Source organism: Orcinus orca, chromosome 3 (genome assembly GCF_937001465.1).
Source record: "Orcinus orca chromosome 3, mOrcOrc1.1, whole genome shotgun sequence".
NCBI classification, from domain to species: domain Eukaryota; kingdom Metazoa; phylum Chordata; class Mammalia; order Artiodactyla; family Delphinidae; genus Orcinus; species Orcinus orca.
In genome coordinates this window covers 129,441,309-129,729,666 of record NC_064561.1, presented here as the reverse complement: position 1 = coordinate 129,729,666, position 288,358 = coordinate 129,441,309, and the positions used below count along the sequence as shown (strand labels likewise).

The following is a 288,358-nucleotide window of genomic DNA, read 5'->3' as shown; positions in this document are numbered from 1 at the left end:
TTCTTGTCACTTACTCATGAAAGGAGCCCCGTAGTCTGTCCTGTAAAATTGCCTACACTCTGTGTTTGGCTGAATGTTTCTGTGGTGTCATTTAACATGTTTCTCTACTTCCTGTATTTCCTATAATCTAATAATTGGATCTAGCAGTGTGCTTCGGCTCATAGTTTATTTCTTTAACATATTTGTCATACACCTACCACATGCAAAGAAGTTTCTGGTTGGATCGTAGGTCCAACCAGACCTACAATAAGTCATCTTTCACATGGACAGCCATGCTCACAAAAATGGAAGTATGTCTGATAAGTGAAAAAAGCAGTATGCAAAATAATGTGTAGTATAAGCCTTTAAAACCATTCAGCCTATATATGGACTTGTTTGAAATATATATAGAAAAAGTTAAGAAAATATACAGACCAAACAATCGAACTCTTGAGGTTTGGGTTTGTCAGGAGATGAGGTGGAGAGGGATTTTCATATTTTACTTTGTTCACTTCTATCTTGTTTAAATTCTGGGAAACAAATGTGTATTTCTTTTATGGTTGAAAAGAAAGTGAGGGGGTGGGAGGGAGGAAGGGAACAAAGGAGAGAAGGAAGAGGGGAAGAGAGAGAGATGGAGAGGGAGATTGGAAAGGGAGGAGAGCTCTTCCTGACAAGCAGATGAGACAGTTATAGGGATACAGGAAGCCAGATGGTTAAATACTTTGAATGTCATTCTGGTTCCTTGACCAGTCAAGAATAGACACCCAGCCAATCATACTGAGTGTTGGCAGTGAACCACATGGGTGTGTACCGAGTGAATATCAGCCCTGGCTCTTGGGCACCTGTCGTAGCTGTAGCCTCAGCCAATGCTTCACTTAGTCTCATGGCCACAATGCTTAGTGTCACTGGGTTATACACTGGACAACTCCCAGCAGCACCATTCACATCAACCATCATGTGATGGTCTAACACCAACAAGAGTTGCACATCCTGTCTTGGGTGGCCCTGGTCCACCTTCTCTGACGTAGGACTGAGGGAAAGGTGAGAAGCATAGGGAGAAGATGTGAGTCCAGCACTCAGCTCCAGAGGTGGAAGGAGCTAAGGTCTGCTGCTATCAATACAAAGGGCAGGGCAGAGTGCAGAGGCTCGCAGATACACAGAGCCGGCCACTTGTGACCCCCATTACTGACCCTCTGAATCTCGTGTGTAAAAATGAAAATGATAATCCACAGCTTGTAGGGTTGTTACAAGGGTGATGAGTAAAGTATATGGCGCAAATGCCTTGTAAAAACTCCTGTGTATTCCATGACCATTTGACCTTCCACCTATTTGTCATCATGAGCATATGCTTAACCACTACATTTCAGAGCTGGAATTAGAACTAAGAATTCCCCAGTTTCTTGTTGGTTGTGCTCTAACCTTAGCAGTTTGGGCATCAATTTTGGCTTTGTTTGCTGCTTTTATAAACTATGGACACAACGTCTGAGTCTACTCCTACTCATTAAAACGTAGTACTCAGTGTACTAAATAATTGTAAATCAATAAAATAAGCTGATCTTTATTGTATTTTTTTAAACATTATATATATATTTGTAATTTATTTGTTATTTATTTTATTTTTGGCTGTGTTGGGTCTTTGTTGCGGTGCACGGGCTTCTCATTGCAGTGACTTCTCTTGCTGCGGAGCACGGGCTCTAGAGCACAGACTCATTAGTTGTAGCTCACGGGCTGTAGAGCACAGGCTTTAGTAGTTGTGGCACATGGGCTCAGTAGTCGTGGCTTCCGGGCTTAGTTGCTCCACGGCATGTGAGATCTTCGCGGATCAGGGCTCGAACCCGTGTCCCCTGCATTGGTAGGCGGATTCTTAACCACTGCGCCACCAGGGAAGCCCTTTGTTGTCTTTTTTTAAAGAAGTAGTGTCTATCGAGCACCTTCTCAATCCACACTAAGCATGTGGGGAGGGCCCTGTCCGTCATGTGCTATGTGGATTGTGTACAAATTTGGGTTGCGTACAGGTTTGGGGCACTCCTCAGAAGGATCTGTACATCTAAAACCTGGGGACCTTAGCTACCCAGAGTGGTGGCCCTAAAACAATATATGACTCACCTAGTGGAGTTCACTTTCTCATGTCTGTATAAGAGAACAGTGGCAAGATTGATCACTTCCCGTTAGTGGCAGAACTGGGACTAACATTCTGGCCTTCTGACTCTCAGCCCTCATGTTACTATAAAATCACTAGAAAGGAACCTTAAATTTGAATGAGAGAGATTTTTTTAAAGTTAACTTAAAAATTGCTTCTGGGGCTTCCCTGGTGGTGCAGTGGTTGAGTCCGCCTGCCGATGCAGGGGACACGGGTTCGTGTCCTGGTCCAGGAAGATCCCACATGCTGCGGAGCGGCTGGGCCTGTGAGCCATGGCCACTGAGCCTGCGCCTCCGGAGCCTGTGCTCGGCAACGGGAGAGGCCCCAACAGGGAGAGGCCCGCGTACCGCAAAAAAAAAAAAAAAAAAAATTGCTTCTGTTTTGTGGAAAGGAATGTTTTATTTTGTTTTTTTAAATTTATTTATTTATTTTTGCCGTGTTGGGTCTTCGTTTCTGTGCGAGGGCTTTCTCTAGTTGTGGCAAGCCGGGGCCACTCTTCATCGCGGTGCGCAGGCCTCTCACTATCGCAGCCTCTCTTGTTGCGGAGCACATGCTCCAGACACGCAGGCTCAGTAGTTGTGGCTCACGGGCCTAGTTGCTCCGTGGCATGTGAGATCCTCCCAGACCAGGGCTCGAACCTGTGTCCCCTGCTCCCCTGCATTAGCAGGCAGATTCTCAACCACTGCACCACCAGGGAAGCCCAGGAATGTGTTTTCAAAATGTATTCCATATACTCTTTTTAAAAAATTCAATTTATTAATTTCCATTGTATTTTTTTTACAGAGTAGTGATATGTTTTTCAGTGGATGAAATTTATTATTGTTTGTTATCCTTGCTGCCAGTAACTTTTATTTAACCACAGGAACTAGATATAGTCACCATAGTTTAAGTTAACAAAGAAAACCCCCTCCAGTCTATATATTACTGTAAATCTGTCTCTTTGATTGAATTATATTTTGTTTCAAGAGAGAAGATAATCTGAAGATTTAGTTTTAAATTATTACACATGTTGTTAATGGAAATAATAATTATATGAGAATAATGATAATTGTCATAAGTTTTGGGGTAAATCTTTTGACAGTTTTATCAAAGTAAAATAAAATTGAGCAATTTAAAGCACACAATGCAGTAAGTTTTAACAAATGTCCATTGTGTCACTGCAGTTATATAAAGATACAGGACATCTCTATTACAGTATCAGGGTAAATTTTAATTCTGTTTATTAATTATAGATGTGAATTTCTTCAAAGTAAGAAATCCTCAGAGGAAATTACCCGGTACATTCAAAGCTACAAGGGATTTGTTGGCGTCACGGTAATTTACAACAGCACATTTTTTTCTCAAGTTGGCTTTTGAGTACCTATTATCTGAATGAGAAGGGGGCGGCATCACTCTTTTGTCATGGGCTCTCCTTCTTTCTTCCCTTATTTCATTCTCCTACCTCCCATTGGGCAGATTGAAGAAAAGCATGTTCACTTGGTCAACTAGAGCCCTTAGAATTTTTTTTCAGGGCTGCCTTTTGATTGGTCTGTCTGCCTTCCTGGTAGTCTTACCCTCTTTGACTGAGGTCACCTCCCCTAGCTTCCCTTGGCCACCCCCATCTGAGTGCCCGCATAAGACATTCAGACCACTGCACACTACCCACAGTGGGCCTCAGAGCTGGTTACTTTATGCTCTATCGTGAAGGCTTCCCTAGTGACAGGTGATGGGAAAACCCAGCTTAAATTGCTTATGCAAAAAGAGCGAATTTATTGGCTAACACGACTCAGATGAGAACCCTGCAGAAAACATGGCCTGAAAGTGGGGGAGGAGTGTTTCTTCAGTTAGCAATCTGGGTGCAGTTTTCAGAGAAGAATCAGTTACTCAATACCTAACCACCCTTCTGAATCCAGTTTCCTTCCTATATCTCATACTTCTCATTAGTCAAAGGACCTCTGTGATATCTTGTTGTAACTTAGCTTTTGAGTTGGAGCTCTGGAAAAACCGACCCGGAGGCGGCTTCCTGTTGAGTATAAATAAACATTCACAGTATTTTTTTCTTCCCTTTACGCTGCATAAAAAATTACAACATTAATAGAAATACTAATTAAAGGAATAATTCTCTAACAACACTGACACTCAATCCAATGAAACTTCATTTGGGGGCAGGGTTGGAGGAGGGAGTTCTTTTAATTTTTATTCATAGATAGTTGTATGCTCCAAGTCGATAACTTGAATTTTTTAAAATTGAGGTATTGATGCACGATATTTGTTTCAGGTGTACAACACAATGATTCACAATTTTTAAAGGTTATACTCCATTTATAATTACTATAAAATATTGGATATGTTCCCTGTGCTGTACATTAGATACTTGTAGCTTATTTGTTTTATACATAGTCGTTTGTAGGATAACTTGAGTTTTAATTTTCTCCAGGGAGAACATTTTGTGAATTCCTGGGTCAAGAGAGATTTACCTATGGCTTCAGGTAAAGATTCAGACGTATTTCAAAAAGCTTTGCTTGTTTATTTCTTCTTTTGCTTTTTCTTTTTCAGCCTAATTTTTTTTTTTAACCCCTCCATTTTCCTCCTCTTTTTATGGTGCCATAGTAATTTTTTAAAAAACCATTTCATTAGAGTTTCTGGTCTCCTGGATTGACTTAGTTTTTTAACATAAATAAGCATAGGGAAATATGTCAGGGTTGGGTCCTTGACTGAATTTCCTTTAAAACAATTAAGGTTTCTGGATAAAATGGTTTTGAAAACATTCTTAAATGGATCAGTGTCTGTTAAGAAATTAAATGTGAAATAATAGAAAATAAATATTGGTCTCTGCCCCTAGTTCCTGGCAGAGAGCTCCTAAAATCCATGTAATTTCCTAAGTGATAACATCACGAGGTGCATCTCTTGTTCTAATATTGGATCTTTGACGCTGTCCCTGACACAGGGCTCCTAAAACCTTGTAAACTCCTAAGTGATAAGAACACTGGGAGCGTCTTTGGTTTCCAATGAGGTGATTCTGGGTGAGCTCCTGGATGGCTTCTGGATGGGAGCTGGTCACTGGAAAGAGCAAGCCATGATTAGAAGTTTGAATTTTCAGCCCCACCCCCTATTCTTCAGAGCAGGAAGAGGGGTATAAATGGAGTTAATGATCGATCATGCCTGTGTGAGGAAGCCTCCATAAAAATCCCAGTAGTACAGGTTTCCAGGAGCCTTCAGGTATGTGAACACATCCACACTGGGAATGTGACACATTCCAACTCCATGAGGATAGAAGGCTCCCAGATCTCACTCTACTAGCCAGTTCATCTGGCTGTTCATCTGTACCCTTGATTATATCCTTTACTAAACAAACATAAGTGTTTCTCTGAGTTCTGTGATCCACTCTAACAAATGAAATAGGGTAGGAGCAGTGTTATGGGATTGAGCCTTTAACCTGTAGGATCTGACACTACTAAGTAGACAGTGTTGGAACAGAGTTAAATTGTAGGACACCCGGCTGGTGTTGCAGAGAATTGTTTACTGGAAGAAAACCCCCATACACCTTGTATCAAAAGTATCGTGAATGTGATGGTAGTGTGAGAGTAAAGGAGACACACAGGAGGAAAAGACTGAGGTTTTTCCAGTACATTAAGTCATATTCCAGTTAAAACTCAAGTGACAGCAGGAATCCTGCGGCTAAGTGGAATAATGAAGCAAACTTTCATCTTAAGGAATTTTGCAGTATCTAATTTTATTAACGTATTTAATAAACATAAGTTGGTTTTCAGATCTTCAAAGGGTGCAGAAGACAGGAACCAAACCCCAGGGCCAGCCCAGTGTGGAAAGTCTAATAGAAACCACTGCATAGAGTGGATACCCAAAGGGCAAGAAACAAATGTGCCTGCTCTTAAGGGAGCTGCAAGGAAAATTTGCCTTTCTCAAATCTGATACTAACTTGGGGTGGAAGGGAAGCTCCTCTAGACTTTTCTTGCTTTATCCTGATGCTATATGGTGAAAAGATAATTAGAAAATATTTTATTATAAAAAAATTTAAATCTATATAGAAATAAGACAATAGTAAATCCCCACCATGCATCTACCACTCTGCTTCAACATGTGGTCAGTCTGGCCTTGCCTGTTTCTTCTTTTTTAATCCCCTCCTTCAATTATATTGAAGCAAATGCCAAACATATTATTCTGTCTGTAAATATGAAAGGATAATTCAAACACTGATACTTGCAATATCAAAGCTTGCTGGTCTCACCATACGCTTTTTATTCAAGTGTGTTGCAATGGCAGCATCTTTGCTAATGAAGAACTCCGACTGGACTCTTTCAAGAACTGGCCCCAGGCATCCCCTGTGGGAGCTGCAGCTCTGGCCAAAGCAGGTTTTTTCTACATGGGTGAGTCAGCAGTTTGCCCCAGGCTCTTGCCTTGCTGCCCATTTAAACCCCACATACACTTCATGATCCTGGGCTCGTATTTAACTAAGCTCAACAATCCCTACTTCTTTTCATTATTCCTTTTTCTTTTAAAAAAAATATTTATTTATTTATTTAGGCTGTGCCGGGTCTTAGTTGCAGCGCATGGGATCTTCATTGTGGTGTGCGGGATCTTTCTTTTTAGTTGCAGCAGGTGGGCTCCTAGTTGCAGCATGTGGACTTCTTAGTTGTGGCATGTGAACTCTTAGTTGTGGCATGCGTGTGGGATCTATTTCCCGTACCAGGGATTGAACCCGGGCCCCCTGCATTGGGAGCGCCGAGTCTTACCCACTGGACCACCAGGGAATTCCCTCATTATTCCTTATATATTCCTTTTCCTTTCTGTGTCAGATGGCCATACCTACCTATAAGAGGAGCTGGGACGTTTAATTTTTTTCTGGGTAGCAATGTGCCCAGCTGAAAATTGGGGTTTCTGTTACTATGGAAGAATGAGAGATAACTAGGAGTGTGGATAGCAGTTTTTGCCACACACTCCCTGGAAGAGAAAGTAAGGAAATTGCTTTTAATGATTCCTAAGCATGTAGAATCTTCCATCGGTTCATAGTATTCTCTCTTGAGCTGCTGGTCATCAGGGAGTTCCACTCTGTAATGCACAAAGAGCGGGCAGGTTCCCCTCAGCTAAACCTCTGCCTGAGGTACAATAAGGTGAAAGGATATTGTGTCCTTCCTGGGAACCTTGCTGGCCTTCTTCAGACCAAACACACATGCTAAGTTACAGTGGAGGTCCATGTGGACCTTTTACAGAGGGGTCAAGTCAAGAATACCACAGAGCAGTACAGAGTAGGGGAATGTAGTGTTCACTCGAACTGACATGTTCCACTGGTACAAAAAATCTTAATGCCTCACAGGCTTAAGCATTTGGAAAGGCGGTGTTCCACCCTTTCTTCCTGCTCTCTCCATTCTGTCTTCCTCTTGCCAGCCTTCCTCTAGGACCCTCTGTCCAGTGTCCTCACCCTCTTCCTTTTGAACCTCCTCCTCTCCCCACAAATCCTAGGCATCTCACCCTTTTGGGGTCTTGCAAGCTCTAGGACCTCCTATTTTTATCCAGACACAAAGGGAGGTTTTCCTCTGCTCTGGCTTTACGATGCCTACAGGAGTCCAAGAAGAGAAGGAAGATGATGGATGCTCCATTTCTAGTTCAATCTTTTGGTAGATCCAAATGCTAATTTCCTTCCAAAGAAATAGAGTCTGACATGAAGACTTGATCCTACTTCTAGTGGAATAAACCTAGCAATAATGTAGTAAGAGGCATTTGCTTCTTCACGAACTTACTTACGTGAGAGTTGCTATATTTGATCATATATATTTTCCTGAGCTCCAAATATTTTCTTTCTGATTTATTCATTAAATAAATAACTTACTGAGTGCCTAGTAAGTCCTTGGCACTCTTCTAGGTCCATGAGATTCATTAGGGAGCAAAACAGGAAAAAATCTCTTCCTTCATGGAACTTCAATTCCACATTCTGATTTGCAAATCTCTTGCTCCATAGAATGAGGAGGGGACAGGGAGAGGGTGTTAATCAGTGCGTGGTACATAGGAACATTGAATGTTACTTGTTCATGACCCCATTGGTGAGAGAAGAGCCCTAAATAGAATATTTCCTCACTGGTGACCCGATTTGTGACTTTGTCACAAAATCTGAATGAAAGTGCAAGTAGGGTTTTGCTAATAAAGGCCTGGTAGTTATTATGTGTGTCACTCGACAAATACACTGGCCAGTGGCACTGATCAAATTTCCTTACTTCTAGGTAAAAGCGACTTCGTCCAGTGTTTTTCCTGTGGAGGATATTTGTATAAGTTTGAGGAAGGTGATGACCCATTAGAAGGACACACCAAATATTTTCCCAAGTGAGTAGAATGAATGTTTAGTGTCTATGAATCTGGATGTATTGATACTTTAGCAATTTTCCCCTCATTTTATATTCTGATTAAGTCTTTGACCACCTCTCTGATTCTTACGATGAAGGATGAGTCTTTCTCTCTTTCATGCCCTTGCTTTCATGACCCCTTTCCCATCTAGCCTTCCTCTCACTATAGTCACAGCACAGTTTTGGTTCAATCATTATTTTCACATTACATGTTTACATTAGCATGACTTCATAAAGGCAGAGCCTAGTAATAAATAATTTACCTTCCCTCCCTGTACCACTTCCAATTTTTGTAGTAAGTAACAATTGTCTTATTAGTATGTTTGCTTAGTTTTTTGGTTTTTGAGGTGAAATTCACACATAAACTATTTTAAAGTGTACAGTCCAGTGGCATTTAGTACATGCACAATGTTATGCAACCACCCCCTGCTGTCTAATTCCAAAACATTTTCATTATCCCAAAAGAGAACTCTGTACCCATTAAGCAGTCATTCCCTATCTCCCCAGTGCACCCTAGCTCCTTAGAGCTACCAGTCAGCTTTCTGTCTCTATAGACTTACTGTTCTGGATATTTCATGTAAATGGAAGCATGTAATATGATCTTTTGTATTTGACCTCTCTTAGCACAATGTTTTGAGGTTCATCCATCTTGTAGAATGTATCAGTACTTCATTCTTTTTATGGCTGAGATATATGTGTATATGGATATATATGTATGTATTTCAGTTTCTCCATCTCCTCGCCAACACTTGTTATTTTCCTTTTTAAAAAATATACCCATTTTCTTAGTTTTAAAATGTATTTAGTACCAGTTCATCTTCAAATTCTCCCAAATGTTTAAAACTTGCTGTCCGGTCATTCAAACTTGTAAGCTAGCGCACCATTTTCATTTTCTTAAAGGAGTCTATTGTGAAGTCTCTGACCTGCTTCAATATGAACTATTTGTCCTGTAGTCACCCTAGGATCCTGAGATCGTTCTTCACGGTCATCCTAGGGATTCCTATTGCCTTTCTCCTGTGTTGTAGCTCCTGTTTCCTGGATCTACTGTCACCCTCTTCTTGGTTTATTCACTCACTGTGTTGTTGTTTTGTTTTGTTTAATTGTGGAATTGGATTATGTCTTTTTATTTTTTTAATTAATTTTTATCAGAGTATAGTTGCTTTACAATATTGTGTTAGTTTCTGCTGTACAGCAAAATGAATCAGCTATATATATATATATATATATATCTCCCCTTTTTTGGATTTCCTTCCCATTTAGGTCACCACAGTGCATTAGATAGAGTTCCTTGTGCTACACAGTATGTTCTCATTAGTTACCTATTTTATACATAGTGTCAATAGTGTATGTGTGTCAATCCCAATCTCCCAATTCCTCCCACCACCCCCATTCGCCCTTGGTATCCATACATTTGTTCTCTATGTCTTTTTCTGCTTTGCAAATAAAATCATCTATACCATTTTTCTGGATTCCACATATATGTGTTAATACATGATACTTGTTTTTCTCTTTCTGACTTACTTCACTCTATTCATTCACTTTGGAACACTCCTCCACAGTTCCCTGGGAAAGATTGCAGAAGCGATACATGTTTTTAGCTTCCATTTAATGCGTATATCTGAATATTTGTATATATTTTCTCACACTCATTTGGTAGTTTAGCTAGGTGTAGAGTTCCAGGTTGGAAGTCATTCTAAGTTGAACAGGCATTGCTATATTTTCTAATAGCTTCCAATACTGCTGTTGAAATTCCATGTCTTTCTGATTCTTAATCCTTTCATTGCAAATTACTTTTTCCATCCTGGATGCATTTAGGATTTTCTGTTTGTTTCCAGTGTTCTAAAATTTCATGAATAAATGGCTACTTTTTAATATTTATTTTCTGTAGCTCTTTAACCTTTTTTTTTTTTTGGCTTATTTTTCACTCACCAAACCCTTCAAAAATGTTCAACTGTAAGAGAACATTTTTTTGTTTTCACTTTGTAATTAGTAAGTGCTCTTCCAGAAATAAATATTAATATAAACAGGTCTTAAATACTTCCATCTAATTCTAAGATTCTAAAGAGGATACAGTTTTGAAGGTGTTTTGACAGAAGTAGTTGTGTTTTTTTCTTTCTTATTTGGATTTAATATTTTGTAAATTTTTAAACAGTGGGGATATTCTTCTTAATTCTTGGAAAAATAAGCTAGGATGCAGTCTAATTTTATTTAGAACCTCTCCTGGACTCTATCAACTCCCTTTTTGTGTGGCATTTTTATTTTTCCTCTGCCGTTTTTGTTTGTTTGTTTTGTTTGTTTTGTGGTTTTTGTTGTTGTTGTTTTTGTTTTTTGGTGCTCCATGTGAGGCTCAAATCTTCTGCCTCTTTTTTTTTTTTTTGCGGTATGCAGGCCTCTCACTGTTGTGGCCTCTCCCGTTGCGGAGCAGAGGCTCCGGACACACAGGCTCAGTAGCCATGGCTCATGGGCCCAGCCGCTCCGCATCATGTGGGATCTTCCCAGACCGGGGCACGAACCCGCGTCCCCTGCATCAGCAGGCAGACTCTCAACCACTGCGCCACCAGGGAAGCCCCTGCCTCTTTTTTAAAATCACAAACTAGGATGCATTTAAAGGAGTACCTAAAATGTTTATGTATGATTTAAAGGACAATTAACAAAGAAACAAATGAACCCAGCACTAAAGTTAAGAAATTGAATATTATCAAGTCCTTAGAATGCTACTGTGTGCCCTCCTTCCCAATTCTGATTATATCCTTGTCCCTCCAATTCAGAGGTAAACATGATCCTGAAATTTGGGTTAATTGTTCCTTCTTCTCCTAATGGTTTCACCAACTACATGTGTATTATTAAACACATTTAACTTTGCTTATTCTTGAAGTTCAAATAAATGGAAGCATACTGCATGGTTCTTCTGTGATGACTGACTTATTTTACTCAAACTTTACACGAAGTTTTTGAGACTCATTCATAATTATGTATAGAGTTGTAGTTCACTTGTTTTCATTGCTATATAGTATATTGTTTTATGAATATGTAATTTATCCATTCTATTCTAGATTCAACATCTGGGTTGTTTTACAGAGTGTTGCAATTCAAATAATGCCACTATGAACCCTCTTGTACATAATTCCCAGTGCTCACATGTGTTTCTCCAGGATGCATAACCAACCATGGAATTGCAGAGTAATAGGGTTTGCACATATTCAACTTTATTAGATTATGCAAAACTTTTTTTGAAGTGGTTGTACTGATTTATATTCTCACTAGCATAGATGTTTCCATTCTGTCTGCTTCCTCACTAATTTAGTATTGCCCAAATTTTAATTTTTGTCAATCTAATTACTAATAATGTTGAGCATATTTTCATATTTTCCCATACAGTTTCCTTGTTCTTTTTCTTCAGGACCATACCTTGGCTATTCTTTGCCCTTTCCTCTTTCATATTCAGAGAGTATATGAAATGTCTCTCTTTATCTCTCATAGTACTCCTTATTCTTAAGTCTTTATCTGATATTAATATATGTAGCCACTCCAGCTTTTGTATAGTTTTTACATACTACCTTTTTTGAAATCATTCTACTTTTTTTTTTTTGGCCACGCTGCGTGGCTTGAGGAATCTTAGTTCCCCGACCAGGGATTGAACCCAGAGAGCATCAAGTCCTAGCCACTGGACTACCATGGAATTCCCGAAATCATTTTACTTTTAATCTATGACTTTATATTTAAAGTGAGTTTCTTGTAGGCAACATAGTTGGGTCTTGCTTTTTTTTAACAGTCTGACAATATCTGCTTTCTCTTTTGTTGTTGTTGTTTGTTTGTTTGAGTTTTTTTGGCCATATTGTCAGCTCGTGGGATCTTACTTCCCTGACCAGGGATCTAACCTGGGCCCCTGGCCGTGAGAGCTCAGAGTCCTAACCACTGGACCCCCAACAAATTCCCCAATATCTGCTTTCTAATGGGAGTGTTTAGAACATTTACATTTAATATAATTATTAATATGGTTGGATTTAAATCTACTATTTTGCGATTTGTTTTCTATTTATCCCATCTGCTCTTTGTTTCTTCTTCTTTTCCTGACTTGCATTTGAGTATTTTTTAGTGTTCCATTTTATCTCTATTGTTGGCTTTTTAGATGTACATCTTTATCTTTTTAGTACCTGCTCTAGAATCTACATAATGCATGTTTAACATATCACAGTCATGTTCAAATAATATTATCACAGTTGACATATAATGTATGAACCATATAACAGTATACTTCTATTTTCCCCCTCCTATTGTTTGCGATTTTGTTTTCATACATTTTTACATCACATATATTCTAAATCTCACAATATAGTATTATATCTTTGCTCTAAAAATTATCTTTTAAATACATTTTAAAAAGAGAAAAAATGTATTTCTTGTTTACCCGTTGAGTTACCATCCCTGGCACACTTCATTCCTTTGGGTAGAACCAAGTTTGCATCTGTTATCATTTTCCTTTTAACTGAAGAACTTCCTTTAACTTTTCTTGTAGTGCTGGTCTGCTTGGCTTTACTTGTATGAAAATGCTTGTATGTTACCTTCCTTCAGAGTCCTTTTCCTTGATGGGTCTATCTGCATAGTGACCTTGGACAGAAGCATTTGAAGTCCTACTAGCTATCTTCCTGTAGCTACCCTTCTATTCCTGGGCTCATCTTCAAGTAGGAAAATAAAAATGATGTGTCCTCTTGCTTTATCTCCTGCTTTCCTGTAATTCAGCAGCATAAAAATAAACCAAGATAATTGTTTCTAGTTTTATCATTTACCTACTGACATTTATAGTTCTCATCTATCCAAGTTAATGATTGTGGGTAGAGCTCTTTAGAATTTTCTTCCTTGGTTCTTCAGGCAGACATCATAACCTGAATTTAGATGGTATTTTATGTTCCAGTTTCATGATGTCTAGCAAATTGTTTTTAGAGAGTATGTTTGTGGCCATTCTTCAGTCTTCATATTGATGGAGTTTTTTTCTAAAATAAACTTTTTATTTGGAAAAAATTTTCGACTTAGAGAAAAGGTGAAAAGATAATACAGAGAGTTCCTATATTCCCACACCCAGTTTCCTCTAATACTAACACCTTATATTATCCTGGTACATTTATTAATATTAAAAAACCAACACTGGTACATTGCTATCAACTCCAGATGTTATACATATTTCACCATTTTTTCTACTAATGTCCTTTTTGTTGTCATTATTCCAGAATCCATAGATAGAGTTGTCTTCTCTATTTTTTTTTTTCCTTTAGGTTCATTTTAGTTGGTCTCATGGATGAGTGTTAAATATGCTCCCATTCCACCAAATTGGCTGGTTATCCCCACTACTACTTTATGAACCATTTATATCTCTACTGCTGAGATTTATAGTCTACATGTCTTGTTTGATAAAGACACTGACAGAATCACTGGAAATGTTAATTTTATACTTAATTTTTGCCAGTAAAACTCTCACAGTGTTTTTGAAAACCTAATGCAAATGCTTAATTGCATACAACTATTTTTAAAAATTAATTAATTACTTTATTTTTGGCTGCGTTGGATCTTCGTTGCTGCGTGCAGGCTTCTCATTGCGGTGGCTTCTCTTGTTGCGGAGCACGGGCTTTAGGTGCACGGGTTTCAGTAGTTGTGGCATGTGGGCTCAGTAGTTGTGGCTCATGGGCTCTAGGGTTCACAGGCTCAGTAGTTGTGGGGCATGGGCTTAGTTGCTCCTCAGCAGGTGGGATCTTCCCAGACCAGGGCTCAAACCCGTGTCCCCTGCATCGGCAGGCAGATTCTTAAACACAGCGCCACCAGGGAAGTCCCATACAATTATTTTTATAACTTTTAACTTTTGTGCTTAGTTGTCAGTTTCTCCACAATATGAAGTGCTCTGCAGAAGTGATTCCAGACCTTCAGAGCCATGGTGAACTTTCTGACTTAACGGTATGAACGCCACCTTGTTTATTTTCAGAGTGTGTGATCATGTGATTAAAAACTGTTTTTGAACAGGAACTGCTCATCATAAAAAAAATAAATAAATGAATTCTACAAATATCTGTTAAGCACCAATCATGCGCCAGTTGCAGATGGGGATGCTACAATAAACAAAACATAATACCTAGTTTCATGAAATGTAGAGTCAATCCCTTCTACTGTGAGGCCCAGACTCGTTTGGACCTAAAAGTTGATTAGCATCCAGGCTACCTGGATTCCATCTGTGATCATCATTTGGAGGACAGTAAGGTCTGACTTGGTAGTTGGCTTTTCTCAAAGCTGGGAAGATATGTTTCTTTTACAACAGCAACCAACCAACCAAATCAAAAATACAGATTAATAGGTTGACCCCTTTTTAAACTGAGAAATTCTACATAGTTCTCTAGGAGATTAGCCACTGCCAGTTTAATACACACACACCCCTTATTTGAGGCTGTATGTTAGGTGTATTATGTTCATCATCCCCCAAAAAGAAAACAAGGTAATTTGTCGTTCACTTGATTCATCTTTGCTCATCCCCCCACCTCCCTTAACTAGCTTATTTTTAAAAAATATTTATTTATTTTTTATTTATTATGTCTGTGCCGGATCTTAGTTGTGGCCTGTGGGATCTTTTAGTTGTGGCATGGAGGCTCATAGTTGTGGCATGTGGACTCTTAGTTGCAGCATGCATACAGGATCTAGTTCCCCGACCAGGGATGGAACCCAGGCCCCCTGCAGCGGCAGCTGGAGTCTTACCCACTGGACCACCAGGGGAACCCCTTAAATAGCTTATTTTTAAAGGAAGAAACATAACCTTCCTATATCCCAGGTATGTAATATTTAAAAAACTGTTGATAACTAAGATCAGAAGTTGCACCTAATGATTTCTGGAGGGTCCATCTTGCTCTAGACACTGTGATTCTAATCATCTGGACAGTAATCACAGCTCAAGTCACCCATGGAATGCACTGTTTGGATATCACCCAGGAGCACACGCTTGTGTGTGTTTGCAGATCACTTATTGTTTCATATTTGTAGCACTCCTCCCTGCAACTGGCGTAAATACTTGAGGATGGGTTGGGTTTAGAAAATGTCTGGTCCCTAATTGTAATTCAAAGCCCCACCCTCTTATACAAATGCTGATTTAATAGAGGATTTTCTTTTCAAAGGAAACTACAAGTGAAAGCAATCTTGAAGAGTCAGCAGTGAGTTCTGCAGTGCCAGGTAAGGATCTGGAAGTAGCACATGGGATTAGATGAATGTGTACATATATTTCTACATAGGGGATTTTTAAAAAGTATTTATAACTGTGCCTCCTTGCTTTTCTCCACAGAGGTGGCCCATGGTGAAGCCCAGTGGCTTCAGGAGGCAAAAAGTCTGAGTGAGCGCCTGAGAAAAGCCTACACCAGTGCCCCTTTCTGCCACATGTCTTTGCTTGAGGTCTCTTCCTGTCTAGCCACCGATCAGCTGCTGAATTGTGATCTGTCCCTTGCTTCAAAACACATCACCAATACTGTGCAGGAGCCTGTGGTGTTGCCTGAGGTCTTTGCTAACTTGAACTCCGTCATGTGTGTGGAGGGTGAAGCTGGTAGTGGAAAGACTGTCCTCCTGAAGACAGTAGCTCTTCTATGGGCATCAGGATGCTGTCCCTTGTTACACAGGTTCCAGTTGGTTTTCTACGTCTCTCTTGGCTCTACCAGACTGGACCAGGGGCTGGCCAATGTCATTTGTGACCAACTCCTAGAGACAGAAGGATCTGTTACTGAAATGGGCCTGTGGAACATCATCCAGCAGTTAAAGAACCAGGTGTTATTCCTTTTGGATGACTACAAAGAGATGTGCTCAATCCCTCAAAGCATAGAGAGGATGATTCAAAGAAACCATTTGTCAAGGACCTGCTTATTGATTGCTGTCCATACAAACAGGGCTAAGGACATCCGCCGACACCTAGATACAATTCTAGAGATCAAAGCGTTTCCCTTCTGTAATACCCTCTATATATTACGGAAGCTCTTTCCAGATGATTTGACCCGTCTGCGAAAGTTTATGGTTGACTTTAGAATTAATGAAACATGGCTGGGAATTCAGAAAACTCCCTTCTTCGTAGCAGCAGTCTGTGCTAATTGGCTTCGGTATCCTTTTTGTCAGTCCTTTGATGATGTGGCTGTTTTCAAGTCCTATATAGAATGCCTTTTCTTAAGGCACAAAACTGCAGCTGACCTTCTCAAAGCAACTGTGTCCTCCTGTGGTGAGCTGGCCTTGAAAGGTTTTTTTTCATCTTGCTTTGAGTTTAGTGATGATGATCTCCTAGAAGTAGGGATTGGTGAAGATGAAGATCTAGCCATGTACCTGATGAGCAAATTCACAGCCCAGAGACTGAGGCCAGTCTATCAGTTTTTGAATGCTTCATTCCAAGAATTTCTTGCTGGGATGAGGCTGACTGAACTCCTGGATTCAGATAGGCAAGAGGATCAAGATTCGGGACTTCATTATTTGAAACAAATTAACTCAGCCATGATGGCTATAGGTCCCTATGCAAATTTTTTGAACTATGTCTCTTGCCACTCTTCAACAAAGGCAGGGCCAACAATTGTATCCCAATTGCTTCTTTTGGTGGATAATCAAGAGACACTGGAGAATATATCTGAAAATGATGACTACCTGAAGCATCATCCAGAGATTTCAGAGCAAATGCAGTGTCTCCGGTTGTTGTGGCAATACTCTCCAGAAAATTACCTTTCACTGGTTTCAAAACATTTACTGGCTCTGGCTGTAAAAACTGCTTATCGAAGCAACAGTGTTGCTGCCTGTTCTCCATTCATTTTGCAGTTCCTTCAAGGGAGAACCCTGTCTTTGAGTGTACTTAAGTTACAGTATTTTTTTGACCACCCAGAAAGCCTGTTATTGTTGGGGAGAGTCCAGGTCTCCATAAGAGGAAATAGCTTACGCAAAACAGATTTTTCATTACTGGAAAAAATTTTCGACAAATCCCAGGCACCAACCATAGATCAGGACTATGCTTCTGCCTTTGAACTTGAGAGTGAATGGAAGCAGAATTTAGTTGAAAAAGAGGAAAACGTGAACAGTTTTCTGAACATGCAACTCAAGGCACCAGCAGATATCAGCACTGGCTATTGGAACCTTTCTCCAAAGCAGTACAAGATTCCCCTTCTGGAAGTTCATGTGACTGGTACTGATGCTGTGGATCAGGAGATGCTAAGGTTTCTAACGAAAGTTTTCTCAGCTTCACAGCACATTGAACTCCACTTGACCAGGAGCACGGGTTTTATTGAAAGCATCAGCCCAGCTCTTGAGCAGTATAAGGCCTCGTTCACCAAGTGCTCCGTAAGCCAATCTGAGCTGAGTGCAGTAGAACAGGAATTGCTTCTCACTCTGCCTTCCCTAGAATCTCTTGAAGTCTCAAAGACAACCCATCTACAAGGTAAACCTGCATCTGTTTTAGATGACTGTTAGGATGTGTACTCTTATCTTCTCACTCTTAGTTTTAGGTGGATGAAAACTTTTGAAAGTGTGAGACCATAAATCCTTGCTGATTGAACAGATACAAAATAAATCTTTACTAACTTATTTCTGTCAGTAATATGAATTAGTGAAAGGCTTCCAAATAACAGAATGGCTTTCAAACTCTGATAAAAATAATACAATGACTAATGAGGTCTCTTAATAAACAAATGACTTGTTATTAGTCAAAGAATGATCTATATGTAAATGATGCTTGAGAATTACCCTCACCCCACCTGCTTCATGGAAGAAAGGGCTTGTATTCTGGGAAATAAACAAGTGGGAAGTAGTATCTCCCAGTTATTTGTGTCTCTTTTCACTTGTCTAAGCAGTGTTTGAGAGTTTTCAGTATAGACTTTATCATCTTTCATTAAATTTATTCCTAGGTACTTGTATTTTTGATACTCCTGTAAATGGTATTTAAATTTTTTCATTTTCGGATTGTTGCTAGTATGGGTTTGATTTTCAGCAGTTTGTTAAATGCCTAGGTGTGCTTTGCTTTGTATCTATCTTACTTGAGGGTCACTGAACATTTTTTTTGGATCTGTGGGTTGATATTTATCATCAAATTTAGAAAAATTTTGTTTTTTCAAATATTTATCATGGTAAAACATACATGAAACCTTAAAATCATTTTTCAGTATACAATTCAGTGGCATTAAGTACAATTACAGTGTTGTGCAACCATCACCACTATCCACTTCCAGAACCTTTCCATCATCCCAAACTCTGTACCTATTAAACAATACCTCCTTCTTCTCCCCAGATGCTGATGTCTCTATGAATTTGTCTATTCTGTTTCACATAAGTGAATCCATACAATATCTTGTCCTTTTGTGTCTGGCTTCTTTCAGGTTTTAAGGTTCATCCGTGTTGTGGTATGCGTCAGAACTTCACTACTTTTATAGCTGAATAATATTTCATTGTATGTATATATCACATTTTATTAATCAATTCATCTGTTGATGGACACTTGCACTGTTTATTCTGGCTAAAGTTGCCATGAACATGGGTGCACAAATATTACTTGGAGACCCTATTTTCAATTCTTTTGGATATATACCCGGAAGTGGAATTATTGGCTATTAATGATAGTAATTCTATTTTAATTTTCAAGGAAACTCCAAACTGTTTTCCACGCTGGCTGCAGCATTTTACATTCCTACAAGCAATGTACAAGGGCTCCAGTTTCTTCACATCCTCAATGCTTTTTTGTTTTTTTTAAATCAGAGACATCCTAATAGGTGTGAAATTGTATCTCACGTTGGTTTTGATTTGCATTTTCATAATGACTAATGCTGTTGAGCATCTTTTCATGTGCTTATTGGCTGTTAGTGTGTGTTTTTTGGAGACAGTCTATTAAATCCTTTTGCCCATTTAAAAAAATTGAAGTGTAGTTTATTTACAATTTTGTGTTAGTTTCTGGTATACAGCAAAGTGATTCAGATTGTGTGTGTGTGTGTGTGTATATAAACTTTTTCAGATTCTTTTCCACTATAGATCATTATGAGATATTGAATATAGTTCCCTGTGCTATACTGTAGGTCCTTGTTTATTTTATACATAGTAGTCTGTATCTGTTAATCTCAAACTTCTAATTTATCCCTCCCTCCCTCCCCTTTCCCCTTTGGTAACCATAAGTTTTTTTTCTATGTCTGTGAGTCTATTTCTGTTTTGTAAATAAGTTCATCTGTATCACTTTTTTAGATTCCACAAAGAAGTGATATCATATGATATTTGTCTTTCTGTCTGACTTACTTCATTTAGTATGATAATCTCTAGGTCCATCCATGTAGCTGCAAATGGCATTATTTCATTCTTTTTTATGGCTAATATTCCGTTGTGTGTGTGCATCACATCCTCTTTATCTAGTCATCTGTTGATGGACATTTAGGTTGCTTCCATGTCTTGGCTATTGTAAATAGTACTGCTGTGAACACTGTGGTGCATGTACCCTTTCAAACCATGGTTTTCTCCTGATACATGCCCAGGAGTGGGATCGCTGGATTATATGGTAACTCTATTTTTAGTTTAGGTTTTTTTTTTTTTTTTGGCTGCGTTGGGTCTTCATTGCTGTGTGCAGCCTTTCTCTAGTTGCAGTATGCAGGCCTCTCATTGTGGTGGCTTCTCTTGTGGAGCATGGAATCTAGGAGCGCGGGCTTCAGTAGTTGTGGCATGTGGGCTCAGTAGTTGTGGCTCACGGGCTCTAGAGTGCAGGCTCAGTAGTTGTGGTGCATGGGCTTAGTTGCTCCACGGCATGTGGGATCTTCCTGGACCAGGGATTGAACCCGTGCCCCCTGCATTGACAGGCGGATTCTTAACCACTGCGCCACCAGGGAAGTCCCTATTTTTTAGTTTTTTTAAAGAACCTCTTTACCGTTTTCCATAGTGGCTGCACCAGTTTACATTCCCACCAACAGTGTAGTAGGGTTTCCCTTTTCCACATACTCTCCACCATTTATTTTTGGAGACTTGTAAAAAATTTTATTTATTTATTTATTTTTGGCTGCGTTGGGTCTTCATTGCTGCGCGCAGGCTGCTCTTCATTGCGGTGCGTGGTCTTCTCGTTGCAGTGGCTTCTCTTGTTGCAGGGCACAGGCTCTAGGTGTGTGGGCTTCAGTAGTTCTGGCTCGCAGGCTCAGTAGTTGTGGCTCGTGGGCTCTAGAGCACAGGCTCAGTAGTTGTGGTGCACGGGCTTAGTTGCTCCGTGGCATGTGGGATCTTCCTGGACCAAGGCTCGAACCCGTGTCCCCTGCATTGGCAGGCGGAGTCTTAACCATTGCGCCACCAGGGAAGTCCCTATTTGTAGACTTTTTGATGATAGCCATTTTGACCATTGTCAGGTGATACCTCGTAGTTTTGATTTGCATTTCTCTAATAATTAGCAATGTTGAGCATCTTATGTGCTTGTTAGCCATCTGTATGTCTTCTTTGGAGAAATGTCCCTTTAGGTCTCCTGCCCATTTTGTGATTGGGTTGTTTGTTCCTTTGTCCATTTTTAAAATTGTGTTGTCTTTTTGTTTTGAGTTATAGGAGTTCTTTGTGTAATTAAATCTTTATTGGACACTTGGTTTTAAAATATTTTCTCCGATAGACTGCCCTTTTCACTGTCTCAATAATGTACTTCAATCTGTAAAGTTTCAAATTTCAGTGAAGTCCAATTTGTCTGTTTTTCTTTTGTGCTAGTGCTCTTGGTAGCATATCTAAGAATCTATTCTCAAATCCAAGGTTATGAAGATTTATTTCTGTTTTCTTCTAAGAGTTGTATGGTTTTAGCTCTTATATTTAGGTTGTTGATTCATTTTGAGCCAATTCTGTATATGGTGGTGGGAGGTAAGGGTCCAACTTCTTTGCATGGAGAAATTCAGTTGTCCCAGCCCCATTTGCTGAGATGTCTTTGTGAATCCAGAGTGTAGTACAGAGCTTCTCATATAGTAGATGAGAAGTAAAATATTGCCTGCCATATCAGTAAACAAAGGATGTTGTAGCTATCAGCAATTGCAGCCACCCCTGATAGTGAGCCCGGAGGAAACTCAGGAAGGAAACAAAGAATACCTGCCATCTAGCAGTCATCAGACTGCAGCCACCCCAAAGGGTGCAGCTTGAAGAAACTCAGGATGTGAAAACACAGGATACTGGCCCCAGATAGCTGAGGTGCATATCAAAAGAATGATTTTAGTGACCCCAGACTCTTGCATCTTCCCATACATAGAAAAGTGCTAAATTCCTTAACCTGAGATATCTAGTTTTCTTTTATTAACAGTAATCTTTTGTTCTGACTACCTGCCTTTGTTGCAAAACTCCTATATATCCTAGCTCCCCGCCTCACCTCCTTGGAGCAGTTTTCTCAGGATTACTTGAGATGCTGCCTCCCGGACTTGAAGTCCTAAGAATGTCCACTGAATAAAACATAACTCAAAACTTTTAGGTTGTACATATATTTTTTTTAGTTGACATAATCAGTAAATGCTGCAGAAAGCATTATCTTCATATATGTGCTTTCTAAAAAAGGAAGTCTTATGGTATGTGAAAGGTTTTCATTTGAAATATGAAAATAGTTCGATGAATCAAATGACAGTTTGAAATTTTGCATTTGGAACTCTTTAGATTAATAATGGGAAACTGTGTGCTACTTTCTAGATCAACTCTTTCTTAGTTTGGACAAGTTCTTGTGCTTGAAAGAACTGTCTGTGAATCTGGATGATAAACGAGATGTTTTTTCAGTCATTCCTGAAGAATTCCTAAATCTCCACCATATGGAGAAATTATTGATCCAAATTTTAGCTGAATACGGTCCTTCCAAACTAGGTAAGTGTGGCACTTTGATTTACTTGTTTTTGTATCACTTGGAAAACCTACTTGGCCAATAATTTATTTAAGTTAAAGCTTCTGTGGATCTGAGGGTATAGCCTGTATCCAAGGTAAATTGTTGGAATAGCACTTGTTGTCATTAAAAAATGACAGCTATTTGTAATTATTGAGCTGTTACTACATGGTAGGAATTGTTCTAAGCACTTTATAAATCTTAACTCATTTAACCTTCATACCCATTCTACAAGGTAAATACTATTATATTCTAATTTTTACAGTTGGGGAAATGGAGTTATAGAGGTTAAGTATTGATAATTTGCTCAAGGTCACCCAGATAAGGAAATAGTAAATTTGCAATTAAACACAGGAATTCTGACTTTTAAGTCTGAGCTCTTAACCAGTGGAATGTACTGCCTCTCCAAAAATAGTTTGTAGAGTTCTTTTATTTTGTTTTTGTTTAAGTTGCTCTTACATTGCAACTTAGAAATCTGCCAGATAAGGAAGGAAATCTGATGATTGGTAGTAATCAGAAGCCTTTCCCTGTTTCTCATCAGCCTTTATAAATATATTTCATCAACCATTCTCATGGTTGATGAACAACCTGTACAGCTATCTTTCTTAAATATATCATTTAGCAAAATGACTTAGGTATCATCAATTCCTTAGTTTAGTAAAGACTAAAGACTAAAAAAAGGTAAATCTCTACTGAACTGACATGCAGAGCTGCGTGCAAAAAAAATTGTAGCTGAAGCTGGAAGTAGTAGTTTTCTTATATTGTTCAGCAATTTTTTCAAATTTAAGTTTTGCTTCAGAGTTGTCACTGCCTTTATGTTTCTTTGCATAGTGTTTCTATAGTGTGAACATCATGTGCAAACTTAGAGACATTAGGATGTTAAAGCTGAAGGTTTTAGCTGAGTCAATGCCATTACTATATAGAGAAAACTGATTCCCCAGAGAGGGTCAGTAACGACGGTTCACGTAGCTCATCAGTTAGTCACAGACCCTGAACCTAAGCCCAATTCATTACATCATGATGCTTTATTTTAATTCACTATTGTTGAAACAAGTTAATAAATTAAATGACTAATTCTGATAGAAATTTCCAATCTCTGATGCCTTAAATTTGATATTTTACAGTCAAATTAATTCAGAATTCTCCAAACCTTCGTGTTTTCCATCTGCAATGTAATTTCTTTTCGGATCTTGAGTCTCTCATGACTGTACTTGCTTCCTGCAAGAAACTTGAAGAAATTAAGCTTACTGGACCATTTTTTAAAGCCGCCCCATTTGGTAAGAGCTAAAATTGTAAAAGTTTGGTTTAAGATGCTTCTGTGGACAGTCATTTTTTAACAGCCAGATTTTAAAAATGCAATTGATGTCAAAGAACAAAACTATTGCAATAAATATCTGATCTTAAATGAATTTTCAAGTAAGGTATATTTGTTTCTAGATGTTTAAACATTTCTAGTTATGAGAATTGTTTCCTGAGCAAAGATTTGTGTTATCTACTTGTCATACTAATTAATTCAATCTGAATTATTATATTAATTTCTATCACTTTTAAAATACTCTTTAAACAATCTGAATTATTATATTCTGAATTATTATATTAATTTCTATCACTTTTAAAATACTCTTTAAACACATTATTTTTTGGTGTAAGAAATGTAGCTGACATAACTAAATTTTTCTTTTCCCTTTTATAGTCATTGTTTTACCAAATTTTATTTCCCTGAAGATATTAAATCTTGAGCACCAATATATTCCTGATAAGGAAACAGCTGAAAAATTTGGTATGTTTATAAAACAGTGCCTAAAGCTTGCTCTTTATTCTTTCCCCCATAAAATCCTCCTATTTTGCATTAGCTATAACAAATTACAACATGTATTAGCTGCCCTTGCTCATTAGGAGGGACAGTGCTGCTCAGCTTTTACCCTCCAAATGCCTTGATCTCACTTGATGTCTTTCAAAGAAATGTTCTCAGAGTGACTCATTTCTTTGAATACAGATTTGTTTGTTACAGCACTATGCAATTTCTTATTTATTTATTTATTTGTCTGCACTGGGTCTTAGTTACGGCATGCGGGATCTTCGTTGCCACGTGCGGGATTGGATCTTTTAGTTGCAGCATGCGGGATCTTTAGTTGCGGCATTGGGATCCAGTTCCCTGACCAGGGATCGAACCTGGGTGCCCTGCATTGGGAGCACAGAGTCTTAGCCACTGGGTCACCAGAGAAGTCCCAGCACCATGCAATTTCATTGCCAGGTATCCATTCCAGACAAGTTAAATACCTGTTGTTTCAAAGGTTTCTAGAATATAGGTGAAACTATCTTTTAAGGTTATGAAAACTCAGTATATGAAAACCTAGATTTAACAAAATGATAACTATAGAGATTACTTTTTCAACTTATTTTTTTATGATTACAAAAGCAATGTATGCTCTGGAAAAAAAATCTAACAGGTCTTAAAAGATAAACTGAAGCATATTAAAAATTAAGAATTTATTTCAACAAAAATGGGGACTTCCCTGGTGGCGCAGTGCTTAAGAATCTGCCTGCCAATTCAGGGGACACAGGTTCGAGCCCTGGTCCGGGAAGATCCCACATGCCGCGGAGCAACTAAGCCCGTGCACCACAACTACTGAGCCTGTGCTCTAGAGCCCGCGAGCCACAACTACTGAAGCCCGTGCTACAAGAGCCCATGCTCTGCAACAAGCGAAGCCATGCTAAGGAGGGATCAAAGTGAAAAGTTATGAGAGTGGTGGATTGTGAGGATTTAGTTCTAGGAGGAAGAGGCAGAACTCACTAAGGATGATACCAGGACAGAAAGGAAGGGGGCTGAAGGCATTGAGGAGCTAGGAAGAGCTTCCTGGAGCCAGTAGAAGCTTCAGTCTAAATAAAAGAGGAAATGGATGGGAATTCCCTGGTGGTCCAGTGGTTAGGACTCCACTCTTTCACAGCCGCAGGCCCAGGTTCAATCCCAGGTTGGGGAACTGCAAGCTGTGTGGTGCAGCCAACAAAAAAGGAAATGGAGATGTGATAGGCCTTTTGGACTTCAGTACAGGAGAGACTGGTTGGGGAAGGGTGGAGGAATGGTTGTCTAGAGGTAGCAATGAAGGTCAAGGTGTAGGCTGACCCCTTTCTTGGAGAGAAAGAGGAATAGCCTCTATGCTACATGGGGACTCATAGAATGTGCGTGATTTTGAGACTTTCAATTACAATTGTTTGGGAACACAGTACAGAGAATAGCTTTTTAATATCTTCTGATAGCCTACACTTTAGGTTCTCTAAATAACCTGGAAGAATTGATCCTTCCTACTGGGGATGGGATTCATCAAGTGGCCAAACTGATCATCCAGCAATGTCAGCATCTTCAATGTCTCCGCATTCTCTCATTTTTCCAGACTTTGGATGATGACAGCGTGGTGGAAATTGGTGAGATACCCTCAGATAAACTCTTTCAGCTCACATGAAAGCCAGTGGTATTACTCAAGCTTTCTGCTGCAAAATGTCTACAAAAACATTCGTCCCCCTAAAAATGTTCAACCCACTTCCTCATTTTTGCTATCATATTGTTCCCTCTAATGTTCTATGGATTTTGGTTCATTCTGGTCAGATTTAGAAGTAAAAGATAGCCTCCCACTTGAGACTACACAAGCCCTCAAGTCCATTCTTAACACCTAGTGTCTCAGACACCTGGCCACATACCCACCATGTACTCCTTTTTATAGTACTTTTTTTAAAATAGAAAATTAATACACGTAAAGAAAAGTACAAAATCGTTAAGTGTACAGCTCAATGAGTTTTCAAGTGAACATACTTAAATCTTGTTACTCATACTTGTGTAACAATTACTCATTAGGTTACAATATAGAATATTACATCCCAGAAGCCGCCTTTGTGTCCCTTCTGACACTGCATTCCCCTCCTTCCCAAAGGTGACCACCATACTGCTTTCTTTCACCATAGTTTTACCTGTTTTAAAAATATATGTCATGGGATCCTCCACAGTATGTACTATTGTGCCTGCCTCTTCGGGCTCAACATACTTGTGATACTGATTCATACTGATACGTTTGACTATAGAGTTCACTGATTTTCATTGCTGTATATTGGCCCATGTATGACTATACATACGCCAATTTATTTATCCATTCAACTGGATATGAGTTGGCTACTATGAATAATGCTGCTATGAACATTTTGTACGTGACTGTTGATGCATATATGGAGGTATTTCTAGGGCGGACTTTGAGTCATTTGGTAAATATTCTGTTTTCCATAGTTGTACCAACTTACATTCCTACCAGCAGTTGTTTCACATTCTGGCTACTGCTTGGTATTGTCAGACCTTTAAACTTTAGCCATTCTGATGAATCTGTTGCGATACCTCATTGTGGGTTTTCTATTGGTATACGTTTGTGTTATCATTGGTGCAGTTTGGGCAAGTTACATTTTTCTAAGGATTTAAAAACTTTTCTAAAATTGCTCATAATATTTATAATTTTAAAAATATCTGTATGACCTATGGTGATTGATAGTCCCCTTTTCATTCCTGATATATTCAATACTTTTTTTTTTTTTACCTGGTTGGTTTTTCAATTGTATTAAATTTTCTTTTCTCTACACGTTTTTCATTTATTCTGCTTTTACCTCTATTATCCCCTGCTACTTTCTTTGGATATAATTTGCTTTTCTTGTCCTACTTTCTTTCTTTCTTTTTTTTTTTTGATATCCTAATTTTCTGAGATGGATAGTTAGAGCACTAACTTTGGCTTTAGCTCCCTCTCACAAGTTTTAGTGTCATATTTTTATTCTCATTCAGTTCAAAATATTTTCTAACTTCAGTTGTCATTTTTTTGCCACACCAGTTATTTAGAGATGTATCCCTTTTACTTTTTCCTTTTTTTCCCCCTTTTACTTTTAATCTTTCTATGTCCTTATATTTAAAGTGTGTCTGTTGTAAAAATATAGTTTTTTGTTTTTTGTTTTTTTTGTGGTATGCGGGCCTCTCACTGTTGTGGCTTCTCCTGCTGCGGAGCACAGGCTCCGGACGCGCAGGCCCAGCGGCCACGGCTCACGGGCCCAGGCACTCCACGGCATGTGGGATCTTCCTGGACCAGGGCACGAACCCGTGTCCCCTGCATCGGCAGGCGGACTCTCAATCACTGCGCCACCAGGGAAGCCCCAGTTTGGTTTTTTTAAATGTAATTTATTAATCTTTAATACTCCAATTAGAAGTAAATCTATCTAATATACTTACTGTTAAATTTATATATCTTTATTAAAATTGGGCATTTTCTACTTTAAGTGATGGTGGTAGAAGAGGTTGGTTCAAATAACCTAGTCTACCAGTATTGAAATAGAAGTCCTTATTATTCTGTTTTCATAAATATTTTGCTTTTATATTTATAGCCAAGGTAGCAATCAATGGAGGTTTCCAGAAACTCAAGAATCTTAATCTTTCAATCAACCACAAGATTACAGAGGAAGGATACAGAAACTTCTTTCAAACACTGGACAACATGCCCAACTTGCAAGAGTTAACAATTTCCAGGCATTTCAAAGAATGTATCAAAGCTCAGGCCATAACAGTCAAGTCTTTGAGTCAATGTGTGTTACGACTGCCAAGACTCACTAGACTTAACATGTTAAGTTGGCTCCTGGATGCAGAAGACATCACACTGCTTAATGCCGTGATAGAAAGGCATCCTCTATCTAAACACTTCACTCTTCACTGGAAATGGGTACTGCCATTCTCTCCAATCATTCAGAAATAGAAGATTTAGCTAAAAACTGCTAAATCAAGAAAATTTTTGTCAACAATTTAAAAAACCTAATTATCCAAAAACTTATTAAATACTGCATACAAAAGAATAAAATGCATGGCATGTAATAAAAAAACCAAACACCTGCTTACCCATTACCGAGCTTAAGAAACAGTTTATGACCAGTAACTTTGATGTACCTAATGATCCTCCCCAACCGAAGATCAGACCTTTAATCAAGTTTACGCATCTAACTCTTCATTACCCAGGGTCAGCATCAGGCTTTCAGGCTAACTATGGTAAACAGTAACAAAGCCACAGAGAAGGGGGTAGGGAGAGGTGTACCAATCTATCTTAAAGCCACAATATGAAAGGAGTATTCAAGTTATTAGAAAATGGCTAACTTAAGGACTGAATCACTTTCACACATAGGTGAAACAAGAGATATTCCTTAATCCTTGTAGGGTCTGTTTTGTACATTTAATTAACTTTGGTATAGTAAGGTTTACTTACACCTTCCCTTTACCAACTGTGTTGGATATGAAGAAATAGGATTTAGGGAAAATGCTTGTATTCTAGAGGCTTTTGATTCAATGCTTATTGTAACAGCAAAAAAGTGTAGAATAGAATTTAGCATTATTGGAAATTAGCTAAATCTGTGTTTTCAAGAATCTTGAGTATCAGTGTTTTTCTAGATAACCACATGTTTAAGAGTCCAACATATGCATTTATAATGGCCTTAAAATTTTCTTATGAATCCACTTTGCTCAGGGAGAACATATTTTGTCAGTGACTTCATAATGTTCAAGGTATTACATTTGATGTGACTGTCTACATCTGTGCCTGTGTCCAAAATTTCATTCCTACCAGTTAATCAACGGAGTTTCCTGAATGGTTAGAAGGCCAATCCAAACTCATAATGCTAGTATAAGTTGGAAAACAACCATTCTTTTACCTTAATTTTCATTTTTACCATGAAACACAGGGACGGTATATATGGTATGATTCCATTTGTTTAAAAACTATACTCTCATGTTTCTAGATGCATTAAGAATTTCTGGAAGAATACACAAGGAAATGTTAACAGTGGTAACTATTTTAAGTGGGTAGAAAGGGGACAGGAAGGTATTATTTTTTACTTTCGTCCTTTTTGTACTGCTTTCTGTTTTACAAGTAGCTGTTTTTATTTTTATATTTAAAATAAAGCATAAAACTAGTTTAGCATTACAACATTAATAGTTGCTCTGGAGGGTGAGATTACTAGAAGGTAATCTAGGAGATGGATTATCTTCTTGTCTGATTTTGTATCTAATGCTTTTCTAATCAGAAAGGTTTTACGTTTTGTATCAGAGTCCAATCAGGAGATAGAAACCACACAGTAATTTGGGGAAAGTTTACTATAAAGAGTTATTCACTGTAACAGGAAACTGGAGTAATGAGGATTGATTATGAAACTGAGAACTCTAAGCAGGTACAGGAAAGAGCTTATGGCTCTTCATGCTAGGCTGAGAGACAGCACCCAAAGAAAGTACCCCAGGGCTGAGATCTAGACTTTGACAGAGAAGGCACAGCCATGGACAACAGAGAGGTTGGCTTAATTAAAGAGGTGCAGCCCAAGAAGGTATAAGCTTGGAGCACTTTGCTTAGAAAGTGTTTTGGGGGTGCCAGGGAAAGCCATCCACGTGGGGCTGCTGAGTGCTGCTGGCCACTGCTGAAGGCAGGCACTGCACAAGGCTGCAGAAACCATGTGCTGCAGGTGTCTGCTAGAGAGGCACACTGGACACAAGAAAAGTAGTCCCTTGCCCCTCCTGTGTCTCACCAGCGACCTCTACTGACGAAGCTTTACACTGTACCTGCTGACAAGGGAGGGATAGTTACAGGGTCCAGATTCATTACTGCAGAGTAGGCAGTGAAGGCTGGATTTGGATATGAAGGCAATAACGTCATAAGTGGTACAAGTATTACATTTCATAGTTCAAACCTCAAGGAAAATGAATCTAGTTAAATTTAAGATTGACTGAGAGCATATATGTACATGCATGTCATACATAGAAAACTTCTTAACTAAGAAACTGTAAATGATGATAGATTCCAGGGAGGGGAGCAGGATAGCTAGTGGACATGGTAGGGAGGTTTACTTTATCCTGCATATAATCATCTGAATTCTGTACCATATACATGTACTATTAAAAATACTTAAAAAAATAACAGAACTCCATGCAAATTATTTGTCCAGAGCTTCTGCCAAGGGCTTCTAGTATAAAGCAGGGGGCAGTGGGAATTCCCTGGTGGTCCAGAGTTTAGGTCTCTGCACTTTCACTGCTGAGGGCCTGGGTTCAATCCCTGGTCTGGGAACTAAGATCCCATAAGCCATGTGGCATGCCCCCCCCCCAAAAAAAAGCAGGGGGCAGCAAAGTATGACCACAGCCTATAAGCTAAGCATGTTTTTTTTTTACATTTTTAGAGGCCCACAAAGCTGAACTAATTTACCCTGGCCCTTTACAGAGAATGGGTTATTTCTGGATCATAAGGTCACTATGCCCTTTATTCCAGTATACATCAATTTCCACAGGACTCCTAGGTCATCCCTCATTGCCCTGACACTCATCCTTATGTTTCAAAACTTCTCCCTTTCTGATCACAACATATCCCAACCTTCTCCAACTCCCTAAATCCTTCCCCTGTGCTCACATGAGTAACATCTCCCATATCCTTTACCTCTTTTCTAAACATTCTCTTCACCTTGTTCTAATCCCATATTTTTTAAACCCTTTTTTCACCATGACCCACAGTAAGAAATCTTACATTAAAAAATTTACACATACACATATATACAACCAAGATTCACAAAAAATTCTAAAGTTATGTCAAATATAATTTCACTAATACCCAAATATAACAAAAATTCAGAAATACAAAGATTCTTGAAAGAGTTGTTTACATGTGCTGTCTTCATCTGTTCTTTTCCATTCTCTACCACCTCCTCCATTGCACCAAAACAGCCCTTATGAGGGTCACTGCTAAATTCAACAAATACTTCTTTGTCCTCATCCTATGTGACTTGCTAGCAGCATCTGACCTATTGGTAGCTCTGATATGGCCCATCACTCCTCGAAACACTTTCTCCATTTGGCTTCCAGGGCATCACTCTGGGTTTCCTCCTAATTGAGAGCTCCATCTCAGTCTCTTTTACTGCTTCTCGCATCAGATCTCTAAACTTTGGGAGTACCCCAGAGTTCTCCTCTAACATCTCTATTTATATGCACTTCCTCGGCTATCTCATCCTGATGAACGGCTTTAAATTCTACGTCTATGCTAACTTCTAAAATTTCATCTTTATCCCAGGTCTCTCCTTTGAACACTTTACTCATATCCAACTCCTCAGACTACACAGGTCCAAACCCAACTCCTCCTTCCTTTCTACACAAGTACTCTTTATGCAGACTTCTCCATCTCATTACTTTATATAAGCATATTTATTTTTGGCTGTGTTGGGTCTTCATTGCAGTGTGTGGGCTTCTCATTGTGGTGGCCTCTCTTGTTGCGGAGCACAGGCTCTAGGCATGCAGGCTTAGTAGTTGTGGCTCACGGGCTTAGTGGCTCCATGGCATGTGGGATCTTCCCGGACCAGGGCTCGAACCTGTGTCCCCTGCATTGGCAGGTGGATTCTTAACTACTGCGCCACCAGGGAAGTCCCCATCTCATTACTTTATTCTCCCACTTGCTCAGGCCAAAAACCTTGGGGGTCATTCTTGACTCCTTTCTTTCATACTCCACATGGAACCTACTGGCAAATCCTGAGCTCCACTTGGAAAATACACTCAGATCCAAGCCCTACTCGGCCTGCTCTCTCTCCCTTGAAACTTATGGTTTATTTTCAACAAAGCAGTCAGAAGCCTCTTTTTTGTTTAAATTATTATTTTGGGGGGCCACGCTGCTCGGCATGTGGGATCTTAGTTCCCCGACTAGGGATCAAACCCGTGCTCCCTGCAGTGGAAGCCCAGAGTCCTAACCACTGGACCCCCAGGGAATTCCCCCCAGAAGCCTCTTTTTATGCATCCGATCATGCAACACCTTTGGTTCAAAACCTTCCAATGGATTCCCAAGAAACGCTGAAGACCTTGCAATGGCCTACATATGACCTTAATCTCTCCTCCTTGCTCACTTCCACTCCAGCCAAGCTGGTTTCTTTGCTGTTCCCTGAACATGCTAAACACACTCTTGTCTTAGGACCTTTGCACCTGTCATTTTCTTTGCTTGGGAGGTTCTTCACTTATGTGAATGGCTCTCATTTTCTGCAGATCTCTGCTCAAATGTCACCTCAATTAGGAGTTCCCTGTTCTTTTTTTAAAAAGCATCCCTGCTTCCAATCCCACTCTGCCAGCTCCCTTTCCTGTTTCCCTTTTCTCTGCGACATGAATCACTACATGCCACCTTATAAATTTCACTTGTTTACTAGCTAGTTCCCACCACTCTAGGCAGGAACTTTCATCTGTTTTGTTCCCAAGCACCTAGAACAGTGCCTAACACAAAGGTGAATAAATATTTGCTGAAATGAATGACTTTCCTGAACCTACAACTATTCTCCAACTGTATTAGGTAAAATATTAAGGGAGGTAACATCCAAAAACCTTAGAAAGCAAATAAGCTACCTTCATAACTAAATTTAACCTGGCATATTTTAGGCAATTAATATAAAATATTAGTTAATTGTCATGAAAAATGATAAAACTCTACTTACCTGTACAAAAAAGCTTAATCCATAGAACATTCCATTCTGCGAAGCTTACTTACCAGGCACTTGAATATTCACTTATTTACTCAAAAAATACTGGGCAGCTACTAATATGCTAGGCACATGCAGTTTACCCAAGCAAAACCTCTGAAAGAAATAACACTTACATATTAGCATCTTCTCCCACAGCTAAATGGACTAGGGAGAATCTCAGGCATGTGAACACCAATCCTTTAGACTAAACTAAAACAGTACTATGTTCTACCTCTCCAGAGAATCTGAACTGAGAGACACAGATATAGTCAAATGGATGGTAGATGGAACTGCAAGGTAATGATGAAGAGAGAATGGCCTGGGCAATCCTGTTAGGCAGTGTGCATGAGGAGGGTGTGGAGGAGGCTAGAAGAGAGGCAGACAGATAAGAAAAGGTGCAGGAGGAGAATGACAATATGACATCCAAGCAACAGAACACAGCCTTGGTTCCTGACTGGCCAGGTCCAGTCCTCTGACATTCAGCTTCAGCTAGGCTTTGTTCCCTAACCTTGGATCACCAGCAACATTGTTTTACAATTGGTTGTATCTTTACAATATTACCCTTTACCCGAATAAGCCTGAGTAGTTTTCTCTACATCTTTAGACAGACTCCAACCTACCATATATATTCCAAAGAAAAATATTCGGATAGTCAAGGTTTAAAAAAAAAAAAAGTTATTTATTTTTAAAGGCATTGATAAAAATCTTAACATACTTACTAAGAAAGTTACAATATACAAATGGGTTCAGTTGTGATTTTGACAGATTGACTTTCTGCACTGTGTGTGACCTTGAATTTCTTTTAATCCCTCATATTTCCATTGTTCAGTTATTCAAACTGATTATTGCCTCAAAATAGCTAACTGGTTATTTAAGCATGAGTCACATGCAACAAGGGGAAATGATGACATGCACCCATCCAAGTGTTCATGAAGAAAATGATGAAACTTCTGTTCACATCGACCAGGGCACATCAATATACCATCCTCCTTGGGAGAGAGCTGCACCTGAATCCGAAAGATAAAAAGTCTACATACAATTATGAAATTTAAAAATCTATTTTCTTATAAAATCATAAAAAAGAAAACATAAAGCAACACATGCATCATGGTAAATAAAATTAGAATAAAAATATGCTAGTGTAAAAAACAATACTAATTTCAATCTTTATGGGATAGTTAGATATTTAGACAAATTAATTGTGAAATTCATTTGAAGGAATAAATGGGCAAGAGTATTTTTTAAAAAAATTCTTAAGGAGCACTGGTATTTGATCTGTCCTAACAGAATTTAAAACATATTAAAAACAATGATCAAAATTATGTGTTTAAAAAATAGTAATTAGAACAATACAAAACAACATTCTATAACTACAATACAATAAAACTAGAAATTAAACCTAACTGAAATTAAAATTAACCTAAAAATTAAATAACTGAAATTAATTGAAATTAACCTGAAATTAAAACATTTCTAGAGTTAAAAAAAAATTTTGAAATTTGGAATATCTAGAAAATAAGAATTCTACAGAATACAACTAAATTGTCAGAGAAAAATTTATGGTCCTGAAATATCCATTTTAATAAACAACAGATAGGAAGAAAATTTTTAAAAACTTCTAAGGAAAGCAGAAAGTGGAAATTAATCCCGAGTATATCATCTGGGCCCAATGAACCCAATTTTAATTTTTGAGTTTTTTTTTTTTTGGATCTTAGTTCCCCAACCAGGGATTGAACCTGGGCCATGGAAGTGAAAGCACCGAGTCCTAACCACTGGACCACCAGGGAATTCCCAATTTTTGAGTTTCTTATTCGATCAGTTCTAACTATTTGTCCTTACATTCACAACTCACTCTTAGAGGTCTGCCAAAGAACAAAGAGAAAATTTATTTATTAAAAAAAATAAACAAAACTCCTATCTTGCAATTATGCTGTAACTCTACTGGACTCTTTTATGAATCTACAATACAGAATCTTAGTGATTTTACTATCACTTACTTTTACTATCACTTTTACTATCACTTTACTTTTACTTATCTTGAAACATTTTGTTATTCTTCATCCCAAGATATATTTTATTTTAACTCATTGTGGTAGCCAGTCTTCAAAATGGTCCCCAGTGATTCCTGCCCTTGTCTAATCCCCTCCAGTTGGCCGTGGGTTGCACTTACGTCAAAAGGATAGAAAAAGGTGGAAGTGAGGGTGTGTGATTCAGAGACTAAGTTATAAAAGTACGTGTGGTGTTGCTCATTCTGTACTGGATCGCCCACTTTGGAGAAGCCAGCTATCAGTTTGTGAGGACTCTCAGGCTGCCTATGGAGAACGCCAGGTAGCAAGAGAGCCTCTTAACAACCATCTGGGTGAGCCTGAAGCAGATCCTCCAGCCCCAGTAGAACTGTGAGATGACTATTGCCTTGAGACTGATGACCTGATTTGCAGCCTTAGGAGAACCACCCACCTCAGCTGCCCCACATTCCTGACCCACAGAAACTAAAGATAAATAAATATTTGCTGTTTTAAGGTGCTAAATTTTAGGGTAATTTGTTACGTAGCAGTAGATAATACGTTCACCAGCGACCTCTAGCTATGCATAAGAAAAAAAAAGACTAAAATAAGGACGTGAAAGGATGGAATCACCTAAAATGATGATGAAATAAATCATTAGTAGTGAAATAAAGCATCACTATTACACCATCCTTCAGTTTTCTTATTCTGTTGTCCAAAGTACTGGATTATCTTTCAAGAAGTTTTAATGGAAGTATGGAGATACAATCCTTGTAGCCTTTTTTTTTTTTTAAAGCTTTCCCTGAACACAGTTGAGAATTCAGACTTTTTCATTTTCTGTCCATAATAGCAAAGAGAACAAAATTGACAGAGAAAGTCATTTCAAAATTATTAAAGCAATTAGAAGATGAATGTAAAGGGATAGAGAGTAACATCTAGGCCAGCGGCTGGAAAACTATGGCCTAACATATTTACTATCTAACCCTTTAAGAAAAAAATTTTGATCTTTATTCTGGACTAATAATGGTGAAATTGTTCATATAAGTAAAGTCTCAGATGATGAGTCTTCAGATGACATATTCTACTTAGGTGAATTTTCCCAAACTCAAGAAATGATATACTTCTTTTTTTTAAACTTTTAATTTTATATTGGAGTATAGTTGATTAATAATGTTGTGATAGTTTCAGGTGTACAGCAAAGTGACTCAGTTACACATATACATGTATCTACTCTTTTTCAAATTCTTTTCCCATCTAGGTTGTTACATAATACTGAGCAGAGTTCCCTATGCTACACAGTAAGTCCTTGTTGGTTATCTATTTTAAATACAGCAGTGTGTACATGTCAATCCCAAGCTCCCTAACTATCTGTTTCCCCCACCCTCCCCACCTGGTAACCATAAGTTCATTCTTTAAGTCTGTGAGTCTGTTTCTGTTTTGTAAATAAAGGAACTGATATATTTCTCAGGACAAAAAAGAAAATATGGTAGTATCATTTACTTAGTCCTTCAACAGGAAGGACTTCATTATATAATATTTTATGATTAAAAACCTGAACCATCCCATTTTGCTAAAAGGACATGTGACAATATTCTTTCAACTTTTATAATGCTTGTACACTAAAATTTACTTACAGTTTGTGGACAGATATGGAAGACAGATGTGTATACAAAGTAATTGGAAGGTAATAGATATGTAGAAATGAAAAACAATAAGATCATTCTAACTGGTATCTATAAAAAAATGTTTTGCTATTAGGCAACACAGAGGATAGCTATCATCTGTCTATCCAACAAATAGCTTTCAGAAGTACTGTTTTGACGAACCAAGTGCATGAAGAATCAAGGTAATAAGCTAGAACATAGCAGAGGTGCATTTAAAATTTAGAGTCAGTCGTGGATGGATGTAGAGACTGTCATATAGAATGAAGTAAGTCAGAAAGAGAAAAACAAATATCGTATATTAACGCATATATATGGAACCTAGAAAAATGGTACAGATGAACCAGTTTGCAGGGCAGAAATAGAGACACAGATGTAGAGAACAAACGTATGGACACCATGGGGGAAAAGCCACGGGGCGGGGCGGGTGGTGGTGTGATGAATTGGGCGATTGGGACATGTATACACTGATGTGTATAAAATGGATGACTAATAAGAACCTGCTGTATAAAAAATAAATAAAATAAAATTCAAAATTTCAAAAAAAAAATTTATCAGAGTCAGTATTTATAAGATAAATATATTTCAGGTTCATGCATAACAGCCAATGAACAGTTAGTTGCATTCAAAGAATATTATCTGATTTGGAGATATATATAAACATTCAATACTAGGAAAATACATAATAAAAATTGGGGTTTCTTTATTCCCATCTTACCCCTAGGTTCTTCATGACATTTTTTTTTTTCCTTAGAGACCTACTAGAGAATGGACTTGAGGATATGGGGAGGGGGAAGGGTAAGCTGTGACAAAGTGAGGGAGTGGTATGGACATTTACACACTACCAAATGTAAAATAGATAGCTAGTGGGAAACATCCGCATAGCACAGGGAGATCAGTTCGATGCTTTGTGACCACCTAGAAGGGTGGGATAGGGAGGGTGGGAGGGAGGGACACACAAGAGGGAAGAGATAGGGGAACATATGTATATGTATAACTGATTCACTTTGTTATAAAGCAGAAACTAACACACCATTGTAAAGCAATTATTCTCCAATAAAGATGTTAAAAAAAAATTGGGGTTTGCTGTATTTAAATTCTCATTGAAATTGCTAACAAAGTTATTTTCACTATCTCTTTACTCTGTAAACTGTAAAATGACTTGAAATTACATAGAGTCAATTCTCATTATTCATGGCAGTTATGTTTTTAAAAGTCACTACAAACAATGAATTTGTGAATACTGAGCCATTACTCCTAGAAGAAACACAGGGCTAGGTTCCTGCAAACCTCTGGTCACATTACCAGCTGATCAGTACATAACCTTATGCGTGTTTCTGTTGCAAGACACACTATTTCATATATATTGTTGATTCAACAACACTTAACTCATGGCCAACAGCACTACAACTCATGCCTGAACACATCTAACACATGTATTCTCCTTGTAAGGCACATCACAGCCTTCTTGCACTTGGGAACATTAGATATCACTACAGCACAATACTTGGGGGCTATTTTAAAGAGTGAAGTCAAAAGGCGCAAAAGACAGAAAAATGTAGAACTAAATAGATTGTGAAAATGACCTTTGTTTATAGTACGAAAGCTGAAAAAAGAAAACAGAGCACTACATTTTCAGCTTTATCTCAGCTGAAAATGTCTGTCGGGTGACTCAAATTTTTCACCCTCTGCATGTGTCCATGAATGATGGTGAAGGCTCCACAAATAATGACTTCGGGATTACAGATAAATTTTAGCAAGCTAGCAAATTTGCAAATATAGAATCTATGAATAATGAGGACATCTGTAGATAAAATTTTATAAGCAAAAGTTGAAAAGAGAAAGTAAGCACAAATATCTAAAATGATAATGGAAAAATTACCATATAGATACAGGAAAAAAATTAAACAGTAGAAGCATTAGAAGAAAAGCCTGAAAAGGCAGGATGACTATATGAAAATTAAACACTATGACTATATGAAAATTAAACTCTGACTATATGAAAATTAAACACTATGACTACATAAAAAGCAAATATTTCTGTCAAAATGACAACAACCACTACAACCATAAGCAAGGTCAAAAGAAATGACAAGCTAGGAAAAAAGTATTTGTAACTCATAGCACAAAGAATTCTTGCAAATCAAAAAGGAAAAGCACACATCCCAGCTGAAAAGTAGGCAACGGTGATGTTTCTAAAGTTTTCAGATAAGAAAAGATACACAGTTCTCTTAAACAGAAGAAAAGGTGCTGAACTTCACAATAATAAGATAAATAAATTATAAATACAATGAGATAATCATTTCCAACTACTAGACTGAGAAATATCCAAAGGTCTGATAAATTATTGGCTAGGGCTTCCCTGGTGGCGCAGTGGTTGAGAGTCCACCTGCCGATGCAGGGGACATGGGTTCGTGCCCCGGTCCGGGAAGATCCCACATGCCGCAGAGCGGCTAGGCCCGTGAGCCATGGCCGCTGAGCCTGCGCGTCCGGAGCCTGTGCTCCGCAACGGGAGAGGCCACAACAGTGAGAGGCCCGCGTACCGCAAAAAAAAAAAAAAAAAAAAAAAAAATTATTGGCTAGACTGTGGGAAACAGAGACTCTCATACAATGTTGGTGGAAATGGAAATTAATACAATCTCTACTGAGAGCAATTTGGCAAAAATCTTTTAAAATTATAAATGTGTATCTTCTTCAATCCAGGAGTTCTAATTCTATAATCTAATTCTTGATTCTTATGCAATCTATTTAGATAATCTTAAGGATGTATTCAGACATCTACAAAAAGAATTATGTAAAAGAACACTGACTATAGTATTAAATAGCAAACAACTGGAAGCAACCTAAACTTCCATCCGTAAGAGCTCAATCAAATAAGTATGGTACACATCTGTATATAAGAATATCTTGCATATGTTTAAAACAAGACAGTTTTACATACTGATATGAAGCGTTCTCCAAGAAATACTGAGGAAAGAGTACTTACCTATTATAAAACACTATACGAATTACCTATAAAAATGGAAAAATAAAAAAGTTTAAAGGAGTTAGATGATATAGCTTACCAAGTGTACCTTCACTACATATTATTTATTTTTTATCGTCAGTAAATGTACACAGCACAAAAATAGAATACAAAAGGGTATACCGTGAAGTTCATAATTCAAAAAGATACGTGTACCCCTATGCTCACAGCAGCACTATTCACAATAGCCAAGACATGGAAACAACCTAAATGTCCATCGACAGATGAATGGATAAAGATGATGTGGTACACATATACAATGGAATATTACTCAGCCATTAAAAAGAATGAAATCATGCCATTTGCAGCAACATGTAAGGAGCTAGAGAGTACCATACTGAGTGAAGTAAGTCAGACAGAGAAAGACAAATACCATATGATATCACTTATATGTGGAATCTAAAATACAGTAAGCCCCCTGCATAACAAATGAGCTCTGTTCCAAGAGCATGTTCGTAAGTCCAATTTGTTTGTAAGTCCAACAAAGTTAGCCTAAGTACCCAACTAACACAATTGGCTACATAGTACTGTACTGTAATAGGTTTATAATACTTTTCACACAAATTATACATAAAAAACAAACAAGAACAAAAAATAAAACTTAAAAAAATATTTTTATATATGTATGTATGTATGTATGTATGTATGGCTGTGTTGGGTCTTCGTTGCTGCACGCGGGCTTTCTCTAGTTGCAGCAAGCGGGGGCTACTCTTCATTGTGGTGTGCGGGCTTCTCATTGCGGTGGCTTCTCTTGTTGTGGAGCACAGGCTCTAGGCACACAGGCTTCAGTAGTTGTGGCACGTGGGCTCAACAGTTGTGGTGCGCAGGCTTAGTAGTTGTGGCTCGCAGGCTCTAGAGCACAGGCTCAGTAGTTGTGGCGCATGGGCTTAGTTGCTCCGCGGCATGTGGGATCTTCCTGGACCAGGGCTAGAACCCATGTCCCCTGCATTGGCAGGCAGATGCTTAACCACTGCGCCACCAGGGAAGTCCCCCCAAATAAAACATTTTTAATCTTACAGTATAGTACCTTGAAAAGCACAGTAGTACAGTACAGCAGCTGGCATAGAGGGGCACATTCACATCTTTGAAAGTTTGCAACTTGAAGGTTCATATGTAGGGGACTTACTGTATGACACAAATGAACCTATCTATGAAACAGAAACAGAATCATGGATATAGAAACAGACTGGTGGTTGCCAAGGGGGAAGGGGCTGGGGGAGGGATGGAGTGGGAGGTTGGGGTTAACAGATGTAAGCTTTTATATATAGAATGGATACACAACAATGTCCTACTGTATAGCACAGGGAACTATATTCAGTATCCTATGATAGACCATAATGGAAAATAAAAGAAAAAGACTGTATGTATATGTATAACTTTGCTGTATAGCAGAAATTAACACAACACTGCAAATCAACTATACTTCAATAAAAAAAATTAAGAAAAAAATTTTAAGGAGTAAGATGATATATCAATATCTTACCAAGTTTAACTTAATTACATATTTATTTTTTTTACTGTCAGTAAATGTACACAGCACAAAAGAAGAAAAAATACAAAAAGGTATACTGTGAAGTTTCCCTCACATCCCTGTGTCTTCTAGTCCCTCTTCAGTAGTAACTAGACTATTGCCATGAGATGATAATCAATGCACACACATGCATATATGTAAATGTATATTTACACAAATGGCAGGAAGCAAAATACACACAGTTCTGCATCTTACTTTTTCATTTAAATATATTTTCCTATCAGATTGCTATACATAACAAACAACAATGTAGTTTAAGAAAAACACACACAAAAAAAGAATTAAAAGAATAAACTGAATAATGTTCAAAAACTGATTCAAACTATTTTAGAACTTTTATTTTATAACATGAATAACAATGGAGAAAGAAATAATTTAAATAAACTATAACAAGTAGATACTCTAATTACGATAAGTGTAAAGGATGAGGGCTTTAGTAACTATTTATTCTTTTGGGGAAGCAATATGACAACACATGATGATCTACAGCACTAATTAGATTCTGAGGCCCAATACATGAAAGTAATCAACAATTCACAAAAATAATTCTATGGAACTACAGTTTAACAAAAAAAGCCCAAAATAGACCTACTACTGTCATAGAGAAGTATATATATATATATATATATATATATATACACATACACACACACACACACACATACACATACACACACATACCAATAACCTCAAATCTGACATATGAACCTTATGTACTTGAGAGATAGAGTGTAATATCATTGTTTAGCACATTTTGTTTTAACCATCACAACAGATTAATCTTTCAGAAATCATCCAACAACTGAAAATTAATTGTTCCAAAATGAAAAGGTGATGCAATGAATTGTGCCATCCAACCAAGTATTCAAAAAAATGATAAAATGTCTGTTTAAAAATAGGTGGAATAGTTGGTAGTGTACTTGTTTTCCTGTGATAGGTTATAAAACTGGGCACAATTTATGATGCAACTGTTTCCAGGCACTGGGCAACAGAGAGCACAGGGTGAGATTCTTGAGAAAGGGAAACAGGTGAGCTTTGCATTCACCCTCTTTGGCTGGACACAATTTCCAAACTGCAGCATGAAAGGTGGAGCCTGAGTAGAGAGTACTGTTCTTCCTGGGTGGGGGGAAGAAACAGGGATTGGAGTCTAGGCTCTGGAATAAGGCAGATGGAATTTGAGGAGGTAAGGTCTAGAGAGGAGGGACTTAAAGAGAAGGAGCCCCAAAAATCTGTGTAGGATTCCCACTTAGGTCCTTGCCCAAATCCTAAATTATGCACGTGTAGGACAAGACTCCACAGAGCTGGGCAGAAGCAGTTGCTGGGGGGCTGAGAGCTGGAGAGAGTTCTGAAGTCACACAGAGTTCTACCACTTACTATGTGGTCCAAAGCAAGTCATTTGGGAATAATAATAGTAACTAACTTGAGAGTGCTATTAAGATTCAATGAGGGACTGCCCTGGTGGTGCAGTGGTTAAGAATCCGCCTGTCAATTCAGGGGACATGGGCTTGATCCCTGACCCGGGAAGATCCTACATGCCGCGGGGTGACTGAGTCCACGTGCCACAACTACTGAAGCCTGCACACCTAGAGCCCGTGCTCTGCAACAAGAGAAGCCACTGAAATGAGAAGCCCACGCACTGCAACGAAGAGTGGCCCCTGCTCTCTGCAACTAGAGAAAGTCCGTGAGCAGCAACAAAGACCCAACACAGCCATAAATAAATAAATAAATTTATTAAAAAAAAAAAAAGATTCAATGAAATAACAATGTCTAGCAACACACAGTAATCATTCAAAAAATATAGCTATTATTACTTGTAAAGGAAGAAAAATATGATGTGACAGTTTCTAGTTTCCTTTACAATAAAAACCCAACTAACACAGAGCTAAGAGTCTACTGAAACCAGGTTCTATAAAGTAAGATTTTTTTTTTACAAATTTAATTTAAATGTTTATTATAAATTTTACAGTAAAAGTAAAATGAACCATATCCTAGAAGTCAAAATTCTACCTACAGGTAATGGCAAGAGTAGGGAAACTACAGAGTCCAAATTTTACCAAACAATGTACAACTTTCCAGATCAGCAGCTTAACTGGAAAAAACATGAAGTTTGTAAGCAAACAAATTTCAAATCAAATCCCTGCTCCCCTAACTAACAACTGACTGGTATCAAACAAGGTAGCTATGCTATCTTTTATATATATATATATATATATATATATATATAAAAAAAATAAGATTAACCAGAAGTATTTATCTAAACACAAAGACTCATTAATATTCAGGTACACTGCTTCACATCTTTCTTCTTCTGCCTAGAAACCAAGTTTTATTTAAAGTAGAATGCAGCTCAACCCTAAATTATATGCCATTTTAAAATATAAAAGGTCAATTTATGTGTCACAATAACTAGTAATGAAAGGATCAGAACTTCGAAGCTCAGAAAATTACTTTCTCCTACAGTATGGAGGTTCCTTAAAAAACTAAAAATAGAGCTACCATATGATCCAGTAATCCCACTCCTGGGCATATATCTAGAGAAAACTCTAATTTGAAAAGATACATGCACCCCAATGTTCACAGCAGCACTATTTACAATAGCCAAGACATGGAAGCAACCTAAATGTCTATTGAAAGATGAATGGATAGAGAAGATGTGGTATATACATATACAATGGAATATTACTCAGGCATTAAAAAGAATGAAGTAATGCCATTTGCAGCAACATGGGTGGACCTAGAGATTATCATACTGAGTGAAGTAAGTCAGACAGAGAAAGACAAACATCATATGATATCACTTAGATGTGGAATCTAAAAAAATGAACTTATTTACAAAATAGAAATAGACTCACATAGAAAACAAACATGGTTACCAAAAAGGAAAGGGGAAACAGGGATAAGTTTGGAATTTGGGATTAACAGATACACACTATTACATATAAAATAGATAAACAACAAGGACCTACTGTATAGCACTGGGAACTATATTCAATATCTTATAATAATATATAATGGAAAAGAATCTGAAAAAGAATGGGTATATATACATGTATATGTATAACTGAAATCACTTTGCTGTACACCTAAAACACTGTAAATCCAACTATACTTCCATTAAAAAAAATAAAAAAAAAAAGAAAGAAAAGAAATTAGTTTCTCCAAAAGCTTCTCCAACTATATTACTTGGTGTCTTCAAAATATGTTACATATATAATCTCAGGACAATAGCTGAACCCACAAGTAATAATAATTTAAAACAATCCTGTGCAAAAGAGAACATACTGTATGATTGCAGTTCTAAACTAAGTAAAACTAATCTTTGTTCATAGAGGTCAGAATGGTGATTGCCAGGATAGGCAAGTGTGGTGAATGACTAGAAAGGGGTACAAAGGAACTTCTGGACTGAGGGAAATGTTCTTTTATCTTGATGTAGTAACAATGGTATACCTTCTCAAAACTGATCAAACTCTTCACTTTAAATCTGTGCATTTTTAAAAAAAGTTTATTTATTTATTTAATTTTTGGCTGCATTGGGTCTTCATTGCTGCGTGCAGGCTTTTCTCTAGTTGAGGTGAGCTGGGGCTACTCTTCGTTGCGGTGCGCGGGCTTCTCATTGCGGTGTCTTCTCTTGTGGAGCACGGGCTCTAGAGCGCAGGCTCAGTAGTTGTGGCGCACGGGCTTAGCTGCTCCGCAGTATGTGGGATCTTCCCCAACCAGGGCTTGAACCCGTGTCCCCTGCATTGGCTGGCAGATTCTTAACCACTGCGCCACCAGGGAAGTCCCAATCTGTGCATTTTACTGTATATAAATTAACCTCAAAAAAAGTATTTGGAAAAAAAAATGAGAGCAATGTAAAAATGTTCTTGAATCCTCTTGCAAGGCCACAATTCATACACAAAAATGATAAAACACCAAGTATTTTGTGAAATACCTGAATACTGAATGTCTTCTACTGATTGCTGTATATAAACATGGATTTCTGCAGAAGCAGGAGTTGCTCTGGTTAAACTTAAACTTTCAGAATTTTATTTCTGAATTGAATTCATAGTTTTCCATTCACCAAGAGCTTCAAACAACACATAACTTACGTTCATAACCATTAACCCTGTAGTTTATTTCTGTTAATGGCAACCATACAGAAAAGCTAAACTTACAACATGACTCAGATAAAGTAATCTCTGGCTGATCCCTTAATGAAGGTACTCTTCAATTATGGCATCTCACCTTCTATTTGCCTATCTTCTGAATATAGGTACAGACCATGGAATTTTCCATCTAGGATTCTTCATAACCACAAGGACAATTACTATAGTGAAAGCCAGAAAACAAGCTGTTTTGACTTCATTTTCTCTCTTCTTTGACATTCCCTCCAATCTGTGCTCTAAGCCCATTCTAGACTTCAAAAAACCATGCCAGATACTGTAGACATGATGAAGAATGAGATGTAGTGCCTTGCCTCTAATGACAGAGGAAAGACAGATATATAAACAATAAAGATATTATACTGTGAAAAGCTATGTAATAGAAATAAGCAGAGAACAGATGCAAAGAGGGGAACTTACATGGATGGAGAACGGATAACAGTGGTATGACATTTGGGCCAGCCTTAGGCCTTGAAACACACTGCCCTAATGCTTCTAGCTTGTGCATTCTCTGCCTGGAATACTTCAGCCCACTTCATCCCCTGCCTAGTTTTTCTATTCATCTCTTTAGACTTAGCTGAATAACCTAGCTGAAGAACTTCAATTGAATAAAACTGACTTTAATCGAAGAATGAAATACAGGTAACTGTACTTTTAAATGTGAGGATTTATATAATTTAAAAAATATCCCTCCCAGGAATGCATAGATTTTGAAAAGATGTTTTTCGAAATTTGCTTTTCAAGGCAACATGGAAACATCCACTAAGAATCATAATGTCCACAACCTTTTATTAAATAGTCACAACACAGAAAGTTACCCTAACGCTGTGACAGAATAGAACCGAGTACTACATATAAGAAGGTAGTTACTAATGTTATTGAGAATGCCAAAAGCTACTGAACTAAAGGAAGAGTGGCATAACATACAGGCAAACAAGCTGATAGAAAGAATACGTAAAAACATTAAAAATGTGATATTAAGTGGGGATATATATACACACACACATGCACAAAATACTGATGACAAACATCAAAATATGGATGAATATGGACCAAAAGTGTAAAATAATATGTAAAAAGGGAATACAATAGACACATAGATTTTACTAATTTAGTTAAAAATACTGAACACTTTTCTTATGTACTTTTCAAACACACAGAAAATAGAAAAAAATAGTACAATGAACATCCATATGAACACCACTTAGATTCAATAACAGCCATATATGCTTCACGCACACACATATACACATTTTGCTAAATCATTTAGAAATGTATTACAAACACTGTAACACTTCACTTCTAAATACTTCAGTATGCAAATTTAAAGACCTTCTTCCAGAAACTACAACACCCTTATCACAGCTCATAAAATTAGCAATAGTTATCTAATATCATTTAAAATCCAGTCTATATTCAAATTTCCTCAACCCCCAAGTCTCTTACAAATAGCTTTTCAAAACCAGGGTCTAATGAATAATGAAGGATGCCACATTGTATTTGGCTGTTATATCTCAAGTCACTTTTAATCTGGAATAGTTACCTACTCCATGTCATTTTTTCTTTCATGACACTGAATTTTTGAAGAAAGGAGGCCAGTTATCTTCTACAACATGCCACGTTCTGGACCTGTCTGATCATTTCTTTTGTGGTGTCATTTAACTTGTTGCTCTATCCCCAGTATTTCTGATAAATGGGAAAGTAGATTCTAAAGGTTTGTTTAAATTCCACTTAAACTTTTTTGACCATAACACTTCATAGGTAATACAGTGTATTTCATACTGCATCTCAAATGAAAAAGCAAGTCTGACTGTCTTGATCACAGTGACGCAAAATTTCATCTCTGATTCTAAGGATCTCTTTATTATAAAGGTATGTTTTCCTTTCAATACAACCAACCAACAAGTATTTGCTGAGATGATACTTTGACATCATAAGAATTCTAGAGGGGATTTAGATCAATCTTTTATCAAATAGTTTTTGCATCAAAATGTCTTTAATATTGTTTTACATTAACTTTTCTACTTTTCAATATTTTAATTTTTAAACATATATTTTCTACAAACTACAAAATTTATAAAAAAGTAACATTCTCTTTTATAATGATGGTAGACTTACTCCTTAATTGAAATGTGAGTGCCTTCTTTCTTTATGACTTTGTTTGAAACCCTGTAAGGAAAATAAAGGCATTTAGAAGCATAGAACACGGGAGAAAATATTTGCAAATGAAGCAACTGACAAAGGATTAATCTCCAAAATATACAAGCAGCTCATGCAGCTCAATATCAAAAAAACAAACAACCCAATCCAAAAATGGGCAGAAGATCTAAATAGACATTTCTCCAAAGAAGATATATAGATTGCCAATAAACACATGAAAGGATGTTCAACATCACTGATCATTAGAGAAATGCAAATCAAAACTACGTATCACCTCACATAGGTCAGAATGTCCATCATCAAAAAATCTACAAACAATAAATGCTGGAGAGGGTGTGGAGAAAAGGGAACCCTCTTGCAGTGTTGGTGGGAACGTAAATTGATACAGTCACTATGGAGAACAGTATGGAGGTTCCTTAAAAAACTAAAAATAGAATTACCATATGACCCAGCAATCCCATCCTGAGAAAACCATAATTCACAGAGTCATGTACCACAATGTTCATTGCAGCACTATTTACAATAGCCAGGACATGGAAGCAACCTAAGTGTCCATCGACAGATGAATGCATAAAGAAGATGTGGCACATATATACAGTGGAATATTACTCAGCCATAAAAAGAAATTGAGTTATTTGTAGTGAGGTGGATGGACCCAGAGTCTGTCATACAGAGTGAAGTAAGTCAGAAAGAGAAAAACAAATACCGTATGCTAACACATATATGAGGAATCTAAAAAAAAAAAAAAAAAAAAGAAAAAGTGGTTCTGATGAACTTAAGGGCAGGACAGGAATAAAGACGCAGACACAGAGAATGGACTTGAAGACACAGGGAGGGGGAAGGGTACGCTGGGACAAAGTGAGAGAGTAGCATTGACATATATACACTACCAAGTGTAAAACAGCTAGCTAGTGGGAAGCAGCTGCGTCGCACAGGGAGATCAGCTTGGTGCTTTGTGACAACCTAAGGGATAGGGAGGGTGGGAGGGAGACGCAAGAGGGAGGGGATATGGGGATACATTATACATATAGCTGATTCACTTTGTTATACAGCAGAAACTAACACAACATTGTAAAGCGATTATATTCCAATAAAGATGTTTAAAAAAAAAAAGAACACACATTTTATACAGAAGTGAACATTTTGTTTCACATAAGACATTTCATTAATTCTCTTTAACAAAATATCATCAGAAAATAAATTTACAGCCTTCAAATGTACTTTAAAAGTGACTCCAAAGTAAACAATTATTAGGCTGCAATTAAGAAAGTTTTCTTCTTTCACTAAGTCTGAAGATGTTCCTGAGCCAACTTATATCTTATTTTCTGTCAAATATAATATATAATGTGTCACACTCATTTATTAAAATAAAACCATTAAAAACCAGTACTCACTAGACAAAAATATTTTAGAAGTTCAAAAAAAAAATCAAGACTCAAATATTTACTGTTTTTCCTGGTCATACTTAGCACAAATGTCCTACTCCTCTCTTCTCCCTTCTGGCCTCAATACCTTCTATCTTTCCCTACATATACACTAGCTTTCGACTTCACCATTAATCTATATCTTTGAGGCCACAAGATATATTAAAGGGGATTTGTTACTAATAAGTACCAAAGTTAGAGCCTGTGCTATGTTATTTCAATAACATTACTCTCATTCATCTGCATTCTGTTAGGATTTCTAGAAAAAGAAAAATGTATAGGTTAAGAGCTAGACCCAAATCCTGTCTGGCTGCTCTTATGGGAACAGGTTAGTAATGGAAAAGTTGTCAATCGTGTATGCTTCTGTGGAGCAATGGCTAAGAATCGCTACCTGAAGGCAACACTCTCTAAAACACACAGAAGCTATTGGAAAACATGACAATGAACAGTAGCTGCTTCTTTTTAATGGTAAAAATTTCCAAGAGACAAAAATGCAAGATCTAGGAAATGGCAATTTGTTTACACTTCTGAATATGAACATAGGTTTATATTTTAATTTATGCAGATATACAAATAATACTGCAAAAAGTAAAGATCATTTCTCTGGAACAAGTTAATCATAGCTTAGCCCTGAATTTGTGGCATATATACTGGACAAGGCTGCTTTCCTAGGAACTGGTGCTTGAACTCACAAAAGAAACAGAAACATCTGCATTTTGTTGGTTAGGACCAGAGTTCAAAGTCTGTTGAAAATCTGCTAGGTTTTAATAACAGTACAATCAAGTATGTGAAATATGAATGTTTATGAGTACAATTAACCAACTTTAATTTTCATCCAGGTCATCCTTCGAATCAAATATATTCTGACACGTTAGAACATTCATATTTTTAAACTGCTGCTAGAGTTATCAAAGAAGAAAGCAATAAGGTGTATAACTATTTAAGGCTGTGGTAAAACAAACATTTTCAAGTTGCACCAGTGGCAATACACGTGGAAAGAATTGTGGAAAGGCAGTCAACAGTATCAAAAGCTACTAAAATGTTTAAAAACTATACTAAAATAAAATGTTTATACTTTTTGACCCAATAATGATACTTCCAGATGTCATAAGGAAATAATCTGCAAGAAGCTTTATATATAAGAATGGTTATCTAATTACCAGAGGAAAAACTTGCTAATGTTCAACATTTAGCAAATGATGAACTTATTCTGAACCAGACTTACTATGAACCAGGCACTATTCCAGATGCTAAAGATCCAAGGTTATAAGACAGACAAGGTCCCTGCTCCCGTGGAGCTCAACATTCTACTGGAAGGAGACAGATAAACAGGTAAAGAAAATCATACCAAGAACGATAAATGCCACACAGAGAATCTAAGTGGGGTGATATAATAGAGAATGAGGGCGGATCCCTTCTAGTTTAATCAGGAAGATGAAACTTCAGTTGAGATCTGAGCAACAAGCCAGACAAGTGAAATACAGGGTAACAGCTTTCCAGACTAAAGAATAATGAGTGCAAAGGCCCAGAAGAAGGTATAAATCTGGACATGAGCAAGAAAAGAGGCCAGTGTTGCAGGAGTGTACTGAGTAAGAAGAGTGTGGAGGAACTTCCCTGGTGGTCCAGTGTGTAAGACTCTATGCACCCAATGCCCGGGTTCGATCCCTGGTCGGGGAACTAGATCCTGCATGCATGCTGCAATTAAGAGTCCACATGCCACAACTAAGAAGTCTGCATGGTGCAACTAAAGATCTCGCATGGTGCAACTAAGACCCCATGCAAATAAATAAATAAATATTTGAAAAAATAAAATATCACTCTAGCTGCTGTATTCAGAATGGATTTGGCAGGATGGGACATGAAATTTCATAAGCAAAAAGAATACTTGGGATCTGCTGCAGTAAGGTAAGAGATAATGATGTCTTATCCAGAATATATAAAGAGCTATTACAACTCATCAACAAAAAGACAAACAACCTATTTAAAAAATAGGCAAAGGATGTGAATAGACAGTTCTCCAAAAAAGATATATAAATGGCCAACAAGCACATGAAAAGATGCTCAACATCGTTTAGTCATTAGGGAAATGCAAATCAAAATCATTATAACATATCACTTCATACCCACTAGGATGGCTATAATCAAACAAGGAGACAATAGTAAGTGTTGGTGACGACGTGGAGAAATAGAAACCCTCACACATCGCTGGTGGTTATAATAAAATGGTGCAGTCACTTTATTTATTTACTTATTTATTCTTTAAAGACTTTTTTTTAATGTGTACCATTTTTTAAAAGTCTTTATTGAATTTGTTACAATATCGCTTCTGTTTTATGTTTTGTTTTTTTAGCCGAGAGGCATGTGGGATCTTAGCTCCCTGACCATGGTTCTGCTACAGCGATCTTTTGAGCCAGCAATTCTACACCTAAATATATATCCAAGAAAACTGAACATATATATCCATACAAAATTTTATACACAAATGGTGATAACAGAATTATTCATTGTAGCCAAAAAGATGAGACAACCCAAATGTCCATCAACTGATGAATGGATAAGCACAATGTGGTACATCCATGCAATTAAAAGAAATGGGGACCTGAACGAACTTTTAGCCAATATATCTTGGTTAAAAAAAGAGATGATAGTATCTTGAATGGGTATTAGTGGAGAGAAATCAAAGTGCATTGATTCAGGATCTGTATGGAAATAGTCAACAGAACTTTCTTACAAATTGGTTATAAAAAGTGAAGGAATAGATTCAATGCAATCCCTATCAAACTACCACTGGCATTTTTCACAGAACTAGAACAAAAAATTTCCCAATTTGTATGGAAACACAAAAGACCCCAAATAGCCAAAGCAATCTTGAGAACGAAAAACGGAGTGGGAGGAATCAGGCTCTCTGACTTCAGACTATACTACAAAGCTACAGTAATCAAAGACAGTACGGTACTGGCACAAAAACAGAAAGATAGATCAATGGAACAGGATAGAAAGCCCAGAGATAAACCCACGCACATATGGACACCTTATCTTTGATAAAGGTGGCAGGAATGTACAGTGGAGAAAGGACAGCCTCTTCAATAAGTGGTGCTGGGAAAACTGGACAGATACATGTAAAAGTATGAGATTAGATCACTCCCTAACACCATACACAAAAATAAGCTCAAAATGGATTAAAGACCTAAATGTAAGGCCAGAAACTATCAAACTCTTAGAGGAAAACATAGGCAGAACACTCTATGACATAAATCACAGCAAGATCCTTTCTGACCCACCTCCTAGAGAAATGGAAATAAAAACAAAAATAAACAAATGGGACCTAATGAAACTTCAAAGCTTTTGCACAGCAAAGGAAACCATAAACAAGACCAAAAGACAATCCTCAGAATGGGAGAAAATATTTGCAAATGAAGCAACTGACAAAGGATTAATCTCCAAAATTTACAAGCAGCTCATGCAGCTCAATAACAAAAAAACAAACAACCCAATCCAAAAATGGGCAGAAGACCTAAATAGACATTTCTCCAAAGAAGATATACAGACTGCCAACAAACACATGAAAGGATGCTCAACGTCACTAATCATTAGAGAAATGCAAATCAAAACTACAATGAGATATCATCTCACACCAGTCAGAATGGCCATCATCAAAAAATCTAGAAATAATAAATGCTGGAGAGGATGTGGAGAAAAGGGAACACTCTTGCACTGCTGGTGGGAATGTGAATTGGTTCAGCCACTATGGAGAACAGTACGGAGGTTCCTTAAAAAACTACAGATAGAACTACCATATGACCCAGCAATCCCATTACTGGGCATATACCCTGAGAAAACCAAAATTCAAAAAGGGTCATGTACCAAAATGTTCATTGCAGCTCTATTCACAATAGCCCAGAGATGGAAACAACCTAAGTACCCATCATCGGATGAATGGATAAAGAAGATGTGGCACATATATACAATGGAATATTACTCAGCCATAAAAAGAAACGAAATTGAGCTATTTGTAATGAGGTGGATAGACCTAGAGTCTGTCATACAGAGTGAAGTAAGTCAGAAAGAAAAAGACAAATACCGTATGCTAACACATATATATGGAATTTAAGAAAAAAAAATGTCATGAAGAACCTAGGCGTAAGACAGGAATAAAGACACAGACCTACTGGAGAACGGACTTGAGGATATGGGGAGGGGGAAGGGTGAGCTGTGATAGGGCAAGAGAGAGTCATGGACATATACACACTAACAAACGTAAGGTAGATAGCTAGTGGGAAGCAGCCGCATGGCACAGGGATATCGGCTCGGTGCTTTGTGACCGCCTGGAGGGGTGGGATAGGGAGGGTGGGAGGGAGGGAGACGCAAGAGGGAAGAGATATGGGAACATATGTATATGTATAACTGATTCACTCTGTTATAAAGCAGAAACTAACACACCATTGTAAAGCAATTATACCCCAATAAAGATGTTAAAAAAAAAAAAGTGAAGGAAAGTGAGGAATCAATCAACGCTAACTCCACAGTTGTGGCTTGAGAAACTGGTGTTGCTAGTGCATCAATGTTACTGCTTACTGAGATGGAAAGGCTGTGGGAATAGAGGTGTATGAAATAACACTAACAGTTCAGTTTTGGCTATATTTGGTTTGAGATGTACCTAACAGACATCCATGTGGTGAGGGAAAATAGGCAGTTGGATAAACAAGTCTCAAATTCAGAGCTAGACATCTGAGAACTTCCAGTACAGACATGCCATTTTAAGTCCTAGAGCAGATGAGGTCACCTAGTGAGAGTTTATAGTTAGAGAAGAGAAGGGGGCTATGGGTTGTGCATAAGGAATCCCACAAAGATATTGGGTAGAGGAGGAAAAGCTGTTAAAGGAGTCTAAAAGGAGCAGCCAAGGAAGAAGGTAATGACTAGTAGATTAAAACGTGTTACCAAAGGCAGGAGAAAAAAGTCTTTCAAAAGTGTAGTCAAATATATTAAAATGTTGCTGAGAGGTAAGAGACATAAAGCAGAGAACTGACTGCTGAGTCAGCAATCTGGAGGTAAAATCTCAATACAGGGCTTCCCTGGTGGCACAGTGGTTAAGAATCCACCTGCCAGTGCAGGGGACATGGGTTCGAGCCCTGGTCTGGGAAGATCCCACATGCCGTGGAGCAACTAAGCCTGCCCACCACAACTACTGAAGCCCGCGTGCCTAGAGCCTGGGCTCCGCAACAAGAGAAGCCACCGCAATGGGAAGCCACGCACCACAACGAAGAGTAGACCCCGCTCACTGCAACTAGAGAAAGCCCACACGCAGCAACGAAGACCCAACATAGCCCAAAATAAATTCATTAATTAATTAAAAACAATCTTTAAAAACAAAAAAATCTCAATACAGTAGGAAAGACAGAAGTCTACCTGACAGGCCTGAAGAGAATGTGAGATAAGGAAGTAAAGAGGACAACTAGAGATAATTTTTTTTTTTTTGGTGGTACGCGGGCCTCTCACTGTTGTGGCCTCTCCCGTTGTGGAGCACAGGCTCCAGACGCACAGGCTCAACAGCCATGGCTCACGGGCCTAGCCGCTCTGCGGCATGTGGGATCTTCCCGGACTGGGGCACGAACCCGTGTCCCCTGCATCGGCAGGCAGACTCCCAACCACTGTGCTATCAGGGAAGCCCCTAGAGATAATTTTTTGAAGAAGTTCATCTATGAAGCGGAGGAGAGAAATGATGTGATCACCAGGGAGGTTAGAATATATTTGAAGTAAATGGTCAGTAAATTTAGTGAAATTGGCCACCAACAGTATGATGAGTAAGAAAAGCCAACTTCATTTTTTTTTTTTTTTGGCTGCACAACGTGGCATGCGGGATCTTAGTTCCCCAACCAGGGATCGAACCTGTGCTCCCTGCAATGGAAGCACGGAGTCCTAACCACTGGACTGCCAGGGAAATCCTGAACTAAACTCTTACAGAATGTCTTTATATATAGAAAGATGAACATAAAAGCAATACATTTCTTATGAGCACTCATATATACCTGAACACAGAGAAGGAGATTTTGATAGGCTATACGGCAAAGTAATATCAGTGCTGACCTCTGGAGAAGGGTAGAAACTGGGCCTGGCTTTTTTTTTTTAAAATTAATTTTTATTGGAGTACAGTTGATTTACAATGTTGTGTTAGTTTCTGCTCTAGAGCAAAGTGAATCAGTTATACATATATCCACTCTTTTTTAGATTCTATTCCTATATAGGTCATTACAGAGTATTGAATAAGAGTTCCCTGTGCTGTATAGTAGGTTCTTATTAGTTATCTATTTTATATATAGTAGTGTGCATATGTCAATCTCAGTCTCCCAATTTACGGGCATGGCTTTGATCACCAACAGGATTTTTGTCTCATCGTTAATTTTTGAAAATTTTACAAGGTTTTACATTTATCACGTGTAATTAACAAATATATATTTTTAAAGGATACAAAACAATGTAAATGGTATGAGGACACAAAACTATATTTAAAAAGTCAGTCACATAAGACTAAAGAGATATGACAACAAAAGGTAACACGTGGCCCTGGACTGAATTCTAGATTAAAAAACAACTTTCTTTTGTTGTAAAGGACACTCATAAGACAACTGGCAAAATTTGAATAAGGCCAGTAGATAAGATCATAGTATCAGTATTAATTGATTTAAGTTCCTGATTTGATAACTATATGGTGATTATACAAAAGAATGTTCTTCCTTTCAGGAAATACATAGTGTATTTAAATGCTAGGGGCACTGTATCTGCAACTGATTCTGAATAGCTTCGGGGGGAAAAATATAGATAGATACAGAGAAAGAGAGAGGAGAGAGAAGGAAAAATGAAATGAATGAGAAACCTAAAGGGGTAAAAAGTTGACATTTGGGGAACCTACACATGGAAATTCTTGTACTACTTTTGCAACTTTTCTGTAAGTCTGAAATTATTAAAACAACAACACCACACTTGTATTCTGGTTTGGCTACCTACCAAAGCTGAACCTTCACATACCATGTGATCCAGCAATTCCACTCCTAGGTATATACCCAAGAGAAATGAAAACGTACATCCTCACAAAAACTTGTACACGAATGTACATAGCAGCATTATTCATTACAGCCAAAAAGTGGAAACAACCCAAATGGATAAAATGTGGTATACACAACAGAGTATTATTTGGCAATAAAAAATGAAGTACTGATACATGCTACAACACAGATGGATCTAGAAAACATTAGGCTGAGTGAAAAAGGATACACACAAAAGATCACATACAGTATGATTCTATTTATTCAAAATGCCCAGAATAGGCAAATCCAAAAGAAGACAGAAAGTAGTTTAGTCATTGCCTACTGCTGGGAGGTTGGGGAAAATGAGGGTATGTGATTTTCTTGGGGTTGGGGGGTAGATAATGAAATTATTCTAAAATTGATTGTAGGGACTTCCCTGGCGGTCCAGTGGTTAAGACTCTGCACTTCCAATGCAGGGGGCGCAGGTTCAATCCCTGGTCAGGGAACTAAGATCCCACATGCTGTGCAGTGTGACCAAAAACAAATAAAATGAAATGAAACAAAATGAAATGAAATAAAATAAAATTGATTATAGTGATGGCTACATAATTGTGAATATAATAAAAACTAAAACCACTGACCTGTGCACTTTAAATGGGTGACCTGTATACCATGTAAATTGTATCTTAATAAAGCTTAATTATTAAAAATATTTAATAGCCCCAAATTGGAAACAAACCAAATGTCCGTCAACGGTTAAAATGAATAAATAGATTATGGTATATGTATACAATGGAATGAAATACAGCTACGACCACACACAACAATGTAGATTAATCTCACAAAGTGTTGAGCAAAATAAGCCAGCCATAAAGGAGTATATGTGTGATTCTATTCACAAAATTAAAAAATTTGATGACATTATAAGTCAGGAAAAGGGTTACCCTTAGGAAAGGGATTGGTAATGACTAGAAGGGGATAAAAGGAAACTTTAGGATTGTGGTTTTTTTCTTGATATTAGTGCTGATTACACAAATGTGATCACTTTGTGAAAATTCATCAATCTGTGGACTTCTAATATGTGTACTCTTCTGCCTGCATATTTCAATAAAAAGTTTACACTAACAACAACAACCAAACAAAGCCATGAACCTTTGCATGATATGAACCTGAAAACAAGGCAAAATATGGTACATCTGGGTACTAGAACTATGGATGAATTTTGCCCCCTCTATATTTCCTGTCTAAAAAATTTTAAAATAAACATAACTTGGGCTTCCCTGGTGGCGCAATGGTTGAGACTCCGCCTGCCGATGTAGGGGACACGGGTTCGTGCCCCGGTCCGGGAAGATCCCACATGCCGCGGAGCGGCTATGCCCGTGAGCCATGGCCGCTGGGCCTGCGCGTCTGGAGCCTGTGCTCCGCAACGGGAGAGGCCACAGCAGTGAGAGGCCCGCGTACCACAAAAAAAAATAATAATAATAAATAAACATAACTTATGCCAATACTTTATATATAATTATTTTTCAAAATACAGTTGGCCTTCTGTATCCACAGATTCCACATCTGCAGATTCAACCAACTGCAGATCAAAAGTATTAGAAAAAAGGAATTCCAGAAAGTTCCAAAAAGCAAAACTTTAATTTGCTACATACCAGCAACTACCTACATATCATTTACATTGTATTAGGTATTATAAGTAATCTAAAGATGATTCAAAGTACACAGGAGGATGTGTGTAGGTTATATGCAAGTAGTATGCCATTTTCTATAAGGGACGTGAGCATCCCCGAATTTTGGTACCTGCAGGGATCCTGGAGCCAATTGCCTGCAGATACCGAGAAACAACTATATTTCATAATTTACAGAAAACATGCAGAGAAATTTGAAGTGCAGAAGGGGGAAGCTTCAAAAGTTATCAGATGACTGGTCTCAAAACACATTACAAACTATTAATTTAGTTTCCATTATCATTTCGGTCATTAAAAGTGCAACTTCATCATACCGTACAAATATATCAGGGTTATACAACAGCTGAAGAGTAGCTTTAAAGTAAGAATATTGGTGGAGGAATGTACAGATGATATACTTATAAAATTACATCTTCAAGTCAGTTGTTTAGTTTCTTTTATATATTAGTTAACTAAAAATTCAAGTATCACATCATAATCTTAGCATGCCATATTAGTTTCATTTTTTAAAAACTTTAAAATTTCCTGCTAAATTACAATAGAACATGTCTGCAACAGATAGATGCATAAAACGAGAAGTTTGGAGCCTCAGTCCCTAAGGTCCAGTTTGGCATTTATCACACCAGACTTTCACTGTGCACAAAAATAACTTATTTTTTTGTCTTTCTTTTCCTTTTACTTGGAGGGGGGGGTGGGGGAGTTGGGGGTATTATCCTTCCTTTTTCCCTCTCCTACAACCCATTTTATTTCAAATCAAAATAGAAAGACTAATGAGATTAGAAAATAATTTAGAAAAAGTTTCACTAAATTAGAAAATGTACACATTCGTCCCTTGATAGCCATGGGGGGGGAATGAGTTCCAGGATACACCCCCATCCTGCCCTGCCACTGAACACCAAAATCTGCGGATGCTCCAGTCCCTTATATAAAATGGCACAGTACTTGCATGTAACCTATGCACATCCTCTCATATACTTTAAATCATCTCTAGGTTACTTACAATATCTAATGCTATGTAAATAGTTGTCAGCATGCAGTAAATTCAAGTTTTGCTTTTTTGGAACTTTCTGGAATTTTTTTTCTTTGAACATTCACAGTTGGTTGAATGCATGGATGCGGAACCCATGGATACAGAGGGCCAACTGTAATAAAAATAACCTAATAATATGAAAGATTTTTAAATGCACTACAACTATACTTAGTAGGGACAATACAACAGTAATTTTAGCCTTAGATAGCTGTATTGTTTAAAACTGTAAGGTACAGACATACCTTGCTTTATTGTACTTTGCAGATACTGTATTCTGCACAAATTGAAGGCTGGGGCAACCCTGTGTTGTCAGATAGTAGCTAGCTTTTCTCGGCAATAAAATATTTTAAAATTAAGGTATGTACACTGCTTTTAAGACATAATGCTATTACATACGTACTAGAATACAGTATAGTGTAAACATAACATTTATACGTACTAGGAAACCAAAAAATTCATGACTCGCTTAATTGTGATGCTCACTTCATTGCAGTGGTCTGGAACTGAACCTGCCTATAGTTTTCAACTCTCAGGATCTACCTAACATAAGAAACCACTTTTTAGTCACAAACGAAACAAAGTCACAAAACCACAAAGTGACTGTCAGGAAAGATGCTGAGTGATCACTTACCATATAGTAACCAGTATGATAACCACTCATGTACCAAGAGATTAACATACTTCCCAAAGCATCAGCATCATCCAGAGAATCTGGACACATAGGAGGTGGTGGGGGAATTATCTGGAAACGGAAAAAGATACACTTTAAAATCAGTAGACAAAAACATAAGGTCTGGAAACCTATTTTACGTACAGAATGCTGGATGTTAGTTGTATCTTTCCCTACATTCCATGTCATCTCCTAGTTAAAATTTTTTTAAAAATCTGGGATTTGGAGAAAGCCAACCAGTAACAACAACAAGAGACCAATAAAATTAAATTGAATAAGAATCAAAAGGCAACAGGTCACATAAAATATTTAAACATTTTGCTTTCATTAGACCTATTTTTCTGTTCCATTATGAAGCTATAGGTAAAAGACAAAGGATAAATACTTCTATGGTTTTCCTCAAAAAACACCCACACAGCGTTTTCAAGTAAAAGTTCTGGCTAGAACATCTGCACAGCCCCCACCCCAATGCAGTCTGCCAAAAAGTGTCTTTGTATTTTGCCTATTGTTGATATCTGGACAGTCTACGTGATCAGACCATGCCTGAAAGGGTAAAACATTAATCCTAAGGTATGGTGTAAATAAATCCTTTTGGATAGGCGCTATCTCCCTTAGAATGAGATACTGCTGCCGGGAAGGAAGCATGAATAATATGGGCTATAAGAGAACTGAGTCTGGGTAGCAGAAGGTCATTAAAAACAAAAACCCTGGGACTTCCCTGGTGGCGCAGTAGTTAAGAATCCGCCTGCCAATGCAGGGGACATGGGTTGAAGCCCTGGTCGGGGAAGATCCCACACGCTGCAGAGCAACTAAGCCCGTGTGCCACAACTGCTCCTGCGCTCTAGAGCCCGCGAGCCACAACTACTGAGCCCGCGCGCCTAGAGCCCGTGCTCCGCAACAAGAGAAGCCACCGCAGTGAGAAACCTGGGCACCGCAATGAAGAGTAGCCCCCACTCACCACAACTAGAGAAAGCCGCGCACAGCAACGAAGACCCAACGCAGCCAAAAATAAAAAACAAAAACAAAAAAACCCTGAAGTTTAGTCCGAATTTTTACCCATCAGAACCTGGCTGTGACATTTCTGAACTACCTATGTTCTGCTAAATCCCAAACTGTGTATGAAAGCAAAGTTTAATCTGAATTCTTTTGCACTTACTGGTGGTCCAGAAGGAAATGGAGGCAGCCAGGATGACGGGAAGGGTGGCGGCGGCGGCGGGCCACTGAATTTTAGACCTGGCTGTAAAGAACATTTCAAAGAAAGACCAATTTAACAGTTTCAATATGTAAAGAGCAAAAAAGAATTCAATGTCAAAAGAATCGAAATAATTGTCCAGAATAATATCTATATTATTCATATCAAAACGGTTAAATAGAATTTCACGTACCAAATGCTGAAGTCATATATACTCATAAATTTAGGTTTTTCTCATTTCCTTTCTATGTAGACATTCAGGCAGTAAAGCCAAAGTAAGAAAAATTTAAAATTACCTAATAAATCAGAGACCGTATACTCAGCAAGACATTTCCATCATAAAAGACCAAAAGACCATATCTCCCACAATTTCATTAATTAAATTGCATAATCTATTGGATGTCCTTTCAATTACATATGCTAATTTAGAGCATATATTATAAAAATTAGTGTCTCTCACTTAACAAGAAAAATCAGCCCCCTGAGACCAATGAAGCATGTTTATTATGTATATAAATTAAGAGGTCTGACCATTCTGAAAAATGTAATAGAATATAAACCTCAATAAGGAAGCTCTCAACAGGGAATCCTAAGGAAAAGTTTTAATGTCATGCTTGATTTTAAAAATCTTTATTATTATCACTGCCTGAAGAAATCAATGCTTTATACAAAACTACTGGACGGGGACTTTGATTCCATGATATAACCTAAAGTAAAAATAGTTTTTGTTTAAGTTGATTTGCTACTGATAACCAAAAGAACCATGAATAAAAACAGCATTTACATTTCGCTCTACAAAGCAGTCTGGGAGCTTCTTTGGATTTCACCTGTATCAGATGTAAATACTGTGTTCTCTTCCAATTTTTATATACCTTATACAAGTGACACAGAGAACTACAGCACAACATCCAGCTGATGATAAAATATTATACTTTCAAACTTAAGTTTGCTAAACTTTTTTTTATTAATTTTTATTGGAGAATAGTTGCTTTACAATGTTGTGTTAGTTTCTGCTGTACAGCAAAGTGAATCAGTTATACATATATACATATATCCCCTTTTTTCGATTTCCTTCCCATTTAGGTCACCACAGAGCACTGAGTAGGGTTCCCTGTGCTATACAGTAGGTTCTTATTAGTTATCTATTTTACACATAGTAGAGTATATATATCAATCTCCAAAAGTTTGCTATTACTCTAATATACCTAATACTCTATTAAAATTGTTAGGAAAGGCTTTCATTATAAACTATTCTGCTTTACTATCTTATTTCCTTTACAAAGAATTCTCAGGTATGTATTTACAACATCTATGGAAAGCTACTAAAGTTTCATGAGGGAAATCCCTAGCAGTCCAGGTGGCCCGGGTTCAATCCCTGGTCCGGGAACTAAGATCCTGCAAGCTGCAGGGCGCAGCCAAAAAAAAAAAGTTTCGTGAGAAAAGCTACGAGTCACTTCATGGAGGGGCTGAATGTTCCAATACTATATGAACTATTTCCTGGAAAACCTTTTCTGGGTAGTTTACCTTTCCTGGTCCCAGACCTGGTCCTGGCATATGGGGTGGTGGAGGAAGAAAAGAGTTCCATGGAGCAGCTTTTGACTTGACGCTATTTGGTTTATTTACAGGAGACCTGGAGGAGTTCTCGCTTTCATCTGTTGAAATTTGACTTTCATTTTCATTCTTTTAAGAGAAAGAAATACATGTACTTTTGTTATAAAGGCATCATTAAGAAAAATATAGAGAAATAACAAAGTTCTGTATAATATGTAAACAAACAAACAAACAAAAAATATAATGCTTCAGGGGATCAAACTGACAACCAGTTATACTGCTTAATTTCTCATCTAGTTTCTGCTTCCAAGAATTCCATTTTTTTATCCTTACCTCCTGAGCATTCTGTTCTATATTATTAGCTACTTCAGAGGTTGTGGAAAGTAGATCAGACAGATTTTGCTCCTCTCTATTTCCATATCCAGTGTAAATGACAACACAGGTTTCTCTCTTAAAGTCAATCGAAGCAATGGTAGCTGGGTAAACACAGCCATCTTCTGACCAAATGGCAGCACATTTGTCACCAACTTTCCACTATAAGAGAAACCAAAGATAGACACATGCACATTTCTTTAAAAGAGGGTAAACTATAATCTTGTTTGGGTGGAGCGGGGTTGGGGGTGGAGGGGACAGTCTCTGGTTAACTGTTCTGGGAGGCAGAATGTTATAGTGAAAAAACTTGGGGCCAAAACCACAGAAATCTGAATTCTAATATAAATATAACATGACATAGTCCTGCCATTTATATAATCATGGACCAGTTTCTTAATCTCCTTGAGTCTTATTTTCCTCATCTGTTAAGTGGGTGTAGTATAATCTGCCTCACATATTTGTTGTGAAGAACAGAAAAGAGGGGAAGCATGTAAAGTGTCCAGTACGGTAGCCCAACACATAGCACGTGCTTATCAAACATGAGCTCTCTTCCCCCTTGGTAATGATGAAACTAAAGCAACTAATGAGACACCAAAATAATTAGCTTCTATGTGGACTGTTTTAAATAGCAGAAATGACTCTACCCAGAGTATCTGGTCCCCAGGTATTAACAGTTTTAGGATTTTTGAAGGAAAAAAAAAGGATACCTCTCTCAGATTTAGAAAAGTCAAACACTGCCAATTCAGTTTAAGCCTTCAGGTACTTCTTCCAAGTTGCACTGCCTTCCTCCCCTCTACCCCCAACATAAACACTGTCTTGAATTTAGTATTTATCATTTCCTCCTAATTCTTTATATTAACATGCATGTTCCTAAACAATAGAAAGTTTAATAGGTGCTTTAGAAATTTTATGTCAATAGAAAACACTGTCCTAATAATTTAAAGGTACTTTATACTATTTAATAAGGACAGTAACAAGAAATTCTTTGAAGTTAAATCTCAAGGTTTTAAAATAACCTGCTTCAAGGGAGTTGTGGTATTCTTTCTTTGGCTTTTATTCTTCTTAGCAGGTTTTCTTTTAGGTGCGCCTTTTGGTTTTTCTGAAACTTCGGGAATGTCACCGTTCTTTAGAGCGTGCTATGAAAACATGAATAGAAACGTACATGTTACAGGGTGATATTAAGAAAGTCACAATATAACTCAAGTCACTATAAACTGGTCTCCAGGCCCCACCGTCTCAGATAGCTTCTATTTCCTCTCTTCACCATCCCACATGCTAAGAAACTGCTCTTGAAGGTATCATATATCTGATAATCAGCTCTAAGGACCCTTATAAGCAAGTCTCCTCACTCTCAACCTTTCCATAACATTAGACTCTGTCAATCATTTTTCTTTTTGATAGTCACAACATTTTTGATGACATAGCAATGTTGGGCCCTAATTCTTTTATTATTTCTCTGATCAAGTCTAAAACTTGGGCATTCCCAACAAGAACTGGCCATTCTTCTTTACCAGCTTATGATCACCTATTCCTATTACTTCAATTATACTTTCTATGCAAACAAACTTCCAAAGCTATTATCCAGCTCTGACTTTTCTCCTTAGTTCAACATTTCCAATTACCAATTTCATATCTTCACATTTACCTCAAATGCAACACAATTAAAAGTAAACTATCTCTTGCCCAAATCAGTTCTTTTTCTCTGCTCAGTCTACCTCCCCGTGCAGTATCACCAACCCCGTCCCACATTGAGCCCCATCTGCGTTTTATAGAACTCTCTTGGTAACTCTGCATTAGTGTTATTTCTAGTCTAAATGTATGTTGGAAAGCATGTTATTGACAAATTCAGAGTTCAGCTTCAAGGATGACATACAGATCTGACCTTTACCTCATGCTACAGGAGGGACTAGGGATGGAAGTGGACTCCATGCTTGGTGCTCTGTATGAGTGTATGCTCTGTGCCTGGACTACTGATGGCCCATGTATGATGCTCAATAAGACTAAGCACCTTAGACAGTGGGGAAAATGATGATATTGGACAACTGTGTAAATGTCTTGTTTGAGCCACAAAAAAATAGACTTCGCCCTGCAAAAGAAATGTATATTCTTTGACATTCATCACCATCAGGAACACTTGACTTGATACCTCATAGGATCTGGGGAGGATTACATTAATTTAATGTATGTAAAGCACATGGAACAGTGCCTAGAACACTGTAAACACTCTGTAAGTATTCATTACTGCACTAGGCTATTTATCCTCAATATTATTTCAATAAAGGCTTGTTAAATGTTTCAAAAGTATAATTCAGATTGTCCTTCCACTAATCTGAATTAGAAGACTTTGATAGTTTGATACAGTCTAAACACATTAAAAATTATAAATGTTTAAAACTCTGCTTAAATTGCCTCTGTTAAAGGGATGACATATAGACTGGTTACTAACTTCTAAAGGAAGATAACTAATTTATCTAACCTGTTATCTTTTTTTTTTTTTTTCCTGCGGTACGCAGGCCTCTCACTGTTGTGGCCTCTCCCGTTGCGGAGCACAGGCTCCGGATGTGCAGGCTCAGCGGCCATGGCTCATGGGCCCAGCTGCTCCGCGGTATGTGGGATCCTCCCGGACCGGGGCACGAACCCGTGTCCCCTGCATCGGCAGGCGGACTCTCAACCACTGCGCCACCAGGGAAGCCCTAACCTGTTATCTTTTAATCTTCAAAATTAGACTGAATAATATGTACTTCAACACTTTACTGTAAGTATTCTATCATCTTTTTCCCTGAATGAGTATTACACATGAGGAAATAAGGAAAAGAATAAATAAGCATTTCATACCTTAAATGAAGCCACAGCTTTATCATAAGCTTTTATCAATGCTGTATCATCCCAAATGTCAGAATCATCACTCTGGGAAGGGTAAAGAATAAAAACAATTCATGTTTGGTTGGATTTCATCAAAAATGTGTTAGTAACAAGTAATAAGAGCTATCTTAATTCAGACATAATGAAATTACATTAAAAATGGGTATTTTAAATCCTAAATAAACCACAAGAAGCCTACCTGCGTAGAGATTATGGGACATCCCCCCAAAACTAGACATACGTAAATGTTCTAAGAGTGCCATGAAGTAAACGCTCCACAATTTAATCCCTATCCACCAACCGTAAGTGGATCTGCTCAAGGGTAATCCATGTTTCAGTCTTTTCTAAGAGCAGATAAAGGGTTTAGTTTGGCAGAGCGGGAAAACAACCAGCCACCAGGGATTTAAGACATACTGTCACACAAAAGAATAACATAAAATGAATATGATAAAATATTAAAACATGAAGTACAAACAAAAAGTACAAATTCAGAAGTGGGAAGGCGAGGCTGAGAAACACTCTTGCCATAAACCCTCTCCCGGTGTGGAGACCCACAGTCAGGAGTGAACTCACAACCTGGAGCTTTTCCCTGAGGAGCAACGGGTCTGAACTCCAAATTGGGCACCCTAGGTTTTAAGAGCAGCACCTGAGAGATGAGTCCCCAAAACATCTAACTTTAAAAACCAAGGGGATTCACGTCCGCGAAACCCACGAGGGAACAGGAACTGAAAGGGTTCCCATGCTTGGAACCACTCCTCCCCTCCAACGACCCAGCGCAGAAGCAGCTGATTGAGAGGCACCCAGACTTTCTGTCAAAGAGGCTCACTTATCGTTAAGTGCTGACCTGCAGAGTAGGCATTTAATTTAACATACATCTAGGGACCTGCTGGGACACTAAGGACGGAGGCTAGCAGCACCATCTTTATGCCATCTGCCTCACTCCAGCCAGCAAGGGCCATCTTTGCCCTCTGCTGCTCTCCACAGCAGCAGTAACTCCCAGAGGGGAGCTTTTATGCACATCTGATGTCCCAGTTTTTATGTCTGGTGTCCTGGTTTTTACAGCTGCAGCCCAGGGTGGGGCTTACTGTGTTCTTGGGTCCCATGGGGCTGTAACAACCAAAGAGACAGTCCTTGGGAGGCTACCACCCCCAGGAAACTGCACAGACAGCAGACTGAAACACACACCATTCTTTCTGTGAAAAAGGCCTATTTGCTTATAAAGGAAATGAGTCTTGAGGAGGAGGCTTCTAGTTTGGTGCATAGCTAGGGATCTACAAAGATGCTCAGAGGCTACTGAATGCAACATCTGCACTCTCTCTCTGCCTGGCTCAAGCTCACTGTATCTCCCAGAAAGGCGCTTAATGTAAAATGTGACATCAAAGACAAAATGTGGAGGGGAGTAAAAATGTAGAGTTTTAGAATGAGTTCAAATTTAACTTATTATCAACTTAAAATAGATGGCAATAAATATAAGTTTTTATATGTAAAAGACTCATGGTAACCACAAGGCAAAAATCTATTGGAAATACACAAAAGATAAAGAGAAAAATATCTAAGCATACCATTAGAGAAAATGATCAAACCACAAACGAAGAGAGAGGAAAGAAGGAAACAGAAGAACTACAAAACCTCCAGAAGAAATTTAACAAAATGGCAATAAGTACATACCTATCAATAATTACTTAAAATATAAATGGACTAAATTTAAATTCTCCAATCAAAAGACACAGAGTGGTTGAATGGATAACAAACTAAAACTCACCTATATGCTGCCTACCGGAGACTCACTTCAGATGTAAGAACACACATAGACTCAAAGTGAAGAGGTGGAAAACGATGTTCCATGCAAACGGAAATGAAAAGAAGGCTGGGGTAGCAATACTCGTAAGACAAGTAGACTTTAAAACAAAGACTGTAATAAAAGGTAAGGAAGAGCACTACATAGTAATAAAGGTGTCAATCCATGAAAAGGATACAACATTCAAACATACTAATGCACCCAACACAGGTGCCCCTAAATATATAAAGCAAATATTAACAGACAATACAATAACGGTAGGGAACTTTAACACCCCAGCAACAGATATATCATTCAGATAAAAAAATCAATAAGGAACGGGCTTCCCTGGTGGCGCAGTGGTTGAGGGTCCGCCTGCCAATGCAGGGGACGCGGGCTCGTGCCCCAGTCTGGGAAGATCCCACATGCCGCAGAGCGGCTGGGCCTGTGAGCCATGGCCGCTGAGCCTCCGCGTCCAGAGCCTGTGCTCCGCAATGGGAGAGGCCACAACAGTGAGAGGCCCACGTACCGCCAAAAAAAAATTAAAAAATCAATAAGGAACCATCTGCCTTGAAAGATATGTCAAATCAGATTAACTTAATGGAAAAATACAGAGCAACAGAAATACACATTCTTCTCAGGTGTGAAAGAACATTCTCCAGGATAGATCACATGTCAGGACAGAAGTCTTAATAAATTTAAGAAAATGGAAATCATATCAAGCATCTTGTCTGACCACAATGTATGAAAGCAGAAACCAATTATAAGAAAAAAACTGGAAAATTCACAAATACATGGAGATTAAACAACATGCTACTGAACAACCAACGGGTTAAAGAAGGAATCAAAAGAGAAATAAAAAATACCTGATACAAATGAAAATAGAAATATAACGTACCAAACTTAGCAAAATCAGTTCTAAGCAGCAAGTTCATAGATAAAGGCCAATATCAAGAAACAAGAGGACTTCCCTGGCGGCACAGTGGTTAAGAATCCGCCTGCCAACAGGTTCGAGCTCTGGTCCGGGAAGATCCCACATGCCGCGGAGCAACTACACCCGTGTGCCACAACTACTGAGCCTGTGCTCTGGAGCCCTCGAGCCACCAAATACTGAGCCCATGTGCCACAACTAGGGAAGCCCATGTGCCTAGAGCCTGTGCTCCACAACAAGAGAAGGCACTGCAATGAGAAGGCTGTGCACAACAAAGAGAAGCCACCGCAATGAGAAGGCTGTGCACAACAAAGAGTAGCCCCTGCTCATCGCAACTAGAGAAAGCCTGCGTGCAACAATGAAGACCCAACGCAGCCAAAAAGAAAGAAAAAAATCTCAAACAACCTAAGTTTCACCTAAGTATTAGGAAAAGAGGAACCCAATGAAACTCAAAGTTGGTAAAAGGAAGGAATTAACAAAGATCAGAGTGAAAAGAAATGAAACAGAAACTAAAAGACAGTAAAAATGATCAATGAAACTAACAGTAGTTTCTTTAAAAAGATAAAATTGACAAACCTCTAGATGGACTCACAAAGAAAAAAACATAGGACTCAAATAAATATAATCGGAAATGGAAGTGGAGACATTACAACTGATACCACAGAAAATACAAAGGATCTTAAGTAACTACAGTCATCCCTCAATATCTGCAGGGTACTGGTTCCAGGACCCACCACGGATACCAAAATTGACGCTTGCTCAAGTCCTTTATATAAAATGGCATAGTATTTGCATACAATCCTGCATACTTTATTGTTAGTAACACCTAATATAATGTAAATGCTATGTAAATAGTTGCTGGCATGCAGCAAATTCAAGTTTTGTTTTTTGGAACCTTTTGGAAATATTTTTTTTTACCCAAATATGATTGATCTGAAGTTGGTTGAATGTGCAAATGTGGAACCTTAGGATATGAAAGGCTGACTGTACTATGAACAATTATATGCCAACAAATCTGACAGCCTAGAAGAAATGGACAAAATTCAAAGAAACATACACCTTACTAAGAATGAATCATGAAGAAACAGAAAATCTCAATAGACCAATTACTAGTAAGATTGTTAGAGGCTTTTGACTATTAATTCAAACAAAAGTTCAAGACCAGAGAGCTTCACAGGTCAATTCTTTCAAACATTCAAATAAGAATTAATACTAATCCTTCTCAAACTTTTCCAAAGAAAATAGAAGAGGAAGGAACACTTCCAAACTCATTTCATGAGGCCAACATTGCCCTAATATCAAAACCAAACAAGGACAACACAAAAAAAGAAAACTACAGGCCAACATCCCTGATTAACACAGATGTAAAAATCCTCAACAAAATATTAGCAATCCGAATTCAACAACACATTTAAAAGAATCTTATACCATGATCAAGTGGGATTTATCACAGGGATGCAAGGATGGTTCAACATTCACAAATCAATCTATGTGATACATCACATTAACAAAAAGAAGGAAGAAAATCATATGATCATCTCAATAGATGCAGAAAAAGCATTTGACAAAATTCAATATCCATTTATGATAAAAACTCTCAACAAAGTGGGTATAGAGGGAACATACCTCAACATCATAAAGGCTATACATGACAAACAGCTAACATCATCCTAAATGATGAAAAGCTGAAAGCTTTTCCTCTAACATCAGGCACAAGATGTCCACTCTTACCACTTTTATTCAACAAAGCATTAGAAATCCTAGCCAGAGCAATTAGGCAAGAGAAATAAATAAAAGGCATCCAATTTGTAAAGGAAGAAATAAAAATGTCACTATTTGCAGATAACTCAACATTATACATAGAAAGCCTTAAAGACCCCACCAAAACACTGTTAGAATAAACAAATTTAGTAAAGTTGCAGGACACAAAATCAATATATAAAAAGTGTTGAATTTCTATACCATAAAAACAAACTATCAGAAAGAGAAATTAATACAATCTCATTTACAACTGCATCAAAAAGAATAAAATACCTAGGAATAAACCTAATCAAGGAAAACAAAGACTTGTACACTGATAACTATAAGATATTATTAAAGTAACTGTAGAAAACAGAAATAAATGGAAGGATTTTCTGTACTCATGGACTGGAAATATTAATATTGTTAAAATGTCCATATTACCTAAAGCAACCTACAGATTCAATGCAACCCCTAGCAAAATCCCAAAATTTGTATGGAACCACAAAAGACCCCAAATAGCCAAAGCAATCTTGAGAAAGAACAACAAAGCTGGAGGCACCATGCTCCCTGATTTCAAACTATATTACAAATCCACAGTAATCAAAATAGTATGGTACTGGTATAAAGACAGACAAATCAGTGGTACAGAATAGAGTGCCCAGAAATAAAGCCACGCATATATGGTCAATTAATATATGACAAAAGAGCCAATATATAATGGGGAAAAGATAGTCTCTTCAATAAATGATGCAAAAAAAAAAAAAAAAACCTGGAGCCACATGCAAAAGAATGAAACTGGGCCATTGTCTTATACCACATATAAGAATTAACTCAAAACGCTACTGTAAAGGACAGGAAACTATGCAATATGCTGTGATAAAACACAATGGAAAAGAATATGAAAAAGAATGTATATATATGTATAACTGAATCACTTTGTTGTACAGTATAAATCAATACAACATTGTAAACCAATTATATTTCAATAAAATAAATAAAAAAAAGAATTAACTAAAAATGGATTAAAAACTTAAACGTAAGGCCTAAAATCATAAAACTCCTAGAAGAAAACATAGGCAGTAAGCTCCTCGATATCAGTCTTGGCAATGATTTTTTTGGATTTGACACCAAAGCAAAAGCAACAGAAGCAAAAACTAACAAGTGGGAATACACCAAACTTAAAAGCTTCTGCATAGCAATAAATAAATAAATAAATAAATAAACAAAATGAAAAGGCAAAAAACTCAATGGGAGAAAATATTTGCAAATCACTTATCTGATAAGGGGTTAATATCTAAGATATGTAAAGAACTCATGCAACTCGAGCAAAACCCCAAACAATTCAGCTAAAAATAGGCAAAAGGGACTTCCCTGGTGGCGCAGTGGTTAAGAATGTGCCGACACGGTTCAATCCCTGGTCCAGAAGATCCCACATGCTGTGGAGCAACTAAGACTGTGCACCACAACTACTGAGCCTGTGCACCATAACTACTGAAGCCCACGTGCCACAAATACTGAAGACCGTGCACCTAGACTCCGTGCTCTGCTACAAGAGAAACCATCAGAATGAGAAGCACGTGCACCACAATGAAGAGTAGCCCCCACTCGCCACAACTAGAGAAAGCCCACGTGCAGCAAAGAAGACCCAACACAGCCAAAAATAAATAAAATAAAATAAATTTATTTTAGAAAAAGGACAGAAGATCTGAATAGACATTTTTCCAAAGAAGACATACATATGGCTAACAGGCACGTGAAAAGATGCTCAACGTCACCAATCAATAGGGAAATGCAAATTAAAACCACAGTGATATATCACCTCACACCTGTTAGAATGGCTATTATCAAAAAGACAATAACAAGTGTTGATGAGGATGTAGAGAAAAGGGACACTAGTACGCTATTGGTAGGAATGTAAACTGGTGCAGCCACTATGGAAAATAGTATGAAGCTTCCTCAAAAAATTAAAAATTTTACAACAGATAAGATATGGAAACAACCTAAGTGTCCAACAATGGGTGAATGGATAAAGAAAATGTATACAGGGACTTCTCTGGCCGTCCAGTGGTAAAGAATCCGCCTTACAATGCAGGGGACGCGGGTTCAATCCCTGGTCAGGGAACTAAGATCCCACATGTCCAGGCAACTAGGCCCATGTGCCACAACTAGAGAAGAGAAACCCGCACGTCACAACCAGAGAGAAGCCTGTGTGCAGCAATGCCTCAACGAAGATCCTGCGTGCCACAACTAAGACCCTACACAGCGGAAAATAAATAAATTAAATAAATAAATAATAAATAAATGTTTAAAAAAGAAAATGTATACAGGTTTTCCCCACTATATGAAAGTAGAGTGTTCCTATGAAAGCTTTTGTAAATGGAAATGGAGTAAAGCAAAGAATCAATTATGTGAGAACACAACTTGCTAATGGATAAACAGAATAAATCAGGATAAAGTACAGATGCTCACAGGCACAGTTCAAAGCTATGGTGGCTTGATGCTGAGATGTTGAGTGTAGCTCCTGGGGAAGGAGCTTGGTGGTGCCACTCTCACTGCTTGGGTTGCCTGCTGCCTCTATAATGGCTTGCTGCAAAACAAAACACTGAATGTTATTTTTGCTTTTCACCTTTTTTTTTTTTTTCATAAAAGCAAAAATCCTCTTTGGATTTCCTTCAGTTAGTGAAAATAGTTACTAATGTAGGTGTTTTATAAAAGTGAAGTGGTATAAAGCAAACTTTTAAAAAGCAGGGGATAACTGTTCATATACAATAGAATATTATTCAGCCATAAAAAAGAAATCTTGTCATTTGAGACAACATGAATGGATCTTGAGGTCATTACACTAAGTGAAGTAAGACAGAGAGACGAATACCATGTGATCTTACTTATCTGTGGAATTTAAGAACAAAAAACAGAACAAACAAACAAAAAAAGCCCAACCTCATAAATACAAAGAACAGATTGGTGGTTTCCAGAGGTGGGGGTAGAGGGGATGGGGGAGGGGACTGAAACAGGCAAAGGGGGTCAAAAAGTACCAACTTCCAGTTATCAGGTAAATAAGTCACAGGAATGTAATGTGCAACACAGTGCCTATAGTTAGTAACACTGTATTGCATATTTGAAAGTTGCAAAGACATAAAATTCTCAACACAAGGAAAAAAATATTATAACTATGTATGGTGGCAGATATTAACTAGACTTACTGTGATCATTTTGCAATATGTATAAATAGCAAATCATTATGTCGTACAACTAAAATTAATGTAATGTTATATGTCAATTATACCTCAATAAAAAAAAGGAAAAAAAAAGGGAAAGGAATGTATGGTGGATGATCATGGAGGAAACAGGCTAGGAAATAAAAACTAAAAGGATCTGGATAGATAGAAAAGAAAATTGAAAGCACTCCAAGGACAACCATGAGCCAAAAAGAGCATGTAAGCAAAAATAAACACACTGACTGTATGATTCCACTCATATGAGGCTCCTAAGTAGTCAAATTCACAGCAACAAAGTAGAACAGCAGTTAGCAGGGGCTGTGGGAGAGCAGGAAATAGGGAACTGCTCAATGGGTAGAGTTTTGGTTTTGCAAGGTTAAAAAGTCCTGGATATCTATTGTACAACAGTGTGAATATACTTAACACTACTGAAGTGTACACTTAAAAGTGGTTAAGATGATAAATTTCATGGGGTTTTTTTTTGTATTTGACAGATCAGCGAAGCAACAAGTCCAACTAGACTCATTCTCACTCTATAGAGTAGTTGAAGGTAAGTTTGGATACATAATGTTGGTGATGGGAAGACAGGTTATAAGACACCATCAGTTAGTATGTTGGAGTTTGTACAATATTAGTCAATCAATGAGCTCCGAAGAAGTTTGCTATAAAACTCATTTAGTTGTAAAGTGAATTTTTGTCATTTTCTTGTTAATATCTATTATACATAGAGAAATATGTTCTGATATAAAACTATTAATCTTGCTATATGATAAAAAGTACTTAAAAATCATTAAGTCATTTTGCAGATAAGGAAAGTAATCACAAACAGGTAATTGACTTGTTCAAGGTTATGCTGCCCCTTGGAATAGGAGATGTTTCTAAAAGCAGAAGATATATCAATTCTGCAAATGGAAAAGGTACTACTAATAAAGGAAAGTGTACTCCACTGTATCAACAGAATCACTGATGGGCACTCTTAAAAGTAAGATACAAATACATAGGAACCCAAACTCATCACATTACAACTGTTATAAGACATTTCAACATGAACAGCAAACAAAGACATCCATACAAAGCTATTATGAGAAGAAACATTTTAGGTGATAAAATTTCTCAACTGACAATCACAAACAGAAGAAAATACAATAACCATCAGAAATTAAATTGTCTTAAACTAGCATTCGCAATATGGGAAAAAACACCTTGAATCAAAATTTCTAAAAATTCAGATGAGAAAAGAAGGCAAAAGGGTAACAGTCAAATGAGGAGTTAAACAAAATCAAGAAGGAAATGGAAGAAAAAGTAGTACTGACTGCAAGGTATGCAAAGAAGAATACAGTTGACTGAAAATCTAATGGGTACCAAGGAAAAGTCATGAAAAAAGAAAAAGAAAATAAGTGAAGTGGGGACTGGCAAAGAATATTTAACATATGTATAAATGGGGTCCCTGAAGAATAAAAGCTAAACAAATAAACAAAAGTCTCTAAAAGGAATTCTCAGAGCCTCTAAGCAAAAAGATCAAGTCATTTACAAAATACAGAAAACTAGTTAGTATTAGACTTCCTCATAGAAATTTATGGGAAAAAAGTATGAGCCAAGGATTTTATATACACCCTAGCTGTCCTTCTAGGAGCAGCAAGACTTAGTTGTTGTGTTTCTTTTTTTTGGCTGCACTGCACGGCTTACGGGATCTCAGTTGCCTGACCAGGGATTGAACCCGGGCCCTTGGCAGTGAGAGCGTGGAGTCTTACCCACTGGACTGCCAGGGAATTCTCAAAAAGATACTGTTAAGAGAATGAAAAAATGAATGAACTCACAAACTGGGAGAAAATATTTGCAAATTACCTATCTGATAAAGGTTTTGTATCTAGCATACAGAAAAAACTCTCAAATCTCAACAAAAAATAAGTCAATTTAAAAATAGGCAAAAGATTTGAACAGACACTTTGCCAAAGAAGATACATGGATGGCAAATAAGCACATGAAATGACAATCAACATCATCAGTCATTAGGGAAATGCTAATTAAAACCACCACAACAACAAGACACCACTACACATTAGAATGTCTAAAATTAACAAGACTGACCATATCAAGTGTTAGCAAGGATGTGGAACAAACGGAACTTTTCATACATTGCTGGTTGAAACGTAAAATGGTGCAATCACTTTGAAGAAAAGTTTGGCAGCTTCTTAAAGAATCAAAATAGTGGACTTCCCTGGTGGTGCAGTGGCTAAGAATGTGCCTGCCAATGCAGGGGACAGGGGTTCGATCCCTGGTCCAGTAAGATCCCACATGCCTCGGAGTAACTAAGCCCGTGAGCCTGCGCCACAACTACTGAGCCTGCCCTCTAGAGCCCGCGAGCCACAACTACTGACCCCACAGGCCACCGCAACTACTGAAGCCCGCACACTCTAGGGCCCGTGTGCCACAACTACTGAGCCTGCATGCTGCAACTGCTGAAGCCCACGCACCTAGAGCCTGTGCTCCGCAACAAAGGAAGCTACCGCAATGAGAAACCCGCGCACTGCAACGAAGAGTAGCCCCCACTCACCACAACTAGAAAAAGCCCGTGTGCAGCAACAAAGACCCAACACAGCCAAAAATAAATAAATAAATAAAATAAATAAAATTCAACTTAAAAAAAAAAACCAGAAGAATTAAAATAGGGAGTTCCCTGGTGGTCCAGTGGTTAGGACTCTGTGCTCTCACTGCTGTGGGCCTGGGTTCACTCTCTGGTCAGGGAACTAAGATCCCACAAGGCATGGGAAAAAAAGAAAAAAGAAAAAAAATTAAAATATATCTACTCCATGACCTAGGTGTTTGCCAAAGAGGAATGAAAGCATATGCCCATACAAAGTCTTCTGCACTAATACTCATGGTGGTTCTATTTGTAACAGCCCCAAACTGAAAGCAACCCAAATGTTCATGAACAAGTGAATGGATAAACAAATTGTAGTATATTCGTGCAACAGGATCCTACAGCAATGAAAAGGAATGAATGACTGATATACACAAGAAAATGGATGAAACTCAAAATAACTATGCTGAGTAAAAGAAGCCAGATAAAAAAAGACTCCGTATTTGTAAAATTCTAGAAAATGCAGACTAATTGATGGTGACAGAAAATGGATCAGCAGTTGTCTGGGGACAGGAGATGAGGAGGGATGAAAGGGAAGGATTACAAAGGGGTATAAGGAAATCAAACCATCCCACACACCGGGACCACATGGAGAAGCCGAGACAACATGAAGAAAAGAGATGGCCCGTCAATCCCTAGCGGCTCAGTCCCCAGCTATTGTAGCTCCGATTACTACGTGGATGCAACTACACGAAATGTCTGAAGGAGAACTGCCCACCAAGGCCTTCACAAATTCCTGACCCACAGAAACTATGAGAGAGAATAAAACATGATTATTGTTTCAAGCCACTAAGTTTTGGGTGATTTGTTACACAGCAATAGCAAAGAGAACAGACCATCAGGACTGCCTTTATATCTGTTTCTCAGTCACCAAGAGAAGCCCACCTCTTTCCTTGCAGGCATTTAAAAATGAAATGTTTTCTTCCCCATATCCCTCAAATTACTGTACCAGAGGTGGGGAAGTAATCTTCCTTGTTCCTCACTTCCACTTCCAGATTATTCTTCCTCCCTAAAAACTCCCAGGTTTGAAAATCCCGTCAGCAAACTCCCCTGTCCACTATCCCTCCTCATTGCAATCATCTATATCTTCCTGGGTCACTCTTCCTCATTCCTTGAGGTTTATATCCCAGTACTCCCTCCAACACTAATCCTGTCATAATTTTTGGTTATTTAAAAACCCATGTACAGGGACTTCCCTGGCGGCGCAGTGGTGAAGAATCCGCCTGCTAATGCAGGATACATGGGTTCGAGCCCTGGTGTGAGAAGATCCTACATGCCGTGGAGCAACTAAGCCCATGCACCACTACTGAGCCTGAGTTCTAAAGCCTGTGAGCCACAACTACTGAGGCTGTGCGCCACAACTACTGAAGCCCGCGCACCTACAGCCCGTGCTCTGCAACAAAACAAGCCACCGCAATGAGAAGCCCTCGCACCACAACGAAGAGTAGCCCCCACTCGTTGCAACTAGAGAAAGCCCGTGCACAGCAACAAAGACCCAATGCAGGCAAAAAAATAATTAAATAAATAACGATAAAAAAGTATTACTCAAAAATAAACCAAATAAAGTAAGAAATAATTAAAAAAAAAAACCCACGTCCGCGATCCTTCCAATACCCTACCCTTGCTACATCTTTTTCTTTTTTTGTGGTATGCGGGCCTCTCACTGTTGTGGCCTCTCCCGTTGCGGAGCACAGGCTCCGGACACGCAGGTTCAGCGGCCATGGCTCACGGGCCCAGCCGCTCCGCGGCATGTGGGATCTTCCCGGACCAGGGCACGAACCCGTGTCCCCCGCATTGGCAGGCGGACTCTTAACCACTACGCCACCAGGGAAGCCCTGCTACATCTTTAAATGCTTCGCTACCAATGACCTTTTATAGTACCCAAGCTCAGCTACTCACTTCTATGGTCTTTATTATAACCATTATATATAACCTCTCCAAAAACTCAACTGCAAGAATCCTACTCTCCAACTACCACCTTCTAGGCTCTGCAACTTATTCCTTCTAGTAGGTTGATGATGACAGTCATTCCACTTCACTGGGACTGGTAAAACAATGATCCTCACACTTTTTAAACTGCTTCTCACCATGGTAATGTCCTCACTTCCTTTCTTAGCCAGCTTTAATTGCACCATCGATCATTAAGACAACTCCCTGTACTGCCCCCTTCTCACTTCATACTAGGTAAAACTACAACCCTATTAATTTCAACTATTCATTTACTTTGTGTCTGCCCTCACACACCTGAATTTGAATTTAGCTAGCAAAAAACACAATCATGCTGCCTAGTCTCCTTTTCTTTTTAAAATAAATTTATTTATTTATTTATTTCTGTCTGCGTTGGGTCTTCATTGCTGTGCACGGGTCTTCTCTAGCTGTGGCGAGCAGGGGCTACTCTTCGTTGTGGTGCGAGGGCTTCTCATGGTGGTGGCTTCTCTTGTTGCAGAGCACAGGCTCTAGGCATGCAGCCTCAGCAGTTGTGGAGCACAGGCTTAGTTGCTCCACGGCGCGTGGGAATCTTCCTGGACCAGGGCTCGAACCCGTGTCCCCTGCATTGGCAGCGGATTCTTAACCACTGCGCCACCAGGGAAGTCCTAACTAGTCTTCTTTAAACTCATAACCACAAATCTGAAGTAGGCCTTTAATGTTGCCTAGATTTCCCTAATGCAACACTCATCCACTCTCCTAGACGTTTACTTCCTACCTTCTCTCTTCTCTAACCTCCAACACCTGCCCCCTGCCCCTCCTCACCAGTAGGCTGATGACCTTGCTTCTTTTACTGAGAGAACAGCAACAATCAAAACAGAATTTTCATAATCTCCTGCCACTATATCTGCCCATCCACACAAATCTGTACCCATATAACTGTCACCACATGAACTGTCAATATTTCTAACAAAGACCAAATCCATTCCCTCTTACTACGCTAGAATGTTGCTTGCGCAATTCTCTTCTCTCCTGCAATGTCAATTATACCGTCCTTACTGGATCTTTCCTATCAGCCCTGAAACATTTCTCCCATCTTAAAAACAAAAACACAATTAAGAATCCTCTTCATCTCACTTCCTTCTCCATCCATTGGTCAATTTCTCTATCTTCCAGTACCCACAATAAAACTTGAAATATTTGCTCACATATGTTGCCTTGAATTTCTCCTCTCCGACTCTCGAACTCGCTCCAATCACATTTCACCCAAGAATGAGTTCTAATCTTACCCCCTTATAAACCTGCCTTACTTGCAGTCTTCCCCATCTCAGGAAAAGGCAACTTCATCTTTTCAGCTGTTCAGAGCAATCTTGGAATTATCCTTGACTTTCCTCTCTCAAGCCTCTATTATCGTATACCCGTGCACAACCTGTTGCCTCTGATTTCAAACTATATCCAGAAGCCAAGTAACCGGCTGTCCACTGCTAACAGCGGGATTAGTCCAATAGACTCCTAACTGGTTTCCCTGCTTCGCCCTGGCCTGACCCCGCACACCTCACAGTCGGAGAGAGAGGTGGACGACCAAGGCACAATCGAGTAGCAGTAGGGCCTAGGCTCAAAGTCATCGGGAGCCCAAACTGGGCGAGGAACGAGCTTGCGGCTGAGGCTCCCAAGTGGGGATGTACAAACATGCGGACCTCGCACTGAGCCGACTGGCCGGGGAAAGAGCGCAGGGTCGGGGACAGCGCCGGCTGCGACCTCACCTGGCCTGTGCCGCGCCGGAACAGCACCGTGTCTTCCGGCTCTGGGACGCCGCTGCTACTGCCGCCACCGCCGCCGCCCATCGCCATGGTTAACCTGCTGCCGGGTACGCGGCGTGGGCTAGGTCCCTCGGCGAGTGACGACTTCCGCCGCCCGGCCTCCGGGAGCGGAAGAGCATGGCGGCCTCAGGGCCGCCGGCCGGCGGGGAGGAGTCCCCGCGCTTTCTGCCCTCAGGCGCCGCCTACCCCTGTCGGCCGCATAGGTGTTTCTTCTCCGTATCCTCTCAATTCTTTGATTTCACTTTTTCGTCTGTTCCGAGAGTGATTCGACCAGAGTTTTTGTTTTAAACAATAAATCCTCTTAGGAAAATAGCGTTCGTTGCAGGTCACTTAGAAAATAAGCAAGCAGTAAAATAAAAAGCAGTCCCTTGGTAACCAATAAAAATATAGGTACCATTTTTAAAAAGTGCTTTTAAGAGTTTTATATACTTATTTTAATTTTATTTTCACAACTCTATGAGTTAGGGGCTATTTTCTCATTTAAAGATGGGAAACTGAGGCACAGAGCGTTTACACAAATGCCTGGAATCCAGCATGTCTGTAACATTACCCAGCCTTAGCATTTAGTTTAATATCTCTTCTCCCAAATCTTCTCTAGTAACTTTTTGAATTTAAAAACATGAGATGAATTGTTGTATTCTGTTTAAGAATGTGCTTTTTGTTTGCTCGTTTTTTCATGTTTGTCTTTACATGGGTCAAGGGGGCTTTTAGTTCTTAGTAGGATCTTACCCTCTATTTTTCCAGTATTCTTTATTAAACATTTAGGATTGCTAAATGGCTTCCAAGTACCTATTGTCATTTGTTCTTTTTTTTTAAAGTTCACCCAGGGAACTTTGATGGCTTCCTTTGGCTTCTGTAGATACCAGAAATAGATGTATTTTTTAAAAGCTCACTTAGATTTCTTCAATCATAATTCTCACAATGGCATATGATGCAGAAATTTAAACAATTTGGAACCAGGTTTCTTTTTATTTATTTTTTAGATGGAATTTACATACCATAAATTCATCATTTTAAAGCATGCAATTTAGTGGGTTTTGGTATGGTCACAAGATTGTGCAGCTACCACCACTATCTAACTCCAAAACATTGTCATCACCCCCAAAAGAAACCTTGTATCCATTAGAAGTAACTCCACAGTCTCTCCTCCTTCCAGCCTCTCACAACCACTGTCTCTATAGATTTAGTTGCTCTGGATATTTCATAGAAATGGAGTCATATAACGTGACCTTTTGTGTCTTTTTTCACTTAGTATAATGTTTTCAAGGAGGAATTAGCTTTAATGAATTGTCAGCTGTTTTAAATGGCAAGTTCTTTGTTGGAAAAGTATTTCTACTTATCAGGAAGTAGATAAGTAGATTTCCACCTACCTTGTTCCTCAACAAAAATGAACCTATGGCATTTTTGTCCTCAAAGAAAACATGTTCTTTTTTTCTTGATGGTGACATCCAGATTTGAATCACCATACGTATTTTACAGTTATTCCATATGATAGACAAAGCACTCAAAGCATAATGTAGAGGATTTCCAAAGGAAACTGTTTCATCAGATTTGAAGGCACTTACGTAAACATTAAATTAAACTGTATGATCATGGGGGGTTGCCAATCTGAGTACTATGCCTGGCACGTCCCCCATACACATGGCTGAATGTGTAAGTCCCCCAGCTGCAGGAACAGCTCCATTTTCTGAGGGCTCCCCACCCCGGGATTCTCTTGCAGGCTAGTCCTTATGGTTCTGCCTTGTACACACAACACCTTATTTTCGTATTCTGTTTTCCCTGCTAGCAGCCCCTGTGACCAGGCGTCTTCATGTTGTTATCTCTGTACCTCCTACAAGGCCAGACCAGAGTAAGTGGTGCCAGAAAAGTTTGGTAAATCAATGAATTGTGGGAACCCAACCCAGCTCTAGCACTTTTGTCTTCAGGCTAGTCTACCAGATTCAAAAAGAGGAAGGTTATTCACAAGTGCATAAATTGCACTTGCATAAGAAAGAATCTCATTAAGTAGACCTCCATAAAGTTCAAATTTTGATGATCTGGGCATATCCGAGGTGAAGCTTACCCAGCTTTATAATGAATTTGCTGGAAAGTCACGTAGATAGTCCAGAATATTTTTTAGAAAGCACTTATCTGCCCCCAGGTGAGCAGGAAAGGAAGCTGGGAGGTACAAGAGAGGCCCCAAAGAGGGTCTGTTGGGCCATTTCTTAGCATCTGATCCAATTGGTGAGGAAAGTGACAGCAGTCCAAAGAAGACTCAAAGAAACAGAAGTCTTGGGTTTCCCTGGTGGAGCAGTGGTTGGGAGTCCGCCTGCCGATGCAAGGGACGTGGGTTCGTGCCCAGGTCCGAGAAAATCCCACGTGCCGCGGAGCGGCTGGGCCCGTGAGCCATGGCCGCTGAGCCTGCGCGTCCGGAGCCTGTGCTCCGCGACGGGAGAGGCCACAACAGTGAGAGGCCCGCGTACCGCAAAAAAAAAAAAAAAAAAAGAAACAGAACTCTCTGCTGGCAATAGCTCTTTTGCCTAAAGTAGCCTTCCCACTGTCACATGGTGCAGTTTTAAAGTTATGGTGAAATGCTAACAGGCAGTTTGGATTAAAGTTAACAGCAAATCATGGCTTCACAGATTAATTGCTGCACAAATAAATTGATGTATAAGTATTTGCTTTTAAATCTTACATGGCAAGAAGTAAATTAGAAGTCAAACCATTTTTTTCTCCGAAGACTAAAAGGACAGAATGTCTTTGATGACCTTGAGAACAGCATACTGGTTTCAAGGCAGACTGTTGTTGTGTAATCTAACCAACAATGATGTAGAACGTTTTAAATTTTTATTTATTTTATTTCTGGATGTGCTGGGTCTTCATTGCGATGTGGAAGCTTCTCAGTGTGGTGGCTTCTCTTGTTAAGCATGGGCTCTAGAGCGCGGGCTTCAATAGTTGTGGCACACGAGTTTAGTTGCTCTGTGGACTGTGGGATCTTCGCGGACCAGGGCTCGAACCCGTGTTCCCTGTGTTGGCAGGCAGATTCTTAACCACTGTGCCACCCTGTGAAGTCCCTGATGTAGAACTTTTCTTAACACGGTTATAAAATAAATCTTAGAAGAAAAAAAAAATAACTTCATGAACTGGAACCAATCTTTGCGCATATGGAATTCTCATACCAAAAACCTACATTCGGCCGACTCTTGGAACTTGCTGATGATAAAGGATTCAAATGACTAGTGATCAAGTTTCCAGTTAGGATAATATATATTGGTATTGTCATGTAGAATAGCGAATAAACAAAAGAGAAGGCCAAAACTAATTAGTTCCTTACCCTTACCTTACCTTCAGAGTCTAGGGTCAGGAGATTAGAGATGTGTCAGTGATTTGTGTACAAGAATGCTCACTGATTGGGACTGACATACATACACTACTGTGTATAAAACAGATAACTAATGAGAACCTACTGTATAGCACAGGGAACTCTACTCAATGCTCTGTGGTGACCTAAATGGGAAGGAAATCCAAAAAAGAGGGGATATACGTAAACATATAGCTGATTCACTTTGCTGTACAGCAGAGTGAATACAACACAACACTGTAAAGCAACTATACTCCAAAAAAAAAAAAAAAAAGACTGCTCACTGAACTATTACTGCAGCAGAAAGCTGAAAATTCCAAATGATGTTTTGGAAGAATATTTGAATGATATTATGGACAAATGGTAGTATAATTCATAAATGACATAGATCTAATTAGTCATCCAATATGTAAGGCTTGGATTCATTACCCTCACATCATATACCAAAATACATTCTGGGTGACTTTTATAAACTTGGGATGGAGGAGATTTTAAGATAGAAATAAGAAACTATGCAAGGATTGAAAACTCGAATACATTTTGGGGGTCAGGCAGGTAAAGGAGATGAGTTAAAGAGGAGTAAGCAATAAGGGGTGGTGGGTACTGTAATCAGTTACCTTGAGACTATCCCTCCACACACCCCCCAACTCATTCCACCCACTCCCTGCCCAAAGGCATTCAAGTTCATATTAAAAATTCTGGGGGGAGGGGGGAGGGGGGAGGGATGGAGTGGGAGTTTGGGTTTAGCAGAAGCAAGCTATTATATATAGAATGGATAAACAACAAGGTCCTACTGTATAGCACAGGAAACTATATTCAATATATTGTGATAGACCATAATTGAAAAGAATATGTATATATGTATAACTGAATCACTTTGCTTTACAGTAGAAATAAACACAACATTGTAAATCAAGTATACTTCAATTTAAGAAAAAGTGGAAAAAAATTTTTTAACATGTCAGGACAAGTCTGTGGGCTGTCAGTCTGCATCTTCAGTTAATAAAGAAACTAGGCATTTAATTAAAAATTACGATGAGGTATCACCTCACACTGGTCAGAATGGCAATTATCAAAAAGTCTACAAATAATAAATGCTGGAGAGGGTGTAGAAAAAGGGAAACCTCCTACACTGATGGTGGGAATGTAAATTGGTACAGTCATTATGGAGAACAGTATGGAGGTTTCTTAAAAAACTAAAAATAGAGCTACAACATGATCCTGCAATCCCACTCCTCCTGGGCATATATTTGGAGAAAACCATAATTTGAAAAGATACATGCACCCCAAAGTTCATTGCAGCACTATTTACAATAACCAAAACATGGAAGCAACCTAAATGTCCATGGACAGATGAATGGATAAAGAAGATGTGGTATAGGGCTTCCCTGGTGGCACAGTGGTTGGGAATCCGCCTGCCAACGCAGGGGACACGGGTTCCAGCACTGGTCCGGGAAGATCCCACATGCCGCAGAGCAACTAAGCCCGTGTGCCACAACTACTGAGGCTGTGTGCCACAACTACTGGAGCCCGTGCTCCGCAACAAGAGAGGCCACCGCAGTGAGAAGCCTGCACATGGCAACGAAGAGCAGCGCCCCCCCGGGCCACAACCAGAGAAAAGCCCGTGTGCAGCAATGAAGACCTAACACAGCCAAAAATAAAATAAATAAAATTAAAAAAAAATAGATGTGGCACATATACACAATGGAATACTACTCAGACATAAAAAAATGAAATAATGTCATTTGCAGCAACATGGATGGACCCAGAGATTAACATACTAAGTGAAGCCAGAGAAAGACAAATATCACATGATATTGCTTATATGTGGAATCTAAAAAAAAAAACCAAACAAATGAACTTATATACAAAACAGAAACAGACCCACAGACATAGAAAACAAACTTATGGTTACCAAAGGGGAAAGGGAGGGGATAAATTAGGAGTTTGGGATTACCATATACACACTATTATGTATAAAACAGATAACCAACAAGGACCTATTGTATAGCACAGGGAACTATACTCAATATTTTGTAATAACCTATAAGGGAAAAGAATCTGAAAAAGAATAGGTATATATATGTTTAACTGAATCACTTTGCTGTACACCTAACACAATACTGTAAATCAACTATACTTCAATTAAAAAAAAGAAAAAAAAAGAAACTAGGCATTTGATCATGTGAATAAAAATTCTGGCAAAAGCAACATAAATAAAATGAAAGGACAAACAATAGTTTAGAAAATATTTGTAATATAAGAGAAACGAATATTCTTTTATATTAAAGAAAAACTCTGTCAAATAAAAATAACAGCAAAGCAAGCTATTCATAGAAGAAAAAACCAAAAGGGCCAATAAATATGAAGATATGCCCATACTCTGGAAGCTCTGTCTTCTGTCTGCTTGGATTTATATCCTTAACCTGCCATTTACTAGCTGGGTGACCTTGGGTAAATTCCTTAACCAAAATCTCAATTTGTATAAAATCTATAAAAATGGACATAACTGTAGTACCTACATGTGAAGACTAAGTGAAACAAAAAGCATAAAGTAGAGAGAAAAAACATAGGTATTTCACAAAAAGGAAAATCCATGGGACTCCCCTGGTGGTGCAGTGGTTAAGAGTCTGCCCCCAATGCGGGGGGCCTGGGTTGGATCCCTGGGCAGGGAACTAGATCCCACATGCATACCACAATTAAGAGTTTGCATGCCACAACTAAGGAGCCCACGTGCCACAACTAAGACCCTGTGCAACCAAATAAATAAATGTTAAAATATACATATATACCCCCCCCCCAAAAAAAGGAAAATCCAGGGAATTAATTCCTTGGCAGTCCAGTGGTTAGGACTCAGTGCTTTCACTGCCAGGGCCCAGGTTCAATCCCTGGTCAGGGAACTAAGATTCTGCTAGCCACATGGCCAATCAATCAATCTGATAATAAAAATAAATAAAAATTTAAAAAGAAAGAAAATCCAAATGTCCAATAAATATATGAAAAAATGCTCAACCTCTCTGGTCAGACAATTGCAAATTAAAAACTAAGATACCAGGCGTGGAGAAGTCTGCAAAACAAGAGGTGGAAGATTGGGTTAGCAACGGAACAGTTCGCGCCGGAGCCACGGGCAGCAGTGTTGAGGTCTGACCTGGCCACTGCGCGGTACTCTGAGGAAAAGCTACCACCAGGTGGATGCGCCGCTGCCGCAGCAGCAGCAGCAGCACCATCATGGGGAAGGGCGACCCCAACAAGCCGCAGGGCAAGATGTCCTCATACGCCTTCTTTGTGCAGACTTGCCGGGAGAAGCACAAGAAGAAACACCCTGACTCCTCGGCCAACTTTACCGAGTTCTCCAAGAAATGTCCTGAGAGATGGAAGATCATGTCTGCCAAGGAAAAATCCAAGTTTGAAGATATGGCAAAAAGTGACAAAGCTCGCTATGACAGGGAGATGAAAAATTATGTTCCTCCCAAAGGTGACAAGAAGGGAAAGAAAAAAGATCCCAATGTGCCTAAAAGGCCTCCATCTGCCTTCTTCCGGTTTTGCTCTGAACATCACCCAAAGATCAAAAGTGAACACCCTGTCTTATCCATTGGAGATACTGCAAAAAAAGTGGGTGAAATGTGGTCTGAGCAGTCAGCCAAAGGTAAATAACCCTATGAACAGAAAGCAGCTAAGCTAAAGGAGAAATATGAAAAGGACATTGCCACATACCGTGCCAAGGGCAAGAGTAAGTGGGAAAGAACAGGCTCCAAGAAGAATGAACCAGTCCAATGTTCATAGCACCACTATTTACAATAGCCAAGATATGGACACAATCTAAGTGTCCATCAACAGATAAATGGGTAAAGAAGATGTGGTCTGTGTGTATACACACACACAATTAAATACTCAGCCATAAAAAAGAATGAAATGTTGCCATTTGCAACAAGTATGGACTTAGAGGGTATTATGCTGAGTGAAATAACTCAGACAGAGAAAGACAAATACTTATGTTATCACTTATATGTGGAATCTAAAAAATAAAGTAAATTAGTGAATATAACAAAGGAGAAACAGACTCACAAATATAGAGAACAAACTAGTGGTTACCAGTAGGGAGTGGGAAGGAGGGAGGGGCAAGATGGAGGTAGGGGATTAAGAGGTACAAACTACTATGTATAAAAGGAATAAGCTATAAGTGTATATCACAGGGGGTATAGCCAATAATTTATAGTAACCAGTTTTTTTTTGGCTGCACTGCGCAGCATGCAGAGCTTCCCTCACCAGGGATCGAACACTTGCCCCCTGCATTGGAAGCACAGTCTTAACCACTGGACCACCAGGGAAGTTCTATAATAACTATTAATGGAATATAATCTTTAAAAATTGTGAATCACTATGTTGTACACCTCAAATTTATATAATATTGTAAATAAACTATATCGCAATTAAAAAATAAAAACATAAAATGTGGGAGGGGGAGAAAAAATGTAGTGTTTTTAGAATGTGTTCAAACTTAACCACAAACCAAAAACTTAAAATAGATACACAAGCTATAATACTAAAGAAATATAGTTTATATATCGTTATATAGAATATATATAACTCTATACAAAATCATCAAACTACAAGGGAACAGACAAAGAGAAAAATAGGGAACAGAGAAGAACTACAAAAACAACCAGAACAATTAACAAAATGGCAATAAGCATGTAACTATCATTTTTCACTTTAAATGTAAATTGACTAAAGACACAGGGTGACTGAATTGATTTAAAAAAAAAAGACCAATCTATATGCTGCCAACAGGAGATTCACTTCAGATTTAAAGACACACTGACTGAAAGTGAAGGTTTGGGAAAGGATATGCCATGCAAATAGAAACAAAAAGAAATCTGTGGTAGCAATACACATATAAAACAAAACAGACTGTAAATAAAGATTATAATAAGGGACTAAGAAGAGCCTTTCATAATGATAAAGGGGTCAATCCAAGAAGAGGATATAACATTCATAAATACCTATGCACTCAACATAGGAGCACCTAACTACATAAAGCAAATATTGACATAAAGGGAGAAATTGATAGTAATACAATAATAGCAGGGGACTTTCATATCCCACGTGTATCAAATGGATAGATTATCTGGACAAATCAATAAGGAAACACTGGCTTTAAACAACACATTAAACCAGATGTACTTAATACATATATACCGAACATTCCAAAACTGCAGAAGGGGTGGAGTCAAGATGGCGTACTAGGAGGACGCGGAATCTGCATCTCTGCACAACTAGGGCACCTAGCAGGCACCAGTGGGGGACCACGGACACCAAAGGGGATGGGAGGAACCCCCACGTTGGGCGTGGGGGGAGTGAAAGGGGAGAAGTGGAGGTGGGACAGGACTGGTGCCCCTGAGGGGCGGCTGGGGGAGGGGAAGGGATCCCACGCCTGAAGGGGGAAATTGGGGAACCATTGGGAGGGCAGAGGATCAAAAGGGAGCGTGGTCAGGTTTCCCCTGCCCACTTGGACCCCCAGGAACCTGTTCAGATCCTGGGCCTGATCCTCTGCCCACCTAGGTCCCGTCCAGCCATGCGGGTCCTGAGGGAGTGGGAGGGAGGGAAGGGGGAGCAAAAGTAAAGGCTGGACCTCCGGGACTGGCACCCCTGAGGGGTGGCTGGGGAGGGAAGGAGTTCCTACAACCAGCAGGACCCACCCATGGTCAGGGGTCCAGCGGCAACGGGGTAGACGCTGGGGGAGAAGGTGGGGGAGGGGCATGAAGGAAAGGAAGGGAACGCGGCCAGTGCTTTCCCTGTCCACTTAGGCACTGGGGAGCCTGTTGGGCCCCTGGGCCTAATCCTCTGTCCTCGGAGTTTCCCTCCTGCCATGCAGAACCCAAGCCTCGCCCCTACACGCCCACCCAGGGCCCTACTTTTACACTTGGAGACCCCCTTCAATGAGCTGGGCCTAAACCCCACCCACACACCCTCACTCAAGGCCCCAAACTCCAGAACTCAACACTCTAGAGACCCTCCTTTAGACATGCTGCCTCTCCCCTTCTGCGCAGGTCCTAAGCAGAGGCACTGCCCCATGCCTGAACGTCACCCCGCCTAGGCCCTGCCTCATGCTCAAACGTCACACCCCTCCCGCCTAGGTTCTGCCCCACCCTAAACCCCACCCCTGCCTAAGTTCCACCCCTCGTCTAAACTTCACCAGCAGAGCCAAGGCTTTTTCTTTCTTCCTTTCTTAGATTGGGGTTCTGTTTTGCCTTATCGATTCACTGCTGTTGATTCTTTCATATTTTTAATTTTCCTAATAACTCTTTTATTTTTCTAATTTTATTTTATTCCTTATACTTTTTTAGTGATCTCTCCTTTTGGCTTGTTCCCACCCCCCCTTTTTTTTTCTTTTCTCTGTTGTGGTTTTATTTTACCTTGTTGCAGTTGTTTCAATTATAATTTTTCCTAATATATTTTTTATCTTTATAATTTTATCTTATTTTTTATTCTTTGATATTGTACTTTTTTTTTTTTTTTTTTAACCCCACCACAAAGCTTGCGTGATCTTGGTTCCCAGGCCAGAGGTTGGGCCCAGACTCCTTTGGTGGGAGCTCCAAGTCCAAACTGCTGGACTAACGAAGAACCTCAGACCCCAGGGAATATCAATCAGAGTGAGGCCTCCCAGAGGTCCTCATCTCAGCACCAAGACCCAGCTCTATCCAACTGCCTGCAAACTCCAGTGCTGGACATCTCAGGCCAAACAACCAGTAAGACAGCAATACAGCACCACCCATCAAAAAAAAAAAAAAAAAAAGAAATGACAAAAAAATATGTTACAGATGAAGAAGCAAGGTAAAAACCTACAAGACCGAATAAATGAAGATGAAATAGACAACCTACCTGAAAAAGAATTCAGAGTAATCATAGTAAAGATGATCCAAAATCTCGGAAAAAGATTGGAGAAAATACAAGAAACATTTAACAAGGATCTAGAAGAACTAAAGAGCAAACAAACTGATGAACAACACAATTACTGAAATTAAAAATACTTTAGAAGGAATCAATAACAGAATAACTGAGGCAGAAGAACGGATAAGTGAGCTGGAAGATAAAATGGTGGAAATAACTGCCAGGGAGAAGAATAAAGAGAAAAGAATGAAAAGTATTAAGGACAGTCACAGAGACCCCTGGGACAATATGAAACACACTAACATTTGAATTATAGGGGTCCCAGAAGAAGAAGAGAAAAAGAAAGGGTCTGAGAAAATATTTGAAGAGATTATAGTCGAAAACTTCCCTAACATGGGAAGGGAAATAGTCAATCAAGTCCAGGAAGCACAGAGAGTACAATACAGAATAAACCCAAAGAGAAACACGCTGAGACACTTATTAATCAAACTATCAAAAATTAAATACAAAGAAAAAATATTAAAAGCAGCAAGGGAAAAGCAACAAATAACATACAAGAGAATCCCCATAGGGTTAACAGCTGATCTTTCAGCAGAGACTCTGCAAGCCAGAAGGGAGTGGCAAGACATATTTAAACTGATGAAAGGAAAAAACCTACAACCAAGATCACTCTACCCAGCAAGGATCTCATTCAGATTCAATGGAGAAATTAAAACCTTTACAGATAAGCAAAAGTTAATAGAATTCAGCACCACCAAACCAGCTTTACAACAAACGCTAATGGAACTTCTCTAGGTAGGAAACACAAGAGAAGGAAATGACTTCCAAAAACAAACCCAAAACAATTAAGAAAATGGTAATAGGAACATACATATCAATAATTACCTTAAATGTAAATGGATTAAATGCTCCAACCAAAAGACACAGACTGGCTGAACGGATACAAAAACAAGACCCGTACGTATGCTGTCCACAAGAGACCCACTTCAGACCTAGGGACACATACAGACTGAAAGTGAGGGAATGGAAAAAGATATTCCATGCAAATGGAAATCAAAAGAAAGCTGGAGTAGCAATTCTCATATCAGACAAAATAGACTTTAAAATTAAGACTATTACAATAGACAAAGAAGGACACTACATAATGATAAAGGGATCGATCCAAGAAGAAGATATAACAATTGTAAATACTTATGCACCCAACACAGGAGCACCTCAATACAATACACCTCAATACATAAGCCCATACATAAGGCAAATACTAACAGCCATAAAAGGGGAAATAGACAGTAATACATCAGAGTAGGGGACTTTAACACCCCACTTTCACCAATCGACAGATCATCCAAAATGAAAATAAATAGGAAACACAAGCTTTAAAGGATACATTAAACAAGATGGACTTAATTGATATTTATAGGACATTCCATCCAAAAACAACAGAATACACTTTCTTCTCAAGTGCTCATGGAACATTCTCCAGAATAGACCATATCTTGGGTCACAAATCGAGCCTTGGTAAATTTAAGAAAATTGAAATCGTATCAAGTATCTTTTCTGACCACAATGCTATGAGACTAGATATCAATTAGAGGAAAAAATCTGTAAAAAATACAAACACATAGAGGCTAAACAATACACTACTAAATAACCAAGAGATCACTGAAGAAATCAAAGAAGAAATTTAAAAATACATAGAAACAAATGACAATGAAAACACAGCAACCCAAAACCTATGGAATGCAGCAAAAGCAGTTCTAAGAGGGAAGTTTATAGCAGTTCAATCTCAACTCAAGAAACAAGAAAAATATCAAACAAAGAATCTAAACCTATACTTAAAACAACTAGAGAAAGAATAACAAAGAAAACCCAAAGTCAGTTGAAGGAAAGAAATCATAAAGATCAGAGCAGAAATAAATGAAATAGAAATGAGAAACAATAGCAAAGGTCAATAAAACTAAAAGCTGGTTCTTTGAGAAGATAAACAAAATCCATAAACCATTAGCCAGACTCATCAAGAAAAAAGGGAAGAGACTCAAATCAACAGAATTAGAAATGAAAAAGGAGAAGTAACAACTGACACTGCAGAAATACAAAGGATCATGAGAGATTACTATAAGCAACTATATGCCAATAAAATGGACAACCTGGAAGAAATGGACACATTCTTAGAAAAGCACAACCTTCTGAGACTGAACCAGGAAGAAACAGAAAATATAAATAGACCAATCATAAGCAGTGAAATTGAGACTGTGATTAAAAATCTTTCAACAAACAAAAGCCCAGGACCAGATGGCTTCAAAGGCAAATTCTATCAGACATTTAGAGAAGGGCCAACACCAATCCTTCTCAAATTCTTCCAATATATTTCAGCGCGAAGAACACTCCCAAACTCATTCTATGAGGCCACCATCACCCTGATACCAAAACCAGACAAAGATGTCACAAAGAAAGAAAACTACAGGCCAATATCTCTGATGAACATAGATGCAAAAATCCTCAACAAAATACTAGCAAACAGAATCCAATGGCACATTAAAAGGATCATACACCATGATCAAGTGGGGTTTATCCCAGGAATGTAAAGATTCTTCAATATATGCAAATCAATCAATATGATACACCATATTAACAAACTGAAGGATAAAAACCATATGATAATCTCAGTAGGTGCAGAAAAAGCTTTTGACAAAATTCAATACCCATTTATGATAAAAACTCTCCAGAAAGTAGGCATAGAGGGAAACTACCTCTACATAATAAAGGCCATATATGACAAACCCACAGCCAACATCATTCTCAATGGTGAAAAACTGAAACCATTTCCTCTAAGATCAGGAACAAGACAAGGTTGCCCACTCTCACCACTATTATTCAACATAGTTTTGGAAGTTTTAGAAACAGCAATCAGAGAAGAAAAAGAAATAAAAGGAATCCAAATCGGAAAAGAAGAAGTAAAACTGTCACTGTTTGCAGATGACATGATACTATACATAGAGAACCCTAAATATGCTACCTGAAAACTACTAGAGCTAATCAATGAATTTGGTAGAGTAGCAGGATACAAAAGTAATGCACAGAAATCTCTTGCATTCATATACACTAATGATGAAAAATCTGAAAAAGAAATTAAGAAAAAACTCCCATTTACTACTACAACAAAAAGAATAAAATACCTAGGAATAAACCTACCTAAGGAGACAAAAGACCTGTATGAAGAAAACTATAAGATACTGATGAAAGAAATTAAAGATGATACAAACAGATGAAGAGATATACTATGTTCTTGGAGAGGAAGAATCAACATTGTGAAAATGACTCTACTACCCAAAGCAATCTACAGATTCAATGTAATCCCTATCAGACTATCAATGGCATTTTTCACAGAACCAGAACAAAATATTGCACAATTTGCATGGAAACACAAAAGACCCCGAACAGCCAAAACAATCTTGAGAAAGAAAAATGGAGTGGGAGGAATCAGGCTCCTGGACTTCAGACTATACTACAAGGCTACAGTAATGAAGACAATATGGTACTGGCACAAAAACAGAAAGATAGATCAATGGAACAGGATAGAAAGCCCAGAGATAAACCCACACACCTAAGGTCATCTTATCTTTGATAAAGGAGGCAAGAATATACAATGGAGAAAAGACAGCCTCTTCAATAAGTGGTGCTGGGAAAACTGGACAGCTGCGTGTAAAAGAATGAAATTAGAACACTCCCTAACACCAAACCCAAAAATAAACTCAAAATGGATTACAGACCTAAATGTATGGCCAGACACTATAACACTCTTAGAGGAAAACACAGGCAGACACTCTATGACATAAATCACAGCAAGATCCTTTTTGACTCATCTCCTAGAGAAATGGAAATAAAAAGAAAAATAAACAAATGGCACCTAATGAAACTTAAAATCTTTTGCACAGCAAAGGAAACCATAAACAAGACAAAAAGACAACCATCAGAATGCGAGAAAATATTTGCAAATGAAGCAACTGACAAAGGATTAATCTCCAAAATATACAAGAAGCTCATGCAGCTCAATATCAAAAAAGCAAACAACTCAATCCAAAAACGGGCAAAAGGCCTAGACATTTCTCCAAAAAAGATATACAGATTGCCAACAAACACATGAAAGAATGCTCAACATCACTAATCATTAGAGAAATGCAAATCGAAACTACCAGAGTGGCCACTGACAAAAAATCTACAAACAATAAATGCTGGAGAGGGTGTGGAGAAAAGGGAACCCTGTGGCACTGTTGCTGGGAATGTAAATTGATACAGCCACTATGGAGAACAGTATGGAGGTTCCTTAAAAAACTAAAAATAGAACTACCATATGACCCAAAAATCCCACTATTGGGCATATACCCTGAGAAAACCATAATTCAAAAGGAGTCATGTACCACTATGTTCATTGCAGCACTATTTACAACAGCCAGGACATGGAAGCAACCTAAGTGTCCATCGACAGATGAATGGATAAAGAAGATGTGGCACATATATACAATGGAATATTACTCAGCCATAAAAAGAAATGAAATTCAGTTATTTGTAGTGAGGTGGATGGACCTAGAGTCTGTCATACAGAGTGAAGTAAGTCAGAAAGAGAGAAACAAATACTGTATGCTAAAACATATAGATGGAATATAAAAAAAAATGGTTCTGATGAACCTAGGGGCAGGACAGGAATAAAGACACAGACATAGAGAATGGACTTGAAGACACGGGGAGGGGGAAGGGTAAGCTAGGACGAAGTGAGAGTAGCATTGACATATATACACTACCGAATGTAAAATAGATAGCTAGTAGGAAGCAGCTGCATGGCACAGGGAGATAAGCTTGGTGCTCTGAGACCACCTAGAGGGGTGGGATAAGGAGGGTCGGAGGGAGATGCAAGAGGGAGGGGATATGGGGATATACGTATACATATAGTTGATTCATTTTGTTATACAGCAGAAACTAACAACAACACTGTAAAGCAATTACACTCCAATAACGATGTTAAGAAAAAAAACAAAAAAAAAAAAACCCCAAAACTGCAGGGCATGCATTCTTTTCAAGTGCACATGAAACACTGTCTAGAAGAGATCACGTTAGGCCACAAAACAAGTCTCAATAAATATAAGGAGACTGAAATCATATCACACATCTTTTCCAACCACAACAGTATGAAACCAGTAATCAGTTGTAAGAAGAAAACTGGAAAACACACAACATGTGGTGACTAAACAACTTTTCAGTAAACCACCAATGGTTTAATGAAGAAATGAAAAAGGAAATAAAAAAATACCTTTAGACAAATGAAAATGGAAACACAATTTTCCAAAATCTATGGGACACAGCAATAGCAATTCTAATTGGGTAGTTCATAGCAATACAGGCCTGCCTCAAGAACAAGAAAAATCTCAAATAAACAATTTAACTTTCCATCTAAAGGAATTAGGAAAAGAAGAACAAAGCCCAAAGTTAGTAGAAGTCAGGAAATAATAGATTAGAGCAGAAATAAATGAAATAGAGGCTAAAAAAATCAATTAAAAAGATCCGTGAAACTAAGAGCTGGTTCTTTGAAAAGATAAACAAAATTTATAAACCTTTAGCAAGACTCATCAAGAGAAAGAGGGGCCCCAAATAAAATCAGAAATGAAAGGGCAGAAGTTACAATTAATACCACAGAAATACAAAGAATCATGAGACTACCACAATTACACCAACAAACTGGACAGCACAGAAGAAATGGATAAATTCCTAGAAATGTACAATTTTCCAAGAATGAATCAGGAAGAACAGAAAATCTGAACAGCCTGTTTACTAGTAATGAAATTGAATCAGTAACCAAAAACTGCCAACAAATAGAAGTCCAGGATCAGACAGCTTCACAGGTAAATTCTACCAAACATATAAGGAACAGTTAATTAATACCTACCCTTCTCAAACTGTTCCGAAAAACAGAAGAATAAGGAATGCTTCCAAATTCATTCTACGAGTCCAGCATTAACCGATCCAAGCCAGACAAAGACAGTATAAAAAAAGAAAATTATAGGCCAATATCACTGATGAACAAAGATGCAAAAATCCTCAACAAAATATTAGCAAACTGAATTCAACAATACATTAAAAGGATTATACACTATAACCAAGTGGTATTTACCCCAGGGATGCAAGGGTGGTTCAATATCTACAAATCCATCAATGTTATATATCATATTAACAAATTGAAGAATAAAAATCATATAAGTAGCTGCAGAAAAAGCTGTTAAGAAAAATTCAACATCCATTTATGATAAAAGCTCGCAACAAAGTGGTTACAGAGGGAACATACCTCAACATAATTAAGGCCATATATGACAAACTCATAGCTAACTTCATACACAATACTGGAAAGCTGAAAGCTTTTCCTCTAAAATTGAGAACAAGACAAGGACACTCTTGCCACTGTTATTCAACATAGTTAGACATCCCAGTCAGAGCAATCAGACAAGAAAATAAATAAAAGTCATCCAAGGACCTCCCTGGTGGTCCAGTGGTTAACACTCTGTGCTTCCACTGCAGGGGGTGTGGGTTTGATCCCTGGTTGGGGAACTAGGATCCCACATGCTGTGCAGCACAGACAAAAAACAAACAAAAAGTCAACCAAACTGGACAGGAAGAAATAAAACTGTCGCTATTTGCAGACGGCATTATACTATATATAGAAAACCTTAAAGATACCAGCAAAAAGACTATTAGAACTAAAAAAAATTTAGTATAGTTTCAGGATACAGAATGAATATACAGAAACCTGTTGCATTTTTATACCTTAATAATGAATTAGCAGACAGAGAAATTAAGAAAATAATTCATTTGGAATTGCATCACAAAGAATAAAATACCTAGGAATTAATTTGCTCAAGGAGGTGAAAGACCTGTGCTCTGAAAACTGTAAAACACTGATGAATAAAATTGCAGGCAACTCAAATAAATAGAAAGCTATTCTGTGTTCATGGATTAGAAGAATTATTATTGTCAAAATGTCCATAACACCGAAAGCAATCTACAGATTCAGTGCAATCCTTATCAAAACACCCATTGCATTTTTCACAGAAAAAGAACAAATCTTAACCTCAAATAGCCAAAGCAATCTTGAGAAAGAAAGGTTGAAGGTATCATGGTCCCTGATTTCAAACTATACTACTAAGTTCCAGTCATCAAAACAGTATGGTACTGGCACAAAAACAGACATATAGATCAACTGAACAGAATACACAGCCCAGAAATGAACCCACACTTAAATGCACAATTAATGTACAACAAAGGTGGCAAGAATACAAAATAGGGGAAAGACAGACTCTTCAATAAGTCGTGGTGGCAAAACTGTAGAGTTATATGTAAAAGAATGAAACTAGACAACTTTTTTACACCATGTATGAAAATAAACTCAAAACAGATTAAAGACTTAAATGTAAGACATGAAACCACAAATCTCTTACAAGAAAATATAGGCACTATGTATGATATTTCACATCAGAATTAGCAGTACTTTTTTGGATCCGTCTCCTCAGACAAGGGCAACAAAAGCAAAAATAAACAGGGAATTCCCTGGCGGTCCAGTGATTAGGACTCTGTGCTTTCTGTGTAGGTTCAATCCTTGGTCGGGGAACTAAGATCCCACAAGCCACATAGCATAGCCAAAAAAACCCCCAAAAAACAAAAATAAACAAATGGGACTACACCAAACTAAAAAGCTTTTGCATGGCAAAGGAAACCATCAACAAAATCAAAAGGCAACATCCTGAAAGGCTGAATGGGAGAAGATATTTGCAAATGATATGTCCAATAAGGGGTTAATATAAAAAATACAGAGAGAACTTACACAACTCAATATAAAAAAAAAGAAACAATCTGATTAAAAAATGGTCAGAGGATCTGAATAGATATTTTTCCAAAGACATACAGATGGCCAACCAGTCCATGAAAAGAAGCCTACCACCACTAATCATCAGGAAAATGAAAATCAAAACCACAATGAGATATCATCTCACACTTGTCAGAATGACTTTTATCAAAAAGAAATAATGAGCGTTGGTGAGGATGTGGAGAAAAGGGAACTCTTGTGTACTGTTGGTGGGAATGTAAATTGGTATAGTCACAATGCAAAACAGTATGGAGGTTCCTCAAAAAATTAAACGTATCTGAAGAAAACAAACACACTAATTTGAAAAGATTTATCTATCCCTATGTTCATTGCAGCACTTACAACGACCAAGATATGGAAGCAACCTAACTGTCCCTTGAGAGATGAATGGATAAAGGAGCTGTGGTGTATATGTACACATATACAATGGAATATTACTCAGCAATAAAAAAGAATGAAATCTTACCATGTGTGACAACATGAATGGACACAGAGAGTATTATGCTAAGTGAAATAAGCCAGACGGAGAAAGACAAATACCATATGGTTTCACTTACATGTGGAATCTAAAAAACAAAACAAATGAACAAACATAAAACAGAAATTCACTCACAGGTACAGAGAACAAACTGGTGTCACCAGAGTGGAGGAAGGTGGGAAAATGCACAAAATAAGGGAAAAAGATTAAGAGATACAAACTTAGCTATAAAATAAAAAAGTCATGGGGATATAATGTACAGCATAGGGAATATAGTCAATAATACTATAGTAACTTTTTGTGGTGATGGTGACTAGACATTGTGGTGATCACTTTGTAATGTATAAAAACATTGAATCACTATGTTGCACACCTGAAACTAATATTCTTTTTTTTTGTGTGTGTGGTACACGGGCCTCTCACTGCCATGGCCTCTCCCGTCGCTGAGCACAGGCTCCGGACGCGCAGGCTCAGCGGCCATGGCCCACAGGCCTAGCCGCTCCGCGGCATGTGGGATCCTCCCGGACCAGGGCATGAACCCGTGTCCCCCGCACCAGCAGGGGGACTCTCAACCACTGCGCCACCAGGGAAGCCCGAAACTAATATTCTAAGTCAATTATACTTCAACTAAAAACAAAAAACATTAACATATCCACACACACACAAAAAAGGCACTCTTAGAAGGCAAAGAGTGAATCCTAATGTAAACTATGTACTTTGGGTGATAATGATGTGTCAATGTAGGTTCATCAGTTACAGCAAGGGTACTACTCTGGTAGGGGATGTCCATAATGGGGAGGCTATGTATGAGTAGGGCCAGGGGGTAGATGAGAAATCTAAATTTTTTTGTGACCCTAATTTTGCTCTATAAAATAAACTCTATTAAGAAAAAAAAAGGCAGGGGCTCCCCTAGTGGTGCAGTGGTTAAGAATCCACCTGCCAACTCAGGGGACATGGATTCGAGCCCTGTTCTGGGAAGATCCCACATGCTGCGGAGCAACTAAGCCCATGTGCCACAACTACTGAGCCTGTGCTCTAGGGCCCGCGAGCCATAACTACTGAGCCCACATGCCACAACTACTGAACCCGCATGCATAGAGCCCATGCTCTGCAACAAGAGAAGCCACTGCAATGAAAAGCCGGCGCACCACAACGAAGAGGAGCCCCCATTCGCCGCAACTAGAGAAAGCCCACATGCAGCAATGAAGAACCAACACAGCCAAAAATAAAATAAATTTCTTTAAAAATAAAAAAGAAATTCTTTTTTAAAAAAAGGCACTTATTCCAGAAAATTTTAAAGCTGTAAGTAGAACTCTTACTGAGACCTCATTTAGTTTATGTTCATTTAGTTGCTATTCCAGGTGGGTTTTACTATTTTTTGTAAATTTTTCAAGCAAACTAGTTGATTACAAAGCAAAATTAGATAAATGTATCTTAAATTCTATTATACAATAAAGTTGACTTTAAAGATATACTTTAACAAAGTTTATGACAAAGATTCTAGATTTATATACAATATCCTGTTACCTGATATTACCTCTCTAATAAATTGTATAAATGCTCACTGGTGATAAAAAACAATGTTCACCAATATGTCACATGCACGGTTAGTGTTTTATTCTTTGAAGAATGGTTCTGAAACATCACAATAAGTCAGGCTGAAAGGTAAAGTTTAAAATAGTTTTACAAGGATATAACATATGTACTGGCTGTTCACTCTACAAAATCTTGATCATAGAGCTTATGATACACTTAGTTAGCAGCAGCACCCAGGTTTTCCAAATAGTCATCATTTTTCTCTTGTCTGCATAGACTTCTTCTCATTGGCTGCCTTCTGCTTTTGTTGCATGATCTCAGAGTCCCTATATGGGGGGAAAAGGCTGTAAGTTGTTACAGGAAAACTGATTTTATGTTCTCATTTGTTTTCTACAATAATCCATTCAGTATATTAGAAAACAATTTAAAAGAAGATATAAACTTTCATGTCTTTCCATTTTCATGGATGGAGATAGAATGGTGAAGATAGAAGGTGAAGAATGGAAAGGCTTTGAAGTCAGATCTTATTTTGAATACAATCTGTACTGTTGTCATGACCTTGGATAAATGACCTCCAAGTCTTTTCAAAATTAGAGTAATACATATCAGGTTGTTCTGAGGAACACACACACACACACACACACACACACACACACACAAGCACACCATCTGATATGAGGCAGCTATATGTAGAAATAATGGCAATTAATCTTGGTTGTCAACAAAGTTAATTCACTATAAATTTTTTCGTGAATGAAGGGGCATTTCAGAAATCTTCTAGATATCCTAAGTGGTACCTAGGGTTAGAACATAGATGTTATGAATCTATTCAGTTTCTTACAAGCCAAAAAGCAGGATATTCAGGGCATTTTCTTAACCCTTTGTGTCTCTGGCTGAACCTTCACATACTGTGAACTAAAACCAGATTACCTGGGCTGGATGGTCCATGAGCCCATATTAAAAAATATATTAAATGGCTATGTATTCAACACCTACTATGTGCCAGGCACTTTGCTGGCTCTGGATTAAGTCCCACGACAACTTTGAGTTATTGTCCCTATGTTTCAGATTTAAAAAAAAAGTTAAAGGCTTAGAGCTAAATAATTTGCCCCAAATCACACAAAAAACTAAGGTCTGTCCAATTTCAAAGACCAGGCTCTTTCCTATGTTATTATTGCATATATTTAGTATTAGATTTTAATTCAGGATGAGTAGCTCTGTCCATGTTAATAAGACATTTCTGAGAGGCCAATAGCAAAAACAAGGAATGAGAAGGAAGGAAAAACAAGACAGCTACAAAAAAAATGAGGTGTCCTGAATAAAAACAGTAATAGTTATTTTTCTGTTTGTAACCAGCAAGCTGTGCTTGCTGTGTGATCTTAGTAATGTTATTGAAGTTCAGAGCCCCAGTCTCTCATTGCATGTATTGGGGCTAATAGCACTTTTCACAATTATGATGAATAGAGGTAATAAATATAGAGCATCTAGCACAGAGCTTTGTAAGCAGTGGGTAGTCATTAAGCAGTGACTATCACTGAGCCAAACTACACTAAGTTTCTCAATAAAAATATTATTTCAGGGTTACTGATCTGTACCATTCCACTGATTGGTTCACTTCTACTCCAATGTAAGTAAACAAATTTAAAGCAAAGCTTATCACTTTAACAATAAATGTCAATAGAAAGACAGTGTGAAGTGGTAATTAAGGGCTTCAACTTCATTAAATTCTGACTGCATATCAGAATCACCTGGGGAGCTTTTAAAGTCAGGTTTAACTTAAGTATAATAAAATTTACCTAGAGCACCTTTTAATGTCCAGCCCCACACCAATTAATTCAGGGCTGGGTGTAAGGCACAGGCTTGAGCAGACATCAAGTTTTCCCAGGTGGTTCTAATGTGCAGCCAGCCTTGAGGACCACAGAGAAGCCACGATGGAGCCTGTGTAGTCAATTCTTCACCTGGCCTCCGAGTTTCACATGAACAACAAAATTTGATTTTAGAATAAAATGAAATTTGGCTAACTTTTTTTAGAAACATGAATGCTTTTTTTTAAAAAAACTTAAGCTGTAGTCTCAAAGTATTGATATTTCTGTAGCAGTTTTGTATTGTCACTTGTATGTCAAGGCAGTGCACCTGCATTCTCTCCAATCCAATGGATCTTCAGAAGTCAGTATAACTACGTATACTTTGTGTCTCTTTCAGAAGTTATCAATATAATTGGTGACCTGTCACCCAGAGTAGTATGAGTAGGATGTCTGCTTGCAAAATGTTTACCCTCAGCACCTAACAATGCCTTGCACATGGAAGCTAAATGAAATTCTTATGGTTGTGGTGGAGTTGCATGAGATTCTCTGCAAGACAAATTATAGCTTGAGAGCTTTAAATTCTTCATCCATGGGTTGGGATAATGACTATCGCTTATAATTTTAGTATGCCTGGCACACAACAGATATGCAGCTGTTACCCCTTCCTTGCAGGCCTAGTTCTACTAAGGATTTTAAACTGCTTTCCATTCTCCAAAATGAAAACTTCTGTGACTTGAGAATTCCTTTAGCATAACTCACCTCTGTTTCCTCTGAGAGGCAGTCAAGGTATCCTCTTTTCTTTTTCCCTTACTAATTTCCTGGGATTTCTTCATGTTTTTCTGGCGGGCAAGTTCTCGTTGATTTCCACCTACAAAGAGAAATAGTGATGTTATTTTTCCATCTCCAAAATTAATAATTCCATTCTAAGGGTCTTATTTAAATGCATCTGAAGTTTGCTTTTTAAGAGATAAGCCAGCAGAGTACTGCACTGAATGGTGTTCCAGGGATCTGACGACAAGGAGGAAGCTTAAACGTAAACACTAAAGTTCCTAACAGTATTATGATACCAGTTAAGGTGTTCACTGGCTATAAACACCAGATCTCTTAAAGGAGGCGTTCCAATCGTCTGTCTCTATGGGCCAGTATTCCAAAATAAGTTCTGGCTTTTGAGAGGTGTGGGTGAAGAGAGAAAGATACACCACAGATTACACCTGGCACACACACGTTGGCCCATCATAATTCAACTGTTAAGCGAGCATTACAGATGCTTGTAAAACATTACCTTCGAGGGCCAAACAAAAGAACTAGAGAGGAGACTTAGAGTTCCCTGTCCTCGTTAGGCCTCACGACCTTACTTAAGTATTAAGTACCAGCTATAAACCACCTCCAGACCAGGATCCCTCCCGGGGCTCCACACACCTCACCACCGGGGAGGTGTTCCTTACCGTGTAAACTCGCACCCGAGGGGCAGGCACCTGCCCGACCTTTCAGGCCGGACCGGAGCCAACCGTCCCTCTCCCTCTGCTGACTAAAAACCGGGTCACCACCGCGCCGGACGGAAGGGGTTTCACCAGCTGGCCCCAGTCTGCCCGCCCGCCGCGCCTTGGAGCTCGACTTCCTCGCCGGACGCTCCCCGCCGCTTCCCCTACCCGTCCGCATACTCACGGGCCATGTTGACCACCGGACTGGAAAAGAGCGACTCGGAAAAGCAAAGACTTGTTCGCACGCTCAGCGGCCGTCCCCACCCGTCGATCTGGAAGCCTAAGCCCGCGCGGGCCCTCAGCAGGGACACGCCTGTGCTCGGTGGACAGCCCAGCCCAACGAAGCCAGACAACGGCAGTCGCCGTGGCCGGCGAGTGACTGCGCGTGCGTGGCCGGTGGGGGGGGCGGGGCGGTGCCCGACTAGGGCCCAGGAGCCGCAGCTCCGGGGTTAGTCATCCGTCCCCGGGGCGTTTCGGCCGTTTAAGTTTGCTAGAGTCGAGAAAGCGAGCCCTGTGTCTGAGCGAGGCATGGACGTGTGTGGATTTTCCCTGTGTATACCGGTCACTGGGACTTAGCCAGCCCCTATTTTTTTGATAACGACGTTAAACGCTACAATATCTAACTTTTCGAAAAGGAAAGTTAGCTTTTTTACATCCCGTTGCAGAGGCGGGGACAGAACAGATTGAGGGTTAACTCTTTGAGAGCCGGTGTTGGCCCTTCATAGTTTCCTTCTTTTTTTTTTTTGGCGATACGTGAGCCTTTCACTGTTGTGGCCTCTCCCGTTGCGGAGCACAGGCTCCGGACGCGCAGGCTCATTGGCCATGGCTCACGGGCCCAGCCGCTCCGCGGCATGTGGGATCTTCCCCGACCGGGGCACGAACCCGTGTCCCCTGCATCGGCAGGCGGACTCTCAACCACTGCGCCACCAGGGGAGCCCCATATTTTCCTTCTTTATTCACGCACCAAGCCTGCAAGGTAGACTTCATTGTTCTCATTTTACGAAACAGGCGACTGAGACTCTGAGACCAGAAGCGCTGACCTAATAGGTAGGGACGGGTAGAAATAAGATTCAAATTTAAAACGGACTCTAAAGTCTGTTCATTTCCCGTTTGATCCCAGTGCGCTTGTCACGGTCGACAGTACTTTAGGAGTTCTGTGGCTCTGTGCCTGGGTTGTGTGATGGGGAGAGAATGCTAGGGAATGCAGTCTTACCACGAATTCAGAATAGCCCAGAATAACCTTAAACCTATGTAAAAGCTATGGAGCATCTGCCATTGCTAGAAACAGACGTGTAAAGATGCTTGATACTTATTTTCTTCATCTATTCCGTTAATTATTACAAACTGAGAAATGTGTAGAGTTAGTCTGGACACCCTGAAATCACCCTTTTTTTTTTTTAAGTTTTTAATTTGGAAGATTTCAAACATATACAAAAGTATAGAAAATACTATAATGGACCTCCAAGTATATAAGACCAAGCTTCAACAATTTTTATTTCATCTCATAAAAATTACCTGAGGGTGTTGGAGATGGAATGTCTGGGTTGAAAGCCCAGCTCTCCCAATGAGTAGTTGTGGGAACTTGGGAATGTCATTTAATTGCATTAAAGCTTCCTTACTAGTAAATGGGGAGGTAACTGTACCTCCTTCATTAATCAAATTAATATATGTGAAGTAGTAAGTGCCCAGCACAGGATAGCACTCAACATATTAGCTATACTTGTCATCATTCTTTCAACCTCAGAGAGCCTTTCATGCTTATCACTCTCCCTATGTCCCACCCCTCCTTCTCAATACTGCTTACAGGCCAGGTGTCTCCACTTAGGGACCTCTTCTGCAGTAACTTGAGCAGGGGAAAAGATTGACTTTCTGGCCAGGCTCTTTATAGAGATAAAGAGACCATCTAAAGAGGAAGGGAGGGAAGGAGTTTGGGATTGAACTTAAGTAGAGTTGTTTCTGTATGTGGTCTTAAGAGTCTAACTGAGCTTTTTCTTTGCAACTGAAAATATAGTTTTTGAGTTGTAGGGATACACATGATGTATCCCATGTATACAAGAAATGTTGGGTGTGTCTGCCAGAGAAAACTAGAGACTTTTAAAATTACTATGATGCCGTTAAGACTGTACAAACTAGGGGGAATTATGTGACCGCCCAAGGTCACACAGCTAGCCGTGAGCTGAGCCACGATCAAAACGCGAGTCTCAGAATTATTTTAAAATGATGAATTGGGCGATTGGGATTGACATGTATACACTGATGTGTATAAAATTGATGACTAATAAGAACCTGCTATAAAAAAGTAAATAAAATAAAATTCGAAAAAAAAACACTGTACAAACTTGGGATGTGTAACAAATAGCTTATGATTTTATGTTAAATAGTAAAATTGAATCTGACTCTGTTCCCATCCCTTTACAAATAGGAAATTAAATCCTAGTCATTATTTACTTCTTTACCTGCAGAAATGTGGGAATACCATAGACTCTTAGGTGAAACAGAGCGTTTGGGGAAAGGCCTTATGTCTTCAGTCTATACTGGAATATGTTGTTCAAAGCTGTACGGTTCTGGCAGTAGCGCCAAGATTCCTGAGATATCTGCAGCAGGGGTTATTTTTCTCAGGTCCTTGAGCTTCCTTAGGTGTGTTTGAGGTCCTATTCCCTCTCCAGAGTACTGGAGGGAGCCCACAGACCTCCATTTCCTTCCCACTCTTGAAAGAATCTTTTCTCTCTGTACTTTCAGCCTTGCTTTCCTACTCTTAAAAACACTTGTCTCTCTTCTTTCTCCTTCTGGACCTAGCAATCTCTTCAATCAGTTCGGGATTTTATTCCTTTGACATTTTGTCATTAATGTAGCAGGATGTTCTTGTAGAATTTTCTTCTCCTTCCAAGAAGGAAGTCAGGCCTTTGTTTTCTATGCATCAGGGGAATCGTACTACTGGTTCAAACACTGGCCCATAATCTCTAGAGTCAGCCTCATCTCTGGACATTTTTCCTCTCATCACAGAGGACTTCCCTAACCACCCTACATAAAGTAAACCAGCCTCCCATTAACCTCTGTCATATCACCCTATAAATTTCTTTCATGGCATTTAATAATTCTTAAATTATCTTGTTCATTTGTTGAATTTTCCTTTCCCACACAGAATGTCTTGCTTATTGCTCAGTTGCTCTCTCCTGAAGCAGATTAAGAATGCTCACGTTAATTTACAAAGTTTTGGGACTAGCCTGGTGGTCCAGTGGGTAAGACTCTGAGCTCCCACTGCAGGGGGCCCGGGGTTCGATCCCTGGTCAGGGAACTAGATGCTGCATGCATGCCACCAGTTAAGATCCCGCATACCACAATGACGATCCCGAGTGCAGCAACTAAGACCCAGTGCAGCAAAATAAACTAGAAATATATATATATATATTTAAAAAGTTCCATGTTTCTCCCAAAATGAGCCTAATAACATATTTTTTTAAAAAATTTACAAAGTTTTAACCATATTTTTTTCCTTTTTTTCTTCTTTTTAAACTTTTGGCTGTGCCGCAGGGCTTGCGGGACCTGTTTCCTGATCAGGGATGGAACCCATTCCCTCAGCACTGAAAGCGCGGAGTCCTAGCCACTGGACCGCCAGGGAATTCCCATTAACTATAATAATTTTTGAACAGGTATTACATTCACATTAAAAAGTAAACAAGGATATACAGTGAATGTTCTTTTTTCCCACGATGTGTTTCCCAGGAACTCAGTTCCCTTCCTAGGAGTTATCTATTATCACTTTCTTCACACTTTAATTTCTAATCTATGTTCTACTCATTTTAGAATTTTTAAAAATATATATTTATTTATTCATGGCTGTGTTGGGTCTTCGTTGCTGTGCTTGGGCTTTCTGTAGTTGGCGGTGAGCGGGGTCTACTCTTCGTTGTGGTGTGAGGGCTTCTCTTGTTGCGGAGCACGGGCTCTAGGTGAGCGGGCTTCAGTAGTTGTGGCACAGGGGCTCAGTAGTTGTGGCTCGCGAGGTCTAGAGCTCAGGCTCAGTAGTTGTGGCGCACAGGGATCTTCCCCCGCCAGGGCTCAGGGCTCGAACCCGTGTCCCTTGCATTGGAAGGCAGATTCTTAACCACTGCGCCACCAGGGAAGCCCCTCATTTTAGAATTTTTAAGCCTTAGGGATGCGCTGATGAACAGGCAGTGTTCTACCGGACCCTCTTAAAAAAAAAAAAAAAGCCAGCAATTTGTTTTTGTTTTCGCCTGCATTCTCATCCCCCCCACCCTCAGCCCCCCCTCGCCGCGCAGCTTGAGGGATCTTAGTTCCCAACCAGGGATGGAATTCGCACCACCCCCAGTGGACGCGCGGAGTCTTAACCACTGGACAGCCAGGGAAGTCCTACGGCCAGGGATTTTAATAGTTCCTGTAAAAGTTTGGACTGAAGGACTGCCTACCTCCTTCTGCTCTTTTGAACAAATCCTAAGGAGCCCTGCAGAAGGAAGAGTACACCGTCTGGCGTCTCAATTTCCGGTTCACTGGTAACCCAGGCTCCATATCTTGACGGTTACCATGGCTCCGGTGCTGTGCGTCATTCCGCGGCGCTGGATGATGATGTAATCAGTTCCGGCGCCCTCTGAGGGCGGGGGAACGAGGTACCGGGGGAAACTTAGCTATTAGTGTAGCAGGGTCATGAAGAAGAGGCGGCGGCGGGAGATCGGAGGCGGCGGCGGGGGAGTAAAACTGCGGTAGCTGCCCGCTGGGCTGTTGGTGTGGCTTTGTGGGAAGGGCGTAGTTCCTAAAGCCCTCTCCAGGCAGCGGTCGGGGCTCGGGGTTGAGAGCGGCCGTGGGGTCGCCTCCCCGGGCCCCCTGGCTCCGCCATGTTCCGCAGGGCACGCCTTAGCGTGAAGCCCAATGTCAGGCCTGGAGCAGGCGCCAGGGGCTCCACCGCCCCCAATCCACAGCGTGAACGAGAGGCTCCCAGGCCGCCGGAGCCTGCAGCGGCCTCTGTCCCAAAGCCAGCGGAATCCACAGATGTTCCCCCGGTGGATTGTGGGGAAAAGGAGCTCCAAGAAAAGACTCCCAAGAGCAGGTAAGTACTTGCAGAGGGGAGCATTTTCATCTGCCCCGCCTCTCCGGGCGTGTCACCTGGAAGCTGAGCAAAGAAACTTTACCGTAGAAGTACCCCCTCGCTTGTACTAAGCCTGACAGTTGAGGCCGAGGAACACACTGCCAACTGTAGTTGGTCCCTCTAACCACGGTGAGGCAAGTGTGAATTTTGTTACAGCGTGTAGATTCTCGGGGAGGCGACCATGTCTTCAAGTGGTGGTGGGAGGAATCCAGGTCTAGCAATCTTCAAGAAAATCCACACGTGGTACTATTCATTAGAGCATTTAGATTACCGCAGTTTTCATTCTTTTGGAGTACTTTACGGGAGTAAGTTGTTTTTTTTAAATCTTGAAAACATTTTTTTTAAAAGAAGAGCAGTGTTACTTTGATTCTGCTGATTTATGTCAATGGAAAGGAACTGGTTACTTGTTTTGATTTGAGGGTGTGCCCCTTTAACTATGGTGACCATGTTTTCTGAACAGAAAAGCATGTGTCATGTACCACATTTAGATTCAGGATTCTTCTACTTAAGTTAACAGTTTATGGACTTTCCCCAGGCAGAATGTACTCATCTGCAAAATGGGGATAATGTAACTCTTTATTGTGGAGATTAGAAATAACTGATATAAACTGTCTTGCACGGGACATGACAGAATAGTTGCCTACCTTTAGGTGTTTAAAGGTGATGGAGCAAAGTAGTTAAAGTTAAGACATGTTGAGCTAATAATGGCCTCTGTTTTTATACTATAAATGTGAGGAAACCAATGAAAATCAACCCTATTAAATAACAGTGAGATGGTATAAATTTATACTGTGACAGGAAGGTGACAATTTTAATTCTTTTCTCTTTTGGCTTGGCTTCTGTTGACCTCAGCTGGTGCTTAGTATAGAGTATTATTTTGATAGCTTAATTATGCTTAGTAATTTCCAAGTTTCTTACATGAATTTGTTTCAGAATTTCTCCCAACAGTGGAATAGAAATACCAGTTACTGTTAAATTAATAAAGTTCACAGAGATCCTGTTAACTTCATGTGAATGTATGATTATTGATAATTTAGTAAATTACTTATTCTGTAGTCTTGAGACATTTAAGCTCAAGGATATTGCTTTCTTAGACTTGACATTTAGGGACTATACTTGGTTTTTTATCATGTGTTTCCTTTTTTTTTTGGTGGGTCTTTGCTAATTGTAAAAATCCATAGGGTATATGTTCTGTCCTTATGCATTCATGTTGATTGGGTGAAATGCAAATGGCACATGTATCACATTATAAGGGCTGAGATAAGAATTTAAATTGGATACTTTTTGGAAAAGTTATTCTATAGTTTAGGCATTTTTTCACTTTTATATAAAACTAATCATAACATATGAAAAAAGTAGACTGCTTTTAATTCTTGACTTACACCCTCTTAATTTGCTTTCAGGCCATTCCTGAAATATTTATATCCAATCTGAATTTGGATATGTAATTTGAAGTGACTGAGTACTTTTTTTTTTTTTTTTTTTTTTTTTTTTTTGCGGTACGCGGGCCTCTCACTGCTGTGGCCTCTCCCGCCGCGGAGCACAGGCTCCGGACGCGCAGGCTCAGCAGCCACGGCCCACAGGCCCAGCCGCTCCGCGGCACGTGGGATCCTCCCGGACCGGGGCACGAACCCGTGTCCCCTGCATCGGCAGGCGGACTCCCAACCACTGCGCCACCAGGGAAGCCCCTACTGAGTACTTTTTTTGAGTGAAGAGTTTATTTTGATAGCTGAATAAGTAGAGTTATACCTGACAAAAGATAAATGATTTTTGCCTCAAACAGAATTTGGTTTGATTAATGTAGCTAAATGAATGTCTTCAAATACTGCAATACAAATATTTCAGAGGTTTGATATTTTGTTTGGTTTAACTGATCTCAAGTTGATAATTAAAGTAAAATGCCAAAAATTTAGATCACTTTAGAAAGTGTCAATGTGGATTATAAACTTAATTTTAAAAAACAACTCTCATTTAATGGTGTACAGTCTGTAAAAATACTGAATCACTATGCTGTGCACCAGAAACTAATATAATATTGTAAATCAACTATATACTTCAATTAAAAAAATTTTTTTTAGAACTATCAAAAGAAAAAAACCTCTCAGTTATCGAATAATTCAAATTAGGCAAATTAAGCTTTGTTTTGTAACTTAGGTTTTTTTTTGTTTGTTTTTTGAGGTACCTAGCATGAGCATAAAATTATGTGCTATAATGTTCTTAGGGATTTGAAGTTTGAAAAGGATCATCAGTCTTCATTAGAATTCCGTATCTGTTAAAAAGATGTACTGAACAAAAATTTTATTGCAACCTCTGTTGAAGTCATTGATTATTAATAATGAGATTTTGCTCTTTTGGGTTTTTGTCAGACTAGTTGTTAAGGCTCAAATATTTAAAAGAAGATCCATGGTGCCCTTATTTTTTTCTTTTAAAATTTCAACAGTGATGAAAAGACTGATGGTGGGAAGGATGTTGAAGAATCCAGTAAATCTTCCTCTACTGTTTCACAGAGAAGAAAGCGAGTATCAAGTACTTTTAGTCTGGTTAAACCTAGTGTCAGTGTTCCTTCAGAACCTCATCCTTTATCTACAGTTAATCAAGAAGCTCCACAGCCAAACCCTGTTCCAACAAAAGAGAAACAGCCATGCTCAGACAGATACCGAATATATAAAGCCCAGAAACTGAGAGAAATGTTAAAAGAAGAATTGAGGAAAGAGAAGGTATGGTAGAAAAATCAGAATTTTGACTGTTGCCTGCTAGATTTCTGTTTTTATGTTAGGCATCATTTGGAGGAAGAACAAGCATCTGTAGCATTTTGATGAGGGAAACAAAACCAAGTAACATCCCTCATGGTAATAGAATATCCCCTTTTGTTTGTTTGTTTGTTTGTTTGTTGGCTGCTGGATCTTTCCCAGCCAGGGATTGGACCCGTGCCCCCTGCAATGGAAGCGCAGAGTCTTAACCACTGGACTGCCAGGGAAGTCCCAGAATATCCCCTTTTGTTACAGAACGATTGAGAAGCACTATAGAGTTAATAAGCTATTTTTTCCACGATATTAATTTTTGTATATTTTTTTCATCTATATCTTTCATTGTTTTTGGCGGAGGCCACAAATAGAAGTTTTACATGTGTGCACACACATATACAGATACGCCTACAGATGTATTTATAAACTAAACCTTCAGTGAGATTTTTCCTGAAGATGTCCAATTGACGCAAGTTATATTCATTTGAATTAAGACAAGTGTAGTTGAGCAAAATGAATTGGTGATGTTTTCTAAATTGACAAATTTAGACTAGTGTCTAGCAAATAGTAAGAGCCCGACAAATGTCAGCTCTTATTATTAATTTATAGAATGCCCTCCTTTTTTTAACTAAGAGGAAGGCACTTATCTTGGTGCTTTTTTTTTTGGCCGTGCCGCACAGCTTGCAGGATCTTAGTTTCTTGGCAGTAAAGCATGGAGTCCTAAGGACTGGACTGCCAGGGAATTCCCCCTTGGTGCTTTATATTCGTTATCTCGTTTAAATATCTCAGCTGTGCGAAGTGGCTATCACTATTTACACAGGAGGAGGAGGAGGAGGAAATAAGCTCAGAGAGGTTGTTTGCTTTGTGTCAAACATCAGTGGAGGATATGGGATTTGAATTCATATCTTCTAAAATCTAAGCCTCTAAAAATGTTCTCTGTTTTTTAGAATCTGCTTAGTTAGATTTATTTGGGGGAATTAAAAATTAAACATTTGCTTCAAGATTTTTATAAAATATACAGAATTCCAACTCACTACAGGGCAAATAAAAGCTATATATAAATTTTCAGTACACTATTGTAGTTAGTCAGCATCAGTAAGCATGATTTTATACATTGAGCTTTTATGCAGTCCCAGTCACTTTATTTATTTATTTATTATTTTTTAGCTGTGCCACGTGGCACACGGGATCTTAGTTACCTGACCAGGGATCGAACCCAAGCCCCCTGCAGTGGAAGCCTGGAGTCCTAACGACTGGACCGCCAGGGAAGTCCCAAGTCCCAGTCACTTTAGTGTTTTAAAATTCCTTTATGTGCTACAGCTTTTTAATATAAGTTTATAAATTTTTTCCTCAAATTAAGCATAATTGTGATAGGAATAATCTTCAAGCATTTGCAATGAATACAGCAGTAGGCTGTATACTTAAATATATACATGTAAAATTCTTTTTTAAAATTTTTTAAAATTTATTTTTATTTTTATTATTTTTATTATTTTTATTTTTTAAAATAATATTTTTATTATTTTGGACTGCCAGGGAATTCCCCTAAAATTCTTATATATTTATAGAAGTGTATCTCTGTGTGTTTGTGTATCTAGAAGCAATGGAAAAACAAATATGCTGTAAATGAAAGTCAGAGGCCACCAGATCGGTCCAAAATGACTATGAGAGACTTCATATATTACCTGCCAAATAACAATCCAATGACGTAAGTAAACTTTATTTCTATTTTACTTTCTTTGAGTATATAGTGATTTAAGTAAGTATCACTTTTAAAGTATGGTTTCATGTTTTCCAACAACATGTTGACAAAATTTATAGCACATATGATGTCCTTTGGATAAGAATTTTATAACAAAAATTAGTGCTATTTCGGACTTCCCTGTGGCTCAGTGGTTAAGAATCCGCCTGCCAATGCAGGGGACACAGGTTCGATCCCTGGTCCAGGAAGATCCCACATGCCGCGGAGCAGCTAAGCCTGTGTGCCACAAATGAGCCTGCGCCCCAGAGCCCGTGAGCCTGCGCCTCAGAGCCCGTGAGCCACAACAAGAGAAGCCCATGTGCCTAGAGCCCGTGCTCCGCAACAAGAGAAGCCACTGCAGTGAGAAGCCCGCGCACCACAATGAAGAGTAGCCCCCACTCGCTGCAACTAGAAAAAGCCCGCACACAGCAATGAAGACCCAATACAGGCAAAAAAACCAAAAAAACAAACAAAAAAAATTAGTGCTATTTCAAGTAACTGTTTTCTTAGGATGGTAAAGATGCCCTTTACCTCTGAGATTAAAAAAAATTTTCTTTTGTTTTATTACTGAGATGCAGTAAAACCAACTAAACAACTTTTCTCTAATCAAGTTTGCCATTTACATTTCTTACATACTATAAGGTGATCTAAAGGGGTGATCTTATTTTTATATCCTACCTTCTCATTAAATACAGTGACATTTGATTAACAAATCCTCCAAGAACAAAGCTTCTTTAGTCAAAGTTAGCCTGGGGAGGCAGAGAGTTTATAATAAATCTCCTCACTGTGTTGTTGATGGTGTAGCAGGTGGATGTAGGAGTAATGGCATATTTTCAGTGTAGTCTTTTTCAGGCTCAGTACATCTTTGGCTTAGTTAAGAGAAGAGCCAGAAACCTAGGTTTTGAGTTGTTTGACATCTAGGAGTTGGAAACAAGCCACTTAGGTTGTTTCATGCCTTCACTGAGGAATTAGAGGGAAGAGTATTCCCTACTTAGGGCCTAACAAATTATTTATATTGATGACAAAAGTTTTTGACTGAAAAATGGAGTGTTGGACCATACCATCATTAATGGTAGTGTTATGGTATATCATAAAAAAATTGCAAGTTAAAATTATTTGCTTCTTCCTAAGATAGAATTGACAAAATGTAAATTACTTATTTATTAAAAGGTATGTTTTGACTTGTGTTTAATAGTTCTTCACTGGAACAAGAAAAGAAAACTGAAAAATCATTGACACCAGTCCAGACAAGAGAGTAAGCATCTCATCTGTTTTGAATATATTCTGTTATGGGTAAATTAAAAAAAAAAATGAAATCAGGGCTTCCCTGGTGGCGCAGTGGTTGAGGGTCTGCCTGCCGATGAAGGGAACGCGGGTTCGTGCCCCGGTCTGGGAGGATCCCACATGCCGCGGAGCGGCTGGGCCCGTGAGCCATGGCCGCTGAGCCTGCGCGTCCGGAGCCTGTGCTCTGCAATGGGAGAGGCCACAGCAGTGAGAGGCCCGCGTACCACAAAAAAAAAAACAAAAAAAACAAATGATGCTTCCTGTTTTAGTTAAATTACACGTGATAGGAATTTTTAAATGGAATCACAAGAATAAAAGTTACTGCTTGATTTAAGTCAACATAAAAGCCTCACACTCCTTGTATATTACATGTATAAATAGAGTTATGATTTTAAATTAAAGCGTTTAGAATTAAAAAGGGTTTTGTTTCAGAATAATAATATTCACATGGTACAAAATTCAAAAGGAACAAAAGTGTACTGAGAAAAGTTTTCCAACTTTGTTTTTCTGCCGTCTAGTCCGTCTTCCTGGAGGCCACAAATGTTACCACATTTTTAACTTATCTTTCTAATTCTAGTCTATGTCTATCCAAGCAAACATATAGTTTTTTTCTATTTCCTCCTTTTTCTTTCCTTTCTCCTTTCCCCTTCCTTTTCTTTTTTTTAAGCATTTTGTATACACTTTCCTTCAGTAGGTATAGTTTTGTTTTTTGTTTTTTGTTTTTTCAGTAGGTATAGTTTTGATGCCAGTTAGAGAGTCTCTTTTTGTGTTCAAGCCTTCACTGTCATATATTAGTTTATTCCTAAGAAATCCCTCCAAGAGACCTCCTAGGAAGTTATTGTAGACTTGTAATTCAAGGTAGGGAATTGTGGAAAATTAGCAGAAACATTGGGACTTTCTGGTTGTTGCTTTAAGTAACAATCATTAAGTAATGATTACTCTTTTTTTTTTTTTTTCCCACACCGTGTGGCTTGCCGGATCTTAGTTCCCCAATCAGGGATTGAACCCGGGCCACGACAGTGAAAGCGCCAAGTTCTAACCACTGGACTGCCAGGAAATTCCCTGTAATGATTACCCTTTCTTAGAATCCACATTGTTTTAAAGCAGAACTCACAAGCTTCAGAAATAGGTTATGTTTTTACAGATTTATAGGTTATGTTTCTTTCAATAAGACCTTAAGGAGATAATGTAATTGAATGGAAAGTATATGGAATTTGGAGTCATTATTTGGAAAACTGTTTGGCTTCTTGGTCTGTTCTCACTGTTGTGTAATCTAGAGCAAAAGTAATTTATCTTCTCCAAGTTACAAATGGGCATGAAAAACTAACCCCCAAGGGTTGTTCTGAAGAGGTAATAACATGATCTGGAAACTAATGCTGTAAGGGTTATTTTTGTTAATTCCATACTATTGGATGGTTTACTCTTATACTCTATTGAGATAGAAAAGATGAGCATTTATTTCTCTTTAATAGAGTAAAGACTCCTATTAAATGCTACTAGATAAAATTTGAGAAAATCTTATAACCATGGCCTTAACAACACATAGTATTTTCAATTAGGTTATAGGGAAGGTGGGAAATAGCTAGAAGGTTGAAAGTGCAGTAATTTGTTTTAGAAGTTCATAATGTTCAGGGAATATTTCTCATAGCTGTATGAATTAACCTACCTTTACATTTGGTAGGCAAGAAGGTAAGAGTACTCCTGATGGTGAAGATAATGAAGAAATAGAAGAGGAGATGGATGATGGGCCATTGCTGGTTCCTCGAGTAAAAGTGGCAGAAGATGGTTCTATTATTTTGGATGAAGAAAGGTAAGTTAAAAAAGAGAGAGAGATAGATTGTGGTTTTATGAGAACAAATGAGCTTTGTCTAATGAGAGACATTGAGTTTCTGTATTTGTCACTGTCACTTAGACTCTAATGTTTATATTTGCATAATGGATGTTATAAATAGAAAGATGGGTTACATTCATTTATAATTTTCAGAAATTTTTATAATGCTGTCCTTTATATGAGAAGATGGTACTACTGACCTGCCACCCACTAACCTACTACCATTGTTTTACTAATTTTACTGGTAATTGAGATGAGCTATTGAACTAATCACATGATGTCCTCCACTGAGAATATATTTTGAAGATTGACTCAGCCTTGATGTCAATATTCAAGCTATGTATTATTAACTAATACCATATTCTGGTGTGTGGTGTTAACTATTGAAAATACAATGAAACATAGGTTTAACATATTTTATGATTTGTAATTGACTTTCTGGCTTAATTTCTTAGTTATAACATTAAATTTCTCAAATTTGGCATTGTGGAATTTAGTTGTCTTTCCAATGTGGTTTTTTTTTTTTTTTTTTTCTTATGTGTGTTTTTAAAAAAAGAAGATAAGGGACTTCCCTAGTGGACCAGCAGTTAAGACTCCGTGCTCCCAATGCAGGGGGCCCAGGTTCGATCCCTGGTCGGGAAACTAGATCCTGCGTGCCGCAACTAAAAGATTCCTGCGTGCCACAACTAAAGATCCCGTTCGAGGGTACGAAGATCTGTGTGCTGCAACTAAGACCTGGTGCAGCCAAATAAATAAATATTTTAATTTATAAATTTATTTATTTGTTTTTGGCTGTATTGGGCCTTTGTTGCTGCACACAGGCTTTCTCTAGTTGTGGCGAGCGGGGGCCGCTCCCTGCTGCGGTGCGTGGGCCTCTCACCATGGTGGCTTCTCTCGTTGCAGAGCACGGGCTCTAGGTGTGTGGGCTCTAGGCGTGCGGGCTTCAGTGGTTGCGGCCCGTGGGCTCAGTAGTTGTGCCTTATGGGTTCTAGAGCACAGGCTCAGTAGTTGTGGTGCACGGGCCTAGTTGTTCCGCAGCATGCAGGATCCTCCCGGACCAGGGATCGAACCCATGTCCCCTGTATTGGCAGGAGGACTCTCAACCACTGTGCCACAAGGGAAGCCCCAAATAAATATTTTTAAAAATAAAAAAAGTTAAATTAGTAAGGAAATAAAAAAGAGGGATGGAAAGTCTTCTGACAGTTTTATTAGTAATAAATTGTTTTATACTATGTAAATTCTATGATAAACGTAAATGTAATGCTATTAATGATAATTGTTTTTGCATATTGTTTCCACTATTTGGTGATGATGATTTTATTGGTAATTAAATTCTTAAAAGCATATTTAACTGCTTTGTGTGCAGGAATATAAAATGTAAATATAAAATGCTTATATTTCGCAGTATCCCCTGTTGGGTATTGCATGATAAGATAATATATATTAAATATAGGGGGCATGCAGAAGTCAGTAAAAAACAATTATTTAGGTGGCCTAAAGATATTTTGTAAATTTTATATTGCTGTTAAGGATTTTGAAAAAAAGTTGACATTTCTTTTTGCTTCCTAGAGTGAAAATCTGCAGATTCTTGGAAAATATGCATACTTCAAATGTATATTATACTTTTGATATGATTTTACCATGGTAAATTTCAAAATATAGCTATTAAAATCTCACTGTTTGTTTCCTTACTTGTTTTTCAGTTTAACTGTAGAAGTTTTAAGGACCAAAGGCCCCTGTGTTGTTGAGGAAAATGACCCCATATTTGAGCGTGGTTCTACAACTACATACTCCAGCTTTAGGAAAAACTATTACTCTAAACCATGGTCAAATAAAGGTAACTGATTTTCATTTTAAATTGTGTAGATTATTTATTGGAAATAAGGTGAATTATTTTCTCGGTTTCTGAATTAAACCAGGTCTCCCCTAAGTAAAAACAAAACAAAAAAAAAACAAACTAGCAAATTTTTTTCTCTAGCTAATTTTATTGGCACCTTTCCCCTGCCCCCCATGATGGGACTATACCTCTGACTTTATCTTAGAAATCTTTTGAGGAGTTAGCTTTATGGTCATTTTGGCTGGAATATTCTTTGTCAAATCCCTGTACAACAAATACCATTTTAATGAAAAATGAACAATATTTTTAATGCTCCTAATAATGTTCTACCTCAGTATTGTGTAACACAGTCTTAATGATAAAAAGTACACAGTTAGAAAAGTATATATTACCTATTGCAAGCTGTTTACTTTTATTATAAAAATAATACAGTTTATTTTGGGAAAAAATTCAGACACAACAGAATAATACAGAATGAAAAGAAAGATTCACTTCTTTGACTTCCCCAATCCTGTTCTCTTGATTTTACTTCTATTAGCAGTTTCTTGTGTATTTTTCTAGCTACTTTCTTTCACATACTACTTAGAATGTCTTAGTTGCCTACATAGCAGCAGTATTATACTGGTTATGACTGACAGTTTTCTTCAAGGCACTTGAGACCAGATAGGCAGAATGTCTTTTTAAAAATTCCAGCTGCTTTGGTTTGAACATGCAAATTTCTTAAACCATGTTTCTACATAAAAGTTTAAAGAAGGTGTTTATAGTTCCATGAGGTTCCTTGCAGTAAAATTGAGATATGTCTATGTACGTGTATGTAGATATATATTTCTATGATAAAAGATTTACTGGACTTTAATAAAAAACTTAAGTACTGTCAAATTTATTTTTAACTCAAAATATATACTTAGGTAAGATTTTTTTCCTCTGAAATATTTAGAAGATTATTCTCAGTCTTTCTAAATCTTTTACTTTTACAGAAACAGATATGTTTTTCTTAGCCATCAGCATGGTAGGAACTGACTTTTCTATGATTGGACAGCTTTTTCCTCACAGAGCAAGGATAGAAATTAAGGTAAAGTAAACCCATTATGTTTGTTGATCGAAAAGAGACTAAAAATTACTATTTTTTTAACTTTTGGTTGAAATCTCAGTCCATCCTTTTTCACTACTGTGTTTTTGGTATATCTGTCCTTCTTTATAGCTCAAAAAGTAATGTAGTATTTCTCAATTCTAAAATGAGTACAGGGCTTCCCCGGTGGCGCAGTGGTTAAGAATCCGCCTGCCAATGCAAGGGACACAGGTTCGAGCCCTGGCCTGGGAAGATCCCACATGCCGCGGAGCAAGTAAGCCCGTGTGCCACAACTACTGAGCCTGCGCTCTAGAGCCTGCAAGCCACAACTACTGAGCCCACGTGCCACAACTACTGAATCCTGCATGCCTAGAGCCTGTGCTCCGCAACAAGAGAAGCCACTGCAATGAGAAGCCTGTGCACTGCAACAAAGAGTAGCCCCTGCTCACCACAACTAGAGAAAGCCGGCGTGCAGCAACGAAGACCCAACACAACCAAAAATAAAAGAAACAAATAAATAGATAAATTTTAAAAAATAATAAAATAAAATGAGTACAATCTCTTTAACCTCAGTATTATACTTTCTTATTTATATCTTCCTATTTCTAAAATGGATTTGAGGGAGTACCAATAAAGCCAGTGAAACTAAGATAAAAGAAGAGTTAGGTAATGAAAAAGGTAGATAAATGTACCAGAACTTTTGGGTTAAGGGTATATTTTGAACACAAAATATATCTCTGAATTTCCTAGGAAGAGAACATGCTGAGTTATATAGTTCTCAATATCTGGTCTAACCGTTGCTTTCCTAGGCCACCTTAACTTTGGGGGCAACCAGTGATACTATTTTTCTTTTTTCCAGTGATACTATTAACAACAGCAATGATGTTAATCAATTAGTGCTTTAATATGCCTAAAAGAATGATCTTTCTCTATCTTATAGTTCCTTTTGCTGAGAAACTTCATTACAAGTTTCCTGGGTTGGAGTGCATTTGAGTGCACACCATGTTGCTCTAGTGCATTTCTAATTCATAGTGAGATTTTTATCTAACCATGGGCTTTTTCTTTCATTAATTAAAGGGACCATTAAGAAAGATTTTTTTTTTCTTGAACTAGACTAGGCATGGACTGATTTACTGGGAACCAGTCTACAGTGTAATAGTCATTCTATTTCTGCAAAAGATGAGGGATTTTTTATATTCTTTATGTTCCTTTTCAAATGTTGATCTCTGATATAAGGAGAACAGAATGTTAAAGTTCTGTGAAGGCTAGAAGTTGATCGTATAGGGGAGCCCTCAGATGTGACTAATGATAAGTTTGTCAGTAGACTATTTCTTTTAGAAGCAGTTTAGACTCTTCCATTAAAAGTTTTGTGTGGTCCCAGCAGGTCTTTGGGCAAAGTATAGAAAAGTAAAAATGGACTAGTGAATTACATCGATTTTCAATTTTTTAAAAAAAATTTATTCATTTTATTTTTGGCTGTGTTGGGTCTTCGTTGCTATGCATGGGCTTTCTCTAGTTACGGTGAGTGGGGGCTACTCTTCGTTGCGGTGCGCAGGCTTCTCATTGTGGTGGCTTCTCTTGTTGCGGAGCACGGGCTCTAGGCGCGCGGGCTTCAGTAGTTGTGGCATATGGGCTCAGTAGTTGTGGCTCACGGGCTTAGTTGCTCCGTGGCATGTGGGATCTTCCCGGACCAGGGCTCGAACCCATGTCCCCCTGCACTGGCAGGCGGATCCTTAACCACTGCGCCACCAGGGAAGTCCTTGATTTTCAAATTTTGAACCAACCTTGTATTCTTGTGATAAATCCCAATTAGTCATACTGTATTCTTCTTTTTATATGTTGCTGATTTTTGTTATATTTTCTTGAGGATTTTTTGCATCTTTGTTCATGAGAGTATTGGTTCATAATTTTCTTTTAGTGTCTTTGTGTTTTTGGTACCAAGGTTATGGTGGTCATAGAAAATGAGTTAGAAAGTGTTCCCTCTTGTTATCTGAGAAAATTTGTTTAAGATTAGTATTATTCCTGCTTTTAATGTTTGATAGAATTTACCAGTGAAACCATCTGGGCCTATGGTTTCCTTTGGAGGAAGAGTTTTGATTATAAATGCAGTTTCTTTAATACATATAGGGGTATTTATAGTTTTAGTTTCTTCTTGTGTCAGTTTAGATGCTAAGTTGTTGAATTTATAGGCATAAAAATTTCATACTATTCACTTACTATTTTAATGTTTGTAGGATTTATAGTGATATTGATTAATGATTTTTCTTTCTCTTTTCTTTTTTCTTGTCTTGCTAAAGGTTTTTGACTTCCAAAAGTCTTTTAATGAGCCAGCTTTTAGCTATGTTAAGTTTTCAATTGTTTGTGTGTTTTCATTGGTTTTTAAAAAACTCTTTAGCATTTCTTTCATTCTTCAGGCATACCTCGTTTTATTGCACGTCACAGATACTGCGTTTTTTTTTTACAAATTGAAGGTTTGTGGCAAACCATCTGCATTGTCAGATGATGGTTAGCATTTTTTAACAATAAAATATTTTTTAATTAAGTATGTACATTGCTTTTTTTAGACATAATGCTATTGTACACTTAATAGACTACTTCACTGTAATGTAAATGTAACTCTTGTGTGCACTGGGAAACCAAAAAAAAAGAAAAAAAAAACCTGTGTGACTTACTTTATTGCGATATTCACTTTATTGCAGTGGTCTGGAACTGAACCTGCAATATCCTCAAGGTATGCCTGTATTTACTTTGGGTTTAATTTTCTCTGGTTTTTTCTAGCTTCCTTAGATGAAAACTTAGAACATAGATTTTAAACCCTTCTTTTTTAATGTAGACATTTAAAGCTATACATTTTCATCTAAGCTGTAAATATATCCCATAATATTGATACACTGTTTTCATTATCATTCTGTTAAAAATATTTTCTAGTTGCCCTTATGATTTCTTTTTTTTTTAAATTTTAATTAATTAACTAATTTATTTTTGGCTGCATTGGGTCTTCGTTGCTGCGTGTGGGCTTTCTCGAGTTGTGTCGAGTGGGAGCTACTCTTCGTTGCAGTGCACCTGCTTCTCATTGCGGTGGCTTCTCTTGTTGCAGGGCATGGGGTCCAGGCACATGGGCTCAGCAGTTGTGGCGCATGGGCTTAGTTGCTCCACGGCATGTGGGATCTTCCCCGGCCAGGGCTTGAACCTGTGTCCCCTGCATTGGCAGGTGGATTCTTAACCACTGAGCCACCAGGGAAGTCCTTCCCTTGTGATTTCTTCCTTGACATGTCAATTGTTTAGAAGTGTGTTTAATTTCCAACATTGGGACATTTCTAAATATCTTACTGTTATTGTTTCTTTGACATTCTGAATGTCAAAGGACATAATCTGTAAGATTTCAAGCTTTTTGAAATTTGTTGAGATTTATTTTAAAACCTATCATACTTGCGGCACTTCTTTGGCGGTCCAGTGGTTAAGATTCTGCACTTCCACTGCAGGGGGTGTGGGTTCGATCCCTGGTCGGGTTATAAGATCCCACATGACACACCGCATGGCCCCAAAAAATAAATAAATAAAGCCTATCATACTCTCACCTTGGTCAGTGTGCACTTGAAATGAATGTATGTTCTGCAGTTGTTGGGTGTGGGGTCATCTAGTTCTGTCAGTTACTGAGAGAAGAGTTGACACATCTAACCACAGTTACAGATTTGTGTTTCTCTCTTTAGATTGATCCATTTTTTTCTTTCCTTTTCTTTTCTTTTTTGGCACAGATCATTTATTTTTATTTTTTAAATTAAAGTATAGTTGATTTACAATGCTGTGCCAATCTTTGCTGTACAGCAGTGACTCAGTTACACATAGAGACATTCTTTTTTTATATTCTGTTCCATTATGGTTTATTATCACAGGATATTGAATATAGATCCCTGTGCTATACAGTAGGACCTTGTTGTTTATCCATTCTAAATGTAGTAGTTTGCATCTACCAACCCCAGACTCCTAGTCCATCCCTCTCCCCACCCTCCAACCCCCCAGGCAACCACAAGTCTGTTCTCTATGTCTATGAGTCTGTTTCTGTTTTGTAGATAGGTTCATTGTATCTACAGGAAATGTTCATTGTATTCTTATGTTGCCCCTGATAAAAATAAAACAAAATGTCTGTTTTACATTTCTGTTAACAAACTTAGTTCATTTATGTTTAATGTGATAATTGATATGGCTCTGTTTAAGTCTACCATCTCACTATTTCCCATTCATTCCATCAGTTTTTTACTCATCTTTTCCTGCTTTAAATGGGGTTAATCAAATTTTTTTAGTATTTTATTTCTGTTGTACTTTTTTACTCTTTACATAATATCCTCTTAGAAGAAGAATTCTATTTACCTTCCATCCTTCATTCTATTACATGTTTTACTTCTACTTATAAACCCCACTACCCATGAACTTATTTTAGCTTAGAGAGTCTTTTGTTTTTAACGGAAATTTAGTAGATTAAAGAAACTACAGTTAACCCTTGAATAATGCAGGGGTTAGGAGTGTCGATCCTCCTTGCAGTGAAAAATCTGAGTGTAACTTATAGTTGGCCTTTCATATCTGTGATTCCTCTGTATCTGCAGTTACATATCCATGGATTCAGCCAAACTCGGATTGTGTAGTACTGTAGTATTTACTATTGAAAAAAATTCACATATTTAAGTGGATCCACACAGTTCAAAGTTAGGTTGTTCAAGAGTCAACTGTAGTCTTTAATATTTAGCCACATGTTTACCATTTCTGATGCTTTTCACTCCTTGTAGTTCTGAATACCCTATCTGTTGTTGAAAAATTCTTTCAGCTTTCATTTTTCTGAAAGACTTTTTTTAGTCTCATTTTTGTTAGGTATACAAGTCTGGTTGGATAGTTTTTCCTTTCAGTGCTTTTAAAATGTCATTCCATTGTCCACTGGCCTCCAGTGTTTCTGATGAAAAGTCAGCCATCACTCATGTCATTCATGTCATGAATTGCTTTTCTTTTTTGTTTTTAAGGTTTTCTTTTTTTTTCTTTTTTTTTTTTTGCGGTACGCGGGCCTCTCACTGCTGTGGCCTCTCCCGTTGCGGAGCACAGGCTCTGGATGCACAGGCTCAGCGGCCATGGCTCATGGGCCCAGCCGCTCTGAGGCATGTGGGATCCTCCCGGACCGGGGCACGAACCTGTGTCCCCTGCATCAGCAGGCAGACTCTCAACCACTGCGCCACCAGGGAAGCCCAGTTTTCTTTTTTTTTTTTAATTTATTTTATTCAAGTATAGTTGCTTTGCAGTGTTGTGTTAATTTCTGCTGTACAGCAGAGTGATTCAGTTATACATATATATGAATTGCTTTTCTATGACTGCTTTCAAGATTTTTTCTTTAACTTTGGTGTTCAGCAGTTTGTTTATGATTTGCCCAAGAGTTGTTTTTTAAAATGTTTTTTCTGCTTTGTTCTCTGCTTCTAGTACTCCGCTTAGCTGTGTTAGTTTGCATGACATTGTACTACAGATTACCAAAGCTCTGTCCATTTTTTTTCCCAGTCTTTTTTCTTTATTTCAGTTTGGTTAGTTTCTGGTATCATGTTTATAAGTTCACTGATCCTGTCTTCTGCTATCTTCAGTCTGCTGTTAAGCCCATTCAGTGAATGTTTCATTTCTGATATTATACCTTTCATTTCTGTGATTTCACCTTGGTTATTTTTCTTAGTTTCCATTCCTCTGCTAAGATTTCTGTATCTGCTTATACCATATTTTCCTTCAAATCCTTGAACATATAACAGGTGCTTTAACTTTCTCGTCTGCTAATTTCAACATCAGGGTCATATTGGGATCTGTTTCTGTTGACTCTTCATTTCCTTGACTGCATCCCATTTTCCTGTCTTTTCTCATGTCTTGTGGATTTTTTTTTTCAGTTGCATGTTGGACATTGTGGATATGTTGCACAGTGTCTGGATTATGTTTGTTTTTATTTTGTATTTTTTTCCTTTAAAGAGTGTTTAGTTCTAGAAGGCAGTTAATATATTGCCAACTCTCCTTCTTCTTCCCAAGGCTTGATTTAGGCTTTATTAAGACTGGTCCTTACTCTAGGTTTCTCATCTGAACTACAGAAAATAATTTGTGTTACTGTTTTCTAATTTTTTCTAAGGGTGGTCATATTACACCATTCTAGGTGTACAGGAAAGAAGGTGATTCATTACATGTAGTATATCCCTTAGGGCATTAGGGCTTAATTCTCATGCTAGAACCTCAATTGAGAAAGGCTACTCTAGGGTGTGATCCCTGTCTCTAAGTAGTGGTTGTTCTGGTGTCTGAGGTGAATGTTTGGATGTTAACAAAATCTTTCCATTCATGTGGGAAGAACCCTGTCATCTCACTATGTTACGTGACCTCTAGTATCTTCTTTTTGCTCCTGTCCCTGTAGTAGCTGTTCTCCACTAGAGCTTATGCTCTGGGCATATGGAACCCAGACCAACAGCCTATGGGATACTTCTACCAGGCTTGTGAGACTCCTCTTTAAATAGCTCTCTTCTCTGTAGAACCCTGCCCCTAAAGATTATCTACTTCCTCAGCTCAGTAGGATCTCTGTTCTCTGTTTGGCCTTTTTCTCTCTTTCATTGGTTAGGAAATTTCGCCCAGGTAGACAGCCAGTGTCAACGTTGGTACATCTTTTGTGTTTCCCTTCTGTCTGGGATTGTGGGATTGTAGTCTTGCTCTGCCTATTGTCTAGTGCTTGAAAATAGTTGATGCATTTATTTTGTTTGGTGTTAAAATTATTTACGTTGGGTTGGATATGTGGAAAAAGCTCGTTACCAGTTTTTGTCAGGGCCAGAGATGGAAATTATGGGATTTATTTTATAATTGTGGAATTTGGCCTACAGTGGTTCCTGCCTATGAATTCAATGATTAATATCAGGGAATTCCCTGGTGGTCCACTGCTTAGAATTCTGCACTTTCACTGCTAGGGCCTGGATTTGATCCCTGGTCTGGGAACTAAGATCTCACAAGCTGTGTGGGGTGGCCAGAAAAAAAAAATGATGAACATCAATACATTCTTCAAAAATATTTTAACTTGTTCTGGATTATATTCTCAATTAAGTAAAATATGATGTAGCAATGTTTTAGAATTGAATAATGCCTAAAGCCTACTGTTATTTCTCTCAGGATGTTTAATTTAGTAATTGTAGTCTGTCACTTTTTATGTGACTTTTGTTACATGTGGACCTGACTTTTGTTAACTTTTGAGGAAATGTTTAAAGAATAATATGATCTTTTAAGGGAGAAAGATGATCCTCCTTGAAAACTTCTATACTACTTGGTAATAAGTTTTATGAGGAAAAATAAAGAATGGAATAGAGGGATAATCTGTAGGTTGAAAGATGTTAGTCACATGAAGTTTTAAAAAAATAGGAAAGGCTAAACTATAGAGCTTAAGGATGTACGCTTGGATGATAAACAGTGAGGAAATGTAAGAAAGTGATTGCTTTAAAGTCAGGTTAGGACCTCCCTGGTGGCGCAATGGTTAAGAATCCACCTGCCAATGCAGGGGACTGTGTCCCTGGTTCGATCCCTGGTCTGGGAAGATCCCACATGCCACGGAGCAAGTAAGCCTGTGTGCCACAACTACTGAGCCTGTGCTCTAGAGCCTGTGAGCCACAACTACTGAGCCCACGTGCTGCAACTACTGAAGCTGGAGCGCCTAGAGCCTGTGCTCCGCGACAAAAGAAGCCACCACAAGGAGAAGCCCGTGCACTGCAGCGAAGAGTAGCCCCCACTCGCGGCAACTAGAAAAAGCCTGTGCGCAGCAACAAAGACCCAACACAACCAATAAATAAATAAATAAATAAATTAATTAATTAATAAAAAAATATAAAGTCAGGTTAGTGGGTAGTTTCTTTTGGAGGGAAGAACGGGGCCGTGAAGAGGTTTTTTATTTTGTGTGATTTTTCTCTCTTTTTTTTCAATAAAACAATTTTTGTATTTTTAATAAAAGCTTTCAGACCACTGATCTGTAGAAGGGAGAGATTGGCTGATCATTCCCTCCTGCAGGGTGTGTTTGTGTATGTGTATGCCCTCAGACTTTCTAATGACCTTAGGATGCATTGAACCCTAAACCTTAACCATCTCCATCTTAAAGGAGGTAATCTGGAGTGGAATTGGGAATGGGGCTCTTTGGTGCTCAGAAAAGCATGAGGAAATGTTCTTAATATAAAGAAGTTTCTAAACATAAACTTGGCCTGCTTCAAAATTTTGCTTAGTTGTTTCTTTACAGTTTCCCCTCCATGCCATTAAAAACAGAATAATAATGTAAGAGGTTTAACTTGATATGAATATACTAGTTTTTAAAGAGTTAATACTGGTTAGCTTAATTGATTACTGTTTGATCTGTTTCCACGCTAGTTGACTTTATTTTTTTTTCTATCCTCTGTAAATCCAGTTTTCATTGCTAATTCATGTTATTGATCATAAGGAGGAACACAGAGCTCAGTATAAATCTTTCATTTCTATTTTTTAAAAGCTAAGGGTTTAAGTAACTCGCCTATTAGCAAAGACATTTATTAGAGAATCATATGTTATTATAAGAATTTTATTTTGATGCTTTTTTTAAGACATAATCTGCACTTGTTTAATGGGAGAAAATTACCAAAGAGTTTTTGTTTTGTTTTGTTAACAGAATAAATTTAAACGTGAAGAGAAAACAAATGGATGGAGAATAGACAAAGCATTCCGTAAGTATTAAGACCTCTTTCACAAGGAATCATTTGGAGATTCTAAAAAATGACCAATGTTTTGTCTTTGGTTCCAGTGTGTTTTAGATTTGTTTCATCCCTATATTGTCATAGGAAGAGTAAGACTGGAAATTTTTCTCTTTAGCAGTTCAGGTCTGGCAGTTCATATAGATCTATAGGCAAGGGAATAGATAAAACATCAAGAAGCAAGTAAGCAGAGTTCTGAGTCCAAGAAATTAGGGGAACTGAAGATACTATTTCTAAGTGCTCTTCATTCTGGGGGAACTGTACTGAAGAAGAGGTTAATTGTTTCTGGGAGATATTACACTATAGATGATTCCTTACCTACTGTGGTAAGTCTGTCATTCAGTCAGTAATACAGACCACCTGCTGTGTGCTAGTCACTGTTGTTGGCATTGAGGATATCATGGTGAACAGGGCAGATGGAGAATCCTGCTTTTAGAGCCTTAAGTCTAATTGGGTGGAGGAGGAATATAATTGGTAAGCAGGATAATTTCAGATAGTGATTAATTTCTAAGAAGAAAAAAGAGGGAGTTAGGGGGTGGGTGTTTAGATTGGGTATTAAGGGAAGTTCTGTCTGAAGACGTGATTTTTTTTTTTTTAAATAAATCTATTTTTATTTATTTATTTTTGGCTGCATTGGATCTTCGATGCTGCGCACGGGCTTTTCTCTAGTTGCGGCGAGTGGGGGCTACTCTTTGTTGCAGTGTGCTGGCGTCTTACTGCCGTCGCTTCTCTTGTTGCGGAGCATGGGCTCTAGGTGCATGGGCTTCAGTAGTTGTGGCTCGCAGGCTCAGTAGTTGTGGCTTGTGGGCTCTAGAGCACAGGCTCAGTAGTTGTGGCGCACGGGCTTAGCTGCTCCGCAGCATGTGGGATCTTCCCAGACCAGGGCTCGAACCCGTGTCCCCTGCATTGGCAGGCAGATTCTTAACCACTGTGCCACCAGGAAGTGCCTGAAGGGTGACGTTTGAATTTAGACCTGATTTGAAGAAATGATGTATAACTTTCAGCTTTTAACTAATAGCCTCATTAAAATGAACGTTGTTTCTTTTTAAGTCCAGAGAACTACATCAAGGGATCTGTAAAGAAAAACAGAATTAAATGTACTATTTAGGGTAGTTCCTGTATTCTTTGTTTGGAATATAATTACCAATGTTTCATGATTAATAGGTGTGTTCAGTGTTCATTTGCCATAGTGCTAATCTTAGAAAAAAATTCTAAAGAGAAGTACTTAGATTGTATAGCATGTACATTTATTTTATGAGTAGACACAAAGGTGGATGAGTGGACCCTATACCTTACAAATGTGGTATTGAGTCCTCAGGAAAACCACTTCTAGGAATGGCTTCTGGAAGATCTGGAATATTTTAGTCCTCAACCCTCTCCATTTTAGAGAAGTGGTCTTGAAACTTTTCGTTATGTTTAATGCATTATAATCAGAAAAGAGTCCATAAATCTATAAACAGTCTTTACGGGGTGTGGAGCCATTGTTAAAACCATTATAATAGAACCTTTAAAATTCACTGTTTGATGCTTTGTAGTGGAAATTGTTAAAACACAAACACAAAAAAACCCAAATGGTGTTTTTTAGAACTTATATTTTTAATTCCTCTGAGAACTTTATGGATTATTTTAGTGGTTTTCAGAATCATTTGTGTGGAAGGTCAGAACAGACAAAAAGCTGGATCCACAATAAAATAGGGCTTTCAAGAATCTCAGGTTTGGGCTTAGTTTCCTGAGGCTAATTTACTTTTGTTTTGGTATATACCTCTTTTTCTAGGCCATCTTGTAATCAAAACAATCTTGGAGCACCATTCTCCCTGTATTCACTTCTCTGTATTCACTGTATTTGTAGACACAGAGCTGAGGCAAGGATTGACTCCTGGAGTGGATTCATTCTGGTTTGTTCATAGATTACTCTTTCTGATATAATACTGTTAATAGGTATTTAGTGAGAGTGGTCCTGATCAATACTCATTTACTATCCTCTTCGCTGATATTTGGAAGAGTAAGAGTTAATAGTGAAAGAGTTGTAATAAAGTGAGGACATAAAGTAGTGGATAGGCTTTTGAAGACTTCTTAATCATCCTAGCCTTTTAAAAAAGTGTATTTATAATTATGGACAGTGCAATTTATAGTTTGAGTTTTGACAAAGAGTACACCTGTGTAACCACCACACAAAACAAGCCATGGAACATTTTCATCACTCCAGCGAGGCCACTTCTTTCCCTTTCTAGTCAATCTCCACTCCTAATCCTGACCCAGGCAACTACTATTTTCATTTGAATCATCATAGGTTAGTTTATCTTGTTCTAGAACGTCTTATTCATAGAATCATACAGTATATACTCATTTGTGTTTGGCTTCTTTCACTCAGCATGTTTTTGAGATTCACCTATATTATTGCTTGTATCAGTAGTTCCTTTTCTTTATTTTTTAAACTAATATAGTTTGTTCCTTTTTATTGCTCAGTGATGTTCTGTTGTGTGACTGTACTATAGTGATTAGAGTTCTTTGTCCGTTCTGCTGCTAAGCCCATTCGCTTTTGGTATTACACTTAAGAAAAATTAAAACTTGAAACTTCTTTTCCTTTTTTTAAAATAAAAACTTGAAGTTTCTTTTTTTTTTTTTAAACAGAGGAAAAGCGCCCTTTTGACTTCGATTTTTTTGCTCATTTGCTTCAGAAAGTTCTTGCTGAAGAAGAGAAAAGAAAACAAAAATCTGTTAAAAATCAGACTTTAAAGGAGAAGAAGTCCTGTAAATCACGGAAAAATGTAAAAGGTATTTATTTAAAAGAAAGTGTGTTATTTTACTTAATAATAATAGGCTTGCAATATTGTCCCTCAAGTCTTAGGGTGTTCATATGTAGTTCAGGTAGTTGAGATCATCAGGACATCCGATTGGAGGGAATTGCTTTTTCTTCAATATTCTAGTTATCTGGCCCCAAACAGCAGCTCCCTTTTACATTTTATAATTGGATGGCTAGACTATTTAACATCTTTCTTGCATTGAGGGCATAGTTATAGCTAATAAAGGAGCATCAGAATATTGGGGTGTCATGTTTGGTTACTTATTATCATTTTTCTCTGTAAAACAAATCTGGCACAAAAGTCTAAAAAAAAAAAATGGAACTCTAATACTTTGGGCTTGTGACTCAACTGTATTGTTTGAGCACACCTTATTTCTGAGGGTTAATGTTGACTTGTACCAGGTAGGAAATTGTTCATATGTGAGTATTTCTATTTTTAGGCTTATATTTTCTTAACTATTTGAATTCTGATCTGAGGACAATGTTTAGCTATAATCACATAATTTAAAGAATCTTTGAACTACAGGGAACCTTATATATTAGTTATACATTCCAGCACCTTTCCTTTTGTTTTAATAACCCAGAAATAACCTCAGAGATCCTAAGTCATTTTTTCCTAAGGTCTCACAGTGTTAGTAGTGGTAGAGGCAGGACTCAAGCTAGGACTGTGAGAGCCTGTGTAGGGGGACCCCAAGAGCACCCCCAGGTTCAATTATTTGCTAGGACTCACGGGATTCAGCATATAGTTGTACACACAACGGGATTTATTACAATGAAAGTATACAGAGCAAAATTGGCAAAGGGAAAGGCACATAGGTCAAAGTCTAGGGAAAAGAAGTAAAGCTTCCAAGAGTCCTCTCCCAGTAGAGGCACACAGGATGTGCTTAATTCCCCAACAACAAGTAGGAGTGAGGTATGTAAAAAGCTGTCTACCAGGGAAGCTTGTTAGAAACTCAGCACCCAAGATTTTTATTAGAGGTTGGTCATGTAGACACCTTCTTCCTGGAATGTACCAGAATTCAAAACTCCCAAAAGGAAAGCATTTGTTCAGCATAAACCACATTGTTTATTTAAACAATTTAGGTATAGCGAGCCACTTTTGTCAGTTAGGCTGGTGGGAACTCTCCCCAAACCCAAGTTTCCAGACGCAGCCCAAGGGCCAACCTTTTTAAACAATTTTTTTTTTTTTGCGGTACGCGGGCCTCTCACTGCTATGGCTTCTCCCATTGCGGAGCACAGGCTCCAGATGTGCAGGCTCAGCGGCCATGGCTCACGGGCCCAGCCGCCCCGCGACAAGTGGGATCCTCCCGGACCAGGGCACGAACCCATGTCCCCTGCATCGGCAGGCGGACTCCCAACCACTGCGCCACCAGGGAAGCTGAGGGCCAACCTTTTAAGCAGGCCTTTCAAAGGAGAGCAGTGAGGTCTGCTTTGTTAACTCCTTCTGCACAGAGCCAATATAGAACTTCTTTTTCTAGAGCATAGTGCCCCTATCTTTTTAAAAGTAGTATTGATAACTGCAAAGTTATTTCATTCTTTAGTCAATTTTTTAACTTACATAGCCCTGGGAAATTAAAATAGATATATTAATCTATCACTAATCTTGTGGTTATTATGTTACAGTGATAGCATAAGTAACTCACTGTATCTTATTTAATGTGAGAACTTTTCAGGTACTTTGTTACAAGTCTCAGAATTTAAAAATGGCTGATTATTATTCTGATAAAGAATAAATCCAGCATATTTTCTTAGTTTTAAAATCTTGTTTTGACTTTTTTTGAATAAAAATAAGTAACATTTTATTATTTTTGTTTTTTAAAATGTAATTCATTATTTTCATCTTTTGATACAGTTAACTATTAATATGCCTTCAAAAAAAGGCACTAGAAATTGTTTAAAAATATTTGTTAATACGGTTGTTCATTGAAAAACAAAGGATACAGAAAATAAAATACTTGAACTCTCTCTTGTACCCTGCCCTCAAAGTCTTAGCTTTCTTAGGGATGATTGTTAGTAAACTCTTTTCTATGCCTATAAATGTGTATGTGTCTTAGAGTATATGTAATTGTTTTTCTTAAAATAAAAGTGTGGTAATACTGTGTATATTGTTCTGCAACTTGATTTTTTTTTTAAGGCAACAATATTTTTTGAAATCTTGTACATGACTACATACAAACCTACCTCATTGTTATTTGCTGCATGGATTTCTATAGCATAAATGTATTATAACTTATTTAGTCATTCTCTATTGGACAGTTTAGGTTGTCTTTAAATTTTCGCTCAGACATCCTTACGTGTTTATCTTCTCCACCTTTAAGAATTTTTCTGTAGGCTGTTTTTATATTTATAACAATTTCTCTTACTTTAAGTGAAAAAAGTCTCCAGTGAAAGAGTGAATGATAATCCAGATGAGTCTGTGAGCACTAGAATTTCAGACACAGAAGGATCTCAAAAGGATGCTCAGACAGTTGAAGAAGAACAGTCTCTGACTTTATCAGGACAGGATTCAGAACAGAATGCATTAGAACAAGATATAAATCAAAAGAAAAGGAGAAGAAAGAATCAGGATGAAAGTAGTGAACAAGAGGTAAATCTTTCAGGAAATGCCACTGTTCAGCCAGGCTCTTCTAAAAGAGAAAACCACAAAAGTAAGTGTATTACATATGTTAATAGCCCCTATATTACTTGTGAAGACACGTACACTAATATGATGTATAACTTAACTACTTTTCTTCTGGATAGTAGCAACTAATAATGCTTATTAATTGGTTCTGTATTCATGGTACTGGGTTAAACCCTTTTACTTTTAATTTAAAGAAAAAACGTTTATTAAAAAAAGAGTGAAATGGGGAGATATTTCTCTCAAGTTTGTCTCTGAGATGTGTTACCTCCTATGTGTTCACATTAACAATTATTCTAAGTCACGTGCATATAATTAAACGTGTATTGTGTTTGTTAATAAATCACAGGTTTTCATGTTCTGCCTCTACAGAGCACCTCTATGAACCCAAAATAAGTTGTTTAATTTGTATAAAAGGTACTAGAATAAGTATTCCTCTCATTTTTCTTTCTTTTTTTTTTTTTTTTTTTTTTTGCGGTACGTGGGCCTCTCACTGCTGTGGCCTCTCCCATTGCGGAGCACAGGCTCCGGACGCGCAGGCTCAGCGGCCATGGCTCACGGGCCCAGCCACTCCGCGGCATGTGGGATCCTCCCGGACCGGGGCATGAACCCGTGTCCCCTGCATCGGCAGGCGGACCCCCAACCGCTGCGCCACCAGGGAAGCCCTCGTTTTTCTTTTTTAAAGCTCCCTAGAATACAGACATTTTGACACTTGTGAGTCATTAGGGAATGAGAGCTAAGAGTTTAGGGAAGTCTCGGTCTCTTTCTTGAAGAATTCATATATAGATTACTTAAAGCAGATAACCAAGTAAAGAGAGGAGAAAAAATAGTAACAGATCAGAACAACCTTTCTGTAGAATTTAAGTTTTATGTGGTTCAACTTCACCAATAAGATTTTAATAAGTGAATCCTGCTAGATAGCATAGTGTGATTTATAAGCATCATAATATGGTCTTTGTGGCTTACTAGTAAAGACATTACATATAAAGCAGAATAGCTCAACTTTTAAGAAATTGGACTTTGGGATAGTTTCTTAATCATTACATTACAGTGTTATATGTAAATTCCTTTGTGCTTTAAATATATATGTTTTTGCTATCATTTTTATAATAATATGCATTTTGTATTAATAGATAAATGCCTGTCTTTAAGTCCTGAGATAAATGAAGATGAAAGCAATAAGGAACAAAAGCTTCTCTGTGTACAGAACACAGATGACATTGTGGATCTATCCTCTAATGAAAAGGCTGAGAAAAGAACTGACCCTGCTCTTTCACCAAGGTATTTTATGTATCTTTACTCACTTTGTCTACATCTTCTATCAGTTACCAAAGGAGTGGGAAATCTCCACCTGTAATTGTGAATTTGCTTATTTCTCTTTTCAGTTCTATTTGTTTTTCTTCATGTCTTTTGAAGCTCTTTTGTTAGGTGTATACATATCTAGGATTGTTGTATCTTCTTGGTGAAATCACCCTTTTACCATTTGTGTGATATCATTCTGGTATTGCTCTTTGTTCTGATGATTGCTTTGCCACTACAGTTTTCTTGTGGTTAATGTTTGCATGGGTTTATCATTTTCTATAAAGATTTTCTCTTGATTTTTGGTTTTCAGCAATTTGAATGTGATGTATCCTGCTGAGGTTTTTTTGTTTGTTTGTTTTTACTTGTGGTAAAAAACACATAACATGAGATCTGCTCTTCTTACGAGTTTTAAAAATGTACAGTGTTGTTAACTATGAGCACAGTGTTGTACAGCAAATCTCTAGAACATTTTCATCTTGCATGACTGAAACTCTATATCTTTTGAACAGTAACTCTTTATTTCCTCCTTACCCCAGCCCCTGGTAACCACCATTCTACTTTCTATGAGCTTGGTTACTTTAGATACTTCATGTAAGTGGAATCATAAATATTTATCCTTCTATGAGTGGCTTATTTCACCTAGTATGATGTTTTCAAAGTTCATCCATGTTGTAGCATATGAAGGATTTCTGTTTTTATGGTCGAATAATATTCCATTGTAATTATATAGCACATTTTATTTATTCATTTATCTGTCAATGGACATTTAGGTGGTTTCCATCTCTTGGCTATTATGAATAATGCTGCAGTAAACATGGAACTGAAGATATTTCTTTGAGACCCTGTTTTCAGTTCTTATGGGTAGATACCCAGAAGGGAAATTGCTGGATCATATGATAATTCTGTTTTAAATTTTTTGAAGAGCCTCCATACTGTTTTTCGTTGTGGCTGCATTTTACATTCCTACCCACAGTTCATAAGAATTCCAGTTTTTCCATACTCTTGCCAGCATTTATTATTTTCTGTTTTTCTAAAAAATTAATATATATATTTTAATTAATACTTTTTTTGTGTGTGTGTGTGTGTATTTTTTTGCGGTACGCGGGCCTCTCACTGTTGTGGCCTCTCCCGTTGCGGAGCAACAGGCTCCGGACGCGCAGGCTCAGCGGCCATGGCTCACGGGCCCAGCCGCTCCGCGGCATGTGGGATCTTCCCGGACCGGGGCACGAACCCGTGTCCCCTGCATCGGCAGGCGGACTCTCAACCACTGCGCCACCAGGGAAGCCCTACATATTTTTAATTACATATATATTTTTAAAAAGTAATGTTAGTATAATATAACAGTTCCTAACAGTTGTGAGGTGATACCTCACTGTGGTTTTGATTTGCATTTCCCTGATGATTGTGATGTTGAGCATCTTTATTTTATTTTATTATTTATTTATTTATTTACTTTTGGCTGCGTTGGGTCTTCGTTGCTGCACGCGGGCTTTTTTTAGTTGCGGCGAGTGGGATTTACTCTTCGTTGTGGTGTGCGGGCTTCTCATTGCAGTGGCTTCTCTTGTTGCAGAGCACGGACCCTAGGTGTGTGGGCTTCAGTAGCTGCAGCACGCGGGCTCAGCAGTTATGGCTTGCGGGCTCTAGAGCACAGGCTCAGTAGTTGTGGCACACGGGCTTAGTTGCTCCACGGCATGTGGGATCTTCCTGGACCAGGGCTCAAACTCGTGTCCCCTGCATTGGCAGGCGGATTCTTAACCATTGCGCCACCAGGGAAGTCCCTTGAGCATCTTTAAATATTACTTGTTGGCCATTTGTATGTCTTCTTGTGGAGAAATGTCTATTCAATTCCTTTTCCAGTTTTTTAATTGAGTTATTTGTTTTTCTGTTACTGAGTTCTAGGAGTTCCTTTTATATTTTGGATATTAAGCCCTTATCCATTATATGGTTTACAAATCTTTTCTCCCATTTCATAGGTTGCCTTTTGACTCTTGATTGTTTCCTTTGCTGTACAGAAGGTTTTTGGTTTGATATAGTCCCACTTGTCTATTTTTACTTTTCCTGCCTGTGCCTTTTGTGTCATGTCCAAGAAATTATTACCAATACCAATCTTATGAAGCTTTCCCCCATGTTTTCCTTTAGGAATTTTATACGTTAAGGCGTTACCTTTAATGCGGTGGGCCTGGGTTCAATCCCTGGTTGGGGAACTAAGATCCCACAAGCCACGTGGCATAGCTGAAAAAGAAAAAAATAAAAGGTGTTACCTTTAAATCTTTATTCCATTTTGAGTTGATTTTTGTGTATGGTATAAGGTAAAGGTCCAGTTTCTCTTTTTTTGCTTATGGATATCTAGCTTTCCCAGCATCATTTGCTGAAGAGATTATCCTTTTCATATTGTGTAGTTTTGGCACCCTGTCAAAGATCATTTGACTGGGTGCATGGGTCTGTTCTGTTCCATTGGTTGGCATGTACCCTCTTCTGAAAATTTTGATGAAAACCATTTATTCTCATGTAGAAAAATACCTATATGCACCTGTGCCAATTTATTCATACAATACAGAAGATTAATAATTTCTTTGAAGCCAAGCCATAGACCTCAGGCCCTTAACTTGCTGGGTGACAGACCTCTAAATTCTGACCTCAGAGACACAACTAATTTCATAGACTATGCACAAAACAATACTGATGACTTTTTTAGGGGGGAAAGCTACCCTGTAATGACTGTTAAAATACCAGTTGGTTTTGTAAAACAGTGAGCTGATTCTTATTCTAAAGCTAGAGTAATTAAAAGAGTGTGGTACTGGAAAAGGCCAGACAAATTGACTGAGAGGAAAATTGGATGTAGAATCTAGGAAGAGAAATTTAGGCATCATTTAGATGGCAGAGGTAGCATTAGAAATTAGTGGGAAAGACTGAATTAACCATTCATTAAATGGTGCTTAGATATGAAAAAGATAATAGTAGATCCCTATTTTACCCTATGCACTAACCTCCTCATAGATTAAAGGCTACATATATAAAGCAAATCTTTAAAACTTTTAGGAGAAAATGTAGAAAAATAGTTTTGTGATGTCAAGGATTTCTTAAGACATAAAAAGCACAAACTTTAAAGGATGAAATTGATAAATTCAACTGCAGTAAAATTAAATACTTCTGTTGACAAAAGGCTCCATGAAGAAAGTAAAAGGCAAGCTATTGATTGGGAGGTTTTATATGTAACATCTAGCCAAAAAAGAATATAGAAAGAGCGCTGGGAAAAGACAAACACCCAGTAGAAAAAAAAGAACAAAAAAACAAAGCATGGCTGAATGTGAATTTGCGTTGAAACTGAGTGCTCGTTAGTACATGGCCATCATTTATATTGTTAGTTGAAGTATTTCCTAATGCAGCAGTCCTCTCTTTGCATGCTACAGCATTAACTGCAACTTGTGCATGTTGCAGCTGTGTCTTCGATTTCCATGGCTCTTGAGTAACACAGTACCATGCAAAGCAAAGACTGCCAATACAAAATTTTAATGAAAGATAATTCCTAAACATTACTATGATTTTACACATACATTTGATTTGTGAACCCCATGTAGTTATGAGTTTTTCATTTTGTGACTTCTTGAGCACTTTCCCTGTTCATTTGTGACTGTTATTATCTCCTAAGATACAGTGTTTTAATAACATGGTGCAAGGAGGATCATAGAGAAACCAGAATATCCATTTTGATTATTCCGTGATATGAAGGATCATCTTCCAGAGTTTTGGCTTTGTATATTTTAAAAAAGTCTTTTAAATAATTAGTATAAAACGTGCATTACTAAGAGTTCTTTTCCCCTGATATATTTTCATTTCCGTAGTAGTCAACAAGATGCCGTATCAGTAGCAACTGAGACTTCAGAATCAAGCACTTCATATTTGCCTTCATCAGAAGGTGGAATTAGAGCATTGTGTGAGGTGAATAATGCTGAGAGTAGTTGTACAGAAGAAGGAAATGTTGACCTAAAAGATAAAGCACTGTAAGTATTTTACATGGTAGGATTTTAAAATTTGTTTTCAAAATTTTGATAATTTATTATCATTTAAAAAATGATAATAATGTTGCTTCCTTTAGGAATTAGGAGAGGACTGTAGACCATTTAATATGTAATTGTACTGTGGTCTTAGTGACATTAAGGTTTTTCACTTTATATTTCATTATGGAAAGATTATCTTAGTGATACGAGTTATAGCAAACTGGTAACTTACGATAAAATTCTAAAATAATTTGGAAGCCTAAATATTTGCTATGAGATTTAACTTTTACTTGGTTTGAGTTATTTTTCATACCTGTTGTCAAAGTAGTAGATTTTGATATTGATGACTTTAAAGAGATTATGTATTATGTTTTCTAGTATGAAAATACTGATTAAATTAATATCTTCACTAAAAACAGTAGAAGCACCACAAGAATCTCCCTTTGAAAAGATATCTCAGAAGTTCAGACTTTCTTTTTATCTCCTTCATAACTCCTCATGTGGGCTTAAAAGTTTAGTTTATGAATTCTTATTTTCAGTAAAGCATAGTCACATTGAGAATCAAACTTTTTTTTTAAAGATGATTTTTAAATTTATTTATTTATTTTTGGCTGCGTTGGGTTTTCGTTGATGCGCATGGGCTTTCTCTAGTTGCAGTGAGTGGGGACTACTCTTCCTTACGGCGCACGGGCTTCTCATTGTGGTGGCTTCTCTTGTTGCGGAGCACAGGCTCTAGGCATGTGGGCTTCAGTAGTTGTGGCATGTGGGCTTCAGTAGTTGTGGCACGCGGGCTCAGTAGCTGTTTCTTGCGGACTCTAGAGCGCAGGCTCAGTAGTTGTGGAGCACGGGCTTAGTTGTTCTGCGGCATGTGGGATCTTCCCAGACCAGGGCTTGGACCCTGTGTCCCCTGCATTGGCAGGTGGATTCTTAACCACTGCGCCACCAGGGAGGTCCCAGAGAATCAAACTTATTTTTTTTAATAAAAATTTAAACTAGTCTTTGGAATAGGCAATATATTCCTGTGGTTCAAACATCCAAAATTGTAAGAAGGTATAGAGTGAAGTATCCCTCCTGTCATGTCCCCATTTACTCTAACAAGTTACCAGTGTTATTTATTTCTTAGTCTTTCAGAGATTAAAAAAAAAAAAAGACATTAAAGCTAATACAAATACATAAAGTTTATATATATCTTACTCTTTTTAAAACTCTAATGGTAGCATAGTATAATACCATTTTGTAATTTTTTTATCTTATATCGTCATATCTTTACTTAAAGACCTTTATTCTTTTTTAGTTGCATAGTGTTCTGTTGTATGGATGAATCACACTTTATATTATCGGTGCCCTGTTGATGGCTATATATGTTGTTTTTACAAACAATGCTTAGAAACTTATACCTCTATCTATCACCTTTGTGCCAGTCTATTTGTAGGGAAAGTTCCTAAAATGAAATTGCTAGCCCAAAGGACACATTTGTATGTGAGTGTGTGTACATTTATACATTTATGATTTTGATAGATACTTCCAAAATGCTCTCCATAGGAGTTACTCTAGTTTATATTCCCACTAACAATGTAAGAAATGGCTCCCTACCAACAGTGTTATCAAACTTGGATTTTTGCTAGTCTTGATAGATTATAAAATAAAATAATATCACAGTATAGTATATATACCCCAGTCCTCCTTTTCTGACAGGGGTAGATAATTCTATTTTTTTCCCCTTCAGTTGCTTACTTAAAAATTTTCTAACCTAAGGAAAAGTCAAAAGAACAATGAACATCTGTATATAATTCCCCTTAGATTCTCTGATTCTTAATATCTTTTCACATTTGTGCTTGCTCGCTCTACTTTTTTTTTTTTCAATCTTTTTTTTCTTTTTTTCTTTTTTGGCTGTGCTGTGCGGCATGTGGGATCTTAGTTCCCCGACCAGGGATTGAACCTGCACCCACTGCGTTGGAAACACAGTGTCTTAACCAGTGGACTGCCAGGGAAGTCCAGCTCGCTCTACTTTTTTTTTTTTTTTTTTTTTTTGCGGTATGCGGGCCTCTCACTGTCGTGGCCTCTCCCGTTGCGGAGCACAGGCTATGGACGCGCAGGCTCAGCGGCCGTGGCTCACGGGCCCAGCCGCTCCGCGGCATGTGGGATCTTCCCGGACCGGGGCACGAACCCGCGTCCCCTGCATCGGCAGGCAGACTCTCAACCACTGCGCCACCAGGGAAGCCCACGCTCTACTTTTAATTTGTACATTTCTTATTGGGAGTGAAGCTGAGCATCTCTTCACATTTAAAACCTATTTTTTTTTTTTTTTTTTTGTGAGTTCATATCCTTTGTCCAGTTTTCTAATGAGTTACTGGTATTGTTCTGTAGGAGGTCTTTACATTTTAGAGAGGTTATTAGCCTTGTGATATGAGTTGTAAAACATGTTTTCTTGGTTTGTAGTTTGACTTATGACATGTTTTGGCCATGTAAAAGTTTTTGATTTTTATGTTGTCAGATCTCTCTCCTTTTTTTTTTTCTTTTATGGCTCCTGATCTTTTAATCAAGTTTTAGAAAGGCTTACTCTACCTCAAAGTTACAAAAGAATTCATTCATGTTTTCTCTATGGTTTCACTTAAATCTTTGATTCATTTAGAATATATTGTGAGTACAGTGCAAGGAATGGAGCTAATTTTATTTTATTCCCCAGTATTACTAGTTTTCCCATCACTGTTAATTTAATTTAACATTTATTTTAAAAAATATATTATTTTTGTGGTCATCTTATTCTATTTTGAAATGACAACTTTATTGTATACTAAAATCATGTATTTTGGAGTCATCATCTCAGTTTTCTTTTGTGTTTCATTTATCTGTTATTCATGTGTTAGTACCACAATATTTTAATTATTGCTGCTAAGTAGTATATTTTTAACATCTGATAAATTAGTTACCCTTCATTGCTCTTCTTGTTCAGTCTTCTTTGCTACGTTTATTGTAAGTAAGCTTAAAGGAGTTCTTTTCTAACTGTGAATGGATTTTTAAAGAATTTTCCAGAATTTCTTTTGAATATGCCTGCATGTTGGTACAATTTAAATAATGTTAATTTTCTAGGGAAACTGATCAAACAGAAAGTATTAAACCGAAGACAAGAGGACGACTCCAGAGACCTAAACCCAATTTATCAAGGGCAGTTGGGAAGAAATCAGTTCTTTCACAAGGGAAAACAGATGCAGAGAACAAGAGTTTACATACAGAAACTTCAGTTGAAAAGGTATGGAGTAAGAGACTTAATGGAGATTAAAATTATAAAGTATTTTTTCTAAATAGTTGGGAATAAAAATGTTTAACTTATAATTACAAAGTAATGTTACCAATAGTAAAGCCAAGATATGAGAACTTCAAACATTAATATTAAATTTGTCTTACTAGTCTCATGTTGTATACATTTTCTTTAGAATATAGGATATATCATTTCGAACATCCTTAGCAGTAACAAATATGTCTTTTGTTTACTTATATAAAATATTTATTCAAAATATTTTATATTAAATAAATAAAGCCTGTGCAATAATAAAATTATAACCACAACCCTCTTATCTATATACAGAATATTCCTTTGTTTGTCCTTCATAAACTTTATTTCTCTTTTTATGGAAGTAAACATTTTTGTAGTTTTTAGCCATATATAACATTTAAAACATTTTTCTCTGAAACTATCCATTTACCTTTCTTGGGGTTAATTGATCTTTTTAATGGCTGCATCAGGTTAACATTATTATTAATTTACCTAACCATTTCTCTAATGTTTAGGTTTTTTCCATTTTTTTAACCCTTGTAAATAAAAGCAAACAATTTTGTAAATAGGCAAAGAATAAATTTCCAGAGGTGGTGGGATTAATGTGCCAAAGTATTTTAAATATTTTTTGGCTCTTGTTAGGCATTGTCAAACTGTCAAAAAAAGGAATCTTGGGAATTCCCTGGAGGTCCAGTTGTTAGGACGCTTTTACTGCCTGGGCGCGGATTCGATCCCTGGTCGGGGAACTAAGATCCCACAAGCCCCGTAACCAAAAAAAAAAAAAAAACCAGAATCTGTTTACATTGCTTTAAGCATTAAATGAATGTTCCTGTTTCCTTATATCCTTGCCAGCATTATATTGTTAAAAATGTTTTATTTTTGCTAAAATAATTTTTTAAATTTTAGTCTTTTTTCCTCTTATGTGAAATCTTTTTAATCTTAATAATATAACTATATTATTATAATCTTATGAGATGTTTTTAAATTCTAGAAAATTGGGAAAATACAGATTCATGTAAAAGTTAAAACAAAAGTTAATTTTATTATCTATATGCAACCAACCTTTTAGACTATATCCTTCCAGCTTTTCTTTTACATTCTTGAGTAGTAGTATTAATTCACTTTTGTATCCTTCTCTGGTATTTTAACATTTCATAAATATATTTCCACATCATTAAATATCTTTTGAAAACATGGTTTTTAGTGACTTCATAATATTCTATCAATGGGTATAACTGAATTTATTTAACCGTTTATTCATTATTGGATATTTTGTCAGTTTGCAGTGTTTGCTGTTTTGCATAATGTTCCAGGGAACAACCTTGTACTTAAATCTTTGTCTAGATATTTTTTTAGAATAGAGTCTTAGAAATGATATTACTGGGTCAAAGAATATGAACATTATTAAAGTTCTTGATTCATGTTGGCAAAAGGCTTTCCAGAAAGGATATACCAATTTGTGCTTCTATCAGTGACGTATGAGATTATATGTTTAAAAGGTTCTCATCTGCCTTTATGATTTTAACAACTCTCTTTTAATAATTAGAAGTACAAAAAAGTGAAATTTTATTGTTTTAATTTCCATTTATTTATTTATTACAAAGTTTGAACTTTATGTTAAGTAGATTAAATATAAAAAATTAAATTCGTAGAATCATATGGAAAAGGATAAAATGAATACACTTGGTATTTCTGCAATGGAGAATAAAGAGAAAGAGAATCCAGAAGCTGACACTGCATCTAAGTAAGTATTTAGGAAATAGAATAAAAATAGTAACTCTTTGGAATGATTGTAATGACTTATTTTCTACCTAATGTCTGCATTTTATTTTCAGCTAGTGTATTTAAGTCCATTTTTAACTATAGGGATTGTTGAAACATTTTAATAATGATCTTTATGCTTGGTATTGTAGAAATAAATTATAGTATGGATCCACTGGTGAGCAATTACATTTCTCCCTCAACTTACTAACAAGATTTTAACAAAGTCTTGTTAGATGAATTATTGGTTAAGATATATGTTTCTGGATAATTTTATTTATAGCAAGGGGTTTCCAAAGGGAATATTTAGGGGAATTCCCTAGTGGTCCAGTGGTTAGTGCTCCATGCTGCTACTGCTGGGGGCACAGGTTTGATCCCTGGTTGGGGAACTACGATCTCACATGCTGTGCAGTGCGACCAGGGAAAAAGGGCGGTGGGGAATCTTTAACTTGGAGTAGAGATCTAGAATAGGCCTGCTCCAATGTAAATCTGAACCAGTGGATTCTGGACTGTATGTTTATTCCATAATCTGTGTCCAGTGCCCTGGAGGTGTATGTACACAATGGTGTCCTGAGTGGGGAATAGTATTCCATGCTTGTCAGGTATAGATTTTTCCCATTTTGTGGTGACAATTTGATTTTAAAATGCTTTTTTTATAGTCATGCTTTTAGGACTATGTCTGTTCTAGAGGGTTAAGGTATAGAGGTGTGTGTTTCTTTGAGGGTGTTCTTAAAGACACTTGTGAATTATTATTATTATTTTAAACATATTTATTGGAGCCTAATTGCTTTACAATGGTGTGTTAGTTTCTGCTTTACAACAAAATGAATCAGTTATATATATACATATGTTCCCATATCTCTTCCCTCTTGCGTCTCCCTCCCTCCCACCCTCCCTATCCCACCCCTCTAGGTGGTCACAAAGCACCGAGCTGATCTCCCTGTGCTATGCAGCTGCTTCCCACTAGCTATCTACCTTACGTTTGGTAGTGTATATATGTCCATGCCTCTCTCTCGCTTTGTCACAGCTTACCCTTCCCCCTCCCCATATCCTCAAGTCCATTCTCTAGTAGGTCTGTGTCTTTATTCCTGTCTTACCCCTAGGTTCTTCATGACATTTTTTTTTTCTTAAATTCCATATATATGTGTTAGCATATGGTATTTGCCTCTCTCTTTCTGACTTACTTCACTCTGTATGACAGACTCTAGGTCTATCCACCTCATTACAAATAGCTCAATTTCGTTTCTTTTTATGGCTAATATTCCATTGTATACATGTGCCACATCTTCTTTATCCATTCATCTGTTGATGGACACTTAGGTTGTTTCCATCTCCTGGCTATTGTAAATAGAGCTGCAATGAACATTTTGGTACATGACTCTTTTTGAATTATGGTTTTCTCAGGGTATATGCCCAGTAGTGGGATTGCTGGGTCATATGGTTGTTCTATTTGTAGTTTTTTAAGGAACCTCCATACTGTTCTCCATAGTGGCTGTACCAATTTACATTCCCACCAAGAGTGCAAGAGTGTTCCCTTTTCTCCACACCCTCTCCAGCATTTATTGTTTCTAGATTTTTTGATGATGGCCATTCTGACTGGTGTGAGATGATATTTCATTGTAGTTTTGATTTGCATTTCTCTAATGATTAGTGATGTTGAGCATCCTTTCATGTGTTTGTTGGCAGTCTGTATATCTTCTTTGGAGAAATGTCTATTTAGGTCTTCTGCCCATTTTTGGATTGGGTTGTTTGTTTTTTTGTTATTGAGCTGCATGAGCTGCTTATAAATTTTGGAGATTAATCCTTTTTCAGTTGCTTCATTTGCAAATATTTTCTCCCATTCTGAGGGTTGTCTTTTGGTCTTGTGAATTATTTTGTATTCCAAATGGTTTACTTATTTATACCTGGGAGAAGAGAATACTGAAGACAAGCATGTATGTGATATACAAGTAATCTGACTTCAGAATAACCATTGATTTTATTCCTTTGTAATTACTCTAGTTTGAGTGAAAAAATTTGTCTGCAGGAAGATGATCAACTAAAGGCTTTCAGACCTGCACGCCTAATGAGGGGCTTATTGCAAAGGCCAAAGCCAAATGTAGGTAAAGCTGCTGAAAGAAAAGAAACTGTTACATCACAGGAAAAAATTGGGGCCAGTGTAGAAAAGAATGAAAATGAGTCCTGTATCGATAGAGATGTAAGTACTCTGATGCCCTCCAGTTTTTTGTTAAACAAATACATAAGCCTCCTTTCATCCCCCGTTTTAAACAGCAATACTGTATACAATTATGTATATTGTTCTTTAAATTTAATGCCCAAATCTCATAGCCAGCAGCTTTGCTAATTGTGAAGGCACTTAGCTCTCTGCTCTGTGGATTTTAAGCATTTATATGATGAATCATCTGCTTTCACCTTACTCATGTTTGGACTTGCCTTCCCCCATCACTCAGCAGGTGTTTGAATTCTACTTCCTTTCTGAAAATATAGCTATGTATATGAATTTTAATACTGACTTAAACAAAATAAAATGTTAAAAGCTCCCTACTAAAGTATTCCAACAACAAAGATGATAAATTTTAGATTATTTACATAGTAACTGGTCTTTCTGATAAGAGTAAGAGTTGGCATGATTTGAGATTTGAATTTCTTCTATTATGATTCCCAGGGTCTATAATGTGATTGTAATAATCAAAAAGATTTAGAAAGTTAGACCCCAAGGGATAATTTTAACAGATCAGACTGAAGCAGTTACTTGCTTTCTGATTAGGAGGAAAAGAATGGGGGCTTTGAGATGAGGTAAAAGGTGTGGCTTGTGAAATTTCCTATATCTAAAGAACAAACATTAAAAAGTGCCCCTTAGGGAATTCCCTGGTGGTCCAGTGGTTAGGACTCCGTGCTTCCACTGCAGGGGGCCCGGGTAAGATTCCGCAGGCTGCATGTCGTGGCACCACCCCACACCCCTGTCAAAAAAAAGTGTCTCTTGAGTATCATTTTATAATTTTGAAATGTTTACCATTTTCCTTGTACTCAAGTCATACATAATTTTCAATGAAGTCTTTTACAAATGTGTGTTACATTGTGAGACCTAAAACTTTTTTAAAAATGTGTTTGTTATTAAGACTCCTGAACAAATAGAAGATCAGGCATTTAAAAATTTTGATTGTGAAGACATCACATCACAATCTGAAAAAAAAGATACTTCTTTTCAAAATGTGCAGTCAGATGAGCCCAAGGTGCTTAATGAATGTCTGAGGTAAGCATCATCTTATTAATGATATAATAGTTGAATTATGTGTAAAGTTTTAGAAATTCTTAATCATTTTTTAAAAATAGCAAATCAGACTGATTTTGTTATCTGTATATCAAGTTACATAATATTTACAAGTGTAAATTCACCTTTCAAGGCAGTTTATGTCATTGCCTTCGTGTTGATTTCTCACTTTTTGGTGTTTTGATGAATTGATTTACCCATCGCAAATTAGACCTTGAGTTAACATGGGTAGTATTATCACTTCACATGCATAGTAAATTACATGTTCATATCCAGATGTGAAAATGTTTGTTTAATATTTGTTTCTTTGGGATTAGATTGATTAGATTGTTTCTTTGGGATTAGATTGATCACATATTACCTTTATTTAAGGTTTATGTAAATTTTAAGTAAAACTCATACTTCCCATAGCCAAAGCTCTCTGAATTTGTTGTTTCCCCTCTGCAGGATATTAAACCAGATCAATGGAATTATTAGTGTGCTTTTAAAACTTTTTTCCTTTTGGGAATATTCAATGCACAAAAGTACTGAGAACAGAATAACAGACTCCCATGTACCTACTATCTAGTTTCAACAATTATTTATACTTTACCAATCTTTACATTTAATTTTCTTTTTTTTTTTTGTGGCATGTGGGCCTCTCACTGTTGTGGCCTCTCCCGTTGCGGAGCACAGGCTCCGGACGCGCAGGCTCAGCGGCCATGGCTCACGGGCCCAGCCGCTCCGCGGCATGTGGGATCTTCCCGGACCGGGGCACGAACCCGTGTCCCCTGCATCGGCAGGCGGACTCTCAACCAATCTTTACATTTAAAGTCTGGCCTATTGTATACTTTATTACAGCTGTATGAGCCTGTTTAAATACTACCCAACCTGAGAGTGAAAGCTAGGTTTCCTGAACTACTCAAAAGATCTTTATTAGAAGACAGAAGAATTCCTTTATTCCTCTCTTCTTTCTCTATTCCTTTGTACCCCCTCCCTACACCCCCAACCTATTTTACTTCTCTGCCACACAAACTCTGGGTAGAAGCCTGTACAACTGCATTACTGCATTGTTGCATATCTCTGATACAAATATTAATTACAGATACCTGACAATTTGGATATTTTGTTTGTATTTTTTTAGTTTAAACCAGACTCCATTTTCATGTGGCTTAGTAGAAAACCAAGTTTTCCCTGAGTGGCCTTTGGGTTTTAGAACCCTGCTGGATTGTTCATAACTAATATCCAGTCTGATATCAACAACTTTCCTCTCCAAAGGCAGTGACCTTTCTGGCCTTTGAATCTCCAGTATTCACAGAAACAATTCTAAGATTCTGTGTTTTATCAAATCATATTCCTGTTTATACCCAGTAGGCAGTTTCCCTCCTCCCCAGTCTCAAACACTTTGAACTGTTCAAGATGCTATGTAAGAAACTGAAAGAAGAGAAATATCTACACAAGAAAAGGGCCTCAGAGGTCAAAATCTTAACCAGTCACTAAGTGCTCTTTCATTCATTTGTATATTTTTATTGGTTGTACTTTCTATTATTATGATAAAGCACAAAGGAGAGCATGCTGCTGCTGTTTTGAAGAACAAGGTGCTTATACTAGATAGTGATTGTTGTGTGCCCAGTAACATTCAACAGACTGCAAAATGTTGTTGTTTATTTACTCTTTTCTTTCATTCCCACAATGTATTATGAAATCACAAGCTTTTAGAGAAGTGACTGTACAGGAAATCTCATTTTTAATTGTTTTTAAAAAGTGAGGAGGGGCAGACCTAGTTTTTAGTCATAAGACTGTACCTTATTCAAATTATACCTCCACCCAGCTATTTGAGATCCTGGTTAGTTCTGGCCATATAAATGAGTTCTTTAACTCTTACAGCAAGACATATGTCTGGATAAAGGAGAGTAGGAGCAAAAAGGTAGGAATAGCAGCCACAGATTGGTCTAGCTCCGATGTAGAGGACTTGGAGAGTCTTTCTCAGCCAGTATTTGCCAAGGTTGATGTGGATGACAATTAGAAAGAGACTATTTAGGCCTGATTAGCTGGTACTCTAACTGACCTTATTGATAGATTTCTCTGTATATATGTCTCTATATAATAAATATATTTAATTTTTTAAAAAATTTACTGTTATTTCCAAGGATAGAATTTTTTCTCTACTTTAATTTTTAAATTTTGCCCAGAGGTTCCTGGTGCTTCATTAATGTTTTTTTTTATTTGAGAATTCCTGGTTTTTCAGTAGTGACTTCTCAACCATATCTCTTCAGTTGGCAGTCTAGTTTACAATTTGATTGTGTATCTTTTTTTTTAAAATAGTATTCAAGAGGATAATAAAGCAAATAAACAAGTTCAAATTCTGAAGACTCGATTTCAGAAACCAAAGCCAAATATAAGAAGAAGAACTGGAAGAAGAGAAATTTTCTCAAAGGAAGAAGAGGTACCAAAGGAGGTTCTTGCCTCTGAGGAGATGACAACAGCTTTGAGAGAAACTGCAAGATTGGAAACCTCACCAAGGGAAAAGGTACCTGTGGAGACTAACACTGCTAAGGAAATGGAGTCAGATTTAAAAGAAACTGAAAGGAAAGATATCTCTCCCAGGGAGAAAATACCAGAAATGATTGATGTCACTGTGGAAATGGAGACAGATTTGAGAGAGACTGGAAGAGAGATTTTCCCAAGGGAGAAGATAACAAAGGTGACTGATGCCACTGAGGAAAGAGAGACAGATTTGGAAGAGACTGAACGAAGAGAAATATCCCTACAGGAAAATGCCCCAGAGGAGGTCGATACTATTGGTGAAGTGAAGGCAGGTTTGAAAGAAACTGGAAGAGAGATTTCCCCGAGGGAGAAGATACCGGAGATGATTGATGCCGCTGAGGAAGTAGAGACAGATTTAGAAGAAACTGAAAGAAGAGAAATACCTACACAAGAAAAGACCTCAGAGCTCAAAACTATAGATGATGAAATGGAGACAGATTTGAACAAAATTGGAATAGAAATTTCCCCAAGGGAAAAGGTACTAGTGGGGATCAGTGCCACAGGGGAAAGGGAGATTGATTTGGAAGAAACTGGAAAAAGAGACATTTCCCTGATGGAAAAGGTATCAGGAAAGATGACTGCCATTGAGGAAACAGAGGCAGATTTGAAAGAAACTGGAAGAGAAATTTCCTTTAGGAAAAGCCGATCAGAAGAGATCAGTGCTTCTGAGGAAAAGGTGGCAGATTTGGAAAAAACTGGAAAAATAGACATTTCTCTAAGGGAAAATGAACCAGAGGAGACTGGGACCTCAAGACAAACTGAGACAGATTCATTGCAGAGGGGTAGTAGTGACTGCAGTGCTGTGCCTTCACTAAATATTAAAGTATGTATTTTTCTGTCCTTTAAAAATATTTTTTTGAATACTTTTTCAGAGAGAAAAATATCAAAATAATTCCAGGATTATTGCCCTTAAGTCCAACAACATTTAAAGTCTCTAAAAGCATAATGTCTTTCCCAGCCCTAAATTCTGTGTTTCAGGACCTTAAAGAAATTATATATTCTTTTTTTTTTAATAATTGAAAACATTTTATAATTGTAGAAAAGTTACTGTTCTTAATGTCAGTTTAAAGTTACTCTTAGATAAAAGAAATACAAGAGATTGGACTGAATTTGTGCTAATTCTAGTATGAACATACCCTGGAATTATTTCTTTTGACCATATCTGTATCAGTTTTTCTCTTTATTTCCTGTTCCACCCCACTTCACTCCACTTTTAAAAGTTCATCTTATTAAAAGTTTCCAGTTAATTGAAGTTGAAGCAATTCTAACATTTTCCAGTTTTCTAACTTTTTTTTGGTTAGGTAATGGCATTTGTAGTTTGGAAAAAACATATAATAATATGCAATATAGAAAGAAGAGTTTTCCAAATTCTGTGTTTTAGCATTTGTAAATTAAATTTTATTTTACTTAAAAATTAAAACCCCCCAAACTTCTGGATTTTTAAAAACAGTGTGAAGAATATAGGCTTTTGTTTGAAATGTATGACATGCTTAAGGAATATTTTATATGTGCTGATTTATTTCCAGGACATTAGCAGTGAAGTACAATCCGTGGTGGATGTATCTGTAGAAGAAAAAAGAAATTCTGAAAAGGAAATATCAAGTCAGTTGAGTCATTTGAACATTTCTTCGCAGACTTCTGAACTTGATAAAACAGAAGACCAGAGGATGCCATCTCCAGATGTTCCAGAGCAGTTTTCAGATATTAATTTAAGGTACAAGTATATAGGTCTGTGTGCTTGTAAAGAGGAAGCATATAAAGTTATATTTGCAGACTATGTTAAACTAAATAAGGTTTTAAGACATATCATCTATAGCATAGTGTTGAAAATTTTAAGCTGGTTTGGGGAAGACTGGGAGAGATTTGAGGTCCTTCTGACAGTAGATTGTGAGAATTACTAACATACAAAATTGTGTACAACACATACTTTTAAGTCAGTACAGGTGTGACAAACCTGTATTTTCTCTGTGCGAAGATGATGTAATTCCTAGGCTTATACCTGGATTGTACCACTCATGTTTTTCAGTATCTACCAAATAGTCTGATCTGTTTTCCTGTTAAGAATTAGAATTAAATATTTACTGCCAGTCTCTAAGGTTGTGCTAAGACTCCACTCCCACTGCCCCTTCATTTCATCCTAAAGCTTGATAATCCTTGTTCCAAAAGCAAATCTCTTCCTCAAGAACAGAAGCCATTTGAAGTGAAACCAGCACCTTTTGTGAGAAGTAGATTCAAAAGACCAAAACCAAACTTAGCAAGAGCAGCTTCAAAAAGAGAGACTATAGAAGCAGAAAAACATGCACCTGGGAAGAAAGTGGAAGCTGATAAAAAAGGGACTGTTGTGATACAGCAGAATGGGGAACAAATGAGAACTCTCCCTTCTCAACGTGTGAGTGTTATTTAAGATGGAGGTTTTCTGTTTTAGTTATTATAATTACTAAGGTAAAACACTTGGAATTAAAAATTCATAAATATTTCCTTATGTAATTTTTGCTGTGTGTGATATTGGTGCTGTACTTAATGTACCTCATTGTTCCATGTGGTTTGTGTAAGAATCTTGAATCTCTGATGGTGGGCAAATGTGTCATGGAAAGGATTTTAAGAGGCCCAGGCTCTAGTTCAAGTCCTGACCTTTATTCATTATGTGACCATAGCTAAATGATGCAACTAGTTTCTTCACAGGAAAAATGAGAATGAGAGTCTATCTTTATTTCACTCTGTTGTGAAGGTGAAATAAAAAGTTAAAAGCTTTATATGAGTTAAAAGGAGATTATTTTATTTACTTGATTAACTTGGTCTATAAGAGATTAAGATGTGTGATACAGCATCAAAAACCTTGAAATGTTAACACTCATAAGTTGAGCGTTTAAACATATGAAGTACTTTTTGAATTAAAGTTCTTCTTTTACGTCTTAGCTTAGTTCTTACTGTGCTTGAACATTTGTACTTTTTCCTCCTAATCTTATGTTTAAAAAGGATAAATCATGGGAATTCCCTGGTGGTCCAGTTGTTAGGACTCTGCACTTTCACTGCCGAGGGCCTGGGTTCAGTCCTTGGTTGGGGAACTAAAATCCCACAAGCTGCGAGGCATGGCCAAAAAAAACAAAAACAAAAAACCCACCACTTTCATTTATTTATTTAATTTAATTTAATTAATTTATTTTTTGGCCATTCCATGTGGCATGTGGGATCTTAGTTCCCTGACCAGGGATTGAACCTGTGCCCCCTGTGGTGGAAGCAGAGTCTTTTTTTTTTTTTTTTTAATTTATTTTTTTGGTTGCATTGGGTCTTCGTTGCTGCGTGTGGGCTTTCTCTAGTTGCGGTGAGCAGGGGCTACTCTTCGTTGTGGTGCGTGGGCTTCTCATTGCGGTGGCTTCTCTTGTTGCGGAGCACGGGCTCTAGGTGCACGGGCTTCAGTAGTTGTGGCACATGGGCTCAGTAGTTGTGGCGCACGGGCTTAGTTGCTCTGTGGCATGTGGGATTTTCCTGGACCAGGGATTGAACCCGTGTCCCCTGCATTGGCAGGCGGATTCTTAACTACTGTGCCCACAGGGAAGGCCTAAGCGCAGAGTCTTAACCACTGGACTGCCAGGGAAGTACCCAAAATCACGTTTTATTGATTATTTTAAATGATTATAAAAATTGCAAATTGGGAAAAATATATCATCTAAAAAGTTAGAGTCCTTTATAATATTCTATCTTTCCCTCCCAAGTTAGCAATTTTAAATATGTCCACCTAAACTTTTCTGTATAGATACTTATTTATATAAATAATAAAATGTGCGGGTATTTATTTTCATTGTTTTACAAAAATGGCATCATATCCTGCCTTCTGATTTTTTTTTTACTAAACACAGTATTGTGAACATCTTTTTTTTTTTTAATAATTTATTTATGGCTGTGCTGGGTGTTCGTTGATGCACACGGGCTTTCTCTAGTTGTGGTGAGTGGGGGCTACTCTTCGTTGCGGTGCAGGGGCTTATTGCGGTTGCTTCTCTTGTTGCAGAGCATGGGCTTTAGGCGCATGGGCTTCAGTAGTTGTGGGCTCAGTAATTGTGGCACACGGGCTTAGTTGCTTCGCAGCATGTGGGATCTTCCCGGACTAGGGCTCGAACCCGTGTCCCCTGCATTGGCAGGCAGATTCTTAACCACTGCGCTACCAGGGAAGTCCATGAACATCTTTTTGGATCAGTATATAGAAATTAAACTTCTTTTAAATGACTCTGTACTGTTTCATTGTAAAGAAATTATAATTTATTCAGTTCCCTACTGATTGTCTTGTTTCCAATTTTTTGTTTTTCCTTTTCTTTTTCTTTCCTTTTTTGGGGGGCTATTATATTGCTGTAATAAATATCCTTGTGTATAATTTTCTAGATAGTTATTTGAGTGTTTTTATAAGATATATTTCTAGAAGTAGAATTGCTGGAAATTAAAATTCTTGATAGATATTGCCCTGTTGCCTACAAAGACCATATCAGTTTATTTTTCTAACAGTTCATTAAAGTTTCTATTTCCCTATACTTTTACCAACCCTCGATGAAATTTTTTTTTTCTAATCTACCTTCTAGGATGTGGCTTCCCTAATGGCATCAACAGAAAAAGACAAATCAGATCACAGTCAAGAGGAGGCTGTGATATTACCATATGTACAGACTGAAAAGGACCTTTCCCCTTCGAGCTCTTGTGAACCTATAGAGGAGTCTCAGTCTACACAAGCCCAGGAAAAGGAATTAGTTGTCTCTATGGGGTAAACAGTGATAGTTTTATTAAAATCTAAAATAGGAGAATTATTTCAAATAGTTCTTTTTTTTTTAAGAAATGTGTTAATGTATTTTGAAAGTGAGTATCAAGAATACTTGGTTTATTTTTATTCATATGGCCTAAAATACAAAATCAGGTTGAGTTCAACACCTTTTAACACTTGCCTGCTTATATTCACTGTTAGCTGCTTAAGATCTTATACAAAGCAATGCATTTAAAAATATATGTATATAAGGTATGTATTCATTACCTTTTTAAAAATTGTAGTAAGATACATATAACATAAAATTTACTATTTTAACCATTTTTAAGTGTACAGTCCAATGGCATTAAGTACATTCACATTGTTGTACACCATTACCACCATTCATCTCCAGAACATTTTTCTTCCCAAACTGAAACTCTGTACCCATTAAACAATAACTTCCCATTCCCCCTACCTCCAGTCCCTGGCAGCCACCATTGTGCTTTCTATTACTATGAATTTGAATATTGTAGGTACCTCATATAAGTTCAGTACCTTTTGAGAATTGAAATAACTATTTTTTTATAAAATGAGGTATAATCAGAAAGTAATTTAATTTTCCTTTAATGTACAAAATATTTTTACAGAGTTTATTGGATTCAAATTTTATATTTTTATAGTAGTTTTCATCTTTTTACAATCAAGCTTTCTCTCTTTTCTCCTGTCCCCTTTTCTAGGACTTATCATACAAACACTTGCGAACAAGAAATGAAGGAAAGCGCTATCCAAACTGCTCCACCAGTAAGGGGCCGACTTCAGAGACCCAGTCCAAACTTAAGAAAGGTTGGACAGAGGCAAGTAATAGAAAAAAATGAAGCCAAAGAAACAATTAAGGAAGAAAGGACACTACAAAAAGATGAAACTAAAAAATTCCTGACTGTGGTGAGTTATTGCTATGTAATTAAATCAAGCCTTTTAATGCATATTAAAATATCAAATGGTAGCTCAGACTTGGCTTAGAATATAGGCATCTGATACTTACTCTACTTCATACATAATGTGGCTAGTTTTGTTTCAGATTTACCATTGTAGATTTTTTTTTTAATGAAAATAGATTTTTTTTTTCCTAACTAATGAACCTATTCATTGTGAAAATGTTCAATCAATACAAAATAATATAATAATTACCCCTAGTCTCACCACTCTGAAGTAACCACTGAAAACCTTTTGACGTATCTTACCGGATATATCTCCATGCATGCATGTGTGCATACTCATGTAAATTTAAATAATAAAATCATTGTAGTCATGTTATTTTGTGACTTACTGTTTTTCACTTATTATATTAAGTGGCTTTCCATGTCATGAAATATGGAGATACATCCTTTTTAACTGCTGTGTAACATACTGCTATTTGGAATGACGGTTTAATCTCTTATTGATGGATCTTTTGATATTAGAAACAAATCTAAGTAGTTTAATGCCCATTTCAACAGATCTTGTTTTTCTGTCCTTTTCTCTACCAAGGGAAAATCTACATTTAAAATAAAGTGATTGTAATCCTTATTTGAACCCCCCCCCAAATTAAAAAAAACACATTGAACTTTTTGGGAGGGAGGTTCACGACAGATGGTTATTGTAGTTTTTAAAGCATTATGTGAACATATTACTGCAGTAATCTTTGAAACTTTCTCTGTGAATAGGAAATTTTGTTTTGGGCAGCAAAACATGAACATTGCATACTCAAGTTTGAGACTTCATTTTAAAAAACTAAATACCTTTTTTATTATTAATTAATTTATTTATCGCTGTGTTGGGTCTTCGTTGTTGCGCATGGACTTTCTTTAGTTGCAGCGAGCAGGGGCTACTCTTTGTTGTTGTGCACGGGTTTCTCATTGCGGTGGCTTCTCTTGTTGTGGAGCATGGGCTCTAGGCGCATGGGCTTCAGTAGTTGTGGCACACGGGCTCAGTAGTTGTGGCTCGCGGGCTCAGTAGTTGTGGCTCACAGGCTGTAGAGTGCAGGCTCAGTAGTTGTGGCACATGGGCTTAGTTGCTCCGCGGCATGTGGGATCTTCCTGGACCAGGGATTGAACCCGTGTCTCCTGCATTGGCAGGTGGATTCTTAACTACTGTGCCACCAGGGAAGTCCCTAAATACCTTTCTTAATGATTAAAATATTTTAGGAGGTATGTTCTGTTGTTAAAAAAAAAAAACTAATATAGTTTTGCATTTCAGCCAAATTCTCAAATTGCAATGGAAATTGAAGTTGTATCCTCCAAAGTTTCAGAAGGCAGAATGTATGAAAACCAGAGTCACGTTCTTTTAGAAAACCTTCATGTTAACAAAATAAATGTTTCAGATGAAAAGACGAGGTGAGTTTGCTTTTAATCAGAAAAGCATAAAACTTTTCAAAGATAAAGGTTGGATATTTGAATAATCGATTTTATGTAATTTCACATTTAGTAAGTTTTATGAAAGAAAAAAGTAATTATGAAACTAGAATAGTTTAAATCTGCTGAACAGCAAAGGGGGCCAGTGTGAAACAGGGGAAGAGAGGAAGAGTCGTAGATATATGACAGGTAAAGCCTGAGTGGGGGTAGCCAGATTATGTAGGATCATTCTAAGGATTTTGAGTTTTACTCTAATTGAGCCTTTAAAGACCAGTGACCTTTGAGGTCAGCTTTTCCTAATGCCTTCATTTATAATTGACTTTATGAATCTGGAGGATTTAAATGGCTTGCTCAAAGTAACATTGGCAGTTTAGTTTTTAAACTTAAGTTTTCAGGATTTATGACTTTAAGACTAGCAAATTCCTATAGTTTATAGGCAGAGCTTCCTGAAAGAAACTTTACATGTTTCAAGAGATTTTATGCTCAGCCTTTGCATTTTTAATGAGCAAGATCTAACTTTCAAATTTCCTGTATAGAAACCCATTACTCACCCACCCCTCTTTTTAAAATCTTTTCTGTTTATGAAGTTTATTCAAGCTTTTAGCTTTATCATGACTGATACTTCCTTCAGAGTATATATTCTGCATACTTTTAAGTTAGCTTATTCTTATGTCCAGCAGTTTCTTACCCCCTTTTAACCCCAGTAGCACATTGAGCTTATATATATGTGTGTGTATATATATATATAATATATATATTATATATATATATATATATATTATTCTTAAGTACCATTGTAGAATCACACTTGATTGTAAGTAGCTTATACTTAAGTTAAATATAACATGTTTTCCCAAATACATTAGCCTACACTGGAATGTATTAACCAGCATCATTACTTTGTTAGAACTTCCTGTGAACTTCCTTGGTATTTCACTGCTGGAAGAACTTAGCAGGATTGGAACATTTGGAAATGTAACTAACTACTTTCTCTTGTAGGTAATTTATTACAAATATTACTTAAGATTAGTCTTTAATACAGATCTTTCAGAGAACTTATGATCGATACTTACAGACCCAATTTTTCTTTATAAGTATCCAGATTTATATTAGTTTTTTTTTTTTATATATATATATATTTTTATATTAGTTTTAAACTTGCTAATTCAGATCCTTGCCAGTTATTAAATATTTTCCAGGAAACCTTAAGGCAGCTGTTTGTGTTGCCTTGGGAGTTATGGCTACTGTATTGAATGTTAAAACCTTGTCTTTCTCTGATTTGGCAGATACAAACCTTGTCTTTCTCTGATTTGGCAGATATATTGAGATCCTTATGACACTGTTGTCAATAAACACTTTTCTATGAAGTGACAGGCATGTGGTAGGAGAACAGACTCTAGCTTTCAAGCCTGCTCTTGAACAAGAAGGACCAGGGTTGTTGTGACCATTGTATATTTATTCATGCTTCAGAGCCCAGTTGAAGCATTTGTTGAAAGTGTCATTATGAAGTCCATCTTCAACTACTGACATTTTTGTTTTGTATCTAGTTATTTCTCTGAAAATTACTTAAAGTAGCATACAACGACACACCAGAATCAATGAATGAACGTAAAAAAAAGATTACATATTATTGTGAAAGTATTCCCCAGGCTATATAGAAAATGGAAGTTACAAAAGCTTCTGTGTTCTTTCTTTCATATCAGCATGTGTGGTTTCATTTTATATGTTTAGTTTTATAACCTATTTATATATAGTCCTTCGCACATAGAATTAGTTTGTGCCCAAAAATTGTTTAACAGCAGATACATCAACAGGAATTATGATTTTCGTTCTTCAACATGATTTGTATTTCATTCTAGACATGAACATAAAACATATGTTTCTAGTCCACCACAAATGATAAGAAGCCAATTCCAAAAGGCTAAGCCAAATTTGGGAAGAGCACAAGGTAAGAAAGAGGAATCAGGCATAGGAACAGACAGAGCAGATCAGAGTAAGGCAAGGAAGCCAGAAGATAATTTGCTGCAGCATGGAGATTCTGACACCCAGCTTCTTCCAAAAGTAAGTTTGAAAAAAATAATTTAGTAGTGGGCTCAATTTTATCAATATCATGAAGGAGAACATTAAAAAAATAGTTTTGCCTTTTGTACTATAACTATTTTCATGAAAATTGATTGACTTTCCAATATTATGAAAGTTTAGAAACCAGTCACTTGTGTATATGTGTGTAAGCTTAGCGTTTTAGGCCAAACTACCAAACCAAATTACCATACAGATTGTTTCCATGGTCATATTAATTGTTTCTTCTCAAATTTAAGGGAAAAGCTGAGTTTCTTACATCTCTGGAGATTTCAGCAAGAAAAGGTTCTGTAGGTTTCAAGGAGATTGGTTTGGCAAAAAAAGATGCTCAATCAGAAGTTGGACCATCAGGAAGTGTTGGAGAGAAAACCGTAGGCAATAATTCTGTGTGTTCAGTTGTCGAAGAGCAGTATGTCAGTAAACCAGCAAGGTAAAGTTTTATTTAACAAGTACTTTCAGAATAGTAAATACAAGTAACTTATTCTTAATGGATGTCCTACTCTAACTTATTGATAGAGTAAAAAGATGGTTTGTTAACGGAAGTATTGGTTGTTTTTTATTGGCAGGTCTGTTTCTTTCCCACTTTTGATTTTTATTTACTAAAATTTCCTTTTTTTATGATCTTCTCAGAAAGATTTTTCTTTCCTACATTTAAAATTTCTGGGTGTTGAGTATATTAGACATGAGCAGAAGCCTGACGAAAGAGTAGTACATATTACCTAAATAACTAGGGTGCTGATTCAAATTGGAGTCACAAACACAAGTGAAGGGTACCTTTCTTCCACAGTTTTCAAGGAAAGTGGAAGGGACCCTAAGTTCTAAAAAATGTTGTTCTGTCGGATTTCCTCATTCTCCTTTTTCCTTTTGACCTAATCTGTTTACCCAATAGGATAAACCGTATCACTTTTTGGTCTCATATTCTGTATTTATTGGTCCAGTGTTCTTGATCCCATTTTCTTCTAACAATTTCCAGTGTTGTATTTCATCACCACTTAAATAGCAAGGGGGAAAAATGGCTCAGAATTTAAAACGTACTGTGAAAAATTTGTAGGTAGATAACTAATATTTAACTTTGAGTGAGAAACTAAATCCTAACAGTAAATTCCGTTCATTCTTGTCGTAGCATTAGTGTTTGATAGAACGGGTGGCAGGCATTTTATATTAATGGCTTGAATTGAGATTTCACTTTATAAGTTGGGTTTTCATTAAAATTATCCTTATGCATGTAATGACTATGTCGCTATTTTGATTAAACCTCCAGCTCTCCACAACTGCTAAAAGAATCAAATTATTCTAAAATTGCTGTGGATCGAAGAACAGCTCTCTCTTCTGCCTCTGAATGTAAGATAGATCGTAGTGAAAGGAGAATGCGTCGAAAGATTAAACCAAACGTCCCCAAAGGGCGTGGATCAAAACGAATTCGGAGTAAGGCCTCTAAAAAGGAACCTAGAGCTTCTAAGCCTGTGCTGGTGACTCTTCGAGCTTCCCAGGAAGAAGACGAAGATGATGCGGAAGACTTTGAGTCTGACTATGAAGAAGAAAGCTATCATCTTGCTCCAGAAGAAGTAAACAAAGCTCCAGTGTTTGTACCTGTTGGTCTCAGATCTCCTGAACCGGTTTCTGCTCAGATTGAAGAAACCATGGAAGAGGTAGTTTGAATTTTGAATCCTTGGAACTTTATCTTACTTGTTTTTTGCTTTCAGTGGATCATTATCTCTTCTCTTAGTGATTATTAGGATTTGAAGATTATTAGAGTAATTTGTTTGGGGCCTGCTGCATAGCCTAGGAAATCAGTAGAAATAGGCTTGTGTGATCTCCTGTGTTTACTCAGCCCCTGCAACCCAGGCCCAGCACAAGGTAATCAGTATAACAATACTGAGAGAAATCTAATTTCACTTGTATCTGGGGGCTACTTAATTTCCTTTCTGGTTAATTTTTAAAAAAAACAAAAAACTTGGCAGATGTTTTCTATTAACTCTTTGTGGTAAGCTCAAGTTAAGCTCTGGTTGGTAGAGAAGGTAGAAGGGACATATTTCTTTCTCTTTCTCTCTGTCTCTTTTTTTAAAATAAATTTATTTATTTTGTTTACTTTATTTTTGGCTGCGTTGGGTCTTCATTGCAGTGCACGGGCTTCTCATTGCGGTGGCTTCTCTTGTTGTGGAGCACGGGCTCTAGGTGCGCGGGCTCTAGAGCGCAGGCTCAGTAGTTGTTGCGCACGGGCCCAGTTGCTCCTCGGCATGTGGGATCTTCCCAGATCAGGTCTTGAACCTGCGTCCCCTGCATTGGCAGGTGGATTCTTAACCACTGAGCCACCAGGGAAGCCCTCTCTCTTTTTTTAATTGTGGTAAATTACAGGTAACATAAAATTTACCATCTTAGCCATTTTAGAGCCTACAGTTCAGTGGCATTAAGTGCATCCATCCACAGAACTTTTTTTCATCTTGAAAAGCTACAACTCTGTACCTATTAAACAATAATTCTGATTATTCCCTCCTCTCTAGCCTGTGGCAACCACTTACTCTAGGTCCCTCATGTAAGTGGAATCATACAGCGTTTGTCCTTTTTGTGACTGGCTTATTTCACTTAGCATAATGCTTTCAAGGTTCATCTACACTGTAGCATATGTCAGGATGTCTCTTTTTTTTTTTTTTCCTGGCTGCATTGGGTCTTCTTCTGGCTGCACACGGGCTTTCTCTAGTTGCGGTGAGCAGGGGCTACTCTTGTGGCAGTGTGCGGGCTTCTCATTGCAGTGGCTTCTCTTGTGGAGCACGGGCTCTAGGCGCGCAGGCTTCGATAGTTGCAGCACATGTGCTCAGTTGTGGTGCGTGGGCTCTAGGGTGCGTGGGCTTCAGTAGTTGTAGTGCATGGGCTCAGTAGTTGTGGCTCGTGGGCTGTAGAGCGCAGGCTCAGTAATTGTGGTGCACAGGCTTAGTTGCTCTGCGGCATGTGGAATCTTCCCAGACCAGGGATTGAACCTGTGTCCCCTGCATTGGCAGGCAGATTCTTAACCACTGTGCCACCAGGGAAGTCCAGGATGTCCTTTTTAAGGGCTAAATAATATTCCATTCAGTATATACAGTACCACATTTTGTTTATTCTTCTGTCAGTGGACAGTTGGGTTGCTTCCAACTTTTGGCTATTATGAAGAACACTGCTATGTACATGGGTATACAAATATCTCTTCTAATCCCTGCTGTCAATTCTGCAAGTGGAAATGCTGGATAATACAGTAAATTGTAAATCAATGTTTAATTTTTTGAGCAAACCCCATACTGTTTTCCATAGCAGCTGCCTTATTCTACCATCTTATCAATAGTGTACAAGGGTTCTAATGTCTCCACATCCTTACCAACACTTGTTTTTTCGGTTTTTTTTTTTGTTTTTTGATAGTAGTCATCCGAATGGGTTTGAGGTAGAGGAACATATTACTTCAACTTACTTTTTTTTTGCGGTACGTGCGCCTCTCACTGTTGTGGCCTCTCCCGTTGCGGAGCACAGGTTCCGGACGCACAGGCTCAGCGGCCATGGCTCACGGGCCCAGCCTCTCTGCGGCACGTGGGATCTTCCCGGACCGGGGCACGAATCCGTGTCCCCTGCATCGGCAGGCGGACTCTCAACCACTGCGCCACCAGGGAAGCCTGTCAACTTACTTTATTATGAAAGCTCCTTACTCTTTTGCCTCTTGGTCTAACTTTGTAACTTCAAAGTTTTCTGTTCTGCCTCAATTTTCAGTAACTTATTTTGCTTATAGAGCATCATATCTGAATCAGTTTTGTATTCATGGTAGATTCAAAAGCCATTTGAATTACAAATAGAATTCCAAACTCACCTTTTTTTATTCATTGTTAATAATACCATGCTAAATGTTATAAAGTTAGTTGGAATGGTTGAAGCTAAATAAAAATGTGAAGTGGTTTCTTGTAATTAAAGTTCAAAGTAAAGACAATGAATTTAAATTTTGGTTGAAACCAAGAAAAGGTAAAAGGAAAGTTAATTTTGTGCAAGCACGGCTGGTTACCACTGCATGAAAATTCATTTAGCTATATGTTTTGTATTTTACAATTTCTTTGGGTGAAAGGCAAATTGCTCGTGAAAACTAATACTAGAAATTAACTTCTGAAAATCAGGTTCTAGGAAATATCCCTGAATTAATACAGAATGCCTTCCTTTTTTTAAAAATTTATTTTATTTATTTAGGCTGTGTTGGGTCTTCATTGCTGTGCGCGGGATTTCTCTAGTTGCGGAGAGCGGGAGCTACTCTTTGTTGCGGTGTGCGGGCTTCTCATTGCAGTGGCTTCTCTTGCTGTGGAGCACAGGCTCTAGGCACACGGGCTTCAGTAGCTGTGGCACGTGGCCTCAGTAGTTGTGGCACACGGACCCTAGAGCACAGGCTCAGTAGTTGTGGCACATGGGCTTAGTGGCTCCGCGGCATGTGGGATCTTCCCGGACCAGGGCTTGAACCCGTGTCCCCTGCATTGGCAAGCGGATTTTTAACCACTATGCCACCAGGGAAGCCCCACAGAATGCCTTCTTAAATAGCATTGATTATAATAATTGAGCAAGGAAAGCTTAAATTGTATTCTTAATGGCCAGTTTACTAAGGCAGGGAAATTTGTTTATATGTTAGAAAATGTCCCCTTTAAAAAGCGTTGAAATGCAATGACATATTACTAAATCATAAAGGGATCTAAAATATTGATATATACTTCAACATGAACCTTGAAAACATTATGCTAAGTGAAAGAAACCAGTTAACAAAAAAATCACATATTATATGATTCCATTAATATGAAATGTCCAAAATAGGAAAATCTATAGAGACAGAAAGTAGATCAATGGTTGCTTAGGGATTTGGAGATGAGGAGTTAAAGGAGTAGGTATAGGGTTTCTTTTTTGAAGTGATGAAAATGTTCTAAAAGGAACTATGTTGATGGTTGCACGTATCTGTGCTTCCATCACCAAAAAACATTGAATTATACAATTTAAATGGGTGAATTGTATGGAATATAAATTATATCTAGATAAAGCTGTTAAAAACATAAAGCTTAAGTGCTTACAGAACCAACTTTCAGTTACCTAGAATATTCCCATTATCCCCCCAATCCCAGCTTTTCAGAAAATATTTTGTCTTTTCAAATCACTCCAACTTTTAAAATTCATCCCAGGCCTATAGGATATTAGCAAAGATTTTTCTCTAATTGCATCTGAGCAGACAGACACAGAACACATAGGTGTTACTATAATAAACGTCTCAAAGGAAGATTTTCAAACTTGACTGCTCAGTTCCTACTGAATCACAGTCTTTTATACTCATCTCTCTGTTAATAAGGGAACAGAAGCCAGACTCCCTTGTTTATAGTCTAGGAGATAAATGTTAGTGTTTTTAACCCCCAGACTGTAGGGATCTTTGAAATAAGCCTGCTAAAAGAAGAGTAAATGTGAGTGGACTCGTTATTTTACATGGCCGTTCATCGCTATGAAGAATCATACAGGTTTTGGGGTTGTGGGAGAGAGTAATTGCCTTGGTGGGTCATGTGTACGATAAATCTTTTTAAGTGCTTTCAACTCATCTCTATGATAGCACTTGGAGCAGTGTATAGTTGGTTACATGTCTGTGTTTCTTAGATTGTGAGTTCCTTGCAGGCAGGGACTGACTTGTCTTATTGAGCTTTGTATTCTTGTACCTGTAGCCCTCTAGTTTTTAGGAAGCGTTTCATAAATGTTGACAGACTGATGAGAGAAACTGGGAAATTTGGGACAAACTGGGGATAATGGAAAATGCAATGCTAGGTACTAAGTAGATTAGCTCTGGAAGTTTTGCTTATTGTTTGTAAGAATCACAGACGCCTCAAAAACATTAAATGTTTCACTTTTGCCAAGTTGATGTCAATCAGTTTAAGAATTACTATATTTCAGTTTTTAAATCATGTAGAAATGTGAATTCTTTCTTCAGTTTAATATTTTATTTTATGATTCATTTTGTTTTTCTGTGATGGTATGCCAAAATGAAATAATGAAACTTCATTTTGACAGCTTGAAATACCCATGAATATCCCAGATGTAGGATGCATAGCTGTTGTTGAACATCAGCTCTCATCAAACATAGATTTGACTACTGAGGAAATGAAACAAGAAGAAAATCTGAATGCATTATCAGTTGTAAGCATCCATTTTAATATGTTTTGTCTTTAATTCTTTGTTTACTTTTAAAAGACTAAGTTTATTTTGAAAGCTTTAGGTTTACAGATGGTTCTTAACTAGTATGATAGAAATTATTCTATTATTTCTAGGAGCTGTAAGTATGAATGGTAGAAACTAGTGAATAATTCATAGATTTTTATATTTGACTTGAAAAGCATAGATTCCTGTGTGTGGGCGTAGCTCAATATCTTCATAGACTTATGTTAAAATTCTGATGCATTAAATATATACTAAATGTAAATTATTTAAAACATATTTAGTTGCCTTTTGCTTGGCACTCTTCCTTATTTAGTTGGTATTTATCTTGTTTTTGTAAATGAAGAGTTACAACTTTTTCAAAAACAGTTTTATTAAGATACAGTTCATACACTATACAGTTCATTCATTTAAAGTATATGATTCAATGGCTTTTAGTGTATTTACAGCTATATGCACAATTTTAGAACATTTCCATCACCTCAGAAAGAAGTCTTATGCCCAGTGGCAGTTGTTCCTCTTTTTGCTTCCAGCCTTCCCCAGGCCTAGGCAACCAATGATCTACTTTTTGTCTCTATAGATTTCTCTATTCTGGAGATATACACACAGTATGGTCCTTTGTGCCTGGTTTCTTTTACTTAGTCTAGTGTTTTCAAGGTTCATTCATCTTGTAGCATGTATCAGTACTTCATTCCTCTTTGTGGTCAAATCATATTCCATATGAATATACTACATTTCCTTTATTCATTCATCTGTTCATGGACATATAGGTTGTTTCCATCTTTTGGCCATTATAAGTAATGCTGCTATAAACATTTGTGTACAAGTTTCTGTATGGACATGTGTTTTCATTTCTCTTGGGTACATTTCTAGGAGTATAATTGCTGTGTCATATGGTAACTTTGTTTAATCCTTTGAGGAACTAGCAAACTGCTTTCCAAAGCTGCTGCACCATTTTATATTCCCACCAGCAGCATATGAGGGTTCCAATTTCTTCACATCCTGACAATATTTATTTGATTTTTTGGATCTAACCATCCTAGTAGGTGTGAAATGATACCTCATTATGGTTTTGATTTGCATTCCCTATTGATTAATGATGTTGAGCATCTTTTCACATGCTTTTATTGGCCATTTTTATGTCTTCTTTGGAGAAACGTCTATTTTGAGTCTTTGCCCATTTAAAAATTTTTTTGGTCTATTTGTCTTTTTTTTATTGAGTTGTAAGAATTTTTTTATATTCTGGATACAAGCTCCTAATTGTATATGTGATTTTCAGATATTTTCTCACATTCTGTGGGTTGTCTTTTCATTTTCTTGATGGTTTCCTTTAGAGCAGGGGTCCCCAACCCCTGGGCCGTGGACTGGTACAGGTCCGCGGACTGGTACAGGTCCGCGGCCTGTCAGGAACCGGGCCGCACAGCAGGAGGTGAGCGAGTGAAGCTTCACCTGCCGCTCCCCATCGCTCCCCATCACTTTCATTACCACCTGAACCATCCGCCCTCCTCCCCCATCCATGGAAAAATTGTCTTCCACGAAACCGGTCCCTGGTGCCATGAAGATTGCGGACCACTGCTTTAGAGTAGTTGGACTTCATTTATCTATTTTTTTCTTTTGTTGCTCATGCTTTTGTTGTCATATCTAAGAATCCTTTCGCAAAGCCAAGGTCCTGAAGATTTACTCCTGTTTTACATTTAAGTCTTTAATCCATTTTGAGTTAATTTTTTTTTTTTTTTTTGGCCACGCCACACAGCTTGCGGGATCTTAGTTCTCCGACCAGGGATTGAACCCGGGCCCCCAGCAGTGGAAGCACCAAGCGCCAACTGTTGGACTGCCAGGGAATTCTCCCCATTTTGAGTTAATTATTTATATGGTGTGAGATTAGAGTCCCACTTCATTCTTTTGCATATGACTATCTAGTTGTTGCACCATTTCTTTGAAAAAACTGTTCTTTCCCTATTGAATTGTCTTTTATTTTTGTCAAAAATTCGTTGGCTGCAGATATGTGGACTCTCAATTCTATTCCATTGATTTATTTGTCTGTCTTTATGCTGGTGAGGCTCTATTGATTTGTTGCTTTGTAATAAGTTTTGGAATTAATAAGTGTAAGTCATCCTATTTTATTCTGTTTTTAGGATTGTTTTGGCTATCATGGGTCCCTTGCAATTCCATATGAATTTTGAAATCAACTTGTCAGTTTCTACAAAGACATCAGCTGAGATTCTGGTTGGGATTGCATTGAATCTGTAGATCAGTTGGGGGAGCAGGTGTTGCCCTCTTAACAATGTTTGAGTCTTTCAGTCAATGAACATGGGATATTTTCCCATTTACTTAGCTTTTCTTTGATTTCTTTCAACAGTGTTTTGTAGTTTTCAGAGTATGAGCTTTGCATTTCCTTAGCTTCATTTTCAAGTATATTGTTGTTTTTGATGCTATTGTGAATGGAATTGTTTCCTTAATTTCATTTTTGGTTTGTTTATTGCAAGTTTATAGGAATACATTTGATTTTTGTATATTGGTCTTGTGTCCTGCAACTTTGCTGGACTCATTTATTAGTTCTAATAGTTTAGTGGATTCCTTAGGATTTTCTACATATAAGATCATGGCCTATGTGAATAGAGATAGTTTTACTTCTGTCTTTCTGTATTACTTTTGTAGGGCTGCTGTAACAAAGTACCACGAACTGGGTGGCTTAAAACCACAGAAATTTATTCTGTCATAGTTCTAGAGGCTAGAATTCCAAAATCAAGATGCCCCTGGTGATGGGTGCTTCTGGTGGCTCTGAGGTAGAAATCATCTTGGGCCTTTCTCTTACCTTCTGGCACTTGCTGGCATTCCTTGTCATTCGTTGGCTTGTGGCAACACAAGGTTAACCTTTGCCTCCATTGCCACATGGTGTTGTCCCTGTATGCGTGTCTGTGTTTCTTTTCTTATAGGGACACCAGTCTTATTGGAGTAAGTCTAACTCTAATCCACTATAACCTCATCTTCACTTGATGACACCTAGGAAGACCCTATTTCCAAATAAGGTCACCTTCACAGTACTGGGGGTTAAGACTTCAACATATCTTTCTGAAAGACATAATTCAGTTTATAACACATTCCAGTCTGGATGTCTTTTATTTCTTTTCTTGCCTAATTACCCTGTCTAGAACTCCAGTACAATGTTGAATAAAAGTAGGGGAAAGCATCCAGTCTTTCATCATTAAGTTTGATGTTAGATGTGGTTTTTTTCATAGATGCCCTTTTTCAAATTGAAAAAGTTCCATTCTGTTCCTAGTTTGTGTGAGTGTTTTATCATGAAACAGTGTTGGAATTTGTCATATGCTTTTTCTGCATCTCTTGAGATGATCATGTAATTGTCTTTTATTGTATTGATATGATGTATTACATTGATTGAGTTTTGGATGTTAAACCAAAAGTTGCATTCCTGGGATAAATTCTACTTAGTCATGGCATATAATTTGTTTTTGGATATTTATTTATTTTCTTTATTTTTTTGGCTGTGTCAGGTCTTCGTTGTGGCACATGGGCTCCACAGTTTGTGGCACGGGGACTCTCTTGTTGAGGCACGTGAGCCCAGTAGTTGTGGCACGCGGTCTTAGTTGCCCCGCGAAATGTGGGATCTTAGTTCCCCGGCCAGGGATCGAACCCCCGTCCCCTGCATTGGAAGGTGGATTCTTTACCACTGGACCACCAGGGAAGTCCCCATGGCATATAATTTTTATATGTTGTTGGATTCAGTTTGCTAGTATTTTATTGAGGATTCTTTTGTCCATATTCATAATAGATACTGGCCTATTATCTCTGATGAATCTGACACCAGGTTCTTGTGGTATTAGGAGCTGAAAGCCCTCCAAATGGGGCCTTCAGGGAGAAGGGACCCTGTTTTCCTGGCCGCGGCAGTCTGAGGTGGAGTCTACCTCACTGAGCTGGAAGGAGGGAGAGAGCAGTCTTAGCTCAAATACCACAGACTTTCACCTTTGTTACTGAATTTTCAACAATTTTATCGAATATATGTGCATCTTACGCCCTTAGGACCGTTTCCAGAGGCTTTAAATGGTGGTTCTTTAATAAATTTTACCAGTTTCATTGGGGAGAGGGTCAGCAGAGCTCCTCATGCTGTCATGCTGGACATAGATCCTATAACTTCTTAATTTATTAAAATTCATTTAATTTTTAAGCCACCTAGTAGTGTAAAAAATTTGTGATATTGTTCAGACCTTGGTTTCCATTGAGTCAAAACTAGCAGCAGATGTGACTAAAGTTGAAGGATTATGAAATTGAAGAAGTAAGAAAGGCAGATGCCTGTTGCATATGATCAGAATTAAAATTTGCATATAATACAAGCAAAAGGTAAAAGAAGGAGCAAGACATGAAAATATTTGGCTTTTAAATGATTTCTGTTCTTGTTTATGAAATTTTATGAATAATTATAAATTTCCACTCCACTGTAACCAAAAGCATAGAAAGACCTGTAAAATGTAGTGCTTTGAGATATGGAACATGTGTTTGGGAAAATACCTAAGCTATTACTTTTCTTTTCCTCTTTTAGGAAATGACCACAGGTGAACATTCCCAAGCTGAAACAGGTAACTGTTAAAGGAAATAGCTAAAAATACTTGGTTAACACCAACGAACAGAGTGATTTAATAGTGGTGGTAATTAGTAAATGAGTCAGTTTGCTGGCGAATTGAATGAAAAGATCCAGCAGTTTGAATATGTTATCTCTAGGAGAAATTTGGGTTCTTGGAATGCTACTTTAGAGAGTGATTAAATGTTTGATAAAGAAGTATTTATTTTCTCTGATTTGCACAGATGTCTTTCCTTTGAAGGTATTAAGTTATTTAACGAGAAGGAGGCATTTTCAGTGAGTAAAAGTCAGCAGTTGATGCTCTATTTATAGTATATAAGCTGAATGAAACACTACCCTAGTAAGGGATTAGTGGTATGGAGGGTTTTGAAACTTGTTACTAGAGGATAAACACCTAAATTAAAATTCTTTTCTAAGCAACCAAACATAAATTTCCCGATTCATTTTTCTATTTTAATGTTGATCTGGTTTTTCACAAGGTACCAACGATGGAAGCACTGAAGCTGCCATAACTTTACTTACAATGGGAGGTCTGGTGTTGCAGTCAGAGATCAGTACAGAACAGAGTGATGGTAAGAATAAAAGATAAGTCCTACCAAAAAAAGAAACCTTAAAATCCAACTTTTAAGAAATATACCCATATTTGAATATTAAGTGAATATCTGCTTTTTACATTTGAAGTTGGCATCACTGTGTTATTTTTCTGGAAAAGGTAATATGTATGCATTGATCCATCCTACTTACTACTTACTTAGCCCTCTAATGGCCTCCATTTCCATATAGTGCACTGGGTTTATTAAGGATAATTTGTATTTGTAGAATAGTTAATCTAGTGAATCCTCTACCTTTATCATCATAAACATCATTGGCTAACTGAACTCCTTGACCACTGATCTCTTCACACATGTTTCTTTAGTGAAGGAGCCACTGCTTTAGATAGTCTTCACAATTACATGACAGTCAAATACAGTATGAAGGGGCAATATTAGTTATTGAGATAATTTAGTTTAGACTATTCTGTTAGTTTGGACTGAGCCAAAAAATATGTCAACCCAGACTCTTAGTATTTTATTTTCGGCTATGGCCTTTACTATCAAAGTACCTTCTACTTTACATTAAATGGATAATCATGTTACTTATAATCCTGTTAATCATTTTAACTGCTGATGAGTGACCTGCCATTTGTTTTAAGTGTCAGATTTCTTGGCCCATAACTATATATTTATCAGGAAAGTCTCTGATTTGCGTTCCCTATAGGGCTTCTTTTTCAATGGCAGAGTATCGCATTGTAGCCTGTCACAAATATCTAGAATGTAAAGTACAGGTTTTAAAAAATTATAAATGAAGATAATCCTATCTGGAAATTCATCTGAGGTTATATAGTTACTGAAAGTAACAAAAAGATTTATTTTTAATTATAATAACAGAAAAGTTTCAGTCTATAAGAATTATTAAACTTAGCACATGTCAAATCTCTGGCATGAAATATGAGGTCATAAATTTAAACTTGGAGCCAAAAAGAGCAGACTTTAAAAATAACATAGATAGTTTCTCAAATGTGTTTTACCCATTTTATCATTCTGCTAGTCCTCTCCTAATGAATTGAATAAATCTTTAACACATTGTTTACTCAAAAAAAAAAAAAAAATTAGGGAATTCCCTGGCGGTCCAGTGGTTAAGACTCCCTGCTTCCACTGAAGAGGGCACGGGTTCAATCCCTGGTTGGGGAACTAAAATCCTGCATGCCACGTGGTGCGGCCAGAAAAAAAAATAAAAATAAAATAAAAATAACATAGAATTTTACCGTTGCTGCATGTTGAAGGATTTATTTGGACATCTGTTTGTATTTGGTCAATTTTAATTTTCTGTTTTTTTCTGCAATAGGAGTATGTGTACTTCCTGATGTTCATTCAAGCGATAAAAGCCATATTCCTTTTTGCCCAGATAATACAAATCTCAAAATTGTTCATGAATGTCAGGAACCTTCTTCACCTATCCGTAGTGCATCTCCATCAGTAGAAGAAAACAAGATTATATTGGATGAACAAAGTACTAAAGAAGAAATTGGTTTAATGGAAGAAGTAAAGGAAAACTCTATATCATCCAGGTTTATTTTGCTTTATTAAACTATTATTTTTTTTGAGTTTTACAAAATAAATTAGTGTTCAATTAATAAATATATAAACCAACCATCAATTTGGCCAATAGCTTTGAGTAACAAATAAATGTAAGGTGGGCAGTGCTGATTTTTCACCCTTTAAAGTAAGGTTTAGCAGATTTTGATTTTAGTTTAATGGTTTGCATATTAAAATTACCACAATGGGTGTTTTAAGCATTATTGAAACAGTTTTATGTAAATATAGTCCCAGTTTTACAGACATGGTCCAGATTCTTACACAGAATCCTGAGAGAATTCTTACACAGTTGATTAATTTCTCTTTCTTCCCATCTCTTTCTAGGACAACTTCAGAAGTGACCAATAATTTGAGAATGAGAAGTAGATTTGCCAAGCCTAAGCCAAATCTTAAGAAAATTTTAGGGACCAGCAGGTTTGGTGCTCATCGGGAAGTTCCCAGTTTGTTTGTAACTAAAGAAGTGGAAATTCAAAGAGGTAAACTTTATTGTTCCCCTGAAAGTTACAAAATTACTTTGACCCAAGAAATTTCATTAGCATTTCAAATGGAATATTCAGTTGTTACAATTATTTTAACTATTAAAAAGTTAAAACATACAGAAAGTAGAATGAGCTATAAAATAAATACCCATAAACCCACCAACTAGTTTCACTAATTATTACCCTTTCACTATATTTACTTGATCAAACTTTCTCTTCATATATATTTTTTTCTGTATGTGTTTATACATGAATACTCAAGCAAACATCTCTTAGGCATACATTGCATGTGGCAAAAAATAAGACAGTACCCAAAAGTCAAAAATTTTAAAACCTCCCTCTTCCTTGGTTCCCAGCCCCTAATCCCATTTCCGGTATCAGTTTTTATTGTAGACTTCTAAAAATGTTTTATACACATATGCATCTAAATAAGGGTGTGTGTATATACACACAAGCACCCATATATGTACATACACACATACATATATATGTATACACATGTATATTCCTTTCAGCAAGAACAAAAATATATGTATACTATATCATATATACTAGTCAGCACTTCTTAAAAATAACAATTTTATTGAGATAATTCCATACCATAGAATTCACCCATTTAAAGTGTACAAATCAGGATTTCCCTGGTGGTCCGGTGGTTAGGACTCTGCGCTTCCACTGCAGGGGCACGGGTTCGATCCCTGGTCAGGGAACTAAGATCCCATAAACTGTACTGAGTGGCCAAAAAAAAAAGAAAAAAAAAGTGTACAATTCAATGGTTAGTATATTCAACTTTTGAGTATTATAAATAATGCTGCTAAGAACAGTCATTATAAGTTTTTGTTTGGACATATATTTTTTTTTTGGGACATATATTTTTATTTCTCTTGAGTTTATACCTACAAGTAGAATTGTTGGGTCATGTGGTAATTCTGTGTTTAACCTTTTGAGGAACTGCCAAACTGTTACAAAAGTGGCTGCACCATTTTATATTTTCACCAACAATCGGTGAGGGTTTCAGTTTCTCTGCATCCTCCCAGACACTTGTTATTATTTGTCTCTTTGAGTATAGCTATCCTAGTGGGTGTGAAGTGCTATCTCATTGTGTGTGTGTGTGTATGTGTGTGTGTGTGTGTTTTAATTGGGGTATAATTGCTTTACAATGTTGTGTTAGTTTTTGTTGTACAACGAAGTGAATCAGCTATATGTATACATATATCCCCTTCCTCTTGGACCTCCCTCCCACCCACCCACCCCCATCCCACCCATCTAGGTCACCACAGAGCACCGAGCTGAGCTCCCTGCACTATATAGCAGGTTCCCACTAGCTATCTGTTTTACACATGGTAGTGTATATATGTCAGTCCCAATCTCCCAATTCATCCTACCCCCCCTTGCCCCCCCGTCCATGTCCACACGTCCGTCCATTCTCTACATCTGTGTCTCCATTCCTGCCCTGCAAATAGGTTCATCAGTACCATTTTTCTAGATTCCATGTATATGCATTAAAATATACAATATTTTTCTCTTTCTGACTTACTTCACTCTGTATGACAGATTCTGGGTCCACCCACATCTCTACAAATGACCCAATTTCGTTCCTTTTTATGGCTGAGTAATATTCCACTGTATATATGTACCACATCTTCTTTATCCATGCATCTGTTCATGGGCATTTATGTTACTTCCATGTCCTGTCTATTGTAAATAGTGCTGCAATGAACATTGGGGTGCATGTGTCTTTTTGGATTATGGTTTTCTCAGGGTATATGTCCAGTAGTGGGATTGTTGGGTTGTACTGTAGTTCTATTTTTAGTTTTTTAGGGAACCTCCATACTGTTCTTCATAGTGGCTGTATCAATTTACATTCCCACCAACAGAGCAAGAGAGTTCCCTTTTCTCCACACCCTCTCCAGCATTTACTGTTTGTAGATTTTTTGATAATGGCCATTCTGACCGGTGTGAGGTGATACCCCATTGTAGTTTTGATCTGCATTTCTCTAATAATTAGTGATGTTGAGCATCTTTTTATGTGCCTCTTGGCCATTGTATGTCTTCTTTGGAGAAATGCCTATTTAGGTCTTCCGCCCATTTTTTGATTGGGTTGTTTGTTTTTTTTTGATACTGAGCTTTATGAGCTGTTAGTGTATTTTGGAGATTAATCCCTTGTCAGTTGCTTCGTTTGCAAATATTTTCTCCCTTTCAGAGGGTTGTCTTTCTGTCTCGTTTATGGTTTCCTTTGCTGTGCAAAAGCCTTTAAGTTTAATTAGGTCCCATTTGTTTATTTTTGTTTTTATAGTCATTACTCTAGGAGGTGGGTCAAAAAAGATCTTGCTGTGATTTATGTCAAAGAGTGTTCTTCCTGTGTTTTCCTCTAAGAGTTTTATAGTGTCTGGTTTTACATTTAGGACTTTAATCCATTTTGAGTTTATTTTTGTGTATGGTGTTAGGGAGTATTCTAATTTCATTCTTTTACATGTAGCTGTCCAGTTTTCCCAGCACCACTTATTGAAGAGACTGTCTTTTCTCCATTGTATAGTCTCGCCTACTTTGTCATAGATTAGGTAACCATAGGTGTGTTGGTTCATCTCTGGGCTTTCTATCATGTACCATTGATCTATATTTCTGTTTTTGTGCCAGTACCATACTGTCTTGATTATTGTAGCTTTGTAGTATAGTCGGAAGTCAGGGAGCCTGTTTCTTCCAGCTCCGTTTTTCTTTTTCAAGATTGCTTTGGCTATTTGGGGTCTTTTGTGTTACCATATAAATTGTAAAATGTTTTGTTTTAATTCTCTGAAAAATGCCATTGGTAATTTGCTAGGGATTGCATTGAATCTGTAGATTGCTTTGGGTAGTATAGTTATTTTGACAATATTTATTCTTCCAATCCAAGAACATGGTATATCTCTCTGTTTGTGTCATTTTTGATTTCTTTCATCAGTGTCTTAATAGTTTTCTGAGTACAGGTCTTTACCTCCTTAGGTAGGCTTATTCCTAGGTATTTTATTCTTTTCGTTGCAGTGGTAAATGGGATTGTTTCCTTAATTTCTCTTTCTGATCTTTTGTTGTTAGTGTATAGGAATGCAAGAGATTTCTGTGCATTAATTTTGTATCCTGCAGCTTTACCACATTCATTGATTAGCTCTAGTAGTTTTCTGGTGGCATCTTTAGGATGCTCTATGTATAGTATCATGTCATCTGCAAACAGTGACAGTTTTACTTCTTCTTTTCCAATTTGGATTCCTTCTCTTTCTTTTTCTTCTCTGATTGCCATGGCTAGGACTTCCAAAACTATGTTGAATAGCAGTGGTGAGAGTGGACATCCTTGTCTTGGTCCTGATCTTAGAGGAAATGCTTTCAGTTTTTCATTGAGAATGATGTTTGCTGTGGGTTTGTCATATATGGCCTTTATTATGTTGAGGTATGTTCCCTCTATGCCCACTTTCTGGAGAGTTTTTATCATAAATGGGTGTTGAATTTTGTCAAAAGCTTTTTCTGTATCTCATGAGATGATCATATGGTTTTTATTCTTCAGTTTGTTAATATGGTGTATCACATTGATTTATTTGCATATATTGAAGAATCCTTGCATCCCTGGGATAAATCCCACCTGATCATGGTGGATGATCCTTTTAATGTGTTGTTGGATTCTGTCTGCTAGTATTTTGTTGAGGATTTTTGCGTCTATGTTCATCAGTGATACTGGCCTGTAATTTTCTTTTTTTGTGATATCTTTGTCTGGTTTTGGTATCAGGGTGATGGTGGCTTTGTAGAATGAGCTTGGGAGTGTTCCTTCCTCTGCAATTTTTTGGAAGAGTTTGAGAAGGATGGGTGTTAGCTCTTCTCCAAATGTTTGATAGAATTTGCCTGTGAAGCCATGTGGTCCTGGACTTTTGTTTGTTGGAAGATTTTTAATTGAAGTTTCAATTTCATTACTTGTGATTGGTCTATTTATATTTTCTGTTTCTTCCTGGTTCAGTCTTGGAAGGTTGTACCTTTCTAAGAATTTGTCCATTTCTTCCACGTTGTCCATTTTATTGGCATATAGTTGTTTGTAGTAGTCTCTTATGATCCTTTGTATTTCTGCCGTGTCTCATTGTGGTTTTGATTTGCATTTCCCTGTTCACTAATGATGTTGAGTATCTTTTTATGTGCTTATTTGCATATCTTCTTTAGAGAAATGACTCTCAAGATCTATGCTCATTTTATTTTATTTTTAAAGATTTTTTTTTTTGATGTGGATCATTTTTAAAGTCTTTATTGAGGGCTTTCCTGGTGGCGCAGTGGTTGAGAGTCCGCCTGCCGATGCAGGGGACATGGGTTCGTGCCCCGGTCCGGGAGGATCCCGCATGCCACGGAGCGGCTGGGCCCGTGAGCCATGGCCGCTGAGCCTGCGTGTCCAGAGCCTGTGCTCCGCAACAGGAGAGGCCACAACAGTGAGAGGCCTGCATACCGCAAAAAAAAAAAAAAAAAAAGTCTTTATTGAATTTGTTACAGTATTGCTTCTGTTTTGGTTTTTTTTTTTTTGGCTGTGAGGCATGTGGGATCTTAGCTCCCCGACCAGGGATCAAACCCGCACTCCCTGTGTTAGAAGGCAGAGTCTTAACCACTGAACCGCAAGGGAAGTCCCTATGTTCATTTTAGAACTGAGTTATTTGTCTTTTTATTATTGAGTTCTTTATATGTTAGTGCTGTTTTTAAAGATTACTATATTGAAAAAAAATCTTTCCATATGATTGCATAGTGCTCTTCATTTTTTCAATAGCCTCACTATATTTTCCATGTCCCCTCCCTGCCAAGGTCCCAAGGGTACGAGTGGGAGCAGGAAAAGCAGTGTAAGTGGTAGGCTGCCTAGATTATATTCAACCCCATATGTAGAAGATCTGGGTGGTTAGCATCATCTTTTCCCTGTTTTGGGGTTCTTGATCTCTGGGATTTTCTTTTAGCCAACAATTCCTGTGGTTCAATTAGTTAATTCATTACTTTGGCTTGATCGGTACCTGGAAGGTCTCTCAGTGTGCAGACCCCAGTTACCTCTTTTATACAGACGTCATTTTCTTCCGCTTTTTGACATTATTCATTACAGAACAGCTCCCTCCCCAACACTTCCCCCAAGGTGGAACCAGCCAGGCCTCATGTGTACCCACCTCTAAACCTCTTCTGTATATGGGTTTCTGATTATACTGCTATTACAGTGAAGTAGAGATACAATAGCTGTGGCTGCCAGGAGTGAAATATGTGCAGTGCAGACTCGTTAATTATCTCATTTATGTTAAAAAGTGTAATTGACCCAGACCACCTTTTTGCCATGTGGATAAGCTTGCTTTTTGGATTAAGGGAAGTTTATGTTTATGTAGTTTATGTAGTGATCTTTGAAAACAGAATATGTTTCTAATATGGAGATTTTGACTTTACTATTTTGGGCTATGTTTTAAATGTATTTTTTATTTAAGAAACTGAGAAAAATGCTTCTAAAGGGAGAGAATTAGAAGATAAAAACCTTGAATCAGTTACAACAGCAGAGAGTAAGGAGCAGAGCAAATTGGCATCTGTACACGGTATTGAAGAAACCAGTATTTCACAAGAAGCACGCCTAACTGGAAGGTAAAAGAGGAAAGATATTCTGGGATTTGATTTATATTCTTTGTCAACTATAGGCATAAGCAGTAGCTGTAAGAATTTGTTCGGTTGCATTAAATCTATCTTAAAAGTTTGAAAACCATTAAATTAGATGAACTTTGACATACCTAGCTCTAAACATAGTTCTGTGGTTGTCTCCTTGATTTCAGATACATACTAATCTGTCTTTCAGAGATGAAGATGAAGAAGGGAGGTCTGCAGAGGTTCAGCTGTCTTCAGTTGCTCCTGTTGTTTCCTCTGAGTCAAGGCCCCACACACTTGATTTGGGTGTGGGTCTTGGTGAGAGTTCTGTCGAAGAGCCCCTGGGAAAGGACTCTAACGGAGACAGTGTGCTTATACTTCATGTGCCAGAGGTAAAAGAATGTAAAATATAACGGGGTGGCCAGCTGTTTATTCCTTATTTAAAACGTTAAGTTCTAATTTACACACAATAAACTTCATCCTTTTTAGTGTTCAGTTCTACAGATTTTCATAAACATTTATAATCGTATAACCAATACATGAACAATTCCATCACTCCCCAACTTTTCCAGGGTCCTTTTTAGTTACTCCTTCTCTCCACCCCCCACCCCTGACAACCGTTGATCTTTTTTCTTTCCCTATAATTTTGCCTTTGCAAGAATGTATTGAATATGTTTTTATTCTCTGGAACATAGAGATAAAATAACCAATACCTAGCTTTGTTGTAAAAGCTTTGAAAAAGGAAGTGTTTTGTACAGAGAGAACTCTTGCTTCTTAGCCCCTGGATCTGAGAAGTTCATTCTCAGAGCAAGTGTTTATTGAGATGTTGCGTGTGCAATACTATGTGAGATACTTGGAACACAACCTTGTGAGGAACAGGTGAGTAAATGAATGGTTAAACTCAGTCTGATAGGTGTTATGAAAGAGAGTTGTGTGAGACTCAGTTGGAGTGGCCCTCAACCCACTCGAGCGAAACTAATCTGGTGGGGGCAGTGGGCAGAGCCCAGGCATTAGCTTTTTTTTTTTTTTTTTTTTAAAGTTCCCCAGCTTATTCTAATGTGCATCCAGCACTGAGCAAATCCTTGATCTGGAAGAACAAGTATGAATTAGCCAGTTACCGGGAGAGGAACATGTACAAAGAACAAGTGTGAAACAGTATGACATGCTCAGGGACTGTATAAGTAGCTATGAGTGGAATATAAATGAAGAAAGTGCTTAGAGATGAAGTTAGGTAGCCTGGGGACAGATCATAAAATGAATTTTTATGGCGTGCTAAGGAGTTTGGGTTACATCCAAAGTTATGGGATTTTCCCCTACCACCCAACTTTTTAATTTTGACTTTTTATTTTGAAATAATTTCAAATTTAGAGAAAAGTTGCAAGAATCTTACATAGAAATCTGTTAACATTTTGCCTCATTTGCGTGCATACCTAGCTCTAAACATTATTTTCTCTCTGTGTTGCTCTCCATCTTGGTAGGTACTTTAAAACAACTAAACCATCTGAAAGTAAGTTGTAGACATGAGTCTTCACCCACAAATACTCCAGCTTGTATCTAAGACCAAGGACGTTCTCTTACAGAAAAATGACAATACTATTACCACACTCAGTATTACCATACTACCTAGCATTGATTTAATAATAATGTGTAATATACAGTTGCAATCAAACCTCTTACAGTGCATTTAACTGTCATTTCTTCTTACTTTTTTAATCTAGAGTAGTCCTCTTGCCCTTTTTCCTCTTTTCTGTACTTGACATTTTAGAAGAGTCCAAGTTAGTCTATAATCTGGATTTCTTTTACTGCTTCCTCCTTATTAGATTCAGGTTAAATGTTTTTTTGCAAGAGTACTACATAGGTGATGTTTTGCTCTTCTTTTGCATCATATCAGGGGACACATAATGTTGGTTTGTCCCATTATTGGTGTTGCTGACTGATCACTTGGGTAGAATGGTACCTACCAGTTTTCTCCATTATAATTGCATCTTTTCCACTTAGTAAGTAATTTAGTATGCATTGATGATTCTTGCCTGAGTCAATTACTGACATTGTTGGTTGCAAAGTGAAAGTTTTAAGATCTTAAGTAGTAGAGAATTACAGTTGGAATTGCATTTTAGAGAAAACAATGTTTACAGTTTTGTGGAAAACAGATTGGAGGGAGCCATGCTGGGGGCAAGGAGACCAGTTTGCTTCCATATACATGTCACCTACTAATGGTACATAGGCTGCTGTGATGGGGATAGAGAGAAGGTTGAAGTGTTTGGATCTCCCTTTTCTGTTACTTCAAAAATCATTTCATAGCCTACACGTATTTAACAATTTAGTCATAATTCCCTTGTGTATATATATGTGTTTATTTAAAGGAATCAAAATTCTATTGGTACAACTAAAAGTTTCAAAACACTTGAAAAATTCTGTATATAGGTTAGATAAGTTGTTGACTTTTGAAACAATAACTGTTCACAGTATCACATTGTCAGGAAAACTTTTTAAAACTGAGATTTGGTCAACCTCACTCTTTCATTTTAATTTTTTTATGGCAGTGTAGTATTCCAGAAGTCCAACAAGAGAATATAAACAATCCTCAAGACCTAACAGGTATGATAATCTGCTTCAGTAGAGTCTTAGAACCTAATATTATGTTTTTTATTGCCCATTTGACTATGGAAAAACAAAGCAGTTTTTGTTGGTCTATGATGGCCTTATATTTAAAAAAACAAAAAAACTTGAAGTATTTTGTATATAAGTTTTGTTATTCAGAATTATAAATCTTAAAAAAAAAAGGAATTATAAATCTTCTCCATAGTGAATCATCTTTATCCTTTACAAAATTTTTATTTATTTGTTTCTTGTGGGGTATAATTTAGTTTTTTATTCTTCGGGATAAGTTGTCATGAGACTTTTTAGAAGTGAAATAAATTAATGATTTTCTGTCATTTCATGGTTCAGCTTTTCATTACTAACTTTTAAACTTTGATAATGAATCTAGTTGCTAATGTACATCAAGAAGGTGAGGATGAACAAGCATTCATTTTAACTCTGGTGGAAATCCCAACCAATGCAGTAGAAGAATTTGCTGATACCACTATGCAGTTAATGCCAAACCCTTTACTGCCAGCCCCCATATTGGTCAAATCAGTGAATACAGAAGAAAGGGGGGACATGAGGTAATGAATCAACTAAACTGTTTTTGCTACGGGGAAGGGGTGCTTTATGAATTGAATAATATTGATTGAACAAGCCATTCACCAACATTATTTGTAATTGTCATGGAGATCTTATTTAGTAATTATGTGGTAAATTAGAGAAGAAATTACTGATTTTATATCTGATAAAGATGCCATTTAAATGTATAATATAATACTTTTGTATGAAACTTTTGGTATTTTAAGTATTTTGAAAGCTAAAAAAATTTAGCAATCTGAATCATAAAATAGCATCTGTTAAAGGTTACTTTGTATACATTTATATATTTTTAAAATTCTGAAATAAATATACATTCACAGAAAGTTGCAAAAATAGTACAAAGGATACATTTAAAAATATTTTTGATATTTATTTTAATTCTTTGCTGTAGAATTCTTAAGTTGTATTTTAATAGTCATTGGTTAAGATGCTTTATTGTCTATCAAGTAACATTAGAAATTGAAGCCTTTTATATTAGGAAGAGACATTTTAGACTAAAATTTAGCTTTACTGACAAAGAAAACATTATTTTTATGCCTCAGATTTAATTCAATATTATGAAACTTAAGTTGTGAGTTTTTAAGTATGAATGGAGCTCAAAACTAACATTTTTGTGGCCATGGCCATGTATATATTAGTTACTTTGAAGTTTTTTGGCAGTTTTCATTGGAATAGCTCAGGCTTTAACCTCATAAAGTAACTAATTTAATGTGTGTATATTTTCTATGCAGTATCAGTTTTCCAGTAACTTCAGCTGGTCAGGATGACATGTGTTTATCTAATTCTGGAAGAGATGATTCCGAAAAGCCTCCTGCTAATTTGGATCTTGTATCTAGGAAGAGATTTCATTGTAGGCTTGACGAAAGTGACCATGTTCCTCCTGCCAAAAAAAGTTCACTCACTTTAAGAGATGATTGTCAAAAATATACCTCTGAGGTAAGATGGAATCATTAAGCAAGTAAGACGGCCATATTGCAACGGATCTATTTTTCTTTTTCCTTTAGACTCTTTATATAAAGATAGCTCTAGGGGCTTCCCTGGTGGCGTAGTGGTTGAGAGTCCATCTGCCGATGCAGGGGACACGGGTTCGTGCCCCGGTCTGGGAAGATCCCACATGCCGCGGAGCGGCTGGGCCCGTGAGCCATGGCCGCTGAGCCTGTGCTTCCGGAGCCTGTGCTCCGCAACGGGAGAGGCCACAACAGTGAGAGGCCCGTGTACCGCAAAAAAAAAAAAAAAAAAAAGATAGCTCTAATACGTTTTACCATAAATAATCCAGATAAAACCAGTTTTGGATTTTTACTTTCAACCAGTTTTAGGTGAAAATTGATATTAATCAGAAAACCCATTCCCAGCTCAGTGTCATTGGCTAAAAATTAAGCTGAAAGCATCATACAGATGTGGATCTTGGCTGTACCACTTAACAGCTGTGGGATCTTAGGCAAGATTCTTCACTTCTCTGAATGAGTTCCCTGCTGTGTAAAATGGTAATAGTGATATCATCACTACCATTATCATAATGCTTAGTTTCCCGTTGCTCTTAGGAATAAAACCAGAACCTCTAAGGCACTGTTTTTGTTTGGCTGTTTTCTGTGTCTAATCTCATCTTGTGCTGGTCTCTGCCCCGCTAGCCATATTGACCATCTTTCAGTTTCTCAAATGGACCGAACTCCTCATGTCCCAGGCTTTTCTTTTGCTGTCTCTTCATTTATGAAACATTCCCTTGCAAAACACATACTTCTTTAGCTCATTCATCACTACCTCAGGGACGCCTGACAATACAGTGCAGATTCAGTTACCAGCCACTGTGTTGTAAGTTTCTTAAGCACCCTCTTGTTTTTGTTTCTGGTAATCATCATAAGTTACTACACTATAGAACAACACTATGGAAAAATTAGAATCTATATTCTCAAAGGGACAGTTGAAGACCAATAGTCCTTAGATGATAGTAGACAACAGAGGCGGTGTATTCTGCCATATCTGATAGGTTAAAAAGTGGTATCCTGGAATAGTTTTTAATTTCTCTTATTATGAGTAAGGTTGAACATCTTTTCATATGCTTAAGAACCAGTTGTATTTCCTTTGACGTGACTCTATACTCTTTACCCATTTTTCAATTGGGTTTGTTGATCTTTGTCTTGTAGATTTGGAGGAACTCTCTGTTTTGTATGTCTGTGATATGAGTTGCAAATTTTTTTTTCTCGGATTGTTGTCTTTTAATTCTACTTTTTGTGATTTTCTCATACAGACTTTTTTTGCTAAACTTTTTAATGTGAAAGTTTTCAAACATTTAAAAAGGTAGACTGGCACGTATAATGTATCCCTATGTATCAGTCATCCTGTTTCAACATTTTGTCAGCATTCCGTGCAGACACTGTTTCATTTTATTTTAAAAGTATATTTAATGACATGGAAAAAAGATCAGAGTACATCATTATATGCAAAACTAGGTCACCAGTTTAAAATAGGCCATTTAAAAAATGATAGATATACATTGGTGTGACTGAATATATAAGAAAAGTATGTATAGTGTCTCTTGGGCCTGTTTGTGGCTTTTATTTTCTAAACTGTTTTCAGCATTTTAACGATAAAAAATTGCTTATAAATAGCCGAAGTTATAATTTTAAATTCTAGAATGTATATACACTGTACTCAGATAGACATGCAAATACTTTTTTTCTGTAATCAGATATATCAGTCTTTTGGGGAATTCCCTGGCATTCCAGTGGTTAGGACTCGGGTGCTCTCACTGCTGGGACCTGGGTTCGATCCCTGGTAGGGGAACTAAGATCTCGCAAGCCGTGCAGCATGGCCAAAAAAGAAAATTTTTTTTTATTAGCCTTTTTTTTAAAATTAATTTATTTTTGGCTGCGTTGGGTCTTCATTGCTGCACGCAGGCTTTTTCTAGTTGCAGTGAGCGGAGGCTACTCTTCCTTGTGGCGCACGGGCCTCTCATTGCGGTGGCCTCTCCTGCTGCGGAGCACGGGCTCTAGGCACACGGGCTTCAGCAGTTGTGGCACGTGGGCTCAGTAGTTGTGGCGCACGGGCTTAGTTGCTCCGCGGCATGTGGGATCTTCCTGGACCAGGGCTCGAACCCGTGTCCCCTGCATTGGCAGGCGGATTCTTAACCACTGCGCCACCAGGGAAGTCCCTATTAGTCTTTTTATGTATAGCTTATGGAGTGTGTTATACATTGAAGGTCTACCTTGAATTTAATATAAATTCTTTTAATTAATATTATTGATTTGTATAGAATTTATTTTGGTTTTAAGAACAGTGGAACCAACTTAATTTTCACCAGATGCCTATTCGTTTGTCCCAGCACCATTTATTGAATAATTCATCTTTTGTCCGCTGATTTAAAATTCTACTTTTGGGGACTTCCCTGGTGGTCCAGTGGTTAAGGCTCAGAGCTTCCACCACAGGGGGCAAGTGTTCAATCCCTGGTCAGGGAACTAAGATCCTGCATGCTGCACGGTGTGGCCAAAAAATAAAATAAAGGTGTATTTTTAAAAAAATAAAATGAAATTCCACTTTTGTCAGATATTAAATTCCCATACATATTTGGGCATATTCCTGAACTTTCCTTTCTTCTTCATTGATTTACCTATTTGTTCTGGGGCCAGTATCACACTGTTTTAATTATTGTAGCTTTTAAGTGCTTTACTATCTTAAAAAGGGATAGTCTGGGGGTTTCCCTGGTGGCGCAGTGGTTAAGAATCCGCCTGCCAATGCAGGGGACATGGGTTCGAGCCCTGGTCCAGGAAGATCCCACATGCCGCGGAGCAACTGAGCCTGTGCACCACAACTACTGAGCCTGTGTTCTAGAGCCCACGAGCCACAACTACTGAAGCCCTCATGCCTAGAGCCCGTGCTCTGCAAGAAGAGTAGCCCCCACTCTCCACAAATAGAGAAAGCCCGCGCACAGCAACGAAGACCCAACGCATCCAAAAGTAAATTAATTAAAAAAAAAAAAGGGATAGTCTGTCCCTCTCCCCAACCCCCAATACAATTTTCTTCTTTTTCCAAGTTTTTCCTAGTCACTTACGTTTTTTCTTTTTTCTTGGCTGTGTTGGGTCTTCGTTGCTGTGCGCAGACTTTCTCTAGTTGCATCGAGCGGGGGCTACTCTTCATTGTGGTGCACGGGCTTCTCATTACAGTGGCTTCTCTTGTTGCGGAGCACGGGCTCTAGGCGCGCAGGCTTCAGTAACTGTGGCTCGCAGGCTCTAGAGCGCAGGCTCAGTAGTTGTGGCACATGGGCTTAGTTGCTCAGCAGCATGTGGGATCTTCCTGGACCAGGGCTAGAACCTGTGTCCCCTGCATTGGCAGGCGGATTCTTAACCACTGTGCCACCAGAGAAGTCTGCTTATGTGTTTTAAAGTTTATATTAATTTCAGAATTAGCTTATTCAGAGCTTAAAAAAAAAACCCTATTGGTACTTGTGTTAGGATCATACTAAGTTGACAGATGAACATAGAGAAAATTGACATCATAAATGCGATGTTGAATCTTCCTGTCCAGAAACACAGTGTGTCTTTCCAATTGTTTAAGACTTCTTTTGTGTCTGTCTCTCAGGGGTATTTTAAGTTCTTCTTCATATAAATCTGGTACATTTCTTATTGGATTATATCTAAGAATTTTATCTTTTTTGTTGCTATTATCATTGAGTTCTTTTTAATCTAGAGAGCTTTACTGAATTACCCTCATTGTGTGTAGTAATTTTTCAGTTGGTTCTCTTGAGTTTTCTTAGTAAACAGTCATATCATCTGCAAATATAATTTTAATTATTCTCTTCTACTTTTTACACCTTTAATTTCTTTCTTTTCTAATTATATTGGGTAATATAACTTTAAAAAATCAGAGAATAGTCCTGATAGTGGACAACTTTTTCTTATTCCTGACTTTAATGGGAATACTTCCAGTGTTTATGAAGTGGGATGCTGCCTTTTGGATTGCAATAGTTGTATTTTACGGTGTTAAGAAAATGCCTGTCCAATTTTACGGGTTTTTTTTAAGAATGATATTATTGGACACTTTTCCTGCAAATAGAGAGATGATATTATTTTTCTCCTCAAATCTGTTGATTTTTATTAATATGTTTTATAATATTAAATCATCTTTGTATTCCTGAAACAAACTTTTTTTTTTTTTTCTTTGGCTGTGCCTCCAAGCTTGTGGGTCTTAGTTCCCTGACCAGGGATTGAACCCGCACCCTCAACAGTGAAAGCGTGGAGTCCTAACCACTGGACCGCCAGGGAGTTCCCAAACAAACTCTATTTGATTGTGATGTTTTAGTCTTTCGATGTGCTGCTAAATTATGCTTGTCATATTTCATTTGATATTTTTGCACTGACTTGAGACTGGTTAGTTGGTATCAATATGATGCTTGATTTATAAAAGGCATTTGGAAGCTTTCCCTCTTCTGCTATGCTGTGGAATAATTTAAATAATAGTTGCAGTGTCTTTTTCATAAATGTTTGGTAGAATTCCCTAGCTTTCTGGAAAATACAGGTTTTCTTTACTTAAAAAAGAAAGAAGGAAATAAAATTAAGAAGGAAAGAAGGAAATAAAATTAATTTTATTTGACAAATAGATTTCTAATTTTTTTTTGTAAATTTTCTTAAAACAGGTGTGTTCAAAGGAATTAATAAATGTTTTGGAGAAAACAGGTGAGTAAAATAAATTTTAATGTGGTTGCATTTTGCTAAGTACCCCTGATTATTTTTGATATATCTTGTTTAAATTTGGGATTGAAGCAGAGTCTTGCTCATTTTTCTCTAAGAATCACGCCTTTATTATTAGAGGTTTTTCTTCCCTTCTGAGATCTTAGATTTGGCACTTTGGTGGCCATGAAAAGCTACTTTCATCCTGTATTTAATAGAAAATCATATAGCTCCAGGATTTCCTGTAAAAGCTCAACAACTACATTTAAGGAATTAGAAAGCTGGGTATTAAGGAGTTTTTATAGGTCCTTAGCTTTATCCTTTTTTGTTTTTAATTAATTTTTGTTGGAGTATAGTTGATTTACAATGTTGTGTTAGTTTCTGCTGTACGGCAAAGTGACTCAGTTATATATATGTATAACTGATACATATGTATATGTATAACTCCACTCTTTTTAAGATTTTATTCCCATATAGGTCATTACAGAGTATTGAGTAGAGCTCCCTGTGCTATGCAGTAGGTTCTTATTAGTTATCTATTTTATATATAGTAGTGTGTATATGTCAATCCCAATCTCCCAATTTATCCTTCTCCCTAACCCCCGCCCTTTCCCCCTTGGTAACCATAAGTTTGTTTTCTATATCTGTGACTCTATTTCTGTTTTGTAAATAGGTTCATTTGCACCATTTTTTTAGATTCCACATATAAACGATATCATGTGATATTTGTTTTTCTTTGTCTGACTTAACTTCACTCAGTATGACAATCTCTAGGTCCATCCATGTTGCTGCAAACGCCGTTTTTCGTTCTTTCTTATGGCTGAGTAATATTTCATTGTATATATGTACCACATCTTCTTTATCCATTCCTCCGTTGATGGATATTGAGGTTGCTTCCGTGTCACGGCTACTGTAAATAGTGCTGCAATGAACATTGGGGTACATGTATCTTTTCGAATTATTGTTTTCTCCAGTTATGTGCCCAGGAGTGGTATTGCTGGATCATATGGTAGCTCTGTTTTTAGTTTTTTTAAGGAACCTCCATACTGTTCTCCATAGTGGCTGTGTCAATTTATATTCCCACCAACAGTGCAGGAGGGTTCCCTTTTCTCCACACCCTCTCCAGCTTTTATTGACTGTAGATTTTGTGATGATGGCCATTCTGACCTTAGCTTTACCCTTAATTAGAAAGTGATCACTTTTTCATTTTGCTAGTTCAAGAAATATTTATGGAGAAAGCTTTTCTAAGTCAAAATATATTGATACGACTATTTTACATCTGAAGGTAGAAGCTGTTACCATAGCTTTTACCCATTATAATATTCCTAATAGTCCACTAATTTTTAATTTAGCTTACTCTTACTAGGGTAGGTTCATGATAGAATATCATGGGTTTTCTTCTTCAAATATTGCAATTTAATTGGATGTATTAATTTCCATATGTGTGCTTACCATTTATTTTCTTTTTTGAAGGAGAGTCTTACAAGGGACGAGGTATCTTCCCTACCTCAGGAAACACACATACAATTCCAGAACCTCAGAAAGAGCAACTTGAACCAACTTTTCAGAGTATCAGATCTAAACCTCTTGATAAAATAACAGATACACAAGAAAAGAATACATCTCAGTTACCTCAGGATGAGATAGGGGTGTCTGATAAGGAAAAAAGAACTTGTGCTGCTTCTAAGTCTGAACAAATGGATAGCATCACATCGTCTTCAAAAACCCCACTATCCAGGTATCATGAGAAAATCTTTAATAAATGTTTCTCTCTCTCCATTTTTCTCTCAGTATATAAATATAACCTATATGGAATAGGTGTAACATGTACAACGACTAAGTCCAGTACTAAGGATGGTGTTTTATAATCATACCCCTCTGTCAGAAATGTAAAGGGATGGGGTGTCACCAAAGGAAATACAGTAAGGTCAGACACTTTTGGAGGACATTGCATATGACTAGAGCTTAACTTCAAGTGCTGAAACTTTGATTTTAGATAGAAAATCTTTAGAATTTAGTATTGCACACTTTCTTTTCCAGATTGTTCATGGTTATTATTTTAATAATTATTTATTCTACCATACAGTAGCTGCCAGTGCAGACGTAGATGGTCTGAGACATAGGGCTAACATCAGAGTAGCTCTGGAGGTTGTTTTATTGAAGTCCCAAATACTGTGTGCGTTTTTATCTCTTGTGGCATACCAGAGAGGTAAACCCTGGCTTTCTCCCTATAACACTAAGTGTGGAATTTAAGCCCAAAGCCAGCCTCTCCCACATTATTTCCTCATACTCTAGAAGTGAGTCTTCTGGGTTATGGATAACTATTGGCTTGTTGGCAGCATTCAAATCATTAACGTGGAGTTGGTGAGTTGGAGAGGGAGGACATGTACTAGTCTCCACTAAAGGAAAGTGGGGGGAAATGACATGTATAACTTGAAAAGGCATATTTAACGAACCTGTGTTTTTGTTATATAAACTACATCTTTTCTGGCATAGAGATATGCTGAAAATAGAATGAGGGTAGCATCATGGGGGTTTGGGTTAAAACAGTTGAGAAGCAGTATTCTAGAACAAGGGTCAGCAAATTTTGGGGGCAAAAGATCATGTAGTATATATTTTAGGCTTTGTGGGCCATATATCTCTGTTGCAACTACTCAGCTACTCAACAGATATGTAATCACATCTTTTTACATATATGGTTACATATTACATATGTGGTGTGTATATATATAATATACCACATATGTAATATGTAACCATATATGTAAACAGATGAGCATGCTGTGTTCCAGTAAACTTATTTATAGAATCAGGTGGTGGACTTCACTTGGCCTGTGGATCATAGCTTGCTGACCCCTGCTCTAGAGCCCTTCTACTCAAAGTGTGGTCCTGGCACCAGCAGCAGGGACATCATTTGAGAACTCAGTAGAAATACAGGACTTAGGCCCCACTTCCCCACCAACTCAGTCAGAATCTTCATTTTGATAAGATCCCCACGTGATTTGTGTGCCTTTCAGGCTTGAGAAGTACTGCTCTAGAGTAAGCTTTGACCTTTGTCACAAATATACGTCATGGCAGAGTGATATCAGTACTTAGTATATCAGTATTTAGTAGGTGTGCCACTCCTGTGGTATCATACCTGCCATTTTAGCATTCATGGAAAGAAGTTGGCATTAAGAATGTGTCTTCCTGGGACTTCCCTGGTGGCCCAGTGGTTAAGACTGTGTGCTTCCAACGCAGGGGGCATGGGTTTGATCCCTGGTCGGGGAACTAAGATCCCACATGCTGGGCGGCGTGGCCAAAAAAAAAAAAAAAAGTTTATACAGATATAGATGTCCTATAGAACTTGGCACATTCCTGCTTTCAGCTTCTTTGCTGCAATATCCTGCCTATGAAAAATTTAGTGAATAAATATTAAAAAAAAAAAAAGAATGTGTCTTCCTGGATATTGTTGAATATCTTTACATTTGCATTTCTAGACCTGGCAGAAGACCCCTGGGATTTTTGTCTTTAATATGTTCAAAGAATAGTTTGGAGTCTGATGAACCTACTCAGGTTCGTAGCAAGAAACGCCTGAAACCTCTTATACCTGTATCAAGACAGAATCTGAAAAGATCTAATCCGCTCAATACAAGCCAGAAAAAAACTCAAGAGTCCTCTGATCTTCCATCTCCAAGTGTTGTTGTTAATACTCAACCTAAAAATATTGATAGTTCAGCAACTCAGGTATGTGATAACTACTCTTTGTTTGTTTATTTGTGTAGAATGGGTTGGATATCAGACTCAACTTGGAAAAACATGGCAATTGTATTTTCATCTGAATATCAGAAATTATTGCAGAGCAACTCCACTCCATCTCCTCCCTATCCTACCCCACTGTACTGGAAGAAGATAAGGTGTTGAATTAGAAAGTTACAGCTAGTTTAATATAGAGCCATTGAACTAACCATAAATGGACACTTAATTGCCATTCCTTTACTGCAGAGACCCTTCTGACCTGTGGAAGCAAAACAAAGCAGTGCTTGCATTTTATTTCCTTTGGGACAAATGTCATGACACCTACAAAAATTCAAGGAACAGTAAAATTAGAATTCATTTGCATGTTTCATTTCTGTGCACTCTGAAGCTGTAATAGCAGGTACTGGGGCAGAAAATTTTGTGAACTTGTATCAAAGACTTTGGAAGAACATTGGGGTGACTTCAGATCTCAACAAGGAAAAGGCTGGTGACCATCTATTGGATAGCATGAGCCTCAAAGGAAGGAGTCCTTTTGTAAAGAACATTTTTAACGTTTTAAAAATATTTTAAATTATTTCCTACAACTATATTCTGAGACCAGGATTTTATGAGTCTTTATTATTATTTGCCAAATTACTTTGGAGAATAGTTGTAATTACCAGCAGTGTAACAGTGCGGTTTAATCACATTCTTGCCAGTCTGAGATATTACTCTTTAAAATACATTTGTTTTTCTTATTTAATATAATGGTGGTGGGGTGTTGGAAATGTCATTTCATTTTTAAAATTTGCATTTCTTCAGTTATTGGTGAGTTGTGTTCTTTCCCATATATTTACTAGATTTTCTGATTTTTTTTCTTTTTTTCTTTTTTGTTCCCATCTTCTGCTGATTTATAGGTTTGGGGATCTTAGTAGTTTTCTTACCAATTTGTATGAGATCCTTATGTATGTAAATAAGCCACGTACCTTTTAGCTCTTTACTGCAAGTATTTTTTCCAAGTTTATTTACTTTTTTAAATTTGGGGGAATTTTTGTTATACATAACTTTTAAATGTTTAGTCAAATCCATTACTTGTTTCTTTGCAATTTGTTAAATTGCTTTTATGATGAAAAGTTTTTCTCCAGAGGTATAAAATTTTAAAACTTTAACTCTGTTCATGGTTATTGACTTTGGTATGTAGTGTGAGGGAAGAATTTAAACTAAATGTTACCCTCAAATTGCTTCTTCAGTTTTTTGAGTAAGTAATATATTCCACATGTCTTAAAATTCATAACCTACAAAAGAGAGTTTATAGGAAAAAGTTTCCCACATCTGTCCCTTAGCTTCCTAGTTCCTCCTTTCCACAGGTATATGGTATTATCAGATTTTGGTTTACTTTTCCAGAGACATTTTAATATACACAAATATAAACATTTTTCTTCTTTTTTACATAAATAATAGTGTATCAGTCTCTGCTTTTTTCACCTAATAGTATGTCTTGGAGACCTTGCAAAACAGTAGATAAAGGGCTTCCTCCTCTCTCTTGCTCTCTTTAAAAAATTTAAATTATTAACTTCTTATTTTGAGATAACTGTAGATTCACATGCAGTTGTAAACAACTATACAGAGAGATCCCATCTACCCTTTACCCAGTTTTCCCCAGTGGTAACATCTTACAAAACTCTCCTATAATATCACAACCACTATATTGCATTGCTGCAGTCAACATACAGAACAGTTCCATCACCACAGAGATCCTTTGTGTTGCCCTTTTATAGACACACCTACTTCCCTCCCGCTCCCCACTCTCTCTCTATCTTCTGGCAAGCTGGTTGCCATTAAATTCGTCATTGCAAGAATGTTATATGAATGGAATCATATATTTGGGATTGGCGTCTTTTCACTCAACGGTAGTTCCCTAGACAGTCATCCAGATGATTTTATGTATCAAATAGTTTGTTTCTTTTTATTTCTGAATAGTATTCCATAGTATGGATGTACCAGTTTTGTTTATTCATTTACCCACCAAAGGACATCTAGTGCTTGCTTTTATGAATAAAGCTGTGAACTTTTGTATACAGCATTTTGCGTGGACATAAATTTTCCTATTTTCAGGACTAAGTGCCCTCATTATTTTTAATGACTACATAATATTCCATTGTTTGGATGTACCATAGAGTGATACTGGCCTCCCACTGGTAGGCATTTAGGTTATTCCTACTTACTACAAATAATGTGGTAACAGCTAACTTATAAATGGACGATTTTTCACATTTATAGGTTAAATTCCTGGAAATAGAATTGCTGTTCTAAAGGAATGATTATTCTTTTGCCAGACACTGCCTGATTGTCCTGCGTAGGGATTATATAAGTTTCTATTCTTATCAGCAGTATATGAGAGGGCCTTTTTCCTTACATTAGCGTATTATCAGTGTTCATTTTTGACATTCTTCATAGACTTAATGAACACATAATGTCTGTGATACAGGTTGTAATTTTTTTTCCCTCTATGGCATTTATCTTTTGATTTTGTGTATGGTGGTTTGTGCCATGCAGACATTTTTTATTTTTACGTATGTGAATTTATCAATCTTTTATGGCTTCTGGCTTTCATGTCATTGCTTCACACTCTCTCTCCCCAACTCTAGGATTATAAAAACATTTTCCCATGGTATTTTATAGTAGATTTTTAAAAAATGTTTTTACATTTAAGTTTATTGATTCATCTAGAATTTATTATATATTGGTGAAGTATAGGTCTGACTTTTCCTTTATGTGAGATAGTTATACAGTTGTCCAACATAATTTATTGGATCATCCAACTTTTCTCAAATTTTTTTGGAAATATCACTTTTATCAGATACTAAATTTCCATCCATATGTGTTAGGGATATTTCTAGTCTTCTATTTCATTGATATGTATGTCTGTTCCTTTGCCAATACCATGCTGTCTTCATTTTTTCTAGATTTATAAGTATGCTAATTTTTTTTTTTTTTTGCGGTACGTGGGCCTCTCACTGTTGTGGCCTCTCCCGTTGCGGAGCACAGGCTCCAGACGCGCAGGCTCAGCGGCCATGGCTCACGGGCCCAGCCGCACCGCGGCATGTGGGATCTTCCCGGACCGGGGCATGAACCCGCGTCCCGTGCATCGGCAGGCGGACTCTCAACCACTGCTCCACCAAGGAAGCCCAGTATGCTAATTTTTGATAGGATTGCTTTAATTTCTGTTATTTCCTTACGTACTGTTCTGTTTCATGGGTCCTTCTATTCTGGTCATTAAAATGTTTTCATTATCGATTTAATAATGTTATGTTTTTCAGTATTTATTTTTTTTCACAGAAATTAGGGTGAAGTAATCATGTGTACACTACAGTCAACCTAATCATGTTTTGTGTTGTATATTTGTTGATTTTAATTTTATTATAACGAATGCTACAATTTTATCTCTTACTATGTTTAGGATTATTTCCTTAATATAACAGCATAGAAATGAAATTATTGGGTCAGTGAGTATAAACATTTAAAACTCTTAATATTTATTGCTATATTGCTTTTCAAACAGATATCGATTTAGAATACCACTATCAATATATAAATGTTATACTGCATACTTATTTTTATTATCTTTTTAGGTTTCTTGTAATCATCCCTTACCGAAAGGAGAATGTAAAGATGTCCAAAACCGGCTACCGGAAGAGGAGCCAATGACAGTCTCTGAATATTTCTTTAGTGATATCTTTATTGAAGTGGATGAAACAGAATAAAAGTCTTCTCTTTTTTTCTTTTATTTTTTCTAAGGCTAGGATTTCCACAGTCAGTTATATCAACAAAGCAGTATCTAGCAAAAAGCCTCACTGGCAATTTTTCTTTAGGTTGATTTTGAATATTTAATAGGCTTGATTTGAAGCTTTTGTAATCAGTGAAAAACATTGCTGAGGTTCCTTTCCTTCTGATTGATTCAGCATTTTGGAAATACCAAGCAATTAAGACTGCTTTCTCAGACAGAAGTAACAGCTCTTGTTTACATTTTGACTCTTCCTGTGTTGAATACACATGGACATCTTGGAATGTTGTGGATAAATGTCTCTGTATAAATCACAGTGCCGACGTATTTGGAGATGGATTGTAGTTAACATTTAGCAAACCTTTTGTGAAGGTTTTTTTCTGTTTGTTTAGTGTTTTTTGGTTTTGTTTTTTGTTTTTTTGGATGGTGAAGGCCTTTTCAGTTGCCTCTAAGTGTGTGAAAGGAAATTGTGAAACTCCACTTTAGTATGGTAAATGTTAAAAACTTTTCTATTATCAGCTATTTGACTGAAAAATGTGTATTTTTCTAATTCATGTTGATGTAACATTAGTCCTAATTGAAGAACTAGTATTTAAACTTACTATTTATAAAGATAAAACATCAAAAAGCTTATTTATTTTTAAATTCTTTATTTAAAAGAATATTCAGTTTTAATTATTTTTACCCCTGAGATTATGGGTAAAGAAAGCATTAACAAATTTATGTTTGTCTCCTTCCCCTCTTTAATTTTAAAGGTATTTAAAGTGATAAAACTAAATTGTTTGGATAGTATATACTTTTTGAATACATTTTTTTCTCATAGTTTAGTATATTGACTTTGTACTGTGAATTTTTTGTTTTTCTTATTTCTTGGATAATCTCAGGATTTGTATGGGAAAAAAATCCTTAAATTTATTTATGAGGCAAATTTCCATACAAAACTCCATCTCCATTACACACACATATGCTCACATACACACATTCCTTTTTTAAAAAACAATTTCTTGGTAGTTTTTTTTTCCCCCCATTAAATTCTCCATGAGGAACTAAGTACTTAGACCTTTATGCACAGAACATAATTGTGATGTTAAAAACAGAAAATAAGATAATAAGACTTTATTAAGTCAGTGATTATCATCAATATGAATTTAAGGGTTGGTTTTAATTTTGAGATTTTGTGATTTACATAGGTAATTCTGTTACCCACCCAAGCAAATCTTTGGTGGTTCAAATTAAACTTCTGAAAGAACAGATTTACTCTTTTATTTGAAAAGCCTTCTGGGTTGATTAGATCAGGAGTCAGAAACATTTTCTGGAAAATATTTTCGAGTTTGTGGGCCAGATGCCCTCTGTGGTAACTACTCAACTCTGCCACTTCAGTATGAAAACAGCTACAGGTAATACTTAAATGATGGACATGGATGGGTTGGGTTTTTAGTTTGACCCATACATTAGACAGTAGTTTTCTTACCTTAAGGTGCCGATGTCATTACCTATGAGATATTTGTCACTGGAGTTGTGAGTTGTGCCTAACACTTAAACCATTGATTGCATTATGAAATCAGTATTTCAGTTGGGAAGATATTTTAATGTCTAATTCTGTTTGTAATTTGAAAAAAATGGTGGCCAGTTTTCAAGTTCATTAGTAAAATTGGATTTGGCTTGGCGAGTGTAACAGTAATCCTAATTTATGAAAACAATTGATATTAGAGCATTTCTTATTCATTGCCTTATAGTGAAATTTGCAGTTTAAACTTTTTGTCATAAAGGAGGATCTATAAGGAAATTCTCTATAGATATGCATTTATTTATTTCATGGGGTTAATATGTCACAGAAATCACAGTAGCAAATCACATAGCTATTTTAATGCCCTGTTTTTATAAATTTTAAAAATCTCATATTCTGAAAAGGCTTCTTTCATTTAGTTCATGTTAGTTTGGGTGTTTGGTTGTCATAGCTAAACTATTATTTTATCCCTTGTTTAATATTACTTTTTAACTTTGTTAACATCTGTCTCTTGTTCATCTACAATGAGCTAATTTTATGGAAGATGTAACTTCTTACTGTATGAAGGATAATTTTGTCTTTGGGCATTCATTGTGTTAGAGAATCAAGTCAGACAACTAAATTATCCTACTATTATGTCCTTAAAACTACTCTTGGAAAAAGAAACTTAATCAGTGTATTTACCTTACAAGGTGGAAAGACTTGTTCACACCTGTGTTTAATCTGACTCATGTAAAGATGATGTTGTGAAGAATTTGTATTTTATAAATCTTAAAAGAGATATGATTAAAGGTCTTTATTTTTTTCTTGACTTTTCCTCCTGAACACTTACGTCTTAGCAAGTGATCAACATGATGGCTTCAAAGCCTAATTGTTGGTAAATGATTGAGGCACATAAAAATATGAATATCCACTGTTTACCACCATGTTTTTTGAAATAGAAGTGACCATGTATACTATCTTGCTTGAAGAAGTCTTTGACAAAAAGCAATATCTGTCATTGTAAATTTTCTTGTTCTAAAGAAAGCAGTTATATTCTATAGATGTAAATTATGTAAATAAAAGTTATTTTATATTATTTCTGTTGTGTCCTTTTTTTTCAAATTGACTTAATAAAGATATTAATGTGTTAGTGAGCAAAAAATAGTTTTTTTAAGTACAGCTTACCCTTCCTTCCTTCCCTCCTTCCATGAGAGTATAGTATATTTGGGAGAATTAATTTTTTTCTTACGTGCATGCTCTGAAGGATATTACTTTGATTTTGCAAGAATAAAAATAGACTTTCCCCCACATTTGGGACATAAGAAGAGTCGCTTACTTTTTTGTTTATTTGCTCCTTATGCAATGAATTTTTGGCTAAAAGAACTCAATCTCTTTTACTCTTTTTTTTCTTCCCACTTTTTTTTCTCTGTAGAGAAAGACAAATGGGAAACTGTAGTTATGGATATACTATAAACCTGGACTTTTTATATGGTCAGTTGACCTTTTATTATGGTATATAAGGGTTTTACTTTCTTACAATTCTCCTCACTCTTTTCCTGCTTTCTCCCAATGTTAATCACAATTTGGGGTTAATCCATATTCAGTATTTGTACTGTTTTAATTGTAATTTTTCACTGCTGTACCACCTAATGAACTAAGACGACATTTCCTTTCTGGTACAACTTTTTGTTTTTCTTGGAATTAAGAAGTGTTTCACTTTATCGTTTGCTTTGGGTTTGTTTTTGAACCTGTGGCTTAACTTTCAACATCCTCTGCCAAGTCTGTTTATACTTAGTTATAAATGCTCTGTTTATACTTTTCACATGGTCAAGCTGTCAGATAAACTGTTTCCTTCTCCTTTTTTCCTGGAAAACTTTATGGAGCTCTTCCTTCCTGCTTTAATCTGGACTGAGGCTTCACAGGTCTCCATGTGCAGTGCAGCTGCCATGCTGGGACTTCTCTGAATTCCCTACCCATCTTTTCTGGTTTGGATTCCCTATTCTGGAGCCAGTGTCATTGTCTTTCTTGAGGAGAAGCACATCTTCCACTGTTTACTGCAAAAGGTGCATGGATGATAACATAACTTGAGACTTTACATGTCTGAGAGTTCTTTATTCTACTCTCTCACTTAGTTGGGCTCTGAATAGAATTCTTGAATAATTTGAAAATAATTTCCACTTCATTTCAAAGTCATGCTCTGGTTATATGCTGGTTTTCAGTGTTTAAAAATCTTTTGCCATTCTGATTCTCTATCCTTCGAATGTGGCCTATTTACATATTCTTTGACCCTGGTATTCTGCTCAGTAATGTGCACCCACCCTTTCCTGCCCCTACATTCATGCTGCTGGGCATGTCATGGGCGTTTTTAAATATGGAAACTCATTTCCTTCCCTTCTGGGAAATGTCCTTGCATTATTCCTTTGATAATTTCTCTCTTTCACTTTCACTGTTCTTATATCTGGAATTCCTATTAATCAGATTTTTAAATCTCCTTTACTTGTTCCCTAAGTTATCTTTTCTCTGCTATTTTCCATTTCTCCACCCCCTTCTCTCTCTCCTCATTTTTTTGTTTGCCCCTTTTTTTGCGGGGGAGAGATTTTCTCAATTTTTACTTCTATTGGAGAAAAATCAAGTGTCAATTCCTTTTTAGAAGTAACTGTTAGTCAAAAGCCGTAGAGAGAAGGCTAAGAATCTTTTTTTTTTTTTTTTTTTTTGCGGTACGCGGGCCTCTCACTGTTGTGACCTCTCCCGTTGTGGAGCACAGGCTCCGGACGCGCAGGCTCAGCGACCATGGCTCTCGGGCCCAGCCTCTCCGCGGCATGTGGGATCTTCCCGGACCGGGGCACGAACCCGTGTCCCCTGCATCGGCAGGCGGACTCCCAGCCACTGCGCCACCAAGGAAGCCCAGGCTAAGAATCTTGATGCTTCTGATTAACAAATGTGCAGAATCAAAGTCACAGAATGTGAATCATCCTTTGACTTAGTTCATAATTTTAAATCAACACAGTTTTCTGCAATGAACGTTTTTAAGGCATAATTTACATTTAATAAAGTACACAGATCTTAAGCTTTCAGTTTGATTACTGAGAATGTATACACCTGTGTACCACCCCACAAGACAAATAGACATTTCCATCATCCCAGAAAGTTCCTTTAAGCCCTTTCCCCACTGCCACCCACAGATTAGTTTTGCCTGATCTTGAGCTTTATATATATATGCAGTATATGAACTTTATATTATGTATACTTTTGTATCTGTTTACTTTTGCTCAACACATTTTTGGGATTCATCCGTTTTCGTAGCGTATTAGTAGTTCCTTGTTGCTAAGCTGTATTCCATTTTATCCATATACCACATATGAATATACCATAATTGCTATCTATTTTCCTACTGATTGTTTCCGAATTTTGGCTCTTTTGAATAAAGATACTATAAATATTGTTGTACAAATCTTTTTGTAGACATGTTCTTGTTTCTCTTGTGTAAATGCCTAGGAGAGGCACATCTTTTAGATTTATTTTTTAAGTACTTGATGTTCTCTGATGCCTTTATAAATGGTGTGTTTTAAATGCTTATTTTCATTTGTATGTTTATTGATGGAACATAGAAAAACAGTTGATTTTTGTATTGCAGTTAAGATTTTAACAAATGGGGAATTCCCTGGCAGTCCAGTGGTTAGGACTCCACACGCTTTCACTGCCGAGGTCGTGCGGCATGGCCAAAAAAAAAAAAAAAATTAACAAATGTACTTTCTTCTTCTTTTTTTTTTTTTTTTGAGGTACGCGGGCCTCTCACTGTTGTGGCCTCTCCCGTTGCGGAGCACAGGCTCCGGATGCGCAGGCTCAGCGGCCCTGGCTCACGGGCCCAGCCGCCCCGCGGCATGTGGGATCCTCCCGGACCAGGGCACGAACCCGTGTCCCCTGCATCAGCAGGCGGACTCTCAACCACTGTGCCACCAGGGAAGCCCTATACTTTTTTTTTTTTTAATTAATTTACTTTTGGCTGCGTTGGGTCTTCGTTGCTGCACGTGGCTTTCTGTAGTTGCAGCGAGCGGTGGCTACTCTTTGTTGCGGTGTGCGTGCTTCTCATTGTGGTGGCTTCTCTTATTGTGCAGCACAGGCTTCAGTAGTTGTGGCTCACGGGCTCTAGAGCGCAGCCTCAGTAGTTGTGGCCCGCGGGCTTGGTTGTTCCGCGGCACGTGCTATCTTCCCGTACCAGGGCTCAAACCCACGTTCCCTGCATTGGCAGGAGGATTCTTAACCACTGTGCCACCAGGGAAGTCCGCAAATGTACTTTCTCTAACATCCTCTCACAGCCTAGCCCTTGGAGCTATTAAAGCAAGATTTTTTTTTAAAGTATTATAGGAATGCTCTTTGTTCTTAGCAAACAGACTTAGAAACTGAATTATGATGATAAGATAAACAGGATAAATATAAACAAGTAAAAATTTAAGTAACTATAACATTAAATAAGTATAAAATGTAATGCCAATGGGAAATATTTGCTAACCTCTCATTTATTTAATAAATTTAAAGGCTAGTAGAGTATCTTATCTCCTTAGAACATCTGTTTTCCCATCCTTTTAATAATTTCTCCCTAGGGAATTCCCTGGCAGTCCAGTGGTTAGGACTCCCTGCTTCCACTGCAAGGGGCACACGTTCAATCCTTGGTTAGGAAACTAAGATTCTGCATCCCGCATGGCACAGCCAAAAAAAGAAAAAGAACTTTCTCATTAAATGGCTAATTAAACTCTGTAACCTCTAGCTTTTGTTACATTTTCTAGACAAGGAATTCTTATTTATTTATTTATTTATTTGGCTGTGTTGGGCCTTAGTTGCAGCACACGTGATTTTTGTTGCGGCACATGGGGTTCTTCGTTGCAGCATGCGGGCTCTAGAGCGCATGGTCTCCATAGTTGTGGCACACAAGCTTCTTAGTTGTGGCACATGAGCTTAGTTGCCCCATGGCATGTGGGATCTTAGTTCCCCAACCGGGGATCGAACCTGCGTCCCTGCATTGGAAGGCTCTTTCTTAACTACTGGACCACCAGGGAAGTCCCCCAGCCAAAGAATTCTTGATTTTATATTTTTTTCAACAGCTTTTTAAAATTTTTTCATAATCCTGGTCTTTGATGGATGCAATATAGTTTCATTTCTCCAAGGATGTTATAGTTTCTTCTGTTCCTTGCCCTGATGGTTTCTTTTTTGTTTGTTTGTTTTTGTTTTCTTGGTGGTAGTGGGTGTCTTTTTCTTTTCCTTTTAAACATTTCTTTCTTTCTGTTTTTCTTTTTTTCGTATTGAAAGCTTTCTTCAGAGTCCAGAGTGTTAACCATTATGGAACTGCAACAGAAAGCTTTCTTCAAATGCCCACTGATCCTTGGCTATCCATGCATATGTTAGAGAAAGTGTCTAGAAAAGCTGATTAGGAGCTTTTTACAAGCTTATTGGAGGGTAGGTAGTATATGTCAGTTTGTAGGTTACACTGTAGGTCAATTTTCTTCTTTTTTGTTTTTTTTTCTTTTCTTTTTTTTTTTTTTTGCGGTACGGGGGCCTCTCACCGTTGTGGCCTCTCCCGTTGCGGAGCACAGGCTCCGGACGCGCAGGCCCAGCAGCCATGGCTCACGGGCCCAGCCGCTCCGCGGCATGTGGGATCTTCCCGGACCGGGGCACGAACCTGTGTCCCCTGCATAGGCAGGTGGACTCTCAACCACTGCGCCACCAGGGAAGCCCCAATTTTCTTTTTTAAATGTTGCTTTTTTTTTTTTTTTTTTTTTTTAATTGACTGCACTGGGTCTTAGTTGCAGCATGTAGTATCTATTTCCCTGACCTGGGATCGAACCTGGGCCCCCTGCATTGGGAGCAGGGAGTCTTAACCACTGGACCCCCAGGGAAATCCCTGTAGATCAATCTTCCAGGGAGTTTTTTCACTGGAGAACCTCAAATGTCACTTTGTAGATCTTTTCTATAAAATGGTAAGGTTTCCCTAGACTCCCTTCTATATAAATCTGGTAGCCAGCATTTTGGAACTGGGTGGGAAAAGAGACTTGGGGGGAGGGGCTCTCTTGATTTGGCCTTCAGACTGTCACTTAATCTCTCTGGTCTCAATTTGGCACTTCACCAGTGCCTAGTGTCCCTAAATTTGGAACATTTCAGATTTAGTTTCTCCAGGGAATATATATCTCCTGGACAGACTCGGGGGTGGAAACCTGGGGTTTTAACTACTTCTTCTGCAAATTTTCAAGTAGTTCCACCATTTCTTGGTCTCTACCACCTTTCTCCACTTCTATGCACATATTTCTCTGTACCTGGTACCACCAATTCCTGGTACCACCAATTCTGAGAGGCAAATTGACTTGTTACTTGTTTGTATTTTCCACTGCAAGCACTTAGATTTCAACTTCCTTTATTTTGCCAAATTTATTATTCCAATTTTTGCCTATTGTCTTTATATATCCCCTAGTTTAATTGAAGGTGGGATATGAATTATTTTTTGTGTTCCTTTGTTGCTCTGGGATCATTTCTGAGAGAAGGAGGTAAAAAATACCTTTATTTTCATGATAAAAGTTGAATTATTGTATTCCCTTAAAAATGAAAATTAATAAAGAAAAATGTAAAAAGTAAATCTGAATACTACGGACAACTGAACACCAACAAATTGGATTATCTAGATGAAATGGACAAATTCTTAGAAACAAAACCTACCAAGACTACATCACAAAGAAATAGATAACCTGAATAGACCTATAACTAGTAAGAAGACTAAACAGTAATCAAAAAATCTCCCCACAAAGAAAAGCACTGAATATGACGGCTTCACTGGTGAATTCTACCAAACATTTGAAGAAGAACAAATACCAATCTTTCTCAAACTTTTCCAAAAACTTGGAGAGGAGAGAACACTCCTTAACTCATTCTATAAGGCCAGCGTTATCCTGACGTGAAAGCAGGACAAAGACGCTACAAAAACAAAAAAACAAAAAAACCCCCCCAAAACTATAGACCAATATCCCTTATGAACACTGATACAAATATCCTTAATAAAATACTGGCAACTGAATTCAGCGGCATACTAAAAGGATTATATATCATGACCAAGTGAGGTTTATTCCTGAAATGCAGGGATGGTACAACATAGAAAAAAATGATCAATGTAGTTCACAACATTAACAGAATGAAGGAACAAACTTCACATGATCATCTCAATTGATGCAGAAAAAGTAGATAACAAAATTCAAATTTTTCATGATAAAAATATTCAACAAACTAGGAATAGAAGGAAACCTCCTTAACATCATAAAAGCCACATGTGAGGGACTTCCCTGGTGGCGCAGTGGTTAAGAATCCCCCTGCCAACACAGGGGACATGGGTTCGAGCCCTGGTCTGGGAAGATCCCACAGGCCGCGGAGCAACTAAGCCTGTATGCCACAACTAGTGAGCCTGTGCTCTAGAGCCCGCAAGCCACAACTACTGAAACCAGCTCTCCGCAACTACTGAAGCCTGCGCGCCTAGAGCCCGTGCTCCGCAACGAGAAACCACCACAATGAGAAGCCTGTGCACCGCAACGAAGAGTAGCCCCTGCTCACCACAACTAGAGAAAGCCTGCGCGCAGCAATGAAGACCCAATGCAGCCAAAAAAAAAAAGCCACACGTGAAAAACTCACAGCAAACATTACACTCAATGGTGAAAGGCTGAAAAGTTTTCCTCTAAGACCAGGAAAAAGGCAAGGATGTTCACTTTCACCACTTCAATTCAACATAGTACTAGAAGTTTTAGCTGGAGCAATTAGGTAAGAATGAAAAATAAAAGACATTTAAATTGGAAAGGAAAAAGTAAAATTATCTCTATTCACAGATGACTTTTACAAAGCCCTAAAGATTACACACACACACACACACACACACACACACACACACACACAAAACCTGTTAGAATTAATAAATGAATTCAGCAAATTGGCAGTATACTAACTTAGCATGCAAAAATCAGTTGCATTTCTATACACTAATAATGAACAAACTGAAAAGGAAATTATGAAAACAATTCCATTTACAATAGCATCAAAAAGAATAAAATAGGAATTAACCAAGGAGGTGAAAGACTTGCGCAATGGAAACGAAAAAACACTGCTGAAAGAAATTAAAGAAGACATAAATAAATGGAAACACATCCCATGTTCATGGATTGGAAGACTTAATATCGTTAAGATGTCAATGCTACCCAACATGATCAACAGATTCAATGCCGTCCCTATCAAAATTCTGGCGTTTTTTGCAGAAATAGAAAAACCTACCCTAAAATTAAGATGGAATCTCAAGGGATCCTGGATAGCCAAAAAAATCTTGAAAAAGAACAAAGCTGGAAGACTCACACTTAATGATTTCAAAACTTACTACAAACCTACAGTAATCAAAAAACTGTGTGGTACTGGCATAAAGACAGACATACAGACCAATGGAACAGAATACAGAGTCCAGAAATAAATCATTGCTTATGAAATAATTTTTCACAAGGGTGCCAAGACTATTCAATGGGGAAAGGACAGTCTTTACAACAAATGATATTGGGAAAACTGGACATCTATATACAAAAGAATGAAGACACACCCTTACCTAACACCATATACAAAAATTAAATCTAAGACTTAAGTGGACCAAAAGAAGATTATTTTTTTTCACTGTCCAGTGGATGAGAAATTGTGAGGAAGCTCAGATTTGTTATAGTCAAAGTTTTAGAAGTACGTTATAATTGTACATCTAAGTTGTAATTTATCACTATTAGAATTTTTATTTACTTGTTTATGTTCTCTCCGCTTTATAAAAGAGGACACTGCCTGTTCTCCACTGTATTCCCCGCTCCAGAAGAGCACTTGATAGGGGACATTAAAGACATATTTGATTAATGAATGGTTATCCCCTTAAAGAGTTTCTTAGGGCAGCTTAATAAGCCTGTTCAGTTTCCAGCTCTCATATAAGGATAAGCTTTTTCAAGCCCCGGAACACCCTTCGTAGCAGCAGGGGAAGAAGAAAACAGCACATAGAAAAAGCACAGAGGCCGACAGCAAGCAAACTCAGCCGCAGCTCCTAAGCTCAGCATCTCGGGAGACCGGGAGGACGCAGAAGGGTCGCTCCACCCCGGGAACCGCAACGCTCCGGGGCTCGCGATGGGACAGGCCTCGCGGGGCTGCACTTCTGTCCCTTATTCGCTGAATTCAGGGGGCGTGGTGCTCAGCGCTGACCAATCACGGGCGGCGTGCGCCGGCACGTGCCGAGGCTGGCCTCAGAATCGGGGAGGTTTCAGGCGGGTTGGGACTGCAAAGCCCTGGGCTGAGCTATATCCCGAAGCGTGGGAGTTGGAGGGGAAAGCCTCGGCCCCGGACCGGCGCAGGCCGCTCTCTCACGCTCCTTCCTGCCTCTGTGCCTGCTGCCATGTGGGCCGCCCCGAGATTAGCTTTGCGGCGGTGCGCCCGCGCCGCTGCCCCCTCGCCGCGCGCCTATCATGGGGACTCCGTGGCGACGCTGGGCACCCAACCGGACTCGAGCTCTGCCATCTACCAGGTAGGGCGGGTGAGCGGCCCGGGCCTGGAGTACCCAGCCCGAGTCGGTGATTCCTCTTCACCGACGGCACAAGGCGTTGGCCAGACTGGGAAGCAGGTACAGGGTAGGCACACTTCAGCAGTCGCTGCTGTTTTCTCTGGATCCCCAGTCATGATTCTGGGACGCACCAGGGGGTCGTGAGGTTTGAAAAAGAAAACAATTCCAAATCAGGTACATTTTAGTTCACTTTTAGCACTGGCACTATACTTTGTATCTTTAAAATCATTGGTTCGCAAAACCAGTGGCTCTCTGGCTTAGCAGTCACCTGGGAGCTTGTTGAATATATGGCTGCCTTAGCCCCACCCTGGACCTTTTCCGTCTCTAGGGTGGGGTCCTGGTGTTTGCATTGTTAATGAAGTTGTTGAGAGGGGAGGGCAGGGCCTTGGTGGCAGCCAGCTTTGGGAACCACTGGCCTAGCACAGCTGACCCTGGGTTGTGCTTACCAGACTTGAAATGGTTGGTTATGTTAATAGAAAATATTTATCTTTAAATGACTTTTCTTGGAATTGGGAGGTATCACAACGTTAAAGAAACAACTCCTGGTTTGTGAAATATCAGAGCTGGAAATTTTCAGTCTGTCCCATGGTTTCTAAGCCTGTACAGATAACATTTAAATTGTGCAAATAACTTTCAGAGAAGACTTTTTCTGGCTGCGCTGCTGCGGCAGGTGGGATCTTAGTTCCCCGACCAGGGATCGAACCCGCACCCCCTGCATTGGAAGCTCAGAGTCTTAACCACTGGACCGCCAGGAAGTTCCCTCAGAGAACACATTTTAAATAATTCCTGCCTTTGGGAAAACAAGGAGGTTGAAAGGAAATCAGCAGGCTGAGGCAGAAACAGTATCCAATGGGAGACTTCCAAAAGTCTTTAGATGTCCTGGGATCAGGAGAGAATGTTTAATTCAGAAACATTAAGTGGTTACTGTGGTCTAGCCACTATTTTAGATATTTGGAATAGATGTATAGGAATGGAATCATAATTTTGTGGGGGAGACGACAAGAAAGCAATGCATTGTGATGAGTGATGTCTAAAGCTTAAAAAAGGTGGTTGCACATAGGAGGCAGTGAGTGAGTTGGATCTTGAGTTGGGTAAGAACTGGCCAGGTTCAGGATGGAGAATGGGAGGCAAGATTATACAAACTAAAGGAGTTATGAGAACATAGGTACCAAGTTATGAAAGTGGTTAGTGGGAGTGAGAACTTGGAAGTCCTGGCCAGGGTGACGAATTCATGGAGTAGATGGGATTGCTTATGCAGCCAGGTAGAGGAGGGAAGCCATGTATAGAAGCCACATTTAGATTTCACTTTGCAGTCTGTCTGCTAAGATGTTTAAGTAGAGAAGTGGCATGATCCTATGGACATGGTAGAATAATCAGTGTGGCTGCAGTGTGGAGAATGGGTTTCCCACCATTCTGAATGTGGCTTCTTGGCTGGGTGTTCTCTTGGTTGCTGTAGACCTCTGAGTGTTTTCCAGAACTCCTGTAAGGTTACTTTAGCCAGTTTTGGGTTGTTTTGTGATGTCTCTGTGGGGGAATAAGGGCCTGGAGCTTCCTGCTCTGCCATCTTTTTGAAGTCAGGTCTCGGCTGATGTATTTGATGGTGGCTGCTAGCTAGGGGTTAGGGAGTGTAAGCCTGAGATTATAACTTCTTTCTCTATGTAAAATGTTTTATGTTCTGGTTCAGTCTGTGCACCAGTAATTAGAATAAGAAAGTAGCTGTGCTATGGTGGAAAAAGCACTGGCTTAGTATTTCATGTATGTTTAAAAGCTAACAAGCAACATATTTCCATAGGGGGAAAAAGACCTGGTGGAAATGTGCTAAAGTGTCAACAGTGGCCCTTTCAGTGGGCAGAAGAGACATTGTAGCATGTTGCTTTAAGAGTGAGTTTCTGGAGTTGGTGGATTTTGGTTTAAATCCTAATTCTACTACTTGTTAGCTGAGTGACCTTGGACTAATTACTGTATTAGCCAGATTTTGCTTCAGTAATGCTGAGTAGCAACCAATCCCAAGATCTCAGTGTTCAAAAGAACAAGTATTTATTTTTTGTGCTTGGATCTATGGGTTGGTTGTGGCAGTTCTGCTCTAGGACTGTAGTAGATTCAGGCCTGCTCTACTTGTTTCTTATTCCAGGACCCAGAATGAAGGGGCAGTGGCTGCTGTGGGATGCTCCTCTCGTAATGGAAGGCTGGGGCACAAAGAGGAGAGCATGGAAACACTTTGTCCTTCTTAAAGCCTCTTCTTGCAATTGGTACACTGTCACTTTTGCCCACATTCCACTCATCAAAGCAAGTAATACGGACAGATTCAGAGACTGTGGGGTAGGGAAGTATAATCTCACAGTGAACCTTGGCTAGGATGGGAGGGAAGGAAGAATTTAAAATAAGTAGTACATTTTACCTTATGGTCTAATATGGCTGCTTAAGCTCCAGCTATTGTGTCTGAGTTCCATGTGCAAAGGAGGAGAAAGGGTGAATAGGTAAAAGGACACCCTCACCTTCTTGTCCTTTTTTTTAAGGAGCCTTTCTAGAAGTCATACCTAACAACTTCTGCTTATATTTCATTGGTTAGAGTTTAGTCACATGGCCACACTTGTCTGAAAAAGGAGGCTGGGATTCTTTTATTTTTTTATTTTTTGGCCGTGCCATGTGGCTTATGGGATCCTAGTTCCCCAACCAGGGATTGAACCCATGCCATTGGCAGTGAAAGCCCGGAATCCTAACCACTGGACCACCTGGGAATTCCCCCCTGTTCCTTTTTAAAATAGGATCCATTTTCCCCCTGGGCTTTGTTTTTAATTACTTACTGTAAGTAAGTAATTACTGTAATTTGTCAGTAAGTGTAAAACAAGTATTTCTGCATTGGTTGGAATCTCCTCACGATAGTGGTTGAGGGGACAGAAAAAATAAGATGGCATTCTAACCCTCAAAGGGCTTATATTCATTGACAAAAGAAAACAAATACTAGAGATCAATTAAGTTCTGTAGATGTGTAAGGAAGGAAGTTGTTAAAATGAATGGGAGTAGCCGGAAATTGTGTTGGAGATGAGATGGAACATCAGTTAGGCTTTAAAAGGGGGGTGAGATTTGGATAGATGGACCAGAGAGGGGAGTGGTAGTACAGAAGAGCTTGAGCAAAGACAGAGAGACACGAATTAATCTTTTTTACACGTTGGAGTTGGCCCAGCACAGAGGCCACACAGGTGGCAAAGTGGCCCAGTGTGGAGGCCACATGGGGTTGGCATGTAATGCTGTTCTCCTTAACCCTTATTATGGTAAAAAAAATCATTGCTTTCCTATAATACTCTCCCTGTTTTTCTTTGCTTCTGTTTTAGGAAAACTACGAGCAGATGAAAGCACTAGTAAATCAGCTCCGTGAACGAGCACAGAACATCAGACTGGGTAAGCACTCATTTATTCTTCAGTTTATGCTTTTAATTAAGATGTCCCTTATAATTATTCATTTTAGGAAAAACTAGTAGCATCAGGCTTTTGACTCTTCAAGACTGTGCATTTGCTGTTGGTGGGAATGTAAATTGAGGCAGCCACTACGGAACACAGTATGGAGGTCCTTAAAAAACTAAAAAGAGAGCTACCATATGATCCAGCAATTCCACTCCTAGGCGTATATCTGGAAAAGATGAAAACTCTAATTCAAAAAGATACAGTGTACCCCAGTGTTCATAGCAGCACTATTAACAAGAGCCAAGACATGGAAACAACCCAGATTTGGTTTAAGATGTGGTATCTATATCCACATAAATATATGGGTGTATACTCAGCCATAAAAAAGAAGGGAATATTGCCATTTGTAGCAACATGGATGGACCTAGAGAATATCATACTAAGAGAAGTAAGTCAGGAAGAGAAAGACAAATATTATATGATATCACTTATATGTGGAATCTAAAAAATAATGCAAATGAATCTATATACAAAACAGAAACACACACACATAGGAAACAAACTTGTGGTTACCAAAGGGGAAAGGGAAGGGGGGAGAGATAAATTAGGAGTATGGGATTAACAGATACAAATTACTATACGTAAAATAGATAAGCAACAAGAATTTACTGCATAACACAGGGAACAATATTCACTATCTTGTGATAACTGATAATGGAAAATAATCTGAAAAAAAAATATAAAACTGAATCACTTTGCTGTACACCTGAAACTAACACAATAATATAAATCAACTATACTTTAATTAAAAAAAAAAACGCATTTGTTGGCATGCAGACATCTTATTTTTTCCTATTACTTGGCCAGATTTTCTGCTCTTATAGCACTGCCATTATTTGGGAGAAAGTAGATTTCCCCCAAATCTACTGGATTAAACAAGTTTGGGATTGAACCTGGGCCACGGCAGTAGAAGCACCAAATCCTAACCACTAGACCACCAGGGAACTCCCTCGTCAGTTTTTAAAACTATTTCTTCTTAAGGTTTTTATTTCAGCCACAGCATCACACTGAAATTTTTGTTTCACTTGAAGCAACTAAACCATTTTCTGTCCATTAGTCATATTCATACTACATACTACATTTTGCGTAATTGTGAATTTTCTGCTGTGTCATGTAATTTGGAAATAATTTCTATCTGGGTTTATTGCTAATTAAATAAATGAGATATCCTAAAAACTTTGTAAATTGTCATTTTTAATTTTTAAATTGTGGACATAATAGACATTTTTTTGCTTGGAAGAAATTGCATCATAGGGAGGAATATAAAATATTAATGTATAAACAAGTACCACATCACATTCTATTGTGCCCTTATTGGTATATATGACAATTTAGAAGGCTATGTGACTTGAAACTATTGGCCATGTCCAAAGTAAGAGTCTTAATATATTACAAGTACCTAACTGAGAAGGAACTATATGAATTTTACAGCCTTCATTTAAAAAGAATTCTCCCCAATGTCCTCATAAAGAATCTATTTTATCTGTAAACCTGTGGTTTAAGGGTATTGTTTCATTCCTGGGTATAATCTTATCATACTCAGAGGACAGACTTTCAGTATAAGTCATTAGTGAAATAATTTAGCAAAACCTTGTTAGATTTCTCTTTAGTTTAAATAAAAATGTTTTTTATATTTTTCTCCTCTGAGGATTTTAAGGATGGAGGCAAGGTAATTAATTAATGGCAGATAAACAGAAAGACCATGCAAAGTTGTATATTCACTTGTGTAGGTGTTAGGGAAGAAATAAGCTCAGTATTTTGGTCCTTTGTAGAATTTTGAGAGTGGAAGTCTGGACTGGTTACTCTAATAATTAAGCAACTTTGGTCCAGTTATTTAATCCCTCTAGTAAATTTTCCGTACCTCATTCCTAACTTGAGACTTAGGAGTGGGTCTGTGATTTATAGGCATTATTCATTCCAAGCACACATTGCTGTCTTCTTTTGACTTAATAGATTAATCAAAATTAATTGAAAAGACCAGAAATTAAATCCATTTGGAATATCTTGATCTCTGTCTTTTGTACTATAGTAGTTTAGGGTCAAAATCAATTAAATTCTGTAAAAGTTACCATGACATGAACAAATAGATATGCAACTCAGTGTGGGACCAGTTGAAGCAAAGACCTCATTCAGATGGCAGTAATTGCTCCCATTCTATCTATGATCTATGACAGTGCAGGGGAGAATTAAAAAAAAAAAAAAAAGTGAAGAGCGTAAACTTCATGTAGCTCCTTCTAAGTTAGGTATTTGTAATATATGAAGAATACTGTTTTGATGATGGCTGTATTTAGTTCCTTTGGATTTAAGTCACAAAAATCCAAATCAAACTTGTTTAATCCAGAAACCAACAACCAAACCATGGAAAGAAAGTGCTGAATGAAGCGGGGGGCTCCAGCCCCAACAGGACTCACTGTCTCTGCCCATCTTCTCTCATTTCAGGATGTATATATGTGTGGACCGCATTCTCTCTGGCTTCTCTGTGAGTTGGGGAACTATGTTGCTGGTAGGTCAGGGATTGCATTCTTACAGTTTACAATCTGAAGGAAAGATCTAGTTATCCTTTCATCTCCGATTTGGAAAACTTTGATGGGTTCACTTGGGTCCCATGTTCATTCTTTGGCCCAGCCACTGTATCCAGGGGGATATAGTACTTAATGGTGCCAGCCTGGACCCATGTCCACCAGGGCTAAAGTGTACCATGGCTGGCAGCTCCTGGAACTTCATGGTGGTGGCAGTACTGTTTTCAGGAAAAGGGGAAAGGAAAGCACGCAGTCAAAAAGCAAAGATGTCAATTACACTGTCCCCAGACCACCGTAATTTCTCTCTAGGGAGAGAGGGGTGTAAGTAGGAGGGTGACTTGTGAAAACAGGGATAGTGGATATTTGCCATCCTTTTTGACCAGGTAGCTCTCGAACCCCTGTGCTAAGTGTGAGGAAATGGTGTTAAAAAATGACATGAGTTTTGTCTACTGGGTATGATTCGAGAGGCAAAATATCCTGCTGGTAGGCTTTTCAGAATGATGACTAGAATGATGACTAGAAGCCATCTTGGAATAAGGTCTTGTCTCCTGAAAAAGAACCAAAACCCTTGTTGAGATGAAAGTATGTTTTGTTAGGGAGCAGAATTGATGAATTGATCATTCCCTTTGGATATTAAGACTAGAGGGTTTGAATAAGAGGTGGTAGAGTCCTCCAGCACTGAGCATCTGCTGGGGATGGCAGGTTCTGATCATCTGACGCTCTGGTCTCTAAAGGGGAAGACGACTGAGCAGGGCTTCTTGGGAGGGAAGCCAGGAAAGGACAAAGCCTTCTTCACAGTGTTGCCTGGGACTAGTACTGTTATGCCAGGAAAATGGATATTACACAGATATGTATAATTTAAAAGTAATATATGCTTATGTTATATAATATATATATTATACTTATAGAAATTTTGGAAAATAGAGAAAAGTATAAAGAAGAAAAGAACAAAATATCACCTATCAGAAATACCTCTAAACACATTAAAAAAATTATATTATTCAAGTATTGTTGATTTACAATGTTGTGTTAATTTCTGCTGTATAGCAGTGATTCAGTTATGCATATATATATGTATATATATACACACATTCTTTTTCATATTCTTTTCCATTATGGTTTATCACAGGATATTAAATATAGTTCCCTGTGCTATACAATAGGACCTTATTGTTTATCCATCCTATATGTAATAGTTTGTATCTGCTAATCCCAAACTCCCAACCCATTCCTCTCCAACCCCCTCCTCCCTCGGCAACCACAAGTCTATTCTCCGTGTCTGTGAATCTGTTTCTGTTCCTAGATAAGTTCGTTTTTATCATATTTTAGATTAATATGTGGTATTTGTCTTTCTGATTTACTTCACTTAGTGTGATAATCTCTAGGTCATCCATGTTGCTGCAAATGGCATTATTTCATTCTTTTTTATGGCTGAGTAGTGTTGCATTGTGTGTGTATATATGTATTTTGTCCAGATATATGCCCAGGAGTGGGATTGCTGGATCATATGGTAGCTCTATTTTTAGTTTTTTGAGGAACCTCCATACTGTTTTCCACAGTGGCTGCACCAGTTTACATTCCCACCAACAGTGTAGGAGGGCTCCCTTTTCTCCGCACCCTCTCCTGCATTTGTTGTTTGTAGACTTTTTAATGATGGCCATTCTGACTGACGTGAGGTGGCACCTCATTGTAGTTTTGATTTGCATTTCTCTAATATATAATTAACGATGTTGAGCGTCTTTTCATGTGCCTGTTGGCCACCTGTATAGACATCCTGACTTTATTTATTTATTTTAAAACTAAATTTATTTATTTTATTTATTTATTTTTGTTTGCATTGGATCTTCTTTGCTGCATGTGGGCTTTCTCTAGTTGCGGCGAGCAGGGGCTACTCTTTGTTGCGGTGCGTGGGCTTCTCATTGTGGTGGCTTCTCTTGTTGCGGAGCACGGGCTCTAGGCACATGGGCTTAGTAGTTGTGGCACATGGGCTTAGTTGCTTCGCGGCATGTGGGATCTTCCCGGACCAGGGCTCGAACCCACGTCCCCTGCACTGGCAGGCAGATTCTTAACCACTGTGCCACCAGGGAAGCCCCATCCTGACTTTAAAATTCATAAGATTTCCTAAGTAATTTTCAGATAAGAAGGAGTGACAGTGTTTCAGGTTGCTTTGAAAGTTAATCCTTGAAGTTTTCATTTGATAGAACTTGTGATAAATAAAAAGTTGACAATAATGAGTGGACTCTTGTCCTCCTTTTTGTCTTTTCCTTTCTTTCTGCCTCACTGCTACCTTTGTTTCAGATTTCTTCTCAGGGCACCATCTTTGCTCTCCCCTTCGGTTCTTTTTGGAGCATGTAGGATTGCTAGGAGTGGCTTAGTCATTTCTGTAGGTGGAACAAGGATTAACCCAGCTGTGTTATTCGTGGTAGCCAGAACTAAGTACTTTGATTAACACAAGTTAACTGAAGGGCTCTAAGTGTTTTGATAGATTCAGAAGTGCTTAGTTTTTCTAAAACTGGGTAATAACTTTATTGATATAGAAAAACACAAGTAGTTTTTGGTGGTTGAAAAGGGGTCTTTTAATGACCTTAAGATAAGGCTTGTGTAGTTTTTTAAAAAATTTATTTTACTGAAGTATAGTTGATTTACATGTCATGTTAATTTCTGCTGTACAGCAAAGTGATTCAGTTATACATATATATACATTTTTCATATTCTCTTCAATTACAATTTATTACAGGATATTAAATATAGTTCCCTGTGCTATACAGGACCTTGTTGTTTAAGGCTTGTGTAGTTTTTGAAAACATTTGAAAATTGAAGTTAAACTGCATGCAGGTAGTTCCAGCAATGCATATAGCACCATTGAAGTGACCACAGTTAGACATTTGAGCTGTGCACCCAGAGGCAGACAGCTATGTCACGACTGCCCCCTGGTGACAGAGATGAAAAGATGCTATAAACTGTAAAATGCTTCCTGATTTTAGGGGTGTTAAAATGTGAACAAAATGTGTGTTTTAGAATCAGTGCAATGTGGTAAATGAGATAGAAGGAAAACATCAGGCTTTTCTGGCTCTGAGTCTGTGAGAGTGGAGACAGTTAAAGCAAAATCTTTTAAGAGTAATCCTTGGAAAACTAAGGTGCTGTGACATTCTGTCTTTTTGTGGTGGTCCACATATCCTAGGCCAGTTTAAATGCCAGAGGAGCTGAATTCTGTGACCTGAGAATCTATATCAAAAACAGAATTCACTAGGTGCTCGGAATAGCAAAGTGAAGCTCTAGGCAGAATTAAGAATAGTGTTGCTCTAAGTACTAACAAAACAAAACAAAACACAGATATGTTTTCTTATCTCTTTTTCATCCCACCCTCCCCTGCCATGCTTTTTCCTGCTATCCCCTTAGTGGACGCTTATGTCGCCAAACTCTCCAAAGACCCTCACCCAAGCCTGGTCTTCTTTGCAGTGTCTTAGGTTTATTTTTCTTTAATACTTAACTTTTAAACAGCTTTATTAAGGTATAATTGATATACAGTAAGCCGCATTATTTAAAGCTTACAGTTTGATGAGTTTTGACATATGTATACACCCGTGAAACCGTCACCACAATCAAGACGATGAATGTGTCACTCTCAGAAGTTTCCTCTGCCCTTTGTCACTCTCTCGTCCTCCTTCTCTCCTATAACTATACACACCTCAGTAGGACACTCTGGAGAAAAGAGGAAAGCTGTTTGATTTAATTCATACTATCTTGTAAGGCTTTCCCTCCCAGAATAATTTTCATTTTAAAAGATTAGATGCATGTTACGATTTTCTTGGTTACCTTAAGGCAGATTTAGTCTTAAAAATATACCCTCTACCTTTTCAGAAAAAAAAAAAAATCCCCTTAGACATAGGAAAGTCCTGATTTGAAAATAATGTTGCGCTACTTGGAGGCTTGTTTGAAATCTGTATGAACTTATTTTCTCACCTAAAAAACAAATAGCTTTCTTCAACAGCTGAACATTTCAGTAGACAAGGAGTATATTAAGATGGAATTCTTGGGCAACAGTGAAGGTAAATATATTAAGGTACAATTTTATCGTCTGTTCTGATTATTTACCGTGGTTTGCTGAGAGTGGGTTGTGGATATTCCCCAGGTACCGAACCCAGCCGTTCTCAGGCTGGGTGAGGTTTGGTGTACCCCTCACCTCAAGCAGCCTCACTGGGTTGGTTACCCCAGCGGACTCTTCAATTATTGTAATTTCCTTTAGTCTGGAGCAATGTCAGGAAAACGGAAGATCATCTCTGATTCAGGATACTAACAAAGGGGGACTTTTAAATTGCTATATAAGGTGTTCAACTCTCTCCTATTTGTGGGCCTAAAAATAGCACCTTTAGCTAAGTTTTTTTGTGCTTATGATGGAAATCATTTCTAAAATAATGCTTTTTACCTGGTACAAATGAAGTTAGGAACTTTTCAAATTTCACATAGCATATAGGACAGTGCTAGTATTTATAGTAGGTGTAATAAGTGTGGTGGAGATGAGACAGTATTTGCAATGTATGAGATGCAGAGAAAAGTACTGCATTATTTCCTTAAGTAATTACTACTGAATTTAGAAAATGTATAATATACTGTGGGCTCAGGGATAGATTGATTTTTAAAAATGCCAGTTTCAATGATCTGAAAAATTAGCTGTTTTTCACAGGATATGTTAAATTTTTAAAAAAGTACCATATTTTGGATTAAGTGTTATATGTTTTTCTGATATTAAGTTAAGTGGAGACCTTATAATGAATTCATCTAATCGAATCATATTTTTTATCACAGGAGGTGGTGAGAAAGCCCGAGCACGTCACATATCAAGAGGAAAACTGTTACCAAGAGAAAGAGTTGACAATCTTATAGACCCAGGGTTGGTACATACCCGAGTGCTGGCTCAGGGTGTTCTCTATTCCATGGTGCTTTCTTAGACAGTTTTTTTTGTTTTTGTTTTGTTTTGTGTTTTTGCCATGCCATGTGGCTCGTAGGATCTTAGTTCCCCGACCAGGGATTGAACCCAGGCCCTCGGCAGTTACAGTGCAGAGTCCTAACCACTGGACCGCCAGGGAATTCCCATCTTAGATAGTTTTATAAATAAATGATTTTAAATTCTGGTTCTTATCGTAAGATTCAACAACAGATGTTTATTGCGAGGCTACTGTGTGTCAGGTGCTGTTCTAGGTGCTAGTGACACATCACTGAACAAAATAGACAAAGTTCCTTGCCCTACTGGAATTTACATTGTAGCAGGAGGAGATAGAAAATAAACGATAAGTGTCATAAATTATATAGTATGTTAGAAGGTGATAAATGTCATGGGAAAAAGAAAAGATAGACCAGAGTACGGGAGAGAAAGATGAAGGTCAAGTTGTAGTTTCAAATGAGGTGGTTAGAATAGGCCTCACTGAGGTGGTGACATTTGAGCAAAGATTGGAAGGAGTGAAGAGAGATGGGCTCTGAATATCTGGGGAGAGAGTGTTGTAGGCGGAGGGGAGTGTTCAGTGCGAAGGTTCTGCAGTGGGGACAGGTCACAGATGGTGATATGGAAGGGACTGGAAGGTGGTGGGGTGGCGGGAATACACAGGGGAGTAGCAGGAGATGGGTGATTTTGGTAAGGGTTTTGTAGGCCGGTGTAAGAGTTTGGGCTTTTACTCTGACAGAAATGGGGAGATTTTGTAGGACTTATCTGACTTAGGTTTTAAAAAGTTATTCTGGCTGTTGTCTTGTGAGTAGACTGTGGGCCTTGAGGGTGGAAGCACCAAGACCAGTTAGAGAGATGGCCTTCCCTGGTGGTGCAGTGGCTAAGACTCTGGGCTGCCAATGCAGGGGCCCGGTCAGGGAACTTAGATCCCACATGCTGCAGCTAAGACCCAGCGCAGCCAAATAAATAAATAAATAAATAAACAAATAAATAAATCATAAAAAAAAAAAAGACCAGTTAGAGAGAGAAATGAAGGCTCAAAAGTATTGTTTTGGGGGACATGCACACAGACGCCCAACCTGGAGACAAACACTGCTAACACCTAGTGTGTATCCTTCTATACTGTTTTTGTGCAAATGTGAATCACTTTTTTTTTTTTTTTAAGAAAAATGGAATCATACTAAATGTGGTGTTTTATAACTCCCTGCCCACCCCTGTCCCCCGTCCCCCCAGTGTATCCTGAACATTTAAGTGACAATAATACAGTGGTTAAGAGCCTGGTCCCTTATTACGGAGCTTATTAAAACCCAGCTCTGCCACTTACTAGTAGTTGTGTGACCTTAGACAACTGACCTAATCTCTGTGTTTCAGTTTCCTCATCAGTCAGTGGGGATCATAATAGGATCCATATCAGGAGGTAGTTCTGAGGAATGAATGAGTTAGTGTTTCTGAAGCTCCTAGGAGAGAGGCTGGCATGTGGTAGGTGCTACGTAAGTGTTAGGTGCTATTCTCTTTCTATATTAATAAACACATCTGTACAACATCTTTAAAAATAAGAACCTAGTGTTCCTTTGTATGGCTATACTGTATAAATCCCCAGGGTGGTCACACTAGGTTTTTTTTTTTCTTTTAAATTTATTTTATTTCTTTATTTTTGGCTGCATTGGGTCTTCATTGCTGCACGCGGGTTTTCTCTAGTTGCGGCGAGTGGGGGCTCCTCTTTGTTGCGGTGCGCGGGCTTCTCACTGCGGTGGCTTCTCTTGTTGCGGAGCACGGGCTCTAGGCACGCGGGCTTCAGTAGTTGTGGCGCACCGGCTTCAGTAATTGTGGCTTGTGAGCTCTAGAGCGCAGGCTCAGTAGTTGTGGCACACAGGTTTAGTGGCTCCGCGGCATGTGGGATCTTCCTGGACCAGGGCTTGAACCCGTGTCCCCTGCATTGGCAGTCGGATTCTTAGCCACTGCGCCACCAGGGAAGTCCCCTAGATTTTGTTTTTGACATTCTTTTTGTAGATTTTATGTCCAACACGCATATTTGAAACATTGCCCCATTAAAGAAGAAAATTTCCTTTTCCACGTGTTAACTGTTTAAATATGATTTTTTGAAAAACGACATTAATTCAAGCAACATCTTTTCTTCCGTTCAGGTCTCCATTCCTGGAATTATCCCAGTTTGCCGGTTACCAGTTGTATGGTGATGAGGAGGTCCCCGCCGGTGGCATTATTACAGGCATTGGGAGAGTGTCAGGGTGAGTATTCTGCCCACACTCAGCCATGTGGTTCAGGAAGCAGGCCGAAGAGGCAGGGGTGTCCAGCACTCACTGCTCTGCATGTGAGCATGTGAGTTTTATGCTCGTGATATTATTTAGGACTGAGGCTTCCTACCCAGACATGTGTTAGATTCATCTGTGGAGTGTGTGCATTTTAGCTGTTGAGATTCCATGGAGGCAAGGGCCAGGGCAAGACTGATTTTATCTTTCCACTAGAGCTGCTCTAGTGTTGGATAGTATGACTGAAAAAGAATTCACTCGTTTAAAAGGTCTAAAGTAGTACTTCATAGTAATTGAAATTGACCTTTCTTACATAATCATATGGTTGAATGTGGTCAGCACTCTTTCTCTGGCAGATGATAGATGTGCAAACTAGTTAAAACCAAAAAAGAATTTATTGACTCTCCTAACTGATGAGTCTGGGCCTAGCTGGGTCGAGGAGCACAAACGGTGTTACCAGGTCACAGGCTGGGTTTTGGTTTTGTTCCTAGGCAGGCCGAGCTGGCCACAGGCATCCCCAGCTTCTGCGCTCTAAGCTTAGCAGCTGCAGTGGGCTGAGAGCTCCTGAGGGTGAAGGCCTGGGACCAGAGCCCATTGTTGAGCCCACGGTGTGGACGCTGATTAGAAAGGCCTGGTCCTTGTGCTCACATCTGAAGATGGGCTTTGGGGTCAGTCCCGCTAGAACCTCAGGGATCAAAAATAGAGAAAGGGCAGTTTCTGAAAGAAAGTTTAGTTTTGTTGCCAAAATAATAGATGCTGGGTAGGCAAAACCAATAGATGTCTAATACAGTATTTTTGTGGACTAATTTTATTTCTCATTCTGTAACATGTCTGTGACCTTTTAAAAAGACAAGTAAAAGTGGTTATGTCTCTTGTCCAAGGTCGTATATATAGCAAGTGGCAGAGTCAGAATTTCAGCCTAGCTTTGTCTGACTTCATAGCCTGGGCTCTTTCCTGTACCAGAGCTTCTTAAGCTTTTCTAGTGCAGCATCCCCAGGACGGAGGAGTGACCATACTCTGGAGGTGTGGGGGGTATGGCCCAGCACCCGCCAAAGCCTAAATTCCTTTTGAAGTCTAGTTTGTTCAATGTTAAAGTCATTAGAAATGTACATCCCACTCTATAAAATGTTAATTATAATGTGGAAAAAGGCTTTATATATAACCTAGTGAATAAAATTGATGCTCAAAGGAGAGGAGCCACATACCCTAATAAAAGAAGTACAACACTACCTGAGGCTGTGTGCTCAGTTGCTGTTCTCTACTTCATTTTCAGCAAGGATTCAATAAGTTTCTTTTTAGAATTCTAGAGAATATAAAGTGAGGTAACAAAAACATCATAAATATAAAGATTAAATTTTGTAAAGACAACACTGTTCTTCTCTCCAGTTTCAAGTGAGCCTCTGATCTTCGGGTTTCATGGCAATACTAAGCAGGCTCCCTTACTGGCCCTCTTCATTCACTTCCCTGCTTCCTGCGTGTTACTTGTGAGCCATGGTACCTGACAGGCTGGTTTTGGTGAGAAAGGGCACCACTAATGACTCATTTTAGTATATGCTTTCAGACTACTATTTTAAAGTTTGTACCTATTGTTCCTTTAAGCAAGATAAGTGTTGTACTTTAAACTTCTTTTAGTTTTATAGAAAAGCATATGGCAGTGACATGAAGAAAATATGAAAAATAAATACTTTTGATGGATCAGTTTTCCTTTTTGAAAATTACCTTCCTAAAAGGAAATTTTAAAGGTTTACCATGTGGGATTTTCTCACCCTGAGACTTGGATTCCTTGTTGTTGTATTATCTTGTATTATCTTGTTAGGACCCCTTCCTTCAAAGAACCATTACAAAATGTGGCTTAGGTTGTTAGTTTTCCTCTACTAATATGGGGTGATGATTCTTTAAAAATCAAGTTAGAGTTTGTAAACTTATTAAAAGTGATTCATTTTATATAAATAAATATGTGAACAGTGATTAAAACTTTTATATAATAAGATTGTCTACTAATGGCTGTCCCTGGGGATATGTACTAGAAATTGCCAGGCTGTATTGGGAGTGTCTTGTAATGAGATGCAATTGGTCTTTACTTTGAAGAACTCTCTCATGTTCTCTTTCCGATGAAATTTCTGCCTTTCAGAGTAGAATGCATTATTGTTGCCAATGATGCCACTGTCAAAGGAGGTACCTACTACCCGGTGACTGTGAAGAAACACTTACGGGCACAAGAAATTGCAATGCAAAACAGGCTCCCCTGCATTTACTTGGGCAAGTCACGAGAATTGTAAAATAAACTGTTATTAGCTAGAAAAATAATAAGATTGTTTAGAAGACTATATATATATGACGTTATCAATGGATATTTTTAAAAAACTGTTGGCTTCTCTTATAATTACAAAAGAGATGCACATTCTTTGCTAAAAACTCTGGGAGAAAAAGTAAACAAGCACTACCCATAATAACATCACTGAGGAAGAATCCCTGACAGTATTTTGGGGTTTGCCATTTTTTCCTCTACATGAGTGGTGTTTTTTTCTTCTCTATATTGGGTGGGCCAAAAAGTTCCTTTGGTTTTTGAGTAAAAATAAAAGACATTTTTCATTTTCACCAAGAACTTTATTGAACAATGTATTCACCATTTTGTTCCACTATCTTCTGCCATTTTTCAGGCAACTTCATAATTCCATCTTCCCAAAACTTTTAATTTTTTTAAGCAAAAAACTGTTCCAGGTGCTTTTTACAGTCTTCCAGGGAATTGAAGTTTTTTCCATTAAAAGAATTTTATAAAAACCTAAATAAATGGAAATCCGAAGGTGCAGTGTCTGGTGAATATGGTGGATGAATCAGAACTTCCCAGCCAAGCTGTAACAGTTTTTGCCTGGTCATCAGAGAAGCATGGTGTCCTGCGTTATCCGGATGGAAGATTATACCTTTTCTGTTAACTAATTCGGGACGCTTTTCCTAGAGTGCTGCTTTCAGTTGGTCTAATTGGGAGCAGTACTTGTTGGAATTAATCGTTTGGTTTTCCAGAAGGAGCTCATAATAGAGGACTCCCTTCCAATCCCACCATATACACAAAATCACCTTCTTTGGATGAAGACCAGCCTTTGGTGTGGTTGGTGGTGGTTCATTTCCCTTGCCCCACGATCTCTTCCGTTCCACATTATTGTACGGTATCCACTTTTCATCGCCCATCACAATTTGTTTTAAAAATGGCATGTTTTCATTACGTTTACGTAGAGAATCGCATGTAGAAACACAGTCAAGAAGGTTTTTTTCACTTAACTTACGTGGAACCCAAACGTCAAAGCGATTCACATAACCAAGCTGGTGCAAATGATTTTCAACACTTAATTTGGATATTTTGAGTATGTCAGCTCTCTCCCGTGTGGTATAACACTGATTGTTCTCAATTAATGTCTCGATTTGATTGCTATCCACTTCAGCTGGTCTACCTGACCATGGACTGTCGTCCAGCAAGAAATCTCCAGCACGAAACTTCGCAAACCACTTTTGACACATTTGATCTGTTGCAGTGCCCTCTCCATACACTGCACAAATCTTTTTTTGCATTTCAGTTGCATTTTCACCTTTCTTGAAATAATAAAGCATAATATGCCGAAAATGTTGCCTTTTTTCTTCCATCTTCAGTATTAAAATGGCTACACAAAAATTCACCAATTTTGATAAGTTTTTTTTTAAAATGCACTGCTGATATGACAGCTGTCACAATACAATCTAACAAAATTGTTTCGAATGAAGTTAAAGTCAACTAAGCACTAGTTAGAACCATGTAGTGGAAAAAAACGAACGAACTTTTTGACCAACCCAATATTTTGTTTTTCTGTTCACCGTAATGGGTTCAAACCATGAAAAAATAATAGCTAATATATATGGGTCTCTTGAGTGCCAGGTACTAGGTTAAATGCTTGATTATGTACATAGTTTGAGCAGATGTAATTGAAAGAAATTTAATATTCAGTGAAAGTAAATTTATATTTGGAATGAAAGTACATTTAAATCTAAGGATATTTTTAAAAAGACGTAAAAGCAAGGCAGTTTAAAATTGGTACTTCCTGGATATTGGCTTAAATTGGTTTGTAAAAACACCAGTATATACTGTTCATTTTTATGGCTATTTGAACAGGTACTGATGAGATTTTTTTCTCCTATGAAAGTGAATTTACCTCGTTGATTCAGAGTGTGAACTGCATTGCACGTATAGAAAACAGCAAATGAGGCCCCACTGCTTGCAGGTGCTGTGCCCAACACTGTAGGGGATGCAGTGAAGAGTATTGTGTTGTCCCCGTCTTTAATGTATTAAATATCAGTAGAAGACTTAGTGGTTGCAGGCAAGAGTGATAGGTATAAGACTAGCTAACTTTTTGTAACGTTCACTCTGTGCACTCACAGTATGTGCTGAGCTGAGTGCTTCACATACACTATTTCATGTCATCCCAATAACAACCCTATGGGATAGCCACTGTTACCTTCATTTCACTGGTGGGGAGACCGAGGCAGTAGACTGGTTCGGAAACACACCTGTGATCACACAGCTGTGAAGTAATGAAGCTCTGTTTTGAACTCAGCTGACATTCTTATCCACCACTGTAATCTGCAGTAAAAAGAGTACCAGAGGCAATGTGCAATAAAATTATCACATGAATTCTGTAGATGATTTTCAGATTGTTTTAAAAGAGAGAAAGATCCAATCTTAGCTGAACTGGTTAAGGAGTTTTGGTGTTTCTGGGGCTAATCCTCAAGGGAGAGAATGTCCTAAACATTTCAAGTGGAATTCTGCACAGGGGTAGGAGAGCCTAATGTGTTTGAAGAAAACAGTACATTTTGGGGGCTGTGTTGAAAGATTGGAGAAAGAGGCTGTAGAAGAGTTTAGAAAGATAGGGCAAGTTTTTTGCGAATGTAATTAAGAACTGATGTTTGGGCTTCCCTGCTGGCGCAGTGGTTGAGAGTCCGCCTGCCGATGCAGGGGACACGGGTTCGTGCCCCGGTCCGGGAGGATCCCATATGCCGCGGAGCAGCTGGGCCCGTGAGCCATGGCCACTGGGCCTGCACGTCTGGAGCCTGTGCTCCGCAACGGGAGAGGCCACAGCAGTGAGAGGCCCACGTACTGCAAAAAAAAAAAGAACTGATGTTATCATTGAGATAAGTCTTCCTGTGTGTAGCACGTTTTGTTCATTGAGATGTACTTATTTCTCTTCAGTTGATTCGGGAGGAGCAAACTTACCTCGACAAGCAGAAGTATTTCCAGATCGAGATCACTTTGGCCGCATATTCTATAATCAGGCAGTTATGTCTTCTAAAAGTATTATACAGGTAATTTCTCATTAATGAGACGTATTGCTTTTTGCATCAAATGTCTTTGCTAACCAGGTAGTCTGAGATGACTTAAAACAGAATTTGTTTTTTTTTTTTTTTTTTTTGGCTGTGCCATGCAGCTTGCAGGATCTTAGTTCCCTGACCAGGGATTGAACCCAGGCCCTTGGCAGTGAAAACATGGAGTCCAAACCACTGGACCGCCAGGGAATTTCCAGAACAGAATCTAATACAGAATTTAGTCTTTTTCCACAGAAAGCATCATAAAGATATCTCCAGTCAGATTCATCTGCTAAATATGGGAATACTGTTATGCTATAATAAAGGTTATTTACCAAAGGAAAAGAGTTTTTAAAAAGAATGAACACTGAGTAAAGTTGCTTTTTTAGGACTATACTCTGGAGGAATTCTAGTATATGTATGAGGAGACATGTACAAGAAAGTTCCTTGTAGCATTGTTTGTTATAGCAAAAGATAAAGAACAAAGTAAATGCCCATTCATAGGAGAGTTATAATAGTTACTGGCTGTTAAAATGAATGAACTAGAATTGTGTGCGTCAACAGAAATAAGTCTCAAAAAATATGTTGGGTAAAAAAAAAAAGTGTAGAATAAATGTACAGCAAATTGCTATGTATGCAAGTGTTAAATATGTCAAATCTATTATGTATAAACAGGTACATGGGAATGATAGACTCAACTTTAGAACGGTGGTTACCTTTGAGGTGGGAGGGAGGAGGAGAATAAAGGCCAAGTAGGAGGTCTATAGAGGCTTCAACTGTATCTGAAATATTTTATTCCTTTAAAAAAATTCAGAAGTAAGTTTGACCAAATGTTAAGATTTATTAAGACTGGGTATTAGGTAAAGAATATTTATTTTACTATTCTAATCTTTTTTGTATGTTTGAAATACTTCATAATACTGCTGCAACTCCTTTGTTTTTGTTTTGTTATTGAATTTCTTAAGTTTGTAGTATTTTTATTAGTATTCTAATTAATTAGTCATCACTTGCAATTACTATCTCTCTTCTTTATAATCTACCAATACAATGTGTTGTTATTATTTATTATATATTTTACTGTTATGTGGCGACCTTGCGTATATCTATGCTTTGTTTATCTAAATAGAAACTTCAGCTTTGCTCACTTTTGCACAGATGGCCCTTGCATCCATTATCTGTTATGAGATTCTTATTGTGATCTTTTGTCTTATAGGGGAAATTAGCCCATTTAACCTGGTATTATAGTTTAGCTATACGAAACTTGTATTAGTTTCCTAGGGCTGCCGTAACAAATTACCACAAACAGAGTGGCTTAAAATAACAGAAATTTATTCTCTCAAGTTTCTGGAGGCTAGATGTCTGAAATCAAGGTGGTGGCAGGGCCGTGCTCCCTCAGAAGGCTCTAAGGAAGATTCCGTTCCTTGCCTCTTTGAGCTTCTGATGGCTCCAGGCGTTCCCTTGGCTTGCGGCTATGAGACTCCAGTCTCTGCCTTGGTCTTCCCATGGTCTTCTCCTCTGTGCCTTCTCTCCCTTACAAGGATACTTGTCAGTCGATTTAGGGCACCCCTGGGTAATCTAGAGTGATCTTATCTGAAGATGCTTAACTTAATTACATCTGCAAAGACCCATTTTTTTTCGAATAAGGTCACATTCACAGGTTCCGGAGATTTAGGTGTGGACAAATTTGGGGCGCAGGGGGGCACCATTCAACTCACTGTAGACCTCTGCCACCTTGCATGCTTAGTCTGTGCTCTGTCTTTCTCTTCATGTAGCTTTTGTGGGACTATATAAAACGTCAGCCAACATCTAACAGATATTTATGGAGAAGCTACTCTAAGCCAGGCCCTGTACTAGATGAATAAAACCAGGTAGGGTCTCTGCTCCTGTGGAACCTGAAGCTTGAAGTGCTTTAAGAACTAGGTCTTTTTAAAATTAAAAGTGTCCTTATAATTTTGAATAAGCAATATCTGCTTATGATAAAAAAATCTAAAATATCTAAGGGGCATTTGACTGAATGCCTTCAGTTTGCCTATTTAATTTTTGTTTCCTAAAAATTTTAACATCAGTATTTCTTAACTGAGCCACTTCTCAGCATTTATTTTTTCTATTTCACCCCAATAGGAAGTTTGTGGTTGAGGTTTGCCTTCTTATATTCTCATGAACCTCGTGGAATTAAAAAAAAAATCTAATTGTTATTGTATCCTAGTGTCCATGGTGCCTCTTCTCATCTTTTCCCCAATATATGAACTATAAACCTGATATCGCCACTGAAGCTATTGCTTCGTACTTTACTGAGAAAGTCATATGTGAGCACTGTTCTATTAAAAACAATACTGCTTACTCTGTCTTTTTTTTTAATCCCAGGAAGAATTGTCTCTCTTCTCCAAGACTAGACTTGTCATTTATAATCTTAATACTGATCCCTTATTTGTGCTTCATCATTAATCCTTTCTCTCTTTTGCTTTAATATTTCACATCCACTTAATTTTTTTTCTCACAGCCAATAATCATGTTGACTTCCTCTTTTTTTTTTTTAAAGGAAAAAGTAGCAAAAAATGATGCACAAAGAAAAGGACCTTTTCTAGCTTCTGCTGTTTTTGAAGCTTCTCTCCCTCCCTGGATTACCAGACTTCTTAAGGATTGGCCCAGCATCTTTGTTCCTGACCACTCACTTTCCTAAAAACCTCGCTGCCCTCGGAGGGTGCCGCTAACCTTAACCTCCTAGAGATTCTCACGCTGTACAACCTGTTGGTTTTGTTATTGTTCCCTTTCTTAAAATTCTCCTTAGGCTTCGTGCCACTGGTTTCCTTCTTCTCCCACTCTCTTCATTTAATCCTCCCAACCCCATTCAAGAACTTGTCCTTAGTAGTTTAATAAAATCTAATGACATACCTGTCACTTCCATGATCATTCTCTGGTCCTGGCCTCCCTCTACCTCCACCTACCCTTGGGGTTCTGTTGTTTGGTTAGATTTCCTTCTGGTACCAGAGGCTCAGAGTAGACATTCCGTATTTAGCTGCCCCTGCTGATTTGTTCCTTCACCCATGTTTCTGTGTGCTGTTGATGGTACTTCCTTCTTGCTCTTTTCTCTAGGATTGAAACTTTGATGTCATCATTGACTCTTCTCTGATTTTTCCCCTACTTAATCCTTTTAGGTCAGAAATATATATCTTCCTTATTTTTGTACCCCTGGGAGCTCCTTTGATGCTGGGCAGGTAATCAATACATAGTAAACCTTTGATGAATCAAGTCATGTTGGTTTTTACCTTTGGATTGGTCCTCTCCACTCCATTCCTACTGCCATCACCATAGTTAGTTCAGGCATTTTCTGTCTGTTGTACACATTACTATAAGGTTATTCTTTATCTAGTTCCCTTGTTCCAGACCAAACTTCACAGCCTGATACTTAAGACCTCGTGTGATCTGGTTCCAACCTAACTTTCTAGCCTTACTGATCATGCACTGTAAACTGCCGTCAGTCTGAAGCGCTTGCTATTTTTCATGTGCATTGTGACCTTTAAGAGTTTCTGCTCAGGTCCATGCCGGACTCTCTTTCCCCCAGTCCTTCCATATGGGTTGATCTGAGTCTCCAACCCATTTTCCAAGGTGCATCTCAGATGCCACCTTTTCCAGGAAAGCTTCCCAGAATCCCTTACCGGAAGTGATCTTCCCCCCCCCAACTCCCATAATTCTTGAGCTATACCTTACTAATGGCATTTATCCCTTTTATCTAGACATATCCTGACTAATTTCCTTTACTAGACTCTATGCCACTTGAGATTAGAGACAATATTGGATTGTTTATATCCCAACGCATTTACTTACCTACTTAATAATTTATTATTTGAGTGAAACTCCTTAATAACCATTAAAGTGATACCTAACATACTGAGTAGTTCTATTTCCTATATTTTAATGTATGTTTATTATTATTACCGTCATCATCATTATTTTTGGCTGCGCCGCATGGCTTGCAGGATCTTAGTTCCCTGAGCAGAGATTCAACCCAGGCCATGGCAGTAAAAGTGCCGAGTCCTAACCACTGGACGGCCAGGGAATTTCCAACATATTTTATTATTTATTTAAGACTTTGGTTTAGGTGGACTGTTAGCAATTTTTTGTATTTCCTACATAAAGCAATAACTGTTGTAACTGCAGTTATGTTACGTGTGCATTTTGATAGTGAGCACTAGCTTCCCTTACTTGTTCAATCACTATTCCTCCCCAAGGTCGGTTTTTATTTAATGTTATTAACCTTGCCCTTTGTAAGTCCATTTATCCACTGATTTCTAAGAAGTATGTCTCTTGACAACCATATCTCTGTTTTTTCCTATATTTTTGCGGCTGTGAAGATGTGGCCAGATTCCTACAGACCTCCCAGTTTCAACAATTTTGTTTTTGCACTTGAGAAAAAACAGTTAATTAGGTAGTTACCTTTGTATTCTCTTCTGTGTCATTTTTCCTTACTTTCTGGTAGGTTTTAGGACCCTGGTTTGTTTTGAAGTTTAAAGACTTGGCGTATTGGTGTCCAGTGGTCTTTCTCTGAGCCTCGTGTCCTGAGGATACCTTCTCTGGTCCTTCTCCAAATCCATGGCTGATGCTGTGATGATCTTGGGGCTGTGCTGCTTTTGTTTTCCTGATGTGGTTCCCATGTTGCTGGCTTTTTAAATGTGAGACTTATAGTTCTCTTCAGAAGTGGGATCTTGGTGTTTGTTTTCTTCAAGTCTTACGTTACCATTAATTTTTATAGTCTAGTGAGAGTCTAGTCTAGCCTGGTTTTGCTCTGATGCATTAATTCTCTTCCTCATTTTACTGTGATCCTTACCACACCAGCAGCAAATGTTTTATTTTTTATTAACGGTTTATTTCTTCTGAAATAGCTGTTATTCACCTAGCTATGCTTAGTTGCAGCTCCTCAGGCCTTTCCCCCTATTTTCTTCTTTGCACTTCTGCCTGTTTGTTCTTCTTTTTGGAGATGTGCCTAAAATTATTCTCAAGTGTCCCTCCCTTCCTCTTTTCTTAACTTTTCCCTCTTCCCTCCTTGGCTTAGCTCATTATTTTTTTTTTATTTTTTATTTTTTTTTTTAGCTCATTATTTTTGAAATTTATTTTCTTTGCTTCAGACCTCGGTAATTGTTTTGAGGGTCCTAGTTAGGATAAACACTGTATATTATTATTATTATTATTATTATTTTTTTTTTTTGCGGTACGCGGGCCTCTCACTGTTGTGGCCTCTCCCGTTGCGGAGCACAGGCTCCGGACGCACAGGCTCAGCGGCCATGGCTCACGGGCCCAGCCGCTCCATGGCATGTGGGATCTTCCCGTACCGGGGCACGAACCCGTGTCCCCTAAATTGGCAGGCGGACCCTCAACCACTGTGCCACCGGGGAAGCCGTATTATTATTATTTTTTAAATGCATTTCAACCTGTTCATGAAGCCAGATAGGGTCAGGGGTAGAAGAAACCACTCTGTTTTTTATTTTGTTTTGAGGCTCTCTGATAAAAAGATTGAGGAAGAAACAGAATGTTCTGGGTGAGATGGACTTTTTTTTTTTGCGGTATGTGGGCCTCTCACTGTTGTGGCGTCTCCCGTTGCGGAGCACAGGCTCCGGACGCGCAGGCTCAGCGGCCATGGCTCACGGGCCCAGCCGCTCCGTGGCATGTGGGATCTTCCTGGACCGGGGCACGAACCCGTGTCCCCTGCATCGGCAGGCGGACTCTCAACCACTGCGCCACCAGGGAAGCCCCAAGATGGACTTTTTGTTCTCTGTGTACACTTCATCCTATCCAGTGAGCACGGATAAGCATGCACGTTCTAGGATCAGCAGTGTGATCGTTGGTATAGTTGATAATGTTCTTAAATTCTGGACAGCCATTGAGTAGATATGTGTGTATTATGGCTTTTATTTTTTAATGGTGACTCTTTAGGTAGACGAAGAAAAAAGTGATACAGGCAGTATTTGCTTTCTACAGTACTTTGAATGGAAAAAGAAGAAAGATGAGAGATTTAAAAAGCATATTATAATTTTAATGGCTTTTCCACCAAGCAACTGGAAATCTCCCTCCCCAAGTTCTATTACATTTATCACAGAGAGCCTTTGAACTAGATAGTCTTTGGCAATTTTTCAGTGGAAAGATGGAGGTCTAAAGTTCACACACTTCTCAGAATTGGGTATAAAACCTCTTGACTCCCTCTCAGACACCCCTTCCATAGGGCAGGCTGCTGACCTACAATATGTAATTTGTTTTTGGTGTGACGAGAACCAGTCTCTACTTGTGCAGGCAAGACCTGGAGGGTAATGAACTTTTGTCCAAAGTTTTTCCAGACTATTACCTCTGTTTTGTAGCCTCTCGTTTCCTTTCACTTCCAGCTTTTGCAGTGCCGTCTGTGTCAGTGATGACAAAGATTGTTACTGTCAGTTACACATCATTCTTAGCCTCCTTGCTGTTTTCTTGCTCTGAATTCAAGTTTTTGAGTTGCCATGGGCCTCCTGACCCTGCAAGAGGGATCTCTTGGCTTGTCCTTGTCACAGAGCAGGCCCTCTTCTCTGGTGACAGGGTGGATGGTGGCCTCTCAGTGGAACTCGTGGGAGCTGTCTTTTGTTCTGATGCAGATGAGGGGCACAGTCATGTCTCTCCTGACATAGTGCCTGGGATTTGCCCACACAGCCACACCTGTACTCTGAGCATGGTCAGAACAGCTTGTGGTCACGCAGCTTCCTTATGTCCCTTTAGTAGAAGAAAGCAGCAGAATTATCTTTCTGGGGTTCTGAATCATTTGTCCAGTGTGGCGCAGTGTAAGGTCTTGATTGTACTACAGACAAATGCTTTGGGATGTGGAAAGTCATCGGTGCTGTTTGGGCCCTGGGGTCCCCATGCTCTGTGAGAAGCAGCAGTAGACACAGTGGCGGAGCTCTTGGTGCCCATTCACTCTATTTTGCGAGTGAAGGGCTCAGAATTAAATGCAAAAGAGGAGATTGTGTGACAGTGGTGACTTAACTGTGTTCTTTTATTTCTATTGAGCAATATATATATTTTATAAATTTATTTATTTTTGGCTTCATTGGGTCTTCGTTGCTGTGCACAGGCTTTCTCTAGTTGCAGTGAGCGGGGGCTTCTCATTGCGGTGGCTTCTCCTGTTGCGGAGCACGGGCTCTAGGTGCACGGGCTTCAGTAGTTGTGGCACTCAGGCTCAGTAGTTGTGGCTCACGGGCTCTAGAGTGCAGGCTCAGTAGTTGTGACGCACGGGCTTAGTTGCTCCGCGGCATGTGAGAGCTTCCTGGACCAAGGCTCAAACCCATGTCCCCTGCATTGGCAGGCAGATTCTTAACCATTGCGCCACCAGGGAAATCCTTGCTTTAGCAGTAGTAAGTTTTGTGTCTGTTAGATACTTGGAACTAGAATAGCCTCTCTTTCTCATTGATGAAAAATTTGAGAATTTTGATTCCTGTATACTTAGTAACTCTAGCTCTTGTATTTTTTTTTAATTTTATAAGTTTTATTGAGGTGTAATTTATTGAGCTATAATTCACATACCATAAAATTTACTCATTTAATAGGTATAATTCAATGGTTTTTAGGGTACTTACAGGGTTGAATCAATTTTAGAACACTTTTATCACCCCAGAAGGAAATGCCATGCCCACTGGCAGTTAATCTCGTTCTCACCCAGTCCCTCCAGCCCCTGGTAACCTATGGATTGCCTATTCTGGACATTTCATATAAATGGAATTGCACTAAGTGGGCTTTTGGGCCTGGTTTCTTTCACTTAGCATAATGGCTTCAGGGTTTATCCATGTCTTCCTCTTGGTTTTTCATCATTCTCTGGGATGGTACAGAATGCTAATGCTGGTCGGTCTCCCATCTCTGGACTAGAGGAATAGTTCACAGATACATTAAAGAGCAACAACAACAAAGCACTTCAGAGACTATCCTAGGTCTTCAGATGGGCCTCAATTGTAGTCACTTAAGGGAGATGGTTTTTGATCCCTGTATTAGTTCTCTATTACTGCAGAACAAATTACCCCCAGACATAACAGTTTAAAACAACAACATTTATTATCTCACAGTTTCTGTGGGTTAGGGGTCTGGGCACAGCTTAGCTGGATCATGTGACTGACTGTAGTCCTCTCAAGGCTCCGCCGCCTACCTCATTCATGTGGCTGTTGGTAGGATTCAGTTCTTTGCAGAAACCCCTCAGTTCCTTATGAGCTGTTGTGGGTTCTTTCTTTTGTGGGCCTCTCCGTACAGCATGTCACAGCATGTCAGCTAGCTGCATCAGAGTGAGCAAGCAGGTGGGCGAGAAAGAGGGCCAGCAAGACAGAAGACACGGTCCCTCACACCCTGAGCACAGCAGTGACGTCCCATCACTTGCCATATTCCATTCATTAGCAGCATGTCACCAGATCCACCGCACGCTCAAGGGGACGTGATCATACAGGAAGTGAATACCAAGAGTCTAGTATGACAGGGGGCGGGGGGGGGTGTTTTAGAAACTGCCTACCACAGTCTCCTACTCTGTTACTGAGCAAAAGTCTTCTGTATATGTTTGTGATGCCTCACCTGGTGTCTGAGAAGTGGATTGTTGATTTCCTTGACTGCGGAGATTCTGTGGCGAAAAGGCATCTGAAGTGTTCTTAGGAATATGGTAAAATTCGTTTTGTGAGAGAGCATTTGTGATAGTTAAAAAGGGGCTTGGAGGTCTCAAGCCATACGTTTTAAAGACAAGATAGGGGAGAATGCAAAGTGAGTTGGGTATTCTCTTCCCCACCCGTGCCCTCACCCCCAGTCTAGGTTCAGAGATGGGGGAAGATCAGCCAGCAAGACAGAGAAGAATCAAAGGAGGTGGGACTGGGGTTTAAATGGGTCCCTGATGTGGAGCCCGGCAGCACTGCCCCTTGGGGTTGCGGGGTACAGAGGGGCTGCAGCATGATCGAAACCCTGACTGCCCATCTCAGACGGACATTGGAAGATCTGAGGGCTGGAGAGACTGTTGTTTGCCTTGTGTGCTAATAATTTGTCAGCTAGTCTCTTGAGAGACTTTTCTGCTAAATTGGTACATCTTTTCTCTCCACCCTGAGATGACAGGATGACATTTAGTTTCATTTCCCTCATTTTTGTCTTGTGACATTTTGACAGGATAATTCGTCTTTGTTTGCTCCATCCCCACCCCCCAACCCCCAGTCCTCGGTCTTGGGACACCACTTGCTGGCAGTTGCTCTTCTTTTCTCTCCTTTTGCTCAATAGTTGTTTTCATGGAACCCTGCTGTGCCTCTTTAGTTCTTTAGAGCTTACTTTTGAAAATTGTCCCCTTTCATATTCTCACATCATTGTGACTCTTCTCTAGTTCCTTGACTTCTTTTTTTGATAGTGGATTCTAGTGTTCTAGTGCAGAGAACAGGGTGATAAGGTGAAATTGTGTCCTTAGCTTCTGATATAAACTTAAAGAAAAACCCATAAAATATTTCAGACTTGAAGAAAGTACAGAGAATAATAGACCAGAACACTCATGTACCCTCCACTTGGATTTATGAAGTACTAACCTTTCCTGTGTTACTTTTTGCCCCAGATTTTTAAAGAATTTATTTATCCACAGTATCCCTTTCAAAATATTGTATTGACGGACATGTTGGCTATTTGCATATTTTGCTATTATGAACACTGCTATGATGAATGTTTCCTTGTGCTTGTGGGCAAGAGTTTTTCTAGCCATAGATATCTTCAAAACAGACTTCTGTGGGGAGGTGGGGTGTGGGTGGAGGGAGAGAAATAGGTGAGGGGGATTAAGAGGTGCAGATCTCCAGTTGTAAATGAGTCGTGGGTATGAAATGTACAGTGGGGGGGAATATAGTCAGTAATTATGTAATATCTTTACGTGGCGACATACTGTAACTAGACTTATTGTGGTGATCATTTTGAAATGTATAGAAATATCAAATCCCTCTGTTGTATTACAGTAACTAACATAGTGCTGTAGGTTGATTATACTTCAAAACCAACCAAACAAACAAGCCCATAAAAAAAGAGATCAGATTTGTAGTTACCAGAGACGAGGGATGGGGGGAAGGGGAATTGGATGAAGGAGGTCGAAAGGTACAAACTTCCAGTTTTAAGATAAATAAGTAATGTGATGTAATATGCAATATGAATAATATAATGAACACTGCTCTATGTTATATATGAAAGTTGTTAAGAGTAGATCCTAAGGGGTTTTTTCATCATAAGAAAAACATTTTTCTTCTATTTTAAAAATTTTGGGGACTTCCCTGGCGGTCCAGTGGTTAGGCTCCGCTTTTTTTATTTTTTAATTTGCCACATGGCATGCGGGATATTAGTTCCTCCACCAGGGACTGAACCCGAGCCCCCTGAAGTGCAAGTGCAGAGTCCTGACCACTGGACCGCCAGCAACGTCCCTGATGGACATTTTCTAAAACTTACTAAGAATCATTTCATGCTATATGTAAGTCAAATCATTATGCTATATACTTTAAACTGATACAGTGCTGTATGTCAATTATATTCCAATAAAACTGAAAGAAAAAAAACGGGGTGATTGATAAGCAAAACCATAAGTGGCAAACACTTCTGTAGTATGTTGACAAATGTTACAGCCATTTTTCATAATGTTACATGAAATAGGGGAAAATGCCTTTTGTGACAGCCATTTAGATGGAAAAATGTTAACTCATGCTGCCTTTCACTTTTGGATTAATACTAGTGTGGCTTTTTTTTTTTTTTTTTTTCCAGAACAGATACTTGTATGACTAGAAGGAAAACTGATGGCATATTGGAATTAGCAAAACCTACTTTCATGTGATAATTTAAGAAAATATTCACCACATACTTCTCTTATTTTTCTCTGTGATATTGTTTATTCCTGTCTAGGGGTAATCAGCAAAACCCATATTTATTACGTGTCATACTAATCTCTAAGCAAGAATTTTTTTAAAGCTTTTATCATGGAAAATTTCAAACACACACAAAAGTAGAGAACATAGTACTGTGAACCCTCAGGTATACATCACCCAGCTTCAACACAATGGACTTTCTTTTCAGCAAGATTTTCGATTGTGACGCTAACATTAGTTTTATATTTAGAAGGTCTTATGTTCAGGATGACACAAAATTAACATTACTCATTTGGAGAATTATTTCAGTATTCCTTTGAGGTAAGTGGCAGTTGTTTAGAGGACTTATTATTACTGTTATTATTATTAGATTTAAAAGTTGTCCTTTTAATATAATTTTGCCAATTTATGGATGGATTGTGAGTTTCTTCTCTCCATTAGTTGCTCAGGGTAAAGGTCTGTTTGGCCAGTCTTCTCTTTAACAGGGAGATTGTCCACAAGCTTTGTAAAGTGTGACATAAGTCCTTCAAAATGCTTTGATACAAAAGTTAGGAAACCATTCTAAACACTTAGAGGACTCCATTTTAAAAATGAAACACAGGGAATTCCCTGGTGGCCTAGTGGTTAGGATTCTGGGCTTTCACTGCCGTGGCCCTGGTTCAATCCGTGGTCAGGAACTGAGATCCCACAAGCCGCATGGCACAGCCAAAGGGAAAGAGAGAAACACGGGTACAAGCTAGTAATATCCCCTGGTACTGCAGTGTTTGTGGAACTGTAGATCCAGGGACTGTGTAAATTCACTGTCTGAGCTGTACTGCATGAGTTTCTTGTGTGCTTGGATTCCAGATAGCAGTGGTCATGGGCTCCTGTACAGCAGGAGGAGCTTACGTGCCTGCGATGGCTGATGAAAACATCATCGTACGCAAGCAGGGTACCATTTTCTTGGGAGGACCTCCCTTGGTAAGAAGCTAGTTGTTTGTTTGTTTCTTTTTGGTAAGAACATAGTCTTGTTTGCTTACTTGCTTGATTGATTGAAGTAAAACATGCATAATATAAAATTTACCATTCTAACCATTTTTAAGTATACAGTGCTCTGGCATTAAGTATATTCACTTTGTTGTGCAACTCTCACCACCATCCATCTCCAGAATGTTCTTATCTTCCCAAACTGAAACTCTGTCCCCATTAAACACTAACTCCCTATTCCCCACCTCCTTCACTGCCCCAACAACCATGATTCTACTTTGTCTATGAATTTGGCTACTCTAGGAACCTCATTTAAGTGGGATCATATAATATCTGTCCTTTTGTGTTTGGCATATTTCACTTAGCAAAATGTCCTCAAGATTTATCCATGTTGTAACATGTTTCAGAATTTCCTTCCTCTTTGAGGCTGAATAATACTCCAATGTATGTACATACCATATTTTGTCTACTTATCCATCAGTGGACTTTTGGGTTGCTTCCACTTTGAGGCTATTTGGAATAATGCTGCTGTGACCATGAGTATACAAATACCTGTGTGAGTCCCTGCTTTCACTTCTTTTGGGTATATGCTCAGAAGTGGAATTGCTGAATCATGTGGTAATTCTATGTTTAAATTTTGGAGGAATCACTTCCTTCCTCTTTATGGCTGAATAATATTTCATTGTATGGATAGGCTGCATTGTGTTTATCCATTTATCGGTTGATGGACATTTGGATTGTTTCCACTTTTTGGATATTATGAATAATGCTCCTATGAACATTCATGTATAAGTTTTTATATGGGTATGTTTTCATCTCTATTGGATATAAACCTACAAGTACAATTTCTGGGTCATATGGTAGCTCTAAGGTTAACATTTTGAGGAACAGCCAAACTGTCCAGAGCATATTTTACATTCTTGCCAGCAGTGTGTGAGGGTTCTGATTTCTCTACATTCTCTCCAGCACTTGTTCTTGTGTGTCTGTTTGACGGTAGCCATCATAGTGGGTGTGACATGGTACCTCACTGTGGTTTTGATTTTCATTTCCCTAATGGCTAATGATACTGAGCATCTTTCATGTGCTTGTTGGCTATTTGTGTATCTTCTGTGGAGAACTGTCTATTCAGATCCTTTGCCCATTTTGTAATTGGGCTCTTGTCTTTTTATTGAGTTGTAAGAATTCTTCATGTGTTCTGGATACAAGTCTCTTATCAGATGTATGATTTGCAAATATTTTCTTCTATGGGTTGTCTTTTCACCCTCTTGATGGTATTTTCTTTTGAAGCATAAACATTTTAAATTTTGATGAAGTCCAATTTTTATATTTTTTTCTTTTTTTTTTTTGCTTGTGCTTTTGGTGTCTTATCTGTGAAGGTATTGCCTATTCCAAGGTTGCAAAGATTTAATCCTTTGTTTTCTTCTAAGAGTTTTACAATTTTAACTCTTACGTTTGGGTCTGTGATCCATTTTGAGTTGTTTTTTGGTGCGGTTTCAGGAACGGGTTCGACAGTTTTCTGTACGTGGACATGCAGTTGTCTCAGCATCATGTGTTGAAAGGACTGTCCTTTCCCCCTTGAATGGTGCTGGCTGAGGAAAAATACTTTTACTTATCTTTTCTTCTACTCAAGGTCAATAACAAACCAATACATTGTTAAGTGAAAACAGCAAGGTGCTTACACATAGTGTGTTAACTTTTGCGTAAAGTGGAGGGGGGGAATTATACATTTGTAAGCTTGTATATGCATAAAGAAACTGAAAAAGATAGAGTAAATGTTGTTTAAAAGCAGAGGAGATGAAGCTGGATGGGAGAGAGACCTTTGACTTTCCGAGTCTTGTGAAAACATCTTTTCAAAAGGTTAAGGCCCCCCCAACCAAGAAAAAAGAGTTAGAATAGCTATGAGTGGTGCTCTAAATTTTTAATACTAGCAAGCTTTATGGATCACTGGTAGGGCAGCTACATGATTTGCAGACCCCAGTGCAAAATGAAAATATGGAACCCTTTGTTCAAAAAGGAGAAAACTACTGTAAAAGATACTAAAATATGAAACATGTTCCCTTCTTCTGTGGTCTGTCTACCAGTCATGGTGTTTTTATTTGTTATTTAATGACAGGCCCCACCCCACCCCTGCCCCCGCCCCCGCCAGGCATCTCTACTTCCCATGGGCCCACCATGTCCCCAAGGAGGTGCTGCCTCCATGTGAGAACGTGCTTGGTACCCAGATGGGGAACGAGCAAAAGCCTAGCCCTTAGCATCCCCCCCCAGCCCCCCTCCCCCAACACGCAGAGTGGCCTGTTGGAGAGCACACCTCAGCAGCACACCTCAGCACTGCCAGCCCAGGACAGTGATGGGGCTGCCATGCTCTTCCCTGAGACACCATGGGGGGCACACCTGACCTCTGATCCTCCCTACAGCTGTGTCAGGCCCCCACTGGGGGCGGGTGTACCAGGTGCTAGGCAGGGGTGGGGAGGAGAAGGTAGGGCAGGACCCAGGGCCCAGGCACCAGTCAGCAGGGAAGCAGGGAGCCAAGAACCCATCCCAGGGAGATGGGGGGAGGCAGACTGCACAAGATCTGAGGCTCTAAACCTCAACACACATGCTCCGTTGTCCCATCAGACTTCACTTACAGAACACAGATTCAAAGATAAAGTTAGTTAGACTTTCACTAGGGTGACCACTGAGCATTAAACTCCAAGCACAGGGCCCTTCTGAGAGTGGGACCCTGTGCAACTTCACGGGCCACCTGCCCGTGATGCAGGCACTGAGGACTGGATTATGTCGTCCTCCGCTCTTCCTCATCTCTCCTCTGGACGCCTCCATTGTGATTTTCAGGAAAGCAGTTGTCACCCTGCTTTGCTTATGTCACAACATGATCCTAGACTTCGGAGTGATAAAGAGAGGCTGGGGGAAGACACAGGTAATTTCTACTGGTTACAACAAAACATCCCATTACGTAAGTAAAATCCAAGAATATTAAATAGGTAAAAAGAATAATGTCAAGGAACTTCTAAAGCTATAATAAACCTACAAGTGGAGTAATTCAGCCATAAAAAGGAAAGAAGTTTTGACACATCCTACAACATGGACAAACCTTGAAAACATTGGGCCAGACACAAAGAACAAATATTGTATAGTTACCCTTCTATGAAATATGTAGAATAGGCAAATTCATAGAGACCGAAAGTAGATTAGCTGTCGCCAAGGACTGGGAGGGGGTAGAGTGGGGAGGGACTGCTAATGAGTATGGGGTTTCTTTTGGGAGCGATGAAATGTTCTGGAATTAGGTGGTAGTGATGGTTGTTATACAGCCTTGTTAATATAATAAAAAACACTGAATTGTATTCTTTTAAATGGTGAATTTTGTGGTATGTGAATTATATCTTAAAAAGTAAGTTTCTTGCTTCAAAAGTCTATCAAAGAATTATCTAGTTTTGGAATATTAACTCAAGTTTATTAAAAAGAGTATATTAAAAGATGTTATACTTTGATGTTAAATAAGTGTATTTTCCAAATGATTGTGTTAATTTTTAATAACTTTTACTGAGGATCAGATAAACCTGAAGAGGTGCCTTTTCAAATGAATTAAAAGTCTCAAGCCATTATTCAAAACCCCTGCAGCATAATATTAAATATTATTCTTCAATATTTTTCTAGCTATGTGTGATAGCAATCGTTGGTTAATTTACCTATGTGTAGTAAACTTTCCTGGGTAATTCTTGTTTATTTTTCACTAGAGAATAAGTAAAGATATGACTAAAATTTTAAAACATCTTTTTGGGAATATAGGTAGTATCATAATACTGAAATAATGCTAACTGTTTTCAAGAGAAGCTTTTGTCTAAAGGTCAGCATTACAATGTCTGTTCAGTGGATTCAGATTTAACTTGTGCCTTAGAAAGAAGCAACGTAGCAGCTGAAGTCTGCAGTTCTGTTAGAGAACTAAACCTTGTTCAGTAGTCTACCATCAAAAGGCTGTATTTACAGGCAGAAAAAGAAGCAGCAGCAGCCTTACCTGCTTAAGAATTCTAAATTTTGATGCTTGTTTCACTGAAAATTGAGAAAAGGCTTTGTAGGTTTCACACATAATGTGAGGTTGTAGCTTTCAGTAGTTTAACGTGGTTGGAAAAAATGCATACTAATAAGGTAAATTTTTTTAACTTTTTATTTTCTATTGGAGTATAGTTGATTAACAATGTTGTGATAGTTTAAGGTGTACAGCAAAGTGATTCAGTTATACATATACATGTGTCTATTCTTTTTCAAATTCTTTTCCCATTTAGGTTGTTACATAGTATTGAGCAAAGTTCCCTGTGGAATAAGAAAAATTTTTGAAGGAGTTTTTTAGTTCTCCTACCTTTTGTTTATCATCCGAACTTGTTATTTAATAGAATGAGCAGCTTTCATTTTCTCTTTGACTTTAATCATCTTTATACCTATCACAGTTTCAAACATGTTGTGGGTGTTCCATAGATATTAACTGATGACAAATCTTTATTTTTTCAGTTGATATCAGTGAGTTCCCTGAAAATGAATTATCATATGTCAGATGTTTATTCGTTTTTACAACTTTAAATATCCAGACACCTCTTATAAGTAGCTATTGTCTGGACTGAATGTTATTTTACACCAAATTTTTTGGGAAGAAGAGAATCAAGAATTTAGTTCTGGGGCTTCCGTGGTGGTGCAGTGGTTGAGAGTCCGCCTGCCGATGCAGGGGACATGGGTTCGTGCCCCGGTCCGGGAAGATCCCACATGCCGCGGAGCGGCTGGGCCCGTGAGCCATGGCCGCTGAGCCTGCGCGTCCAGAGCCTGTGCTCCGCAATGGGAGAGGCCAGAATAGTGAGAGGCCTGTGTACCGCAAAAAAAAAAAAAAAAGAATTTAGTTCTGGGGGTGCATAATTGGAGGTGAAAAATTTAATTACCTGGAATAATATTTTATTTAAGACAGAGCTTTTGATGTAGTGAATAAGTCATTTCTATGCTGTATTTTAGATTAGTGTTCATTATTCTCATAAAAGCTTTTCTTTTATTACTTGAAGAAAAAGAAACAAATCGACCAACCCAAAGCAGTAGGAATCAATAAATTATTCCTAAGGGGTCAGGTTGACATTTAGCATTAAATGATTTTTCTTGCTTTTTCTTGTTCGAATTTCTCAGGCTATAATTGTCATTCTTTTTTAAAATTATTATTAATTAATTAATTTATTTTTAGCTGTGTTGGGTCTTAATTGCTGTGCGTGGGCTTTCTCTAGTTGTGGGGAGCGGGGGCTACTCTCTGTGCGGTGCACGAGCTTCTCATTGCGGTGGCTTCTCTTGTTGCGGAGCACGGGCTCTAGGTGAGTGGGCTGCAGTAGTTGTGGCTCACGGGCTCTAGAGCACAGGCTCAGTAGTTGTGACGCACGGGCTTAGTTGCTCCACGGCATGTGGGATCTTCCTTGACCAGGGATCAAACCCGCGTCCCCTGCATTGGCAGGCGGATTCTTAACCCGTGCGCCACCAAGGAAGTCCCTATAATTAAGTCATTCTTAATTTGTTACTTAAGGTTTCTTTCTTTTTAGTCATATTATGCTGAATCTTAGATGTGGGTAATCATGGAGATTTTTTCCCCCCATCTTAAAGATATTATACCTTTAAGAGTTTGTTTTTGACAGTCACTGGAATTTTTCAACAAAGGTGAAAAAATAGCATTACTTCAATATATGTATTGTGTCCAAAGATGAATAAATCACAGTTTCTGCCATCAAGGAACTCACAGTATAGAGGAGATGACAGAGACACATGCAAATTACTGACATATAGTCTGGTAGGCGCCATGTTGGAGGTGTAGGTGGAATGCTCTTGAACCACAGATGAGCAAACATTGCTCTGTTAAAACCATGGAGTGTCGTTAATGGTTAAAAGGCCTGGGCAGGTCAGGGAAAGCCACACAGAGCAGATAGGGCTTGAAGGATAATTGGGGATTCACCGGGTGGTTGAGAGGGAGAAGGGAGCCCAGCAGTAGGATCAGCATGTGCACAGACACAAAGGCTTTAACGTGGGTGTGGAGGCAGAATAATGTAGGGGAAAGAGAGTGTGCTTTCAGACCAGGAATGTCTGGGTTCAGATCAGGTTCCATCCCTTGCTCAGAGGCTGTGGGCAGGTTCCTTAGTGACTGTGGGTTCACATTTGTCGTCGGTAGACTAGAGACAATATTATCTAGGTTTACCTAGGTGGGTGGGATGAGAAACAAAATGTCTAGTTCTATGGAAGAAAGAATGGTAGATATAATCAGGTTAAGAGGTGTGTAGGACAGCATTTTAATACAGTAATTCCCCTACATACGAACTTTCAAGTTGAGAACTTTTGAAGATGCAAACGTGCCCCTGTATGCCAGCTGTTGTACTGTACTACTGTACTTTTCAAGGTACTGTACTGTAAGATTAAAAATATTTTCTTTATTTTTTGTGTTTGTTTGTTTTTTATGTATTATTTGTGTGAAAAGTATTATAAACCTATTACAGTATAGTACTGTATAGCCGATTGTGTTAATTGGATACTTAGGCTAACTTTGTTGGACTTAACGAACAAATTGGATTTACGAACGCACTCTCAGAACGGAACTTGTTTGTTTGTAGGAGACTTTACTGTATCTTTGATGGAGAAAACTCACCATTGACTTTTATCCTTGTTGTAGGTTAAAGCAGCCACTGGAGAAGAGGTGTCAGCTGAGGATCTCGGAGGTGCTGATCTTCACTGCAGGTGAAACAGAAGCAGTTGTTTCTTTCCAGGATTGATTGTCACTTGTTTGTTTAAAAGAAGTGTTACATTATTTTTTCCAGGTGTTAAACTTGCCAGATCAAACCAGTTTATTTGTTCTAGATCCGCTCTTTTAGGGTCCAATTCTTTTAGAGTTCCGTTTCTAAGCAAGAACATCAACTTTTTCATTATAGCCTAGAAAGACTGGAGAAACAGGTTTCTTATTTATTTAACAAACATCCATTGAGCACCTGTTATGTGCCAGGCACTGTTTAGGTATTTGAGATGATAAGATAGACATTGTCTTTGATCTCAAGAAGCTTATAGTCTAGTCAAAGAGGTGGGCAATAAAGAAATAATCAGCAAAAAATTCTATAAATATGTATACATGATAAGGGCTACAAAGAAGTATAGGCATATAGAAGGTGGGGCTAACCCAGTGGTGTGCAGGCATTATGCCTTTGTTTAATTAACACCTGTTAAGTGGAGCACAGGATGCTGGATGGTGAGCCGTGGTTCAACAACAGACCACAAGAGAATTTGAAATAGAGAAGTTTATCAGTCACAGGTTCTGGAGGAAGTACACAGCACACCTTGATGGGCCACATGAGGCGGTCTAGGCAGAGTGCCCAGAGAGAGAGACAGGACCTGGGTACATGTTTTTATTAGGGTCCATGGTTGGAGTGCTTTGGGGTCCCCTGACTACAGCTCGATTGGTCAATCAAATCAGAAGATTGGGGTATTGGTAAGTTCCATGGGGATTTTATCTAAGCATACAGGTGCAGAGAGGCAGGGGAGACTGTTGATCTTAAGGGCTGTTGGGGAAGTTATATGAGGACTTACATTTGCTTGTGACTGAGCTGCTATCTAGGGCTTGCTTGAGGAGCTAGTGTCCATTTAAGGTCCATGCAGGCTGCTTGCAATGCTGGGGAATAGCTTAGCTAAATGCTCAATAGCAGGTAAATGCTTAGCTGATTCACTGAGGAGGGAAAATGTCCTGCTTTGTGGCATCTGCCAATATCTGTGGTATGAATTATCCCGCCATAGCTGATTTTAAGCTACCAGCGGGACACCACTGAACATGGAATCAGGAAGAGATGCACACAGCTGGCCCTTGTGAGTCAGGCATGAGCCGCTCCTTCACATTGCTGGTCTTCCCATTTCAGGTTAGAGTTCAGGAGTAAGAAGATCATCTACCTCCTAGAATTTTGTGAGAATTAAATGAGATGGTATGTGTAAATTGCTTGAAACAATACCTGCTTTAAAATAAGTGCCTGTAATTGTTAACTGCCATTATTATTATTGTTTATCATCGTAATTGGTCATTCAACGTTTTGGACTTTTTCTTTTATGAGCAATTAGGAAACCATCGAAGAGTTTTAAGGAGAGTTTGTGCTATTATTAAACATTTCATTAGAAAAAAAAAATCCCTCTGTCTGCTAAATGGAGAATGAATGCTTAGAGGGTTGGCAATAGTGTGTGTGACGGACCAGTTGGGTGGTTGTATCAGTAGCATACAACTATTGCTAGAGTTGGCTGAGAGGTGCCGGTGGCTTAGATAATTATGGTGGTAGTGAACGGAGGACGGGAGTAATCAGATTTGTGCTCTATTTTAGAGGTGGAATTGAGGGACTTGTTGATGGATTTCATATATGGGGCACAGGAAAGTGAGGTGACAAAGATGATGACATGAAATGGTTTCATTTCCTGAGATTGTGAAGACGGGAGGAGGGGCAGAGTTGGGGATAGGGCAGGGGGATCAAGTGTTGCTTTTGAACCTGCTAAGTTAGAGATGATCCAGACATCCAAGTAGAGATGCTGAATAGGCAGTTAACTATAAGAGTCTGGAGCCTAGATCTGTGCTCAAGAACCATCAACATGGAGGTGGAATTTAAACCATGGGACTAGGTGAGCTCACCTTGAGGTGAGTGTAGATAAGGAAGAGGACCCAGAACTAGACCCTAAAGAACCCAGGCATAACTGACAGGTAGATCTAATCATTGAGCTCAGTGGCCTGGGAGGTGCAGTAAACCTTTCTTTGCTTTGCCAAACCATAAACCAGGGAGGCAGGTGACTGTGGGAGCAGTCCAGTAGGTGGGAGACGGAAAATAGGTACAACATTTCCACCCTCCTATCAAAGAACACTGCCTTGCCTTTTGAAGAGTTGGCTAAGGAACCTACCTTTGCCTCAGTTTTTCATTCACTCCTTTCTTTTTGAGCACTTATTTGTGGATAGATTGATTGTACTAAGTGTTATGAGTAATACAGAAAAATTTCAGGCCTAGTCCCTGCCGTCAAGGATTTATAATTTAACTCGGCAGATAAGAGATATAAATGAATGAACTAAAAAACAATTACAAAACAAATAAGCTATTATGCTTCCAGTTTTACAGCTAGAGGCAAAAGGAGGAATGATTAAGGGAAGAGCTGGAGCGGAATTGAGGTAGGCAGGGAGAAGCTTCGAGAGCCTGAGTTTTCTGCCTGGGTTTAAACAGAAGACTTGCTTATTTTGGTGAGCACTACTGTGAGCAGAGATGCAGCATTTCTCTCTTACCTGGTCATTTACTGACCATTTCAGGGAGACAGTGAAGTAGACGTTTCAGCCTGGAGAGAGAGAGGATGCAGGTAGAATAGAAACAGGACAAAGTGGGCTGCCGCTGTTTGTAGGTGCTTAATCAGGGGAAGGAGATGAAGATAGTATTTGAGGAGCATTAATTTAAAAAATTTTTTTGACAGTTTAAAAAAAGTCATCTGGTGCCCGTAAAAGCTGTAGGTTGTATATCAAGTTAGGCATGTAGGTTCTAGGATTCATCTTCCGTTTGCCTCACTTGTTACCCTTGTGACTAGACAAACTACATAACTTCCCAGAGCCTCATTTCCTCTTCTGTAAAATGAAGATATGAATAATTCCTGCGTCATAGCACAGTGTCTGTGGCATACTAAGCGCTCTATTACTTTTAGCTATCATCATTCATAGTAGCCTGTTTAAAATCATGGGACAGTGATTAGATGGGGATGGCTTTTTTGGGAACAGTGTCATAAAATTTACTAGGCACAACTTGCTCTGGGTTCTCTCTGTCATTGTAAATATGTATTTGTACATCTCCGATTCGTCATCCTTCGTAGTTAATTTGACACAAAGCTTTACATAGTAGTGTCTCATCAAAAAATTTCCCTTTCCTGTTGTTTTGGTAAATGCTAGACAGTTTTTAAAAGAAGGCATTTTAGGACTTCCCTGGTGGCACAGTGGTTAAGAATCCACCTGCCAATACAGGGGACACGGGTTCGAGCCCTGGTCCGGGAAGATCCCACATGCCACGGAGCAACGAAGCCCGTGCGTCACAACTACTGAGCCTGCGCTCTAGAGCCCGCGAGCCACAACTGCTGAGCCTGGGCTCTAGAGCCCGCGAGCCACAACTGCTGAGCCTGTGCTCTAGAGCCCGCAAGCCACAACTGCTGAGCCCGCGCGCCTAGAGCCTGTGCTCCACAACGAGAGAAGCCACCACAATGAGAAGCCTGTGCACCACAACAAAGAGTAGTCCCCGCTCTCCACAACTAGAGAAAAGCCCATGTACAGCAACAAAGACCCAGCACAGTCAAAAATAAATAAATAAATAAATTTATTTTTTTTAAAAAAAGGGCATTTTATTTTAAATATTTACTGATTTGGAAGCAGTCCCTTCTGCTTTTCTTTGCTTACTGAGTTACTACAGTGTAGCGAGAAGTCAGCAGTTGTAGCTGGTATTTGTGAAGCATTTGGAAGACACGGTCAGTTGTAAAATGTCCTACCAAATTAAAGAAACTGAAGGGTCTGCTATTTGCAAAGGATTGGAGGAGCACACATGGTCCTTGCTCTTATTGAGGAACACCCAAGCCCGAGGTGGACAGTGACGTGAAACCACTGTGAGAGCCCAGTTCTAAGACGTCTCCTAAGGATTTGGTGTGTTCCTTAGACAAGACATCAAAATTTAGATCGCGGCAGCTTAGTTCTTGCTCATAAAATGAACTAAAATTCTGTTTTTTCAGGCGTTGTGTGTGTGTGCGCGCACACACACACCTATATATATATATATTTTTTTATATTTTTTGGCTGTGCTGCGTGGCACGTGGCATCTTATAGTTCCCCGACCAATTGAACCTGTGCCCCCTGCAGTGGAAGCGTGGTGTCTTAACCAGTGGACTGCCAGGGAAGTCCCTTTAGGTGTATATTTTTGCCTGACTTTATAGTGTTTTTTTTTTAATACTTTATTAGAAAGTCATAGTACATCTACAAGTGAAACAACAAGCCATCTAATTGGAGCCAGAGCACGCCCATGCTTTATTCACGTTGAACTTGAAATTGAGCAGGCCCTTACCACAGTTCCATATTATCAATACCCATTTTCACCATTGATCTGAGGAACAGCGTTTTCAAGCCTTCGTGTGTGCTACCTGCAGCAGCTTACTCTTGGGGTATAACGTGGTAAGGAAGGCCTCAGCAGTCTCTCAGAAATGAGAGGTATAAACAATTTTTGTTACCAACTACATCACGAAAGCGTGCCAGCTGTGGTTGAACTTTATCTATCATATACGATTTTGTCTGAGGTGTACGGGATGAGCATTAAATAAGGCCCTGTGGTCCAGTAGAAGAAGGTCAAGATTGAAAAATAGAAGGTATGGGTTCTTATGCAGGTACTGGTGGTCCTAGGACAAGGTACTTAACTTTTGTGTACCTCAGTTTTTCCTGTTTGTAAAACAAGGTTAATACTGTTTTGCCAGGGACATTATGAAGATCAAATTAGATGACAGTTATTAAAGTGTTTTGGAAGTAAAAAGACGTCATCCTTAGATGAGAGAAGATACTTGGGGTTTAAGATATTTAATTATTTTCCTTTTCCCTGTTCTGATTCTTTTAGTGTGCTTTACTCTGTAGAAAGTCTGGAGTAAGTGACTACTACGCTTTGGATGATAATCATGCCCTTCACTTAGCTAGGAAGATTGTAAGGAATCTAAATTATCAGAAGAAAATGGATGTGAGTTGGATCTGTTCTTATATTTTTTATTTTCCCAAAGCATTTTGGCTTATGTCACCTTGAAATAATGTCTTTAAATAGGCTAATGTGATTGTTGTATATTTCTGCAGGTTACCATTGAACCTTCTGAAGATCCTTTATTTCCTGCTGATGAATTGTATGGAATAGTTGGTGCCAACCTTAAGAGGAACTTTGATGTCCGAGAGGTGTGTAAAGTGGAACTGTGAGCCATAAGCTATGCTATCATAGTTTATGCCATGTGTTTAAACTTTGTTTGAACTACAAGCTGTGTGTATCCATTTTCAGAGCTGAAGTCTGTTTTAGATATGTTCATCCCTAAACTAAGGGACTGTTGTGGGTCTCAGTAAGGAGTGACATATAAGGGAAAGATATCTTACTAAAAGAGAGAGGGGGGGAAAACCTCTTAATTACTGGAAAGTTTTCATTGCACGATGACTAAGCTTGCTTTGTCCATATTTAGTACTCCATATTCCTGTGGACATTAGGAATGATGTAGCACAACTTAATAATTTCCAGCTATTTCTTTTTTGGGTTCTTATTTTGGGAAGTGGATGAAATGTCAGTAAGTTGTTCAAAGGAAAAAACATACCCTTTTAGATCAATATGACAGGAGCAAAGATTAGACATTTGATTGCAGTTGAAGATGTTGCTATGGTTACAGATTGTCTTCTGTAGTTTAGATTGACAATTTTTAGTGCTTGCATATAGCATGTAGTCTTTTTTTTTTTTTTTTTTTTTGCGGTATGCGGGCCTCTCACTGTTGTGGCCTCTCCCATTGCGGAGCACAGGCTCCAGACGCGCAGGCTTAGCGGCCATGGCTCACAGGCCCAGCCGCTCCGCGGCATGTGGGATCTTCCTGGACCGGGGCACGAACCCGTGTCCCCTGCATCAGCAGGCGGACTCTCAACCACTGCACCACCAGGGAAGCCCAGCATGTAGTCTTTTATTTTGTTCAGTATCCATATCTGGTAGGATACTTTCTAAATTAGGAAACTGTCCTAATATCAGATTCTGTGCCTTAATATTTTGTTATGTTTCCCCTTGACTATAAAACTATTATGTACTAACTGTGAAAAATATAGAAAATACAGAAAAACATAAAATTGCTTGTAATTACACCATGCAGAGAAAGCAGCCAATATTTTGGTGTTTTGGCTTAGTGTGTATGTATACATTTTTATGTAGTTCAGATAGTATATACATACATACATATATTGATATATATATATATATTTAATTCTAATTTTTCCAGTTTAAATTATAAACATCTCCCCATTATTTGAAACTTCTTCATGAATGTTTTTTTGTGGTTAGGTCCTGATTCTTATACTAGTACCTGGTGACATGGTAGGCACTCAGTAAATATTTTTTTGGATGAATTGATGAGTGTAATATCCCACTTATGGATATGTACAAATATTTCTTTAGGCAATACCCTATTATTGTTAGAGGATCTTAAGTGCTGGATTTTAATGGAGCTTCAACTGGTACTTCACTTTAGCAAGGTAATTTAGTTAACTATAAGTTTTAGAATTAGGTTTTTTTTTTCTTTTTTTTTTGCGGTACGCGGGCCTCTCACTGTCGTGACCTCTCCCGTTGCGGAGCACAGGCTCTGGATGCGCAGGCTCAGCGGCCGTGGCTCACAGGCCCAGCCGCTCCGCGGCATGTAGGATCCTCCCGGACCGGGGCACGAACCCGTGTCCCCTGCACCAGCAGGCGGACTCTCAACCACTGCGCCACCAGGGAAGCCCCTAGAATTAAGTTTTCAGTTTGACTTTTTAATTAATTACAGGCATAGAAAAAACTGGCACTTACAATCTGATGTGCCTGAAAAATGAGTTGTTCTAATAGTCAAGTTTTCTAGGTGGCTAAGGATTCATTCTTTCAAGCATAATCACTTTTTTCATTTATTCCACAGTATTTATTGAGTGCTTTTTCCATGAAGGTATTGTTTCAGGCACTAGGGGTACAGAAATGAGCAAAACAGATGTGAATCCATGCCTTCATGGTAGTTCAATTTCATTTTAATGGATATCTTTTTATAAAGATAGACTTCTGCCTTCTTAAATTGTATCCTGGACTTCTACCTTTTGCTGATTCATGTTCATCATTGTGATGTTAATTTATTATATTTTTCTGTAATTGCAAATAAGCCTTGTATGGAGGTCTTACTAGTATATGGAGCTGTGGGACAACATTGAGATATTAATTGAAAAACCCAGGTTCTAAGGCTTCCCTTATGGCACAGTGGTTGAGAGTCCGCCTGCCGATGCAGGGGACGCGGGTTCGTGCCCCGGTCTGGGAAGATCCCACGTGCCGCAGAGCGGCTGGGCCCGTGAGCCATGGCCGCTGAGCCTGTGCTTCCGGAGCCTGTGCTCCGCAGCGGGAGAGGCCATAACAGTGAGAGGCCCGAGTACCGCCAAAAAAAAAACAAACCCAGGTTCTAGTTCTTGTTTCCCTAGTCAGTGGTACTGGGGTTGAACCTCTCTGAGCGTTGATTTCTGCTCCTAGAAATAGGAGTAGTGCCATATGATATGTCTGCTTCCTAAAGTTTGAGTCTTTGTGCAGATGAGTTAGTGTATTTTATGTGGCTGAGTGGACTTCATCGTAAAGCAAATAGAAGGGGGTTCACGTTAAGTGCCCCTAGGCTGCTCTGACCTTTTGAGTGGCTTTATCTTTGTATGGAAGAGTGGTCGTCACTATGTGTTTGTTTTTCAAAAGGTGTAATTTTGGAGCCACATAGCACTTTAGACAACTGTTATATCCCCATTATATTATTTGACCTTTTAGGAAAGTAGCTAAAACATAATTCAAAGTAAGCTATCCACTCATTTTTCAGCCTTTGCAGCTTATAAAATAAGGCTTTGATTGATGTGGTAAACAGGAAAAAGGAAGCTCAAACTGGATAGAAAAAATGATGTGTAGCATCTAAAATAGTTTCTGAAAAAATTTGGAATATGCTTCATGTTTAGAACACTTTGAAATAGTCCTGATGTATAATGATGAATATGGAGGATAAGCTAGTAACTTTGTGTAGATTAATTATATGTGTGTGTGTGTGTGTGTATATATGTGTATCAGATTCAGAATGAATGAACCTTTATTGAAGGCTTAATAATAATAGCTACCTTTTGATGAGTACCAGGCAATGTTATTAGCTCTTAAGTATTATTATTATTACTTTTTTTTTTTAAACAGATGAGGAAACTGAGGCTTCAGGGATTTTAAGTAACCAGCCTGTGACTCTAGTTTCCCAGTGGTAGAGCTGGGAGAAGCTGGGAGTCAGAGCTGGTTCTTCATCTCAGCATTATTTTCTTAGGTTCCTTTATTACTAGTTCATCATATCTTCACAACTTTGTTCCATCTTTGCAGAAGTGAGAACTGAGACTCAGAGGGGTTAAATGCCTTACTCTAGGACACATAAATCAATAAATCATATGTTATACCCTAGATTGGAGCCTAAGTCTTCTGACTGTAAGGCTGGACCTTGCTTTCTTTCTTCTTCTTTTTTTTTCCTTAATAAAATCTTTTAATTAAAGTATAGTTGATTTACAATGTTGTGTTAACTTCAGGTATACAGCACAGTGATTCAGTTTTATATATAATCTTTTTCAGATTCTTTTCCCTTATAGGTTATTACAAAATATTGAGTATGATTCCCTGTGACATGTAGTAGGACCTTGCTTTCTGATTGAATCCCTGACTCTTGGCCAATACATTTGACAGCCCCTGAAGCTGTGAGTCTAGCAACCAGCCCATGTAGTCTCTGTGCTTCTCTGGTATACAACATGGAGCTGTTGCTTTTATAGTAAAGTGTAAAATCAGGGCCAAGAATGACTTCAGGGCATTAACCATGCATATCAAGTGAAATTCTATTGAGAAGATTTTCTGAATAGGGTGAAATTTTGTGAAAGTGACAACTTCATTACAAATTTGTTTTCCTTACAAATAAGTTGAATGCAAAAATTCTTTTATAATATAATTGCTCAGAGACATTGTTATTTTTCCTCTTAGGTCATTGCTAGAATCGTGGATGGAAGCAGATTCAATGAATTTAAAGCCTTATATGGAGACACATTAGTTACAGGTATAAAGATGAAGAACTGAAAATGTGAACGTTTTTATGCTGCTTTGAAAATAAGTGATCTCTTGTCTCACAGCCCTGATGCACTTGGCATGAGCTTTGTTATTTAGAGCGGTATAAACGTGTGAGTCAGTACTCAAAAGGAGCTGTTTTGTAAAGATCACTTGTAGCTGAATGCCTTCATGGATCCAGAATTTAAAATGATAAGGGCAAGATGCTCTGGTCCAGACCATTATTCTGTGACTTTGTAGCATTAGCTGTATAAAAAGGCTCTTATCATAGTAAAATTAACAAAAATATTTGTAGTTTTTAAAATTTCTCTGGATGACTATAATTATTTTGAAAATTTCAGCACTGTCGTCTTTATTCTTTAGTCTTCAATTCGACTGTGAAGTTTCGTGTGATGTTTTAGTTTCCCAGAAGACTGTAGACTGAGTTAAACCTTCTCACCGCCTCTGTGTAGGTCTTACGTTGATCCACACAAAGACTAGATTGAGAATACAGGACAGAATACCAAGTCTGAAAAAACAAAATAAGAGTGTTTATAAAAGTTAATTCATTCACCTAAACTGTTACGTTCGTAGGCCTTTGAAGAAATATTTGAAACATAGACACCAGGTCCATAGTAATCTATTTTGGACAAATGGCAAAACAAATTTGGGCATTTTACTTGGTCTTAAAGAAGCTCCAAAATGTAGTAGTTAATCTGAAGACAGCATACCAGAGTAGGACAAACAACTAGCTGCAAAAATCCAAATTGCAAATATACATTGAGTCTCAAGGATAAGTCACAGCAATTTCTCCTGGTCTGATTTATGAGCAAGAGAAGGGTTCACACTGGAAGTGGAATTTATGTGTTTGTATTTAGGTGTTTAAGTGATTAAGAGCTTTTTCTTTGATATATAGACAGGATTTGTCCCCAAATAGTTCAGGATGTAACCCTCATTGTGCAGCCGTTTAAAACAAGTCAGAACTGTTTCTGCTTCTTTCTCAGAGATGGATGGGTGGGCTTTGTCATCTGTTTTTATGTATTTGCCCTGGACTTGCTAAAATACTTGTGGTACCTTTGCTCCCTAAAATACCAGGGGTAGATCTACCAGCTGGTAGATCTCCATCTCTTCTTGTCTGTACTGGAATTCAAATAAGGTTTGGGTGGGCGGGGGGCAGTGAGAGGGAGAAGAGAGGAATGAGAGGGCGAAGGGGGAATGAGAGGGTGAGGAGGTAGTAAGAGAGGATGAAAGGGGGTATGAGGGGGAGGGGGCATGAAAGGAGGAGGGAGGGATGAATGCGGGGGGCCATGAGTGGGAGTGAGGAGGGAGAAGGACAGATTTTTGTAAGGATCAGGTGTCTCTGGCAGTTCTTACAGCTTTCCTCCTGCCCCCCGCACTTGCCATAGGTAGGCCTAGGAGTTTCGTAGACATTTTGCTTTCTTGTTTGGCCGATAGGAAGTTGGTGAAGGTGCTCCCTCCATGGGTGACCCTAGTGTAGTGGGGCATGCGCCCTACTCAGCAGGACTAAGGGTGGATGGAAAGTTTAAACAGCTCACAGGGCAGAACACCTTCAGGAGTAGCACCGTGCTGCTGAGACACGTGCTGGATTCCCAGCTCTTTTTATGGGATGGGTCAGGACTCAGGGTGGATTGTTAGAACTTTGGGGAGGTTTGCCCCTTTCTGAATTGCCTCTGTAAGTGGCAGTGCCATTTAGGGTGTGTAGCCTAGGGTTTGGGCTGGGATTGTAGGTCTGAAAGACCAAGAGAAATCAAGGTGACCAGCAAATCAGTGTTTCATTTTAACATATTAAATAAACATAAGGATTTTAAAAAATAAATCAAGACAAAGCCAGAGTAAAGAACAAAAGTAAGTTAAAAAATTCGGTGTTCTGGCTTGTCAGTAGGTTGACATTCTCTCTTATCCATTCATTCTTCGAGCACCTGCTTTGTGTTGGGCGGCCCACGCCAGGGGTCTTAGTGGCAGCCTGTCCGAGCTTGAGCTTGGACACAGAGCCTGGTCCAGGAACTTTGGCATTGAGCTTCCTGTGACCCCTCTCACAAGCACAGTTTGTTGACACTTGGCTTCCAAGTATTTGACACCTGAAAATCACTCTTGGGAATGTCTCTAGTCACGTCCTTCATATTTACAAAATAGCCTCCTGGAATCACCTGAAGTGTCTACTTCACAAAATAACAGGGTTTTCTTCCCCCTTTTTCTTCTCTCTTATTTCTCGTGTGTGTGTGTGTGTGTGTGTGTGTGTGTGTGTGTGTGTGTGTGTGTGTGTGTATGTGTATGTGTGTGTGTGTGTGGAGTGGTAGTGGAAGTGATATTGAGACAAAAACCAAACTTGTGGAAAGGAGAAAGAAAAAGATGCAAACACAGAGAAAATGAAAGTGTAGTGATTTATTCTTCTAAGCTTAACTGGATTTCTTACCTTAAACTCGGTTACCACCAGGCTTGACTGCATTCCTGCTTTTTAAAAAAGTTTGTCTTTGCTGAGTTTATCCCTTTTATTTCAAGGGCCTGTCATTACCTCAGGCGTTTTAAGGCAAGCTAGTCACCTGAAACTGGCCGATGGCTCTGAACATTGACCTTTAAAGGGATCTGTGTCTGATTTGTTCTGTATCAGAATACCCTTCGTGTCTGGTACATAGTAGGCACTCATATATGTTACATGAATGAATGGATGACACTAATCCAATCATCTAACCAAACTGGTTGGTCAGACAAGTGGATAACTTTATATGTAACACACCCCTTTCAAAAAAGCAAAAAACCCAGACTCCAGTACCTTAGAAATAAATTATGCCATGAGCTATTTTGTACCATAGATGAAATCTCTACATTTTAAACATTGATTTGAAATTAAACAACGTATAAATATGTCTGTTCGTTGTGAATTAAAAGCCCTCTGAAATATATACATATTTTTTTCAATTTTCTTTTGAGGATTTGCTAGAATATTTGGATACCCAGTAGGTATCGTTGGAAACAATGGAGTTCTCTTTTCTGAATCTGCAAAAAAGGCAAGTACTGTTAAAAATGTTTCAAGGTTTTTCTGTTTTAATTTAAACATTATCAAGTAATGAATGAAAATTATTGCATAAAATCTTTAAAATATTTAACCAGATGCCTTAGCAAACAGAACATTTTGTGCCTATACGTGTGAACATGTATGTGTACGCGTGTTAAATGTTTGAAACAGCTTTAGGGAGGTTTACGTGAATATGATGAACTGTCTTGAGCACTGTTAAAAATACAAATGTTTGTTTTAGGAAAGTCCTTTTAATACTTGAATTATAACTGCTGTGGATGATGTATACATTTTCTAAGAATACAGGAATACTTGTCTTGAAAGTGTTTCATGCATTCGAGGGGTTCAAACATACTGTTCATATGGTTCTGAGACATGACCTGCTCTATCCTATCCCATAATCAGTTTAACTTGATTATATTTTCACTTTTTGGAAACAGAAAGATAGTGGGTCTTGTTACTGAAGCTCTGGTTTTAAAAGAGGGAATTCATGAATATATTTTGGCTTAGTATTCAATTTCATACATCATTGTCTCAGATTTACCTAAACTTGGATAAATGTAATTCATGTACTTATTTGATAAAATATTTTCTTAAGAAAATAAAAAAGTTTAGCCCTGTTTTTCCTCTTCAAATGATAGAGTGAATAACAAGGTAAACGTTCTCTTACTGAGGCAGGTAACAGGCAATTAAGCACTTTCATACCCTAATTAGGAAGAATTTGTCTTTGGCAGAATGTTTTATTAGTAAAGTTAGTTTCTGGATTTTGCTATTCATTATTGTTCCCCCACTGAGATTATAAGACGAAAATAAGAGAGTAAAAATAAAGAAAATAAAAGTCACCTACATTCATGCCAGAAATAACCTTGAGTAACATTTTATTATGGTTCCTTAGTTTTTTCTATTCCTCCTCTTTTTTTAAACAAAATTGGTTTTGCCATATATAGGGAAGTTTTGCTGGTTTTCACTTAATAGTATGTATAGCGAGCGTTTCCAAAATATTAAATATTTCTAATACACTGACTTTTTTTTTTAATTTATTTAATTTATTTATTTTTGGCTGCATTGGGTCTTTGTTGCTGAGTGCAGGCTTTCTCTAGTTGCGGTGAGTGGGGGCCACTGTTCGTTGCGGTGTGCGGGCTTCTCATTGCGGTGGCTTCTCTTGTTGCGGAGCATGGGCTCTAGGCGTGCGGACTTCAGTAGTGGCTCGTGGGCCCTAGAGCGCAGGCTCAATTGTTGTGGCGCACAGGCTTATTTGCTCCGTGGCATGTGGGATCTTCCCGGACCAGGGCTCGAACCCGTGTCCCCTGCATTGGCAGGTGGATTCTTAACCACTGAGCCACCAGGGAAGCCCCTAATACACTGACTTTTAATGACTATATAATATGCTTATTTCAATAGAAGGTATGTCAGACTGAGGCCAACAAACACCGCCTTGTTTTATTTGTTGGCTTGTCACAGATAAATACAGGAGGAGAGCTATGTTTGGCCTCTGTCTGACATTTCATTTGTTGAGGTAAGCCCCACAAGTCTGTGTGATTTCCTCGTTCTCGTATTTGAGGTCGAGCAATTGCTTTGCAATCTTGTACTTGCCAAGGCATTTCCAGCTAAGTTAAAGGCATCTGCAAATAGAGAGTAAAATATAAAGGAAACAGCTTTAAGTGTTCTCTTACTCACATAATCTTTAGAAGATAGGGAAAGGAATAGTTATATATATATATATATATATATTTTTTTTTTTTTTTGCGGTACGTGGGCCTCTCACTGTTGTGGCCTCTCCCGTTGCGGAGCACAGGCTCTGGACGCGCAGGCTCAGCGGCCATGGCTCACGGGCCCAGCTGCTCCGTGGCATGTGGGATCTTCCCAGACCGGGGCATGAACCCGTGTCCCCTGCATCGGCAGGCGGACTCTCAACCACTGCGCCACCAGGGAAGCCCCTGGAATAGTTATATTTTTGTGTCATTAAATAACTAATTTCCTAAACTCAAGGTTAAAAGGTGTCTAGCACTCATCTAAAATCCCATTTGGGCTTCCCTGGTGGCACAGTAGTTAAGAATCTGCCTTCCAATGCAGCGGACGCGGGTTCGAGCCCTGGTCTGGGAAAATCCCACATGCCACGGAACAACTAAGCCCGTGTGCCACAACTACTGAGCCTGCGCTCTAGAGCCCGCGAGCCACAACTACTGAAGCCCGCACACCTAGAGCCTGTGCTCTGCAACAAGAGCAGCCACCGCAATCAGAAGCTTGCGCACCACAACGAAGAGTAACCCTCGCTTGCCGTAACTAGAGAAAGCCCACGCGCAGCAATGAAGACCCAACGCAGCCAAAAAAAAATCCCCTTTATTTCAAGTATGTTGGTAAGAAAGATATATTTTTACTATAATCTTGGTGCATGAAAGAATTTCAAGTGATCATCAAAACGTAGGTATCCCAGAAGGGTTTATATTCTATCTTTTTTAAAGTGGAGAACCAGAGAATTGCCTTCTGGTGAGGCTCAGAAATTCTCATTGACAAGCAATTCCTTCTTCTCTGTTCCTGAAGTTTCACTTGCTGTTTGGAATATTAGTGGTTGACTTCATCTCTGATACAGGAGTTGGCCTGCAGTCATGTGCCAGTGATCACACAGGTGCCTGTGCAAAACAGTGCAAATTGTAATCACGTTCCATTGACAGTGGGTCCCCATGGTAGTATTATTATTACTGTTACTATAAGGTCAGACTAGCCAAGCAAAGGGTACTCTTTCTTTGACCCAAATGTGTTGCTTGCAGGGTAAATGATGATTAAATTTGTTAACCTCCCACTAAAAAGATTTTTATTTTATTTGCTTATAGGGAGCTCATTTTATCCAGTTATGCTGCCAAAGGAATATCCCTCTGCTGTTTCTTCAAAACATTACTGGTAAGAAAATGGCTTGGACTTCCCTGGTGGCCTCGCAGTGATTAAGAATCCGCCTGCTAATGCAGGGGACACGGGTTCGAGCCCTGGTCTGGGAAGATCCCACATGCCACAGAGCAACTAAGCCCGTGCACCACAACTACTGAGCCTGTGCTCTAGAGCCTGCGAGCCACAACTACTGAGTCCATGCCTCAACTACTGAAGCCTGCATGCCTAGAGCCCATGCTCTGCAACAAGAGAAGCCACCGCGATGAGAAGCCCGTGTACTGCAACGAAGAGTAGACCCTGCTGTCAGCAATTAGAGAAACCCTGCACGCAGCAATGAAGACCCAACGCAGCCAAAAAAAAAAAAGAAAAAGTTAACCAGTTTGGGTGCATTTATTCAAGAGCTGCAGTGTCCAGTATGGCTCATGTATTGGACAGTGCAGACATAGAATGCTTCCATCATAACAGAAAGCTTTATTGGACATGCTCTCTCTAGATCATCTTTAAAGGTTAACAATTCAAGAATCTTAAATATTTGGGGGAATTTATCCATGTTTTTGAGTGAAGCAATTTCTGAGTTTCAAGTGTATCAAACATTTGAGTGGCCTTCCTTTACTCCTGCACATGTGCACCCACCCACCCAGAAAACAGCAGAGTGTTCTCAGCCAGTAACACTCTCATTTGTGCTGGAGGGTGTTATCTGACCCATGGTCTCTTTCCCAGTACTTTGTTCCCCATAAAGGATTTTAAGTACATGCTGTGGTCCTCCCTTTTCCTTATCTTTCATCGTGCAGTTAATTCTACCTGAAGCAACATCTTAAATGGACATGCACATCCTGAACCAAAGTCTGGGATTTGAGGTGTTTTTTTTAAGATTATTTATTTATTTATTTATTTAATATTTGGCTGCGTTGGGTCTTAGTTGTGGCATGCAGGCTCTTTCGTTGCGGCGCGCAGGCTTCTCTCTAGTTGTGGCGGGGGTTTTTCTCTCTCTAGTTGTGGTGCGCAGGCTCTGTGGCACATGGGCTCCAGAGTGCATGGGCTCTGTAGTTTGCAGATGCAGGCTCTCTAGTTGAGGCACACGAGCTCAGTAGTTGTGGCGCACAGGCTTAGTTGCCCTGGCATGTAGTATCTTAGTTTCTTGACCAGGGATCAAACCCGTGTCCCCTGCATTGTAAGGCAGATTCTTTACCACTGGACCGCCAGGGAAGTTCCGCGATTTGTGTTTTGACTCCAGAGAATGATAAGACCAATGTCAACTGTCTGATTTCATGTTCCATGGGTGATCCTAACATGGCAGGTGAAATGATTTTTAAGGGCTCTTAGGGTTCTAGAGTTCTTCTTCCTGGCATTCTATGATTCTCCTATTTATACTTTTTGTGTGTTGCATGGTGCCTGACAGATAGGAGGCACTCCGATATGTTGATTAGCTAAAAAAAATGTTTCCCCGTCTTCTAAGTCAGGGGTTCCCACCCCTGGGCCGCGGACTGGTACTGATCCATGGCCTGTTAAGAACCAGGCCGCACAGCAGGAGGTGAGTGGTGGGCGAGGGAGTGAAGCTTCCTCTGCTGCTCCCCGTGGCTCACATTACTGCCTGAGCCTTCCCCCCCGCCCGCCGCCACCCCACTCGTGGAAAAATTGTCTTCCATGAAACCGGTCCCTGGTGCCAAAAAATGTTGGGCACCACTGTTCTAAGTCATGTGTGGTATCTCAAGTTCAAAGGAAGAAGTCCTTAATTAGTTGTTGGGATCAGGCATGCCTTTATGAGAAGGAGTTTGGCCTTGGCAGTCAGCAGGGCTTTACATAGTACTGGTGCTAAAACATCTTCATCTGGTGCTGTTCTTAAGTTTAAGATATCTGGTTAGATGACTCTTGAGCGGAGTTATATCCAGGTGGCAGCCAGAGAGGGCCCTATGTGGCAAACCTTCTAAGAGGGCACGTAAAAGTACTCTGAAGCTTCACTAGGCCAGAGACCTTGTTTCTAATAATGACTCATGATTTATTAACCACCAGTAAGTCAGACCGTGTGCTTGGAAGATTCCTACATTTTCGCTGTGCTTTATTTTTTGTTGGGTTGGGGTCAGAGAGCAGAGTTTGAGTTTGGTTTTTCAACATTGCATTTGAGGGACCTCAAACGTATCCATTTGGAAATATATGGTGGGCAGTTGAAAAGTCTTGAGCACCGAAGAGGTGTGTTAGCTGGAGGCAAACGTGGAGACAACCTTAGAACATGGAGATGGTGTTTAAAGCTGTGGGAATAGATAACACCCAGAGAGAAGAGAAAGGGCTCAGGGATAATCTTTGAGTAACTCTAATTTCTTCCACAGAGATGAGAGTAAAGGAAGAAAGGCAGCATGATTATGTTGTTCTTTATGGTGAGAAACAGAAGGGTTAGAGAAAGCCAAGTGAGATGGCCTCGGTATTCTTTTTCAAGGCAAAATCACTCACGGGGACTAGAGGCACAGTGGGGTGATAGGGTGGTGAGTGAGGGCTTTTAAAGAGAGTCAATATTTGAGATAGCTATTGTGGGAATGTTACAGGGAGTCGATATAAAATAGATAAAGGAGTGTCTGAGCTATTCTGAGGGCCCAGTTCAGAGGGCAGGGAGGTGACCAGAGGAAGCAGATGGTGCCTGGTTGGGGCAGGGCTTGTTACATCCGTACTGTTGTATCCACAGCAAGTACAAGTGATCCATAAAAAATGGTTTAATTGAATTGGATTACCCATTATGGAGATTCGCAAAGCAAGAACAGCGACCATCACGTAGGCATGTGCGTCTGTGGGTGCGCAGGGAGACAAATGAAGCCTGATGCAACGTTTATAAGGTGAAGAGGAAGAACCCCAAGGCCTGGAAAGCACAGTGACGCTGCAGACCAGTTTCAACAGAGCCGGGGGTGGGAGCTTGGAGAAGTAGAAGAATCCTATAATTATAATGAGAATTCTTTTATCTTGCTATTGAGTCGCTGACAGGGACTCAGCATCTCTATGAAACATTAATTTTATTTCATCAAAGTTTTAAAGCAGTGCTTCAGAAGGAATAATCTATATTTTAAACCAGGTCAGTGAATCCTAAAGCCCTCACAGTTGGGCTTGCCATAGTACTTTTTCCTCAGCTTGCCGTATCCTGTTCTTTCATCACCAAGCTATTGTTCTGAGATAATTTCTTGAAGATACGTTGCATTCTTATCTTGTTTGAGGATCTCTGTGCACATCCAGATGAACCACTTAAACAATTTTTTAAATGATTAGAGAAAATTTTATTTTACCTTTTAATGCAAATTTGTGGGGGGCATATTTCACATATAAATATTTTATTAGGGTGAGAGTCCTGTGGTAAAATATAAGGTTGGCAAGACGTCCTTCTAGCACCTTGGTGAAAATGACTTCTGCACACTAATCTCATCACCCTGAGGCTCTCTTTCTGTTCTCACAGGATTTATGGTTGGTAGAGAGTACGAAGCTGAAGGAATTGCCAAGGATGGCGCCAAGATGGTGACTGCCGTAGCCTGTGCCAATGTGCCGAAGATAACTGTCATTATCGGGGGCTCTTACGGGGCTGGAAACTATGGGATGTGTGGCAGAGCATTTAGGTAGGTGGTTGTCATGATTTTCTCTGAAAGCATGAATCATACTTCAAGGATCATTATGAATGGTCAGTTTACGTCAAGGCTATTTGAAATACAGAATGACATTCACAAATCTTAATCAGTTATACCATAATCTGTATCATCTGGAGGCGTGAAATGAAATTTAATGCTAAAAGTACCACTTGGAAGAAATCCACAGTGGGAATCAGGAAATATTTTGGAATGGCTGATAATGAAAATACTACATGTCATAACTTATGTGATGTGTCTAAAGTCTTGCTTTGAGACAGGTGTGTAGACTTAATTATATATTATATACTGGAAGAGAAGTAAGGCTGAAAATCAGTGAGCCAAGCAGCCAGCTGAAGAGGTTCAAAGAAGAGCAGCATATTAAAACAAGAAAAATAAAAACAGGACATAATAAAGTACAAACATTATAAAGACAGAAGAATCAGGAAAGCCCAAAGTTGCTTTGTTTAAAAGTGTTAACAAACTTGAGAATCCCCTGTTAAAACTAAAAAATAAAGGGAGAAGGCACGTATCACCAATTTTAGGAATGGAAAACAGCACATAACTGCACATAATGAGAGGATATTTTGAATACTTTTTTGCCCAGTAAATTTGGATGAAATGGAAAAATACTGTTTATCAAAATAGACGTCAGAATCACCTGGAGAACTTAAAAATTCTACCATGCTGAAGCCCCACTGCGGGAGATTACTCTGGGGTGGGTTCTAGGCATTGTTTTTTTTTTAATCCCCGGATAATTGTAATGTGCAGCCAGAATGAAGAACCACTGATTTAAAAGGTAAACATGGGCCTCTGAAAATCTCTGTGAATTCATTTGATCATTCTTTCCTTTTTCCCCCCATAGCCCAAGATTTCTCTACCTGTGGCCAAATGCTCGCATCTCAGTGATGGGAGGAGAGCAGGCAGCTAATGTGCTAGCGACAGTAGCAAAGGACCAAAGAGCACGGGAAGGGAAACAGGTAAATGCTGTTTCTTTGTCTCCAGGTTTGACTTTCACCAGAACATTGTGGAGCCAGGGAGCAGCATACCCAAAACCCCTCCAAGTCTGTGGCTAGGATTCCAACATTCAGGGCCTGGCTTTATCTAGAAGACGCTGACCTGGAAATTGTTTTAGCAACTTACACTTATACATTCTCCATTTCTCTTTTTAGAGCCATTTCACTTGAAGTACCTTCTTGTGGTAATTTACAAACTTTTCAGAATCTCTGTCTCTGGGTGCCTGAGGCATAAAGATGTTTGATTCTTAGTCATTTGCAGTTAGTGAGATTTAAATAAATCTGACTTATGTCTTTGATTTTATGACCTAAAGCAGCAGAATTTTGTGTTTCCTATTTTACTTTTAGATTGTTGTTAAGGATACCTCTAGTGGGAGGGCCCCGTTGTGTAATGAGAATTGAATACCATTATTATACCGTGGAAGTATCAATGAAGAAGGAGGGAAAGGGCACTGGAAGCTTAATGAAAAGCAAATCAGCAAATAGCTGCTTTTGAGATGGATTCTTTCGTTTGTGGCTCTGTTAGAGATTCATCTGAAATTTTGCATTACATTTTATTATAACTTACAACTATTTTATGTAAACAGCAGGCCTATAAAATGATTGGTGCATGTTCCTAAAGTTGCTTAGGTGCACTGTTTCATCGTAACGAGGCATAATGTGGAGGAGGCCCTGCCTTCTCAGGCTCTCACTTCTGCCATTTAGAGATTGATCATCTGGTCAACCGCCTGGTTTGTAGCGTGGGGATAATATAAAGCCAGAGGGTGGTTCCTGCCTCCCTGAATGTGTCTCATCCGTGCCTCACATCCCCAGCTATCTTTTCCAAGCAACAGTAACTCTGCAGACTTAAGTTGAAGTTTCAGATGCACTTTAGTACTAACTAGTATCCAAGCCAGAGGAAAGTTTTACTTTTGTGTGTATGTAGTGGGGAGTGGGGGATATGAAATTCTACCTGATACTTTGAAGGCATGTCTTAAATTCTAGCCCAGCATGGCAATATCTTATTAAATAGTTGTGTTTTGATTAATTTGATATACAGATATATGAATTCATCTATTTTTATATGTGAAAGGAAAGTATAGGATTTTAGTGCTTCTCCCTCCAAATTCTGGACCTATAAATGATATTAAACGATGGAAGTACATAAAAGGTTGGATTTATTTGAAAAAAAAATCACTTGGTTTTTGGTGTGGAATATTTTTTAAGTTGAAAATACTTTTCAGGATTTCAAAATTAGTTTGCATAAAGATTTTAACATCTGAATTATCACTTGTTTCTGGCAGTACGGATGGGCAAGCCATTAAATTTTTAATTAGGGAAAAGTCTCTCTCAGCCATCTGGAAAATTGAAGAGGTTATTTAAAACGGGCCTTATTGTTTTATCCCTTTAAGCTTTAAAATGTTTAAAATTTTAGCTATTTTGAATGAAAACATCCTACTTTTCCACCTCCTTATACAGAAACTGCAAGATGTAATATAGCCCTTTGTTATATTGTATAATTCACATCCATTGCTATACCTTGCTGGAATATGTGATACCTTTGGTTTTGACCTGACATTAAACAGCCTCAGGACATTGGCTCTGATAAGGGAGATATAACAGCACACTAATTTGATACTCATGTCTCAGGTGAGATCATGTATGGTAAAGCATCACACGTAATCTATACATCAATGTGCAGGTGTTGGTTGTAAGATTATCGTTCATGAAATCTATTGCCCCTTTTTTCTTGAGGTTCTCTTGAGTGGATCTGTTGTTCCCCTGCATCAGACTTACTCATTGTCGCTTTTCTTTCAGTTCTCCAGTGCTGATGAAGCAACTTTGAAAGAGCCCATCATTAAGAGGTTTGAAGAGGAAGGAAACCCTTACTATTCCAGTGCAAGGTGAGAGCCAGAGAATAACTGACTCCTTGATGGGCACATCTTGGCAGTCAGGGCAGCAGCTTTACAGAGATCTGAGCAGTTGGCATGGTCCAGCCCTCATGGGAACCAAAAAATAACATTTGGACACAATTTTGTACTGTTGTTTCTATAATGGGAATGCTTACTGCTGAAATGCTGCTCCTTCTCCCAGGCTGGGCTTTGGATCCATCACTATTGGTGTGATTCTGCCACTCTCCACCCCTCTTCCCTTATCCCGCTCCTAGCTGAAGTGGTCCAAGGCCTGCAGGAGCACTGTGGCCAGAGGTGGACCGCACTGGGGCTGGGAAGTTGAGAATTATAGTCCTGGCTGTGTCACTTTCAGGAATTAGTTCTGCAGTAATGGGTTCCTGTCATCCTCCTCTCTGATGATTTTGTTTTTACCCCATTTAAAGATGAAAATGGTTGAACACTTACTGACACTTGTTAACAAGTGAGCTTGTGCATTCAGAAGGTGATTATTCATGGCCAGGATCCACATGTCAACACTAAGCAACTACCTCACACACCATGGCGGTTCTTATTCTGTTTGTTTCTTACACCACTTAAATGAGGTAATAAATTATCACAGCTGTCCCCGTTGGAGACATGCGTGTGCTTTCATACCTCTTTTTTCAACAACTTCAGTGTTCTACATTCTGAAGAATAATTGAAGCTTCATGTTTTTCTTTTATCCCTTGGGCAGATGGAAAAAAGAAAATAACTATTTGTGTCCTTTAAAAATTGGGTTATGCTGTGATTTATGCCATTTATTGTGAAGGCAGACTGGAGAGGAGGGGGAAAAGAAAATCGAATGTTAAAATCCATGTCAGCTCCTCAAATGCATCTTTTGTGGCAGGCACTGCTCCTGATGTTGGGGGGCAGGAAAGATTGAACATATTTATTTCTCAGAGCATAATTAGTTTCAAAATTCAATTAATACCATTTGGGATTTTTGAAAAGCCTGTTTCTCTTCTTGTTAACATGTATTTCTGCAAGCAAATGTACAGGTATATTTTGCTGTGGTGGGTCATTGATTCTCTTAATTAAGAACAAAATATTTTGTAGTCTTTGATTTAAGAAATAAACATTCTTTTTATCATCATTTAAATAGGCTTACGTAGTAGCCAGTAGAAGCAAAGAGGAAATAGAAAATCATATAAAAGGTTAAAGAGAAAATACACATTGTAAGCTCACCTATAGTTTTTTGTTTGTTTTTACATAAGACTTTGAAATTCACAAGGGCAGTTAGAGTATTAAACTTTGAAAAATAGCATATTTTGTGTGAACCATTAATTTGTTTTTCAGCCCTGGCTAAGTCATCTCTTAAGAAAGACTGAATCCTTTATTATTTTCATACTTAGATTATTATTGTTTTTAGTGGATGATATTCAAGACAGGAGAGCATATGGCCCAGATAGACTTATCTTTGGAAATTAATATTGAAAAACAAGGTTTTTCTTTTAATTTATAGATGTTTAACCCTTCTGTTGAAATAGTTGGTGGCATGGAGACACCAACTTTGTTTCAAAGATGAAAGGATTTTCAAGCCAGCTTATGGCACCTTCCTTTGGTTTAATAAAGCTCAGCTTAACAATAAAACTCTGTGGTCTGTTTAGGCTTTAACATGGCTAGACCTGTCTTTTCGGAGAGCTCTGTCATCATCTGTACAGTGCTGTAACCTCCTATGTTTTTCTTAATCCTTGCGTGTTACATGTACAGCATGCCAATTTTCTTCTGCTCAGTTGTTTTTGTAATCAAACTTTTCCAGACATTTGATTAGGGCCTCTTACCTGGAACAGCTCCGGCACCATTGTGCTTGCTATATTCCTCTGCTGTAGGCTTCAGAAGGGAGTGTAATCAATTGACCGGGTTACAAACTACAGGAGTAATATTTTTTTTTTTTTTGGCTGTTGATACTTTAAGATCCCTATTGTGAATATTTTATGAGCAATGATTTCATTCATGGTCTGTCGATGTAAGTATGGTTTAATAATTGATGCTATGTCCAGATACTGAAGGCAGTTTGTTTAAAGAAAGCAAAACTGCCACCCACTAATGACCTTTAAAAAACAATATTTCTTACTCATTTTTTTTTTATAAATGTGAGGTTGTCCATGAAAAGCAAACTAAGATTTCTACTTGAGTTTCTTCTGAAAGCAGTTTAAAGCCATTACTTGTTTTTCCTATTGTAGCAAAAAATAAAGAACTACATATGAAGGCATTTATTTTATTAATAAAATGTACTGAAGTCTATTCAGTAATTTTCCTAGTTTCTTAAGAGTTTGGGGGAATATACCTTTTCTAGTAGGGACTTTGGTTGGAGACTGTTACCTTGGTTTATGCGGTTCTTCATAATAATAACAGTAATATATCAACTTGACTTGTATGTTTGTGTGGGCGGAGGAGGGACAGGAAAGCTTTTCCTGAAATAAATAAAACCAGGGTTTATCTTGAAGTTCCTTGTAGTAAGCTGTTCCTAAAGCTGTGTAAGAGTCATGTTATTTTTCTTTCTCTCTTTATTCCCCTCTTGAACATTGTTTCCATTGCGAGATTATAGTAGCCAATCAGTAGATCCACATATTACCTGAAGGAAAACCTCCTCGGCATTTCTGGGCATAGGGTGTATAACTGGTGGTTTGGTGGTGGACTCCTAATCACTCGGTTTTTGTTCTTTTATCAGGCTGTGGGATGATGGGATTATCGATCCAGTGGACACCAGGCTGGTCCTGGGTCTCAGCCTTAGTGCAGCCCTCAACGCACCCATCCAGAAGACTAACTTCGGTATCTTGAGGATGTAATTGGAATATAAAGCATCTTCCGTTGGACATGTACCAAAAATTAATAAATTAGTAGCCTTAAAATTTTAGACTTTTTCAATATGTGGCTATTACAGTAAAATTGTTTTCTTAACACAGTGCATTATACTTTTCTACCTTTAAATAAAGAATCAGTGAAGATATTTATTTGATGCAGCTCAATTCCTTGTAAATTCTCTTAGAGAAATTTTTCTATGGCTCAGCTTTACCACCCTGAAAAGGAAGAGAATAACTTAGAGTTATCCTTTCTAAGCCATAAGTACTATGAAAAGTTCTGTAATCTGTAAATTCCAGGTATTGTTGAGATTTTTAACATAAAGTTGTATTTCCACTGAACTGATTGCGTTGCAGATTATGCGTGATATTTTAATGTACTTTTAAAAATAAACATCTGTTACTTTTCCCTCCAGCCACCACCGTCCTCCTCTCCGTAGTTGTCAGACTTCTTGTCTGCACTCTGGGCTCTGTTTCCTACCCGTTCTCTCCTCACCCTCTCGTTTTCTGGCTTCTACTGCCAACAGCCCTCTCCACGGTCACCACTGACCTCCATGTTCCTGAAACCAGTGGGTCCTTTTCCGATTTTACCTGATTTAATTCTCTGGCGCATTCAAATCAGTCAAACACTTCCTCCTAGAAATTCTGTCCTTAGCTTCCATTGCTGTAACGCTCTAGGTTTTCCACCAGCCTCCGTGGCCATTCTTGTTCCGTTTCCTTTGCAGGCCCCACTTCCTCTGCTCATTCCTCCTTCCCTTTACCATTTGTCTTGATTTTTCATTAGTCATATGTGAATGCATTCTTATTCTGAAAGATACAAATAGCACAAAAGTATCTCCTTATTGTTTAATTATTCTTATTAAAATAATAATTGTGGTAAAATATACATAACATGAAGTGTACCATTTTAACCACTTTTTTGTGTGCAGTTCTGTGACATTAAGTACATTTATATTGCCACCATCCATCTCCAGAACTTTTCATCATCCCAAATTGAAACTCTATTATTAAACAATAACTCCCCATTCTCTCTTCTCCCTACCACTGGCACATTTCCTTTTTCCTTTTTTTTAATTGAGATATAATTGAATATAACATTATATTAGTTTCAGGTGTACAACATAATGAGTCAATATTTATATACACTGCAGATGATCACGAAAATAAGTCTAGTTACCATCCATCATCAAGCACAGTTACAGACTTTTCTTTTTTTTTCCTGTGATGAGGACTTTTAAGATTTACTCGCTTAGCAACTTTCAAATATGCAGTACAGTATTAACTATAGTCACCATGCTGTATGTTACGTCCCCAGGACAAGCTGGAAGCTTGTACCTTTTGACCCCCCACACTCATTCTGTCCACCCCATGCCCCTCTCCTTTCTGGCAAACACCAATCTGTTCTTTGTATCTATAAGCTTGGTTTTCTGTTTTGCTTTGTTTGTTTTGTTTTTTAGATTCCACATATAAGTGAGATCTTATGGTGTTTGTCTTTCTCTGTCTGACTTACTTCACTTAACATAGTGACCTTAAGGTCCATCCGTGCTGTTGCAAATGGCAAGATTTCATTCTTTTTTATGGCTGAGTTTTATTCCTCCTCATCCTTGAATGTATGTGTTTTACATGGCTTGATTCATTCTCGCTGGGCCATTTCAGCCCTTCGTATGGTTTTAGTTGCCATCTGAATGGGGATGATTCCTGTGTTGACAGTTCTTAACATAGTTCTCCCCTGAGCTCCAGACCTGTCTATCTAACAGGTCTAAGGAACCTCAGACTCAATCATCAAGTTCTGTTGATCTTGCCTCCTAACTGTCTCTTGAATTCCCCTACTATTTTTGTCTTTTATGCAGGCCTTAGAAGGGGTCTACCTGCACCCAGTCTTACCTAGTCCAATCTCTCCATCACTCTGGAATTAGAATGGCCATTCTAAGGTGCACATCTGTCATGCTGCTTCCTTCCTTACTTCTTTCACTGGTTCCCTGAAGTGCCAAACCCCTAATGGCCTCCATGGATCTTGATCCTCAGCTCTTCAGTCTCATCTCCCTGACTCCTCTTTTCACACTGGGTGCTCCACCCATTCTAGACTTCTTCCAGTTCCTTAAACCTACGAAGTCCTTGCCCCCTTAGAGTCTACGAGGTTCCCTGTGCCTGAACTGTTCTCTTCTCCCTTCTACTTAAACACCTATCTTTTGTCTCTGTGATTTCCCTGGGCTGGGTTAGGCACCTGTTGTGTGCCCTTGTAGAGCACCATCTTCTTCCTCTGTCACTTTCTCTGTCTTATATGTTTATAAGAAGTATAAACATTTCTTTAATATTGCCCTCCTGCTAGAATGTAAGCTCTGTGAGAGCAGGGATCCTCCTGTTTGGCCTGTATCTCCAATGCCTGGCACTTGTAGATGCTCAAATATTTGTTGAATGAATGAAAAGTCCATATTTTAATTGTATCCTCAGGCCACATCATTTTAAAATAAAGTGATTGATTATACGATCTAAAACAACTATCAAATGCTTTCCTAATAAAATTAATATTTCAAACATTTGTGTGTGATGTTCAGTTTAGGCTGCAGTGTGTATCAGAAGTCAGTTTAGTTTTTTTTTTTTTTCTGTACACGGGCCTCTCACTGTTGTGGCCTCTCCCGTTGCGGAGCACAGGCTCCGGACACGCAAGCTCAGCGGCCATGGCTCACGGGCCCAGCTGCTCCGCGGCATGTGGGATCTTCCCGGACCGGGGCATGAACCCACGTCCCCCTGCATCGGCAGGCGGACTCTCAACCACTGCGCCACCAGGGAAGGCCTCAGTTTAGTTTTTTGAGAAGTATATAGATAGAAGATCATAATTCAGGGGTAAGTTGCATTTTCAGAAGAATGTTTGAGGAGGTCATGGGGAGGACGTGACTGCCAGTTGACCCCTGACCCGCTAGATGACCCCTGACCCGGAACCAGCCAGTCAATCGTTGGCTCCTCCCCCTCTCCCCTACGGCATGCCATCCCCATAGCTTGCCGGAGGAAGCCTTGAGAGAGTAAGGTGTTGCTGAGACCACCTGGACTAAATACGTGACTGAACCCCGATAAGGCCTCTATATAAACTTTGAAGATTCTGGCTGGCGGGCGGGGAGACGCCCTCGTCTTGCGGCTGCCACCGCCAAGCCTCGTTTGTGAGTTCCCTGTGTTATTAAACCTGCCACCTCCCAACCTGGAGCGGCTGCCTCTTTCCTCAGCTCTCCTAGGCCTGCGCGTATGGCGGCTAGTTTGCCAACCAACAAAGGAACACAGTGAGTATTTTTAAATAGTAAATTATATTAAAATTTCGGTTAACATTTACAACCAGGTCAGAAATCAAAATGATTTTTTATCAAGACTAGTTGGTATTCCATGGGTAGTAACCATCCACAAGTCAAAGATTCATGGATATTTTAGGAGTGTTTTTACCTTTCTCTCTTTAGGAAAAATCACGGTCATCGCTGGCACCACACTTAAATTAATTAAATTATTTTGTATGTTTTATCTGATAAAAAACATTTGTAACATTTTACCAAAATAGGCAGCCTTTTTTGTCTGCCCTTCCGGCTTTATTTACATAGAATTGGCATACACCCTTATGTAGCTGTAAGGTATACACTGTGATGACTTGGTACACATATATTGTGAGGTGATTACCACAGTATGGTTACTTAGCACATCCATCACCTCACGTAACTACTAACTTTTTTAATGAGAATTTTTTAAACATTTTAGTTATTAAAAATAATTTCAGCCAGGATAATATGCGTAACTTAGAATTTTGAGAAATGTACAGCTAATTAGTCTCTAAATTAGCCCTTCTGGGCGCTTACAGTATGAAAAAGAGACAAAATTACTTCTGTTTTTCAATTTTCAAGAAAAATGTTTTCAAATGAGAATTTGTCACACTAGCACAAGGCACTATTGACTGTGCAAGTGAAAAAGTGATCATTTACCAAACATGCATGGTTACGTGCAAGGCATGACTAGAGGCTGTATATTACATTTACAGGGGCAAGAGCAGGTTTTTGAATGATTTCATTAATAAGACTTTTGGGAGGGGAGATCACGTAGTTCTTGTTAATTGTAAAATGTATTGATGGTGTTCTGGAAGGGTGATTGTTGACTGTCCTGATCAAAACTGGATCTCTAGTGATGGGCTCTGAAATTCAGTATTTAGAAAAATGGCAAGAAAATGAACTAGACACTTATGGTCTCCTGTCATTTATAATATTTATAAATGGTACAAATTAAATACAACTAATAATTAATGATGACTTTTTGTTGTTGTTTTGAAAAAAGCCTTTCGACAAACACTTAAAAATAATTTATTATTTAATGTGCCTTGGATTCTCTTGTATCTGGAATCAGGATGCTAAGGATAAAGTTGTTCTTGTAGCTAAATGAAATTTCTATCTGCCTTTGACCTTTGTAGGCAAATGTGCATTCCAGATGAGGAGGCTTATAATCAACGTGACTGTATAATTGACCATGCACTCTGGGCCGGTTGAGAGTGAAAGGGCCCTACTGCTAATAATTACACTGGGAAACAGGTGTGAGCCAGGACTGATCAGGCAGCCTGGGATGTATGGTTGCTCTCTCTGTAACTCACTATCATGGACTGAGTATTGATGTTACACATCAGGTGTTGATGATTCTTACAAGCCAGTATTCCAGATAGCTGCTTTGTAGCTTTCTTTTTTAAAAAAAATTTATTTGATTTTTGGCTGCGTTGGGTCTTCATTGCTGCGCATGGGCTTTCTCTAGTTGCGGTGAGCAGACTTCTCATTGCGATGGCTTCTTTTGTTACAGAGCACGGGGTCTAGGCGCATGGGCTTAGTAGTTGTGGCGCGCAGGCTCTATAGCGCAGGCTCAGTAGTTGTGGCGCACGGGCTTAATTGCTCCACAGCGTGTGGTATCTTCCTGGACCAGGGCTAGAACCCGCGTCCCCTGCATTGGCAGGCGGATTCTTAACCACTGCGCCACCAGGGAAGCCCTGCTTTGTAGCTTTTTAGTGGCTTAAAACAGAATTATTCTCTTACAGTTCTGGAGATCAGAAGTCTAAAATCAAAATAGCAGGGCTGCATTCCTTCTGAGGCTTTGAGGGGAAAATCGAATTCCTTGCTGATTTCAGCTTCTAGAGGCTGTCTGCCTGATGTGTAAATTTTAATATAGATTTCAGTATGATATCAAACACATGATATGCATTAATATTCTAGAGAACTATGTAAATGACTCAAGAGAAGAATTTACCATAAGGCAGGGGTAATTTGATTTTCTGTCGCAGCCAGCATTTCAGTATGTCTGGAAGCTTTTTCTTTCACAAAGATGACCCAAATCACAGGTTTGAGCTTATGTTAATGGAGAGGAGTGTCTGAGAGAGGACAAGGTCTTAGAAGGTGGGGATTTAATGGAGAACTTATTGAAGAGAAAACGTGACCAAACTACTTGTCAGAAGTAAGCTGGAGAAAAGACATTTTTTTTTAATGTGTAATTGAGCAGATATTAATTGTAAGATGTGAGCAAGTAGAATTTTGGAGAACTCGGACTAGTATCAAGAGGTTTCTGTAGAAGATGTACTTGACATTTTCAACCATAGCTCTATCCATCACATTCCTATAGCTGTAGGATAATTAAAAATAACTTTTGTTGCAAAATTATTTATAATTAAAAATCCAACAATGTTATTTGTAAAAATTTAGACAGTGAAGAAAAGTGAAAATTCTCTGTAATTTCACCACCTAGAGATAACTGCTATTAATATTTTCTTGTATACTATTCTCTTTTTTCTATCTGTAGGAATTTTTTCACAAAAAGGTTGTTCTGTAATCTGCATTTTCACTTAATGTAGTATAAATGTGTTGACATGTTTTCATGTCATTTAATATTTCCTCTACAATAATTTTGTTGTTGCATGATATTACATTGTATAGATGCCCTGTTTGATTTAACCACTCTCTTATTGTTGGATACTTAGGTTGTTTCTGGTTTCCCACTATTATAGATAATGCTGCAACAAATATCTTGTACTTTCTTTATATGACTGTGATTATTTTGTTAGTACAAATTCCCAAAAGTGTATGTAGACCTTTAAGGCATGTTGCTAAATTGTGCTCTATAAATGTACATTTATGGTACAAGTACTGCGGGATATAATGATGACCCTGGTGCTTTCAGATACTGAAATAGCTTCTAGTAGAATTAAATGGTTTACAAACTGAGTGTTTCCTTTAATTTTTAAAAATTGTGTCTAGGTGACAATGTCACATCAGTAACAAGTTATGAAGACTCAGCATAAATGCATGGGAGGCGTCGTGGTCGTGGAAAGAACACTAGACTGAGAAGAACTGGGAGAAAACCAGTTCAGTCCTAGTTCTGCTACTAAAAAGTTGTGTGAACTTGGGGAAGATGGCAGGGGACCAAAATCAGTTTTCTTTCTTTTTCCAGAGGCCCAAGTTTTCTTTCCACCTCCTCATGTCCCCTTTATCTCTGCCAGTGCTAGGGCAAGTGGGCAGAGGAGGTGAGGATTTGAGGGAAGGGAAGGTCTTAGAAGGTGGGGATTTAATGGAGAACTTTCTGAAGAGAAAACATGACCAGAACTACTTACTAGAAGTGAAGCTGGAGGGGAAAACAAAAAGGGCGTGCTAAGGACTTTTAAAATTTTACACGTAAGTGTATGCACTGGCTGGCTTGGTGAGACTCATGGTGGAGAACATTTAGCAGGATGATGATGCATTCTTCAGCTTCGTCAGCTTTTGTCAGAGTTTATTTTATTCAAATGAACAAACACTTACTGAAGGCCTACTGTGTGTCTGGCTTTGGGGTGGGATGCAAAGATAAGCAGAACATGGCCCCTGTCCTCTTGCAGCAGTGAGGCAGTGACTTGGGAGGGTCTTTCCACCTGCCTAGTACCCCTTCAGCTCCTTCTGCACCTTCATTCTCATTTGGGAACTACCCCTCTCCTGTGCGAACTTGGTGAGCATGTCAAGCAGAGAGCCCTGGTCCCTAGCCGAGAGCTGGACACGTGACCGAGGCTTGGCCAGGCTGACTCTCTCCAGTGCTTTGACTCTTGAGCAGAGGGACAAAGATGGAAGGCGACTGGCCCTGAGTTGTTCCAGTGGAGTTGATGAGGCTGTTCATTCATTCTTGCTCTGGGCTCCCTGGCACTAACCTGGTTGCTGGACTCTGTGAGCCCGGGGTATCCTGGCATCCTACATTTTTCCAACAATCTTTGAAAAAAATTTGCCAGCGTCAGGCTCCAGAGCTTGTAGCAACAAACACTAACTGGTAGCATGTTCTGCAAGCCATAGGTTAAAATAAATTCCTCTATATTTTCCAACTTGGTGAAAGCTTTACTGCCTGCACTAAAAACAAGACTTTTCAGAAATGAAACCATTGGAACACTGAAACTAAGTAAAAAAGATAATGTAAACAGAAAAGTAAACTTAAGGTATTGACCCTCAGACTCAGAACATTCAAAGGAGGGTTGTAACTTCCCACCACCGTCGATAGTGAGGCTGGATTGGGTGTTTAAATTGCCACAAGGGAAACTCAATTTTTTTATTTTTAAGAACACTGATTTGAGTATTTCTACTTTGTATTTTTAAAAAAGATTTATTGTTATTTATTTATTTTGCCTGCGCCGGGTCTTAGTTGCGGCACACAAGATCTTTGTTGCGGCATGAGAGATCTTTTTTTTTAGTTGCAGCATGTGGACTCAGTCACGGCATGCGGGCTTCTTAGTTGCGGCACACATGCGGGATCTAGTTCCCTGACCGGGGATCGAACCCAGGCCCCCTGAATTAGGGGTGCAGAATCTTACACACTGGACCACCGGGGAAGTCCAAGGGAAACTCAGTTTATTGCAACCTTTTGATTGCTGAAATAAGTCACTGAATAAGACTTTAGGTTACTTTTTTTTTTTTTTTTTTTTTTGCGGTACGCGGGCCTGTCACTGCTGTGGCCCCTCCCTCCGCGGAACACAGGCTCCGGACGCGCAGGCTCAGTGGCCATGGCTCACTGGCCCAGCCACTCCGCGGCATGTGGGATCTTCCCGGACCGGGGCACGAACCCGTGTCCCCTGCATCGGCAGGCGGACTCTCAACCACTGCGCCACCAGAGAAGCCCTAGGTTACTTTTAATTGGCAATCTGGTTAAAAAATCTGACAATCTTCCACTGGGGATAATTTAAAGCCATACCAAGAGACAGAAAGAAGAACTAAGTGACTTCGTAGATAGCCTAAAGTGACCTTTTGGGTAGCCTTAAGACCACAGTGCTGGTCTTAAATGAATGGTAAATATATTGTCCATAATCCCTTCTGAAACGAAAACACTTTGCATTTATTATATGGATGTTTGCAAGTATTTGTGAGGCTCCTTTTTTTATTTTGGAGCCATTGGTATTTTTATTTTATTTTATTCCTACTTCGTCTTGATTTTAATGTGGCCTGCCTTCTAACCTTCTCCTTCCACCATGAGGGATATAGGAAAGGTAACCAGAGGATCAGGTTCCTAGAACTGAGCCCTATAAGTAAAGGGACAATGGAGTCTTCAGACTGGGTCACAGTTTAAATCTATACTAGAATGGATCTAGCATTCTGAGTAGGAGAACTTGAATTGCTTGCTGGACAGAGAGCTCAATTTGGGATCAAGGGATTTGGGCTCTTTTCTAGCGGGTGGTACTAACTAGCTGTCTAATATTGGGCTAGTCTTTCCTTTTCTTTTAATATAGGGCTGGGACTAGATTAGTGGTTTTCCACTAGAAACAGCTGAGGAGGTTTAAAAAAAATCCTTGAATCAGAATCTTTGGGGCGTGATGGGATATTGTTTAAAGCTCACTGTAACTGCTCTAGAACAGTGGTTCTCAAATTCAGCTGATAGCAGAATGGCCTGGAGGACTTCTTAAAATGCAGATCGCTGGGCTCCACCTCAGATTCTGATTCCATAGGTCTGGAGTGGGCCCCAAAATATGCTTTTCTAACACATTTCCTGCTGATGCAGAGGTTGCTCATCTGGGTATTGTGCTTTGAGAACCACTGACTGCTCTAGATTATCTTGAAGTTCCTTCTAAAGTTTTAGGATTCTAAGATCAACTTCTGCTTTGGTGATATGATCATTCTTGTATGTTTTTGGTTAGGTACATTTCTCTCCCTCTCCCATTTTCAGGGTAGGGTGAATTTGTCTTAAATTCTAAGCCAGTGATTCACGGCCTGGACTGAACATTAGAATCACCTGAGGAACTCCGCTTACAAAAAATTCTGCTGCCCAGGCTGGACCCCAGACAACTAAATCAGACTCTTTTTTTTTTAAAAGCTGTGGTTTTCTTTTGAAGATGTTGAGGGTAGGAGTTTATTAATTAATTTATTTTTGCTGTGTTGGGTCTTAGTTTCTGTGCGAGGGCTTTCTCGTTTCTGTGCGAGGGCTTTCTCTAGTTGTGGCAAGCGGGGGCCACTCTTCATCGCAGTGCGCGGGCCTCTCACTATCGCGGCCTCTCTTGTTGCGGAGCACAGGCTCCAGACGGGCAGGCTCAGTAGTTGTGGCTCACGGGCCTAGTTGCTCTGTGGCATGTGGGATCCTCCCAGACCAGGGCTCGAACCCGTGTCCCCTGCATTAGCAGGCAGATTCTCAACCACTGCGCCACCAGGGAAGCCCCAAATCAGACTCTTTCAGCTCAGGATGCAACTCGTAAAGCTCCCTCAAGTGGTCTCAGTGTGTGGCCAAGGCTGAGAGTCACTTCACAGGGTACGGCTAGATCAGGAGATTTCAAAATGGAGCCACTGTGCATCTCGAGACACTTCCATAAATTTACAATCTTAAATTTCAGATCGTATTTTCCTTTTTTTTTTTTTTTAGGTATAGCTCACAGCTCAGACAAAAGTTTGCCTTATTTTGACATCTTTATGTACCTTATTTCAGGCTATTTGCTGAAAGTGGTTACCCATAGCTAAAAGTTTCTAATGAGATTTATTCAAGGTGATGGAAAGAACTAGGATCAGAGCAAAAACAAACACCTGAAAACAGGAGACGTATCATGGGCCATAGCAGCAGCTGATAGTTTGCTTCCACAGAATTGTTTTCTGAGTCAGTTCTTTATGCCTTAGTGACTTTGTTGTCACTTCTCAGTGAATTAAACAGAGGGTTTAAGCCTCTGACGACTTCTGTCAGTTCCTCGCTCCCAACCAACCGTAACTAGATAAAAAGGGGAATGTTCATCCACATGGATGGTTGATAACTTGAGGTACATTTAAAACATGTTTTGTTGTGGCAAAACATACATAAAAATTTTCCATTTTAACTATTCTTCAGTGTGCAATTCAGTGGTATTAGGTATATCCACACTGTTGTGCGACCATCACCACCACGCATGTCCAGAGCTTTTTCATCATCCCAAACTGAGGCTCTGTATTCATTAAAAAATAATTCTCCATTCTTCCCTTTTCCCCAGGCCCTGGTAACAGCTATTCTATTCTCTGTCACTATGAATTTGCCTGTTTTAGGTATCTTATATAAGTGGAATCACACAATATCTGTTCTTTCGTGTCTGGCTTATTTCACTTGGCATAATATCTTCAGGGCTATCCGGAGATTATTTTTGATCAATTGTATCTGTGCTGCAATTGAGTTAGGTCCATAAAGCTATCAGCCTCATTTCAATTAAACACACATGCAGGTGATGGAGAATACTCCTATTTCCCTGGAGCCTTTAGGCAACCATGTGGGATGGGCTGAGGCAGTATATGGGATGGTCCTGCGCCAGGCACCAGCATCCTCCTAGTTGCTCAGTCCAGATGCATGGGTGTCACTGTGATTCTTCCCTCTTCCTTACCCTGACATTCTTATTCTTGCCCAATAAATGTTATTGATTCTACCTCGCAATAGCTCCCTAAATCCTCCTTCTTTATCACTCAACCAACCTCAGTTCAGACCTCCATCTATTCTCACTTGTATCAGTACCAGAGCCTCCTAACCGGTCTCCCTGGTTATCACTGCTATCAGTCATTACATCATTAATTCACTCAACAAATATTATATTGCACGAACATTTCTTGTCAGGCATTGAGCTGGCTTCTTAAGTTACAGAGCCTCGTGTATAGCCATTTGAGCCATTTGTCTCAATAACATAAATCTGATGGTACCCAAGCATGTCTGATTCTAGAGGCTAACTTTCCCCAGTCCATTTACTGCCTTCCAATAAAGGATGGACTAAAGATTCAAGACTCTTGGCAGGTGAAATTAAGGAGTCAAAACATCAAGAGGAATTTTAAGTACATATATGTACATATATATAAGTACATATGTACATATGTACTTATGTAATAAGTACATAGTCCTACATCTAATTCTAAAGAAGGATAAAGAGCTTATGTATAGAACTGGGGAAACCTGGCTTTGCAGCAGTTCATATGGAAAAAAAAAAGACCCTGAAGTTTTGGTTATCGGCAGGCTTAATAAGGGTCAACAGTATGATGAGACTCCTTATAAGAGCTAGTCACACTTTAGGCTGCTCTAATTATGGGCCATAATAATGCCTATATTTAAGGCAAAGCATTGTCTTCAGCTCCATAAGCTGTATTCTAGGGAGAATATTAACAAACTGGAGGGCATGCAGAGCAGTGGTTCTGAGGCGTAGAACTGGGCCTTGGCTGAACTTGCGGAGTATGTAAACAACACAGATTCCTGGGATCTACCCCTGGGTATTTTCAGGTGATTCCAATGCACATATTAGGTCAGGGACCACTGATATCAAGGAAATAAACAGTATGATCTGGAAAATATTGAAGGAACTTAGAGAGGGAGGACTATTGGGAAGCGTAATAGGTGTTTCCCAAATCTGAAGGGTTGCCATTTGCAAGTTGAGATAGCAGCCTGAGGGGAAGGTGTAGAATGATCAGGGAAGCTTAGTAAGAATTTACTAATAATGAGAGCTGTGTGGGTATGGACCTAGCTGTCCCAGGAAAGATTAGAGGAGCCCAGATGTCAGGGATGCTGTAGGGTGGTAATTCAGACTTTAACGTGCCTATGCATTGCCTGGGGATCTGATTTTTTATTTTTATTTTTTTTGAGGTACGCGGGCCTCCCACCGCCATGGCCTCTCCCGCTGCGGAGCACAGGCTCCGGACGCGCAGGCTCAGCGGCCATGGCCCACGGGCCTAGCCGCTCCGCGGCATGTGGGATCCTCCCGGACCGGGGCACGAACCCGCGTCACCCGCATCGGCAGGCGGACTCCCAACCACTGCGTCACCAGGGAAGCCCTGGGGATCTTATTAAAATGCAATTCTAAACTACTAGGTTTGGAGTGAGACCTGCGGCTCTGCATTTCTATCAAGCTTTTACCGATGCCAAGACTTCTGGTCTGTGGGCCACACTCTAGTAGAAGACTGTAGGGGATGCTGGTACTGGTTGGCCAGGTGACCTAGAGGATGTCTCAGGGCAGAGTGGGTATTTAGGAATGGTTCGTTAATTGAAGATGCAGAAAGCACGCTACCAATGCTACACTGGTATCCTTCAGAGCTTTTGGTGTGGACCATGCTTTAACTTGTTTAGCTTATTTCTTCCAATTCTCTAGAATCTAGTTATTGTAGATGAGTGACCAAGAGCATGATCTTCAAAATCAAATAAACTTGAGTTTGTGTCTTGCCTCCCTCATTACTAGGATTATGAAGCTGAGCAAGTAAGAACCCACCTGAGCCTCATTTTCTTCATCTCTGATAACCCCTCGCTGAGTTTTTACGAACATTTCATGTGCTAGTGTATGTAAAGTGCTTAGTGTAGAGCAAGTGCTTGAGGAATGCTGTCTGTTGTTATATTTATTATTCATTTAAGCATGCATGGGCTCTGCACTGTTGCCCTTCCTGTGCCTCCTATGTTCTTGGAGGATTCTTGACCGCTCTGCCCACGGAGTGTACCTGTGCGATCTCAGAGGCCAGGTGTTCTCCCAGATTTCTGTGAGATTAACTGGAATTACTTTTTTGTGGGTCTTATGTCCTTACTGTTAGCATTTTCTTACTTTCACCTTCCAAAATCAGGATATTTTCTCTACTGATTTTGAACAAAATTACCAGTTAATATAGTTTGATTTCCTGACCCCATAAGTTAGTTTTTCCATTGAGATGTTGTAATGGATGTCTGCCCAGCACCCATCCTCCTGTTTTCTCTCCTGTGGAGCTCTATTTGTTTTTTTCTTCAGTTGTTCATACCTATGAATGCATGCACATGCCTCAGGGAAGCTGGTCAGTGCTCAGCTCCAGGTGGGCCTGCCTGGTTTACAGGTTTCTCATTCTCTTTGCCAGTGATTAGCCCAGGAATTGGCATGGGAGGAAGTCTGTAGAAGGGTGGTTCTAGGAGATGTTTCTTTGCTCCACGGAAGAGCCAGAAATGTGGTCTCTTTCTTTTAATGGATCTTGTCTTGTGGGGATGTGGCTCTGGGATTGGAGACTTGTTGCTGCCCATCAAGGGATGAAGCTGACATTGTGTGTGGCACAGCAGGATGAAAGGATCTGTGTCCTTGGTCACATCGAGTCACAGAACCACCATTTTGAAGCTCTTCCCTCCTCTCTTTCTTCATCCATTCATACCACATAAATATTTGGATTAAATTTTTGTTTGTTTGTTTTAGTTTTTTTTTGCGGTACGCGGGTCTCTCACCGTTGTGGCCTCTCCCGTCGCGGAGCACAGGCTCCGGACGCGCAGGCCCAGCAGCCACGGCTCACGGGCCCAGCCGCTCCGCGGCATGCGGAATCCTCCCGGACCGGGGCACGGACCCGCGTCCCCTGCATCGGCAGGCGGACTCCCAACCACTGTGCCACCAGGGAAGCCCCCAGACCTTTCTTAAAAACAGTTTTTGAGCATACCATTCTCTTGCTTAAATACTTTTGTTGGTTCTCTGTCACTCAGGGATAAAAGTTACATGTCTTTCCTTGGTATCCTTGAGTGTTCTGGGCCTGGCTTAAATTCTTTAAAAAAAAAAAAAATCAAATGATACCAACAAATGGTTAAAATAAATAGAACAAGCAGTCTCATAATAGTTCCCTGATCTACTTTTCTCATCCATCTTTATCCATAGAAGCAACCACTTTTAATCATTTCTATTTTGTTCTTTTGGTGATATCCCTATTTAAAAGCTTATATTAATATTTCTTTGCTTTTCAGCTTTAGAAATCATCTATTTAATTCTTGCTATAATAAATTAAAATTTTAGCTCTCTTACACAGTGATCCCCATCTCCTCTTTTTCTCCCCTCAGTATAGTTATATTATCACAAGTTCATAATTTTTTATCAACAGTTTTAAAATTCAAAAGTCTGTGAAAGCTGAAAGATTTTTTTTTAAATCTTGGTGTCAAAACCCATTTGCTGGCAAATTTAATCTCTAACCTATCTCATGTGTGGTCAATTGTGATGAAGCATCTACAGAAGCAAGTATCCTTGGAAACAAGTGGCTGCTGCACTTGACCATTGTGGCAGTAATGATGGCTACAGAGGACAATAGCCTGGGGTGGATTCTTCTGGGTACTTGGGAGCACTTAGAGAAAGAAAATGACAAGCTTAGATGTTTAAATTCTCAGCTCTAGTTATAGAGAACCAGAGAGCTTCTAGGGCAGCCGTAAAATAATCTCTTATTTCTTATAGCCACGAGCCAATCTAGCTGAAAATGAAATACAAAATTTAACTGAATTCGCAGCTCTGCCATGTCTCTCTTGTGACAGTTAGAACATTGAGAAGGAGTGAAATCTTAAGACTTGGATGGGGACATATTATGGGCTCAGGTAGAGTTGAGAATCTCAAATCCCCAAGTTATTTCAAGCTTGCCTTGTTGGTGGAAGCAGGCTACCCTTCTGCATCTGAGAAGACTAATCTTCTCTAGCTTGAAGATAGTAATAATTTTACTTGGGGAAGTTGCCTTACAAGAGGATGCCAATCATTGTCAAGACCCATTCCAATCTCCCCTTGTTGTCACTAGATCCATAATTAGGTTGACAAGCACAAAGTCTGACATGGGAGGAAATAGCTAATACTGCTATTGTCGAACACATAAAAGATGTGAGCTGCTGCAACTTGCTGTGTCCTCATTTAACTTTGCTCTTTGGCCTTTGAAGAAGGCAGAAAAATCTTGGAGAATGACTGCAGATGATTGTAAACTTGATTCCAATTTTACATGCTCTTTCAGGTATGGTGTACATGCTGGAGCAAATTAATACAGCCCTGGGCACCTGGTATTCAGATATTGACCCGGAAAATGCTTTTTTCTCTTTACTACTTTGTATCACCAGCCGCAAATTGCTTTTATCCAAAAGAACCAACCGTATATTTCCCCAGTCTTGCCTCGGGTCTACACAGTCTGTTCTGTCTTCTGTTATAATATGGTCCACCAAAGCCTTGGACATTTTGACATTCCATGCAACATTATAATGGACCACAATTTTGATGCCGATATTAATTAGATCTGATGAGCATGAAGTAGCAAGTATTTAAGATGCCTTGATGAGACATATGTGAACCCAAGGTGGGAGATAAAGCCTGTGAACATTCAGTGTTCTGTCTCCCTAGTGGTTTCTAGGGGTCCAGTTGAAGCAGCTCCTGCAAGGTAAAGAGAGGTTGCTGTATCTTTCATTATCTACCAATAAAAGGAGGCACAGCACTTGGTAGGACTTTTTGGATTTTGGAAGAAACGTATTTGAGTATGGTATTACCACCCTTTGTAACTTTTCAGTTTTGGATGAATTATAGAGCAAGAGAAGGGTAATGATCTGGCTGCAGAGTCTACTATGCATGGTGTTGTGAGAGAATGTTTGCTTGGTGAACTGAATTTCAGCTAATTTCCAGGTAAGTCCTGCCCCTTTCCTGCTGTCCTTCACATTCTGAGTTTGGAGCCTATTGTACGTAGCAGAAGCACCACATCCCTGCAGCTCACCACATCCCTGCAGCTCACCTCTGAGTTCACCTGCAGTTCCAGTTCCTGTAGATACCAACAATTTCCTACTTCAGGTACCTGCCTTTCCTTGCTTGGAGGCTTTCTCCTGGGCCAGGAGGGCTTGGCTCAGCAAGCAGGGCAGCCTGAAAGTGCTGGAGGGTTAAAGCCTCCAGGGACATCCTTCAACCAGTGAGGGATGGAATTTGTTGGATAAATACTCCAGCTCTGAGGTGCATTACATCCCCACCGGGATGGAGCCCTAGTTGCCTACTAATAACCTTCAAATTAACGTGCACTTGATTGGCTTTTTCTCCCTTTCTTTCCCATCTCCCTCATTATGCTTTTTTGGGCTCACCTTCCAAATAAACTACCTGTACACAAGTCTTTGTCTCAGGGTCTGCTTTGGGGAAACCTCAAACTTAGATGTCTGTCATCTACTCTGCTTCATGAGTCAACACCGTTTCTAGTGCTTTCCACCTTGATGCATCCACTGATGACCTCCTTTCTATATCTTTGTTTTTGTTGGCTTCTTCCTTTTGTGCTCCTTTCTGTGATTTTATTGGCGTGTGAAGGGGGCGAGGAGACACATGTCCTGGCTTAGTTTGCCTTCTTCAGTCAAAGCCTGCCTAATCTCTTTCACCTGATTTCCTGTTCCGCCATCATTTGCCCATAGTCCCACAGTCATGGAACCCTCAAATCTGTTTCCCTCTTTCATGCCTTTGCACGTGCTCACTCCCAACTTGGAATTTTATTCTCCTTGTTTGACTGACAAACACCCACTAAACCCTAAAATTTCTGCTCAAATGTCAGCTCTTCTATTACATTTCCCCTAAATGTTCCCTCCCTCTTCAAACAGTTAATGATTATGAGTTCACTATCTGTCTCCTTTACTTGGTTGTATGTTCTGCAAGGGCAAGGGCTATGCCTGTTTATCTAGCGCTGTATTCCCAGTTCCTGGCACAGTGCCTGGGCTGGCACATAACAGGTACTTGATAAATATTTGTTTAATGAACAAATGAATTCATTCTTTAAGGGTAAGAAAGCCAACTTCGCTTGACATGTCAGCACTAGGGCGAGATCTGGTACACAGGTGGACCCTCCAGAGTGACTGCAAGGGAGCTGTCTCTAACTCTTTGGGGGAAGTGTTTCCAAGATGAACATTTGGGCCAGTCAAAGAGGCTGTGGGGACAGCAGATTAGTGGTAGGGACATGAGTAAGAAGTGAGGTTACTGTGTTCTGTCCCAGTGTTTGTGTATTGTCACCTTGAAATTGGTGCTAAAAATGAGTTGACTTTGGGATGGCTCAGTCTCTCACCATTCCTTTACCAGAGGCTGCGTGGTACCAAGGTGAAGAGCTGGAGCTGAGTCTTGGGTTTGAAACTTCAGCTCTGTCACTTCTTCATTTTGTATTTGAGAGGAGGGTACTCAAATTCTCTCTGTCTCAGTTTCATTATCTATTGTGAGGATTAAGTGAATATGCACTATTTATTATATTATTATATATATGTATGTATTATTTATTATACATATGTATTATATAGTCACTTAGAGCCCATTCAGGGCACATATTAAGGCCTAAGTATTAGGTTTTGTTAATATAATAATTACCAGTGACTAATGCAAGATTCTAGGAGGCCAGGTGGTTTGCCCATAGCCACAAAGGAAGCCTGGGATGGGTCTAGAGTGACTTTGACCTCAACACTTTGAGATTGATGAACCATTAAAAAAAGTCCCAGCTGCCAGAGGCCTGCAGTCCCTGGCTGCACCTCACTGAACAAGAGGACTTGTCAGAGGTATATGCAGAGCTGTGCCTGGATCCAGGCAACAAAATGGGATGATTCATAAAGTGTGTTTCATTTCCATCACCCAAGCGCCGATGTATTTGGCATCAACAGCTGGCTGTTCCTGAAGGGCTCATTCAAGCCCAAGTCACTGTGTTTTGTCTCTGTGGACACATGGATGCAAAAAGCAACTGAGTCTTAGAAAAATTTATCCCTTGGTATTGAAAATGCCAGCTGACTTCCACTTTGGTTATCAGACATTAAACTGTATTAAAAAGTGAATCTAAAATTTCTTCAGTGGTGATAAACATTGTTAAAATTGAAATAAAAGTGATTAATGTCAAAGCGTCAGGACCCAAGCTTCTCTGGTTAAGTCACAGGCTCATGAGGAGGATACCTGGCTCTCATCTAGTTCAATTCTCTCTATGGACCCCTATGGACTATTTGCCTATGTCCGTTTTCTTTAAAAGTTTGCTTAGGTGGGTTTGGTTGCCTCCATATATATTTTTAAAAATTTATTTATTTACTTTATTTATTTATTTTATTTTTGGCTGCATTGGATCTTCATTGCTGTGTGCATGCTTTCTCTAGTTACGGTGAGCAGGGGCTACTCTTCGCTGCAGTGCGTGGGCTTCTCATTGCGGTGGCCTCTCTTTGTTGCAGAGCACAGGCTCTAGGCACGTGGGCTTCAGTAGTTGTGGCATGTGGGCTCAGTAGTTGTGGTGCACGGACTTAGTTGCTCCATGGCATGTGGGATCTTGCCGGACCAGGGCTCAAACCCATGTCCCCTGCATTGGCAGGCGGATTCTTAACCACTGCACCACCAGGGAAGTCCCAGCCTCCATATTTTGAGTTGAAAGGTGGGACTAAGGAAGTAGACCAGAGTCAAAATGTTAGAGGATATTTTTAGTCCTGGAAGAGCAGCAGGTGAAAATGGTGAAGTCGGCCTGCATCTCTCAATGATGAGTCCTTCCTTTCTTTATTTTTTATTTATTTAAAAAAAATTTAAAATTTTGTATATAATTTTTAAAGGTTTCACTCCATTTATAGTTATTACAAAATATTGTAATATTCCCTGTGTTGTACAATACATCCTTGTAGCCTATCTTACTCCCAGTAGTTTGTACGTCCACTCCCCAGCCTCTATGTTGCCTTTCTTCCCCCTCTCTGCACTGGTAACCACTATTTTGTTCTCTATGTCTATGAGTCTGCTTCTTTTTTTGTTATATTCGCTAGTTTGTTGTATTTTTTAGATTCCACATATGTGGTAAGATACAGTGTGTGTCTTTCTCTGTCTGACTTATTTCACTTAGCATAATGCCCTCCAAGTCCAACCATGTTGCTGCAAATGGCAAAATTTTGTTCTTTTTTATGGCTGAGTAGTATTCCATTGTGTGTGTGTGAGTGTGTGTGTATACCACATCTTCTTTATCCATTCATCTGCTGATGGACACTCAGGTTGCTTCCATATCTTGGCAATTATGAATAATGCTGCTGTGAACATTGGGGTGCATGTATCTTCTCAAATTAGTGTTTTTGTTTTTTTCAGATTTATACCCAGGAGTGGAATTGCTGGGTCACATGGTAGTTTTATTTTTAGTTTTTTTGAGAAACCTCTGTATTGTTTACCACGGTGGCTGCACCGATTCACATTCCCATCAAGTGTATGAGGGTTTCCTTTTCTCTACATCCTTGTCAACATTTGTTATTTGTGTTCTTTTTGAAAATAGCCGTTCTAACAGGTGCAGTGATATCTCATTGTGGTTTTGATTTGTATTTCTCTGATGATTAGCGATGTTGAGCATCTTCTCATGTGCCTGTTGGCCACCTGCATATCTTCCTTGGGAAAATGTCTATTTTTCTACATATTTTTTAATCAGGTAGTTTTGATTTTTTGATGTTGAGTTGTATGAGCTGTTTATATATGTTTGCTGTTAATCCATTATTGGTCATATCATTTGCAAGTACTTTCTCCCATGCAGTATGTTGTCTTTTCATTTTGTCGGTGGTTTCCTTTGCTGTGTAAAAGCTTTTAAGTTTAAGTAAGTTCTCTCTTTCTTTAAATATCAGTTATTACTTTGAATCATATAATTACTGTCTTGTTTCATATTTTTTGTTTTAATTATTTAGTAGTTGCTCTTGGGTCTACAATGTGCCTCCTATCATATTTTGCTTCAAATAATATTGTACAACTTCCTGAATAATATAAGAACATTACCAGAGTTTGCTTCCATTTTCTCCTGCCATCTTTTGTGTTATTATTGTCATATCTTTTAATTTTACTTCTGTTATAAAACCTACAATACACTGTTATTCCTTTTTGCTTTAAATTTTAAATTATCTTTTATAGAAATGTAAAAAAAAACAACAAAAAGTTGTTTACTCACTTATTTACCTCTGATGCTCTTCATTCCTTTGAAGAGTTTCCTGAATTTCCATCTGGAATAATTTTCATTCAACCATAGGAACTTCTTTTTACACTTGTTTGTAGTGTAGGTCTGCTAGCAACAAGTTCTTTCAGCTTTAATTTTTCCAAAAATGTCTTTATTTAAACTTCTTTTTCTTGGAGGGGGGAATAACAGTTGGTTAAATATATACATCCACAGAATCAAACATATGTAACTGTTTAATGCAGAAATGTATTTAAAGACATTTGCTGTGTATTAAGTGGAAAACAGCAGTTTGTGTAGATGGATATACAGTATAGTGTCATTTTATATAAAATTATGTATGTATATTTAATCACAGAATAACCCTGGAACAATATACATGGGACTGTAAACAGTGGTATTTCAGTGAAGTGTCCTTTTGCGTATTGGAATTTTCTAAAATTTCTAAAATGAACCTGCCTCACTTTTATCATTAGGAAGTAAAGTTTATTTGTTTAACCTATTTGGTTTTGCCTTCAAACCTTTTCATACTATTAAAATGCATAACTCAATAAAAGTAAATGTCATTTAAACTGTCTCCTCATAATACAAATGTTAATTGGTAGGATTAAATTTAAAGCATGTTCATGGATTCTGGGCTTTGCAAATATGAATGACAGGAAAAATGAGACATTTTGTAAGAGTACTGGGAAAACTACAAGGGCAGTGCATTGACTTCACATACTAATCAAAGTTGAAGAAAACTTTTTAAAGAGATAAAATATTAGGGATACAGTTCTGTTCAATTTCTTTTCTCCCCTCCCCCTCCTGAGGCCTTGTTTCCCTAATGAACTGCTTTCAGCAGCTAGGTGTAGCTTTCCCTAATGAACTGCTCTCCGCAGCTAGGTGTAGCTTCTTCCAATCCGCGTAAAACTACTTTTACATAATACATTTATATGCTAGTAGCTAGTACGTGGTACTATTATAATATATATGTGCTCTTAAAGTTTCCATAAATGTTATCTTACATAAAATTCTGCATCCTTTTTTCCCCATTCACATTTTATTTTGACATCTATCCATTTTGATTCCAATAGAAATACAGGCAGCAATGTGGTTAGGGCCACAGGATCTGAAGTCAGCCTGTCTGGGTTGGATTCTAGACCTATCATCACTAGTGTGTGACCTAGGGAAAATTCCCTATTTTCTTTGTGCCTTAATTTCTTTATCTGTGACAGGCATGTTCTCGTAGTCTTTACTTTATTGCGCTGTTAGAGGAGAAATTGAGTTAAACGTGTAAAGCGTGTAGAATAGTGCCTGACACAGAAAGAGCTCAGTAACTGCCGTTTGTTGTTGCTGCTATTGTGAAAGATGCCCCTGGCTGTCCATCACTAAGACAAAGATGCTGAATTATTTATTTCTATCACTGATACAGATTTCCACAGAATCCCTCTTGTGTTCTCAAGCAAGCATTACCAACATTGCTGCATGGGGGTGGATTTGAAATCATTAGCCATAGAACAGAAATTTGTCCAGTTATTCCATGATAAGCACTTGATAAATGTACAGTCTTGTAAGCATCTATATCACTTCTTTTAACTGTTGTGTAGTATTCCAGCAGAGCAGTACATTTCCTTGGGGTGGGCATTTAGGTAGTCTCCTTTGGTTCTCTACTAAACACAGTGCTGCAATATTCATCCACGACCATGGGGCGTTGTGCACGTGAGAGAGAATAGAATTGCTGGGTTGGGACTGAACCCAGACCTCTTTAATGCCAAAGCCCTCAGTTATGATTCTCTCACAGGGTTCTAGGAAGAGACAAACAATACATTCTGAGAATGGTGATGACCCACGACCAATGGAAAAATCCCCCAGAGGAGAACATTGTCCCGGAGAGGCAATGGCAGCAGTCCTCCAGAGGGGTCTTTGGCCAGGGAGACATCAAAAATCTCCTCGCTCCATAAATGAATCCATGTTGAACATTTAGCTGAATGTGAACACGTGAGACCAACAGAAAAAAAAAATAGATCTACAGCGATATTGTCATACAAACAGTTTTTATTGATCCAAGAATCAGGGTTTGTTAGCAAACAAAATTTTAATTTTATTTATTCACTTGATACTTAATTGTAGATATTTGCTATAGACTTGAAAGAGTGGTGATTTGTGGGGACAAGATGTTTTAGATGTTCTTTCTTTTTTTTTTTAACATCTTTATTGGAGTATAATTGCTTTACAATGGTGTATTTGTTTCTGCTGCATAACAAAGTGAATCAGCTATGTGTATACATATATCCCTATATCTCCTCCTTCTTGCATCTCCCTCCCACCCTCCCTATCCCACCCCTCTAGGTGGTCACAAAGCGCCAAGCTGATCTCCCTGTGTAGACGTTATTTCTTTTTCAGTCTGACATAGTAAGTCTTATTACTGAGCCAAAAACTATTTAGTTGTTCATATATCAAGGAGGTCAAGAAATTATTAGATGCTGTGGCTAAGAGGTGGAGTATTTCAAAATGTCAAATTAGTGAAGACTAGAGGAAAAGGAGAAAGAAAGGGGCAGAGAGAAGATGAGAAAGAGGACTTCACTGGGGTGGGGATGGGGCAGTAGCAGAACATCCTGGTTTGATGGGAGGACGTTCAGTACACAGCAGATAGGACTGTCCATTCTCTCCTGTAAATTCCATTTCGAGGGACAGACTCTACAATCTTCCTCAAGCAGACTTTTCTTAGCTTTTAGCAGGCTGAAAAAGAAATCTGAAAA

General features: G+C 38.6%; 6 protein-coding genes, 1 long non-coding RNA gene and 1 other non-coding gene across 29 annotated transcripts in view; 4 read left to right on the top strand and 4 right to left on the bottom strand.

Moving 5' to 3' along the window:
- LOC101290040 (general transcription factor IIH subunit 2) overlaps nucleotides 1-30,242 on the top strand; it is a 66,266-nt gene extending 36,024 nt beyond the window's left edge. For 9 of the 12 annotated variants that reach the window (XM_033429961.2, XM_049707683.1, XM_033429963.2 and 6 more), the window contains 12 exons: nucleotides 3,352-3,433; nucleotides 4,536-4,587; nucleotides 6,364-6,483; nucleotides 8,332-8,431; nucleotides 14,313-14,394; nucleotides 15,597-15,651; nucleotides 15,761-17,869; nucleotides 22,090-22,257; nucleotides 23,398-23,550; nucleotides 23,967-24,053; nucleotides 25,532-25,696; nucleotides 27,677-30,242. In XM_033429961.2, the coding sequence (XP_033285852.1) occupies nucleotides 3,352-3,433; nucleotides 4,536-4,587; nucleotides 6,364-6,483; nucleotides 8,332-8,431; nucleotides 14,313-14,394; nucleotides 15,597-15,651; nucleotides 15,761-17,869; nucleotides 22,090-22,257; nucleotides 23,398-23,550; nucleotides 23,967-24,053; nucleotides 25,532-25,696; nucleotides 27,677-28,041 (3,538 nt within the window). In that variant the 3' untranslated portion in view covers nucleotides 28,042-30,242. The remainder of the gene's footprint in view (nucleotides 1-3,351; nucleotides 3,434-4,535; nucleotides 4,588-6,363; nucleotides 6,484-8,331; nucleotides 8,432-14,312; nucleotides 14,395-15,596; nucleotides 15,652-15,760; nucleotides 17,870-22,089; nucleotides 22,258-23,397; nucleotides 23,551-23,966; nucleotides 24,054-25,531; nucleotides 25,697-27,676) is intronic. The other 3 variants (XM_033429964.2, XM_033429962.2, XM_033429965.2) reach the window with 3 other exon arrangements.
- Nucleotides 30,243-33,455: 3,213 nt separating this feature from the next.
- Nucleotides 33,456-79,268, bottom strand: LOC101290297 (survival motor neuron protein). 5 transcript variants are annotated; one of them, XM_033429970.2, is made up of 10 exons: nucleotides 79,133-79,268; nucleotides 65,107-65,178; nucleotides 63,288-63,407; nucleotides 62,233-62,433; nucleotides 61,873-62,028; nucleotides 60,313-60,393; nucleotides 59,118-59,228; nucleotides 47,278-47,328; nucleotides 39,448-39,473; nucleotides 33,456-33,826 (listed from the first exon to the last, which is right to left on the bottom strand). In XM_033429970.2, the coding sequence occupies exons 1-8, from the start codon at nucleotides 79,217-79,219 to the stop codon at nucleotides 47,281-47,283; spliced, it is 876 nt and encodes a 291-aa protein (XP_033285861.1). In that variant the 5' UTR covers nucleotides 79,220-79,268; the 3' UTR covers nucleotides 33,456-33,826; nucleotides 39,448-39,473; nucleotides 47,278-47,280. The 5 variants fall into 5 exon arrangements, with proteins under 5 accessions (XP_033285861.1, XP_004270836.1, XP_033285862.1 ...); XM_004270788.3 differs by having other exon boundaries at nucleotides 33,456-33,804; XM_033429971.2 differs by lacking the exon at nucleotides 39,448-39,473 and having other exon boundaries at nucleotides 33,456-33,804.
- Nucleotides 79,269-85,706: 6,438 nt separating this feature from the next.
- On the top strand, nucleotides 85,707-86,729 carry LOC101286023 (high mobility group protein B2-like). The gene has a single exon (XM_033430106.2). The coding sequence runs from the start codon at nucleotides 85,722-85,724 to the stop codon at nucleotides 86,181-86,183; it is 462 nt and encodes a 153-aa protein (XP_033285997.2). The 5' UTR covers nucleotides 85,707-85,721; the 3' UTR covers nucleotides 86,184-86,729.
- Nucleotides 86,730-99,399: 12,670 nt separating this feature from the next.
- On the bottom strand, nucleotides 99,400-103,011 carry SERF1B (small EDRK-rich factor 1B). The gene is made up of 3 exons (XM_004270790.4): nucleotides 102,811-103,011; nucleotides 101,905-102,013; nucleotides 99,400-99,666 (listed from the first exon to the last, which is right to left on the bottom strand). The coding sequence occupies exons 1-3, from the start codon at nucleotides 102,815-102,817 to the stop codon at nucleotides 99,594-99,596; spliced, it is 189 nt and encodes a 62-aa protein (XP_004270838.1). The 5' UTR covers nucleotides 102,818-103,011; the 3' UTR covers nucleotides 99,400-99,593.
- Nucleotides 103,012-106,653: 3,642 nt separating this feature from the next.
- LOC125963920 (uncharacterized) lies at nucleotides 106,654-107,180 on the bottom strand. The gene is made up of 2 exons (XR_007476367.1): nucleotides 107,051-107,180; nucleotides 106,654-106,815 (listed from the first exon to the last, which is right to left on the bottom strand). It is a non-coding gene; the product is annotated as an uncharacterized LOC125963920 (long non-coding RNA).
- Nucleotides 107,181-107,274: 94 nt separating this feature from the next.
- BDP1 (B double prime 1, subunit of RNA polymerase III transcription initiation factor IIIB) lies at nucleotides 107,275-195,639 on the top strand. Of its 5 annotated transcripts, none has more exons than XM_033429975.2 (39): nucleotides 107,275-107,685; nucleotides 110,165-110,441; nucleotides 112,067-112,176; nucleotides 113,405-113,464; nucleotides 115,175-115,303; nucleotides 117,028-117,161; nucleotides 118,139-118,233; nucleotides 126,893-126,947; nucleotides 129,606-129,749; nucleotides 132,147-132,425; nucleotides 133,531-133,678; nucleotides 137,542-137,700; nucleotides 140,788-140,947; nucleotides 142,624-142,715; nucleotides 144,734-144,929; nucleotides 145,852-145,985; nucleotides 148,308-149,352; nucleotides 150,056-150,243; nucleotides 150,696-150,918; nucleotides 153,098-153,276; nucleotides 153,993-154,197; nucleotides 155,491-155,627; nucleotides 157,505-157,706; nucleotides 157,964-158,154; nucleotides 158,986-159,373; nucleotides 163,758-163,883; nucleotides 168,457-168,493; nucleotides 168,975-169,067; nucleotides 170,440-170,602; nucleotides 170,955-171,106; nucleotides 176,560-176,710; nucleotides 176,919-177,099; nucleotides 179,251-179,305; nucleotides 179,697-179,874; nucleotides 180,625-180,829; nucleotides 185,520-185,559; nucleotides 187,027-187,291; nucleotides 189,033-189,279; nucleotides 192,903-195,639. In XM_033429975.2, the coding sequence occupies exons 1-39, from the start codon at nucleotides 107,474-107,476 to the stop codon at nucleotides 193,032-193,034; spliced, it is 7,167 nt and encodes a 2,388-aa protein (XP_033285866.1). In that variant the 5' UTR covers nucleotides 107,275-107,473; the 3' UTR covers nucleotides 193,035-195,639. The 5 variants fall into 5 exon arrangements, with proteins under 5 accessions (XP_033285866.1, XP_033285864.1, XP_033285867.1 ...); XM_033429973.2 differs by having other exon boundaries at nucleotides 170,380-170,602; XM_033429976.1 differs by lacking the exon at nucleotides 192,903-195,639 and adding an exon at nucleotides 189,538-190,439 and having other exon boundaries at nucleotides 170,380-170,602.
- Nucleotides 195,640-203,816: 8,177 nt separating this feature from the next.
- MCCC2 (methylcrotonyl-CoA carboxylase subunit 2) lies at nucleotides 203,817-268,076 on the top strand. 3 transcript variants are annotated; one of them, XM_012533393.2, is made up of 17 exons: nucleotides 203,817-204,099; nucleotides 207,468-207,534; nucleotides 214,923-215,007; nucleotides 217,200-217,301; nucleotides 219,454-219,581; nucleotides 222,535-222,647; nucleotides 234,341-234,454; nucleotides 241,134-241,198; nucleotides 246,108-246,207; nucleotides 246,318-246,413; nucleotides 250,243-250,315; nucleotides 253,252-253,328; nucleotides 256,168-256,234; nucleotides 259,650-259,806; nucleotides 260,678-260,792; nucleotides 262,626-262,711; nucleotides 265,410-268,076. In XM_012533393.2, the coding sequence occupies exons 1-17, from the start codon at nucleotides 203,971-203,973 to the stop codon at nucleotides 265,525-265,527; spliced, it is 1,692 nt and encodes a 563-aa protein (XP_012388847.1). In that variant the 5' UTR covers nucleotides 203,817-203,970; the 3' UTR covers nucleotides 265,528-268,076. The 3 variants fall into 3 exon arrangements, with proteins under 3 accessions (XP_012388847.1, XP_033285872.1, XP_033285871.1); XM_033429981.2 differs by lacking the exon at nucleotides 203,817-204,099 and adding an exon at nucleotides 214,108-214,165; XM_033429980.2 differs by lacking the exon at nucleotides 203,817-204,099 and adding an exon at nucleotides 214,095-214,165.
- TRNAY-GUA (transfer RNA tyrosine (anticodon GUA)) lies at nucleotides 215,131-215,203 on the bottom strand. The gene has a single exon. It is a non-coding gene; the product is annotated as a tRNA-Tyr (tRNA).
- Nucleotides 268,077-288,358: the final 20,282 nt, after the last annotated feature.

Excerpts from the sequence above, each read along its gene's own strand:
- LOC101290297 (XM_033429970.2), bottom strand. The coding sequence starts at position 79,219 with ATGGCGATGGGCGGCGGCGGTGGCGGCAGTAGCAGCGGCGTCCCAGAG. Across the intron at positions 65,179-79,132 it reads TCCGGCGCGGCACAGGCCAG|AGTGATGATTCTGACATTTG; the intron begins GTGAGGTCGCAG and ends TACCCTTCCCAG. Across the intron at positions 62,029-62,232 it reads TAGAACAGAATGCTCAGGAG|AATGAAAATGAAAGTCAAAT; the intron begins GTAAGGATAAAA and ends TTCTCTTAAAAG.
- LOC101286023 (XM_033430106.2), top strand. The coding sequence starts at position 85,722 with ATGCGCCGCTGCCGCAGCAGCAGCAGCAGCACCATCATGGGGAAGGGC.
- SERF1B (XM_004270790.4), bottom strand. Across the intron at positions 99,667-101,904 it reads GCCTCTCAGAGGAAACAGAG|GGACTCTGAGATCATGCAAC; the intron begins GTGAGTTATGCT and ends CCCCCCATATAG.
- BDP1 (XM_033429973.2), top strand. The coding sequence starts at position 107,474 with ATGTTCCGCAGGGCACGCCTTAGCGTGAAGCCCAATGTCAGGCCTGGA. Across the intron at positions 110,442-112,066 it reads AAGAATTGAGGAAAGAGAAG|AAGCAATGGAAAAACAAATA; the intron begins GTATGGTAGAAA and ends TTGTGTATCTAG. Across the intron at positions 129,750-132,146 it reads ATCACGGAAAAATGTAAAAG|TGAAAAAAGTCTCCAGTGAA; the intron begins GTATTTATTTAA and ends TCTTACTTTAAG.
- MCCC2 (XM_012533393.2), top strand. The coding sequence starts at position 203,971 with ATGTGGGCCGCCCCGAGATTAGCTTTGCGGCGGTGCGCCCGCGCCGCT. Across the intron at positions 215,008-217,199 it reads GACAATCTTATAGACCCAGG|GTCTCCATTCCTGGAATTAT; the intron begins GTTGGTACATAC and ends TCTTCCGTTCAG. Across the intron at positions 246,414-250,242 it reads GGAACTTTGATGTCCGAGAG|GTCATTGCTAGAATCGTGGA; the intron begins GTGTGTAAAGTG and ends TTTTCCTCTTAG.